This window comes from Callorhinchus milii, unplaced genomic scaffold, assembly GCF_018977255.1.
Source record: "Callorhinchus milii isolate IMCB2004 unplaced genomic scaffold, IMCB_Cmil_1.0 Scaffold4, whole genome shotgun sequence".
NCBI classification, from domain to species: Eukaryota; Metazoa; Chordata; class Chondrichthyes; order Chimaeriformes; family Callorhinchidae; genus Callorhinchus; species Callorhinchus milii.
The window spans coordinates 13,777,088-14,065,445 of record NW_024704745.1 but is presented as its reverse complement, the minus strand read 5'-3'; the positions used below and the strand labels follow the sequence as shown (position 1 = coordinate 14,065,445).

Sequence of the window (288,358 nt, the reverse complement as noted above, 5' to 3'; positions counted from 1 at the left end):
GTTGCCTGCAATTTCATATTGACTGGAATAATTTCAGTGAATGGGCAATAAGCCACCTTCAAAATACTTTTACCTCACTACCTATGTTGATAGACACTCCCTTTACTTTGCACCATGATTCTTGTTACAATTGCACACATTAACATTTATCCTTCAGCCTGTCCATTCAAAATGCAGCCAAAAATGTATATTTGTGCATACAATTTACCTTCAGTTGATTATACAATAGTTCTGTAGACCGTGGTATAAATGTTTCACATATTTATCACTGTGTTCTCTTTTGCATTCGCAGCATGCCAGCAAATTCATACATTCCCTCTGCAACATCTAATTTGTGCCAAAGCAATTTTGCAAGGGCCAAAGAGCTCTCCCATTTCCAGTGAATGCATCACAAACTCAACATAGAGTTAGCATATGGGAGTTGTTTCATTGTGCACCGTGCAATTTGTTTCACTGGAATTATTCCAAAATGGGAAATGAAGTTGAAACAGCTGTTGAGAGGCTATTGCAAGTCCCATTTCCATAATGCTGAAGTTGACCTTATTGAAGAGGTACTAAAAATAAAAAATAATGTTGAAAATGACTTCCACTCTCCACGCAAGACACAATTTACTTTTCTCGTTGAATCACTTTAATATTTTGATGAGTCTGTGGGACATTCAGCTCTACTCATTCAGTAGGCACTATTCTTTCCCTACAGCAACTAGGTTCAAATCTGCTGAAACAGCTTTTGTCAAAAATACCCTTTTGTCTATTTACCATTATTAGAATTGCCATTGTCTCCTTTTCATCCAGAGTTCACTTAGAGCTGATGATAATCAGAGTGCTGAGATAACCAAGCCACTACTATACAGCCTCGTATTCAAATCCACTCCAATCTTCTTGGATATCCAATGCTGAGACACTTTCAGTTGAGCTCATATCCCCAAAAGACATACTCAATTTATGCGGTGCTCTGGGCAGGCCACATTGAGTGTTCTGAATATAGTTTTGGTCACCGTGATGGCTGCTCAGCCCCTAGAGTAGTAGTTAACGCATTCGCCTCGCAAGCAAGAAGACCCAGGTTCGATTCCCGGGCAGGGCGAAACCTTAGGTTACTCCACAAGCCTCTGTTTGCCTAGCAGTAAGTAGAAAACCGGTTGTTAGTTTATTGACGAATCACTTTCCGGGGTTAATAATCCCTCCCAAAAATCACTTAACCCATGAGTGTTTGTGGGACACTGCTGTGCGCAATTAGCTCACAGAATACACAATCAATCCATTTTACAACATATTTTGTGAGGCGCTTTGAGATACACCAACGATGTGCATAATGTGCTACATCAAAAATAAAGGATTATTATTATTTTTCTGAACCCCCCCCACCAACCCCGCCACTGGCTGCGACATGGCCGTGTAGACTAGTTCCGAAGTTCCATTTAAGCCCGGAAAAGTTTTTAAACACGCAGTTGTTTTATGTTTCTTGGCACCCTCTCCATTTTATATGACAAAACTAAGCCCTCTCAGGGAGCCAGTCCATCATTGCTTACACTAACTAAAGGTGCAATTTTGAAGTGTTTTGAGAAGTAGCTCTAATGAAAGAAATTCCTTTTGTTGAAGCTACTTGATGGTAGATCTGTTTCTCACTAATTATTCCTCCTCTAAGTTTCTCACCTCTTCTCTCCTGAAGGCTTTTCACTCGGTTTTCATCCAATCCCTGGTCCAAGTGGCCATTATTCATATGTGAGGTCTGACAATGATTGTTGGCAGGCTATTCAGCTATGTGAAGCCAAAAGCAATCTTGTCCTCCACAGACGTGCACTCAACAGCATGGATGAATATAATGCACACACATGTGGGTCATCTAGTGGAGGGATTGGGGGGGGCGGGCAAGGTCTCCAGGTATTGATCACAAGCAACATCCGTGGGAGGGTTTCTTCTCTTCCTCACACAGGGGCACTGAGGCCAATTGTAGCATGGTATTTGCTACTCCACTCAGATCAGTGGTGTCTTTACCAAATGGACCATCGGAGGAGCCATACATTGACTGTAAATTTAATGAAAGCATGCAGTGGATTTTCACTGAAAAAGCATTAGTCTATCAGTTTCCACTCAATTTAAAAGCATGGACTTAGGTGCAAGACGTTAAAGATTATTACATGTATTTGTATCCACTTTATATTGACAATTTAAATGTAAATTGTTACTTTTAGTCAAAGAATCCAAATAAAGTGGATTCTAGCTGTACCAGTTGCAGCTGCACTTGCAACCAAAGGATCCAATATGGATTGTACAGTTCAGTGATACCACTCACAAACCATTTAACATGCCATAAACACTCTGTGTACACCTTAAGCAAAACTGCCATATGAGAACAAATAGCAGAGGTCAGTTTTTTAGGCTGTTACAAAACAAAAATACAACTGTTCGGCAGGTCACAGGCGGACATGCCCTGAGACCCAATCCCACAAGCCAGAAAGAAAGAAGAACAACAACAAAATTACATTTATAGAGCGCCTTTCACGTCAGGAGGACATCCCAAAGCACTGGAAAATTTAAGAAAACTTACCCATTAGCACCCACACTCAAAGGAAATATTTATACTCTTCTCTTTACCCCACAGAATCATAGAATCACAATAACATAATAAAAATAATAATCCTTGCATTTGATATAGTGCCTTATCACATCTTCTAGACGGCTCAAAGCGCTTCACAGAAGATACTGTAAAGTGAATTGACTGTATATTTGTGTGCGAAATGCAGCAGCCAATTGCGCACAGTCATGGATTAAAAATGACCAATTTTTTTTGTTTGTTTTTGGAGGGATTATTATTAGGCGTGTGGAGTAAGGAAACTTGCCCAAGGTTTCGCCTTGCCTGGAATTGAACCCAGGTGTCTCGCTTGCAAGGTGAGTGCTCTAACCACTGAACTATAGGACTCCACATAGAATTATACAGCACAGAAGGAGGCCATTCAACCCATCGTGTCTGTGCCGGCTCTTTTAAAAGAGCTATGCAAATCAATCGCACTCCCCCGCGCTCTCCCTGCAAACTTGTCCTCCCCAGATAATTATCTAGTAATAGTTTATCCATAATAAAGGTGCTGAGATATAGAGAAATGTTCAAAATAGGCCTGGGTTTTCCATTAGTTGGCAGACCAGAATACAGTATTTAGATGTTAATTAAATGGGAATATCACCCATGACTTGCCAAGGGCGTATACAAAATGTTGCTTCTTCAGTCATAGAGCCATAATGCTGGCAACAAAATAAGTCATCCAATGAAGTGAGACCTGAAACCACGCAATGAATGAGTCACTTGACCTTCGCTATTTTCACTGGTGTCATACTGGGATAGATGGCAGAGTAAACTCCCTCAAGGAGGAAACCACATTTCAGGGAGGCAGACTTGACATTTTAATCAAAGAATTTATTAAAAGGAAAGACGAAAAAAGATGTAATTACAGTCTTCTGAAGACATGCACTTGCACCAGCAAAGCATCTTGATGTGCGGGCAAAACTTCCCCAAAATGCAATTATTCCACCATCGTAAGTGATGCAGCAGACTGCAGGAAGCAACCATTAACATGGCTGCAAAAGAGAAGATAGCAAAAGAACAAAACAGCCAGAGAAACAGTTAGTCAAAACAAAACTGTTGCCTGCAGGAACAAGATACTGATCTTAGACTTAAAAAAACACAGACTAATTGCTCATTTGTCTCACTGCTGTATATAGGTCACTGCTGGTGCATTTTAGCTTCTGTGTTTGCCATATTAACAGTCACTACACTTAAAAGAAACTAATTATGTGAAGTTCCTTGAGCTGTTCAACGTGATAACATGTTGTATCGATTATAAGTATTAATACTGAAGAAACAGAAGATCAATCTAACCAATCTTCAGTTTTCCTTCCTCTGCAATTAATTGTCATAGCTGTCTGCAAACCATGTGCAATTGTGACCATAGCAACAAACCCTTCCTGATATTATGAATTATCACAGGATAATTGCTGTTTGTTAAAACATTTCTCTGTAATTTGTTTCCTTTTGTATTTGGTTAACAAACCTGAGGTCTTTCTGCTTACTTTAGACACCATGTTTTAACAATTTGTTTGTTAAACTCCTACAGTCCTCGTTACATTTCAAAAAATGTTACGTTTAGTCAAATAATCCAAGGCAATAATATCTGTTATTATGGGTCTCTCAAAACTACCATGACATTTTGTTCATGTGAATCATGTGACAAACATATGCTATTTTTCTTTCCCTTATTTTCTCCTTCAATTTGCACTATCTTCGCCTTTCGTGAAGGCATTTAACTGCTGTTTCCTTGTGGAAGGGAACGCCAGGTTGCAATCTGGCAGTTTATTTAACATGTCATTATTTATGCGTGAGACGCCACAGTATTGACAATACAGGCAGTGCAAGAGTGAAAAACTAATTGATTTTCCTCTCCCTAACACAGGATGCTGAGGCTAATTGTAGCACCCTTTTTGCTGCCCTGGTTGAGATTAGCTAACCAAGAAAACATGGGCACCTTTCTTATCCGTAGGGCTCAGCTATTCACTGAATAAACTTGTTGAGTCACTCCAGAGGAGCGGTTTCTATACTTGTTTTTTTTAGTCAGTTCAAATTTTGCATAAAACCTTTTGGAAACTAATATGATTGGAGATTCAAAAAAGAAAGCTGGGAAATGGTTTGGCTGATTTTAAAAATAAATGTATATTATTCATAAAAAAATGCTTTTGCAGCTTTATTTATTTCACAGTTATTTTACAGTTAGGGTATGTACTTGGCAACTTATCCTTTAATAATTCATAATAATGGGAAAAGTTTGTTGCTAGGGATTCAATTGTAGACAATTATGGCAATTCAGATACATGTTTATTGGGTTTTCCCATGGGAGGGAGCCATAGCAGGTTATTCAGTCTTTCCTCATGCCTCTCTCCCCTACCACCCCAAACCACACTCTCCTTTGATTGATTTAAATTTATACTTCAATACTTCACCGGTAATAAATAATAAAATGTTACACTTTTGAAAATAACCATTTTAACAGATGTTACACAAGGGGAGACAACAACAACAACAACAAGTTTACATTTGTATAGCACCTTTCACGTCAGGAGGACATCCCAAGGTGCTGGAAAGAGTACAGTATTTCAGATCCGAGCTGGGGTTGGGGGGGAAGGGAGGGGAGGGGAAGGGGGATGGCTGATGGCACGGTCAAAGAGGAGGGTCTTGAGGCGGGACTTGAAGGAGGCTAAGGAGGGGGTGAAGCGGAGTGACTGGGGGATGGAATTCCAGTGGTTGGGGGCAGAGTGGCTGAAGGCTCTCCCGCCAATAGTGGGGCGGGTGGGTCGGGGGACGTGGAGCAGGCCAGTGCCGGCTGAGCGGAGGGAATGGGCGGGTTGGTAAGGGGTTAGTAAGTCGCAGAGGTAGGGTGGGGCGAGGCCATGGAGGGCTTTGTATGTGAGAACCAGGATCTTGAACTGGATCCTCTGAAGGATAGGGAGTCAATGGAGTTACGCGAGAGTGGGAGAGATGGGGGTCACAGAGTTTGGTGCGGGAGAGGACACGGGCTGCAGAGTTCTGGATTATCTACAGCCTGTGGAGGGAGGAGTTGTGAAGACCGACAAACAGGGTATTTGCATAGTTGAGCCTGGAGGTGAAGAAGGCATGAACAAGAGTTTCAGCGGCCTGAGGGGTGAGGTAATGGCAGAGTCAGGTGACGTTATGGAGGTGAGGGAAGGCGGAGCGGGTCATGGCTTGAATGTGGGGAGAAAAGGCAGTTGAGGGTTGAACAAGACACCTGGGTTCCTGACTGGTTTGGTGAGTTGTAGTGTGCAACCATGGAGGTTGATGCTGCCAGAGCCTGAGGTGCTGAGGCGCTGGTGCGAACCAATCAGGAGGGCCTCAGTCTTGTTCACGTTCAACTGTAGGAAATTTACCCTCATCCAGGACTTGATGTCCGACAGGCAGTCTGTCAGGATAGCAGTGGTCCTGGAGTTGAGGGTGAAGGCAGAAAGATAGAGTTGGGTGTCATCGGCATACATGTGAAAGTTGACCCCATGTCTGCGGATGATGTCACCAAGGGGGAGCACGTAGATATGAAAGAGGAGAGGGCCAAGGATAGAGCCCTGAGGGACACCAGATGTGACAATGCGGAGGATGGAGAAGAAGCCGTTAGAGGCAACGAAGTGGAGATGATGACAGTGATAGAAATCGAACCAGGCAAGGGCAGGTCTGTGAAGATTGAGTAAAGAGGAGAGGCAGTGCATGAGGATGGAGTGGTCGACAGTGTCGAAGGCGGCAGAGAAGTCGAGGAGGACAAGGAGGCAGAGGGAGCCCTGATCACAGATGTTCAGAATGTTATTAGTGATTTTGACCAGGGCTGTTTCCGTGCTGTGGGCAGCGCGGAAGCTGGATTGGAGGGGTTCAAAGAGGGAATGGCGAGAGAGAAAAGAGCGGAGCTGGGACGCAACGACTCGTTCCAGGACCTTGGAGAGGAACGGGAGTTAGAAATGATTATTTTACCAGAGAAAGGTAAATTACATGGCAATGTGACCAAATAAAATGTTACATATTGCCCATTGTAGCTGTGACTTGAACGTTCTGAAACACTGCCAAATTGAGGACCATTATACAACAATAATGCATTTCCAGACATGGCATAACTACTGTGAATAATGTGGCTAAGAACTAGTTTAGGTTCTTGATAATATTGTTCCAGCAAAATCAATCGTTGGTTTCATTATTCCCAAAAGTCCGATAAGTATTAATGGTTAACAAAAAGACCATTGATGCTTCGTGTTTGTGGAAATTGTTTTAAACATAATTCAATCCCTGGAAGCTGCTGCAGGTTACTAGCTGTTTAGTTATCCATGTAATTGCAACCTTTTCGATATGAAAACTTTTCATTTTTTGTAAGAATTTATCAAAAGTTAAAATGGTTGTAGGCACAAGCCTTGTGCTTTCTGGTTGTAGAATTAAATTAGACTATTACATGTCTCATCCCAAGGGCTGAACAAGGACAGTTAGGTCAAGCTATTATTGGATTTCAAGTCTCAAACAAAGGCTCTTGGAAAGGATGACCTATCCAACAAGAAGAATGCAGAGTAAAAACACTGAATGCAGGACTGAAGACATGAATTAATCATTTAAGTAAGGGCTTCCTGGATCTGATGTTATTACAAGTTGTATATAGCCAAGGCGAAGGTTAAAGTCACAAATAAAGGAGATTTTGAAACTCAATCAATACAATTTCTCTTGTACGTTTTGAGACAGGATAAGGGGTCCAAAATGCTTCTGTTGAATAGCAATCGAGTAAATATAGATGTACATAATCAGGAGTGGAATATCGTGGTAATAACGGTTAGTGCTGCTCCCAACATTTCCTCTCAAAATCCAGAGTAAAAAGAGTTTGTGTAACATCACTCCGAATGAGCTTGTCAAAGTCCTGTTAAAAGTTATTAAGGAGAAATGCAGAAAGTGCAGATTTCTACCACTGATACTTCTCATGAAGTGAATATATAACCCCAGGTTAGAGTTTGAGTTAGTGAGGAGAACAAAGGGCACATTTGGAGGAGGATCTGAGATTTATAACTAGAGTATTGTGAGATTGTAAAGAAGAGGATGGATGCAGTGGTTATTTCTGGTTGCTTGTGAGTGCAAGAAGGAAAGGCATCAGAGGCTCACAAGTGGTTGCAAGTTTAGTTAGTGACCTGGTCATGATGGAGGAGTCACTGGGAGAGGAGTGATGAGCAGACTCACCTGTTACAACAAGTCCTTTGGGAACACACTGATGTGAGGACTGCTTGGTGGCTCCCAGTGCGAGTCATGACAGCTCTTAACTGTTTATGCCACTTATATAAAAGTGTTCAAACTACAGGGTGCAGCTCATATGCGAACACCAGACATTCAGCTAGCTTGTGCACCTCAGCTCTGCAAACCCCTGCACAAGCAGAGAGGAGACTAAAATGCTTTACATTACAGAACTCAGAGGGTGGGATAGGAATTAAGCTTGAGAGGTCAGGCTCAACCTTTTTGTTGGGGGGGATTGGGGAGATGGTCAGCCTCCAGCACACAGTCGTTAATAAATCACAAAATTGCAAGTTTTACCCTTATTTGTGGCTCAATGGATTCCATAGTAAAGCAACTAACCAACTGAACTTCAATCCTAGCCATCTGTGTTGAGCAAGTCTATCATACCCAACCTCATCAACCTCAATCCTGAACACACATAAGTAGAATGCCTTTTGTTTGGGAACCACATCTGCACATGTGAACCATAGTTTAGACACTGCTGATTCAAATTTCCTCAATACAATATGCATATACAATAGGCCTGTCATTCAACAGTATTTTTGTTTGACCTTTAAGTTGTGCTGCTTTTGCAGCCTTGTGTTGGAATCTGTTAACAGTGACATGCAAAAACAGTGTTGTTTCTCACACACCTTGTTTGCTGGGCTTCCGTTCCCTGACAATTACTTACACAGAGATACTTGATATGCCGTCTTCAGACTTACTGACTTACTTACTTCTTCAGTCCTAGAAGTGTAACATGAAGGGATGCTTTGAAAAGGGCAATTTTGTGGCCATTACAACCAGTTTAGAAGCTATTCCCAAATAACAGTGTACAATTAATAACACTTCCATGCTTCTTCTGAACAGTTACATGAAACGGCTTTACGTTTGTAAATGAATTATGCATTAAAAAAAATGTTTGCTGCTGTTGTCCATGGTTGATTGCTCTCCAGTGAGAGTTGCTATGGAAATAGGAAATCTCTGGTGAGATGATATGTTACAGACACTTCTCTCTGATAGTTGAGTGTCTTGTGGTTTTGGGAAGCAGAGCTCCTACAAATGAGTTAGCAATGCCTGAATGCCTCATGATAATAGACTATTATGACTGAATCACATAATCCTCATTTGCACCATCACACATATGTATGCAGGCAAACAGTCCTATTCATTAACTTTGACAAGACGACCGCACACATTCTTCAGACAATTTATTTTATAGCTATAATTGTTATGGGTAAATAATTAATCATGCAGTAATAAAAGCGATATTGTTTCCTGCGCTGCATTAACGTCAATAAGATATCTCCTTATTAAGTATATTGTCAAGCTTCTATTGTTGAAACTTCAACAGACCAATATTACTCTGATTTTGAACTTGGCATTCACTCAATCACCAAAATAAGCATGGAGTTGCAGTCTCTCCATCTCATTATTGGTGGTGGTGAGCCTTCAACTGTTATGCCACACTCTCTGGAACTCCCCCAAAATTGAGTCCTGTAGCTCAGTGATTAGAGCACTCGCCTCGCAAGCGAGAGAATCCCGGCAGTGCGAAACCTTGGGCAAATTTCCTTACTCCACATGCCTGATAATAATCCTTCAAGAAGAAAAAACGTAATAATTAGGTCTCTCAATCCACGACTGTTTGTGGGATACTGCTGTGTGCAATTGGCTGCTGCGTTTCGCCCACAAATATACGGTCAATTCACTTTACACTATATTCTGTGAAGTGCTTTGAGACGTCTCGAAGACGTGAAAAGCGCTATATCAAATGCAAAGATTATTAATATTATTAAAAAATTTTGCTTTGTCTCTTCAATCTTTGCCTTTAAAAGTGCCCTAATAACTTGTCTCTTTGACCATGCTTCTGATCAACTCCTTCAAGTACTCTCTTCTTTTCTCCTTGCTTGCTAATCCATCACTGTGCAGTACTGCATCCTATGTGAAGATTTTTTATGACAAGTAAGTGTAGGTTGTTGTGCCTGGATGCGGAAATAGAGGGCACATTCCCAAAAATTAACAATTTCAAGCAAGATTAATACAGTAATTGGTAGATTTCTCCCCCATGGAGTACTGATATATGAAATAAACTCCCAGCAAAATCACTTAATGTTTTGTTGATTAATTCCTTTGAAAAGGAGCTGGATAAACATCCGGTTAGGAATGAAATTGTCGGTTATAGGAATGCCTATAGACAAGGAAAATCAAATACATGAGTGAACATAATGATCCTGAGACCTCTGCAATGTCTTCTGCGAACACTAACTGGCCAGGCCTCAATGTCTGAGGGGCATGTAAACTTTTCATCATACATTTACTTACCACCAGTGAACAAAAAACAACTTGGCCACAATTTTAGAGGCAAATCCCATTAGGTTTGGTTAGCCTGCCATGTTCCAAAATTTTAATCCTTTTAAACCACCTATTACATAAACTCCAATCCCATCAACTTTTGTTGTTATTGATATACTTAAGTCAATACAATTATTTCCAGCAACCTATTGAGATTTTTTTTTGCAGTCCTCTGCCTCATGCAATGCACTTGGAATATCATTGATTTTACTGATCGTAACAGGTTGGGTCTCTCTTTGGAGACATTTTTGTTTTACTGCCAATAAAATGCATGCAGTTTTTAGCCAGCTATATAATACTGTCTCACTAGAACTTACTCTTTATTGGAATTCATGCTTGGTTACCATTTTCCTCTTTTCGCTGCCAGAGTTCCAGAAGCGACATTCATTTAAAATGCATGAGAAGCAATGGATCATAAAATTGCATGATAGCAGCTCAGAGGTAATTGAACTTGTGGTTTTGTCATACATCTGCTCATCTAGAATTTTTTTTGGTCAGCCAGGTGTCTGACACATGAGGAAACCCACCTCCATACTTCAGAGTATTCAAACTAAACTGAGAGTTCTATGCATCCTACCTACACGTGGAAATGCCATCAGTTTGCATCAGTAATCCTCTTGAATGCCTTAAATTAAAAGCTGGTTCCACTTTGTTTTCTTCTCTACCTTATGCCTAATCTCCTTCCAAGTTTTATCTTTCCTGACTCACTTCCAGGAGTGAGTGCCAATGTTAATGATTTGGTTATAGCTGACAGTAGCTCAGCTTCCACAGTTCTCAACGGAGCAATTATAGAGTTATTGCTGTATCACTAAAGATCTGAGAGACAGCCACAAAAAGAGGCTGGGTGAATAGGTAGCCATGTTAAATTTAAATTGAAGGGTCACAGGATATAAAACTTGGGTATAAATTCAGATGTAACCCTCTCTCTCCTTTTGTCAAAATGCTTTTGGATCTGCTGATTTAATCATGAAAATTGTGATTTGTTCCTAAACAATGGGCAGTGATTCTTCCCACTCGGCTTCTGTTAATCTTGTAAGTCAAAGCCGTAATAGGTGGTTCTTGCTGGACAAATAGTGGGAAACTTTCCGGACAGGTATCATAATGGTAAACTATGGGGCTGGTTAAACAACAATACCACACATCACACTTTGGGGTCCCCTGGGCTCTTATAAACCTGCACCTAATGCTCTTTGAATTAGGTTAGCAGGATATGTCCCTCCAGGGAGAGAGGTCGCATTCCATTCCAGATACAGGGAAATTCCCGTATGTAGGCAGCGTACATGTGTGGTACACTCAGACTGGTTTGGATGCACTTAAAGCAGGGTTTCTGACTGCAGACACCCGGCTGACTAAAATAAAAACGCTTCCCAAATGTGAAATGGAGGCAGTAATGGATTAATTCCCATCCTCTCTTCAATCAATTTCCAAACATAAACCTAATTTCACATGCTTGGTTGTATTATATTACAGCCAGGATTCCCTCTGTCGGATTACCCTTTCAGGATTACATTTGTTACAATATTCAACCATGTGTTAGGTGATATTCCACAAGGTGAAAAAATCCTACAAAACCCAAATTAAGGTTTCTACTTGTTTTAATGATAACATGCTAATTGTTTGAGCAGATTCAAAAATATATTGCTTTTGGACTCGTAAGTAAAAGACTTAAACAAATAAACAGAACACTAATTGTGCCTTATAACCTTATGCCTCATGTGAGATAAGACATTTTATAAATTTATATGTTTTTAATATACTGCTATAATAAGTGAAACCAGAAGCAGAAAAATATAGCAGTTTGGTAAAAATCTGGTGTGAACAGATTCCCCTTGCTGTACAATTGGATCATAATAGCCATGAACTTGTTATAAGTAGCTTTTTATATTATTAATAATCCGTGCATTGGATATAGTGCGTTATCACATTGTTGAGACATTGTCTCCCAGCGCTTCACAGGATATACTGTAAAGTGAATAGACTGTATATTTTGTGGGAGAAACGCTGCAGCCAATTGTGCACAAGAATGTCCGACAAACAGCCATGGAGTGAGTGGCCAATTTTATTTTGGTGGATTGTTGCCCAAGACACCGGGAGAAACTCCCTTCTCTTTTTGAATAGTGCCACGGGATCTTTAACATCCATCTAAACAGGCAGATGGAACCTCGGTTTAACCTCTCATCTAAAGGATGGCACCTCTTGCAATGCAACACACAATCTTGTTATTTCCACTGTTAAGGGATTTTTAAAGATTTAGAATTTTTTTGAGAGTGAAATATTCTTCTTTCTGTTAGGTAAATTTGTAACAAGGGGACATGATGTTAGGATAGACGCCGGAAGAGTTATGGTTAGAAGAAACATTTGTGATGCCCAGGTTTATTAAAAAGTAGAACAGTTTGAAACAAGTATCCATTAAGAATTAAACAATTAAAAGCAATTAGAACCATTGAAACATAAAAATGTACAGCACAGAAGAAGACCACTGAAAGAGCAATCTATTCAGTCTCATTTACCTGACCTTTCCCCACATCCCTGCAAATTATTATTTTATAGACATCTATCTTGTTCTCTCGTGAAAGATAATATGAAGTCTGCCTTTACACAAAATTACTTGGCAGGACATTCCATATCATCTTTGTGTTAAAAAAAAACTCCTAATCTTCCCATTTGCTCCCTTTCTAATTAGCTTAAAATGATTCAGCGACCAGTAGAAATAAATTATCCTCATTGGCTGAGGACAAACACTATCATAATTTTAAAGACTTATATCAGGTCTCCCCTTAGTCTTCTCTGTTCCAGTGAAAATAGGTCCAGTTCCTCCAGAATTGGATAAACAACTTCATATGGCGTAACATCTCTGAGCACTTAACAGTGATGTAATTTGATGCCTCTTAAACATTTAAAGAGGAAGAATATAAAGTTATGGGGAAAGTGCAGGCAATTGGGATCAGAGCAGTTAGTTCCAGTGGAGGAGCTAGGTTCAATGGGCTGGATGCTCTAATTTCCTGTGATTTATATGAATTTTTGAGTTGCAATCTCAGGATCACTACCTTTGATAAAATGCATTTTAGTCCATTTCATATCAGGCTTCTAACTTGAAATCTGGCTATGAGATTAGGATAGACACTGAAAAGTTTATAATCCAGAAACAGTTTGATAAATAATGTCAGTTTGGTTCATCTTGTAGAACTCTGGGACAGAAGATTATGTTTTAAGCCTCACACCAGAATTTGACCTTGTAATCTAGTCTGAAAGAAAGTGGGAATCAGAGGAAGAATCTTGCAATGGATACTAATTGGCTGACCGATAGGACACAGAAGGTGATGATATAGGGAATGTCATCAGGCTGGGAGAATGTTACCAGTGGAGTTCCACAGGAGTCTGTTTTGGGTCCTCTTTTATTTAACATCTTCATAAACGACCTGGAGCTAGTAGTCACAAGCACAGTGGCTAAATTTGCAGGTGACACAAAGCTAATGAAGGGGTAGCCTGCAAAGATGAACAGGAGAGGTTACAGAAGGACTTGAACATTCTTGGGAATTGGGCAAAGCATTGGCAGATGCTTCACATGGGGACGAAAAAATCCAGGAAGGGACTATTATTTAAATTGTAAGAAAATAATCTGTATGGAAAATGAGAAGGACCTGGTTATCTTGTACTGAACAGTAGAACCAGAGAACATGGCCTGCAATTGAAAGGGGGTAAATTGAGAACAAATCTGCAGAAACACTACTTCAATTAGCGAATAGTAAACTTATGGAACAGGCTCCCTAGGGAGACAGTGGAAGCAGAAAATGTTGTTTGTTTCAAGAACAAATTAGATAGATTTCTCCTAGAAAATAATATCTTGGGATACAGTATACAATTTGGGACACGACATGTCAAGCAGGATAGTGAAAGATGATCTAGGTGGACCTTGGTCTTCTTTCACCAAGCAAATACTTATGTTCTTACGATACTCTAGTGCATACTCTAGAGAATTATTAGAAATGACATTTTACAGCAAAACATTAACACTGAGGTGCTCTCTGTTGTGGTCCAGGTGAACATGAAAGATCTTATAACTATAGCATATTTGGAAGAAAGAGTTCTCTGGAGGCCTGAATTTCTACCTAGCCACAGGCTACAAGATAAATATTGCCTTAAAATTCAATAGAGGTGTGGAAAATTCTTAAATCCAGTCTTAATTTGATAGGTATTTTAAGTGAAACCCAGGTTCAAATTAAGATTGACATTCTGCCCATCTGATGACATTGATGACATTCTATCCATCTGTGACCAGGAGTCCCTCTGTTTCCTCATCCTCCTCAATCTCTCTGCTGCCTTTGACACGTGGACCACTGTATCCTTCTCCACCGCCTCTCCTCTCACCTCAACCTTCAAGGTTCTGTCCTTGAATGGTTCAGATCCTATCTCTCATACCGGCTCAACTTTGTCTCCACAAACAGCTTCTCTTCCAGCCCCCGCACCATCTTGTGTGGTATTCCTCAGGACTTTGTCCTCTCCTCTTCAACCTGTACACACTCCTTCTTGGTGACATCATCCGCAGACATGGGGTCAACTTCCACATATTCGCGGATGACACCCAACTCTGTCTCTCTGCCTCCACCCTCAACTCCAGGACCACTGCTGTCCTGACAGACTGCCTGTCAGACATCACGTCCTGGATGAGACCCAACTTTCTACAGTTGAACGTCAGCAAGACTGAGGCTCTTCTAATTGGCTCGAGCAAGCGCCTCTGCAGCTCAGGCACTGGCAGCAACAGCATTCACGGATGCACACTCCACCTCACCAAGGTAGGCGTCTTCTTCGACCCTCAACTGTCCTTTCTCCCTCACATCCGTGCCATGACCCACTCTGCCTTCCCCCACTTCCACAACATTGCCCGACTTTGCCATTGCCTCAGGCCACCGAAACCCTCACACATGCCTTCATTATATCCAGGCTTGACTATGCTAATGCCCTGCTTGTCATCCTTCCCAACTCTTCCCATTACAAGCTGCAGATTATCCAGAACTCTGCAGCTCATATACTCTCCCGCACCAGGCTCCGAGACCCCATCACATCCACCCTCGTCCGGCCCCACTGGCTCTCCATCCCTCAGAGGATTGAGTTCAAAATTCTCGTCCTCACCTTCAAGACCTTCCATGGTCTTACGCCCTCCTACCTCGCGATCTGCTAACCCCTTATCAACTGTCTGCTCCCTCCTCTCAGCAGGCTCCAGCCTGCTCCATGTCCCCCGCCCCACTATCAGTGGTCGGGCCTTCAGCCTCTCTGTCCCCACCTTCTGGAACTCCATCCCACATTCCCTTTGCCTTGCTCCCTCCCTTGCCTCCTTCAAGGCACGTCTCAAGACCCTCCTCTTTGACCATGCCTTCAGCCACCCTCCAACCTTCCCTGTCTTCCACCCTCCCTGATCCCACCCCCACACCGCTCGGGTCCCAATCCCTGACTATTCAGTGTCTTGGGACGTCCTCCTGACATGAAAGGCTCTTTATAAATGTAATTTTGTATTGTATTATAGGATTGAATTTATGATTTTCCACAATTCTGAATGATCTTGAACTTTAAGGAAAAAACTTTTAGGCTAGTGATAGGCTAAAACTAGGTGGAATTTCAGAGCTCTGGCATACTGGCCATTATTATACTCTCATCCAAAAATTTACCAAAAATCATTTAGCCATATCATGCAATTGCTGTCTGTGGGACTTTACTGTGTAAATTAACTGCTCCATTTGCCTGCATAACAGTTATAACTGTACTTAAAAAAAATCTTATTATGTGAAGCCCTTTTCTATAGCACTTTGTATTGTGAAAAACTATACAAATGTAATCTTGTTGTTGTATATAAAATGCATTGATTGTTATTAAATAGACTCAAACTTCCCTTTGCTGTTTTTTTGTTCCATCAAATTGTCAAGTCATTTCAATCAGGCAGCCATTGATTCAGTGATGCTTCTGATACAACTCAATATTGTTGTGACAGTCAGATCATACTAATTCTTAAACCTAGCATTTGTTATAGTGCCATTCACGTAGGAGGATGTCCCACAGAGCTTCACTGGATTTACAGTGAAGTGGAGTGGCTCTGTATTTGTAGGCAAATTTGTAGCCGAATTGCGCAGAGCAATGTCCCGCAAACAGCCATTAAACAAACAACTAATTTTATTTCAGGAACTGTTGGCCAAGAGCCAAGAAACAACAATATAAAAGTTCCACAGAATGATTAATTGTTTGTTTCCCACAAAAGAAACATTTTAGGTGCATTCAGTCTATAAATTGCTTTAAATGATTAAAACATTGAGACAGCAAAAATGCTCTCGAGAAAAATAGAGCTGAAAGCAGATTTGATTTATTAAAGGCCAAAAATATTAGTGACAGAAAAGAGATGATCTGTGAGTTAATAGGAGTGATGTGCCATTTTTTCAATACCAAATGATCATTTTGTGTGCTGCAGTGATGATTAAGGGCAGAAACATATGGCCACCAGTTAGAAAACTAAATAAAAATCAGCCCTATTATTTTGCACCAAAAAGTATAGACCCACAGAAATCAGTTTTCAATGAAGCCTAGTTTTGGGATGGATATCCATTTGCCGAAGACAATTATATTTATATTTCTCCATTTTTATTCCTATATTCTGACTGTGCTGAAGTGAAAACTCATTAGATTGTCTCCTACTCATATTCATTCCTCTCCAGAATCTTAAGACTAGAGTTCTCTCCTATCCTCATAGAATTTCCTTCTTTTTAAACCCATGCTTGTGTCTTGATTCATCTGGTTTATCTGTTACTTTTTTTTACCTGGATGGTATTCTGTATAAATGAGCTTTTCCCCTTTTACCTCGGTTCTCAGATGCACTATTAATGACATGCTGGAGCCTGCTGAGAGGAGGGAGCAGACAGTTGATAAGGGGTTAGCAGATCGGCGAGGTAGGAGGGCGTAAGACCATGTGGCTTGTGGGTTCAAACACCATTTCGGGAATTTGAACTCGTACAATCTAGACATTCCAGAGCAGTTTTGGCGGTCGGCTAAGTTCTTGGAATTGCCATCTCGAACGAGGTATTCAATCAAATTACGCTCTTCCTATTCAGGGGACATGAAAGATGACACAATATGAAAACAGAAGGGAGTTTCTCCGAATAGCCTGATCAACATTCTCCCAAATAAAATTGATCATTTGCTTCATGGCGGTTTGTGAGATATTGCTGTGGGGTACCACAGTGGCTGTTTATCAAATAGAAGGCCGTCGATGAGGCACTCGTATATAAAAGGGAAAAGTCGAATTCCCTACCAGTCACTGACAGAAATTGTTAATAACCCAACCAGGGCTTAGGATAAAACCTGATCATGATCAGTGCATCAACAGCTTGGCCCTGAGGGAGAAAGACAAAGGAAAGTTGTGCGCTGAGCACCATGAGTCTGAACCGGTGACAAGCAAAAGCATCCATCGATGGTGCTCCTGAGAGGATAAAAATTAGAAACCTGCTGGAGAATATTTTACTGCTATCAGCAGCTGGTGAATCATGTTGCTGCTGGCAGTAACATTGCTCCAGTTACCATCAGTGAGAAAATCTGACCGTCTGTCTGTCACAGGTACAAAATACGTTCAATACAGTCAGTGTTGTTTCAGATTAAACCCTGGATTATTGCATTAACACCAAAATAAAAAACAGAACCATGCAGTCTGTTCCTTTATGTTACTCTATCAACCCCACCCTCGCCTGGCTCAACTGGCTCGCCATCCCCCAGAGGATACAGTTAAAAATCCTCGTCCTTGCCTTCAAGTCCCTCCATGGTCTTGCCCCTTCCTATCTCTGTGACTTGCTAACCCCATATCAACCTGTCCTCTCCCTCCACTTAGCAGCATCCGGCTGGCTCCGCATCCCCCACCCGGCCCACCCCACCATCAGTGGTTGGGTCTTCAGCCTCTCTGTCCCCACCCTTTGGAACTCCATCACGAATTCCGTTCACCTCGTTCCTTCCCTTGCCTCCTCCAAGGCACGTCTCAAGACCCTTCTCTTTGACCGCGCCTTCGGCCAACCTCCTACCGTCTCTGTCGTCCACCCTCCCCGATCAGTTTAACACAGAGGATACAGTTCAAGACACTGGTTCTCACTTTCAAAGCCCTCCATGCCTTGCTCCCCTTACCTCTGTGACCTCCTAAACCCCTACCAACTTGCCTGCTCCCTCCGCTCAACGGGCTCCTGCCTGCTTCGCGTTCCCCCACCTCGCTCGCTCCACCATTCCTTTGGCAGGTGGGCCTTCAGCCATTCTTCTCCCTACCCTCTGGAACTCCATTCCACAATCCCTCCGCCTCACTCCCTCCCTTGTCTCCTTCAAGATCCCTCTCAAGATCATCCTCTTCAACCATGCCTTCGGTCACCCTCCTTCCCCCCACTGCCCTTCACTCTCCCCAATCCCGACCCCCAGCTTGGGTCCAAAACACTGATTGTCTTGGGGGGTCCTTCCGACGAGAAAGGCACTATACAAATGTAATTTTGTTATTGTTGTTGATTCTGCCCCCCCCCCACCCCCGCCCTAGTCCAAATGCCTGACTGTCTGTCCAGTGTCTTGAGGTGTCCTCCTGCGTGAAAGGTGCTATACAAATGTAATTTTGTATTGTATTGTTAGTAACATTATTAACAAAGCATTCCATGATGATTCTATGCATATATAATTAAAAGCTTAGATATGAGTCTAACAAATCGGATCTTTGCTGTTCTAGCACTAGGATATATGATAAATGTTTTCATAACAAAACCACTAATAGTATTTTACAACAAGCAACTGAATTAATGATAAGCGAGATTCACTGAATCAATGATAAGTGTATATTTTTCAGGGATAAAAGGGTAGTTTGGTCCCCAAACAGTTAAATCAATTTTCCAGCAATAAAGAGTATTCCTTCAGCCAAAGCAATACTAGGGACCTTGTGATGATGGTATATCCAATGTTGCAACAGTAATTATTTGGGATTTGAATGCCAGCCACTCGTCCTAGTAACCATTGATTAAGACATTTTCAACAGGAATATATGTGATCAGGAAGATTTTATACAATGAATGTTAATTGAGGATGAAGAATGTGAGCATGCTCAAAGCTGTATTATTCCCTTGTGCAAAGAGGCTGCAGATGGTTTACTTGGATAAAGAAAGCTTTGAAGAACAAGAAAAGCAAAGGAGATAATGTAATAGCTGACAATAAACAGCATTCGTTAATTAATGTCTTTTCAATTTGGCACTTCAAGGTTTGCAACCTTTTCTTTTATTTAATGAGCCTCCCCTTCTATTCAGCTTTGCTTTTCTTCCAGAATATTCTTTAACTGGGTCTTATCTACTCCACATTATGCTTTGAAAATGTGTAACCTTTTATATCGTAGTCCCAAAGTGACTAAGATACGCTACTTTCTGTGCAGGACTCTATATCTATTTTTAATTATATTTCAATTTATTTCCCCTCTACACTATTATATTCAATTAAATTCATTTGATTAAAGTTTCCCACAGGGAATTTGGTATTTTTTTGGAATAAACTCTGCTAAAGTTTTGCAGCAGCTCCATTTTATCCTCCACAGTGTTGTTAAGGGAATTTTATGATTAGTGGATTTTCTCAATCCATAAGAGGCTCTATAAATAATGTAACAGCCTTTGGGATTGGAAAGATTGGAGCCTGCCAAGTTGATGATTTTGTTCCATAGGTGCCGTTGACTATTCTTGAGGAAGGGAGGATGGAGCCAGAGCAGTATAAAATCTGTAACCCAACAGCCCCCGCCACCTGTAATTGTCGTCTGTACCTGCCAGGGATGCTGGAAGACTCCTGACTACAGAGTATAGCTCATCAATGAGAGGTAATAATATTGGCAATTATTGCCTAATAGTACAATACAAATATAAATTTACATTTATATAATGCCTTTCATGTCGAGAGTAGACCTGAAGTCCTGGAATTATTATCTAATAGTAGCAGTGCCTCAAGTAGGCATTGCTGTTTGGTTCTGCTTCTTGGTGGTGATACAGAGAAATACAGCTGGACCTCATTATAATGTAGTCCTCTGAGTCCAATAGCTCAGAGGCCTATTATTATAAGTTATAAGTGAAGAATGAAAATGAAAAAATGGTTGATTTCCAGGTTGTCGACAACAAGCTCCGATGACGTCACTTTCTTTGCCAAGTGACGTTTGCGATGTTTCCTTACAATGTGTTTCAAGTTCGGTTTCTTCAAGGAATTGAAGAGACCAGACAGAGCAGTAAGTAACTCGGCATATTTATCTTCACAGTGATTAGAAAAGGCATCATTTCAAAGAATCTCCATAGAAGGGAAAGGAGGTTAAAATATAGTGATAGGAAGATCCGACTGGCATCTAACCTTGCAATACAATGTTAAAATTTCAAATTGATCACTGCAGGATTCTTGCTGAAATGGCAGTGCTGGAAATGCATTGTCAGCATGGACAAGCTTTTTTTTGTTGTTGCAAGGCATAAGCACCAGGCATGTCTCTATCCTTGTGAAAACTTAATCCACTAGTTCATTGTACGCAATCAGGATGGACTCCAGCTCATAGCCTAAGGAGGAAATTGATGTCGTAAAAGGGAGACAATTTAGCATTTCAGCATTCATTTTTTGGCCAGCAGGTATCTGACACATGCGGAAACCCATCACAATGCTTAAGAGTATACAAATACAACCTGGGGTTGTCTTTTGCTTCCAAGATAACTTTGGAGTAGAAGGAGGATTTGGCAGAGGCAAGAGCGCAGCGGTAGGTCTTGGTATGATGAAGCCAAATCTTCCGGTGGACTGTTAGTTTGGATTTGGTCCAGGCGCGTTCGGCAGCTCGCACTTGTGCCTTGAGGGAACGGAGTTGGCTGGTGTACCAGGGGGCTTTATGGGAATATGAGGCAATTCGGGAGGTGAGGAGGGCAAGGGAGTCCAGAGTGGAGGAGAGGGAGTTGTGGAGAAAAGAGAGTGAGGAGGGGAGATCAGTCAGTGAGGGCCAGAGGTGTAGGAGTTCAGATGACTCCAGTAGAGAGGGAGAGGGAGGAATTTTTTTTCCATGAAGGTATGTGATGGTGGAGGGTTGAGAAAGGGGGAGGGGTACGGAGGTGTTGAGGGAGATGAAGTGGTGGTCCAAGATGGCTTTATCGATGATGGTGATGTCCGAGATGGTGAGGCCCCGGGTGATCACCAGGTCAAGAGGATGACCACGGTCATGGGTGGGGGAGTGGATGAGGAGGGAGAGATTAAGGGAAGAGAAGAGGGAGGAGAAGTCGGCAGGGGTAGAACAGGAGAGGGTAAAGTGGAGGTTGAAGTTGCCTAAGATTAGGAGGCGTTCAGAGCAGAGGGAAAGGGAAGATAAGAGGGTGGAGATGTTCGAGAGGAAGGTGGGAGAAGGCTTGGGGGGACGGTAAGCAAGGAGGATTTTGAGGGAAAGCCTGGAGGGGTGGTAGAGGGTAAGGTGTTCAAAGCAGGGGAAGATTTCGGAGGAGTAAGGGGAAAGGCCGAAGGGTAACTGGGAGATGAGAGCCACACCATCTCCACAGCGATTAGGCCGTGTGGTTTTGTGAAAGATGTAACCTGGAGGTGTGGCCTCAGCTAGTGGGAAGGCGTCGCCTGGGGTGACCCAGGTTTCGGTGAGGGTATAGAGGTATAGTGGAGACCTCAAGCATCTCGGCATATGTTTGTGGCCATAGTTTCTGTTAAAGTATAATGAATTTAGACATCAAATCATATTAGGCAGGGGAACACAGTGGTGCATAGCTACTTGTATGATAGCTACATCGTGTAAGTATGTGGTCTTTAATCAGCCTTAAACTCATAGTGCCCTCTTCAGGTGAGATGATTTGGTGGGTTTCTTGCCATATGCAGGAAGAGACTATAAACTATTGATAACTGTACCTCTGACTCTGCACCCCCCCTCCTACCCCACCATCAAAAATTATATTTTCCTTCTACTTCATCTGGAAGGGAGGATGCTCAAATGGATTTGGTCCAAATGATCAGTTCCATGAGGTAACGTTCTATGTAATTTATCTCTTGACATGCTCTGAACTCCCACTTAATCAGTCCCAGTATTTTTTTAAATCAAAAGCAGTGAGGAAACCGTGGAAGGCAGAATACAAGAGAAAGGCAAAACTCTTCAATAAATCAGTAATAAAGAGCAGGTAAAGAAACCAACCAGAAAACAAAGCATCAATTAACTCCCAGGCATTCAGGCATCACATGAACAGATAATCCACTCTCTGGAGATGGATACAGAGAAACAGAGAAATCAGACCAATTAAACAGACCACCATACAAAATCCATAGATAAGCCAAAAAAGGGCAGTCATGACGTATTAATCAGTGGGAAAAATATTCCAATCTCTGCCAATTTTGTACTCTTGTCATCTAATCCCGTGATCAAATTTGAAGATAAATCAGTTAACATCTACAATATCTTTTGGGAATTCCTCCCAATGTGAAAGGCTCTATACAAATGTAATTTGTTTTTGTTGTCATCTTTTCTTTTTTGGCAAGTTAAAGACTTAGACTCTTATATTCCAATAAGAGCACATCCAAGTCTGATATTATCATCCTCCTAATATAGCATATTGGGATCCTTTTTTCAACTTTTTTCAAAGATCAGTGGTCCATTTCAAGGCAATATCATTTAAAACTGTACTCAATATTTCAAATGTGGCTTGACCAGTGATTTCTAAGGAGTTAAAATAACCGACATCGACTCATATGTAGTTCTGCTCAGTACTGATCAGCCTGTTACAAATAACTTTGGTTTAACTGAAATCTTTTAGTGAAAGATCAATAATCAAATTACATTTGTTTTCCTTTTACATCTTATCTATTGGTGTTTGTGGGACATTGTTGTGCACAAATTGCTATATTAGCGACAAAAATATACAGTTACACCTCTTTACCGTATATCGTATGAAGAGCTTTGAGATGTTTTGACAACATGATAAATTTCTATATCACATGCAAGTATTATTAGAATTATTATTAGAATGGAGACCCATTCATTGTGTGTACATTTTCCTAGCTTTATGTAACATAATTAAATTTCATCTACATTGTTTATCGGATATAATACATCCTATTGAATAGTATCATTCTCTCAGTTTTATGACCTACCTAGGTATAGTATACTTGGAGCTTCAGATTCAATACTGTGTACATACATTATCAAATTCTTTCCTGGAAATGCATTATAACTGGCATTTTGTCATTTTATAACATAAAATGATTTCTGGAAATGTGCAAATTATTGTAACTTTTCAGAGTTTTTTTTTAAGAGTACGGTTTCTCCTTCGACAGTTTCTTGGCTGACCCCACAAGCAAACATCCTCATTCTCTATGGCTTGTTACTCATCTGCCCTCTGATGTTGCATATGTCTCAGGAGAATAAATACTTCTGCTGCCTGAAACTGGTGTCTTGTAAGGCAGATATTTCAGCAGGGGAGTGGGATTGATTTGGATAGTTCTTTTCAAAGAGCCGGCACAGACACGATGGGCCAAATGGCCTCCTTCTGTGCTGTATAATTCTATGATTCTATGAATATAGGGAATCAGCTAATGCCAAGATCAACAAGCAGACAATAAGGAATATGCTGCACTTCACAATAAGGCAAGTATGGGGTCACACTCAATGGTTGGGGGTGGGACACTAAAGGAGGGGACTAAGGCAAGAGGTACATTGTGGATGGCCCTGACAGTTGCTGATTGACAGCTCTGTGAAATTAATTAGTTAATAGCTTAAGTTTTCAAATTATTAACCCTTAACACACCTTTAGTGTAAGTGGAAATACAACTTCCTTGCTGTTCTCTCTCCTTCCCTGATTTTTTGGTATTTCTCTTTCATGGCCTCTCTGTATTATTGATGCCTGTTGATTCTAAGTTATACAATGCTCTTGAATATTTTCACAACTGACATATGGCTAATTGTTCTATAATTCACTGATTCATGTCTTGCGGCTGACTTTGAATATCAGATCTATAAATATCAGATATTTATATCAGTATTGATACTTTATATTTCCAGCTCTAGATTCATTGTCATTTTCAGGTTCCTTATTAAGCAGAATTTCAGATTTTCTTTTACTCCCTTGAGTATTTCATTGCCATTTTATGTTTGGAGTTTCATCATATTTATTTATTATTTATTATTATACCATCTACAAGTGACCTCCATACATGCTAAAAAAAAATCCCCAAGGAATGTAGAACCATAAAAAAACTATTCAAAATTGGAAAAGTTGAGGATAGTAATAATAAATAATCCTTGCATTTGCATTATCACGTTATTGAGACGTTTCAAAGAGTTTCACAAGATAATCTGCAATCAGGATAATAAGGTAAAGCAGAGAGTGAAAAGACAGAAAATGGCAATAATGTGGAAATCTTCAGATAAAAGTTAAAAAAAACAGTTTGAACATTGATTATGTTATTACAGGGTTATAGTTTTATATTCCCAAATCACAATGTTTTCTGATCAACCTCCTGTAAAGCTGCAGTATTTTCTGCTTTTATTTCATTTCATGGGACTAAATAAAATGGTAATCAAGAATTATTTAATAAACACATTGGTAAAAATCTTTCCCCAGACAGTAAATTCTCTGCTGCTTCTGACCAGAGATGAGATCCAATTTTGGGTGGAAATTTGGGGGTTGTTGAATTATTTCCAGTTTGTATTGCCCAACTATGAGACACTGGGCAGTAAATGTCGCAAAGCTTACCATTTTGAGCATTGTCTGGTAAGCTTCCTGCTACTTGTTCACAGTAACAAAGCTTGCCAATGAAACAAATTACTTATAGAGGTGAGTGTGTGTGTGGTTGTTTGGGGGAGGAGGGGCGGTGGTCAGTTCAGTTCCACTTTAGGCTCAATCCAATCACTTATTATATCTTCTGCATTTGCAATGATGGAATTTAAATTTCACAGTTATTCCCACTTAATTTTCTAAAGTGCCTTAACTCTGACAGCCTGAAAATAGCTCCCCAAATAACTAACATTTTAGTGACATTACTTATGGCATACAGATAATTATATTGGGATAATTAGAAGAGTTTATTATAGAACACATTGGATTTTATTACAGCGAATTCCCCAATTTCACAATTATAAAATTACACAAGATTATATCATTTCAAGATTGATATTTGTTGGGATAATATGTGTTGTGTTTTCTCTGGTGTGTAAATAGTTTTTCAAAATTTGTAACAAAATATTTGTCTACTCCAATTTTGAAACTCGTGAAATTGGGTTCAGCACTGGAACAAGGACTGTAGGTTTAGTTAATTTAAAGTGTGATCACCGAACCTTTTAATGAGAACATTAGTTGAAGGATCAAATACCTACTTTTGGATATATGATACACAGGGTCATAAAAGAGAAGGAGATAAATCATGGTTAAACTATGTTATCTTTCGGTTTGAAAGTCTGTGTTTGTAAAGGATGGGAAGAGCGTGTTAAGAGTTCCACAGTTCTGAAGACTAGGATAAGTGACTCTTTATTCAAGAGAAGTATTATTGTTTGGTCCCCAGCTTCACCATTAACAAAATCCAAATGATTCAAAACTCTGCCACCTGTGTCCTCACCCGTACCAGGCACTGTGCTCCCATCACCCCAATTTTTGCTAGTCTTCACTGGCTCCAAGTTGTAGAATGGATTGATTTCAAGATCCTCACTCTCATTTTCAAATCTCTTAATTTCCTGAACCTCCCTACCTCTCCGATCTGCTCACACCCCACTCCTCTATTCTCTGCCTTCTCTCAGGTGGCTCGTGTTTTCTGCACTTTCTGTGCCCCACCTACTCCAAAACCGCCAGCTGTACTTTCAATCACTATGCCCGAAATGACTGGAATTCCTTGCCTCAATCCCTCTGTCTTGCCTCCTCTTTGCCCATCTTCAAATCACACTTGAAGACTTTCCTCTTTGACTGTACCTTCAGACACCTCCGCTCTCTATCAAACTCGATGTTAAGAGCTTTGGTTTGCAAGGTTAGCAGGAATCTAGTAGGAAGCACCCAGCTCTCAATGGCTGGACAACATTTCCAAGTCCTGCCAACAAGCTAGGCTGGCTGTTCTATCATGAGCAGTGCTTTGGAGAATAGTGGATCCAACTGGCTGAGCCACTGGACTCTTAAGATTTCAACAGAGGTTTGCTCTATTCCTATATAGTTATAAGAAGTATAGATATGCGACAACAGGCATAGATGATCAAACCCTCAGTTGTACTTCAGCAGCAACAATAGAAATACCATCTGCTGAATGAACTAGTTGGGTTGGAGTTTGATTATATTTTGGGGGAGTTTTTCTTGTCCGTTCCTCTGGCATTAAATAAATTAGAGCATCCATGAGAGTAGAAACTAGGTTGTCTCATTGAAGAAGTGGGCTTGATGAGCAACATGATCTCTTTTTCTTCTGCCATTTCCTCTGTTCTTAGCTTAAACTCCCACCTGACAGAAGCTGTAGGCAAAAGTGGGTTTATTGCTCCTGCTCCGAATGGAATAAAGCTTAAGTGTAGATTGGTTTGCAGTCCCGGGCACTTCAAGATGCATGACGGCTAAAATGCATATTAAAAAAATCTATTATTAATTTGTCCAGTTAATCATGATTCATAACTGAAGCTTACACAATCATCGTTATAAAAAGAATTCTGTCAAATTACAGAAAAAGATAATGTAATCTTCTTAAAACAGTGATGGGAGGTCTTAAATCCTCTCAAATTGCTTTTATATCACTGGTGGATTAGCCTTTTAGGGCTTGAGAAATCACAGTCTAATTACCACTAAATTTATCCATCTCTAAAGATTTGACTTAATTGGTGTTATTAGTTAACAAACAGTAATCTTTACTAATGTGTTAAACTCCCATCAGAGAAGGTAGACTGTCTGAATTCTAAAAATATCTTAACTAAACTAAGATACTGTTTTTTGCTCAATGCTAAAAGTACTAGCAACCTAAAACAAATGCCTAAAAAGTCTTTCAAATTGATTATGTTTTGCAAATGAATGTTTCCATTCTGTTCTTTCTGAATCTGACTAGTCCCAAACTTAAGTTCTGTACTCAGTAAATTGGGGGTTAATTATTACTTATGAATCAGATTTTATTCAATGAGTCAGCATTGGGAAACAGGATAATAAACTCCAATTCTGAGGCCCTATTTGAAGAGCTGTTGAAGAGACATCTCAAAGCGTTTCACAGAATATACTGTAAAGTGTAGTTACTGTGTATATTGTGCAACCTGGCTTCAGGACATTGACATTGAGAACAATTTTCAGGAAGGTGGTCTGGTCTGCCTCCCGCTCGCCCAGGTAATTCATATTCAGTACTGAAGAAATAACTTAATTTAAACACAGGTTAGACTCCAATTAATTCCCATTTTCTTTGCAAACAGCTGTTATTGAATAAAAGAACTGAAGACGAAGCATGAGAACATAATAATACTTTGGTCCATTTAATCTATCCCATCTTACTTCACACAGTTTCCTTGATGCAACAATGTTAGATTTAATGCTGAAATATTTTAGTGGACTGGGCACTTGTCTACTATCTTTTTGAAACCCTTTGCAGTTTCTTGTTCCACAAACTATGCTGGTATTTTGTGACAGGTGTTTTATCTTTATTTAAAAAAATCTTGAATGCGCTATTCCCTTTTGTTATCCATGTGTTAAAGATTTGATCGCTAATTCTTGAATTTTGTACATGGCAGAAGATCTGAATTCAAATTTTCTGAATTGTTCAGTATCTTAAATACTTCTATCAAGTTCTCCCCTGCTATGTTCAAGGGTAGCCAATCTTTCTTTATAGCAGTATCTCTTTGTGAAATTAATGTAATAGCCCACCTTCAACCAATGAACTTCCCTTTTAAATCAGGGAGTCTAAAATTAGATATGATATAATATCACTGAGGACTTATGCAATTTTGCACATTGTACCTTTAGAAAAAAAACATTTTATTATCTGGAAACATGGTACCTTCCCACTAAAACCTCAATATCTCTCTCTTGTTCTGTTACGTCTGGCACATTTTAACTCAACAAGTATTTCAAAATATTCTTTCTTCTGCTGAGCCCCATAATTTCACATGTTTCTATATTAAACTGTATCTGGCATCTTTCGGTCCAGATACATATCTCCTCAAGGTCCTTCTGAAGTTGTGCACATTGATCTTCGTCAAACTATGCAAATTCCAAGGATCAGTAAAAAAAATGACATTTTTCCATGTTTAGTGAATTATTAGTAGATCTTTTGAGAGTGCTAGTACTGTTCACAAAAGGCTAAAGTGATATAACATTTGATGAAAGATACCTCCAAAACGATAGAATTAAAATGTGTTTGTATTGGCATGTTCATTGCACGTTTTATATTGATTAACCTTGAATGCACTTGTTTCACCACAAAGATATCAACAGATCATTAGAGACCATCAATCTTTCATGAGATACAATTGAGATTGAAAAAAATAAGGGGGGCAGTTTCCAAAACTACTTTACATCAAGTCATTTTATGCTGTTTTTTAAAATGATCTTTAGTGTTAATGTGCCACTGAATTTGTTTCATGTGCATGAGATTAACAGCCTGACCATAACTGCTTTCCCATGAACTAACTGCAGTTTAAAAATATATTGGAACAGCTGTACACTGGCTCTCACCATCAGTGAGCACTAGTCGTAGCTATAGCAACTCTCTCAGCATGCCTCCCACCAAGCATTGCTGGAGCACAGACAATACCCAAAAAACTCGCTGGTACTGCACAGCGAGCAAACAACAAATGCTACTTCAGTAACAGAACTAAACTACCATTCACCAGACATAGGTAATTCTTAGCTGAGTGAACGCACACACACACACACACATATTCCTGTGACTTTTCAATTACCAGGCAGAAAGTCGTCCCATCACGAGCAAGGTGTTAGCCACAAAATTCACAGTCACTCGACTTTAACGTTTATCCTGTGAAGCGCTTTCAGAACATCCTCCTTGGCTTAAAAGGTGCTATACCAAATGCAAGGATTATTTATTATAATTAATGGCTCTTCAGATTTAATGGTGCTGAAGCAAATTTTGAATTAGTACATATTCCACCCTACCCTTTCTTCCGCCAAACCTCAGAATTTTACATTTCTGTGTATTAAACTGCAATTGCCACCTTTCTGTCCACATGCTCAGTAAACTGTATAGCTTCCAGGATCATTAAAGACAAATGATCAATGTTAGTAATCATTGGTGGAACTTAATAATAATAATCCTTGCATTTGATATTGTGCCTTATCACGTCTTTGAGACGTCTCAAAGCGCTTCACAGAATATACTGTAAAAAGAATTGACTGTACAGCAGCCAATGTGACAATGTTAAAAAGAATTCCCACATCATACAACAGAAACCATCAGCACACCAAAACACCCTGAGTCCTTATTCTAGTTGTGTTTATTTTATTGCAAAAGACTACTACCACTGTTACAGAGGACACCACTCTTAAACTCCACTAAGTTTTTTGTATATGGTTTAATTCTAAACAAATCGTGAAGTAGTTAATGAGCGACAACATGCACAATTAGAGCAATATGAAAAAATCAATGAGGGTACGAAGGAATAACAATTTAAGCAGGGATTGCCAAATTAGACAGTCTCTGACAAAATGTATGTTTTGTTTGGAATGGGCTCAAATGCATTTTGAGTACCATTAAAAGCTGCTGTTTTCAAAGCTAATGCACGTTTTGGCTATTGTGCAGCTAATCATGTGCAACATTATAATTGCATTTTAGCGTTAGCAATTGACATAAATTGTGACTAAATGCATTCATTTTGTGCCTAGCACTCTGCACCAAAGGCAAAATGAACAAATTTAATGCCAGGCGAACACATAAAATGGTTCAGATTAAAGTTAAGTAAATAAATAAGCAAATGCTTATTTGCCAATAAAATAAAATCTGCCAAATTAAAAAAACAGTTGATGTCAGTATCATCCATGTCCTTTTCATATTTGCAAACTGTGATTTTTAAAAAATATATATTTTTTGTCCAGCAGTTCTATCTACTATCCCAAGGTGTAAAGATACATGACATTTTTTTAACATATGTAATGTTTTGGAGAATTTAGAATTAAGCCAATTTAGCTATACATGACCTTAATTAGTGCTCTGGGATGCTACCCTGTGTGAGGGGAGTAATATAAATGCAAGTTGTTGTTGTTGTTGAAGTTGTTGTAATTACATATACAATTAATGCACAAGAGAGGTTCAAATGTACAAGCTTTTCAGATCATTTCATCTCATCCTTCCAGATTACCCATCCTACCATCCCAGTATCAAGTTGTTTCTTAATGTGTCCAGGGTCCTGTCTTCAACTACCTTTCCTGGTAACCAATTTCTGTTTGCTAATTGTGTAAACAAATACTTGGTGTCTGTCCTGAAGTTACACTGAACAAATTAAATGTAATAAAAGTATTACCAAAGTGCAGAGCACACAAAGAAAAACACATTATTTAAATGTAGAATACAATATAATTTGCACTCATCATAAACATAGAAACATGAGAATATATGAACTGCTTAAAAAAAGACATTTCTTCCACAACCATGAATTGTATAACATAATGAGCCATGGACTTTACCCAACAAACTTGATGTCTTGAAGAAGCCAAACAGCCAACAATAAAACCTCCATTAGACGGAAAGCACTAAATATATCCATCAAATGTAATTAACATAGGAACAGGAGGAGGTGATTCAACCAATTGAGCTTGTTCCACTTATTAGATAATTGCAGGTCGTTTAATTCCATTTCCAAAATGAATCTTTGGTCAGTTTTAGTCCAGTTTAGTTCTGGTTCTTCTGCTGTTTATACTAATCAGAAATGACTTGAAGAATACCTTTTTTGGCATATTGCCCAAAAGCATGAAAGCTTAATTCTTGTTAGAGATATTCCTTTTTAAAAAGCAATAGGTGAGGCAGCAACTCTACATAAGAGCTGGAATAAGCCATTCAGCCCATTTCTTCATGGTTATAATTTTCATAACTTCATAAACCGCATGGTGGATCTTTATAGTTACAATTCTATTGCTCTGCTCTTTTTCAAATTTCTTAGTTCCTAGCTATCTAAGTTGGTGTCTAGCTACCTTCTTTCAAACACCTCAGTTGATGCTACAGGTAGGGTCTTCTTTCCACATTCTCCCAATGTTTTGTGTGAAGAAATTATTTCTGTTCACTTTTATCCAGCTTAGTTCTAGTTTTAATATTATCTCACATTTGTTCAGCATATCATTTGTATGCCAATTTTAAACCATGTGATAAATAGTAGACTAAATAAGAGGGTAATTTGTGGATAGAATTCATCACAATGGTCTGCATATTCATTTAATGTTTCATACAGTTTAAAGGTCTTCTGATGTTACTTGAAACAAGGAAGTTTCTTTCAATGTCCAGGCCATCAATCCTCCAGATTAATTGATCATTCTCTACATGGTTGCTGTGGTACCTTATTGGTGCAAAGGGCTGTGGCATTCACCTGTCAAAACAGTTACTAGACAAGTTAATTGCCAGTAAAGTTTTTTGAGATATTTTGAATTGAATAGGTGATTTAAATAAGTAAACTCTTTATTTGTTCCTTTCTTCCTCTGAAATGGTTATGACCTCAAGGTCTGGTACAGCAGAGTTGGATGCTGAAGACAACTTAGAGGTACAATACATGAAAGACAATGCTCCATTAATTATTTTGAACAAAGAATTGCATGGAAATACAGAAAATTTGCTGCCAATAGCAGAGGTTACAAATAATATTTTATAATTTCAAGGCACCTAAGGAGGAATATGGACATTGAAAAATGTCTTTGGATTTAATGAATGATCCCACCAAAATAAACAGTTCAGGCTCTAAAACATGGTTGTCATGGCAATTTAGTCTGAGTCAATTTTATATCCCCTACCACTCATATTCTGTGCTGTCAAAATTATTAGCCTAGGCCCATTCCCTCATTCTCATTCACTGAGATGATGAATTTGAACAATTCCAATAAAATGCTGATTCGATGTGTTGAAGTTACGACCACTGCTAATTTAAGGTGTGTGTTGATATTCACTATCCTCCCATCTAAGTTGTGAGTGTATAGACATACTCCCGCATAACTGTCTAAAGCACTTATAACATCTGCAAATCTTGAGGTAACCCAAATCCATTAGCAAATGCCCATTTTATTACTGGAGAAATTTAGGCAGCATTAAAAGAATAGTATCAATATCTAAATGTGTGTAATTACTACAAAACATATTGAATATTTTTAATGACTGTATCCTTTCTTTTATCACATCGTTCAAGTTATCACTAATATAGATGCAACCATTCGTATGATGATTAAACAACTTAAAACAGATGTTTGTTTTGTCAGTGGTGTCTGACACTTGTGGAAACCCATCACTACTCTTAATATTATCCAAACCGGACAGAGAATTCCACATGTGTTGTCGCCTTTGCATAGAAATGTTGCTGTCTGGAAATGAAATGCACGCTCTCTTCTGGGAGGAATAGACTCTGCATACTTAATTCTGAAAAGTATAAGATGCAGGTTGGCAAGAGCCAAGGCTTGAGGACTGAGAATGTGTATTCAAAGTAATGCTGGAATTTAATCAGCTAAAACCACATAATATATCAAATGCAAGGATTATTATTATATTATTGTTATAATTTACCAATGAGAACACTGTTTGGCATTGTCGGTTCATCCAGGACCACTCTACCTGCTAGGGCTTTGGCTTGCAAAGATTAACAGGAACTGATTGGGAAAAATCCTTGTACAATGAGTGATCTGCTCCTCCAACTCTTGTGGCTGCCTCGTTTGTCATCAGCAGTGTCTTAAGGTAGTGTGGATGGTCAGAAACCAGACTACCGAGACCACTGTAGAGAGGTTGACTCAATTCCAACATTCCAAGCATATCACTATGGAGCCAGCTCAGTCCCAAGGGGATGTGCTAACCTTCCCACCGAGGAATATAGTCATCGAGACCGACAGAAAAGGGGAGTCAAGTTGGAAGCAAATTCGAATGGCTAGATTGTGAATTCTCTCTGCTAAGCTTTTGCTGTAACTAGCATTTTCCACAGAACAGACCCAAGAAAAATAAAACCATAAAGATATTGTTTACAGAAATGGGCCCCTCTGGAGCATTCAGCTTAACTGGAATCAGTACTAATAAATGGCTGAGCCATCACCATCTTCCTCTGAAAATCATTGATGTAGCAGCAAACTGCAGGAGGACAGTGTAGTAGCATCATATGTAACAGAGATAAAAGGTATGAATGAGGCCCTGTAGGAGCTTATAGCTCAATTTAGCAACCTTCAAGTTGATTTATCACCTATTAAAAAAGAAGTGGCTGATGCTGGAGTTGCCAGCGAGGACAGTGCACACAGAATCTATGCAATAGAGGACCAGATGGATAAATTAGAGGATGAAGATGACAGGGAGGAGAGCATGAACAGATGGCTAAGTGATTTGGAAGGTGCAGCTAAAACAATTTACATATTGCAGACTTAGGAGAAGGAATTAAATTAATGGAGTTTCTTGCATTTTTGCTGTATCTCATCTTGGACTTTACACTTAATAATATTTTCAGTTTTATGATAGAGCCCAGAGATCACTAGCATTGAAGAGTAAAATGGTAAACCATTGTGAAGACTGGAAATAAAAAAAAGCACTTTCTACAATAAGAACAAAACACAATAACAAGACAAAATGGGTTATTTATACCTTACATGGTGAAACAACACAAAACAGCTAGAGGCAACTAAAGGGTTGGATGTCATTTCATAATCTTGCTTCCCTTTTCAGTGAAGGTGGTTCCCATGCAGAAGAAATTCAGTGATTCAAAATGCGTACTGACAATCATGGCCATCAGATATTCACCCAACCAAGCATGGGTTGTTTTGGAAAGGGAAAGATTTATATTCACAGAGCTCGGTGACATCAGAAGCTTATTGAGTAGAGAAAAACATGAACTGTAACAACATGAATCCTAATGAAGATGGCTGCAAATCTGGATTGGGATAAATTTTGGTTCAAAAATGTACCTGTTTCCCAAACTTATTTTTTTACTCATAGTTCTTCTGTCTTAGAATCCATGGTCATGTAGTGTTTGGAGGGAATCCTAGTGATCAGGAATAACATTTTTAGTGAATGTAATCATTATCTATAAAGTAACCTATTTTTTAAGTTGCGGAAGTTGAAAAACTGGGGTAACATTTTGCTATTGTACACAAAAAAATTCAGGAGCCACTTGGGGTAGCATAATAATAATAATAATCCTTGCATTTGATATAGCGCCTTATCACATCTTCGAGACGTCTCAAAGCACTTCACAGAATACACTATAAAGCGAATTGACTGTATATTTTGTGGGCGAAACGTGGCAGCCAATTGCGCTCAGCAGTGTCCCACAAACAGTCGTAGATTGAAAATGACCAATTATATTGTTGTTTTTGGTTTTGGAGGGATTATTATTATTATTATTATTAGGCGTGTGGAGTAAGGAAACTTGCCCAAGGTTTCGCCCTGTTAACTCAGGTCTTTTAGGCCTGTTCAGGTGTATGTCTGAATTTGAAAAGAGGAAAGGGTTTCTCCTGTTGTCTTTACCAAAATTCTCCAAATAAATTTGGAGACATTCCCCTTCTGGCTGTTTGAGGGACAATTGCTGTATTTCACCTACAAATATAGAGCTTAGCTTAATAACTGCAACTTATATTTGTATAGCGCCTTTTACGTCAGGAGGACATCCCAAGGCGCTGGACAGTCAGGAATCCGCATCCGAGCTAGTGATTGGGATCAGGAGGAGAAGAGGACAGGGTAGAAGGGTGATCGAAGGCACGGTCAAAGAGGAAGATCTTGAAATGGGTCTTGAAGAAGGCAAGGGAGGGGACGAAGCTGATTAACGGTAATCACTGGAAATATAATAATAATAATATAATAATATAATAAAGGTCTACAACAGGGAGTTTGAGCTCACTGGAAGGAATTCTAGTACAATATTAAAAGCAAAGAGTATTATTATTTATATCCATATCAGACACCCCCTACCTGATCCTACTTGGCATGGCTGACTCATTCTCTTTCCGGTCAGACTACAATTTATGAATCAGTTGCTCAGTTGATAAAACCATTGACTGTTGTGAAATGAGCCATGCAGGCTGGAAGGTCCTGGATTTGAACCCTGCTCTTTGTGGTTAGCTGATCTCAGGTGGGCAACAATGAGGGTGCTGCAGTTGAACTTAGTGCCTTGGGCTGAGGAGGAGAAAAATCAGCCAGGGCTCATATGCTCTGCTGGAAATGATGTGGATTTCACGTTAGAATAACACCAGGCTCCACAGGGGAGTTTTGAGGATTACATTTATTTGCATGGGCTTCATTCTATAAAACCAAGGCATTTTGGAAAAGGATACCATGTAGAAAAACCTGTATGGAAGAGGTTACACAGTTACTTCACTTTCTGTGCGTCGCAAAGAAAATTTGTTTTCATAAACTTTAATCGTCCCAGGATGCCAGAGCACAGATTTATCAGCCTCCACTGACTGGTGCTATTTATAGCTGCTTTCTATTCAAAGCAATGTCACTTACTGGAACCAAACCTGATGTAAATGTGAATTCTTCTCCATGCCATCCAAATACATCAGCACAAAGATTCGCTTCAAGACATCTGGCTGTGCTCCAGCACAACAGGTCAATTTGTGACAGATCCTTCCAGTCTGATATTTTTTTTGTAGGCCTATATTTAGCATGGCTTTCTTTCACTGAACCACTTAGCTATGCAGCCCACGTCTTGTTGCACATTATAAATCACACGTTCTTGAAGGATCATATGCCTACCCACCACTGCTGTTAGGAACAAAAATAGAAAATACTAATTTTAAAAAAAAGGCATTTTTGAAAATAAATAAATATGGTACTAAACTTTATCCCAACTCCACGTTAGATAGGGTTTGTTTCTCCATTGCTATTAAAGATTTATTTCAGCCATTCATGCTGTATTTTGCAATTGCATATAATTAAACAGATACCAAGTGGTGTACCTTGATACTAAACTCCCCAGAGAAAAGACACCAGGATTTATACCCCCAGCTTCAAATATAAGTACGCAGATACAATTCATTGCAATTACAATTTATGTTATTTAGCGCCTCTCTCGTCTAGAGGACATCTCAAAGAGCTTTACACAGCTGGCTGGGCAGCCGAAACCTAGTAAAGAAAAGAAAATAGTGTGAAATCATCCAATCTGCCCATGATTTTGCAGGAAATTATTAGCAGGAAATGTGTGCATTTAAAGCAATTTTTATGTTAGCTTTCAGTCATAAAATTGAGTATACCAGTAATACTCGTACTTCCCAATTATTTGACTTTCAAACATGCCAGTGTCAGCCTGGCTCAGTTGGTAGCAATCCTACCTCTGAGTCAGAAGGTGTGGGTTCAAGCCACGAATCATGATTTGAAACTCATTTTGTCTGATGACACTCCAGTGCATTTCTGGGGATATTTTCTGCATTGTTGGTGGTGCAATCCTTCAGATGAGACATTAACAGGATGTTAAAGATCCCATGGCACTATTCAAAGAGAGAAGGGAGTTTTTCTCGGTATCCCAGCCTACAATTCCCCAAATAAAATTTGTCATTCACTTCATGGCTGTTTGTGGGATATTGAGATGCAAATTGACTACTGCATTCGCCTACAAATACACAGTCACGACACTTTCTAATAAAATCCTGTGAAGTGTTATATCATATGCAAGGATTATTTATCCCAAATTGATTCTGCTGAAGCCTATTAGGGAAGTACGTTCCATTATTTTGCAAGGTTCTGTGTGAAGAAACTGTTTTAGCTTGAATTTTAAGATCATGGTCTTTTGTTTTGTATTCCTTTACCTGAAAGAAGAGGCAACCTTTATTTAACTTATTAGCTTCTTTCATAATGTTAAATACATCAATCAGATCACCTCTTAACCTCTTCAGTTCAAATGAATAATAACCTAATTCTATGCATTCTCTTATCAGAGATAAGCCTCTTTATCCCAGATATTGTACTTGCGCTCTGCGACTATACCCTGCATGAAGAATGTTATATAAATGCAAGTTGTTGTTGTGCAAATTATTGTGATTTATAGAATTATTGTTATTCATTAACAGATGTGTATGATTCAGTTACAAAAGTATTTTAAGATTTGCAAGCAATGCATAATTGGTTTTATAAACTACAACAACTACAATGATGACTAACACACATGACGTTTCGTCCTGTAAAGGGACTGTAGCAAATATTATTATGAATATACGAACATCCACTAATACTTTAGCAAATTGTTAGATCTCTTGATCCTGATTGGGAACTAACATTTTCTAAATTTTATGCTCTTTAGCTGATCAGACCTAGAAGAAAACAACAACAACCTTCGTTTATATAGCGTCCTTCACGCCAGGTAACATCCTGGAGCACTTAACAGTGGCGGAGTCTAACCCCAAACCAGGGAAGAGAGAACGGGGAGGTGACCGTAAGAACGATCAAAAAGGAACCGTTAATCCGAAAAAATATTGACATCATTCTTTAAGGGCTACGATTTCAAATAAAAAATATATTGCATCACAAATCCAAACTAAAGTCAGAATGTCGAATGCCAGTTCTTTGGAAGAGATCCTGCCACCTTGTGGAAGCTTAGTTTATTATGCCATGTTTACTTTGAAACTTTAGCTCAATTAGGTTCCAAGGCTGAATGACCTTTATGTTCCTAATGTCAGATGTAGTTGAATATAAATATATATATATGCTATTTCAGCATATCTGTCACTCAGGTCTGGTGCACTTCTACTTAGTGAACATTTAGTAAATTACTGCAGATATCCGGCTCAGGAGGAGATGAGTGAGGTCAGCTTGGAGCTGAACTGGCTCCAAGGTGATATGTTTGGCAACAGAATATCGGAATCAAGTGAACCCTCTGTGGCGGTGTCAGTAATCCGGTTCCTGAACCAGGCAGATCCATAGTAATCCAGATTACAACAACAACAACAACAACAAGATTCCATTTATGGAGCGCCTTTCACGTCGGGAGGACGTCCCAAGGCGCTGAAACTGATGATGACAGCCCAGCCAGCCTGGCTCATCGGTAGGATTTGGAAGGGCAGACCAGTCAATGTGGGAAGTGATTCTTCCCACTCAGCTACTGTTAACCACAGCCAATAATGGGTAGGGTGGTCCGAACTGAACAAGCAGCGTTTTCTTGTCAACCAGCTCTTTCCATGGCAAGCTATGCAGTTTTAGCTGATCAAACTCCAACAGTACTCCAACACGCTCTCCAGTCCAGAAACCTTAGCTCTTGCCAATCAATGCCAAATTCTCTCCAGAATTATGAAAACCCATCGTGTCCCTCCAGGGAGAGAGTGCGCATTCCATTCCAAACATGGGAATTTCCATGTGTAGGTGGGTGGCATGGGATCCTCAATAGGTTAGATACTCTTAAGTAGGGAATAGGGTTCCACATGTGTCAGACTTCCAGTTAACCAAAAAACCCCAGCAGAATTAGTGTTAAACTAGGAATATTAGCTCACGCTGATTGAGACATTAATTAACTATAACTAAATTTAAGGAATATGGCAAATTTTGCCTCAATGTTTTTGAAATCTTATTAAAGGACATATAATTTCAATTACGAACAAAAGAAAAATGGAATATGATCAGGTAAGACTTTATACTGAGATCCCATCTGCCTCAGAGAACATTAAAGGTCTCATGACACTATTCAGAAAGTGATAGGAGTTTCAACCAAATCATGGCCAATAATCCTCCAGATTATTCTGATGAATTGTTGATTAACTTCTTGGCTGTAGATGACACCTTGTTGAGTGCAAAATAGCTGCAACATTTGCTACAAAAACAGTCACTGTACTTAATAATTACTACTGAGTGCTTTGAGATGTTTTGATGCCATAAAAAACATTCTTCATTCTTATATTTGCGCTCTTACAGTAAGTTCGTCTTTTAAACAAATCTTTTCCCTAAAAAAAAAGCTCATCCTTCCTGTGGCATGGCTGAGATCTTAAACCCAGTTGTTAAGATGTTGACTTTGCTTTATTGTTCCATTGAACGAACAACTTGTTTTGATGTTAAATAATAATAAAAATCCATGTGCATTTGATAGAGCCTCTTATTACATCGAGACATCTCAAAGCATTTTCACAGAATACACTGTATAACTGTATATTTTGTGGGCGAAACGCAGTTTCCCACAGGTAGGCGTGGATTGAGTGACTAAGTTATTATTATTTTATGGGCTTATTACCCCAGGAAAGTGACCTGCCATTCGACTGACAAACAAGTTCATACTTACTGCTAGGTAAACAGTGGTGTGTGGAGTAAGAAAACTTTCATAAGGTTTTGCTCTGCCTGGGAATCAAACCTGGTTCTCTCACTTACGAGGCAAGTGCTCTAACCACTGGACTACAAGACTCCAACATACAGGATTTATGATCGTAAAATATTCTGCAAAATGCATTAAAAAATTTTTTGGGTTGTTGACTATGGGTAATCAATATAATATGAATAGGTAATTTATTTTTTATAACACTGTATTGAAATGTCTCAAAGTGCACACAAGTTATCACTCTGAAGTGCAGTGACTATGTTTGTAGGCAAATACTGGCAGTTTTCATGAGTCATCAAGGCTGCGGTGAATGACTAATTAATCTGGAGCAATGTTGGCCAGAATAATGGGGAGCATTCTCTTCTCTTTTCAAATAGTTGCTGGAGATGTTTCAGGTTCACCTGAAAATGCAGGCAGAACTTTGGTTTACATATAAGGTGAGACCCTACATGAATCGAAAGAGGTAGATTGGGTTGGGTAAATAATTTGCAACAGAATACTCCATCCTGTGATCGTGGACAAAATTATGCAGGAGCCAAATCAAAACAAATACTAACCAGACACTCTGATGGGGGGGGCGGGGCTCCCTTTTGGCATATTTAACTCACTGTTTTTGTAATTTTAATGTAACGTTGTGAGTAATCAAACCAAACCTACGGACATTAACATCAACCCCCTTTAACTAACACTAATCCAAACAAATTACCTCTGGCTCTGAAACTGTTGCCACTTGGGCTGTTTTGATATGTTCACCATTTTGGCAGTTGATTTGGGTCTTTTTGGACCTAATTTGGTGTCAGTGATGTAATGCAATAGAAACTGCAATGCAGTAAGATTTTGAATGCTGAAGAAATGTATCGAAAGAGTTAATATTCAGACCAATGCTGAACTGGAAGCCAGACAAGTGTGATATTCCTATCTGCTACATTTCTAGTAACGCTGTGTGCTCCTCACAAAGTGTTCAACAGTATTAAAGAGAAGACACTTGCACGCTTACAGCATTTTATCATGTCGAAATGTCTCAAAGTGCTTCACTTGGTCAATTGCTGTCAAGTAAGGTGACCATTACTGCAGGCAAACGACCCGTTTCCTGCAACTGGTAACTGCAAATGTGTTTATAATGTGTTGTACAATCTCAACCTTCCTCAACATGAAAATGAGTGTAAAAATGTTTTGTTGGATTGCTACATTTCTGTAGGTTTTGTACGTGCCTTCCTCTTCTTTTGCAGGCTAGGTTTCCATGTGCCGACCTGCTTAGGAGTGAAAATGCTTACAACTCTTCCTGTGCTTATTGATTATGTGGCAGGATGATTTAAATTATTTAAATTGATATTTATACTGTGATACAAATGGTGGATACACATCAGCATCTGATTTATTTATGTACAAGCACAGTCATTTGAATAATGCACTAGTTGCACTCTGAGGGTGCTATGAGTCAGGTCTTTCTTGCTATTCAGCCAGCTCTGCTCACTCATACATATTTTAACATTGCGATAGGATTCTGACAAGGATCCTAAAGTCCACAAAGAGCCACGGATTGAGCGACCAATTTTATTTGGAGGATTGCGAGCCAGGACACCAGATGGTGAATGCTGCAAAGTGGAATGTGATGGGATTCTGAGGAAGGGTTTCATCCTTTATCCCATTAAAAGATCTTTTATCTGGTCCTATTTTACACAGTGATTTAAACCTCCAAATACGTTTTAAGTGAAACATTTGCTTATGTTTCGCCCACAAAATATATGGTCAATTCACTTTACATTATATTCTGTGAAGCGCTTTGAAACGTCTCAAAGACATAGTAAGGCGCTATATCAAATGCAAGAATTATATATTATTATATATACTATTTTTCTGTCTTCTCAGCCCCACCTGAAGCCTCTGTGTGGAACAGCCTTTCCTGGTAAAGCAAATACACTGCAGGCCGCTGCCAGTCTTACACCAATGCCTTTCTATAACTGGTCACTCACCCTTGTTTGGCACCTGCCCATAATACCACAGCTAAGCTTGGAATCACCTCACAAACCTGCCTCCAGCCAACATGTTTATGGCACAGCTTGTCAGAGCTTCCAGGGGCTTGTGACAAAATGATTTGTTACTTAATGACCAAGCTCTGTGCCATAATTTCTTTTTAAAACCAGCCGTTTGCTTCCTTGTTACCACTGTCAATTGTGGTAACAAAGAACTGAAGGCGGGCAAGAGAGAGAGCGAGAGAGAGAGTGGTTAGGAAATAATCAGAGAATGAAAATACCCCAGAATAGATAATAGCTACAACAACAACAACTTGGATTTATATAGTGCCCTCCACGCCGGAAGGCGTCTCAGAGTGCTGAATAAATAGCTATGACGGAGAGATAACAGCCAAGATTAAACTAGGTGAACAGAACATACCTGAATCAATTCTCTTCTTTGGTCTATATTTGCAAATTAAGTGCCCCAAGAAGCAACCCTACGTGAAGGGCGCTATATGAATGCAAGTTATTGTTGTTGTTGCAAATGGCTATCTGTTGTTAGCTTCCAATAGTTATCCAAACCTACACGTACAGCATCTGGGAGCCGCCATCTCGCAGTTTGTCATAGGCACTATCATTTCAATTATGGTGGATCAGATCAAATGAACTGAAAGGTGTTCGGCATTCAAACCTCTTGTGATTATGTGGTCGGCAGTGGGGACACATATCTGCAAGCACTGGTTTATGTAATATAATAATCCATGCATTTGATGTAGCACCTGATCACGTGGTCAAGATGTCTCAAAGCGCTTCACAGGTTATATCACAAAGTGGCATAACTTATATTTGTGAACGGACGCAGCAGCCAATTTGCACACAGCAGTCTCCCACAAACAGCCACGGATTGAGCAACCAGTTTTATTTTATTTGCGGGACTGTTGGCCAGGACATCAGATGGTGAAGGCTGCACAGTGGCATGTGGTGGGATTCTGAGGATGAGACTCATCCCATTAAAGGATCTTTGACTTTCAGATGCCGATTGTCTCTCAGCCTTTTCTGGCCTTATTTTACACAGTGATTTAAATTAGCCGTGACATGAGAGGGAGCATATTCCATTCATGCTATCCATTGCAGAAGTTTCCGTAAAGTACTAAAACGTTCTAATTTTAAATATGTTGTTCCCGGTTAAAAAGCAACAATAGCACCTTTCACTTATGTAGCTCATAAAATGTTTCAAAAGAGTTTCACAGAAACTGAGTGAGAGCCCAAGTAAGATTGAGAGAGAGTAGGGGAGAGATGAGCAAAGGCTAATGAGGGAGTTTTTTTTAAGAAGAGCTTTGAAACCAGAAAGGGAGGGGAGAGTGCACAACAGAGGTATTTTGAGTGAGTGGGGGCAAAGTTGCTAAAAGCTTGTCCACAAATAGTGGGAGAGGGGAGGGTGGGCAATGTACAGCTGGTCCAAGTGTAAATAAGTTATTGTGTGAAAACACTGAGAGGGAAAATATTGGATACCGCAAGGCGTGGTCATATCTGACTGTGAATGATGTTGATTTGGGTGTTGCTGACGAAAAGTGCAATCATCACCTGAGAATGTTGAGGAATTCAGGTCTCCTTATGATTCATTGCAAGTAAACCCAATCTAAATCATTGCAGTAAAAGAAACTCATATTTTATAAATTTGCTATATATATATATATTTTCAAAAGTGCAATAGACAGTAAAACTGTTGCCAATGGTGCTGTGGAATTTCTGCACATTTACATTCTCTTTCTGCTCAATGGGTAGCACTCTTGCCTCTGGGCCAGAAGATTGTGAGTTCAAGCATCAGGTTGATGCTTTAGGTTAAGGTCTAAGTTGTTACGATTGGAGGACAATAGGGTGAGTATGAGATCTGGCAGGATGAAATCAGATGGGCCAAAGGGCCTTCTTCAATCAAACCAATCTTGTGATCTTATGACATCTCAGTGCAGCACTTGGATTATTATCAGAAATGTCTGTCAGAAGTGTTGAGGTGGATGTTTAAGATCCCCATTTTAAAAAAAAGGATACAGTAGTTTTGTCCTCTACATCAATTCTTCACATCGATCACCTTGTGGTTGTTTATCGAACAATGCAAATGGCAACTGTGATTGTGTGCAGTCGCTTTACTTGATAGTAATTATTTGTGAAGCATTTTGATTTGATAAAGTGCAGTAAAAAAAAAGCAAGTTGATTCTCTCTGACCAGAGATTAATGTTATTCCACTGTAATCCTTTCTCTGCCTGCTGTGAATGCTAATTGTGAAATGCGTTTGGACAACCAGTGGTCTGGTTTACATGTTTATTTGCCCGGGGGATGGGCCAGATAGAGATCATTTAAATCAGGACAGCATAATTTGTCACATGGCAAAAATAGGGATTGATCGTATTTCCCATGTAAAGCACGCTAGAATGGCCTTTGAATGGGAGATGTTGAAGACAGTGGCATCAACACTTCAGTGTGAAGTGTGCTCTCTAGTGGTCCACATTAGAATTTACAAATTACCTTTTTCACACTCAAAAAAGAATGACAAAATACTACTTTGTGAGACGCGGAACAAGATTTTGTAAATCGTTCTGATGACTTCATTTGCTTATTCCCAATGATAATAATTAACCGATGTGTGTAATGCAGTCCCATTCTGTACATCTCAGTCTTAAAAACATAAAACAGCTCCATTCATCCAGCCAAATTTTGTAAGTCACTTTTCTCCAAGAAAATCTCACTTTTTGCAATTGTCTAGGTTTAGTAATATTGCTGATAAGATGCTAATAATTGATAATGCATTGTGTAATAAGTTAACCAAATTTCTTCAAATAAACTCTTATTTCAACCTCTCTGCTCCTCTAAAACAAGCAGAAACCTTGTACCTGACCAACTTGTATCTTGTAGAAAATCTCTTGTGGTCTTTTATGAATGTGAAATGAGGTTGGATCATTCGAATGCAAACACAGATCTGCAGCACCAAATAGCACAATGGAATGATTAACATGTTTATTAAGCCTGGGAAATATATCAGATAGTGGTCATTTAAATATTGGTTCAAACCTGCAATCTAGGAACAGTATAACTTTTCACATGACAAAATAGGTGACTGGTGGCATTTCCTGATGACACAACAACAAGCATAATGACCAGCATCAGTAGCAAAAGTGATTACACTCTATTGGCTCTGCATCAATGTCTGTAATGAGTTCAGCCTATCAAACAGATATTCATATAGATATCAAATGTGTATATCAGTCAGACTCAGTTATACAACTTTTACTGCTTCTGACCAACCTTCTACTCAGTGCTCTCGCCTCTGAATCAGAAAGTTGGTCAGAAACTATTAGATGTAGTTAAACAATAACAATTTGGAGCCCTGTATTTATGACCAATTACTCCCGGTCAGGAACTTAAATTGCTTAATCTTAATAAAGGGTTCCAAATTATTATTGTTTAACTGCACCATGTGGATCAGGACCAACAGCTGCAGAATATAGAAATATGGAAATTGTGAAAATATGAATTGAATAATAATAAGAATCCTTTTGGGGACATTTGAAAATCAGTGGAAAATATATTGTACATTCATCATAACATTTTGACGAACCATTGTGATGCAGAAAATCAATGTTCTTCCTCCATTATTTTCCACTGTTTTTCAAATGTCTCCCCAAAACATTGTGCATGATTTTCTGTGTTTTCTAGCAATCACTCTATGATCCAAATCTAAATGGCAGGGAAACATTCTCTCTCCCCACCCCCCACAAGCCTGAAACCCAATATTTCCCATGGTTTATCATTAAAGTAGAATAGGGGGGAAAGTGGCTCCCAGAACTCCTTTGATCTAAAATTCAAGAAAAATTCATTCTTAATGAATGCTGACACTCAGTCTAGCTTATTGGCAGGATGAAGCAGACCAGTCCCTCGTGCGTGTGCATGTGTGTGTGTGTGGGGGGGGGGGGGGGGGGGGGGAAGAGGGGAAGAGCAGTGAATCTTCCCATTTGGGATGCTTTCCAGAAAGTGCTCACAATGTTGAGTTAAGCTGCTTTACCTGATTAAACTCCAGCATTATCCTAATGCGTATTGTGGGTTCCCAAACCTTGGCTCTTGCCAACCTATACCTAGTACTCTCCAGGATTAAATAAGGAGCCTGCCTCCCTCCAGGGAAAGTGTGCACACACCATTCCCAATAAAGGCAGATTTCTATGCATAGATGCCATGCATATGTGAAACTGACCAGTTTTGATACTCTGAACCACTCGGATGGGTTTCACATGTGTCAGACACCTGGCAAACTAAAAATAAAGAACTGGAAATGGTTACCACGAAGAGTGTCCGAGACACTGGACTCGCTTAAGAATTAACTTGAGCTGTAATGGGAGGAGGGTCAGGTAGTTAGGGATTCTGAATGCCAGGCCCATGTGGTCTCTCATCTCAGACTCTGAATCTCATGCTTTCATTGTGCTGCTAACTCCTGACTGCACCACCGAATCTAACTCTTTAAATTAAATCTCTATTTACCTAGCAGTAAGTAGGAACCGGTTGTTATTCGATTGGTGGATCGCTTTCTGGGGGTAATAGTCCCTCAAATCAAAAATAATGATTTGGTCACTCAATCCATGACGTCAATGTGTGCAATTGGCTGCTGCGTTTCATCCACATAATATACAGTCAGTACATTTTACAGTATATTCTGTGAAGCGCTTTGAGTCGTCTCAATAACATGATAAGGCGCTATATCAATCAAACCCAAGTATTATTTTTATTATTATCCCTTTTAGACCATTTTTTTTTTTGGTTTGTGAATCAGACAGTATTAACAGAATAATATTTGAACAGGCGTTTGCTTATTTCAAAAAGATTTTATTTGGTATAGAATGCGTTAGAATCCAGAGTAAAAATGTCAAGTGAGGATAAGATATCACTTATATTTCTAAATGACAATTTAAAACACCATCATTAAATCATTCATAGAATAGCTCAATTTCAAATAGCAACAATTTGTGTTTCCTTGAAAAATCAGAAGAGGATTCCCATGACATGGGTCAATGTGATGTACAAAAGGAGCCCTGACTGTTAGAAATCACCATGTTTTAGACCCCAACGTGTATTTTCAGTAAGTCTCAGAAATAACCATTTCATGAAGATATAAAAATAAAACAATAATGTGCTGTTGCCCAATAAACTACTTTCATCCACAAAAACACACGTCACACCACTTTAAAGTAAATCCTGTGAAGTGCCTTGAGGCATCCTCCTGACATGAAAGGTGCTATACCAAATGTTAGGATTATTATTATTTTTATTATTATAATCATGTAACCATTTTAACTCGTGACAAAAATATGAAACTATTGCAGCTACAACAGGGCACGCTTTCAAGTGGTTCAGTTTGTCTACAGAATTTTTATTATATAAAAAAATCCAGAAAGCACCAGACCTAGAGATCTTAACAAATCCACAGATGTCAATGTCATGCTGGAGTCTCAATGTGTTAATTCAGATTGAGATAAAGTGTTCTCCCAACATCATTGTGCCAATCATTCAGTGTAACAATTCATTTGTTTCTCTTAAGAAACAGCAAATTTCACGACCATGTCTTTTTTGACATTAGGAGTTTTAACGCATTCATAATGACCTTCATTCTTCATTTAATGTGTTTTACAGCTTTTGAGATGGATTTTTGGAATAGATTTGAAAGTAACAACTATGCTTGAATGGCAGCGCTAGATCACGTTCAATGACTCCTATACTCTAAGGTTCGCATAAATTAGACCACAGATTAATAATGTTAAGAAGTGAGACACTGCAGTCCTAAAATAAACGAGAATAAACAACAACATTGGGATCTATCAGGCAATCACAATTCTTTAATAATGAATCCAAGTTGCCACTCCTTCCGGCAATTGAAGTATATCACACGGATCACAAGTAATCCGCTCTGAATGTAAATTGGGTGATAGCAGATACAGGGATTGCATCCATTATTAAGGAATCCCGTTGCAAATCACAGTACATAATTGCGTACATTAAACCCCTATATATTTCACCAGAATATAGATCTAGGGATTATTTAATTATATTGAAATTAAAAAGCAATACATAAATATTTATGCATTGTTTCAAAAGCAGTGTCTAAGAAACAGCCTTCATGAGAACCTCTACCACACTCGACATGCGTTTGATCCTCGATTCATTACTGATGTCTCTGGACAGTTGAAAGCTTTGCTGAATTCTTCAAAGTTACTCATTGCTCCAATTGTCCTAAAGATAAAAGCAATTAATTCGCCTTGTGTGAAGCAATGTTAACATACGTGCAATTACTGATTTGAAAGTGCTAAAGCAATTTCTAAAGAACTTTTAATTTCAATTTGGGAAACATTAGCTGAGCACATATGAAATGGTATATGAGGTGAAATGGTATATTTTTGAACAAATTGAGTCAGTTATTCATACATTTTTTGTATAAAATACAATACCATAAGAGGGCTGAAACTTACCTAAATTCAGAAGGACTGTGAACACCATTCAAAATTTGAATCCTGGCAGCTTCTGGTCTATAGTTATCGCATCTAACCTACAACACAAAATAAATAAATGAATTTGCTTAAATGCAAGTTATATAAATTAGTATACAGGTCTGAGATCAGATTGTTTAAGAACTCTAAAGTTCCCAAGCTGAAATGTTTTTCAGAACAGCAGTTATAGCACGTCCCAGTAAATCAGACGGTAGGTAACCCTCCAGACAACTGCTTGCTTTGTGCTGATCACATCAGTGAAATGGTGCCAGGACACAGAAAATTACGATGGAAATAAACAGAGCAACATTTCCTTCAATGCATTGAACACACCATAAACCAGATTTGAGCAGTTTTGGTCTGCACACACAAGATATCTGTTCCACACAAGAAAAAACAATAATAATAATCTTTGCATTTAACACAGTGCCTTATCATGTCTTTGCAACGTCTCAAAGCGCTTCACAGAATATACTGTAAAGTGAATTGACTGCATATTTTCTGGGCAATAGGTGGCAGCCAATTGGCACAACAGTGTCCCACACACAGTTGTGGATTGTGTGACCAATTTTTTTTTTTTTAGTTAATTTTTTTGAAGCGATTATTACTCTCGAAAAAGCGATTTGCCAATCGACTCTCAACCGGGTTCTTACTTACTGCAGTAAGTAAGGCATGTGGAGTAAGGAAACTTACCTAATGTTTCACCCTGCCTGGGAATTGAACCCAGATCCTCTCGCTTGTGAGGTGAGTGCTCTAACCAATGCCTGGTTACTCACATTTGCGTAGCTCAAAAAAAATAGTTGATTGTTGCTCAGTCCTATTCCTGGAAGGAGATCCTCCTCCTTGCCTCCTCTCTTCTCTCTTATCCATTTCCTATAAGCCTAAAGGAAAATGCATTTTCTTCAATAAGTCTTAAGTGGAAATGTTATTAAACATATCAAACAGAATTTACTTTTCATTTAAAATCTAACACAAAATATAGCGGGTTTACTATACCCTGAAAGATTGTCGAATCCCAGCATTATCAGCAATGTTCTCCCCTAAGGTCATCTTCCCATTTACCTGGAAGACACAGAAACATAAACTAGTATGAACAGTCCTTAGCTGTACCGGGAATCTTGGACCTCTCTTTAATTTGATGGTCCTGTATGATATGCATATCATTCTTCAAACCAAAGAAGACATTTTTAAACTGTTTTACAAGAACTTTCATATTATTGTGGAAATTTGGGCTTTAACTTTGTTGATGACATCTTCCGGATCGCAAGCCTTACTTTTTCATCAGCAGAATATTTTAGTCTTAGGATCAAAGGAACATAGATATGCCATTCATTCAGTAGAGTCTGTTCTACATTTTGTCAGATTAAGGTCGTTTTTTTAATTCAATTCCCTTGACTCTGGGTCATAAGATTGTTAGTTCAAACCTGGATATTTTGACTTTGCAGTCAAGGCTCATGAATCAGTGCAGTACAAAGTATCTATATTTATTACAGCTACTGCGTGTTATGAGAGCAATGGGTGTATTTTTTTTAATTTAGCTCAAATAATAATAATAATTTAGTTTAATTTAATTAGGTTCCTCAAATCTTTTTTGGCACAGTCTATTGCAAGTATATTTTCCGTCCACAAAATATACAGTCAATACACTTTACAGTCTATTCCGTGAAGCGCTTTGACACGTCTCAAAGACACGATAAGGTGCTATGTCAAATGCAAGGATTATTATTATAGAGTTCTGTAGAAGGTCAGGAGATTGCTGGTAAGGTTAGGAGGCACACATAACTATCACTGGGGACACAATCATTGCTTTTCAAATTTGGAAGTTTTCCTACTTTACAAATCTTCTCAAAACCCTCAACTGCTTTGGGAATTTATTATTGTGGGCTGCTAATGTTGCGGGAAATCCTACTGGTGGCCCTGCCAAGTTAGGCATTGAACCACCAGTAAGCAAACTTAGCCAACCCAGCCCAGCTCCACAAATAGTGCCTATTATGAGTTTTTAAAAAAAATGTCCAACACAATCCTTTTATTATTCCCCTGTCTTCCCAAAGGACTAGTGAAAATGAGGAAAAAGTCACTTATCCAATTTAGAAAATCTAGCTTTACAGTGGAGTTTAATAGCACTGAAACATGCTAATGGCATTGGAAAAGATACCTCGGGATGTACAGTGGTTTGTTCAGGTAGAGTATTAACCATGGTAGTCTTGCTCAAGCTTAATTTATTTTTTTAAACCTCTCAAATTTCGGAAGTGTTAGATAGAAATATAAGAGCAATAGATACTATCTGGAACTGCAAAAAAACAATGATTTAGAAAAAGATAAAGCTTGAGTGAAATTGTGTTGGAGTGAACTATGTATCGCACAAGATTTATTGGTGACTAATAAACTGAATTACTTTGCTAGAAGTGCAGGTGAAAACTAGATGCATTTTTATAATTCTTCTTGTGGATGTTAACTTGGAGAACAATTTTGGAATCATTGATTGGCAAAACATTTTCCATTCCAACAATGAGTACGGTTACTAGTCTGGGTGTGCCAAGTGGAAAATGGTTTCAAATAGCACAGAGTCACTCTACAACTGACCTGCAAAGCCAGGTGATAACATTACTGCCTAGAGAATCATCCTTACCGTAAAATAATGATATAAAACATGGTAGGAAGCAATTACAAAAACAACAGGTGTATGCAATGTACCAAAACTTGCCAACACTTTATTTAAGCTCCATACACCTTCAAACATTTCAAATCAAAGCAAGACACTACCAGTGTTGCAGTACTTCAGTGTGATACATACATGCATACCAGCTGTTAGCCAGTAGTAGTCGTCATATTGCTTTATCATGCATTGGGTTTTCTCCTCAAACTTTGAGATTGAAGCATTGGTCCACCATTGTTGCAAGTTTCCAAATTTATCATATTTGCGGCCTACAAATGAAACAGTATTTTATGAAAGTTATTACTTTTTCAGTAATGCAAGAAAGATGCTGCTCATGCGATTGGTGCTTTAATGAATTTTATTAAACTGGTATAAGTTACCCCCGACTAGTATGACACAATATTTCCCACATTTCTGTGTAATAATGGATCTAATTTGCATGGTTAATAAGGAATCCTGTTCATTGACCTCTGCTCTGGAAGTAGATTGAGTCAGAAAGGAGACACAAGATTGGTGTGACATGATTCTGGTTACCAGATGGGATCCCCATATGCAAAACTTATTAAGGAATCCTGTTAGGAACTACTGAAAATTGGCACCCTTGTAATATCAAGGCAAACTATTGCACACCACAGTTTGCATCCACACAGCATAAATATGGCATAAATCTGCATATCCCACTGTGATCAATTCAAATTTCCAGAGATGTTTGACAAAACAATCAGAGAATTTTTAAAATGTTATTGAAGAACCACTTCCACAATGTGCATATTTATTTTGCCCACTAGACAGGATCCTTTATTTTGCTTTTACCGTTATGTAAAACATTAGCTGTACCCATTGCAGCTTCGCTTGCAATCAAAGGATCCAATATGGAATGTAGATTGACCACAGACAGACACACCGACAGACATTTATCTATACTCTGCTGGTAGGACTCCTGTGGGAGGACTCCTTTTGGGAGGACACCTGTGGGAGGACTCTTGTGGGAAGACTCCTATCAAAGCTACGCAAACTGAAGGGGTTTACTATGTGATTATGTGATCCGGCAGGCGCTCAAGTTATTGCAAGGCTTTCATGCAGACGACATTTGCATTTTTTCCTCCTTCGGCCATGTTGTACAGGTTTTGAGATGAACCCACATGTGCAACTCATTATGCTTTGCTCTTACAGTCCTTTCAGCATTGAAGTCCAGCCGTGCTGATCTTTGATTTTTTATTTCATTTAATCAGCCTTCACTCTTTTGTCTGGCACTTATTTGTCCTTGAAAGGCTTGATTTTCGTTTCTTAGACGTCTTCTCTTAAGATTAAGAAAATGTGCTATTGGGAGGACTCCTTTGGGAGGACTTCTGGTTGGGAGGACTGTAGCTCCCATGACAACCTGAAAAAACTGCCATACATTTGTTCCAGAATATAATAGTATAGATGTATCTCTTTAGAAGGGTGTATGCTTTCTTCTGTCACTACTTTGTTGCAGAATACCATGCGTACCTAATACTTGGGGATTTATTCAAAGCATTTTTTAAATATAGCTCATCAACGATGGGAGATTCCCTAAAAAAATGCCCATGACACTCTTGCATGAAAGATCTTTCCGATGAGGCACTTCTTTATTAGTATAGATTTGTCTCGATGAATTGCAGTAATTATAAAAACAAAGTTAGTCCCTTCTTCTATCTGCTTCAAGCTGTTGGATTCACCATTCTATTTGACTCCAAATCCTTTCCACCCACCAGTTGGCTGCCTGCCTACCTGCCTACCTCTCACTCCATTCACTGTTGATGCTGTTGTCACTCTCTTCTTGCAGTGAAGATCAGCAAGATGTAGAGATGGCAAGACTACTGATTGTCTTAGTGTAAGGCCTCAAGAGAGAGGGGAAATGTGGGGAAGGAAGGCCACCAGAGAATGACAGCACTACAAAGCAGGCAGGGCACTTGGATAAACAGTTGAATAAGCAAACTTGTAGCTGCATCCCCCTATAACGTAGTTATAATGTATAATAAGCTATAATGTAGCTACCACAGGACAGGAACAGAGCATGGTTGAACAGACAGGAACGGGGCGGGAAACATGTTGTCCTGCCCACACTCACTAATTAAATGTGTTGTGATATAAGGCTGACTAAAGAACAGAAACTACAAAATAACTTACCTCATAAACAAAGGAACATGGGATGCGTTCTTCCCATTTTCTCTCTTTATTCTCTCACCTAGCACCCGATTGCTTCAGTGTGTGGTTCCAAAGACGTGTGATTAAAATGTGTTCAAACAATGTGAGCGCCAGGAAAAAGGCTTGCAACGTAAACTGGTTTTCTCTAGGGAAATCTGTGAATGTCACATTGACTAACAAGACTTCAGCTCTGAAGAGATCTCAGGTTGAGCTGCGGCTTGGGTGGGTTAGAGTCAGAGTGATACAGGGGTTTTCCCTGCTGAAAACAAAGTTATATAATTCTAGCACTTTTTCAATTCCATTGTCATACAAAGCATTTCCATCGCAAAGCCAATGACGAGTCACTTACCATTGTTATCAAATGCATGGGAAAACTCATGGCCAACAATGGTACCGATTCCACCATAACTGATGGACCTGAAATTAAAAATAAATTCAAATGTGATCATATTTGAATGCATATTGTTCTTTGTGATACTCAGGTCCCAAACCAAGCCAACCATGAGTCAATTTATTGTGCAGCATGTGAGGAGCTGATACATTAGAGAGCAGCTGTTGGCACCCTTGCACTTTGACCTGCAGACTTGAATAAGCAGCTATCGTTGTTGCAAGGATTATCAATTATTATAAAGGGGGTCATCAATGTTTTTGACATCTAGGATTGTGCCTGTGTTTATCTTTGAAGCACGTTGGGGTTTGTATTCCAGGAGTGGAAGTATCCACTTCTGATACCATAATGACCTTGTGAGAACAGGCCATTCAGTCTCCCCATCACTGAGCCTCAACTCTTTGCTACCTCCTTTTCGCTTTTAATTTTTCTCATTACTTCTGCCATCTCCTGATGCTTGTTTGTGACTATAACACTTAGGACTCTCAGGGTTATACAAGTTAACTCTCACACACAAAATGTAAAATGTACCAGTCAATGCATGGGCTGCTGCAACTTCATAGTTATGTGTGAGTTACAACTCATACTTACAGAGGGTACTGTTCTCCCCAAAAGAATGGCTTTTGAAGTTCTCCTGCTGGAAACTCTGAAAATGAAATGAAAAACTACTTTAATAGATTGTGGGGCACGACTGTTTGTGGGACTTTGTGGTATGCAATTGACTGCCGCGCTTTGCCCAAAAAATATACAGTCAATCCACTGTACAGTATATTCTGTGAAGGCTTTGAGACATCTCAACAACATGATAAGGCTCTAAATCAAATGCAAGGATGATTATTACTATTCGTATTGATCCAGTTCAGCAAAACAATACAAACATAAATCAGCCAACACCATACATAATCATATCAGAATACATACACCATACTTTATCTTTATTATCTGGAGCCTGGAGACAGATGAGCTCTCTATGATGACTTCTGCTTTGAAAGCTAGCAGTTATATAACAGATGGTGCAGAAGGAACATCTTTTAACAAGCAGTAATTCAGATGTCCATCATGACGTCAGAAAATAAACTTATTTTCTGACAATGTTATTAAAATGTAGAAGGCAAGATGTGGATATAATGAAGATTGATTGTTTTTAATATTGTGCTGCATTAAGGAAAGCAAGGATTGTTTATGACATATTCAACAATTTTCACTCAATAATCCGGTGCACCTTCCTCCAACTAAATACTAAAAGGGTAAAACAAAATACTTACGGATTTGGTTCTGCGTTGGGCTGTAAAATGCATTAACAGTGGTTGGGCTGGTGAACCAACTATGGCAAACAAGAAAGCTTGTCAAATTATGCAATTACTCTACAAAATAAATGTGAACAAAAAATATAAATGTGTACATTTTTCACCCAACACAAACTATGCAAATGGTTCAGGAGCTGGTTAAATTCAGATAGGAGTCCATGCTTGAACTTAATGGAAAGTTGAATTATTTTCGCTCACTCACACCCCACCCCCACCAACCATTGATTTTGAATTCCTTCTCTCCCCACCCCCCACCTATCTTCCTATTTACCTGCCTTTCCCCTGTATTGCTGAAAAGTATTCCTTTTCAGATATCTTTAAAGCAAATATGTATTGTCAGAATTATATCAGGCAGACATTCCACATCCTAGGAGCTCTCTGTGTAAATTTTTTTTTATTAATCTCCCCCCTTTGTCCAGTACTAATGTTACCCATTAAGTATATTTTTCTGCCATTTTCTTAAAAGTGACTGATTTTAAGCCCCTCAAAGGTAATGATGCATTGTTTCTTATCAGATTTAATGTGTTATTGAATGTTATCAAATCTGTTAAGAAGCATTAAATTTTTATTCCCCTTGTTTAAGCATAAAATTCTCCTTGTAAAACATAAATAAACAAACAAACACACACACATAAAAATTAATTTGGTCACTCAATCCACGACTGTTTGTGGGACACTGCTGTGTGCAATTAACTGCCGTATTTCGCCCACAAATGAAACATGCAATTCACGTTACAGTATAGGTACGTGAAGCACTTTGAAACATCTCAACGATGTGATAAGGCACTTTATCAAATGCAAGGATTATTATTATTATTATTATTATTATTATTATTATTATCCCAATGCATTCTACTCTCAAGAATTATTCTTTGCACCAAAGACAGTTTATGGAGGGTTCAATCATTGTTTCTTGCTTCTGGGCACATAGTCTCAAAAGGTGAATAGATGAACAGAATTAATATACCCTGTTTTTGAAGCATGGAGTCGCAACCACGCAAAATCAGCCTGAGCAAAGACTAGGAGGGCCAGCACTACATTTTCAAAGTAGTTTGAACTAGAAATAGTAATCTGTAAACACAAAAGACAATGTGAATTAAAGCTGGAATCTCAAATCACAACTAATTTAATAAACAAAGTACTAACATGCAACATCTGTGGTGGAGAATTCTGATTGTCAGTATATTTACCATGTTAAGAGTGGGTAAATCACTTTCTAAATACACCCTGTTTACAACAAACAACTTTCAATCATTCCTCCAGTTCCTTTCATAAGAACATAATAAGACAGTAACAGTAGACTATTCAGCCTGTCAAGTCTTCCAATTCTTTTTGACAGCTATTCTGCTACATTTGCTAAAACTAGCAAATGTATTGCCATACACTTGAAAATTACTAATGAAATTTTAAATCGTAAATAAAATTATACCATAGATTTTAATATAAGTGGAACGTTTCTTACAGCATACAGCAACACATTCACTGTGTTTACAAATGGTGCATAATAGACCTCCATTCAATTAAATAATAGTGTTCCATTCCCAGCACCAACATATCTCAAAAAAGTCAGCAAAACATAAATACTGTATAAGTTTACTCAAGGAACAGTCTCATCTGTCAATTTGCAGGAATTTTCTTTTGGAACAAAAACCCTTTATTTCATTTATTTAACAACAAGATTTCATTTGTTTTGCGCCTTTCACGTCGGGCGGACGTCCCAAGGCGCTGGGCAGTTTACAGCAATTCAGACCCGAGCTGGGGTCGGGAGGGAGAAGGGAGAGGAGGGGAAGGGGGTGGCCAATGGCATGGTGAAAGAGGAGGGTCTTGAGGTAGGACTTGAAGGAGGCTAAGGAGGGGGCGAGGCGGAGTGATTGGGGGATGGAATTCCAGAGGTTGGGGGCAGAGTGGCTGAAGGCTCTCCCACCAATGGTGGGGCGGGTGGGTCGGGGGACGTGAAGCAGGCTGGAGCCGGCTGAGCGGAGGGAGCGGGCGGGTTGGTAGGGGGTTAGGAGGTCACAGAGTTAGGGTCGGGCGAGGCCATGGAGAGCTTTGTAGGTGAGGACCAGGATCTTGATCTGGAACCTCTGAAGGATAGGGACTCAATGGAGACGGGCCAGAATGGGGAAGATAGGGTCACGGAGTTTGGTGCGGTAGAGGACATGGGCTGCAGAGTTCTGGATTATCTACAGCCTGTGGAGGGAGGAGTTAGGAAGACCGACAAACAGGGCATTTGCATAGTCGAGCCTGGAGGTGAAGAAGGCATGAACAAGAGTTTCAGCGGCCTGAGGGGTGAGGTAGTGGCGGAGTCAGGCGACATTACGGAGGTGAGGTAAGGCAGAGCGGGTCATGGCTTGAATGTGGGGGAGAAAAGGCAGTTGAGGGTTGAACAAGACACCTAGGTTCCTGACTGGTTTGGTGAGTTGTAGTGTGCAACCATGGAGGTTGGTGCTGCCAGAGCCTGAGGTGCTGAGGCGCTGGTGCGAACCAATCAGGAGGGCCTCAGTCTTGTTCACATTCAACTGTAGGAAATTTGCCCTCATCCAGGACTTGATGTCCGACAGACAGTCTGTCAGGACAGCAGTGGTCCTGGAGTTGAGGGTGGAGGCAGAAAGATAGAGTTGGGTGTCATCCGCATACATGTGGAAGTTGATCCCATGTCTGCAGATGATGTTACCAAGGGGGAGCACGTAGATATTAAAGAATTTAAACAATTTGGACGAGCATACAATCCTCCAGAGTTTGAGCAAATCACTCTCACATATAATTTATCATGTACAGTACCATGTATTGCAAGCACACATATATGTGAAAAAATAAGCTGCATCGAAATAGCACAATGGTTAGATATGAATGTGGGTACTTTACGTTTCTATAGGATTCAGTAATGATTGTATCATTCAGTATGAAGCTGGGGTATCCTATTTTAGAGTGAACTCCATTAGCCTGAAAAAACAAGAAACAAATAACAATCACTGCATGAAAACTAAAGCTGTGGAGTTTAATGCAAATAATATATAACTATAATTAGTAGGAAACCTTGATTGACAGCTATATAGCAATAACTTGCATTGTTATATTGCAGCTTCTGCAGAAATCAAGAACAGATCGATTTCAAGATCCTCACACTCACTTTCAAATCACTTCAGTAAATCATAAATACTGTTAGAGAGGTAGTACCTCCCTATCTCTCTGACTTATTTATACCCCACTCTCCTACCCATCCCTTTTTGCTAAGCCAGCTTCAGCCTTCTACATGTACCTCGTGCCCTCCACCCCACTATCGGAGGCCTTGCTTTCAGCCACTATGTTCTGAAATTCTGGTCCCCCCTGCCTCAACCCTTCACTTGCCCACTACTTGCTAGTCTTTAGATCACGCCTGAAGACCTTCCTTGTTGACCGGCTCAGCGTTACGTTGTTGTTGATGTAGCTTACACTACCTGTGAGTGATTGGAGAGATGCAGTAACCATCACATCTCCTGCAGCTTTAGGTCCCAAAGCATATTTTGATTTTAGCTACCAATAGAGGAGCTGTGATGTGTTTAATGTGGATCTTAACATCAACAATAACTTTAATTCCTACCCATTTCAAAAGGTCACCTGAAGCCAGAACTTCAAATGAGGAGTGGGCGGAAGGGTGGGGAGGGAAGTAAGGAGTGGGTGGACACTGATGTGAAGTGTGAACACTGGCATGGGCTGGTTGGGCCGAGTGGGCTGTTTCCATGCACAATTGTTGGATGTTTAAATTCAATCTTAGTAAAAATGTTCAAAACGTTCTTTGCGCCATCCACTTTTATTGCTTAAAGCTGTTTCCTTCATCCCTGGCCCTCGTGGAGAGAAATTCCACTGGGGTCTAGATTTATTCTATATATGTAAAATTTCAGAATTATTGAATTCAGTTGCAACATTTAAATCAGTTTTCTGTAGTTCTCAAAAGGACAAACAGAACACTGGCTTCAAAATTAAATATTTGCCAAATTCTAAAAGCTCTAAAATACAACATAAATAGAGTAAACCCATTTCTCCCCATAGGTTTGTTTGTATGTAACATTTTCTACCCTAATATAATTCTGGTTTGCTCATCCAAAAGTAAATTCCAAAATTTGCACGGGCATGATTGGATGTGTGAAACTACACTTGCTGATGCTAAACAAAATGGATTTATTCAGTGCTTTTAGGTGCTGAAAGATAGTATATCACCAAGGGAACATACCCACTTATAAATCAATGCAATTAAACTTGGACTTTAATGCTTATAGTGGGTGGTAACAACTGCAACTTTATATTATAGAATCATATCACTTTGAAGCAGCCGTTCAATATCCTAGGCTGATGATATTATGAAATTCACCCTGTGCATACTTTAAGGATTTGTCACAGAAAAAAACATTATTTTGGATCATACAGTGGAAAGCTGATTATCCATATTAATATTTGCATTTATGTACCACCTTGACCATCCTGTTAGACAATCCCTGGCATCAGAGGCTATGATTAGAATATATTAGAATATACAGCACAGAAACAGGCCATTCGGCCCAACTGGTCTATACCGGTTTTATGCTCCACATGAGCCTCCTCCTGCCCTTCCTCAACTAAGCCTTCAAGCATAACCTTCTATTCCTTTCTCCCTCATGTACCTATGCAGCTTTCCCTTAAATACATCTATGCTATTTGCCTCAACAACTCCTTGGTGGAAACATGTTCCACATTCCCACTACTCTCTGTGTGAAGAAATTTCTTCTAACTTCTCTATTTGATCTACTCGTGACTATTTTATATTAATGGCCCCTGGTTTTGGTCTCCCCCAAAAGTGGAAACATCTTCCCTACATCTACCCTATCAAAATCTTTCATCATTTTAAAGATCTCTATCAGGTCACCCCTTACCCTCCTCTTTTCAAGAGAAGTGTCCACATATGTTCAGCCTTTCCTGATAGGTATAACCTCTCAGTTCTGAGATCATCTTTGTGAATCTCTTTTGCACCCTCTCCAGTGCCTCTACATCCCTTCTATAATGTGGGGCCCAGAACTGCACACAGTATTCTAAGCGTGGTCTAAACAAGGTTCTATAGAGGTTTACCATAACTTCCCTGCTTTTCATTTCTATCCCTCTAGAAATGAACCCCAATGACTTCCTTATTCCTTCTACCAAAATGTACCACTTCACACTTGTCTACATGGAAATGCATTTGCCATTTAAATGTCCACTCAGCAAGTTTATTAATGTCTTGCTGTAATTTGTTGCAGTCCTCCTCTGTATTAACTACTCCACCCAATTTGGTGTCGTCTGAAAATTTTGAAATTGTACTGCTGATTCCTGAATCCAAATCAATAATGTATATTATAAACAACAGTGGTCCCAATACTGATCCTTGTGGAACACCACTGCCTACCCCCTAGCTACCTTTTACCCCTACTCTCTGTTTTCTGTTTCTACTATTTTTCTCTGACTCCACATGCTCTGACCTTATTCATTAGTCTATTATGTGGCACCTTATCGAAATTTGGAAATCTAAATATATTATATCTTCCGCATTACCCTTGTCGACTCTTTCTGTTACCCCTTCAAAGAATTAACTGCAAGTAAAATTCTGCATGCATCAATAATAATCTCTGCATGTGGTAAAGCGCTTCACGCAACAGGAGGAGGTCTCAAAGTGCTGTAAGAATTTACTGTAAAGTCCAGTGACTTTGTAATTTTTAGGCGAACCTGTAGCCAATTTGCTCACAGCGAATGACTCAGAAACTGCCACGAAGTGATTGAACAATTTATCTTGGCTGTTGTTGGCCAGGACACCAGGAGAAAGTCCCTTCTCTTTTCAAATAGTGCCATAATGTCCACCTGAACAGACTTGTTTGTTAATTAAAGCTCCACACCCTTCATCTCTTTTCTCCTTTCATGAATTAGAAATCAATTAGATTTTTTGAAACATAAAATCTTCTGTATTTCAATATCACACTCTGCTCTTCATATGGTCATTTGAAAAAAAAGAGAGAAAATCCCACTGATTTGCTTTAAAGCACCACAGAATTGAAAACAAATATCTCTTGAGTAAGAACTGGGCCTGTGCTACTGAGCCACTTGAAGCTGCAATTGTTGGGCAATAAATGACTGTAGTGTGTGTTCAATATTTAGGGGCCAAAGAATGCAAGCATTCTGACCAGGTGGCGAATTTTACCAGGAACAAGAATGTGAACTCTTGAGACATTTTTGTTTTTGTTTTGAAAATTGTTCCTCATCCCTCATCATACAGCGAAACCCCATTATAAAGCCCTTCATTAAAATGTGTGCTCACTTGCTATCTTGTTGGGTTTTGAAGCCCGATACTGACTGACTCAAAATAGTTGATCCTGTGCCACATTTTTTCAGGGGCTCCTTTTATACTTAATCTAACCAGCGTTCGGCCTTGACACTTTTCCTCACCATTATGCAAACCAAACTTTTCGTTCAATATTGGTTCTGACTAGTCTCCATTACATTTTAGCACTCCGAGATGCTACCCTGTGTGAAGGGCGCTATATAAATACAAGTTGTTGTTATAATGCTGGTCCTGACCAGTCTGAATTATGTATTAAAATAAAAATCAAACCATTACCTTTTCTTTAGCTTTGTTCTTGGTGTCTTTGTCCATCCAATCATTTTCTTTATCCAATATATCCAGAAATGCCCAGCGAACACCTTCAACTAATTCTTCGGTCTACAAATAATTATAATTGCAAGCAAACAGAATTTTAGACCCATAAAGTTTACTGAGGTGCAAGACCCTTTTGCCTTAAAATTTAAGGTCATGCAGAATTGTGAAAACTTCTTAAATTTAGTCTTAATTTGAAAGCTGGTTTACCATAGTTTTTTTTTAAATGAAACAGCTTCCAAATTAAAATCACATTTAAGACTCTTACACAACTTATGCTATATTAAATAGTTAGACAAAGGAGTCTTCTGACTAAGATGAGGTAGAATTTGAAGTCTCTTGCGCTTAACCAAATTAATGGTTAAACATCTTGATACTGAGCCACACAAAATCTGAGAGCTCTACAATTTGATTTCCTCGCCTGTGTTGTGTTACCTTATCTCATCAGAGCAGCAGTGGACAAGTTTATATTGAACCAAATGCCTAAATTTTATAAAATATATAATTATTACCCAAACTTCCCTTTCCTTGACAAGTTAACACATTATTGCTTGTTCTCCTTAGATAGCCTTTGAATGAACCAAGTAGCGTCTATAACAGTTTATTCGCTTATTGAATACTGTGAGAGAGCTCTCAACAGCAACACAAAGTGGACTCAGAGCTGAAATGTCACTGACTTATTCGTTACAAAGACTAAATATTCTGCAATACAGTAATTATGCTGCAGACAAGGCTGACAATGGATCACGCAGTATTTCCCATTTGCCCTTTGTAAATCATATGAGCATTTGTCTCATGAAATGATAGAATTTTGCCTTGAACTCTACTGACTATTAGTACCATTTGTTTACCACAGCCATTAAAGCAGCATCTAATGGCACTGGCCTATTTTACTGAAATGTGACTCATCTACTGGTTGACTGCCTAAAATATAGTTTGTAATATATATGTATATATATATTGTAACATCAAGGACAGAGTTCTGAACAGAATTGTCCAAAGATTGGGCAACATTAACATTTCCTCATTAGGACCAGGTGGGATGGTCTTCATTGTTTAACTTACTGAAGCAAATAACCACAATTTCACACATTGCTATATCCCAGTTTTCATCAATATATTTAATGTATGATACTGTGAAGGACTTACTGCTGAATACTCTCTATTCAAGAAGCAGTCACTCTGCTGCCAGTTTCTCTGCTGGAAGTACTCCTCCAGAGGGTTATATATATATATATACATATATATAAGAGGTTTACGTAACTCCGCAATGGAGTCCTGTAGTTCAGTGGTTAGAGCACTCGCCTCGCAAGTGAAAGACCTTGGTTCAATTCCCGGCAGGGCAAAACCTTGGGCAATTTCCCTTACTCCACATGCCTGATAATAATCCCTCAAGAAAAAAAATAATTATAAATTGGTCACTTCAATCCATGACTGTTTGTGGGACACTGCTGTGTGGAATTGGCTGTCGTGTTTTGCCCACAAATGTGCCGTCAATTCACTTTACAGTATATTCTGTCAAGTGCTTTGAGACGTCTACTAGACGTGAAAAGCGCTATAATAATAATAATAATCCTTGCATTTGATATAGCGCTTTTCATGTCGGGAGGACGTCCCAAAGCACTTCACAGAACACACTGTAAAGTGAATTGACTGTATATTTGTGGGCGAACGCGGCAGCCAATTGCGCACAGCAATGTCCCACAAACAGTCATAGATTGAAAATGAACAATTTATTATTGTTTTTTTTGGAGGGATTATTATTAGGCGTGTGGAGTAAGGAAACTTGCCCAAGGTTTCGCCCTCTGCCGGGAATTGAACTCAGGTCTCTCACTTGCAAAGCGAGTGCTCTAACCACTGAGTTACAGGACTCCACAAATTCAAGGATTATTATTATCATAATAACCAAAAGACTTGTCTACTATTGTATCCTGAAATGAAGCGCACCACATGCTTCCCCGACCCCATCCCTACACCCCTCTCCTGACCTCCCAGCTCCACACGGAGTCTCTTCACCTCGCTCCTTTGCTTGCCTCTGTCAATGTCCACCTCAAGGTCTTCCTTTTCCCTTCTGTGCCTTTAGTTATCTTCTCTCTCACCCCCACCCCTCCCAAATCCAACCCCTAGCTCAGGTGCAAACCATTGACTATCCACTGCCTTGGGACATCCTCCCGATGTGAAAGGCACTATATAATATATATATATATGTAAACTATTGTTGTGGTTATATTGTGTATTGTGAACTGATTAGTAGTATCCTGCTACTGCCCCTTCCTCAAATGTATTTATGTCCATTTCCTTTCTCAAAGCACCTCAAATAGTACCCTGGAGGGAATCCTTTTTCCTTTGATGCCCTTGTTTAAGTTTATTTAATCTTACATTTATATAGCGCTCTACACGCAGGGTAGAAACTACCTCCGTGAAGAAGGCTATGTAAATGTAAGCTGTTGTGTTGCTTTTGGAAGTGAACTCCAGATGAACTGTTTGTGGCCGAAGTCACGGAAATGCAAATATCTTGTAATCAGCAGCTGGAATAGATTATCAGGCAGTGTTGTTGAGACTTATAACATTGACCCCATTAAGGGGATTCAATTCCTGGATGAGATCAAATGGATTGCATTGTCTTCTTCAATTAAACCTCTCTTGTGAAATATATTGGTAGCAACATTGTCTTCATTGTTCTATGCCATTCATTTCCTATGGTGAAAAGAATGTTATTAATAATAGGTATTAGAAAGTTTTGGTAACAATGTAGTACAATGGTGAAAAAACAAACTTACCAATTTTTTCTTATCCTCCTGAAAATGTGCATCAACAAACATTCTTCCAACAGCATACGAAAAAATATAGTCAACATAGACCACACACATGATCCAGCGTTCAGCTAAAGAAGTCATCCCTCTAACCACCTTTAAACAAAATATAATGACAGTAAATAATAATCTTTGCATTTGATACAGCATTTTTCACATCAGGAAGATGTCTCAAAGCACTTCACAGGATACACTACAAAGTGTAGCGATTGTGAACTTTGTAGGCAAACAATAGACAACAATGCACCTTAGGAGTCAATAAAGTGCGTTTTTAGTTTTTGTTGTTCTCTTTGCTTATTGAATAAATTCAGAAAATGATTAAACATTTTAGGTAATTATAATTTAATGTATGTCTAATACTCATGGCTTAAATTCCTTTTCTGGTATTGTCTTGCTTTTGTGATCTCTCTTCTTCTCTCCTGGATTTCTGACTTTGAGCTCATAGTCTCGGCTGACACTTCAGTGTATCATTGGGGTAGTGCTGCGTTGTTGATGGTGCTGTCTTGTGGATAAGAAGTTAAAGCAAGGTCCCATCTGCTTGTTCAGGTGGACATTAAAAACCCACAATGTGATTCAAAACGGGAAGGGAATATCTATTGGCATCCTGCTAACAATGCCCAGATAAAAATGATCACTCACTTCGTGGCTTTTTGTGGGACAATACTGTGTAAAATGGCTGCTGCTTTCACCTACAAATAGTCAGTAATCTTCACAGTAATATTTCAAGTTTAGTTTGCATTTCTGTTTGTGTCATACTTTTATTTCCACTTCAATGTTCTAGACCAGGATGGTCCAACCTTTTGGCTGCTGTGGGCGGGATGCCATATTAGAGAAAAGTCCACGGGCTGCATAAGCAATATTTTTGTGTTTCCTTTGACAGAAATATAAATAACATTTACATGGAGGGAGAGGTTTGGGCCAGATGAAATGGCGAGCCATCAATTGGACCACCCTGGACAATTACTAAGTATAATTTTATATCACATATTTTTAATAGAAGTCTTTCCAATTTTTATGTAGATTTAAAAAAAGTCTAATTTATTCAAAGTATTGTATGTTAGAATTGACCATCTTGTCCACTTTAACATGATTATAAACCCATGTTAAAATGAAATATATTGTATCTATTTTATAATGACAGTATAAACTCATATTAAATTAATCACTTTTCCCACTTTACATTGACAGTGTGAACACCAAACAAATAGGATTGCCATCATTTGTGAGTACAGGCTGGGAGTCCTTCTCTAGAATGACTCAATTTTCAGCCCATGTAACTCCCAAACACGCTACAGAATATTCTTTACTTACCTTTAGATATTCAAGACGCCTGTTTAGAAAACGTTTACTCAGGTTGTTGGTTCTCCTGTACACAATTCTCCACACCACATAATTTGCCACCGTTCTACAAATTAATTATACAATGACAGAATAATTAATCTGAATATTAGTCAGATCATAACTCTACTGTATTTTAATATTGTACTCAATATTAGCTTTGGCTCTCGCCAACCTTGCCTAATACCTTCCAGAATTGGGTAAACAAGGTGTGTTCCTCCAGGGAGAGAGTGCACATTGCCTTCCAGGCACAGGGAAATTTACATGTTTAGGTGGCACACATATGTGGAACTCTGTCAGGCTTGAATACTCTCAATGGGTTTCTGCATGTGTCAAACACTCAGCGGATCAAAAAAATTAAAGATTTAAAAATATTTTACCTGTTATCCACAGTCTGAAGCAGCTTGACTAAATCCTTGAGGTACTGGGGAACGTACACTATAATATCTTCTGACACGTTTATGTGTTTAAGTTCAGGATTAAATTCATCGTCAATTACCATGTTCATGTAATGAAGCCAATCAAACTGAAATTATAATGACAGAAATAATAAGTTGTTTCATGTTTTGTTGTTTCAACCCGATTCAAATAAAGAACCTGCATCATTGCTTCCAATGGGAATTATCAATTTCTTATCATTCCTGTAGTTCTATTTTATAATGATGTTGCAAATCAAAGCAAATGCATCCTTTCTTAGTAACTTGGCCACTTACCCAGAAATATTCCATTTTGGTGTCTGAAATTAAGATTTTTTTAAAAAAGAGTCTTAATGTATGAAGACATATTTATTTCACTGATACTACACTATCTTGATCATTGGTCGTTTGAACTTCACTCTTGTTTCTTCTAAACTCTAAATCCACCCGTCCATACACAATTTCTCCTCGCTGCATCATCACTGTGTTACCAATCAGAATTCATTGACTGTCCAAAACATCAAACACATGCTTTCCCACTCCTCAAACCTGTGGAACTCTTTTAACTTCTTTAGTCTTCCCTTCCCCTAATGATATTTGTCTTTTGAAACACTTTTCTGTTAAAAGATGAATACTAGCTTGATTTTAATACTATCAACTAATAATTGTATTTAATATTTATCAGTAATATTCTTGACTTACCCCAGGTATTGTATTTTGCAGTTGTAATATAGTGAACTTGTTATAAAGGGTTTCACTGGTCCTGTTCCTATTTGGAATAACAATCTGTAAAGTAAAATGAATACCACATTGAAACACAATTGGAACAGCATCTTGGAGTGTTGAACGTTGGCAGAGTTTGACACTAAGCTGGGGAGAAAGTGTAAATGGCTGGAGGTACAGATTTCAGTAGACAGGAAAGTCTTCATTTGACCAGATCTTCTTCAAAACCATAAACGTGTATGCTCACTATTAATAGAACATGGTTCATCTTGTTTCTCCAAAACATTTTTTAAAGATAGAACTGTACTGAACTTTAAACAATGCTTAAAGTTTAAAACATTTCTTTGGCAGGATACTGAAAAACAGCAACCAGCTGAATTGATGTTATACTATTTTAAAAATCTACAGTAAAACTGTCTCGTTTTAAATTAATATGTAATGGTACATGTTAACATTTACAATTAACATGTTCTAAGATAGCCTTGAATGATGGTGAGTGACACGGCAATAACATCTGAACACTAACTTAAAAGGACTGAAAACATCAGATCTGCTAGGATGAATATTTAGTGGGTATCTTTAGAGTATCTGTGAATACGCAAATAAGATCTGATCTTTTTTATAGTAAATAATTTTTATTGATAAAAAAAGTTTTTTGTGATCACTGTGTCAAGAATAATGATGTTGTGCTTCAGAAGCGACACCAGAATAACCAACCATCAAGTGTTTCACATACCTTGGCTAATTCAATTTCAAACTCCAGTACTTTGGCCATGTCAGCGTGTGCAGTGGTGGAATTAGCTCCAAGGAGAATAGCCATGTCGATCATAAGCTTCAGCAGTGCATCCCTGTACTGGGAAAGAGCAAAGGCAAAGATTCATAAAGATTCATAATTGCATTGTGGACAGTGGCCTGAATGAAGTAAATCCATTGTGTATGAGTATTTAGATGAAACAACCAGTCACAAAGAGATACATTCACCTTCTCCAACCAGGATATTAACTAGTAGTGGAGCAGATTATTTTTTAGTTATCTATTATATTCATACATTATTGATAATTGTGCACATGGTACCTTAACCTTAATATGTATGCATGTATTTTTGTCTGCTCAGGCAATGCAGGCTTAGCATACAGTCCTGCAACAAGAATAAAGAATCATTGAATTCACCTGGAACTGGTTGTGAATTAAATAATTGACGCTGTCCAGTGCCATCTTTGGTACTGCAGCATTTTCTCCCAAAGCTGGGACATTCTGCACACATAGCTACACCCACTGTCTTGACGCTGACCATGACTGAATAACAACATGTTTAGGAAGACCTCATACACAGCAGCAAATTGCATTTTGCAATGGTTTAATTGCCTTGGAGCAGCAATTAAATGCCTTGAGTGCACAAGGGGACAGCTGACTCCCATTAGTCCTGACTTCAGATGATGGATCAGATTCTGTATGTTTTGAAGCTCAATTTTCTCCATTAGCAATGGTGCAATCATTTTCTTGATGGGGGAAATATAGTATTCGAGCTATCTAATAGTTGAAAAATCTAATACCTTGAAAAAGCACTTTCCCGCTTTGTACGTGGGGTTCATAAAGGCGCAACATACCAATAATGTAGGAGAAGCAGGCTGTGAATAATTTGCTGCAAGTAAAATTCTCCCATGAAGTTTTCTGACGGGTTCCTGTTTTGTTCATGACACATTCATAATTTTTTCATTATCAAGGCAGAGGAATTTTTGAGGTTAAGTGCTACTCACAGTTTTTGTTTCCGTGCTGTTGGTGAGATAGTCTTCCCGCGATTCCATGAATAGAGATCCTTGGTCCAGCTGTTTATAGAAACTCAGAGAAAAGTGAAAAGCGTGAACACCCTGTAGTGGTGCGACCGACTGTCCTGTTCAAATACACCGATATTTAACATCACTTCACGCCTTTTGATCACATAAACGTTGTTATTGCAGTCATGATGCTGTCCTAGAGAAATGTTCTATTAATTGGCTTCGTTGTGAACCAATAAAATCAGAATTTCTACTACATGCTCTTCTTTAGTATAACACTGTATCACAGCTTTTAGTCAAATCATAGAACCAGAAATTTACAGCACAAAAGACCATTCAACCATTGTGCCTGTGCTGGCTCTTTTAAGACTATTCCTTTCAGTCTTACTTAGCTGCCCTTACCTTATATCCCTGTAATTTACTGCTTTTAAGTATTATTCATCTAGTTTCATTTGGAAGCTAATATAAATTCTGCCTCAAACATCGCTCCCAGCGGGGCATTTCATATCCAAAAATAAAATGCATGAAAAAAAATTCTCCTATCGTTTCCATTTGCTCTTTTGTTCTCTAGCATTGATCAATGGAAATAATTTCTCCCTGTTGACTCTACCAAACCCCTCACAATTTTAAAGGCCTTTTCCACATCATCCCAGAGGATTCTTGGTGAGTAAACATGATCGTGCTTTACTTCCAGGTACAGGAAGGAGTCCACTTTGTACGGTTCGGATTCCTTATTAAAGAATCCAATTAGAAATCAAGCGTTTTAGACCTCAATGTTCCAGATGATGTTCTGCATCTCTAATGCAGTGTTTGGGGTGGGCTGTATTGGTGGAGATCCCGTCCTTTAGTTGAGATATTAAACCGAAGGTCCTGCCTGCCTGTTCAGGTAAAGCCCATGGCACTATTCAAAAAGAGAAGGGGTTTTCCCTTGGTGTCCTGGCCAACAATCTCCCAAATAAAATTGGTCATTCACTTCATGGCTGTTTGTGGGACATTGCTGTGCACTGATTGGCTACTGCATTTTGCCCACAAAAGACAGTTACTGCACTTTAGAGCGTAAGCCTGTAAAGCGCTTTGAGATGTCTTTCCACATGAAAGGAGCTGTACCAAATGTAATAATTATTATTTAGATCAAGCTTCAATATCTTGTAGCTCAGTCGAGTTAAGTTAATCCATGGCCTAACGTTCATCTGCACAGTGCTGAATGTGGTAAAAAGCAGATCTGCTGCCCCAAAGTGGCTGCCACCTTGTAACTGGAAATATACCATCAGATACAAAGATCTGCTTTGCTCAAGCAAAATGCAATGTGGAGCTGAATGTATCATTGTAGTCTTCCAGCTGTTACCATGCTGCTGCAGCAACAAGTCTCACCACATATGTGGGATAATAGATCTCACAAGCAAACAATGAGGGAGGGAGTTGCTAAGTCCTTTCCATCTGGAGTTTAAGTGTACTTTTGTATAAGGATACATTCACACGATGTCTGTGGTAAGGTGTAAAATGTGTCAATGTTCTACAGAGCAAGGATGTAATAAACTGCTGGAGTCACAGATTAATGTCAGTAATCGGTATAAAGACCACAATCAGTATAAAGATTTTGATCAATATAAAAACTTTGGAATTAATTCGTCATAGTGTGCAGTTGGGTCTAATGCTGAGATATTAGATATGTCAGTTTGTGTACATAGCCACATAGCCACCAGTTTGACATACTCAGGCAAATTGTAGCATTGTGTGAGGTGCGGTGTGTTCTGTAGCAAGTTATTGTCTTTTTCAAATAATTTACTACAGGAAATTGCTCTAAGCCAGCAATTGTAATTTCACTGTAAATCAAATCCAAATGCATCCATGTTCAATTGATCCCATTGTGAATGCAATTACTCTGTAGCTTTTATCTATGCTTACAGTCAAGTTAAAAATATGTATTTGAATGTGAGCAAAGCTATTTGGATATAACAGTCATGCTCATATAAATCTAATGCATTAATCTGAACCATTCAAGGATTTAAAAAACACAAGAGTGGTGTTCCAATGGTTATTAGCAATCTTTGCAACAGACAACCCAGTGTTTGGCTACAGTTAATAAAATATAGTAGTTTGGTAAATAAGTGTAAAGAGATACAAAAAGGAAATCAAAAGAGGCGATGCTGTTTCTCTATAAGCTATTGGTCTGATACTATCTGGAGCACTGTGTAGCCTAATCTCATAATTTTAGGACTGTTATTGCCTTTAAGAAAGTATAGAGACAAATGACCAAGACAATCCTGGTGATAAAGAATTGAGGTCTCCCTCTCATCTAGGACTCCCATTCAGTCTTTGCAAAGCGTTTTAAGACATTTTCCCTGTGTGAAAAGTGCTATATAAGTGTACAGTGTTTTTGTAATCATTATTAATAACAAGAAGATAATTTGGTGGGTTGGTAAATCCTGTCAAATACTTATTTTGTCCACAACAAATGTTTAACTTTTTTGTATTCCCACAGGAAGTAAATTTTTTGTTGCAAAAAAACAGAAAAAGATGATACATCATCAGAAAAGAAACAGAAGGTCAGACCCTCTCTGAAAAAGGTCCCTCTGGGCCAGGGAGTAGACATGATTTATGAGACAAAAGTTCAGAAATAGAGGCACAATTGGCAGCAAAGAGATAGGTGATTATACCAAGAGTCAGCTTGAGAAAAGCCCCGGCTGACTAAAATAGGACTATTTTGTTCACAATAATAATATTCCTTACTTATGATATAGCACCTTTCAAATCAGAAGGACAGCTCAAAGCACTTCAGAGGATTTACAATAAAGTGATTGATCGTATCTTGTAGACAAACGTAGCAGCCAATACGCACACAACAATGTTACAATCTTTGCTTGGACACTATCCTGCGGGTCTGCACTTGAGAAGGGGCAAAGGGCCCTCTGGTCATTCTTATCTTCCTTCACTGACAGCAAAGTTCCAATGCAGGATAAGCTTGAGGCATATACAGCTTGTGTCCAAACAGTTCTCCTTCATGGGTCCAAGCGGAAGAATTTCCTCCAGCCCATTTGTAAAGTCCAAAATCAATCAGTGAGGTGGATTCATGGTAAACAGAGCAAGTGGGAGGCCTCTGGCCTACGCTGACCTGTTGCTGAGCATCCTGGAGGTGGTGGTGGCTTCACAGTGGCACATCTATTTGCCAAGGCCTATCACAAGAGGGCCTAGTATAAGCAGCTGATGCGGAGTAAGCCTTTTACACAGCATTGAACTTGGACCTCAAGAACATCAAGGTGGCTGACATATCACAAGCTGTTGCATAAAGGTCCTGCCACCATTCTGAAGGCAACCTTCCATCAGAAAGCTGATGAAGAAACTCTATATCCCAACACACACTCTGAACCTTGGCTCTTGCCAACCTGTGCCTAATATTCTCTGGAATTAAGTGAGCAGGGTATGTCTCTCCGGGAAGAGAGTGCACATTCCATTCCAGACACAGAAATTTCCATTCTCAGCTTGGTTTGGATACTCTTAAACACAGTGATGGGTTTCTGCATGTGTCAGCTACTTGGCTGACCAAAATAAAAGCTGCTATTTCATTAATTTTAGACTTTCAACTCTTAATTAGTTTGCTTTGTGAATTTATTTTTGTGACTATTGAAATGAAATAACTAACTTTAACATAAACTGTTGGTGTGTATAGCACTAACCGTTAAAATGTGATCCTCAGAGTTCTTGCTATCAACTTCAACAGAAAATGTAAAGAGAATATTATTATTGTATTGTCCACGGAGAACAGCCAAGGTCTCAAGGAGGCTGAATTCCTGCTCTTTCCACGTTCCCTCCGGTCCATTATATGTCTCAAGCACTGGCCAGCGTAAAGCTGGATCCTTCAGAATCTCAAGCAGAGGTTTCATATCGTTCATTTCTATAGCAGCTGTCAACAAAACAAACACTTTTATACAGAGGGTTTATTTATTGCTCAGCATTTCTAAGAATTAATAAGATGAACAAAGCATCTTCAAGCATACTCCAGTAAGCATCAAAATAAGGTTAATACATAATATACAAGACTTTTTTTTCAATTATGTCTAAATTCACACAAAAAAAAACCAAAGCTTGAGTGACTTACATAAGGCTTCAAAACCATCAACTTCCATTGAGTTTTCATTGGTTTTAGAGAAACAGAATCATATTTATTTCTTTGTAAAGTTGAGAATATACAACTGCATTGTGACATGACTTGGCTACTGGATAGTTGATTGGCAGTGAACTACCTGGTGCACTTTTTATGCTGAGAAGCTCTAATTCGGAACCAAAATTGCAAACAGTAAAAGAAAGGACACGATTAAAAAAATGGTGACTGGGTGCCAGCAAGGTTAGGTTTTGAAAAGCATTAGAGGAGGAAGAGAAGTCTGAGGGAGTAAAAGTTCTACAACTTTGAGGTCCCTCAAAAGAATAAGTTAAGAGTCGGTGACTACGCATAGAGTTCTGATCTTAACACAGTAAGGATTCAAGGAGGAGAATGTGCATTTGATGGAACACGGGAGGAAAGTTCAGAGGAACAAAGAGTATAATAATATTGATAAAATAAAGGAAAAAAAAGAAAGGTAGGAACAAAGCAAAAGTTTGGAAGCTAAAGTTCAGAAGCAATTCTTTCATTCAATTGCCCTTGTGTGTGAGAGGTGGTGAAATTCAGAAAATAGGAGTAGCAAGTATATAATAACAATCCTTGCATTTGATATAGCGCTTTTCACGTTTTCTCGACATCTCAAGGCGCTTCACAGAATAGACTGTAAAGTGAATTGACCGTATATTTGTGAGCGAAACGCGGCAGCCAATTGCATGCAGCAGCGTCCCACAAACATTCGTGGATTCAAAATGACCAATTTATTGTTGTTTTTTTTCCAGGATTATTAGGCGTGTGGAGTAAGGAAACTTGCCCAAGCTTTCGCCCTGCCTGGAATAGAACCCAGGTGTCTCGCTTGCAAGGCGAGTGCGCTAACCACCGAGCTACAGGACTCCACAAGTCATGGAGCAATAGAACTGTGAGAAATTGCTTTTTAGCTCTATACAATGATGAGTTTCCTTGCTTAAGCTACCCGAATTTCACATGAATGTCATTTTAGATTCTATATTTTACCAAAGAAAATTATTTAGATCATTATATGCTGTGAATTGAAATCCTTTGGTTTGCAGATCTCAGTGACTTGCTCTGCTACTTGAAAAAATCCTAAAGTAGCAATTTATCTTGTACTTTGTCAATATTCTGTTGTACTGTATGTGAGTCTGGTTCAGGGTGGTATAAATTACATTGTGTTTCACTAGATGAGTTGGTTATCCAAATATTATCGTTCCATTTTTTGTTGACATAAGCTGTCATTGTTTAGTTTTAATGGTTGGTTAATAATGCCTTCAAATAAATCAGGTTGATATATTACCCCTTTTGTGATTCTAACTCTAGTACTTTTTTGTTGGAAAATGTGCAGTGTATAAATACAGGATTCAATGCAATATCAATCACTAATGGTAATTATCAGATCGAAAGTCAAATTTTCACCCCTTTACTGTGGTGGAGGGAGAGGCCTCAAGCAAGGTTACTTAAAATAGTTTTCATCTTGGCTGGAGTTGGAGCATTATTTGTGATCTGCTTGTGTCAAGACCCACACTCATCTTACACAGCATCCTTTTTTATTGCTGTATTTCACAGTGATTTGCATTCCTATCTTTCAAGGAAAAAACACTCCTCCACTTTAGCCTAAATCTATTGTATGAGTATTAATAATTTACTGTGACTTATGAGCTACTTACTCTCGTTCATACAGGATTGATAGAGTAATTTTGCTTTCTGAATGGCTTCAACTTCCTCCCCTTCAGCAACCGGTTTTTGAAGCAACTCTGTTGAAAAATAATGATCATTAAAGAACACTTGAGCAATCCTCGGCTTTGACTATGATGCTGTAAGAATTGGTAACCTCATTTTCCCAAAACAAAATAATTTGTTCTACTGGATTTTACAACCAGTCCTAAAGTTTTCCTCAAACACTGAATTAAAAAAATATTGCATTTCTATAAGTGCCCTTCACGTAGGATAAGCAGCGAAGGGGTGGAGTTTAAGGTGAGATTTTAAAGATAAAGATGGGGCAAAGCAGAAGGCTAGAGGCAGTGATTTACATACATTAAAGATTCCATGGCATCTTTCAGTAAGAAATGGAAGTTTCCCCTGTTGTCTTGACTAACAGTCCCCCAAATAAAATTGGACACTCACTTCATACCTGTTTATAACAATTTGCATTTATATAGCGCCCTTCATGCTAGACAGCGTCTCAGAGCACTTAAGGGAGATTATTGTGCACAAATTTACTGTCGTGTTCACCTGCAAAATACACAGTCACTACACTTTGCAGTAAATCCTATGAAGTGCTTGGAGACATCCTCCTGATGTGAAAAGCGTTATATCAAATGCAAGGCTAATTATTATTTACTTTTATCATGCAACCTGCTTCAGTGCTGACATTTGAGAACAGTCACTTCAGTTGGAAATGATAATCTTAATGTTTGTGGAGAGTAAAACAAAAGAGGTATTGCGATCACCATCTGAGTCAATGGATTCTTTATCAAAAACAACAACTTACATTTATATAGTGCACCAAATGCAAGGTAGCTTCCCAGAGCACTTTGTGGCATTTTCAGCTAACATACGTGTAGGAAAATATCTTCCAAAATAGTTTTCAGGAAACAAGGTCAAACAATGACTATTGTCCAGTGTTGAAACCATTTATTTTGATACATCTTAAGTAGTTGGTGAAATCTTTGAGGTATTACCTGACTTGCCAGAATCAAATGAATGCAGTAAATGTTAAAACTTTATGCTAAAAGAGAATGGAAGAACAAGTAGAGCTGAAGATTAATATTACAAATCTTTAAAAGTGGGAGGATGAGTAGCCAAATCTGTGAAACAAAGCTATTAGATATAGAACCATAATAATTTATAGCACAGAAGAAGGCCCTTCAACCCCTCAAGTCTGTGTCAGCTCCTTTAAAAACTTCTCATTGTATAAATAGGAACATTGAGTACAAAAGCGGAAATCTGATTCTAATCTATAATTTTTTCCCAGATAGTTTTTTTTTAATTGTATTCTTAGATATTTCCACAACAGCAATTTCTTCCTTTCACAATCCTAATGGACTCGCCAATTAGATCACACACTTCCCTTGTTTCTCGTAGCTTGCGCCTCGATGACACTGTCAGAGCCAGGCAAAGCCTGGTCGGCAACAGATTGACAAAGAGGTACTGCTGCCAGGAGATTGCTTTGAGTTGTGCAAAGTTCCTGCCTCTGGGAACAATCAATTGCTGCACATTACAAATGTCAAACACTGACTGGGGTTTCAAGCCTGAATATCTAAGCACAGCATAACAATTTTTTTTAAAAAAAAGACTAATTCTGCTTCTAACTCCTCATTCTCCACCATATGTAGTTGTATGGGCCAATGCTAAACATTAATAAACATGTAACTAAAAATTTCAAAAACTACTTGCACAATCTACCCTTGTGTCAGTCACATCACAACCTCCAATTTGCAGCAACATCTTGCGCTTCCTTTAGCTCATCAAAGCTACTGTCTTGACAAACTATCCCAAACCTGACCCTAGGAGCATAGAAATAATTGTACCAGCAGTATTAGTTTTGATAAACATGTGGCATGTGGAGTAAGGAAACTGGCCCAATGTTTCGTCTTTCCTGAGTACTGAACCCAGGTCCTCTTGCTTGCAAGGTGAGTGCTCTAACCACTAAGCTACAGGACTCCACAATTTTTTTTTAAAAATGGAGAATATCAACCAGCATCAATTGCCTTTGCGGCACAGTTCCACATTTCCATCATCCGGTTGCAAGGAGGAGGAATCTGATTTATAGTCCAGCTTTAAGTTATTAAATCTATGACTCCTAGATAACATTGCTCACTTCACAGCTGTTTGTGGGACATTGCTTTGCGCAAACTGGCTGTCGCATTCACTCACTTCACCAGTATATCTTGCAAAGCGCTTTGGGATGTCTTCCTGCCATGAAAGATGCTACACCAAGTGTACAGATTCTTATTATTATATTCACTTCTGATCTCATGGTTGACGTCAAAATAGCTAATCATATCTACATCATTCAAAGGATTTCATCATTTTAAAGTCCTGGATCAAACTTTGGGCTTCTCTCGTGACTCTGATAACAAGTTGATCACTGCAAACCTCCCCTCGTCATCTTGTGGAAGACATTTATTGACGAGCATAGTTGAGTCTGGGTGTGATGAATGCGTGGATGAGGGTTTTGGCGACACGAGGGGTGAGGCAGTGGCAGAGCTGGGTGATGTTGCGGGGGTGGGGAAAACAGAGCACATCATGGCACAGATGTGGCTAAATACACTAAAGTTTCAGTTGCTTTGGCATTTTCATCTTAGAATTAACTTCTCCAGGGAAATCAGAAAATAGCATTTGACTGATATGCATAGAAACTGAACATGTATAAAATTCTTCCCACAACTTTGAGCGCTCCAAGGAAAGGATAACCAAGTCAACTGTAATATAGAGCTCGCACTGTACAACATAGTGAAAATATGAAAATAACAATTGCTTTAAATTCCAGTTTGAAAAGAACACTGGATGTATTCAGAAAGACAAAAATGCCAACTTCTGAATGACATTGTACATGTTTCGAACAGTGTCAGCTTTGTACTTGATTTGAGACTTTCTTTGTCATTTCTATTTCTATGAAAATTTTACTCAAGAAAATGGATTTAAGCACGCACATATACTTAAACTCAAAATATTCTATTTTTTTCTACTATCCCTACAATGCCTGAAAAGGATTCAAAAGTTTCTACACTAAGAAGCATATATTACATTACAACTGTACATAATACATACAAACATACACACACTTTAAGGATTTTACCTGTAACTCTGACAATCTCTTAAAGTTTCATTGGGTTTCAACACCATGCACATCAAACAACCAATTGCAAAACATTGAAATGTAAATAACCATAAAAATGTATCACACAAGACTGCAAACAACATACTCTAGGGAACAGAATTCTTCAAATATTTCACGAAATCGCTGAAAATAATTTAACAAGAGCCAAATTCCTCAGTGTGCAAGCACGCTGCATGTTGTGGTGCTGACCTATATAGAGCAGACAGCTACCAAATTCATTTACTGATTTGTTCTATGTTCAGTGTTCTCATTCAGGGCATGTTAAAATTATTCCTAGTCTGTAGGTTGGTGATGCTACAAGTGTTGATGATCTGGATAGTATTTGTTGGCCCTTGCTTGATAATTAATGCATTGTTAGACATCAGATGTGACAGCATCCAACTTGGTACCAATCCTCCTAATGATGTTCACTCTCACATGAAGGAATTTTACTTGGATGAGGCACCAATAGGATATTGGTGCGACAGTTCAAATACTGCAATATGGATCTCTGTCTGCGACTATTAAATAACTATGTTTAAATGAACAATTACAAGTTTGGAATGGACATGTTTGGGTAGTACTATAATAATAATAATCCTTAAATTTCACATCTTCGAGACGTCTCAAAGCACTTCACAGAATATACTGTAAAGTGAATTGACTTTATATTTGTGAGCATACAGTAAATAGTTAGAAAGCATTGAGCTTCAAAAATAATAATAATCTTTGTGCTTGGGTCTATAACATCTAAAACTGCTCAAAGCACTTCACACCCAATCACTGTCAGGCGAAGTGACTATATCTGTAAGCAAATGCGAAGGCAAATTTGTACACAAAAAAGGTCCACAAAGGGCCCAAACATGAAAAAACAATTTATCGAGAGGATTGTTTGGCAAACATCAGAATAAATTCCCTTCTTCATGTTATTGTTAATATCCACCTGAACATGTAGACAGAACATTAGTTCATTAGTTTTAAAGTTTCATCTGAAAAACAGCATCTCCAACAATGCAGACCTCCCCTTGTACTGCTAGCGTCAGCCTAGTGAGCTCAAGTCTCAACTGAGGCTTGATCACATAACCTTTTGACCCAGAGGTGAGAGTGCTACCAACTGAACTGATCAGCACGGTGAATTACAAATACAATACAAAATTACATTTGTATAGCGCATTTCACATCGGGAGAAAAGAATAAGGCGTTATCCACATTTACAAAATTCCAGTGTCACAAAAGTTTAAATTCTGAAGTAAAATGATAATAATGAAAAAAGTTGATGGGATCCCCAATAGCTCGGAAAATTTATTTAACGAATGTTTGAGCCACACAGTCCGAAGTGCAATCTCAAGTCTATGTTGAGTTAACGAATCTTAGCCTGGTATGAAAAGTGGCACTACAATTGGCCTGACTATCCCATGTTAAGGATGGGAAATCAGCCGTGGTTCCTGTTCAGTCACCCTAGCTGAAGGTCGAGCAACTGGATGAGGGAGTATAGAATCGGGGCTCAACTACTGCAGTTTACAAGTTGTCACCTTCAAAGCTCATACTTGAATAATTAATGAGGGAAATGAGTCAAATGCTTTGAGAAGGATTATTAAGAAAAAAGTTTTAAAATTGAAAACACATTTAGAATCTCACAACTTTTCCTTAGATTGATTTATCGCACATAACACTACCAATCTGCACTTACACTTAGACTTGCACGTAGAAGAATGTTTCAAAGCTATTTACAAAGATAGGATGGGAGCCTGAGCTGGGAGATTGGGGGGGGGGGGAAGGGCCTGACATAGAAAGGCAGATTTAGTACACACTGTGTCACATTCCATTGGTTCTGCATGCTTTGCATCTTATCAAGTGAGTTTGTGTCAAATTCACTGCATTTTATTGCATAACCCATCAGTTCTGCATGGTTTATACATTACCCTTCAATTTTGGCAACAATGTTAGAAAATGGTTATGGAAATGACTTAAGTTATTCAGCCAATCAGTGAATTACTGACTATCAGAAAGAATATATTCCGGTTCTCCATATACATTGTTTAGCTCAAAACGATTGATTACTGTGCTCGATGTACAATAATGTCATAAATTCCTTTTAGAACATTTATGATATGGATGTAATGATCTCATAACACTTCACTTAGTTAAGATCAGTAGTCCATTCCATTCCATTTTTCAGAAATAATGGTGACAGTTTATATTGTCCAAGAGCTTGACAATTACCAGTAGGAATTTCCTGTTTTGGTGCTGGCCCCAGACACTCAATGTTTAATTTACCTGACTGCCACCAACCCCGGAAACACCAGGAAAGATAATGGAACAGCTAGTAAACAGAGGGCAGGCCCCCAATGAACAGAACATAACCACCAGAGGAATTAAAGGGATGTTAAGAAATATTTCTTCGTGGAGAGGGGGGTTGGCACGAGGGATTCTCTGCTACAAACTGTAGTTGAAGCAGAATCCATATTTTGTTTACAAAAAGTAAATTGGGTAGCTGCTTGAAGAGGAGCGAACAAGAAAACGGGATTAGATCAGCTGATGTGGGGTACATGGCTCGTTTCTATTCTGTAACATTCTACAATGTTATCATTCTATGGGGCCAATAAACAAGATGGCAAACTCATAAAATTTACACTGATTTTTTTCCTTTGTGCTTATGTACACCGGGAACTAAGATCTTAGCTTGTGTTAGTAAAGTGGAGAGAGTGACTGGAGGCATGGTACCGAAGAAAATTGCACAGGTAAGGTGGATAAAAGGCATTTGAAACTCAGTCACACTAATTCTGCATAGTATTTTAAAAATAATTGGAATGACTGTCCCACAGTGTAATCGCATATTGGGTCGAAATATATATATGTAATATAATGAGCCTACCTTTCAGCATGATTTTGACACTCTTGCTAATCATTTTATATGTTCCATAGCTTGAGTACTCATCAGGAATTGAATTCTCCTTCAGCCACTTCCCACAAGCAAACTCAAAAAAGTTGTTACATGGATCAGCAGACCAGTTGATATTGTTAAACATAAAAACAGCTGTAAATAGAAAGATAGACAATCTCAGCAGGGTTGAATTTCTTGTCAACAATTTACATGTATATTGCTCTTTTCATGTCAGGAGGACACCTCAAAGCATTCCACATAGTCCACCTGGAGTGCGAGATTGAAGTTCCGCACTGCAGAATTACAGAAAGAGCTGGAACGAACACAAATACACTTGTTTCTTCCAATTAGTTTTTTTTTAAAAAAGGAAGATAAGATGCATCCTGTAGCCGTCTGTAAATAATAACTCTGTCTGAAATGCTAACCAGTGAAAAGCAAAGCATTCCCCCAACACAGACAAACCCTCACTTTGATGTACACACACACAAAAATGCCTTGAATAATAGTCACTTCAATAATACACTGAAGCCTTATTTAATCCCGTGTTTGGGATCCATAAAATCCTACCTATATGGTGATGCGAGATAGAGGGTTTTACTGCACATATGTCCCGTATACAAGTTGGGTCATAAAGGAAAACTGGCCAACTTCTGGTTCATCAAGTCACTGTCAATACCACTTACTGTCTTTTGAAGTTGTGCATAGCAGGAAGTGACACTGTTGGTGATCCAGAGGTTGGCCATTCTTTTAGCGTGAGAAGCTAAAAATGGTCAGCTTCTTGATATTTAGTCCCTTCCAACCCCACGTCCTGCACAACAAATGTTAATATGAAAATAACGTGTATTGAACAGTGTATTGAACAGTGCACTGGGTTATAAGTGACTTCACACTATGATGAAGTAGGTTATAATGGGGTTGCACTGTAATTATTTGGTACATCCAAACTCATCTCTACTACAAAACCTGACAAGATTTTGGCATAGTGAATTCAAAATTCTGACAATTGTTGTGAAAGAAGAACAGAAATAGTTTCTTACCAGCCTCAGTGCATTCAGCAGTCACACAGTATTCTTCAGAATGAAGCTTTATAATGTTTTTCCCAGCTGTAAATGAATACATGATCAGAAAAAAATGAAAAGAAAAGTACAATGGGAAATAGTTTCATCCAAACAATGGCTAAAGGCAACTTACATTGATTTTTTGAAAAATGCCAGCACTGAATTGTTCCAGAAAACTACATGGCACAGTTTAAGAAAGAGGGAGTGCTCCCACTGTGCAATTTCAGGCCAGATAATGCTGACTGGACCAGCCTGGGGGCGGGGAGTGGGATGGGGAGGTTTTAAATTGTGCAAGGATGAACAAGAAGCTAGAAATAAATGGTTGATTTAAAATTCCATTAGTTGCTGATTTTGTTTTTCCTCGTCTGTACAAGGTTTGTTGTATTTTCACAGCAGGTCCAGCAAGGAGTCGGTTATTCATTGCCTTTTTATCATGTAATGTAACCTGTGTGCACATTGCATTCTCAAGCAGAAGCGTAGAGCTCTGCTCACTGATCAGTCACTATCAGTGTAATTCGGAATGATTGAGAAGAGAAGAATCAGTCAGTATAGCAGACACCAGAGTTTCTGTACAACTTGAGAACTTACTTCACAACAACAGCATTTACACTGCTGAGTACCCATTCTTCTTGATGTTGGAGAGGGTACCTGTTGGAGGTAGTCTAACAATTGAATTATTTTAATGAAATAGTAATATAAAATAATTACGTGTATAAGCAATTAATCAATTTTGGTGAAAAGAATACCATGGCATCGAATCACCAGAACTGGCAGAAAGACTTTGGTTTTATATCTCACCTGAAGGATACCACTTCCAAAAATGCATCATTCCCCTTGTAATGAATTGGAGACATAAAACCAAATCTTAGAGCAAAAGAACAAGATTTGATGAGAAATACTGCACTTTTTGAAGTAGGTCCATATCCAAGAAGAATGCCAAAAAATGAAAAAGATGGATAACTGGTGCAACACAAGAATCAAATCCCTTTTAGCATCCACATGCTTGAAATTCTGTTTTCTTGTTAAAGTCAGAATCAAATAGTAATAGTTTGGCCTGTGGTTTCTGTGCTGGTTCTAGCTCCCCTCTGGGGCGGTGGGTTTGTATACATTGGGACTTAAGATAAGTTAGTAGCGGTATGAGCACCTCCTAATTTGTGTTGTTTATCTCTGATGTTTATGGGCTATGTCCCTGATTGACTAGTACTGATTGTCTGAGACACATTTATAAGTCATATCCTAATGAAATCGGAAAATGCAAAAAACTGTTTAAAAATGGTTACCATGAATAGGATTGCTTCATTTCTGGTTCACAACAGAACCATGTATAATGTTTTACTAACAGTTTTGTTAAATGGCCGTGACCTTAATGTAAAACAGCTGGAGGCTGCCACCCTTAGTGTAACAAACAAAAACGTTTTGTGGGACCACAAAGTACTAATTTAAAAAATCTATTGGGCTTTCCAATGAACGTATTTGACTTGTAGTTTTATAAAACATTTGAGCTAATGTGCTGAAAGAATTTGCAAGCACTTATATATTTTATAAAAGCTAGGAATTAAAAGACAATTAGCAATGAATAGAATGAGCTGAGAATATCCATTCATCATGTGTGATAAGCAATTATAATTTGACTACAAAATATAGTCACTACACTTTACAGTAGGTTGAGATGTGCACCTGACATGAAAGGCCATATATCAAATGCAAGGATTATTAGTACACAGTATTTAATTCACAACAACAGTAAAATTAGTTTCTTTCGAACCATATGTACGAAAGAATTCCTGTGTTATGCAGGACCATTTTAAACTGAGGCAGCATTTAAATAACAATCTTCCCCTACAATCACAAGAGTAACACGACTATAGCTTCAGTACAGTTTCAACACATCTCCTAAAACACATACAACAAAGAGTGATCAGAAAGTGTCACCTTTTTGCCACATTTAGAATACAAGATTCAATTCTAATGTCTTCACAATCAGATGTGAACTAGTTAAAAATTGAAGCAATAGAAAGTGCATTTCCAGTGCTTGTTTACTACTTACCGAGTGCGAGAATACCACTGAGAACTATCGTAGTGGCTATGAAAACAAAAAGGGCAACTTTCAGGATTTTCTCAGTCCTTGTTGCTCCAGTTTTTGCATTTTCCAGCACATCCACTTGCATGATGTTCAGAACTTGTTTTGAACCCCCTATGAATGAATAGTTACCAAAAGTCTTTTTATTCCCCTCCACCCCCAAGCCTGAACACAAGCAAATACTCTGCCCTTACTATAAAAAGGCTGGAATACTATACACATTCCCAGCCTCTGCCTCACAAAAATGTTTTGTTTTCCTTGTTGACCCACCCAGAGGAAACCCCTGAATGTCACTGGGGAGGTGGTCTATCTTAATTATCTATACAGCTGCAGATGTGGCTAATAGTGATGTCAGCATCAAGATTTACTATTGCCTGTGACCTAACCACTCCTTTTTGTACTGGAGGTCAGCTGCCCCCATTCCACATAGTAGCAAATTCATTTTTAATGTTGACAATTAATTTATTTGTATTTGCAATGCACTTCCCTAGGTAAATTCTTGCCCTAAAATTAAGATGTCGGTCAGTTCCAACACATCTGTTCCACCAAAGTACAACACTACGTCCAAAACAAAGTCCAAGTATTTTTGATGTAGTCATAAAAGTAGATCAACCTGGAATTCATTAGAAATTTATTTGAATGCCTCTATTGTTTTTAGTTTTACAAAATACTGGAACTAAACTCTTCAATCAAAGCTGCTTTGGAAATATCTGAACCTCACATATCTAATTGGCAATTGTACCAAATATTAGGAGAACATCTGCTTCCAGTACACTTTGAACCCTGAAAATAACCACATACTATCTGCAATTAGTGAGAAACTTGCATTGTGCAGCAGACATAACATTGAGTTCCTTTGATGCTTTATACATGTGGAAATAAGTACAATGTGCTTTGATCAAAAGCTGATACCATGAGCATTCATTTTATTTGTTGATCATTTTAAAGAATCTTCTGTTTGAATCTTGGCATCACTCAACCACCACATCTCAATGCTAAACAAAATTAGAAGGGGGAAAATAATAATAATAATCCTTGTACTTGATATAGCGCTTTTCACGCCTTCTCTGCGTCTCAAAGAGCTTCACAGAATAAACTGTAAAGTGAATTGACCGTATATTTGTGGGCAAAACGCGGCAGCCAATTAATCACAGCAGTGTCCCACAAACAGTCGTGGATTGAAAATGACCAATTTATTATTGTTTTTTTTGAGGGATTATTATTAGGCTCTGTGTGGAGTAAGGAAACTTGCCCAAGGTTTCACCCTGCCTGGAATTGAACTCAGGTGTCTTGCTTGCAAGGCGAGTGCTCTAACCACTGAGCTACAGGACGTCTGGCAAATGGCAACAGTGACTGAAAATTGCAGAAATTGTAATGTCACAATTGATGACAAAATGATTTCTGCAGTTTAGAGAATATCAGTTAGCAATGATTAAAGGAATAGTACAAATTTAATTTGTGCTAAGTCATCCTATTTAGATCAAAGAAAAATAATCATTGTTTTGATTCTCCAATGAACAGGTCGAATAACTCCAACATATGGATTATGGTGGAAAGTGGTTCACATTATTGGTTTAGATGAAGAAGACCCTTTGTCCCATCCGGTCTCATCCTTTTAGAACATCCACTCTACCACTCCCCCACCACAACATTAAGCTCCGTTTTAAACAAGTCCAGTCTCCTAGTTTTAACCACCTTTCCTGGCAACCTGTTCCAATCATTGATTACCCTCTCAGTAAAGAAAGTCTCGGAGATGATCAGGACCCTCTAAATGTGACTGCAGAACTGCTTGGAGAACAAGTTCATTTTGGAGGCATTAGGAGCAAAACCTTGGGTCTTGCCAGCCTACAACTAATACTCTGAAATTAGGTCATCAGGATGGGTCCATCCAGAGACAGGTTCCATTCCAATAAAGGGAATTTCAATGTGTAGGTGGAATGCATGGAATTATTTGGTTTCGATAGTCTTAAACGTGGTGATGGGTTTCCGCATGTGTCAGACACCCAGCAGATCAAAAAATAAAGGCCCATCTCAACATGTACCTCTTTTGACTGTGCTTTTGATCATTTTTCCACTCCCAGCTCCTTCAGCTCCCAATCCCAGCTTGAGTACCCAGCCAGCACTATCAATGGTTTCAGAAGTGTCAAAAACTCTTGATAATGGATTTTGATACATCTCAAAACTATAAAAGGGGCTATATAAATGTAAATTGTATTGAATCCACTGAAGTCTCTTGATCAATACTTTGTACCTTTATCAATACTGTTATTTCCTCAATAACTATTACAATTTATCCAGTTTTTATAAATCTGGGCCAGCCATCTTCAATTAACCCATGCCTCTCTAAATTATTAATGTTATCTAACATCATGGCTTCTAAAAGTTTATGCACTACTGACGTTAAACAACAACAACTTGGATTTATATAGCGCCCTCCACGCTGGATGGCATCTCAGAGCGCTTGACAGTAATGGATCCCGGGACCGAGCCAGGGGGAGGGGGAGGAAGGTGACCAAAGGCGCAGTCGAAAAGAAAGGTCTTCAACCGAGACCTGAAAATAGGAAGAGAGGGGGCGAGGCGAAGGGAGTGAGGAAGGGAGTTCCAGAGTCTCGGGGCATAGTGGCTGAAGGCACGGCTACTGAGGGTGGAGCAGAGGACTCGGGGGACAAGGAGGAGGCCAGACCCGGAGGAACAAAGGCAACGGGCACTGTTGTGAGAAGAGAGGAGGTCAGAGAGGTAGGGGGGTGCAGAGGAGTGGAGGGATTTGAAGACAAGGGTTAAAGTGACTGGTCTACATTGTAAGGACACAGTTTATTCCTTTCTTCCTGTTGAACAAATGAATCTAAAATTTCACCACACAAGGAAGTTATTAAGTGCATCTAGTCTATGCCACGTTGACTCCCGACTGGACCTATCTAATCTAATTTCCTGTTCTGTCCCATAAGTGTCTGTATTGTTCAAGTGTACAGAATCTTAGAAACTAAAGATACGTTGTATGATGTAACCCACCAAACTAAACAACATTTTATTTATCTTTTACTCATTCTAAACTTTTCTTTTCCAAATTTAAAAATGAGTTTTCTGCTTTTCAGTCATAACCTCCATTCTCCATTTTTACAGGTAAATTCCACAACTTTCAAACAGTTTTGCATTGCTTGGAATTTAGCATGACACTGTCCTGTTTAACAATTCTCCAGATTAATTTACCTAATGGCTATTTGTGGGAGCAGCTATTGTGTTTTCCCACATAATAATGACTATATCAGACTGCAATTACCTCCAAGTGGCTAGAGATTATTTCAATGTCCTCCTCGCTAGTCTTCCCCAGCTCCACCATTGATAAAATCGAATCAATTCAAACTTCGCCGCCGGTATCCTTACTCCCACAAAAGTATACCCCAGCATCCCAGACCTTGCCAGGCTCCACTGGCTCCCTATTACAGAATGGATCAATGTAAAGATCCTCACACTCATGTACAAATCCCACGTGCCCTGACACCTGCCAACTTCCCACTCCACCACCTTCGCTCAGATGGCTCTACCTCCTGCACATCCCTCATGCCCTCCACTACAACATCAGCAGCCGTGACATCAGCCACCACACCCCCAAATTATGGAACTTTCTGCCTCTAGTACTCTGCCTTCCCAGTACCTAGATCAAACCAGAAGATCTTTCTCTTCAACCGTGCCTAGGGTCGCCTCCTGCCACTGCTAGGTGCTCCGAGACACCACCCCACGATACAATATGATTTTTTTTTTGGTGTTGGTGATGTTTTTGATATAATGAAGTAATATAAAACCTGTTCTTTCTATCCAAATTATAACAAAATACATTCGTATAGTGCCTTTCACATCGGGAGGACGTCCCAAGGTCAGGGATTTTGAACCGAGCAGGGGTTTGGGATCAGGAGAGGTGGAAGGCAGAGAGGGTAGGGGGTTGACAGAAGGCGCAGTCGAAGAAGAGGATCTTGGAAAGTGCCTTGAAGGAGACAAGGGAGGGAGCAAGGTGTAGGGACTGTGGGATGGAGTTTCAAAGAGTGGGGGCAGAGAGGCTGAAGGCCCAATCGCAGATGGTGGGGTGAAAGAGTATAATACTAATTAATAATCCTTGCATTTGATATAGTACCTCATCACGTCACCAAGATGTCTCAAAGCACTTCACAAGATTTACTGTAAAGCGTAGTGACTATTTGTAGATGAATGCCGCAGCCAATTTGTGTACAGTAATGTCCCACAGATAGCCATAAAGTGAATGACCAACTTTATCTGGAGATTGCTGGCCTGCACATTCCCTTCTCTTTCAAATAGTGTCATTGCATCTTTAACTACCACTTGAACAAGCAACTAGGACCTCAGTTTTATGTCTTATCCAAAGGACAGCACCTCCAACAATACAGCACTCCCCAGCACTGCACTCAAGTGTCAACCAAGACTATGAGCTAAAAGTCCCAGCATGGTGCTTGAACCTAGAAGTGAGTTGAGAGTGAGATTGCTACCAGCTTAGCCAGGTTGACACCTATAAATTGGTGATGAGAGGACACACGTTTAAGTTAACTCACAAAACGAATTAAAGGGGAGGTTAGGAAAATATTCTTTCCCGAGGGGAGTTGGAATGTGGAATTCTCTGTCACAAGCCTCTGTTGAGGTCGAGTCCAATAGATTATTTTTTTGTAAAAGGGAATTAAACAGATACTTGATGAGGGGACTATTAAATGTTAGCTCAGATAGATTTGAAGATTTAATAATAGTGATGTAAATGGAGATGAACAACTGTTTTCTGGCTACATGAATCAATTAGGTCCTGGATCAATTCTAATTCCTGCAAATATGTAACACATGTTGATATGTGTGAAGCCTACGTTACAAAGAAATTCAAAGAATTAAGTGCTGGGGGGGGCGGGGAGGGGGGAGAAAAAGTGGGAGCGCTACAATTTCCAATCGTGCAAATGTTTGACACTTTTGAAAGTTGTGTAAGAAGAAGTGTGTTTGTTTACCATCTGAGTGGGAACATTCCAAATGTCAACAGCATCTCAGTTCACAGCGACCGCTGAGTTAAGATTCAATTAGAAGTTAGCTGGAATAATACACCCTCAGGAAACAAGCACTTAATTCTGCATAGTAAGTTGGTTTGATGAACAGTTTGTAGTCTGCAGGACTCATTTTTTTCCCTTTAGTCTTAATCTGGGGCAATAGAAAAATGTGGCCGCATTTCCCCCTGCAGAATCCGCTATAAACAGCGCCCTCCACGGTAAATGACTAAACAACAACACTACATTTGTATAGCGCGTTTCACGTCGGGAGGACGTCCCAAGGCGTAATGTAATTTCTGAAACAATGTCGTTTCTGGCCCTGGGCATCTGTACACACAGTGAGCTCAGGGCCTCTCGGCTGTTTATCTGAAGTCAGTCACTGTGGGCGGAGCGGCTGTGGACGTGCAAGCACAGTGCAGAGCAAGCGGGAAATGGGCTGCTGTGATTGTCTGTGTGTGTCTCTCTCTCTCTACATGTTTGTGAGTGTCTGTGCGTCTCTCTCTCTCCTCTGCATGTGAGTCTGTTTGAAGCGCTCTGAGATGCCGTCCGGCGTGGAGGGCGCTATATAAATCCAAGTTGTTGTTGTTGCAGTTTGTGAGCGTTTCTGTGTGCGTGTGTGTCTCTCCTCTGTATGTTTGGGAGTGTCTCTCGATGTGTGAATCTCTGTGAGTGTGTTTGTGTGTCTCTCTCCTGTGTGTGTGTCTCTTTGTGTCTACGAGTGTGTGTGTGTGCGTGTGTCTCCTGTGTCTGTCTCTCTCTCACTCGTGTGTGTGTGTGTGTACGTGTGTCTCTCTCCTATCTGTGTGTCTCTTTGTGTCTACGAATGTGTGTGTGTGTCTGTGTCATAAGAACATAAGAAGTGCTGGACAAAAAAAAGAGTAAGGTCCATCTAGTTCACCTTCTACCATCCTGATGGTCCGATGCACATATGTCCCAAACTACCTATGTACTATATCCCATGTTATTTCCTAAAAGAAACGTACCTAATCTGTTCCACAGGTTCACTATGCGCTCACTGAAATAGTGTTTGAGTAGAGTCGTTCTGAATTTACCCCCTTTCAATCGCAGGCCCTGTCCTCTGGTTCTACTATTCTGGATAAGCTGAAACAATCTGTCATGATCTATACTGTCTTGCTCCTTTAGAATCTTAAAAACAGCAATCATGTATTTTGAGTGTGTCTCTCGCTCTGTTTCTCTGAGAATGTGTGTGTGTCTCTCTCTCTGTGTGTTGCTGTGTGCAATTTTCCACAAAATTTTAAAATTTCCCTGCAATTTTCATCAATTTTATATTGGCTCAGGTCTTAATCTACCCAGACATCCAGACATGAGTTACTGATTTTATTTTGCATCTCACAGCAACAACCACTCATAAAGACATAATGGCGGAAGCTGCGGACGAAGTAAAACACTTCAATATTTTTTTTAGGAGGAAATTTAACGTATGCCTAAGTGTAAAGGGAAAATGGGTGGAGGAGAGGGGATTAAGAGAGGTGGAGGGAGGCTCATGTGCAGCATAAAAATGACAGACTAGTTGGAGTGAATGGCCTGTAAAAATTGTGTGTGAAACCCCTGGCATCTTTATCAGAGTAACCAATAAAAGCAGTCAGCATTACTGTGGTGGCATAATTTATGGCCAGTATCACTTTCATGTCAGGATTAGGGCATCTCACTGCTGTCGTCCCTGGAATTCTCTGTGCAAATTTAGAATAGTAGCAAATGATGATCCATCACTAATGCCTGCACAAAATATGAAATTGTTTCACATTATATATCAACTCCAAGACTTTCTTATCAATCAGGGAGTTTCATTTTGCAGTTGTTTTTTAAAAAACACTGGTTTTCCATAACCTGTAACTGCCCAATCCATAGGGTAACGAAGGTCAATTTGACACAAAAATATGGATCACAATGGAGAAGCATTTCTTCTGACATTAGTCATTTTGCTTTATGGAAAGCAGTTTCACCCCCACCATCTGTTTCTCTCCAGAAACTGGTGCCTGTGTTAATGGTGATACGTTTTATGTAGACCACCATAATTGTGCGCAGAATTTCATTCTTGGAAAAAATTGCACTTCTCAAAATCTTCCCCATGAAAAAAGTGCTAAAAGCTACTGAAACCAAGTTTTCTAAAGATTTCTCCTCACTAGTCCCAGGCTCGAATACATCATTCAGGATACACTGGGGGCCTGCTATATCGTAATAGTCAATTGTGCACTGCTCATGTTTATATGTGGAGTAACGTAGCTTAGTGGTTAGAGCACTCACCTGGCAAACGAGTGAAACTGGGTTTGATTCCTGGCAGATCGAAACGTTGGACAAGTTTCCTTACTCCATATGCCTCTATTTACCTAGCAGTAAATTGAAACCTTGTTAGTTGATTGGCGGTTAACTTTTCTAGAGATAATAATCCCTTTTAAAAAAAATTTGGTCATCCAATCCACGACTGTTTGTGGGCCACTGCTATGCACAATTGGCTGCTGTGTTTCGCCCACACAATATACAGTCAACTCACTTTACAGTATATTCTGTGAAGTGCTTTGAGATGTCTCGAAGATGTGATAAGGCACTATGTCAAATGCAATGATTATTATTATATTTCTGTTATGACAGGGCTACCGGGAAGACTCAAGAACAATAATTAAGCTTTAGCATTTCAATAAACAGAAATTCATTGCAACAAATTAATACATTGCATTCAGACCACATACAGAATTTGCAGAAGGCATACTTACAATAATGGTAGATGGGATGCACAGCAGCATGAAATACACTATTTAGGCCAGATCAAAAGCATACACACAACTCCAGGTGACTCCACCTAACATGACTTTGAAGGGAATTGATAAGAAGTTGTTATATCATTGAACAAAATTCTGTCTCACTAGGATTGTAAAAAAATTACAGGCTAATTTGTTTAGTAATTAGTTACAATACAAAATTACATTTGTATAGTACCTTTCAAGTCAGGAGGATTTAGTTTGATCTAAATGTTAGCTACCAAGTATGAAAGTCCCAAAAATCGTAAAATCCTAATTACTTTCAAGATCTTCTGCTCCAAAGTGATGGAGCAATACATTTCAATAGAAATTATCACATCGGATCGTCGAAACATCTCAAAGCGCTTCACAGGATATATTGGAAAGTGATGCAACTGTGCATTTTGTGGGAAAGCAGGACAGACAGACAACCCGCGCGAGGCAATGACTGACAAACAACCATGGAGTGAGTGACCAGTTTTTTTATTTGAGATTGTTGGCCAGGACACTGGGAGAAACTCCTTTCTGTTTTCAAATAGTGCCTAGGGATCTTTAACATCCACGTTGCCAGGTATACGGGACCTTAAGCTAACATCTCATCTGAAGGGCCAGATGATTTCCTGACAAGTTGAAACTTAATAAATATTTACAAACTTAAATAATAAATAGATTAAGTATCGTATGATGGGATAGAAGCGTTTTACTTTTTGGTTTGTTTAAGATGATTTAACCTGTTGATTCGAAAAGACTCTCGCGTGTGTGTTTTTCCCTTGTGTTGGCTTCGGTTTCTTTCTTCCTGCTATACCATCCTCCAAGGCAATTCAGTGCAATCTGTTGGGGTTGCAGGTCATAAGACTCATAGAATTAAACAGCACAGGAACAGGTCATCTGGCCCATCAGATCATGGAGTCCTGTAGCTCAGTGGTTAGAGCACTCGCTTTGCAAGCAAGACATCTGGGTTTAATTCCCGGCAGGACGAAACCTTGGGCAAGTTTCCTTACTCCACACACCTAATAATAATCCCTCCAAAACAATCATAAATTGGTCATTTTCAATCCATGACTGTTTGGGGGACACTGGCTGCCGAGTTTCACCCACAAATATACGGTCAATTCACTTTACAGTGTACAGACGCTTTCAGACGTCTAGAAGACGTGAAAAGCGCTATATCAAATGCAAGGATTATTATTATATTTATTTTATCAGTGTTCGTGGGTTGAGTGATCCTATTGTGATTCGATCCAATAACCTTCGGGGCTGAACTGACGAGAGTCATCCAAAAGATTACTCCATTAATTTATTGCATTATCAGATAAGGGCAAGAATGGTCTTATTGAAAGACTTACTAAAAACATACAACTTATCTATCTTAACAGTTCTCACAAAAACAAACATGATTTTTCAACAGACCTTTATTGAAAGCTTTACTGCACTACAGCAACACCAGACTTTTTTTTATTACAGAACTAAACTGCTATTGAATAAATCCTTTATAAACTCTTACGCCATTTCACATGTCCAAACAGTTCTACACAGTGGGAGCAGCATTTAGTGCAAAGGCTCATGATTAAAATCTCAATTTAATTATGTCATTGCATGTTTGATATACAAAAAAGCATTTACACACATGTATGTACATGTATTTTTGCATGCACAAACATTAAAATTACTGTCCATTTTTAATCGCTCACATCGCTCTTTTATATCTTCAATGCTATCGGGAAAGGCTAAATTACTTAAGAATGATTGAAAAGAACAGGGCATCTAACTGACAGAGGGAAAGATTTGTTTCTTGTGCAGCACCATAACAAGATTCCAATAGGAAGTGATTTTCAAAACAGCACATTATAACACGATTGAAAATTCAATTATACATTTGCAAATATGCACTGCATTCAGTCTGCATGAAGCATGAAACTGTTTACAAAAAGCTCAAATACTCAATCCTGAGACTATCAATTCTGATCACTTTTTTGGAGATTGATATCCCTTTTGGTGGAATTTCTAGTTTACATTTTAAAAGAATGAGAAAAGAAAAAGTACCTATACTGTAAGGTAAATATCACCAACTGTTAAAAAGTGCCATTTGCTGTATTAGCTTCAATTTCCCCGCTTTTATTATAAGTATTTCTTCACAGATACAAAAAGATGACATCAAATATTCCCTTAATTTGTACTATTATTGACACAATTTAGCAAAAATGTTAGAACCATTCTGATTTGATTGACATATTTAAAAGGTCTGGCACATTGGCCCCTTGATACATAATAAAGTTTCTATTGGCACAAAGAGCAAAGTAGATCTGTACGGCTTTAACCACATCCATTCAATTTAAGGTTACTGCTGTCAGAATAAAAAACAGTCATATTGCCAAATCAAATTTTCCCATGCCTGTAGCAACATAAAGGATGAGACTTTCACTTAAATTTATGATTAAGATGATACTACTGTAACCCATTGTTCATTAATATCTGACCAAAATAAATACATCTGACAGAAGCTAGTGTTCTCACTGTGAGCAGTGGAAGTATTTTCACTGAACCAAGAAAGGAAAACAATTCTGCTGTGATTAATGGAGTCAAACAGAGAAACCCAATATTAACAACGTCCCTGTATAAACAGCAGCAAACACATGTTGACACATTGAAAGGGAAATTATTCCATCCTTCATCAAAGCAGTTCACACCTCTTTTAAATCGCATCTTCCCTTCTATTGACTCTTTTAAAAGACTGCAATCGAAAAGTTATACTGACAGGAAATTCCAATATTCTACTTTATTAAGAGAACACAACAAATAAATAAATTGTAAAACGTCAGTTTACTCAGATGTTTCATGATAAACACACGTACAATTTTCAAACATGCAATGGCAATAATATATCTAAAGGGTTAAAGATTCTGGGATAAAAAAATAACTGGGATAAAACATCACCACTAAACACAAATCTGAACCAATCTATTAAATATTTATAAAGCAAAAGATCTAGATTCAGGTTAACAGTAACATTCAATGGTCCAGTGCATTCAGTATCCTCCTTGCACTTCCACTTAAAATGTAAATTGATTGCCTAGAAATTTAAAAAAAAACTCACCAAAATATACAAGCTGGATCTTTCCTGAAAAGAATCAAATCACACCACGATCCAATACATATTGGACAGCTGTAGTCTTGATTTAAGCTTACAGTATTTGTTCAATTTGGGATAGAACATGCAACAGGTGGAAGCTAGGAAGGAAGCATCATGCAGCACATAGTTCTGTAATTATTTTTTGTGTTTTAATGATTTTATTGGGTTTCATAAAATTACAACTTGTAACTTTTTCTTCTGTAAAGACTAGCTTTACTTTTTCCAGACAGTGTAGAACACCCACCTGAAATAAGATGATAAGGAAATTAAGCCATCTAGATTTTTATATGCAGATCACACACACATAATTTATACTTGTATAGAGCCTTTCACGCAGAATGTGAATGGGAGCCAAGTTGGGAGGGGGATAGGAGGGATGGACGTGGCTGAAGGCAAATGTGTGGGAGACAAGACTGAAAAAGTTCCAAAGGATGGCAAAGTGGCTGATAACTCGCCTGCCCAGAGATGCCAAAGCTGAGTGTATTACTGGATGTATTATTGGATCATAGGAGATTGCAGATGTAGAATGGGGAAGGCCACAGAGGCATTTGAAGGTAAGGGTGAGGATTTTATACAATCCTTTAGGGGATAAAGACAATTGGTGCAGTGACAAATTTTAACATTGAGCAATTAGTGTAACTGTCATATTTCCATTATTCTTTGAGCTCCAGTAAAATAACAAATGCAGAGGTTGTCAGTCAATAGAAAGCAACAAAACAGACTAATATAATATTGTTGCACAGAATTAAAATCAACTCCGGCATCTCAATTCAAGCCGTGGCATTTCCAAAGACAAGCTCTTTAGAGACGTAGAATCTGTACAAGTAGTTTGATAAAAAAGGATACAATTCCATGTATGAGGGAACGCATACAACTTTCTTTGAAAATTCCACAGGACAGGATAGCCTGTTAAGCTGCTCTTCATACATTGCCAATCCTTCTGTCATGTTCACACAGTTACCCTAAAGGGAAAAACAGGCAAAAATGAAAAGATAATAATAATAATTCTTACATTTGATATAGTGCCTTATCACTTAGTTGAGAAGTCTCAAAGCACTTCACAGAATATATTGTAATGTGAATTGATTGTTTATTCCGTGGGCGAAACATGGCAGCCAGTTGCGCACAGCAGTATTCCACAAACACTCATGGATTGAATGACCAAATTACCAATTTTTTTTTTAAACTAACCCAAGCACGATGTTGCTTAACTCACAGCCCCCAAACACTGCATCTATGTGTGGTTAGTCCATATCTCAATTCTCATGCCATCAGCGGGCGAGTGAGTATCTATGATGCACTAATAATAATCATAATAATGGAGACCAAGATAAATGCAATTAGGTACAGCATCGGTCACCTTGATGTACCAAGGCAATTCTTAAATATACAGTCAAACCTGATAAGACAACCACTACTATTCAACAACCACCTGCTGTCAACAAGCACCTTGGAACAGTCCCGACTGATCTCCTATAATAAACCACCTATATTCAGCAACAACCTGTCTAACCTAGCCAGTTGCCACTCATTTTTAGTCCTGTGCCTCACAGACACCCCACCTCTTTCAGTTGTCAGTTCTAATTGAGTTAAGTATAATTAATGCATTACCAATTTCCGTGAGTGTGCGTGTAGATTCCTGCTAGACTTCTAATGCATTTATCAACGCCATGGGAGTCTACACATGAGCCAGTAGAATTATTTATTTATTTATTTATTTATTTATTAAAATTGAGTTGGAGGCAGGTGGAAGTAAAGAGAGACAACTTTATAGGAGTAATTTATGATTTCCCCACTGCAAGATCAAAATTGGAATAATAGTCAACTACTAGTTGTAAGAAATTGTTCAAATCAAGTTAGTATTATGTTCCAAGATTTCACACCGCCTTTTTCCATAATACATTAGCTAGAACACATCAGTATTATCTTCTTGTTCATTCAAGTAGTTGAAGGCCTCCGTGAAAAGTGAACAACAACAAATTAGACTTGTATAGCACCCTTCACATCGGAAAGACGTCCCAGGGCACTGGACTACCAGGGGTTTGGGACCCGAGCTGGGGTCAGAAGCGGAGGGCAGAGGGGGTGGGAGGATGGCTGAAGGCACGGTCGAACAGGAAGGTTAGATATAAAAGCAGAGGAAAATTAAATGTGTAGATTTGTACTTTTATCTGTATCCGTTTCAATTTGATTCTAAGTGTATTTTGTTGTTTATAATCACCCAATTCATTTTCTTGATATACAAGTGAACTGTCTATTAACTGGAAAAACAGCAATATTTTGTAAAGTAAATAAATTTGAGGAAATGGCAAACCTTTTATATTAGAACATGTCAAAAGATTGCAATAGTAGATTTGTAGACAATATAATAATAATAATAATCCTTGCATTTGATATAGCGCTTTTCACGTCGGGAGGACGTCCCAAAGCGCTTCACAGAACACACCGTAAAGTGAATTGACTGTATATTTGTGGGCGAACGCGGCAGCCAATTGCGCACAGCAATGACCCACAAACAGTCGTAGATTGAAAATGACCAATTTTTATTATTGTTTTTGGTTTTGGAGGGATTATTATTAGACGTGTGGAGTAAGGAAACTTGCCCAAGGTTTCGCCCTCTGCCTGGAATTGAACTCAGGTCTCTCGCTTGCAAAGTGAGTGCTCTAACCACTGAGCTACAGGACTCCACAATGATGAAACAAAGAGGTATTATAGGTTAACACCACTTTAAATATTAATCTGACTCATTTCTGAAGGTAAAATTGTGCATCATTGTAACCCCATCTAGTGGAAATGTAATGTATTGCTTCTAGATTGTCCAAATTGTCAAAAATACTCAAAATTCATTTTTTCATCAAAAAAGAAAATTCAAAAACATATTTGAAATCTGGCACTCTTTAGAATTCTGAAATTCATAGTAATACTAGGAGTCTTCATTTGTAGTCACTCTGAATGAAAGAGTCAACATGATGGGCTCCACTGTGCTGTAAATTTCTAATGGTTCACACAAACTTTAGATTACTATGAAGACTGAAAAAGATATGGAATTTATCCACACACAGAAATTAGAGTTTCAATGCACAGGCTGAAGGGAGTGTTCATTCCCCGATATACTTCTCCTCCTGCCCCACCCCCAACACAGGCAAATATCCAGCGCCAGTTTATTTAAAAATAAATCAGCTGCACTATAGTGGAGATACAATTATATATTTCAATGAAGTAATATAGGTTCTCCATTTTAAAAAAGCTCATGCATTGAGCTGCGAAAATCATTGTACATTGTATGTATGCTGCCATAATCTGCGTCGTCACCTACTGCACAATGATCCTCATTTATGTAATATAAAATTTATATAATAAATAGCTCAGTCACGTGATTCTCAAAATAACGTCATTAAAAGCCTGATAATAATCCTCGTATTTGATATCACGCCTTATCAGGTCTTTAAGACTTCTCAAAGTGCTTCACAGAATATATTGTAAAGTGAATTGACTATATTTTGGGGGCAAAACGTGGCAGGCAATTGCGCACAGAAGTCTCCCACAAACAGTCACGGATTGAGTGACCAATTTCTTATTTTTTTTCTGAAGGAATTATTACCCCGGAAAAGCAATTTGCCAATCGTCTAACAACTGGGTTCCTACTGCTAAGTAAAGAGCCCTGTGGAGTAAGAAAACTTGCCCAACGTTTCACCCTGCCTGGAATTGAACCCAGGTCTTTCGCTTATGAGGCGAGTGCTCTAACCACTGGATAAGTCTCTAACTAGCATTGAAACATAATGCAGTTAATAGTTGTTAATTACAATCCTAAATCTACTTTGCTATAATCAGAATAAAGTAAGTCTGCCATACCTGGGTAAAGTATTTCCCAGTGGGTTTCAGAACCTTCACAGAAAGATCAAGAATAGATCGCAAAAACTCCCAAGTAGATTCTAGGGAGACAGAAAGAAATATTTTTTTTATTGTATTTTGTTTTCATTACACATGTAGATTTACTAAAACTGCCACAAGATCTAATTATGCATAAACCAGGACACTATAGACTTTTCTCAGAGATGGCTGGAAATGAATTTAACTCCCAATTCAATCAATAGTCAGTTTGGAAAATGATGTGAAAAGTCCATATGTAGGCCAAATTTGATAGGGTCTGAGACTTGAAATCTAAAAGTAAGAGAATAACAACCACTTACATTTATATAGCGCCTTATCACGTCTTCGAGACGTCTCAAATCGCTTCACAGAATATACTGTAATGTGTATTAACTGTTTATTTTGTGGGTGAAACTTGATGTCTATTCCCTTCTTCCTCATCTATATATCAAGTTTCCTCTTAAATGTGTTTATGTTACACTCCCATATCGATACTACAATTATTTTTCCCTTCCATAGAGATCTACCATTTTGAGTTTTTGATATGTCATTAGTCAATGTAGTTCTACATGTTTTTTTTAAAGCTTTTTGGCTAGTTTTCAGCTGTAAGCATTGGATTTCATGTGCCCAGCAATAAAATCTTCCCATTTTATAAACTTCTAAATATGTACATGAAATTTCAGATGAATTCACCCTCTTGCACTCAATGCCATTTCCTGCTCTGCCACCTGAGCAAAGTTCCTTCACACATCATAGGCATATGTTTGCAGCTAATAAAGTGAAATTGACTGAAAGGTTTTACCAGGCAGTAAAGGATTCATTAGCAATCAATAAGCCTGACCCAGGGGAGGCACCCCAAATGACAAGAATTTTCAACACAATTTTTGAATAGACCATGATGCTGGGCCTTTCAATAAATCCATATCAGAAGCCATGGAAGACTGAAAGATAAAACTTTTTTTTTTACAAATTACGTTCTAAAGTATTACCTTCTTCTGGAGAAGTGGAGATAGGAATAGCTGTTAGGTCATTAATTACATAATCAAACAGCCTTCCTTCCTCACCATATCTCTTCAACACTGGAATGCAATCTTCCACTAACACCTAAAGAAAATCAGAAGACAATTTGTTTTATATATTTCATCCTTTTGTTCAATCGAGTCTCTTCAAAATGAACTGAAACATTTTCATGCATATTGCAACCTTGTCAGTGGCCACAAGACACAACAGATCACAATTTTGTCAAAACATTAATTTAAGCCTGGAGTAACCGAAGAAATAGAAAAATGCAGAACAGCATCAAAAGAAATATTTAAAAGTTAACATTTTGACAGCATAAAAGAGACTAGAATGAATCCCACACTGCTTATTATTGCACAAACCAGTCTTTTTAAGGCAGGCTTCATATTTATAAACATACACAGGAGGCAGCAGAGATTTTTGTCACAGATCTACACTTATCTTTACTTATCACTTCTACAGGCATAAATAAAATCTACCCTGAGCAATAACATTTTATACCTGGTAGCAATCGCCTTTCAGATGATCCAGAACATCTCCACAAGCTTTGCGCATGTATTTGCGACATGCATCAATCACCATTTGGTCAATGTATGACTTCGTTAAGGAAAGCCTGAATAGAAACTGAAAATGTATTGCAGCACAAAGTAAGCAATTTGGATTATTGCATCTGTGTTGGTTCAAGCTCCCCAACCAGAGGTACCTGCTCTAATCTCAATGCCCTCTTTTCTTACTCTGTTGCCCAAACAGGATCAGCTGTGCAGTCCTCAAAGTTTGAATAGTCTGCCGACATCCGATATCAAGTCTCACACAGAGAACAGTCACCTAGGTGAGCTACCAAAGGACTGCTTGTGCCTCTGGAACCACCATAGCAATAGGCAGTGTCAACAACAACAATTTACATTTTTATAACAACTTTTGCATCGGGAGAACATCCCAAGGCGGTGGACAGTTGAGGGTTTGATGGAAAAGGGGTTGGGGGAGAAGTTGGCTAAGTAAGTTGATAATAAATTGATAAGGATATTTCCACCATGGTGACCATCTTTGGCTTTAACTTCACCAGTTCCTGTAGGATTCCCCCATCTCCTCCTCCTAGAATAAGAACTTCTTTCCCTGTGTAGTTCTCTGTTCCACTGCCCATTATGGCTTGTGTATAAGGGAGGTCACTCTCTGCTAAATCTGAAACAGGTTTAAAACAGATGAAAAATTCAATCCTCTATCCAATGTACAATGAAGACCGGACATGTTAAAACAGTTTCTAAAATCTGCATTAAGAAATGGATCTGCCAAAGAACAGTTTTTCTTCAGAAAACACATCTGAACAATAAACAACAACAAGAAAATTACATTTGTATAGCGCCTTTCACGTCGGGAGGACATCCCAAGGCGCTGAAAGTACAGCAAGCAAAATTTGTTTTGAATGGTAGTCTTATAGATAGGTAATGTTAAAACATACAAGTTAGGAAACAGTGGTGAAATAAATTGAGCAACAGTGTCAAAAGGTTTTCTATCTGTCAGTTGATGAGTACATTCCACAAGCCATTTTGCACGAGTTCATATAGAAATGAGCAATGTTTCTTAGACTTCCAAAACAACAATCATCTCCTTTCGGCATTATACTGGGCAGGAATTTGGCTCGGGCTCAAAAATTTTGCAAACCTTTACACCCAGATACCAGCTAGAATGATTTTAGGCAGAAATTCCATCTGGGTGAAAGCTTACTCTATGAACCAAGCTGTAGATCAGTTACAGCTAACGTATGGTAGGTTGAGTTCTACCTCCTTTAGATGTGGAGATTCATGGAATTAAATCATCTTCAAAAGTGCACAAAACACAAATAACTCTTTTCAAGTTTACTTAACAGTATTTAACAATTAATTAGATGGTTGTGGTATTTCATGTTCATGTGTCACAACCAGAATACTTACTAATATCATCGTTGAGGAGAAGAATGTTTCCAAACTGTTTTGAATGAAGAATCTTGATGTTCTGATATCGAGAATCTGCTTCATAAACTGTGTCATCAATGTCGTACTCAATTAATCGCTCGTCTTCTGTAGGCCAGTATCTGTCATGCACACCTCCCCTGACAATGGCTGGTAAACTGCGGGAAATGCAATAATTTGACTCAAGATTTATATGCATTTGACATGCAAAATCCACGAGACGTCTATTCAAAACCTGCAAATTATATATAACAATATACGTGTTCCTTTTAAAAAAAGACAAATGGAGCTGTTTTTGGAAGGAATCCACTGTTATACCATGTTATTTCAGCATAGATATGGTTTTACCAATAAAGGAACTGAATGTTCGAAGAGAGAAAAAAGTTCTCATAAGTTAGAGACAAGGAAATATGATCATCATAAGTAACTTAAATTCAACCAAGGTAACATTTATTACTCTAAATTGTAATCTATCCTCTATGTAAGAAATTTTAAACATGAAATTGCTTCTTCCGTTTTGCTGTTTTCTTTTACTTATAAATTGGTTCTCGTGGTCTTGTTTATCATAAACTCCACATGATATCCATCTCATAGATCAGTAAATTGTTCTCAACATTTATAATAAGAGAGCTGGTACCTTGTATTTTTTTTTGCGATCACATCTGACAACAATATTCCACTGCCACTCTGGAATCTTATCAGTTTAATTTCCGTGGAGTTTTATTCCACGGGCTCGCTTATATACCCAAATATTTTCTGTTCCTTTAGAACGGTTGCCCTATCACACTGTGGTCAACTATAAATCAACTTTATTAATTAAAAAATGGAATTATAAACTCAAATAAGGCACAAAATTACTTTTCTCATGTATAATAATAATAATCCTTGCATTTGACATAGCGCTTTTCACATCTTCTAGACATCTTAAAGCTATGTTAAATGCAAGAATATACTGTAAAGTGAATTGACCGTATATTTGTGGGCGAAACCCGGCAGCCAATTGCACACAGTAGTGTCCCAAAAACAGTCGCGGATTGAGTAACCAAATTATTATTGTTTTTTTTCTTGAGAGATTATCATCAGGCATGTGGAGTAAGGAGGAAACTTGCCCAAGGTTTCGCCCAAACAGGAATCAAACTCAAGTCTCTCGTTTGCAAGGCGAGTGCTCCAATCACTGAGCTACAGGCCTCCACATATCAGAAATACAGAAAATGTTATAACCTTAAATATTAATGCCACAAATGAGTTACACCACAGATTGTGCTGCTAAAAGGATTGTGGTGCCATTTTTAACATTGCGGAGATGCCCAAGCCATACATACATGTATGGATCCAAATCAATATTACATTCACTCATATTGTTGTATATGCCAGTGTTATAATAGTTTGACTCCCTGATCACCTCCCCCAAAGCCAGACAAGTTCAAACACATCATACGAATGAAAACAAAACTCATCTTCTCTCGCTTTCCCCAATGTTGCGAAGAATAAGAAACCACCTGCAACACTTAATTGTTGAAATGTCACAGGATTTGAACATTGTGGGGAGGGTGATATAGCAGGCAGCACATTGGTAAAGTATCATGGGAGAGGTAGAATAAGATGTGTGGTCATGACTAACCCCCGAGGTTAAGAGGATGTTAGCAAACAAAAATAAAATGCTTCTTCGCAGGATAGGCAAGTCAAAACACCCTTTTCAAGTACTTCAGCATTTTTCTTCTGATGTTGCAAGAGAAAAACATTCTACATTAAATAAAAATTTGTTATTTTTCGATTTACAAACCACCTTTTCAACTAAACCATTAATTTAGTAATATCTAAACAGATTTCAACAGATGTAAAGTGACTCACCCCCTCAAAAGCGATATGAAGCATTATTTATCCTGTCTTAGATTCTCTGAAACTCTGGTCCACGCCTTTATCACCTCAAGGCTGAACTATGGGAACTCTCTCTTCGCCGGCCTTCCCGCCACCTCTCTCCACAAGCTGCAGATCATTCAGAACTCTGCAGCTCGTGTACTGTCCCGCACCAGGCCTCGCGACCACATCACTCCCACCCTCGCTCGCCTCCACTGGCTCCCCATCCCCCAGAGGATCGAATTCAAGATCCTCATCCTCACCTACAAGGCCATTCACGGCCTTGCTCCCTCCTACCTCTCCGACCTACTATTCCCCTACTTACCCGCCCGTATCCTCCATTCCTCTGGCTCCGGTCTGCTCCAAATCCCCCGCCCCAACCGCCCTACCATCGGTGGCCGGGCCTTCAGCCTCTCAGCCCCCAGGCTCTGGAACTCCATCCCCCAGTGCCTTCACCGCCTCCTCCCTCTCCTCCTTCAAGGCCGGTCTCAATACCTTTCTCTTCGACCGTGCCTTCAGCTCCCCTCTCGACTCTCTACCCCCTCCTCGCTCCCTCCTTTCTCTCCCCTCACCCTGACCATTTACCCCCTGCTCGGGTCCCGACCCAATTGTCCAGCGCCTTGGGACGTCCTCCCGACATGAAAAGCGCTCTATAAATGAAATCTTGTTGTTGTTGTAGATTCCTGTGTTTAGTTTTTTGAGCGGCCATGACAGCAACAATTTACACTTGTATAGCACCCTTCAAGTCAGAAAGACATCTCAGGGCACTGGACAGTCAGGGATTTTGGGATCCGAGCTGGGAGTTGGGGTGGAGGGGTGGAGTGAAAGGGAGGTGGGGGTGGGAGGGTGATTGAGGGACTGAGAGTTCCAGGAAGTAGAAGATAGCCGGGCAGCAGGAAATCACAGGGGTAAGGGAAGGAGCATGAGAGGTGCTCGAAATCAAGAACAAGAATTTTTAACCCAATGAGCTGGGAAATTGGTAGGTCGTAGAGCTGAGCAAGGATGGCCGATGATGTGCTCACGGACCCTGGTGCAAGAAAGGACATAGGCTACAGAGTTCTGAATTGTCTGCAGTTTGCATAGGGAATAACTGGACAGTCTGGTTAATGACAATTCTTACCGTTTGAGCTTTTGGATATTTCCCTTCAACAGGTCTTTCATTTTGTCTTGCAGTTTATTGCATAGCTGAAATATAGAAATGAATATTACTTCAGATAATCGTGAGCTTTAAAACACCACCATCTGCTTCATGCTTGATCCTTCTTAATGTTTCTTTGGCATTTAATTTCTATATTCTGTGTTCAAGACCAATGGGTTGGGATGTGATACAGCACAGTGTCCCATTAAGAGCTTTCGCTTCTTGTCCATCTCCCACCCTTTGTTATGGAATAGCTTTGAGATGAAATAGTCATAGGAATTTTCAAATGGAACTAATTACAGTGATAAGAGGTGTCAACTGACATTCATACATTTCATTGCCAAATGTTTAGACACTAGAGGCCTGACAAGAAACACATCCCTACCAATGTGGGCCCCTATAATGAAGTAATAATAACCCACATGAAAGCCACCCGTGCTAAAGGCCTTTCACTTCTCTATATTCGCTGACTGCTGCCACCGCTCTTGCTAATTGAACACTCAGTGACAGGATTTTATTTCATCCACGACAACATTTTTATTTCATCCATAACAACCTAAATAGCAGTAGTGAGAACAGGAAAAAAGAGCCAAATTGCCTAGTATTCAAGGACAGCTCCCCTCAACCTAAATAACAGTAAAGAAACCAAAATGTAAAAGAAGTAAAATGTCATCTGCTATTCAGGCACAACTCCTGGCCTCCATTATCTTTATTTAGGCAGAGGTCGATCAGGAAAATGTATTCCATAGGATTTGCACGTTCACAGAACAAAATATCGGAAAACCCATGATTTTTAAATATAAATGTTCAGGCCTCACTATGATGCTCAAGTGTCATTGCTGGTTCTCAAGAATCGTTCCAGTGCAGCCAGTTTCCAAATAATTTGATTCAGGCAGCTGCAAGGTCTTGTGGCTGAAGTTGGAAGTATGTTTAAAAACACAGAACAAAACAGAATCAGAGCTTTTATTTGTACTGGTCTTGTGGTAGATCTTGGGACACAGAAAACTGCATGAGCACAAATGAAACATTTGCTTAACTATCCGAGCATGTGCAACATTCAAATAAACCAATTTAAATCAATCACGATTGGGAGAAACTACAGACTGCGAAGACAAGGGCCTGAGCCCCTTTTTACTCTGTGAGAGCTACCATTAACATTATCAGGCCAAATCTCTGATAAGGACTCGCATACACGGTTCCTTAATAAACACCCAGTTTTCAGACTAAGATCCCATTGTCAAACATGCAATTATATTGCTAGCTCTGCAATACTCTCGGCTAATCTCAGCAGAACTCTGCGCCTCTGTGCAGGCGATCAAAAAAAGTGTCTGGATGGTGCTTAAGGAAAGCGCAGTAGACACAAACATACTACCAAAAATTATTTATTCAAAGGATAATGGGTTTACTTTAGGAGCCCTCTTGGCTCCTATTCCCCCAGTTTGGGTCCCAGCCAGTACTGTTAAATGCTTTGGGATGTCCTCTCAATGTGAAAGGAGCGATATGAACGTTAATTTGTATTGCGTTGTTTGTGCCTCTGTAACACCCATCTTCAAACACTTTTGGATATACAGCTGGCAATTTGATCTTCCCGAACCATTTGGGAAGATTTGATAGGCACATTCACAAATTTATATATATATATATATATTTAAAATCACAAGTCACACTATCTTGTTCAAACAATTGTATCTTGTTCAAACAATCAGGTATAAACACCTTCCACTTGTGGAACACATACATTTTGAATTCTTTGACCTTCACCGTCCACTACAGAGCTCTGGATATCGAACGTCACAAGCTTATCCTTATATATTCTCAGAGTCAATGACCCACAAACAGTCGTAGATTAAAATGACCAATTTTTATTATTGTTGTTTTGGAGGGATTATTATTAGGCTCTGTGTGGATAAGGAAACTTGCCCAAGGTTTCGCCCTCTGCCTGGAATTGAACTCAGGTCTCTCGCTTGCAAAGCGAGTGCTCTAACACTGAGCTACAGGACTCCACAATGATGAAACAAAGAGGTATTATAGGTTAACACCACTTTAAATATTAATCTGACTCATTTCTGAAGGTAAAATTGTGCATCATTGTAACCCCATCTAGTGGAAATGTAATGTATTGCTTCTAGATTGTCCAAATTGTCAAAAATACTCAAAATTCACTAATTCATTTTTTCATCAAAAAAGAAAATTCAAAAACATATTTGAAATCTGGCACTCTTTAGAATTCTGAAATTCATAGTAATACTAGGAGTCTTCATTTGTAGTCACTCTGAATGAAAGAGTCAACATGATGGGCTCCACTGTGCTGTAAATTTCTAATGGTTCACACAAACTTTAGATTACTATGAAGACTGAAAAAGATATGGAATTTATCCACACACAGAAATTAGAGTTTCAATGCACAGGCTGAAGGGAGTGTTCATTCCCCGATATACTTCTCCTCCTGCCCCACCCCCAACATAGGCAAATATCTAGCGCCAGTTTATTTAAAAATAAATCAGCTGCACTATAGTGGAGATACAATTATATATTTCAATGAAGTAATATAGGTTCTCCATTTTAAAAAAAGCTCATGCATTAAGCTGCGAAAATCATTGTGCATTGTATGTATGCTGCCATAATCTGCGTTGTCACCTACTGCACAATGATCCTCATTTATGTAATATAAAATTTATATAATAAATAGCTCAGTCACGTGATTCTCAAAATAACGTCATTAAAAGCCTGATAATAATCCTCGTATTTGATATCACGCCTTATCAGGTCTTTAAGACTTCTCAAAGTGCTTCACAGAATATATTGTAAAGTGAATTGACTATATTTTGGGGGCAAAACGTGGCAGGCAATTGCGCACAGAAGTCTCCCACAAACAGTCACGGATTGAGTGACCAATTTCTTATTTTTTTTCTGAAGGAATTATTACCCCGGAAAAGCAATTTGCCAATTGTCTAACAACTGGGTTCCTACTGCTAAGTAAAGAGCCCTGTGGAGTAAGAAAACTTGCCCAACGTTTCACCCTGCCTGGAATTGAACCCAGGTCTTTCGCTTATGAGGCGAGTGCTCTAACCACTGGATAAGTCTCTAACTAGCATTGAAACATAATGCAGTTAATAGTTGTTAATTACAATCCTAAATCTACTTTGCTATAATCAGAATAAAGTAAGTCTGCCATACCTGGGTAAAGTATTTCCCAGTGGGTTTCAGAACCTTCACAGAAAGATCAAGAATAGATCGCAAAAACTCCCAAGTAGATTCTAGGGAGACAGAAAGAAATATTTTTTTTATTGTATTTTGTTTTCATTACACATGTAGATTTACTAAAACTGCCACAAGATCTAATTATGCATAAACCAGGACACTATAGACTTTTCTCAGAGATGGCTGGAAATGAATTTAACTCCCAATTCAATCAATAGTCAGTTTGGAAAATGATGTGAAAAGTCCATATGTAGGCCAAATTTGATAGGGTCTGAGACTTGAAATCTAAAAGTAAGAGAATAACAACCACTTACATTTATATAGCGCCTTATCACGTCTTCGAGACGTCTCAAATCGCTTCACAGAATATACTGTAATGTGTATTAACTGTTTATTTTGTGGGTGAAACTTGATGTCTATTCCCTTCTTCCTCATCTATATATCAAGTTTCCTCTTAAATGTGTTTATGTTACACTCCCATATCGATACTACAATTATTTTTCCCTTCCATAGAGATCTACCATTTTGAGTTTTTGATATGTCATTAGTCAATGTAGTTCTACATGTTTTTTTTAAAGCTTTTTGGCTAGTTTTCAGCTGTAAGCATTGGATTTCATGTGCCCAGCAATAAAATCTTCCCATTTTATAAACTTCTAAATATGTACATGAAATTTCAGATGAATTCACCCTCTTGCACTCAATGCCATTTCCTGCTCTGCCACCTGAGCAAAGTTCCTTCACACATCATAGGCATATGTTTGCAGCTAATAAAGTGAAATTGACTGAAAGGTTTTACCAGGCAGTAAAGGATTCATTAGCAATCAATAAGCCTGACCCAGGGGAGGCACCCCAAATGACAAGAATTTTCAACACAATTTTTGAATAGACCATGATGCTGGGCCTTTCAATAAATCCATATCAGAAGCCATGGAAGACTGAAAGATAAAACTTTTTTTTTTACAAATTACGTTCTAAAGTATTACCTTCTTCTGGAGAAGTGGAGATAGGAATAGCTGTTAGGTCATTAATTACATAATCAAACAGCCTTCCTTCCTCACCATATCTCTTCAACACTGGAATGCAATCTTCCACTAACACCTAAAGAAAATCAGAAGACAATTTGTTTATATATTTCATCCTTTTGTTCAATCGAGTCTCTTCAAAATGAACTGAAACATTTTCATGCATATTGCAACCTTGTCAGTGGCCACAAGACACAACAGATCACAATTTTGTCAAAACATTAATTTAAGCCTGGAGTAACCGAAGAAATAGAAAAATGCAGAACAGCATCAAAAGAAATATTTAAAAGTTAACATTTTGACAGCATAAAAGAGACTAGAATGAATCCCACACTGCTTATTATTGCACAAACCAGTCTTTTTAAGGCAGGCTTCATATTTATAAACATACACAGGAGGCAGCAGAGATTTTTGTCACAGATCTACACTTATCTTTACTTATCACTTCTACAGGCATAAATAAAATCTACCCTGAGCAATAACATTTTATACCTGGTAGCAATCGCCTTTCAGATGATCCAGAACATCTCCACAAGCTTTGCGCATGTATTTGCGACATGCATCAATCACCATTTGGTCAATGTATGACTTCGTTAAGGAAAGCCTGAATAGAAACTGAAAATGTATTGCAGCACAAAGTAAGCAATTTGGATTATTGCATCTGTGTTGGTTCAAGCTCCCCAACCAGAGGTACCTGCTCTAATCTCAATGCCCTCTTTTCTTACTCTGTTGCCCAAACAGGATCAGCTGTGCAGTCCTCAAAGTTTGAATAGTCTGCCGACATCCGATATCAAGTCTCACACAGAGAACAGTCACCTAGGTGAGCTACCAAAGGACTGCTTGTGCCTCTGGAACCACCATAGCAATAGGCAGTGTCAACAACAACAATTTACATTTTTATAACAACTTTTGCATCGGGAGAACATCCCAAGGCGGTGGACAGTTGAGGGTTTGATGGAAAAGGGGTTGGGGGAGAAGTTGGCTAAGTAAGTTGATAATAAATTGATAAGGATATTTCCACCATGGTGACCATCTTTGGCTTTAACTTCACCAGTTCCTGTAGGATTCCCCCATCTCCTCCTCCTAGAATAAGAACTTCTTTCCCTGTGTAGTTCTCTGTTCCACTGCCCATTATGGCTTGTGTATAAGGGAGGTCACTCTCTGCTAAATCTGAAACAGGTTTAAAACAGATGAAAAATTCAATCCTCTATCCAATGTACAATGAAGACCGGACATGTTAAAACAGTTTCTAAAATCTGCATTAAGAAATGGATCTGCCAAAGAACAGTTTTTCTTCAGAAAACACATCTGAACAATAAACAACAACAAGAAAATTACATTTGTATAGCGCCTTTCACGTCGGGAGGACATCCCAAGGCGCTGAAAGTACAGCAAGCAAAATTTGTTTTGAATGGTAGTCTTATAGATAGGTAATGTTAAAACATACAAGTTAGGAAACAGTGGTGAAATAAATTGAGCAACAGTGTCAAAAGGTTTTCTATCTGTCAGTTGAGGAGTACATTCCACAAGCCATTTTGCACGAGTTCATATAGAAATGAGCAATGTTTCTTAGACTTCCAAAACAACAATCATCTCCTTTCGGCATTATACTGGGCAGGAATTTGGCTCGGGCTCAAAAATTTTGCAAACCTTTACACCCAGATACCAGCTAGAATGATTTTAGGCAGAAATTCCATCTGGGTGAAAGCTTACTCTATGAACCAAGCTGTAGATCAGTTACAGCTAACGTATGGTAGGTTGAGTTCTACCTCCTTTAGATGTGGAGATTCATGGAATTAAATCATCTTCAAAAGTGCACAAAACACAAATAACTCTTTTCAAGTTTACTTAACAGTATTTAACAATTAATTAGATGGTTGTGGTATTTCATGTTCATGTGTCACAACCAGAATACTTACTAATATCATCGTTGAGGAGAAGAATGTTTCCAAACTGTTTTGAATGAAGAATCTTGATGTTCTGATATCGAGAATCTGCTTCATAAACTGTGTCATCAATGTCGTACTCAATTAATCGCTCGTCTTCTGTAGGCCAGTATCTGTCATGCACACCTCCCCTGACAATGGCTGGTAAACTGCGGGAAATGCAATAATTTGACTCAAGATTTATATGCATTTGACATGCAAAATCCACGAGACGTCTATTCAAAACCTGCAAATTATATATAACAATATACGTGTTCCTTTTAAAAAAAGACAAATGGAGCTGTTTTTGGAAGGAATCCACTGTTATACCATGTTATTTCAGCATAGATATGGTTTTACCAATAAAGGAACTGAATGTTCGAAGAGAGAAAAAAGTTCTCATAAGTTAGAGACAAGGAAATATGATCATCATAAGTAACTTAAATTCAACCAAGGTAACATTTATTACTCTAAATTGTAATCTATCCTCTATGTAAGAAATTTTAAACATGAAATTGCTTCTTCCGTTTTGCTGTTTTCTTTTACTTATAAATTGGTTCTCGTGGTCTTGTTTATCATAAACTCCACATGATATCCATCTCATAGATCAGTAAATTGTTCTCAACATTTATAATAAGAGAGCTGGTACCTTGTATTTTTTTTTGCGATCACATCTGACAACAATATTCCACTGCCACTCTGGAATCTTATCAGTTTAATTTCCGTGGAGTTTTATTCCACGGGCTCGCTTATATACCCAAATATTTTCTGTTCCTTTAGAACGGTTGCCCTATCACACTGTGGTCAACTATAAATCAACTTTATTAATTAAAAAATGGAATTATAAACTCAAATAAGGCACAAAATTACTTTTCTCATGTATAATAATAATAATCCTTGCATTTGACATAGCGCTTTTCACATCTTCTAGACATCTTAAAGCTATGTTAAATGCAAGAATATACTGTAAAGTGAATTGACCGTATATTTGTGGGCGAAACCCGGCAGCCAATTGCACACAGTAGTGTCCCAAAAACAGTCGCGGATTGAGTAACCAAATTATTATTGTTTTTTTTCTTGAGAGATTATCATCAGGCATGTGGAGTAAGGAGGAAACTTGCCCAAGGTTTCGCCCAAACAGGAATCAAACTCAAGTCTCTCGTTTGCAAGGCGAGTGCTCCAATCACTGAGCTACAGGCCTCCACATATCAGAAATACAGAAAATGTTATAACCTTAAATATTAATGCCACAAATGAGTTACACCACAGATTGTGCTGCTAAAAGGATTGTGGTGCCATTTTTAACATTGCGGAGATGCCCAAGCCATACATACATGTATGGATCCAAATCAATATTACATTCACTCATATTGTTGTATATGCCAGTGTTTAATAGTTTGACTCCCTGATCACCTCCCCCAAAGCCAGACAAGTTCAAACACATCATACGAATGAAAACAAAACTCATCTTCTCTCGCTTTCCCCAATGTTGCGAAGAATAAGAAACCACCTGCAACACTTAATTGTTGAAATGTCACAGGATTTGAACATTGTGGGGAGGGTGATATAGCAGGCAGCACATTGGTAAAGTATCATGGGAGAGGTAGAATAAGATGTGTGGTCATGACTAACCCCCGAGGTTAAGAGGATGTTAGCAAACAAAAATAAAATGCTTCTTCGCAGGATAGGCAAGTCAAAACACCCTTTTCAAGTACTTCAGCATTTTTCTTCTGATGTTGCAAGAGAAAAACATTCTACATTAAATAAAAATTTGTTATTTTTCGATTTACAAACCACCTTTTCAACTAAACCATTAATTTAGTAATATCTAAACAGATTTCAACAGATGTAAAGTGACTCACCCCCTCAAAAGCGATATGAAGCATTATTTATCCTGTCTTAGATTCTCTGAAACTCTGGTCCACGCCTTTATCACCTCAAGGCTGAACTATGGGAACTCTCTCTTCGCCGGCCTTCCCGCCACCTCTCTCCACAAGCTGCAGATCATTCAGAACTCTGCAGCTCGTGTACTGTCCCGCACCAGGCCTCGCGACCACATCACTCCCACCCTCGCTCGCCTCCACTGGCTCCCCATCCCCCAGAGGATCGAATTCAAGATCCTCATCCTCACCTACAAGGCCATTCACGGCCTTGCTCCCTCCTACCTCTCCGACCTACTATTCCCCTACTTACCCGCCCGTATCCTCCATTCCTCTGGCTCCGGTCTGCTCCAAATCCCCCGCCCCAACCGCCCTACCATCGGTGGCCGGGCCTTCAGCCTCTCAGCCCCCAGGCTCTGGAACTCCATCCCCCAGTGCCTTCACCGCCTTAATAATATTAATAATCCTTACATTTGATACAGCGCCTTATCAAGTCTTCGAGACGTTTCAAAGTGCTTCACAGAATATACTGTAAAGTGTAGTGACTGTGTTTTGTGGGCGAAACACGGCAGCCAATTGCGCACAGTAATGATTTGCCTCAAGGTCTGCAGGTGGGAAGGATGGCTCAGATTGGGTCTGTAAGCCAAGCTTTAAGTGATGCCCTTTCCTTCGACCCCTCTTCCCACCCCTGACAAATGTTCAGCAAAGTAATTTCAGAATTGGCTATTGTGCATTCAAAACATTGAAGAATGGGCAGGTTAGTACTGTCTAAGTAAATACCTATAACTCAAAGCGTCTAAAATGGAAGGCTGCCAAAGGAACCCAAAAAGTATTTTTGTCTCCTCACACACAACCACATTACTCTACAGGTTAGCAAAATGATCTTGGTGTCACAGAGGTTAGTTTCGTGACACGCTGCGGGGTGGGGTGGGATTGAGTGAGGACTGTCGTGGATTGAAACGGCTAGGTTTTCCCTGATCTTTGCCCCAGAGTTGCCTGGGGAAACAAAGAGATGAAGGGGATAAAAAAAAAGGTGAGGGTACGTTTTCTTACATATATACAAGCTTGAAAGCTCGACACAAAACAGCATTGAAAACCCATTGCTTGCCCATTCAGTACATGGTGTCCATCTGCAAGGAACTAACACGGAAAAGAAAGGCTATGTCTTAAAGAACAGCTCTTGATCATGCAATATGGATATCCATCAAGTGTGTCAATTAATCTTACGCACCACAAATTCTAAAATAAAGAAGCATAGAGTCTACTAAAAAAAAAGGATTATTCATCTATTATTCTGTGTAAGACAATAATTAATCTGTAGTGCAGTTGTAGACACCCTTTTCACTTGTTTAATACTTGGCTACAAAATATGCTTCTGCATTTGGGGTCAGTTGCAGACCGAATCTAGCACACATTACCAGATATTTCTCACTCCCGAGTCAACTCCTTAAAAAAGAATAGTCTGTTTTATTTCAATCAATAATGGCCTTTATGGAAAACATGAATTTTGCACACCAAAGATAAAACAGACCTCGTATACATTGACTGGAACTCATTTGAAGCTCTAAAATTCATGCTCGCATTGACCAATATTCTGCTGGCTACCTCATCAGATTAGAAACCAGATTAACCATTGCACAAAATACTTTTTAGAATGCTATTGAAATAGAGAATGTATTACTGTCTCAGTCAGAAAAATGAAGATAAGATACTGGTTACATCGACACAATCAACAAACGTGGCAGCAACAAAACAGAGTATGATTCAAATTCATTTCAAACAGATCTAATAAATACAATCATTGCAAACACAGTAGGATAGAATCACTGCATTAATATTGCACTTGACCGATTGCCTGCTTTACATCCTTCAACATAGATTGGAGTTTTAGCACCTTCAGTGTGACACGTAAACATTTAACTGTCCACTTGATACGCTGAGTATGTTATTGTCTAGGAAGAAGAAGGAGTGAACTCTCCACGTTGTCTTAGTTCAAGTAAATGCATTTTGCTACTTAAACGATCCAGATGCAACCGTGACAGTGTCACAAATAATCAACTCAATCCACAATACAAACTGAAGAAAAACAACTGGTCTCCAGGGAGAACAATATAAAAATTTGTGGTGGGTAAAATGTATTTGTTATCATGCAATGCAACACAACACAGTACTGTACTATAGATATAAAACAGCTGTATAATAAAAAAGCAAATTACATCATGGAACTGATCTACCATGAACACAAATGCTTTTTACAGGAATAAAAACTTTTTTTAAAAAAACATAAAGCCTTAAGAGTTTAAAATATTCAGATACATAAATAAACTTGATCTACAGTCCATCTCTCTATACTCCTGCTACTAATCCGAATGATGGAAACCAGTGCAAACACGGAGAATATTATATTTGAAATATTTGAATTGCATTCCATGATTAAGAATGCTTACCCCAAACTTCACTCTAAAATGCAAAAAGTATCAAGCTTAAACACACAGTATTTAGCTTATTCCATAATAGTATTATCCTTTCAAAAATATTTTTAATGAAAAAATTACATTCCCAGAATTTTAATGAAATTCTGAGAGCTTTCCCCAAGAGCAGGGTTTTCTTGGGTAGTTCATGGTAATTATTGAAATAATGATCCATTCCAATACATGCAAGGATAAGTATGAATATCATCAAAAGATCTTCCCATATTTATGATACAAGACACGATATGGTTGACAAGTCCTTGAATAAGCAATTTTGTGACATTTACGTTTTCAGTTGTGAGTACCATGAATAAAACACAGATCACAGTACCATACAGTACAGTACAGTTTCATCATCTATAGACACGACCAAAAGCAGTTTACAGTTGCTTCAGATTTGATTTACAAATTTCACGTTTCTCAAAACTAAACTAATAATTAAAAAAAAACTGAATTACAGGGACACTTTGATATCAGGTTCCCTATTCGCATTACACTTCTCAACATTACTGCAAAAGGTTACATCAGCTGCAGTTGCATTTAAAATTGGTGCATTTCAATTTTAACTAGTAGATCACCAAACTAAGTATTGAGTGGTTCCTTGCCCTATAAACAACAAATCGTGAAAGCTTAAAATACTTACTCTACAGGAATTTTTTGCTCAATGAGAGATCCAAAATAATAGTTTGGAAAATTATCTCACTCTCAAAGAGCATTATATGAGTTTCATCGCTGTCTTGGACCCAGAAGCTGAAATATCTTACAATGTGCAGTACTGAATTTGATAATTATATACTCATTAGTCCTGAACATGTTTAATCTGCTACCTGGCAGTAACCATCCAAAGCCCTAACACCACATTTGAAGCTAAGAGAGCACTGCCAAGTAACAAGATAAAAAAACCGACAAGTTCACGATTCTGCTTCTCTACAATGAGAGATCCAAGAGTAATTTCTAAAAAGGAACTCAACATCCATTGTCCATCTAAAGCAAAACAGGGGACTGCATTGATGACAGCTAGGGCTCCAGAAAGTGAAAGTAGGTATCTGGTATTGTGAGGTCAAGGAAATGGAGAATAATGCATGATGTACAATGATTCATAAGTATGCTATTTCACTTAAACTAGAATAATTTATAAATTACATGCTTCATTATATCCAGGAAAGGTTATTTTAACTACTGATAAACCAATGAAAATAAAAAGGGAAACTTAACCCAAATTTGCTTGGCTGTCTAACCATAATTCACTTCTGCAACTTTCCAATGAAATGTGGAAAAGGTTGTTCAACAATAATTAAGTATTATGTTCAAATGTATTGCAGTTTTGAAACTGGAATTCAGGTGTTAAGTCAGTTTTGGCTGGTAATACTGTACCGCATACTCAAACTTTGCATTGCAGTTTAACACCAAACAGTGGTGATTGTGAAACAATTAAGTTAATCATTAAAAAAAATTGCAAACTGAAATACTGGAAAGGAAATAAGATACTAAGGATTTTTAAACAAGGGTTTAATATCTCATGACAGTTTAATGTCTCTAAAAGTGCTTAGGCAAATCTTATAGAGCTTTTGCTGCCCAATAAGGAAAATTATTGTGAATGGCTGTTCGGCACTTACTCCTCTCTCCCGACAGGCTTGGTGTATGAATTACAAAAAAGGATACTTGCAAAATGTTTCAATCACCACAGGAAAGTCCAGGTGCAGAAAATTGAATCGTGGCATGTAATTGGTAAGGCTCACTGGAGGGAAATAAAAAACATTACCAAAAGCACAAGATGTGTCATTCTTACTGCAACAAAATTGTGATAACACACACATGCTGAATACAACCATCATAGAAAACAATTAACTATCAAATCAAACATGCAAGTGTTAAAACTGGCTATTTACTTTCATTTAATATAAATCTCCCCAATCTTACTCCACACTCGGTCTCCCAATCATCAATCAAAGCATATTGAGATGCACTTCCGACGTGAAAGGGGGATATGTGTCAATGGAAATTGTTGTGGTTCTGGAATATAAATATTTCCCAGACTTAGATACAATAATTCCTCTCCAAACCTCCATTGAAATTTTTGGAATTCCAGTTTTTGCATGATTTGGTTATGTACATTAAGATTTACATACCCTGCAGAGCACAGACACACACTAGATTTACATAGATTGTACATCACAGAAACAGGCCATTCATCCCAACTAGCCCATGCCAGGTGTTTATTCTCCATATGAGTCTCCACCTAGTTGCTATCTTGTACTTGTGTCGCCTGATTACAGAATCCTCAACAAGTGGGAAAAACCTATTTATGCTAACCTTATCAAACCCTTTTATATTTTTTGAACACCTCTATTAGGTCCTCCTTTAAACATCTCTTCTCTAGTACAAAAAGGCCTAACCCATCCAATTTGCTTACACCAGCATTATATCTTATTGATAAATATCAAATATTTTCAGAACACATTTCATATTACAGACCTGCATACTGAAGATGGATCGGATGTCCTACAAACAACATTGCCATCTTAGGTGAATGTGTGACTCGGATCAATCTGGTTTGGTTTTCCAGAGAGGGTTTCACACATAGGCTCGGGACAAACTCCTTCTGACAATCCATGTTTGTCTGGCAAATCTGGCTAGATTCAATGGCTTTTCTGGCAGGCAGACAAGCATACTACAAATGGGAAAAAAACAGAAAAAGTATTAGGAAGGTGGCAGAACACAATAAGTCCTGTAAGTCAACAGCAATGGATCCAACAATGGAAAGAATGGTCTCCCCAGCTGGATAGTTTTCTTGAGTTTATGTATGGAACCTGACACACACCAATTACGGTGATATAGCTACTCAAATGGAAGGAACAGACAGCTGACAGCTTTTTTCCATAATATTAAACCTAAAATACAAAACACTTAAAATAGAATTGTGATTACCCATGAAACAAAAATGCAATACTTCAATTCTGCTTGCCTGTTGGCACCTTTCGTTTTTTTTATATATACTGTTTTTCTACATACACTTAAACCGTGGCTAACCAGACCAACGGGTTGGGTGGGGTGGGGGAGTAATCCAGTCAAATGTAATTAACATTTGATGGCTAAATGTAATTACAATACCAGTATTTATCAGCATTTATTGGCTTTTTTTAGTGCCAAAAAATGCCGATAAATGCCACTATCGGCAATGTAATTGTTTAATTCCCACAAGCAGAAAACAGCAAATAAGCTTTTTTTAAAATTTGTAGGATTCAAACTGAGTCAAAGTCGATGTCCCTGGCCACTGAAGGTCAGCAAGGATCGTGAGGCGGGGAAGTGTGCAAAGAGAGTGGATGGGCCAGCCAGAGTCTACATGAGGGTCTGCAGATTTTTTTTTTTAATTTTTCCTGTTTTCAGCCTGGTTTGGCTCAGTATGAATTCCAGAGAGTAAGCCAGGGGTTTACTGTATTCCAAGATAAATTATCTTCTGTATACTTTAATTTCTTTCTTAAAACTGCATATTTTAATCTCTTTACTCGCTTTCTTTCTTACTCCAATGATGCAGCATCCCAGCAGGATTGTCAGCCTCGAGTGCAAGTTCAAAGATTCAACATAGGGGTTAATCCCACAACTTTCTGACTCAGGCAAGCATGTCTTCCAACTGAACTACGCTGACACCCAACACATAATGTTTTACATTTAACTTTTTTCTGCATTTACTAATCCATAAAAATGAGACTTCAGTATAGACGTGCATCTTGACCATAGTATAAAAATATTTTTCATTCGGTAAACACCTTTTTAGTGTGGCATAGTTAGGTTCTATGTTCCTTACCAGATGGCTGTCTAAATTGTTGCTATAAGAAAAACAAATATCCACAAGGCTGTTATTGCTGCAACATTCCATGGTACCATCAAGCCTTCTGTATGCTGCAGAGGAAAGAAAAAATAGAGGCAATCATTTTACTATACAACAAGCAGTTGTTACAGTCTAGCATTATAGTTCTGGTGTACTACTTTTAATTCATTTGACTCCATTAAAATAAGAAATATTAGAAGAGCTAGTTACGCATTTGACAAGATGAAGTTTGTGCTCCAGGAAGACATCTAAATATCAGTCACCAAGATTGTATATTAGATTGCACGCTGCAAGTCATTTCTACCTTTGTTGTATGTTAACACACAAGTCTCGCATTCACTTGTTTTTTTACTGCACTTATTGGTTGATGAAAGGCTCATCTAAACCTCAGCATGAAATCTCCTTATCAGGAGGATGATTGGAGGGTGAGGTGCCACATGCAAGCATCTTAATTAAATAATGCATAGATCAGCTTACTAAGGTTCCTGAGGGTCACACACATTATCTGCCTCTCCTTCCTGCAAGTTGGGTAGTAATCCAGACAAGAGATTACTAAATCAGCTTTTACTCAGGAAAGGTTAAGGTCTCCAGTTTCAATATACCAGGACTGTATACTATCTTATCTTTCAGGCTGGGGATTTTATGCAGTTATGTTGCAAATTTACATTTATTTGGCCATCCCAAGTAATGTGACGTAGTAAAGGTAGAAGTGAACATCAGATACAGTATATCATTAGAATATATTGTACTCAACCAAATATTGCATTTGTATACCTCGTCCCATAGAGTTCAGGTGTCGTAGTGTTTCTTCATTAATACAGTATCCAGTCTGAGGTTTCAAAGAAATGTCTTCAAAACATTTGTGCCAATTTTCCACGTCATGGACTGAACAGTCTTCAACATATTTAATAATGTCCCCTACAAATAGTCCTCTGGGTCCACTGGCAGGTGAATTCTGTAAATCATAAGGCAAATATAGCTGAATAAATAATATGATTTCCAAGAGTATAATACTATACCCTAAAATTTATGAATTATATCACCTCACCAAATTGGAAATTCAATTTGCATGACTCAAATAAACAGAATGAGTTGTTTAAGTAAAAAATAAGTAGACATGTGAAAAACATATTATTCTAGGGGAAAAAACCCTCTCCTCTATTGGTAGGTATGCACCTTGTATACTTTGTCTAGCTCCAAGAAAAGATTGAGGAACGTTGTCCCATGTTGTTGGTACAAACGATCAAAAAAACACAAAATTGTTTCAGGTGAAGAAGGCCTTTTGGTCTGTTTGATCCTATCTTTTCACTGTACCCACCCTAATAGACTTAGTTGAGAAAAGGCAGGAGACTCATGTGGAGTATAAACACTGGCACAGACCAGTTGGGCCGAATGGCCTGTTTCTGTGCTGTATATTCTATGTAATTCTGTGTAATGTTTTCCCATTATTGGATCAATTTGTTTTTCAAATGAGTCTTTCAAATGACCTGCTCCCCAATCCATTGCTGCTACCCTCTGCCATTGCTCAACTGGCTCCGGCGTTCTGTTTGTCCCTCAGGTCATAATAATAATACTAATAATAATCCTTGCATTTGATATAGCGCTTTTCACGTCGGGAGGACGTCCCAAAGCGCTTCACAGAATATACTGTACAGTGAATTGACTGTATATTTGTGGGCGAACGCGGCAGCCAATTGCGCACAGCAATGTCCCACAAACAGTCGTAGATTGAAAATGACCAATTTATTATTGTTTTTGGTTTTTTGGAGGGATTATTATTAGGCTCTGTGTGGAGTAAGGAAACTTGCCCAAGGTTTCGCCCTGTCTGGAATTGAACTCAGGTCTCTCGCTTACAAAGCGAGTGCTCTAACCACTGAGCTACAGGACTCCACTATCCGTTCTACATCAGTGGCTGTGCTTTCAGTAATTTTGTCCCAAAACTCTGGAACACTCTGCCTCTATCCCGCTGCCTTGCCCCATCCTTCCCATCTTCAGGTCAAGCCTGAAGACCTTCCTCTTCGACCGTGGCTATGATCACCTCCCCCCTCCCACTGGCTCTGCATTGTGCTCTACCACTGTCAAGCGCTTTGAGACTCTACCTTGTGTGAGAGGTGCTCTATAAATGCAACTTGTTGTTGAGTTTCAGTTATCCTTCCTATTAACCTATTCCAGTTATTTTTGGGTTAAATTTTTCAGCTTCCCTCTTGGTAAGTTCTATTAATGAAAACAAGTTCTATCGGTAATATGGAGTACATGTGTTTCTTATTCCTAAATATATTAGCTTGCTTTTATGTTTATCGAATTTCTTTTGCCAGTTATTAGTTTAGTGTAAACCATTTTTCTAAAATTTCATCCACTTGAAATAGTTCCTGAGTTAGCTGCAAACCCAATTTTGTGCTTCACAATTTCCTGAACTAGTCATTGAAGTTAATGTGGCAATATGAAATGGCTTTACCCAAAGTGATACATGAGGCACAAAATCACATTTACATAAGAATTCAGAACTTGCCGGTTTAGTTTAGTTATTTAATTACCTCGTGGACCTCGGTAACAAGCGCACCAATTCCTGTGTAGTACAAAGGGAGGAGGAACAGTGGCAACAAGTAAAGGACAATTAGAGCAATCAATGCCAGTATGAAGTTGTGCCACACACCTGCAAAGAAAAAAAATGAATATCTTGCATCAAGCTATTGCTTTAACAAGCAAGTAAATGACTCATATTATAAATACTTTATTGGCATTAAAAGTAGAAATTATTATTGAAAGTTTCAGTTAGCAATTTTTACTGCTCACTGATTTATTTTCGATAATATTTCAACGAAACAGACTATCAATATTGGAATTACCTTTATTTTGCAAATAATTTATGCTGCACAGAATGTAAACCCAAAGTTATTAATATTAATAAGAATTGTATTTGATATAGCGCCTTTTGTGTTAGGCGTAACATCTCAGAGGTACTGCACAGGATTTACTGGGAAGTGCTATGCATTTATCGAACTCTCAGTCTAGTTTGGGCATTCTTTATCATGGCGACGGGTTTTTACATGTGTCAAAACCCCTGATCAAAAGTAACTCTGCCCCCAAACATAGCTTTCCGCAGTGTTCCAGCTTTCTCTGCCACCTGATCTTTTCTCTCTTGTCTACGAAGTATGGAAGTGAGCAATAAAGAACACAAGCCAGTCTGTACTGAGTTTCAAAATCAATCAGTTGTAAAAATGTATGAACTATTAAATATAACAAGCTGCAAGGATTTTTACCTGCACAGAATATTCTTAGCTGCTGCACTGGAGAAATTAGCTGCAAGTGATTGGTATAAAGGTCAACGAAGGCCCCAGGATAGATGATGAAAAGAAATACACCAAAGCCATTGAATCTTACTTGTTCCCTGTGAAAAGATTTGTAAAAAACTTAAAACTTCAAAATGTACAAGCCAAAGACCTAATGAGTAGGGTGGTATTCATTGGATAAGCAGCACAAAACTTGAGGACAGGGCTCATAATAAATACCATGTGTGCTTTTCGTTGGTTTAACTCCAGCAGGAACTCAATGTACTGGAGTCTTTATAGCTTGCTAATCTGTGTCTAATACTTTCCAGAATAAGTGAAATTTGGTACATCCCTCCTGGGAGAGAATAAGCATTCCATTCTAAACAAAAGGAAATTTCCTTGTGCAGGTGCAAGCATATGTGGAACCCTCAGTCTGGTTTGGATAATGTTAAGCACATCGTTGGATTTCTATGTAGGTCGTCTAGCAAACCACAAGAAAAAGCTTTGGTAATAACTGTGAACACGAATACGATGAATAAGAACCTTACCTGATGGCTGCCACTCCATGGCCAATTTCATGTATTACACCACTGATGAGAATAGCAATGAAAAAATATGCCATCTGGCTGGCTGGCAGATTGATACCAGGCACCTGTTAAAAGTTAACAGGATGTAGCAAATTCAGTATTAGCAGCAATAGCAGAAAATCAGATTGCACATTATATTTCCCTATGCTCTGTAAGCAGTTGTTGGTCCCAGATCTGTTCTGAAAGAAACTCTGTACTGCATTAAAAGGAAGGCCTTGGGGTGCAATTGGATACTTGGCAGGCTCCACACTGAATCTAATTGAAAGGCTGTTCCACTACACTAAATTAATCTAAGGAATGAATTGCCACTTAGTGCAGACTCTGAAGAACTGAAATATACCAACAGATTCTTACAGTTTGATCAGTAAATAAAGAGATACTTGCTTTGTGTCAAACAGAAGGAGCATCTTTTTTAAAGGGAGGGAGATAGTGGCAGAGGGAAAAAAAGAGAAATCTGCAGAGCTGAATGCAAGAATATACAATGCACAAGTGACTTAAAATGTTTGACCCTTGCACAGATCACCCAATTAGCTTCAAGCCACTTGATAAATAGTTCAAAAGTGCACTATCTGCACACCAACTTTATTTGATTTTTTTATTGTAATTCAAGTTATATTAGAATCCTCTGATAGTGATCACTCCTGACTGAAGTTAGATAACATTTATAGCGTATAATGTGGTGCTCTTTGGAGATTGCAGTGGTTAGTCACACGATATGTCATGCAGAATGCAGGTTTGCTCCCCAAATCTGAGTTCCCAGTGTCAATTGTGCAATCACAGGCAGTAGCAAGCGGAAGCCTACAGTTGCTCTCTCTTTTACCTTAAAGAGCACAATTTTATCGTTTAAGAATTTTACATTTAAAATTGTAAATATAGTTTTGATTTGCAAACTGGTTTTCTACAGTGTGTTTTAAGTCAAATGTGAAGGCTACGATCATGAAGATTTGCACGATCTGGTTCTTCCCCACAGATTCCTCAACTCCAAGAAGCCCATTTCAGAATGACATTGGCAGAAGTCTGACCTCATAAGAATAATAATCCTTGCAATTGATATAGCACCTTATCACGTCTCAAAGCCCTTCACAGAATATACTGCAAAGTGAATTGTCTGTATATGTTGTGGGCGAAACGCGGTAGCCAATTGCATACAGCAGTGTCCCAAACAGTCATGGATTGAAGTGACCAATTTATTATTATACATCGGGAAGGACATGTGTGTATGCTGTGGGTGTGTGTGTATGTGTGTGTGTGTGTGGGGAGAGGGGTGGGGGTGGAGAAAGATAAGGAAAACATCTGTTGCAAATTGTCAAAGTCACTTATGACCTTTTCTTACTTGGAGGGCTATCCAACCACAGAGTCACTTTTTTTGCAGTCTCACAGAACCAAGAAATTTAGGTATCCACAAACGAATTGTGGAGTTGCAGCTGACAAAGCAGAGAGTGTTCCATTTCAGAGGTAAAACGATGTAAAATGAAATACAAAGATTATTAAAATGCATGAGGCGCATTTTTCAGCTTCTGAAACAAATTTCTGATCAATTAAACTTCTGTATGGCAACTTTTTTGGGGGGGCGGGGCAGAGAGAGGAAGGGGGAATAGAGGAAGAAATAAAATAAAATTGACTGTACATAAACCTTCCATTTAAAATAAAAACTCATGTACACAAGGAAATAGAAATATCTGTACTCACTTTAGATAGTTAGCATGGGTCCTGGGTAAAAAAAAATCTTAAAAAGGCTCCCCTTTAAAAAGGATTCAGAAGTACACTATTCAACACAAGTTACTGCACCAATCCTCACATTATGTTGGCTAATAATTGCAGTCATTAAATTTAGCATATACAATTTTGTATTCAGTACATCTACAAACAGAGATGAGATTTTCGCATCTAAGCAGCTTAATGTTTTACAAAGCACATTACTTACCACAACTTGCAGAATGCGTTCATTTTGAACTGTAGATGTCTCTCCTGTCATAAGTGCCAAAGTCTGGACAAGTGTTTTTGCAAGAAGAATTATCGATGCAAACATAGTCACCACCCCAAATGCCAAACCCAGATTGAACCTGAAAATGAAAAATAATTGTATGTTCCAATTGCAGGGTGCAGTATTTTAAGGGAAAACTATAATCTTGAGTTAATTTATGCTTATTTTTTTGCACATTGTTGTAATCTAATTTGATGCGGTTGCATTGTTGGTATAAAATTACATGTTACACAAGCACCTTCTGAAGCAAGCAAAGAGTACCAAAACCACAGATATTTTTATGATGTACGAAGATTTCAGCCCACTTCTGTTACGAAAAGCACAGTCTAATTTTGGTTTGAAACCTCAATGAACCATACGAAGCCTGCTGCTGAGGTGGACAAAGATAGTCTTATTTTAAAGTAAAACTTACCACAGACAGAGTAATTGAGGCTTCCATCGTCCTACCTTCCCAAACAATCGATTGAAAAGAGTAGTTTGCCAACGTATATGGAAGGGTGAAATATTTATTCCATGATATGCCAACCATTCTTCATACCACGTGTTTAGACTCTTCGATGACTACAATGAAAGGGAATGCTATCAGTAACATTTTCAACAAATATCAATAAACCAGAATTTTAAATTTCCTTATCCTTTAAGAATAACTCCCACAAAATTTCACCCACAAAATATACAGTCAGACCACTTCACAGAAAATCTTGAAGCACTTTGAGACGTCTCAAAGACCTGTTAAGGCATGATATCAAATGCAAGGATCATTATTATTATCCACACTCATAACACAACTAATCTCAATTTGTCACATCACGGCAACAGGATCATATAGACAAAGGAATGGGAGGAAAACAGGAACAGGAGGAGGACACTCAGGACATTTACCTGTTACACCAGTTTTAAAACCTCCTAGATCTTTAATCCCAAAGCCCCATTCTTTCACTACACCCGTTTATACTCTACTATCCAAGTATCTGCCTACAGTATCTCTGTTAAATATTGCTGTAATTCTGTTTCTACAGTTTTCCAGCGCAGAGGATTCCATATCATCATGGCTGAGCCTGTGTGCGTGTGTTTGGAGATGGTTGAACCTGTGTGTGTGTGTGTGTGTGTGGCTGGACCTGCTGGTGTGTGTATGGCTGAGCCTGAGTATGTCTGGCTGAGCTTTGTGTGTGTGTGCATGTGTGGTAAATGGTTAACTCTGTTTGGGTATGAGCCTATTTATGTATGGGCCCGTTTGTATATGAGGCTGTATGAGCCTTTTTGACGGAACCTGTATGTGTGTGTCAAGATGACTGAGGCTGTGAACAGTGTTTGTGGCTGAGGCTCTATGTGTGTGTGTACAGTATGTATGTCTGAGCCTGTGTGTACAGTGTGTGTGTGTTTCTGTGTACAGTGTATGACTGAGCCTGTGTGTACAGTGTATGGCTGTGTACAGTGTATGGGCCTGAGTGTGTGTGACTGAGGCTTTGTGTGTGTGTGGTAAATGGCTGAGTCTGTTTGTGTATGGGCTGTTTGTGTATGAGCATGTTGTGTATGAGCCTGTTTGAAGGAGCCTGTACGTGTGTTTGTGTGTATGTGCATGTCTGAACCTGTGTTGATGTGTGTGTGACTGAGCATGTGTGTATAGCTGATACTGTGTGTGTAAGTCATACACTGTATATGTGTGTGTGTACAATGACTCAGCCCGTATATGTGTGTGTGTGTAGATGACTGAGCCTGCGTCTAGTGTGTGCAGCTGCGGCTGTGTGTGTGTGTACAGTATGTATGACTGAGCCTGTGTAGTGTGTGTGTGTACAGTGTGTCTGACTGAGTCTGTGTGTACAGTGTGTGTGGCTGTGTACAGTGTATGTCTGAGTCTGTGCGTGTACATTGTGTGGCTGAACCTGTGTGTACATTGTGTGGCTGAGCCTGTGTGCATCTAAGCCTGTGTGTATACAGTGTTTGGGATTGAGCCAGTGTGTATAATGTGTGGCTGAGCCTGCGTATACAGTATGTGGCTGAGCCTGTGTGTACAGCGTGTGTACAGCTTATGACCAAGCCTGTGTACACGTTTGGGGTCTGGGCTGTGTGTACAGTGTTTAGGGCTGAGCCTGTGTATACAGTGTGTGGCTGAGTTTGTGTATACAGTGTGTGGCTGAGCCTGTGTGTACAGTGTGCGGCTGTGTATAGTGTATGGGGTTGAGCCTGTGTGTAGTGTGTGTCTGAGCCTGTGTATACAGTGTTTGGGGCTGGGCCTGTGTATAGTGTGTGAAGTTGTGTACAGTGTGTATGTATATGTGTACAGTGTGTGTGAAGCTGTTACAGTGTGTGTGTAGTGTATACAGTGTGTAGGGTGTACAGTGTGTGTGAGGCTGTGGGTGTGAAGCTGTGTGTAGTGTGTGTACAGTGTGTGAGGCTGTGTGTAGTTTGTGCACAATGTGTACAGTAATGTGTAGTGTGTACAGTGTGTGCAGTGTGTGTGTGTACAGTGTGTGGTGTGTACAGTGTACAGATGTGTACAGTATGCGTGTGTGTGTGTACAGTTTGTGTGTACACTGTGTGTATGTGTGTACAGTGTGTACAACAGTGGAGTCCTGTAGCTCAGTGGTTAGAGCACTCGCTTTGCAAGTGAGAGACCTGAGTTCAATTCCAGGCAGAGGGCGAAACCTTGTGCAAGTTTCCTTACTCCACACAGAGCCTAATAATAATCCCTCCAAAACCAAAAACAATAATAAATTGGTCATTTTCAATCTACGACTGTTTGTGGGACATTGCTGTGCGCAATTGGCTGCCGCGTTCGCCCACAAATATATGGTCAATTCACTTTACAGTGTGTTCTGTGAAGCGCTTTGGGACGTCCTCCCGACGTGAAAAGCGCTATATCAAATGCAAGGATTATTATTATTAATATGTCTGCAGAGTGTGTGTGAGCGTGTGTGTGAGGCTACGTGTACTGTGTGTGTGTGTTGTGTGAGGCTGTGTATAGAGTGTGTGAGGCTGTGTGTAATGCGTGCAGTGTGTGTAGTATGTACAGTGTACTGTGTGTGTACTGTGTGTTTAGTGTGTACACAAGTGTGTACAGTGTGTATGTACAGTATGTGTGCACAGTGTATGTACACTGTGCGTGAGGCTGTGTGTGTGAGGCTGTGTTTGTGAGGCGTGCGTACAGTATGTGCAATGTATGTGAGGCTGTGTATGTAAGGCTGTGTGTGTAGAGTGTATGTGTGTGTACAGTGTGTGTGCGGGACTGTGTGTACAGTGTGCGGGGCTGTGTGTACAGTGTGTGTACAGTGTGCGGGGCTGTGTGTACAGTGTGTGTACAGTGTGCGGGGCTGTGTGTACAGTGTGTGTACAGTGTGCGGGGCTGTGTGTACAGTGTGTGTACAGTGTGCGGGGCTGTGTGTACAGTGTGTGTACAGTGTGCGGGGCTGTGTGTACAGTGTGTGTACAGTGTGTGTACAGTGTGTGTACAGTGTGCGGGGCTGTGTGTACAGTGTGTGTACAGTGTGCGGGGCTGTGTGTACAGTGTGTGTACAGTGTGCGGGGCTGTGTGTACAGTGTGTGTACAGTGTGCGGGGCTGTGTGTACAGTGTGTGTACAGTGTGCGGGGCTGTGTGTACAGTGTGTGTACAGTGTGCGGGGCTGTGCTGACGGCTCAGTGGCCGCTGAGGCCGCTCCTCCCGCACATGTCTGTCTGTCTGTCTCTGTCTGTCTCCCCATCGCCGCTGAGCCCCGGTACCTGCCCCGCCCGGTGCCCGGTGCCCGGTGCCGGTGCCTCACCTTGAGGAGCGAGTCGGCCAAGTACAGAGCGCACCACACCCCCACCGCGCCGAGCACGGCGGCCGCCGGCACCATCTTACCCACCCGCGCCCCGGAAGCGGAAGTGCGCCCCCTCCCCCCGGCGGCCATCTTGGTAAAGGAGAGTTGGTGGGAGAGTCACTGGGTGGTGGTGGTGGGGGAGGGGGAGGGGGGGGGCGTGGGGTCAACTGATTGGTGTGGGGCGGCTATTAAGCTTCTCGTCTCAACAACAACTTGCGTTTGCACCGCCGCCCTTCGCTCGGGGCGGCCTCACGGAGCGCTGGACGGCGGCAGAGCCTGACCCCGAGCCTGGAGGGAGGGAGGGAGGGAGGGATGGAGGGGCTCATAAACACAGTCGAAGAGATGCCAAGGAGGAGGCGAGGCAGAGGGATCGAGGGAGAGCGTTCCGAAGCTTCGGGCCCCCGATGGTGGAGCGGAAGCCGGTACGAGGGGACGATTTCCCTCCTGGAAGCGCTGGTCCTCGCCGGGCTGCGGTGCCGCGTGTGTCCACGCCTTGCCCGGTTTCAGTGCTTGGCCGCACAAGTGTCAAGTTTACGTTTTCCACTGTAACAAATCATGCTGAACGTCTGACACGGCGCCTTTCCGCCGGAGGGGATGCCTGTGCGCAATTGGGTTTCGCCCGCGAAATATACTGTTAATTCTGTGAAGCGCTTTAAGACGTCTCGAAGACGTGATAAGGTGCGATATCAAATGCAAGGATTATTATTGTTATCTCACAGTGCTTCACAGGATCTATTGTAAAGTGTGGCGACTCTGTGTTTTGTCTGGCGAGGTGGCAGCCAATTTGTGCACGGCAATGTCCTACCACAGGCCGTGAAATGAATGACTTTTTTTCTCCCTGGGTGTTTGTAAAACAGAATTTCCGGAAGAAACCGGCTTCTCTCTTTTTGAATAGTGAAACATTAAACTTTTCATGCCCCCTGAACAGGGAGACATTACACGTTACGTTACAATCATCTCAGGTGGTTTGAGAAGATTGTGTGTTTGGTGCCAAACTTGGGGCAATGACTGGATTGAGGTTGTTTGAATTCATGTCACGTGGAACCTTAAAGCCAGTTGAGATAGAGCCATTCATTCACCAATCCAGGGCTGCATTCAAACGCAATCTCAGAAGTGAAAGGCAGGTACAAACTCACCATCCTCTCCTATCAATGGCTTAATTCTCACTTTGCTCATATCAACTTTGCATTACTTGGGTATCTCCAAATTGGCATTCAGGGTAATTCAACGTACCAACTCTTGGTTTTCGTGAAGACATTTTCCAGGATGCTTATGTTATTGCATTACCTCTGGGTTTAAGCATAAATCGTTATGGGCTACAATTTATGCTGTTTATTGTTTTGTACAGTATAAGCCACTAGATAGCAGCACACCCCTTCAACTAAGTAGTTTCTTCTATTCCAGGTCTTAGTGCCCACCAATTTTCCGAATGTGCCTTTATTTTGAAAGTTTTTAAATTAAAAATATTGTTCCCACTGTTGATATGCTGATGAGGGCTTAATTTATCAATTGATTGAGCCAATCCAGGCCTTATAGTAGAATAATCCTTGCATTTGATATAGCACCTTATTACGTCTTAGACATCTCAAAGCACTTCACAGAATATACTGTAAAGTGAATTGATGTGTTTTGTGGATGAAGCGCAGCAGACAATTGCACACCACAGTGTCCCACAAACAGTCGTGGATCATTTATTTAAAACTTTTTTTTAAAGGGATTACCCCCGGAAAAGCGTTTTAGACAATCGATTTAACAACCGGGTTCCTATTTACTGCTAAGTAAACAGAAACGTGTGGAGTAAGGAAACTTGCTGAATGTTTTGTCCTGCCTGGAAATCAAACCCAGGTCCTCTCACTTGCAAGGCGAGTGCTCTAACCTCTGAACTCCAGGCTTCTGGGCTGATAGCAAATGGTTACTTTTTGGCCGAGAACACATCATTTCAAGATTGCTTTTTTACCCCAACCCATTTTCAGAAAACTTTGGTTAAAATATTTTTTCATACCCATAGCTTAAAGATATTTCTCCTGTTGTCCTGGCCAACAATCTTCCTAATACTATTTGTTCATTAATTTCACAGCTATTTGAGGGTTATTGCTGTGCGCAAATTAGCTGCCACATTCTCTTATGAATACAACTATTACCGAAACCTTGTGACGTGTTTTGACATATTTAATGTTATACCAAATGCAAGGATTATTTTTATTTTCAATGATTTGTATTCTGACAAATTCAAATATATATTGAAATCAATAATGTAAACATGGATGATTAAAGGTATTTTATTGGAATCTTTTTTAATATATTACACAAATATTTATGTCTCAAACAGAATTTCTATTTCAATTGTACAGACATCAAGTCATAAAAGATTTGGTTTCTTATAAGGTGGATGCTACTTTCAATTCATTTACTTCTTTAGGAAAATTCTGTTTCCACCACTGTCTATTTCTTCCAATTACAATTGTTCATCCGCTGGCAAGCTGTTCTAAATTAAGTTTTTTGATCAGCACCTTGTGAAAAAAAATCAACAGTTAACACTAAATAATTGGCCCCTTTAAACAATGTTTAATTAAACAATTTTAATTTAATTTAAACAATGTCTGTTACATTTTTAATTTTATTTTTGAATAAGAAAAAAAAGTGTTCAAGAGTTTAGTAAATGTTCCACATTGTATGTTAACTTCAATATAGGCTTTGATATGTATATATAGGGTGCTGACATATATAGTGTTGAACAGAAACCTGTGAAAACATTTTAAGCAAGTTATATTTTAGATTGAAATGTATGTCTCTCCTACTTATATATATTATGTGGACGAATATGAATAAACATACCCATTAAAGCTTACGAGGAAGAATTTGTTGGTTTGACAGATGGAACACCTTCAACCTTTAAAATAAAATTACATTAATCTGAAAGTTCCTTAGGGCAAACAATATGCAAGCCAAAATGTCAATCTTTAAACCACATAATTGAAGTCCAAGGAGATTGAAGATGAATTTAACTTTCAAAAGCATAATTGTTTATAACAAAATATGTACAACAGCTATCTTAAATGAGTACATATCTTGAACGTATTTAATGAGTAAAACAAGCTTCATCATCTGCTTCCTTTTTCTTCATCTAATGTATAGAATGAAACTCTGATAACTTGTCACCCCAAGGGAAATAGCTCAATAGCTACTTACAGAGTTGACTGGTTATCCAAAGTACAGTATGTCGAAAGTACAAAGTACTTGAACAGCTGGAATATTGAGTGACAAACTAGTTCACTCCCCAGACAAATGATTAAATTCCAACTTACTGCATATTCATTTAAGAAAAGCATACATCTTTACAGATAGATGTATTTTGCATCATAAAATTACTGGTAGAGCTGTCAAAAGAAAAAAAGTGCTCTCGTGTTTATATTGGCTTCAGGAATGTGTCTTCAGGAACACAAAATTGACTAAATGTATTTTGACGTGATCCATTTTGATTTATTTTAGCTTTGTATTTGTTTTGTTATTACATGTTATTTATGACCCTCAAACAAACTTTTAAACTGACTCAAAATGTTGGTAAAATATTTACCTGACTGCTTTCCACTTTTGAGGCAAGACGTCGCTTCTTGTCTGTATTTTCTTTCCAGAGGGATTCCACTGATAAATAACCTTGTATACCCATTTCATACAGAGCTGAACCACTGACCTAAAAAATTATACAAATGTTCAATAAATTAAAAATAAAGTTTTTCATAATATTTCTGTATTATAGCAGATTTGGCTGGGTTAACAAATATGCTTTTTAAAATGTTTACTACTAATAAAAAATCTTATGTTTGATATGGCACCTTTCACATCAGAGTGTCTCAGAGCACTTAATTAAAAATCTAAAAATTAAAAATCTGTTGACGGGAGGGTTGGTTTTCTAGATGATTTAACTGACTGAAAGATTATAACCTCTAAAGGATGCAATAAATAGTATATTACAGTATGGAATAGTATGGAATGGAATTAGCCATTTGTCCCAAATAGTCCATGCTGGTGTTTATACTTTAGAGAATAACAGAAGTTGTTCATATAAATAATTATTGATGTTCTCTGTAACAAATGTTTACCTTTGCAGCTTCAATCACTTCTTTTGGATAATACACGAATGCACAAGTTGCCAGAAAGCCAAACGAATAAATTGTTTTTCTCACACGAGAACCTATAAAATAAATTTTGAAGAGGATGGTTGATGGTAAGTCTCAAAACAATCCAAAGTAAGAAAATCACCACTGGAGCTGGGGAAAGTTTGGTAATGAATCACTCAGGTGACGGTGTTGGGCTATTAAAATGTGGGATACCTATTTTTGAGACAGTAGAGACCTTTAATGGAAATCTTATACAGATCAAATGTTAAATAAACTTTAAAAACAGCATTTCTGATATAATAATTAGTTAAGACATTAATGGTACATTTGAACAAAATATCAGTTTCAGCTCCTACCTCTTCCAGCAAGGACAAGACCAGCAAATCCAGCTAGTGCAATAATTCCGGCTCGTGGATAGAATTCAGGTGGGGGATTCTTCAGAAAGACATAGCTGTCTAACAAAAAAAAGCAACTCAATTTGATTTTTTATAAGTGAGTGTATTGAAACTTCAACAGCGCATTTTTAAACCCACAATCCATTTTTAAAAGCATCTAAACATATTGAAATAATTCCTATCCAGCACAAAAGGCTTTGTGTCTGTCCAACATTCAGTACATGAAACGTTCAAATGTTGCACACTATAAAGGGGAACAATCAGCAAATGAACTTCTGCCATGAATCTGAAAGTTGTAGAGTTTATGTAGGATATTTCAAAATTAGGACCACGTGCATTTTTATAGTGCCCTTCATATAGGGTAACATTTCAGCATAAAATGCACTTTGCAGTATATCCTGTAAAGCGCTTTGATGTCATGGCGATGTGATAAAGTGCTATATCAAACACAATTATTATTATTAACATCTTGGAACACTTTCCAGCGATGGGGTTGGACTCCGAGCAAGGAAGGGTAGGAGGCTGAGATGGCCAGAGTCACATTTGAAGAGGCAGAATTTGAGCAGAACCAACAGTTTGGGGGTGATGGTGTCTTGCAAAGTAAAAAGGCGGAACACTTTCACTCAGACTTGAATGGACTTGTTAAGGTCTCACCATGCCACAGTCTGTCAACTGGATGATGTAAGAAAGCACAATTCACACCACAGGAAAGCCTAAAAAACATAACAGTTTTTTTATCTACAAAATAAAAACCCAGGTATTTCTTGAATTGTATTTTTGATGTCAAAAATGAATGGGCGGGGGGCGGAAATTCTGTCTCTTTCTATTATCTTTTCCATCTCTGATGCTACACTGTATTAAGTATTACAGGCTTACCTTCTCGTGTCCTTAGAAGATATGTACAAGGTTAATATAGATGCTTACATTAATTTGATTTCCAAACATGCCTAAATTCTTTACAAACCGTTCCTATGCAAACCATTACAGTGAAGCATCCCAAGTATGTGTCCAGACCTGTATAACATGCTTGAGACAGTTGTATGGGACATGAACTATTGTTACTATTTGGTAGCAATCAGTACAAACATCTTCCTTATAGTTTAATTATATAATTTCATATGTTTTGCTAATATGTTTCCACATTATGCAGGATCTGATTCTGCACTTTTGTTTTTCTATTTTGGACCTGGTAATGCTACTTTGTTATCTGGAGAGAAATGCATATGGCAACAGCATCTCAGGGCCAAATTTTGTAGCTGATTTCTCCTTTGAGCCTCGAGTCCTAATATGGAAACTGCTGTAAATGATCTTTGGAGTACCATCCTTTCTAGTTCAAATGTATTGTAGAGAATCAAATGTATTGTAACTTCATACGTGTACTGCATAGTCTTAGACTGTATTAATAAACTCCCTCTGGCATTTACAATATTCAGTAATTCAGCTTAATAGTCATCCACAGACATGGGTCAACTTCCAATGTATGCGGATGACACCCAACTCTACCTCTCTGCCTCCACCCTTGACTCCAAGACCATTGCTTTCCTGACAGAATGCCTGTCAGACATCAAGTTCTGGATGAGAGCTAACTTTCTTCAGTTGAACATCAACAAGACCAAAGCTCTCCTGACTCCCGTCAGCACTTCCTCACCTCAGGCGCTGGCAGCATCACCATCCACGGTTGCACACTCCACCTTGCTAAGCCAGTCCTCCCTCCATAGACTGCAGATCATTCAGAACTCTGCAGCCTGCGTATGTCGTGGCAACCAGAAGTTTATGCAGTATTCTCAGTGCGGCTTTGCCACAGCACTGTATATTACCAGTATGACGTGTGGCGATCTGAACTCAGGGTGTGTCCTGGTATTGTTGGAGTTTAACCAGTTAACACTGGCTAGCATGCCATTGAGAAAACTGCCAGGCAAGCGTCCTGCTACTTCTCAAGCTAGGGTCACCTTATCCATTGGGGCTTTGGCTTGTATGGCTAACAGGAGCTAAGTAGGAAGCACTCCTGCTGCCACTCCTGCCAATAAGCCAGGCTATCTGGTCTGTCATCAACAGGGCCTTGGACTACTGCAGAGACAGCAAGCTCAGGAACCAAACTACTGAGACTGCCACAGAGAATTTACTCAATTCTGACCTTCTGTTGCCAAACATGTCAACTTTTTAATGAAACATTATTCAACAACAACATCAAATCAAGCTTCATAAGAGGATTCTGACAAAATTGGAGCTAAAAGTCCTGGAATCCTAGCAGCACTGAAAATCGCCACTCTTACCTTTTCCACGCTGAACAATATTTTCTATTTTAGGTTTCACGGTTGTATAAACACCCTGGAAAAGAATATTCACAGAAATTACAAAAAGATACACAATAAGAAATCAAAAATCATAAATTACCTTCTCAATCATCCACGCAAGCATGAAAAGCCGCTCTGAAAGAAGACTATGGGTGCAGTTCAAAACTAGAGTCGCAAGCGAGAGGACCTGGGTTTGATTCCCAAGCAGGTCAAAACATTGGGCAGGTTTTCTTACTCCACAGCCTCTGTTTACCTAGCATTAAGTAGGAACCTGGTTGTTAGTCAATTGGCGGATTGCTTTTCCGGGGGTAATAATCCTTCCAAACAAAATAGTAACAATAATTTGGTCACTCAATTCACGACAGTTTGTGGTACACTGCTGTGTGGAATTGGATGCTGTGTTTCGCCTGCAAGATATACAATCAGTTCAATTTACAAGCGCTTTGAGACGTCTTGAAGACCTGATAAGGCACTACAACAACAAAACACTACATCAAATGCAAGGATTATTATTATTATTAGGGTCATGTACACTGGAATAGGGAAAAATAAATTACCTGACCTAGACAATGGGATCATCCTCATCCGAAGACTTCCTAAACTAATTCCAGCTCCATATGTCAGAGTTTGTCGTGAATTGATGCTTAGATAAAAAAATCCCAAATTGATAAACTCAGGATCAAACTGGTGACTAATAATGGTGCTTTCATTAGGTAGAACTGGGGTGACAATTGAGGAGATCATTTGGATCTATAAAGTGTCATGCGAAACACTTAGATACATGGATTATGCATTTTCAGGTCAAATTTAAGAAATTAAGTTCGCAAAAATGAAAATTATATATTTTTTAACTTGCTCTCTTTAGTATTCTATTATAATTTTATAATTAAGATATACTAGATAACATAAACTAGGTTTACTTTCATGATATAAAATAGACCTGAAATAAACTGTATTCTTATTTTCACAATCAGATATGGACATCATATTAAAATAATTTCAAGATCATTCAAAAGACAGAAATTAAAATATAGTCCAAGAGTCTCTCAATACCTGACACCAGGTTGTATATGGCTCAGCTGACTGTCGGAAAACAGAGATTGTCTCTTCAAGATGGCTTGGTCGGTCTTCTTCATATCTGTATATTTCAATAGGAACAGTATAAAGTGACAGCTGCAAAACAAGAAGGGTGGGGAAGTTGTTTCCATGCTTTTTATCTTGAGGAGTCCAACATTGGCTATATAAGCCAAGTCGCATATCAGAAATACAGGAACATATTGAAACTGTAATCACCAACTATTGTTCTAATCGCTGATACATCATAAAATAAAACAAATAGAATGTTAAAATACAGCAAATTTAGATACTTATAAGTTTGATTTCTTAACTGAAAAGTATATCTCCTTCCTTAAATAACAGTATCCTCTACATGCTACAGATACAAAGGTCTGATTGACAGGAGAAAGGAAATCTCCAAGGGCACAGCTCCTTTGAAATATCTTTCATTGATAATTTCATAATAACTCCCATGTCATTCCCCCGTTCTGAGTGAAAATGATTTTTTATTTGCATAGCAGAACTTTTTCCTATTGTGTTTTTATTTTCTACCTGCACTTACTTCTATGGCAGCAAAGGCGATTTTAGGTGATTGCTACAACAAGGCATACATACCTGGTCAACCTTCAGCAGTTCTTTCTTTTGTCTGTTACTCTGTGCAAATACTCGACCTGAAGCAAGGGCCAGGCTTGGGAAAGTTGCGAGGGCAATTACCTGTGAAGGAACAGGTATGTAGGCGTAACCAACTAAGGCGTAACCAACTAAGCAGCCGCGATTTCTTGATTGAATATTTTAATTGCACACTATATGGTTTTAGTTGATTAAACTCCATCAGTTCCCCACCCCACCCATGCACACCGTGAGGGCCCAGGCTATGCTTAGTACTGTCCCGAATTAGGTAAGGATGCCTTCCTTCAGGGAAAGAGTACATTCTATTCCAGACATGGAGGTGGCATGTTTGGAACTCTCAATTTGCTTAGGATACTCTTATGCATGGTGATTTGCGGATGCGTCAGATAAGAATATAATAATAATCCTTCCATTTGATGTCGCCCCTTATCATGTCTTCGAGACGTCTCGAAGCGCTTCACAGAATATACTGTAATTTATATACTGTAACCGATACCTGTATTTGTAAAGCATTATTCTGTAAACATCCATGATGTGAAACACCTATTTATCTGGGAGATTATTGGTCAGAACACCTTGAGAAACTCTCTTCTCCTTTGTAATGCTTTGCTGGCATCTCACTGGGCTACATTGACTGAATAGGAACCAGTGATGGAGCCAGGAATAGGAACCAGTGAAAAATAGAACCTTCCAAGTTTGCATCATTTAATGCTATCTTATCAAGTGCAATTACTCACTGAGCAGTCAGGCAAGTCACCTGTTTATTCCTTTCTCCCCTCCCAAGACTCTAATTTTGGAAGGGAATCCAAAGCCACAAATATTATTCCTCTGCAGTATTCAGTATGTGCCGTACATTTATTTTGTTCTATTGCAGCTCAGGAAGAGTTTTAACTTTCCCCGTGAGTTTGTCAATACTTACCAATAAGCAGAAGACTACAATACTACTGTAAACTATAATGATTACAATAAAAGAATCTCAATTTAGGGTTCATTCAAATCTTTGTGAGGATTGCATATTTGTAATTGAGCAATGTGCAACAGATATAAAAGCTGATATACACACTCACTCTAACATTATGCATATCTCGCTTTAATCTTTTTCAAAAATATTTATACAACAGCCCTTTATTTTCAATTTGTAATAGTCTTTTAATTTAGGAATTCATTTGTGTTTTCATGAAGCTCAGTATTTACTCCATCCTCTCTCAGTTTTGAAGGTGGCTGGGAAAATGACAATCTCATGTGATATAACACAGCCATAGGGTTAGTGTTAGAAAAGTACAAGTTCATTGCTTTGTAGAGTGTCAATCTTTAAAGGGTTGTCTTAATTTATTCAAATACAAAGTCCATGTTTTGGTAAGCTGCACTGTACAAAGGATTACAGTAAAGGGATTTTCAGCCATTAGAAATGCAGTCATCAACTTGTCTCTTGAAACAATTAACCTTGCTGAACTATAGAGATGTTCTGTTGGGTGACAGACGTCACTGATAATTATCAGCATTAATCCACTAATTAAAAATAATTGAAGGCTGTCACGTAACTTATCAAAGAGCACTATGGCAGGCAAACTGAGTAACAGTACTTTTGATGTGAAGTACTTCTCCATTTAAGTCTCCCGCAAGACTGATTCTCCACTCCCAAATCATATTCACTCTCTCAATCAGTCTGTGTGTGTCTGTCATATACTCACACTCTCTGTAACACACACACTCTGTGTGTGTCTGTCATACACTCTCTTTGTCACACATACCGTGTGTCTGTCATACACTCACACTCTCTGTCACACACAACAACAACAACAACAAGATTGCATTTACAGAGCGCCTTTCACGTCGGGAGGACGTCCCAAGGCGCTGGACAGTTGGGTTGGCACATTCTGTGCCTATCATACACTCTCTCTCTGTCACACACTATGTGTGTGTCTGTCATACACTCACACTCTCTCTGTCACACACTGTCTGTCATATACTCACACTCTCTCTGTCACACACTGTGTGTCTGTCATACACTCACACTCTCCGTCACACACACTGTGTCTGTCATACACTCACTCTCTCTGTCACACACTGTCTGTTATACATTCACTCTCTCTGTCACACACTCTGTGTCTGTCATACACTCACTCTCTCTCTGCCACACACACTGTGTCTGTCACACACTCACTCTCTGTCACACACACTGTGTCTGTCATACACTCACTCTCTCTGTCACACACTCACTCTCTCTCTGTCACACACTCTGTGTCTGTCATACACTCACTCTCTCTGTCACACACACTGTGTCTGTCATACACTCACTCTCTCTGTCACACACTGTGTGTCTGTCATACACTCACACTCTCTGTCACACACTCTGTGTCTGTCATACACTCACTCTCTCTGTCACACACTCTGTGTCTGTCATACACTCACTCTCTCTGTCACACACATTGTGTCTGTCACACACTCACTCTCTGTCACACACACTGTGTCTGTCATACACTCACTCTCTCTGTCACACACTCTGTGTCTGTCACACACTCACTCTCTCTCTGTCACACACTCTGTGTCTGTCACACACTCACTCTCTCTCTGTCACACACTGTGTCTGTCACACACTCACTCTCTCTCTGTCACACACTCTGTGTCTGTCACACACTCACTCTCTCTGTCACACACTGTCTGTCATACACTCACTCTCTCTGTCATACACTCTGTGTCTGTCATACACTCACTCTCTCTGTCACACACTCTGTGTCTGTCATACACTCACTCTCTCTGTCACACACATTGTGTCTGTCACACACTCACTCTCTGTCACACACACTGTGTCTGTCATACACTCACTCTCTCTGTCACACACTCACTCTCTCTCTGTCACACACTCTGTGTCTGTCATACACTCACTCTCTCTGTCACACACACTGTGTCTGTCACACACTCTGTGTCTGTCACACACTCACTCTCTCTGTCACACACTCTGTGTCTGTCATACACTCACTCTCTCTGTCATACACTCTGTGTCTGTCATACACTCACTCTCTCTGTCACACACTCTGTGTCTGTCATACACTCACTCTCTCTGTCACACACATTGTGTCTGTCATACACTCACTCTCTCTCTGTCACACTCTGTGTCTGTCATACACTCACTCTCTCTGTCACACACATTGTGTCTGTCATACACTCACTCTCTCTCTGTCACACTCTGTGTCTGTCACACACTCACTCTCTCTGTCACACACTGTCTGTCATACACTCACTCTCTCTGTCATACACTCTGTGTCTGTCATACACTCACTCTCTCTGTCACACACTGTGTGTCTGTCATACACTCACTCTCTCTGTCACACACTCTGTGTCTGTCATACACTCACTCTCTCTGTCACACACATTGTGTCTGTCATACACTCACTCTCTCTCTGTCACACTCTGTGTCTGTCACACACTCACTCTCTCTCTGTCATACACTCACTCTGTCACACACTCGGTATCTGTCACACACTCACACACACTCTGTCTCTCTCTCTCACACTCTCTCTCTCTCACACACACTGTCTCTCCCTCTCTCACACTCTGTCATTCTCTCTCACACACTCTGTCTCTCTCACACTCTCACACTCTGAGTCTCTCTCACTCTGTCTCTCTCTCACACTCTGTCTATCTCTCTCACACTGTCTATCTCTCTCTCTCACACACTCTGTCTATCTCTCTCACACACTCTGTCTATCTCTCTCTCTCACACTGTCTATCTCTCTCTCTCACACACTCTGTCTATCTCTCTCTGTCTCACACTCTGTCTATCTCTCTCTCACACACTCTGTCACTCTCTCTCTCTCTCACACACACTCTGTCTATCTCTCTCTCACCTATCTGTCTCTCTCACACACTCTGTCTCTCTCTCACACACTCTGTCTATCTCTCTCTCTCACACTCTGTCTATCTCTCTCTCACACTCTCTGTCTATCTCTCTCTCTCACACACTCTGTCTATCTCTCTCTCACACTCTGTCTATCTCTCTCTCTCACACACTCTGTCTCTCTCTCTCACACACTCTGTCTCTCTCTCTCTCTCTCTCACACTGTCTCTATCTCTCTCTCTCACACACTCTGTCTATCTCTCTCTCTCTCTCTGTCTCTCTCACACTCTGTCTATCTCTCTCTCTCTCACTATCTCTCTCTCTCACACTCTGTCTATCTCTCTCTCTCACACACTCTGTCTATCTCTCTCTCACTCTCTGTCTCTCTCACACACTCTGTCTATCTCTCTCTCTCACACACTCTGTCTATCTCTCTCTCACACTCTGTCTATCTCTCTCTCTCACACACTCTGTCTATCTCTCTCTCACTCTCTGTCTCTCTCTCACACTCTGTCTATCTCTCTCTCTCACACACTCTGTCTATCTCTCTCTCACTCTCTGTCTCTCTCTCACACTCTGTCTATCTCTGACCTGAGTAACTTTGTTCATTTTGTCTCCTTGTGCAAAGCATCACGGGATCAAACTACAGTGGCCGAGAAACTCACACACACCACAGCCCAATCCCCACAGCGCCACCACCACCACCACCACCAGCACATACACCACCACCAGCACATACACCACCACCAGCACATACACCACAGCCCAATCCCCACAGCGCCACCACCACCACCAGCACATACACCATCATACACACCAACACACACCACAGCCCAATCCCCACAGCGCCACCACCACCACATACACCATCATACACACCAGCACCACCACCACATACACCATCATACACCAGCACATACACCATCACACACCACAGCCCAATCCCCACAGCGCCACCACCACCACCACCACATACACCATCATACACACCACAGCCCAATCCCCACAGCGCCACCACCACCACCACCACCAGCACATACACCACCACCAGCACATACACCACCACCAGCACATACACCATCATACACCACCACATACACCATCACACACCACCACATACACCATCACACACCACAGCCCAATCCCCACAGCGCCACCACCACCACATACACCATCATACACACCAGCACCACCAGCACATACACCATCATACACACCAGCACCACCAGCACATACACCATCACACACCACAGCCCAATCCCCACAGCGCCACCACCACCACCACCAGCACATACACCATCATACACCACCACATACACCATCATACACCACCACCACCACCAGCACATACACCATCATACACCACCACATACACCATCATACACCACCACCACCACCAGCACATACACCATCATACACCACCACATACACCATCATACACCACAGCCCAATCCCCACAGCGCCACCACCACCACCACCAGCACATACACCATCATACACACCAGCACCACCAGCACATACACCACCACCAGCACACACCACAGCCCAATCCCCACAGCGCCACCACCACCACCACCACCAGCACATACACCATCATACACCACAGCCCAATCCCCACAGCGCCACCACCACCACCACCAGCACATACACCATCATACACACCAACACACACCACAGCCCAATCCCCACAGCGCCACCACCACCACCACCAGCACATACACCATCATACACACCACCACCACCAGCACATACACCATCATACACCACCACATACACCACAGCCCAATCCCCACAGCGCCACCACCACCACATACATCATCATACACCAGCACATACACCACCAGCACATACACCATCATACACACCAGCACCACCAGCACATACACACCAGCACACACCACAGCCCAATCCCCACAGCGCCACCACCACCACCACCACCAGCACATACACCATCATACACACCAACACACACCACAGCCCAATCCCCACAGCGCCACCACCACCACCACCACCAGCACATACACCATCATACACACCAACACACACCACAGCCCAATCCCCACAGCGCCACCACCACCACCACCACCAGCACATACACCATCATACACACAACACACACCACAGCCCAATCCCCACAGCGCCACCACCACCACCACCACCAGCACATACACCATCATACACACCAACACACACCACAGCCCAATCCCCACAGCGCCACCACCACCAGCACATACACCATCATACACACCAGCACCACCAGCACATACACACCAACACACACCACAGCCCAATCCCCACAGCGCCACCACCACCACCACCACCAGCACATACACCATCATACACACCAACACACACCACAGCCCAATCCCCACAGCGCCACCACCACCACCACCACCACATACACCATCATACACACCAGCCCAATCCCCACAGCGCCACCACCACCACATACATCATCATACACACCAGCACCACCAGCACATACACCATCATACACCAGCACATACACCATCATACACCAGCACATACACAATCATACACCACCACATACACCATCATACACACCACCACCACCAGCACATACACCATCATACACCACCACATACACCATCATACACCACCACATACACCATCACACACCACAGCCCAATCCCCACAGCGCCACCACCAGCACATACACCATCATACACCACAGCCCAATCCCCACAGCGCCACCACCACCACATACACCATCATACACACCACCACCACCAGCACATACACCATCATACACCACCACATACACCATCATACACCACCACATACACCATCATACACCACAGCCCAATCCCCACAGCGCCACCACCACCACATACACCATCATACACCACAGCCCAATCCCCACAGCGCCACCACCACCACCAGCACATACACCATCATACACCACAGCCCAATCCCCACAGCGCCACCACCACCACCAGCACATACACCATCATACACCACAGCCCAATCCCCACAGCGCCACCACCACCACCAGCACATACACCATCATACACCACAGCCCAATCCCCACAGCGCCACCACCACCACCAGCACATACACCATCATACACCACAGCCCAATCCCCACAGCGCCACCACCACCACCAGCACATACACACCAGCACACACCACAGCCCAATCCCCACAGCGCCACCACCACCACCAGCACATACACCATCATACACACCAGCACCACCAGCACATACACACCAGCACACACCACAGCCCAATCCCCACAGCGCCACCACCACCACCAGCACCACATACATCATCATACACACCAGCACATACACCATCATACACACCAACACACACCACAGCCCAATCCCCACAGCGCCACCACCAGCACATACACCATCATACACACCAGCACCACCAGCACATACACACCAGCACACACCACAGCCCAATCCCCACAGCGCCGCCACCACCACCACCACCAGCACATACACCATCATACACCACAGCCCAATCCCCACAGCGCCACCACCACCACCAGCACCACATACATCATCATACACACCAGCACACACCACAGCCCAATCCCCACAGCGCCACCACCAGCACATACACCATCATACACACCAGCACCACCAGCACATACACACCAGCACACACCACAGCCCAATCCCCACAGCGCCACCACCACCACCAGCACCAGCACATACACCATCATACACCACCAGCACCACCAGCACATACACACCAACACACACCACAGCCCAATCCCCACAGCGCCACCACCAGCACATACATCATCATACACCACCAGCACCACCAGCACGTACACACCAGCACACACCACAGCCCAATCCCCACAGCGCCACCACCACCACCACATACACCATCACACACCACAGCCCAATCCCCACAGCGCCACCACCACCACCAGCACCACATACATCATCATACACACCAGCACACACCATACACCAGCACACACCAGCACACACCACAGCCCAATCCCCACAGCGCCGCCACCACCACCAGCACCACATACATCATCATACACCACCACCAGCACACACCAGCACATACACCATCATACACCATCATACACACCATCACATACATCATCATACACCACCACCAGCACACACCAGCACATACACCATCATACACCATCATACACACCAGCACATACACCATCATACACCAGCACATACACCACCACCAGCACATACACCATCATACACCACCACCAGCACACACCAGCACATACACCATCATACACCATCATACACACCAGCACATACACCATCATACACCATCATACACACCAGCACATACACCATCATACACCAGCACATACACCACCACCAGCACATACACCATCATACACCACCACCAGCACATACACCAGCACACACCATACACCAGCACATACACCATCACCACCAGCACATACACCATCATACACCAGCACACACCACCACCACCAGCACATACACCACCACCACCAGCACATACACCATCATACACCAGCACACACCACCACCACCAGCACATACACCATCATACACACCAGCACATACACCATCATACACCAGCACACACCACCACCACCAGCACATACACCATCATACACACCAGCACATACACCATCACCACCAGCACATACACCATCATACACCAGCACACACCACCACCACCAGCACATACACCACCACCACCAGCACATACACCAGCACACACCATACACCAGCACATACACCATCATACACCATCATACACCAGCACATACACCATCATACACCAGCGCATACACCATCATACACCATCATACACCAGCACACACACCATCATACACCATCATACACCAGCACACACCAGCACATACACCATCATACACCAGCACATACACCATCATACACCATCATACACCAGCACATACACCATCATACACCAGCACACACACCATCATACACCATCATACACCAGCACATACACCATCATGCACCAGCACACACACCATCATACAGCACCACCACCACTAGCACATACACCATCATACACCATCATACAGCACCACCAGCACATACACCCCATACACCATCATACACCCCATACACCATCATACACCAGCACACACCATACACCATCATACAGCACCACCAGCACATACACCATCATACAGCACCACCAGCACCACCCCATACAGCATCATACAGCATCCCCCACAGCACCACCAGCAGCACCAGCACCACCCCATACACCATCATACACCATCCCCCACAGCACCATCAGCAGCACCAGCACCACCCCATACACCATCATACAGCATCATACAGCATCCCCCACAGCACCACCAGCAGCACCCCATACACCATCATACAGCATGCCCCACAGCACCACCAGCACCAGCAGCACCACCCCACACACCATCATACACCCCATACACCATCCCCCACAGCATCACCAGCACACACCATACACCATCATACACCATCCCCCACAGCAGCACCACCATCATACACCATCATACACCAGCATACACCATCCCCCACAGCACCACCATCCCCCACAGCACACACCAGCGCCAACATACACCATACACCATCGCCCACAGCACCACCAGCACCAGCACCACCAGCACACACCCCATACACCATCATACACCATCCCCCACAGCAGCACCAGCACCACCAGCATAAACCATACACCAGCATACACCAGCATACACCATCCCCCACAGCACCACCATCATACGCCAGCATACACCATCCCCCACAGCACCACCATCATACACCAGCATACACCACCCCCCACAGCACCACCATCCCCACACCATCCCCCACAGCACACACCAGCACCAACATACACCACACACCACCATACACCATCCCCCACAGCACCACCAGCACCAGCACCACCAGCACACACCCCATACACCATCATACACCATCCCCCACAGCAGCACCAGCACCACCAGCATAAACCATACACCAGCATACACCAGCATACACCATCCCCCACAGCACCACCATCATACGCCAGCATACACCATCCCCCACAGCACCACCATCATACACCAGCATACACCACCCCCCACAGCACCACCATCCCCCACACCATCCCCCACAGCACACACCAGCACCAACATACACCACACACCACCATACACCATCCCCCACAGCACCACCAGCACCACCATACACCATCATACACCACCATACACCGGCACACACAGCACACACCATACACCCCATAGCACCATCATACACCATCCCCCACAGCACCACCATACACCATCCCCCACAGCATACACCACCATACACCATCATGCACCATCCCCCACCATACACCATCCCACCCCCCACAGCATCCACCAGCATACACCATCATACACCATCCCCCACCATACACCATCACCCACAGCATCCCCCACCATACACCAGCACACACACCATCCCCCACAGCATCCACCAGCACACACCCCATACACTAGCACACACCCCATACACCATCACCCAAAGCATCCACCAGCACATACACCATCCCCCACAGCATCCACCAGCACACACCCCATACACTAGCACACACCCCATACACCATCACCCAAAGCATCCACCAGCACATACACCATCCCCCACAGCATCCACCAGCACACACTCCATACACCATCATACACCATCCCCCACAGCATCCCCCACCATACACCACCGTACACCATCCCCCAAAGCATCCACCAGCACATACACCATCCCCCACAGCATCCACCAGCACACACTCCATACACCATCATACATCATCCCCCACAGCATCCCCCACCATACACCACCGTACACCATCCCCCAAAGCATCCACCACCACACACCATCCCCCACAGCATCCCCCACCATACACCAGCACATACACCATCCCCCACAGACAGATAGACAGACACAGGCAGAGAGACAAGGAAACACAGGCAGAGAGACAGACACACAGAGACAGAGACGCAACACATACAACAGAGAAGGAGGGAGACACGCACACACACAACACGGAGAGATATACACACCAGAGAGACAGAAACAGAGACACACACACAACACAGAGAGAATGAGAGACAGAGGCACACACATACAACAGAGAAAGACACGCACACACTCACATACGCAACAGAGGGAGAGAGTCACAGACTCACACAACACAGTCAGGCATACAACACAGAAAAAGAGATTTATATGGAAGTGGATTACCATATCTGCAGATGATGTAACCAAGTTGGTACAAACAATAATAATAATCCTTGCATTTGATATAGTCTTCGAGATATCTCAAACCCCTTCACAGAATAATAATAATAATAATCCTTGCATTGGATATAGCGCTTTTCACGTCGGGAGGACGTCCCAAAGCGCTTCACAGAACACACTGTAAAGTGAATTGACTGTATATTTGTGGGCGAACGCGGCAGCCAATTGCGCACAGCAGTGTCCCACGAACAGTCATGGAGTGAAGTGACCGTTTTTTTTGAAGGAATTATTACCCCCGGAAAAACAATCCACCAATCGACTAACAACCGGGTTCCTACTTATTGCTAGGTAAACAGGTGTGTGGAGTAAAGAAACTTGCCCAACATTTCGCCCAGCCAGGAATTAAACCCAGGTCTTTCGCTTGTGAGGCAAGTGCTCCAACCTGAAGTACAGGACTCCACATATAAGAAAGTCATATAAGAAAGTAGAATGAGGTGCACCCATAGGTTTCCATGGATAAGCAAAATGAAAAACCAATAGAGAGCAGTGAAAACATAGGGATGGGTAGGAATGGAACCGGGAGAGTGAAGTACTGCAGAGGTGCATTCTGAGAGGAGAGATGGATGGAATGATGAATGGTGTCAGAAGAGGCAGAGAAATCAAGGACAATAATAATCCTTACATTTGATACAGTGCCTTATCACATCATAGAGATGTTTCAAAGCACTTTACAATTAGATGCAGTGATTATATATTTGTAGATAAATGCTGCAGCAATTTGCAAATAGCTGCGATCCACAAACAGCTATCAAGTGAATGACCAATTTTATATGGGGAATTATTGGCCAAGACACAGAGAGAAACTCTTCAAATAGTGCCAATGGGATCTTTAACATCCATTTGCACAGGTCAATAGGACCTCAGGTTAACAACAAAATTACATTTGTAAAGCACTTTTCACATCGGGAGGACATCCCAAGGCGCTGAACAGTCAGAGTTTTGGACCCGAGCTGAGGGTCGGGATGGGGGAGGGTGGAGGGCTGGGCGGGAAGCAGGGAGATTGAAAGCACAGTTGAAGAGGGTCTTGAGATGGGTCTTGAAGGTGGAATGGGAGGGGGTGAGGTGGAGGGACTGCGGGATGGAGTTCCAGAGGGTGGGGGCAGAGTGGCAGAAGGTCCGCCCGCCAATAGCAGGGCAAACGAGACGGGGCCCTTGAAGCAGGCTGGAGCCCCCTGAGTGGAGGGAGCGAATGGGTAGGGGGTTAGGAGGTCGCAGAGGTAGGGGGGAGCAAGACCATGGGGAGCTTTGAAGATGAGGACCAGGATCTTGAACTGTATCCTGTGTGTGATGGGAAACCAGTGGAGTCGGGCGAGGATGGGGCGATAGGGTCACGAAGGATGGCAGGTCCTTCAACAATGCAATCATGAAGTGAATGACAAATTAATTTTGGAGGATCAATGGTCAAAATACTGGAAGAAAGTCCCTTCTCTTTTCAAATAGTGCGACGGGGTCTTTTAAGTGTTCACCTGCAGAACAGGCAGCTGGTACTTTGGTTTCATGTCTCAGCCAAAGCTTGGGACCTCCGACAATGTGGCGAAGCTCCTTGTGTTGCTGGACTGTCAGGTTTGCCTTGAAGTTTAACGCGGGACCCTTCAACCCACAACCTCTCAGGCTGTTGCGGTGCTAAGTCGGGACGTCCTCCCGAGGTGAAAGGCGCTCTATAAATGGAATCTTGTTGTTGTTGTTGTTGTTGTAACTGAGCCACTTTGAAAGGGAGCTATCACAATCGAGAATGCTTATTTCGTTGTGTGTGTGTGTGTGTTGTGTGTGTGTGTGTATGTTGTGTGTGTGTGTTGTGTGTGTGTTTTCTGTGTGTGTGTGTATGTGTTGTGTGTGTGTTTTGTGTGTGTGTGTATGTGTTGTGTGTGTGTTTTGTGTGTGTGTGTATGTTGTGTGTGTGTTTTCTGTGTGTGTGTGTGTATGTTGTGGGGTTTGTGTGCGCGCACATAATAACACGGGAGGCAGAAAATCTGCTTTGGGGAAGCATTTGGAAGCGCAGGACTCTCACCTAAAGGTGGCCATAAATACGGCTTAGCACTGCGGGGAGTGCGCAGGTCTGAATGTGCACACACCCCCCCCCCATACACACACCCCCCCACACACACACCCCCCCCACACCCCCCCCCACACACACACCCCCCCACACACACACCCCCCACACACACACCCACACACACACCCCCCCCCACACACACACCCCCCCCCACACACACCCCACACACACATACCCCCCCACATATACCCCCATACACCCCCCCCCATACACACACCCCCCCACACACACACCCCACACACATACCCCCCACACACACCCCACACCCCCCCCCCACCCCCACACACACACCCCACACACATACCCCCCCACACATACCCCTACCCCCCACACACCCCCCACACATACCCCCCCCCACACACACACATACACACAGACACCCCCCACACATACACACCCCCACATACACACCCCTCCCACACACACATACCCCCCCACACACACACCCCACACACACACCCCCACCCACACCCCCCCCACACACCCCCACCCACACACCCCCCACACACACACACACCCACACCCCCCCACACACATACACACCCCCACACACACACCCACACACACACACAGTTAAACTGCTCCCAGAGAGTCGCCACAGGCGGCTGCCACTTGGATGGGGAGCAACACCTGATGCGTAAAGCGTAAAGCTCATCACTTGTCGGGAGAGCTGACACCGCACCGCAGGGCTGCGGGAGTTGCGGGGGGGGAGGAGGTTTGCGGGGGGGGAGTGACGTGTCACTTGCTGCGGGTATTTCTGGTTGCTCTATCCTCCTCTTCTGGTGACCCACACGATGGCTCCAGACTTCCTGTACCGCCCGTCACAGCTGATCGGAAGGGAAAAAGGATCGGCCACGAACTGTGCAGCGATGCGCGGGGCCGCGGAGGGTCGGCTGTCTGCCACTCGGCGCTCTCCTCAGCTGCCACCGGGCTGGAGCGTGTGAAGCCCGGGCCGGGACCCGAGCCGTCTGCAGGCGCTGGGGGGGGGGGGGGGAGAGGGAGGGAGGGAGGTGGGGAGGGGGGGAGGGATAGACAGAGAATCCAAGATGAGGAGGAACATCGTGAGCAGCACCTTCTGTCCGCACGCCGACTGGATGGGGGATCTGCCCTGGTCTCTCAGCAGCCTCCCTCTGGCCAACCTGGCTGTCCCGGGTAAGCACTGTGCCTCTGGCCAACCTGTCTGGCTGTCCCGGGTAAGCGCTGTGCCTCTGGTAAACCTGTCTGTCTGTCCCGGGTAAGCGCTGTGCCTCTGGTAAACCTGTCTGTCTGTCCCGGGTAAGCGCTGTGCCTCTGGTAAACCTGTCTGTCTGTCCCGGGTAAGCGCCGTGCCTCTGGTAACCCCCCCCAGCCCGGGGCAGCCGCGGTTTGCACAGGTATCACCGGGTCTCTGTTACTTTGCTCTCAGGTCGCCCTCTCGGAGTGAGTAACTGCGGCTCTCAGTGTGTGGGGTGTGAGCAGTGACCCGTCTGTCAGTGACGGCACAAGTGCTCCCGTTGTTCTCTGTTGGTATCTCCTGCTCTCTGTGTCACTGTGTGTCTGTGTCTGTGTGTGTGTGTCTGACTGACTCAATCCCTCTCTGTAAATACAGTTTTCTGTGTGTCTGTTGGTATCTCCTGCTCTGTGTGTGTGTGTGTCTGTCTGTCTGACTCAATCCCTCTCTGTAAATACAGTTTTCTGTGTATCTGTTGGTATCTCCTGCTCTCTGTGTCACTGTGTGTGTGTGTGTGTGTGTGTCTGTCTGACTGACTGACTAACTCTGTCTGTCTGTCTGACTCAATCCCCCTCTGTAAATACAGTTTTCTGTGTATCTGTTGGTATCTCCTGCTCCCTGTGTCACTGTGTGTGTCTGTCTGACTGACTGTCTGTCTGACTGACTCAATCCCCCTCTGTAAATACAGTTTTCTGTCTGTCTGTTCCTGACGCTCTGTCGCTGTCTATGTCTTGAATGTCTTTCCTTTTTTCTGGCTATGTGCCTGTGCTATCTCTTCCTTTCTCATCAATGTGTATGTCTGAGTCTGACCTTCCTTTTCCCAAGTCTGCTTTTGCTGTGTCTCTCTCTCTTTCTCTCTCTCTCCCCCCTCCCCCTCTCTCTCTCTCTCTCTCTCGTCCCCCACTCCCTAATTAATCTTTGATTCTTTCCCCATCCTCTCCCTTCAATTCCAATCATTTCCCCCTCAAGGTCAGTAACAGGTGGAGATGCCTCCTGCTGAGTTAAACCAGCAATCGCATCTTGGAAATGGTGTTATCAAGCAGGATGTGTTGTTAATCTCTTGGGTGTGAGCACTCTTAAATGTCAAAATAAAGCATCGGAAATAATCGCAACAAATCTCATTCTGTGCATTTCGATTCATGCACTGTGTGTGGGTTGTCAGAGCTGAGCTATTCTTTTTTTTTCCACAGATGTCACGTTTTGTGGTTGTGAGGGTGGATTAGAGAAAATGAGATTGTCTAAATCCCGAATCACGTGGAGTAATTAAAACTCAATGGCAAAATGAACCAGTTTAATAAATATAGCACTGCACTTGCTGCTGTGAGAATATACCAGGCTGAGTTCACACAGTGCTGACCTGAATGTGGCTCAGTATTTGTCAGCCACTATCTCCTGTGACAAGGATTTTCAGGATCCTGCAAATTGACCTTCACTGGCCTGAGGTTTAGAATGTGATTAAGTTAAATTAGTATCAAAATAGCTGTTGAGCTATTTTCCTAAATCTGCTTTTAAAAAGCAACATCATGTGCCGACTGTATTCAGTTTCACATTTAAAATATAACTTGCAGTGTCTGAGGTGTCAGGAACACAGTGTTGTTTGAAAATTTCCTGTCATCTCTCGATTCTAATTCTAATACTATTATTATATTTCCATTGTAGTATTTTCTCTGCCTTACACTTATTTGCCGAAGGTCCCTTAAACAGTGTGTTCTGCACCTACAGTGACTTGGGATTAAAATTGCATTCTCCAATTCCTTGATGCATTGTTCTGATAAAATATTAAATAGGCATTATATCCCAGGTTCAGAAGAGCTTTGCTGGAACAGTATCACCTGTTACTGAAAAAGAATGTGGATCCATTTCATATAGATGACTGGTTCTCATAGGGAAAGTATACAGAATACAAAAAGAAATCTGAGTATTAGAATTAAAATGTTCCTCTCCACTATGTTTTTCAAACTCACAATATTTTTACCCTGGTTATTTTTTGTTTTTGTTTGTTTTGCTTTATTGTTACTATTGTTGCATACATAAGGTTATTTTCTTACCATAGCATAATTTTTTGCCATCACACATATATACAATTTTTTTTTACCATCTTCCGTGTCTGCATTTCTGATACTGTATAACCAGTCTTATCCCTGTGCTATAAATAGAACATTGACTGACATTGAGGCTGGTAGCTCTGGATGTGCAACAGATCTTAAATTTAGTAGTATATTTTCTTTATCCAATCAACTCTGAACTGTTCAGTGGTGAAAGCTTTATACGATGGGGAGGGCGAAAGACGACCAAAGATGCCAAATTGATCGCCAGGCTCATCGTCCTCCGCGTTATCAACAACAAAAACTGACATTTGTACAGCACCTTTCATGTTGGGAGGACATCCCAAGACCCTGGACAGTCAGGATTTGTTCCAGAGCTGGGGGCTGGGAACGGGAGGGGTGGAGGGCAAGGAGGGTAGGGGTAAAAGAGTGAGACCGAAGGCATGGTCGAAGAGGAGTGACTTGAGATGGGCCTTGAAGGAGGCAAGGGACACGGCGAGGTGAAGGAACTGTGGGATGAAGTTCCAAAGAGTGGGGAGAGAGGCTGAAGACCTGGCCGCTGATGGTGGGCTGGGCTGGGTGGGGGGACGTGGAGGGGGTGAATCCTCCTGAGCAGAGGAAGCAGACAGATCTTTATGGAGTTAGAGGTAGGGAAGAGCAAGGCAGTGGAGGGCTTTGAAGGCAAGGTTGAGGATTTTGAACTATATCCTCTGGAGGATGGGGAGCCCTTGGAGAGCCAAGTGAAAATGGGGGTGATAGGTTCACGGAGTCTCAAGCGGGAAAGGATACAAGCTGCAGAGTTCTGAATAACCTGCATCTTGTGGATGGAAAAGCTGGGAAGGTCGACAAGCAGGGAGTCAGAGTAGTCAAGCCTGGATGTGATGAATGCGTGGATGAGGGTCTCGGTGGTCCGAGGGGCAGGGAGTGGCAGAGCCGGGTAATGTTGTTGAGGTGGGGGGAAGGCAGAATGGGTCATGGGACGGATGTAGGATATTAAGGACAGGGCGGGGTGTCAATGAGATGTTGCTTACTGTCTGGTTGAGAAGGGTAGGGAGGAGAGGAACATCCTCATCTTTGACCTGGTTGGCAGCATCTTTGAAGAATCCATCTTCACCATCCACCACAGTGGCAGAAGCCTTTTACATTTGGAGGGGGTGGGGGCGAGTGTAAAAATACTTCTCCCCCTTCAACATTTGCTTGCCTCCCTGGCGCTGCTGGCAGTGGTTCAGTGTGCATATTATGTGAAAAGTCACCTTTTTAAACATATATGCTGTACTTTGCACACTCACTCCATCTGGTGGCAGTTTTTATACAGAGCAATTTCACTTTAAATTTCAGTTTGGATGGGTTTCTGCATGTGTCAGACACGCAGTTGACCAAACAAAAAAGCAACACAACGCCAATGTAATAAGAGTTTTTAAATTTAACATCTTGTTTTGTTTCTTAAATCGCTAAACTGTACAATTTTTTTATGAAGATAAGCAAGTTAACTGATCTCCCAGGAATTTACTGATCTCAGAAAGAACAGCAGATGAAGCCACAATTACCCCCTGCATTAGGGAGGTGAAAATAATAATCCTGGCATTTGACTTAGCTCATTATCGAGATGTCTTAAAGCCCTTCACAGGAATTACTGTAAAATGTAGTGACTGTGTATTTGTAGGCGAACAATGGTTTCCAGTTCTAATCACTGAGAATAAGATCCTTGTTGCAAGGTGCACATGTGCATATATTGAGGGATGAACAATAGTGGGTTGAACTGTGATGTTGCTAAGAGTCGAATAGACTACCTCCATTGACCTTGAATACTCTCTTGTAAATTATGGGGAGGTAGTGCCTCGAAGGTGACTGTGAAAGAGAATGGCAATAGAAGGAAAAGGGTATCAAATACTATTGAGAGGGAAGGAGAAAGAAGAGGGGAAAGAAAGTAATACAACAATTGACAGAACAAAGGAGATTTCAAAAAAAGTAAAATACATAAATAATTATAGCTTACATTCAATAATTATAGATTACATTGCGCCTTTCATGCTGGGACGTCATTCCAACCACTTCACAGGAATTTTAATGTAAAATGGTGTGACTGTATATTTTGTGGGTGAAATAAAATATAAATGATAAATTTTCGGTAACAAGGGATTTAATTTTGTGAGATTGGTGCTTTCTCCTGTCGCTTGAGTTATAGATTAATGAAATGTAGTGACAAATTGAAGTGATTTTTTTTAACACGTGTATATATAGTTCCAGCCAAACTGTGTTACTGCTTTAATGAGTACTATTTCAATCTCCATATGTTTGTAAATAAATATAAATTGTTATTGTAAGTTAGGCCATTAACTGCTGGCTTTATAAAATTCTAGACCTAGAGGAACCTAGAGGTTGGGTCTGTTCTTGTCTTTGTCCTTGCAGCTTTTCCCCATCGTGGACCTTCTCTAGTTACGCTGCCCGGTTTCTGGTATATCAATGCTCATTTGTTTTATCTTGATTAACTGCTTTCTTTAAAAAGATTCTGGTCTCAGAATGGAGGCTGTCCCTCTATTTTTTGGGGCGTTTGATACTTTTATATGTTGCATTTCAAAAAATAAAATATAAACAGTTTTGGGAGAAAAAATATATGCATCAACATCTCAAAGCACAGTCATCATACTTGCACAGAGCTGAAGGCAATTTTTTAAAAAATGTTTGGAACAGGAAGAATCCCAACCTTGCCCAAAACTTCAATATTCTATAAGTTTGACATATAGTATACACACACATATACACACACAATCTGGAATCTCTTGTCTGTGGACAAACCTTCAGCTACTACACTGCTAATCTCTGTGTCACCCCTTATCTATCTGTCTTAAAATCCTCTTTGACTGCGTGACTATGGTCACCTCCTTCTACCCTTCCTGGGTGTCCACGTCTGACCTTGTCTTTGTGTGAAGTGCTCTGAGACATGATTGTTTGTGAAGGGCTCAATGTAAATGAAAGTTGTTTCTGTTGTTTTCCAGGATCTCACGATTCTTTCAGCTTCTGGGTGGATGAAAAGTCTCCAGTGGGACCAGATCAATCAGTTGTGGTGAAACGTTTGGCGGAGATTTTCCGGTCTCTGTTCAAAAAAAACATGAAGAAATGGTCCATGACACAAAGCCTGACATTCAGAGAACAGCTTGAAGCTGGCATACGTTATTTTGATCTTCGTGTTTCCACAAAACCCGGAGACGAGGACAATGAGCTCTATTTTATACACGGTTTGTTTGGTATTAAAGTCCGTGAGGGATTGAAGCAAATTAACTACTTCCTCAAAAACCACCCTAAGGAGGTGATCTTTTTAGATTTCAATCACCATTATGCTATGGAGGACTCGCATCACAAAGACCTTGTTCAAATGCTTAAAGATGTTTTTGGAACCAAACTTTCCAGAGCCAAATTGGTAGAGGAAGTGACACTGCAATATCTATGGGAGCAAAAATGCCAGGTTAATTCCTTGTATTTCAATAAAATACTGTAACTGCAATTGAAAGGATGCTTGAGAAGATGTTGGTCAGACAATGCAAAGTTAAAATGTTACCTGTTAATAATTGGACAAAAGTGTTAGTGAGTTTCCCTCTTCTTGTTAAAGTTTATAAAAATGTAAATCTGTGGATTCAAACCGAGAGGGAAATACGAATCGAATTGTTTGTAAAAAGGTATTTAATTTTGTGCACTCTAAGACGCTGCCACGCATAAAAGGGAGATATATAAATGCAAGTTATTGTAATTTCTACCCAAGGTTTGCTTTTGCTGGCCGTGCAGGATCCTCTGTTTTGATGACAGCTTGATATTTTCCTAAACGTGGAGTCCTGTAGCTCAGTGGTTAGAGCACTCGCTTTGCAAGCGAGAGACCTGAGTTCAATTCCAGGCAGAGGGCGAAACCTTGGGCAAGTTTCCTTACTCCACACGCCTAATAATAATCCCTCCAAAAAAATAAAACAATAATAAATTGGTCATTTTCAATCTACGACTGTTTGTGGGACATTGCTGTGCGCAATTGGCTGCCGCATTCGCCCACAAATATACAGTCAATTCACTTTACAGTGTGTTCTGTGAAGCGCTTTGGGACGTCCTCCCGACGTGAAAAGCGCTATATCAAATGCAAGGATTATTATTATTATTATTAAACATTGGTTGATGCCCCCTCTGTAACCAGTCATTAGCAGGTGTTAGAGCGTGGCCAAGGGAATTTCCTTTTTAATTTCTCTGCTTGCTTGCCATCAGAAAACATTTTGTCTCCTTCAATATCATTCATAAAGAACCAGATGTATGTAATTAGAATAATTCTTGCATTTGACGAAGCGCCTTATTACGTCATCGAGATGTCTCAAACGCTTTACAGAATATACTATAAAGTGAATTGACTGTGTATTTTGTAGGCAAAATTCCGATAGATTGACCATAATAGCCAGATTTGACAGGGATCTCCATTGGAAAGAATTGAACTCTGCACCTTGTATTTTAAAGATGAGACGATATAAGATTTCAAAATGTATTTTTATAGTAAAAGTTATATTAATGAAACATGAAACCCTCAACCACACCCCCCCCCCCCAAAAAAAATCAGCTTGTTCACTGTTCCTAAAATGTCAAGGTTCTAACTGTCTCGTTGAGGAGGTGAAAAGAATGGAATGATACATTAGTCGTGGTTCCTGGGGTTAATGGTAGGAACAGCCATCGTTCTGTTCATGGATTCAAAGTTATTTGTATTTTTTTAAAATGTAAAAAATTACTTTAGTTATAGCACTTTTGTAGAAGGCTCCACAACTTATTATAACCAAAGGTATCCTTAGACTGATGTATCCCACTAAATACCCCTGGAAAACATTTCTGAATGCCCTAGAAAACGCACCTCACTAGATCCCTCTGGAAAATGCACATTGCCACTGACCATTCCTGCATTTCCTGAACCTCAGCTTCCCCCTCATCAATGAATAACTCTGGCAACTCAATTCCATGGTATTCCCCAAATCTGCCCACCTAAAATCCTCAAAGGTTGGTGCAATTCAATTAATTAACTAACAAGGCAACTTACAAATTATTGCTCAGTGGTAGTCCCCTCACCTCTTGAGTGTCTAATGGGACTCAGTGCAGTGTCTAATTTACTACAGTGCAGTAATTGCATGTATATATTTAATGCGAATACCATCTGAAAAAATGACTGAGTAGAAGCATAGAGCCAAACAAAAAAAAATATTTTTAAGTATTCATCTAAGTAACTTGTTTTGTTTTCTTTGCATAGGTTCTTGTCTTTTACCACCATCCCATAGCACATGAGTTTCCCTTTCTTTGGCCAGGACATAAAATGCCAGCCCCATGGGCAAACACAACAGACGCACAGAAACTGGTGCAGTTCCTAGAGACGACATTGGGTGAGCGTGCAAAACGTGGCACGTTTCATGTCTCACAAGCTATTCTAACGCCACAAATCAGAACTGTGATGCAGGGATGGATCGTTGGTCTAAGGGACTCGCTGGTTACAAGGTAGGATTTATTATGGTTCAAGTATAAGTGTTGTCTATTATTATTACTTCAATTTAAAAAAAAAAGGTCAGGATGTTTCTTACACGTAACATACTTCCATAATCTTATAGACTTTGGTTGGCTTATATTGCAAAGCCTCCTCTTGAAATTCAATTAATTAAAAGCAATTTAGGGAATTATATTTTAATAGACACTGCAAGTAGATTTTTGAGCCTGGTTATGTTATTAGTCATCCCATGTCTATGGGATATGCACATGGGTTATGAACAATTGTCCCATAGCATAGTGGTTAGAGCACTTGCCTCACAAACGAGAGGACCTGCGTTTGATTCCCAGGCAGGGCAAATTTCCTTACTCCACACTCCTCTATTGACCTAGCAGTCAGTGGGAACCTGGTTGTTAGTCGACTGGCACATGCTTTTTCGGGGGTAATAATTACTTACAAAAAAAATAATCTGGTTACTCAATCCACGACTGTTTGTGGGACACTGCTGTGTGCAATTGGCTGCCGCGTTTCGCCCACAAAATATACAGTCAATTCACTTTGCAGTATATTCTGTGAAGCGCTTTGAGACGCCTAAAAGATGCAATCAGGCGATATATCAAATGCAAGGACTGTTATTAATATTGAGCTGATTTTTCAAGTTCTAGCTATAGTTTGTCAGCTGAGTGGTAGCACTCCCACCTCCGAATTAGAAGATTGTGGGTTTAAATTGTGGATTCAAGTTGTGGGAGTTGAACTCGCATAGTTTAAGCCGACACTCCGATGCAGTGCTAGGGGGTGTGTTGCAAACTCAATACCTGCCAACACGCAGCCACTACACAATTGCATTAAAAATCCTGTGAAGCTCTTTGAGATGTTTCAACAATGTGCAAAGGTTATTTTTTTATACGATTGTTTTTCTTAATTCCTGGCTCAACCACTAGGTGGGCATATTTCACAGTGACACAAAAATGTACATTCTTTGCTGTGGGAAAAACAATTTTAACTGCATTCAAGTGTCAGCAAGTTTTTACGTACATTCTACTCTGAATGATTTGTAACCTTCACATGATCTGATGCTGTTTTCTCTTTCATAGAAATCTTCCAATAATAATGAATTGGGTGAAGTCTCAGAAACCTGGTGTAAACGGTGTCAATATCATCACATCAGACTTTGTGGAACTTGTCGATTTTGCTACAACTGTGATCAAGTTAAACAACTCACTTCTGCAAGATAGGACCAAACATCAGTAAGGTTGAAGAGCAGTATTCTTCTTTTGCCTTCAACTCAAAAGTATGCATGGAATCGATTAAAGTGACAACAATGACAATTATCGTTTTTTTTCAAAGGTGTTTGGGGAAATTTGCAGTATTTTTAAATCAATGTATTTATAATATTAGTTTCTTCACCAAAGTTTTTTTTAAAGAAAGAAACAACACTTAATCTTTCTTTATAAGGTTGTATCACCAGATGTGTATTTGAACAAATTGTACATTTTAAAATTAAATTTTTTTTAAACATCTTATTTGATAATTAAGCAGGAAGAATTGATTAGTCTGAATATCTTGGATACCTTTATCATTATTATCATTTTTAAAAAGATCAAATCGAATACAGAAGTAATGAAATGTGTTACTGCAAATTAACTTTGGAATTAGGTCAGATTAAAATCTTTTTTCCAAAACGGTGTATTACCCAATCCATCTATACTGTCTCACAAAGTACCTTATAACCTCTAATAGAAGATTGAAATAAATTATTTTCACAATGTTAGTTTGTACTGTATGATTTGCAGATAACTGAGGATTTATTTTTCCATTAAGAAAACAATTAATATCATTATAACCAATTCAAACACTTAACAAGCAATGGCCCTTTATGGTCAGTGAAATAATTTCTAAATAATAAGCTTTTATTAAAAAAAATTGTATTTGGGGCTTCTTTACGATCAAATTTCCACTCTTTTCTTCTACCTATTATTTTCTTGGGTCATGCAGAGTGTAAAGTTACAATCAAAGCAATTGGAAATATTGTAGCAACAAGAAAATGGTAACACAATTTAATTCTTGCATTGAAAGAAGAAAATATCCCTCAGTGTTACATGCACATATAAACTTTAGGAAAATATTAGTAAACAATCTCAGTGTCAACTGCTGCAAAAGTACTAAAATTCAAGAGATTGGTAAATTAATCTATTATGCATCTACTGTTTGTACCATAGCAATGTGTAGTTGTAATATGTTGCATAGTATTTTCTGGTAGAATATTTACATGTACAACAGGGGCTTATAAAATTATCAAACAAATGGAATGTTTATGCTGGTATAGATTGTATTCATGGACATCTGTTATTACTGCAGTTTCCCAAGTAGTATTGAAAATGTTGAAAACGTGAATTGACAAAAAATAATTACTTTAAATGTTCAATACCTTTTATTGAGGTATTTAGTGAGCCGCCCAAACTAATACATTATGAAAGCCCCACTGAGAGACTGAATGTTTGCAGGTTTTGAAGTTCTGCATGTAGTTGGATTCTCAATAGATGTGGCTATTTACTCATCTTTATTGCTGACTCTTAAAATGAAGCAATATACAGAATCACAAAGCACTTCAGATTTCAGTGAGTGCTCAGGTTAACCTTCAAAATTGTTGTAAGTAGTTGCTACCTCACTGTGAAACATTCAAATCTACAGTGCAATAATTGTGCCTCTGTTGTGAACATATAATGGACCAATTATTGTTTGTATGACTTCCAATGGAATCTGAACAAAGTTCAATCACGTTTCTTTTTACTTATTTTTATGTTTTTTGTCAGTACAGTACAATCCTCATTTTGTGTGTAAAGCCCTACCCCCCTCCAAAATCTTAAAAAGATCATTTATTTGCATTTACCTTCTCGTTGTTATTTCTTGTGTTCCTTTCAATTAGCCTTTTTAAAAGTTAACAAAGATAATTCACAAGAATGACATACAGTTGAATACTTGACATTTAATGTCAAGTGGAGTCCTGTAGCTCAGTGGTTAGAGCACTCGCTTTGCAAGTGAGAGATCTGAGTTCAATTCCAGGCAGAGGGCGAGACCTTGGGCAAGTTTCCTTACTCCACACGGAGCCTAATAATAATCCCTCCAAAACCAAAAACAATAATAAATTGGTCATTTTCAATCCACGACTGTTTGTGGGACATTGCTGTGTGCAATTGGCTGCTACGTTCGCCCACAAATATACAGTCAATTCACTTTACAGTGTGTTCTGTGAAGCGCTTTGGGACTTCCTCCCGACGTGAAAAGCGCTACATCAAATGCAAGGATTATTATTATTATTAATGTGTTTTGGAGGCATTTGAAAGTAAGGAAGGGATCCTGAATTTCATCCACAAGGAGATGGGGAGCCAGTGGAGCTGAATGATTGGGGCAATGGGTATGCTGAGTTTGAGGTGGGAGAGATTATGGGTTGTTGAGTTACTGAACAAGAACTGGAGTTCATTGAGGATGTGGTTAGAGAGAATGGTGAAGAGACTGTTGTTAGAATCTAGCCTCAACCTGACAAAAGTTTAGATGAGTGATTTGGTTGCAGGGGTAGTAAATTAGAAAGTGAGAAAAGACAGAAGGAGGTCTTGGTCAAGGTACAGATGTAGGATAAAGCTGGGGCCAAACAAAGTTCCTAGGTTATGTACTTCAGTCAGGTAGAGTGAGAGCTACGGAGAGTGATTGAGTCAGAGTGAGAGACAAGAAGGCACTGTCAAGAGCTGAATAAAATGACTTCAGTTTTGTTGGAAGTCCATATGAAAGGAAATTAAGGTTCATCGATTAACTCACAGGCAGTCAGTTAGAATGACAGTCGTTGTGGAAACGAAGGTTGAAACAGAGAAGTAGAATTGGGTATTATTGGCGTACATGTGGAACAGAATACATGTGGAAATTGATCTTAAATATAATGAAAAGAATTTCTGAATTATGTCATTAATAACCAATCTTTTTCATTGCTTGTTAATTATAATTATGTTCACCCATACTTCCCTCTACACCTAGCACATGAACGCATTGTGGAGTCTTAGTGGTTAGAGCACTCACCTCGCAAGCAAGAGGACCTGGATTCGATTCCTGGGCAGGGCGAAATGTTGAACAAGTTTCCTTTCTCCATGTACCTCTGTTTACCTGTTTTTAATCCCTTCAAAAAAATAATATGGTCACTCAATCCATGACAGTTTGTGGGACATTACTGTGCGCAATTGACTGCTGCATTTCGCCCACAAAATATACAGTCAATTCACTTTAGAGCATATTCTGTGAAGTGCTTTGAGACACCTTGAAAGTGTGATAGGGCACCATATCAAATGCAACGATTATAATAAAACCCAGATTCAAGAGGAAGCTAGATTTTTTTTTCTATGGTGAATAGCATTGGGGGTTATGTGAGATTGAGAGAAAGGGGTGATTTTAAAATGACACTGGCAAGATAGGCCATAATAGGTCTTAACAAATCACAAAACGGTTTGGGTGAAGAAGATCATTTGGCGCATTTGCTATCGTTTCCCAGACCCATCCGACTGTCCTCCTGTATCAGCACCAAGATGTTTCTTAAATTAATCCAACGTCTGTCATGAAGGCCTATTTTATCTAATTGTTGCTTATAATGTTATTTGTCTAACACTGGGGATCATCCTCGTTGCTCTCCTCTGTACTGCCCATAAGCTGGACATCTCACAGTGACTAAATCTGTACAACGCACTCCAGGGATCTAAACTCAACTGATTTGTCAGTGTCGCCCAGCATCCTGTTTGCCTTCTTTCTTGCTGCCTCAGTGCTTTCACACGGTGAGCGATCACTGATGAGTCAACTAACTCTCCGGCCCTACACAGTCCTGATTTTAACTCTGAGCATCTGCTCGTGAGTTAGACCTCGAACTCTGAAATCATCATTGTTGCTGTTCCGAACCCTTTAGTGCCCCCCCACCCCCCCCCCCACCCCCGCCACAAAGTCCTTTGAATGCAGAGGTGACCAACACGGTACACATTGTTCCACCTTTGCAATAATCCTTGCATTTGATAAACGCGCCTCATCACGTCGTCGAGTCGTCTCGAGGCGCTTCACAGAATATACCGTAAAGCGAATTGACTGTATATTTTCTAAAGATATCAGTTATGTATAGGCTCCCCCCCCCCCCCCACCCCCACCACCCACACACACACACAGTCAAATGAATTGCCTTATCCGCTCAGTGAAGTTAATATTTATTTGCATTGGCATTGCCAGAGGGATAAGGGTGAGAATGCTGTGGCGGCCACTGTGTAACCCGGACCCCAACAAGGCTGGAGGGCTGGTGAGGGGCAGAGAGTGAGGGGCCAGGCCAGGGGGGGGGGGGGGGGGGGGCTGCCTGTCCTGGTCCTGTGTGTGTGTGTGCACACGGGGGCTGATCCCTCCCCGCCTCCTTCCAGCGCTACGTGGCCGGAGCCCGAGCCGCCAGGCAGGGGAAGGGAGGAGGGGAGACTGACAAACAGGGGCTGTCTGTCCTGTCTGTCTGTCTGTCTGGGTGGGTGGGTGTCTGGCTGACACCAAGGCGGAGCCGCTGGCTGGTGCTGGGGGTGCTGCTGCTGCTGCTGGAGCTGCTGGTGCTGGGGGGGCTGCTGCTGCTGGAGCTGCTGGGGCTGGAGCTGTGGGGCTGGTGCTGGAGCTGTGGGGCTGCTGCTGCTGCTGCTGGAGGAGCTGCTGGTGCTGGGGGGGGCTGCTGGAGCTGTGGGGCTGGAGCTGTGGGGCTGCTGCTGGAGGAGCTGCTGGTGCTGGGGGGGCTGCTGCTGCTGGAGCTGGAGCTGTGGGGCTGCTGCTGGAGGAGCTGCTGGTGCTGTGGGGCTGCTGCTGGTGCTGGAGCGCACGGTCGGAGGAGTCAGGTTGTAAAACTCCTGCGGAATTTTAATTGAGTGCAGACCCCTGGGCTGGGGATCAGGTCTGAGGCCACTTTATTCCGAAGGTGGGGTTTGTGCGAGGCATCGAAAGGCTGTGCAGGATTCCTCAAAACCCTGGACTGGCCAACCAGAATGGTAAGTATTTGAAGTTGTGTGGGTTTTGGAGTGTTTTTTTTTGGGGGGGGGATTCAGAGTGTCAACCAGATCACAGGGTAGAGCCAGGCTTTTTTTTGCCCCCTCTAGTAAATAAATGCAAGTAAATAAATGTCTGGGTGTCTTCTCGAGGAGGACCTGATGACGATAACCCGTTGCATTTCTTTCATTCCATGGCTAAGGTTTTTAAGCCGACCGGTGGGTGCTCCAATCCCCCACCGCAGGCGCAAACATTGCGTTTAGAAGACACTGAGCAGAAAGTGAAACTCTGGAGAGATGTGGGAAGGAGTGTGTAGTGACCGTGACTTAAGTTTCTCCCCAGATTTGGGGTGCTGTCGCGGAGATTGGGTGACAGAAATTCCACATGGGTCTAGGTTTCTTTGATTTCCATGGCATTTCATTCAGAGTGCCCCGAATCTGACAAGTTCTTGAAGACGCCGCCTTTAATTTTGAAGCCAGTTTTCTCTTAGGTTCTTTTGAGAGCCGCGCAAAAACGACTTGAAAGTTAAGAGTAAATTCTACCAGGTTGCCAAATTCTGCAGGCTTTTAAACTCTACCTAAATAGAGTAAAACTAAAAGAACAATTTGCGTGGATATAGAACAATAGTGATGCGTGCATTTGATACAGAGTCTTATCACGTCGTCGAGACGTCTCAAAACGCTTCGCAAGATTTTACAATGCAGTTTACATTTATACCTTTCATGTCGGGAGGAAGCCTCGAAGTGCTTGACTCTGCTGGCTGAGCACTTTCACTAAAAAATTGTTTTGACGGTGTATTTGTGGGTGAACGTAGCAACCAGTTTGCACACGTATAGTGCCAGGTGTCAGGATGTCTCGAAGTGCAGTTGGAATTTCTTCCCATTATTTAGATGTGCTGCGCTGGACTAGTGGAACAGGTCTGCATTTTGTCTTTTATTGGCTATAGCTGGCTTCGCCTCAGATCATTGAGTGGCCAAATCCAAATTTTAACTCATCAACTCTACTCTGTTCAGAGTTGGGTCTTGTAACAATTTCTATCCCTGAACTAAACAAGAAAAGAGTAATTGATTTTAGTCAGACTTTGATGTAATTGTAATATAAATTAGTTATATAATAATGTGGCAATTCAGTTTCACAATTTTCTTTGGCATGAAAAAGATTAATGAGCACGACTATGAGGTTTTAGACTCATCTTAAAATGTTTTAGCCTTCGATAGTAGTAAAGGAGGGATCAGTGTCGTGGAGAGAATTAGGTGGCAGCTTGGCTCAGTGAATAGCAACTGCTAAGACCCACATCAAGACTTTGGTCCAGGCTGATACTCCAGTGCAATTCTGGGGAGAGTTTGATTGTCAGAGGTGATGTACTTCGGATGACATGTTAAACCGTGGAACTCTTTTGCTATGTCAGGTGATCCAAATTAGACTCAAAGGAAGTTCACACTATTTCTATAAGGTGACTAGAGTAAATACAATGTTTTCATTGTTTATATCTAAAAGTGCTTTACGAAGTCCGAGTGAGAGCTTTGACGGAGCTAATAATAATAATCCTTGCATTTGATATAGCGCATTTCACGTCTTCTAGACGTCTCAAAGCACTTCACAGAATATACTGTAAAGTGAATTGACTGTATATTTGTGGGCGAACGCGGCAGCCAATTGCGCACAGCAGTGTCCCACAAACAGTCGTGGATTGAAAATGACCAATTTATTATTGTTTTTTTTGGAGGGATTATTATTAGGCGTGTGGAGTGAGGAAACTTGCCCAAGGTCAGGGAAAATTGGCTGCAAGCTTGCCCGTTGATAGTGGGGTAAATGAAGGAACAACAACAAGATTACATTTATATAGCACCTTTCATGTTGGGAGGATGTCTCAAGGCGCATTTCAGACTGTACACTGAGCTGGGGTCAGGGGGAGAGAAGGGAGCGGAGGGGAAGGGGGTGACCGATGGCATGGTCGAAGAGGAGCATTTTCAGGCGGGACTTGAAGGAGGCCACGGAGGAGGTGAGGCGGAGTGATTGAGGGATGGAATTCTAGAGGTTGGGGGAAGCCAGAGTTGGAGGGGATGAGCAGAAGAGTGGGATACAAGAGAATTCTGGGGTGGGAGTTTGCAAGTCTGTGAAGGTGAGGAGAAGGATTTATGAGGTTAAACGCTGGGGGATAGGGAGCCGGTGGAGCCATGTGAGAATGAAGGTGATGAGTTTGTGGAGCGTTATTGTGGGAGAGAAGGTGGGCTGCAGAGGTCTGGAGATTGTGGAGAATAGAACAGCGGTGAGCAAGGTGATAATTGGAGATGCCATAGATATGAATTCACATTTGTTGGCGTTGAGCACCTCAAATGAGCAAATGACAGACGTCTCACCAAACACAAACTGCCTGAGCGAAACCCCACCCATTTCAATCAACCCAAGCAGAACGGGAAAGTGGTTTTAGTCTGTGAAGATGCAGAAAAGGCTGTGAGATCCCAAAGGCCTCTGGGAATAAAATACTGTCAAAAAGATCATAAATTAGAGAAATCTCATGGAAGAAAGAAATGCCTCTGGTGGCTGATTATGGTGCCAAGGGGGTGGTAGGATTAAGAGAGGAAAGCGGATGCAAAAATAAGATGGCATTAACGCAGTATTCAAAAATTATTAGGAAGGGAGGAGAGGAATCTTTCTGGAAACTGGGAAGTAGATATGAGAGGTGGAAGAGGCAAATAACTAAAAATATCCAGCCAGTGGTAAAGCTGCCTAATTTTGGGAATTGAAAAAACAATCATTCAACAAACAACATGGACTTATATAGTCCTTTTCACATGGGCATTAATATCAATGCATATTTTTGATGGCAACTGAAAAGAACTGGGGAAAACTTTAGTGATGAATTCTTGAAGATGTGCCGGCCTGGCTCAGTTGGTAGCACTCTTACCTAAATTAGAAGATTATGGGTTCAAGCCCCATGTCGGGACTTTGAGCTCATAATCTAAGTTAATACTGCACTGCTAGGGGTGCGCTGCATTACCAGAGATGTTGTCCTTCGGATGAGATGTTAAACGGAGGTTCTGTCTGTCTGTTAAAGTGGATTTTAATAATGATAATCGTTGCATTTGATATAGTGCCTTATCACATCACTGAGACGTCTCAAAGTGCTTCACATAATATATTATAAAATGAAATACTATAAAATATTTTGTGGGCGAAATGCCTTTAAAGATTCCATGGCACTATTCAAAAGGAGGAGAGAGTTTCTTGTGGTGTCCTGGCCAACAATCCCCAAAATATAATTAATCATTCAATTCCTGGCTGTTTTGTGGTACATTGCTGTGTACAACTTGGTTGCTGGGTTCACCTACGAAATACATAAAAACTACACTCCATAGATAGCTCTTTGAGTCAGTTTGGCGATGTGATAAGGTGCTATATAGCGTGGAGTCCTGTAGCTCAGTGGTTAGAGCACTTGCTTTGCAAGTGAGACATTTGAGTTCAATTCCAGGCAGGGCGAAACCTTGGCCAAGTTTCCTTACTCCACAAGTCTAATAATAATCCCTCCAAAACAATAATAAATTGGTCATTTTCAATCCACGACTGTTTGTGGGACACTGCTGTGCGAAATTGGCTGCTGCATTGGTGAAGCCAGTATTTATTGCTCATCCCTAGTTTCCCTTAGAACATGTTGTCAGACCTCCTCTGTTTGCTAGTAGTAGTACAGTTGGCCTCAGTGGTCCTGGGTGGAGTGTGTGTGAGAGAGGGTAGGATGGGAATATCTAGTCTTTCACCAGAAAGTTTACAGGGAGTGACTGACACCAAGTGGATCTGTATTCCAGCATCTGTCAGCAACTTCAGAGGTGGTGGGAGAAAGTGCAATAAAGTTCATTCTCTCCAAGAATAAAAGTACAAATTGCAGTAAAATGAGAAAGAAACGTATAGAGGTTATGTATCAGGCTTGGGTCTACTTGGGTTCCCTACCCTCTCTGCATCACCATCAGTGGCTGAGCCTTCAATCACTATGGCTCCCAACAACAACAAAATTACATTTGTATAAGCACTTTTCATGTCGAGTGGACATCCCAAAGCGCTGGACAGTCAGAATTTCGGACCCAAGCTGGGGATCGGGATTGGGGAAAGTGGAGGGCAGGGGGGATCAACAACAACAATATTGCATTTATAGAGCGCCTTTCATGTTGGGAGGACGTCCCAAGGTGCTGGACAGTTGGGTCGGGACCCGAGCAGGGGGGAAGTGGTCAGGGTGAAGGGAGGGAAGGGAGGGAGCGAGGAGGGGGTAAAGACTCGAGAAGGGAGGTGAAGGCACGGTTGAAGAGAAAGGTCTTGAGACCGGCCTTGAAGGAGGAAAGGGAGGAAGCAAGGCAAAGGCACTGGGGGATGGAGTTCCAGAGCCTAGGGGCTGAGGAAGCAGGGCAATCGAAAGCATGGTCAAAGAAGAGGTTCTTGAGATGGGTCTAACCTTTAGAACTCCCTCGCCCTTCTCTATCTTTAAATCCCACCTGAAAACATACCTCTTTGACCGTACGTATGGTCAACTTCCTCCTTCCCCTTTTTGGTATCCAACCCTGCCATTGTGAAGTGCTCTGAGACATCATGTGAAAAGTGCTGTTTGAATATAAGCTGTTGTTATTTTATTTGGTCTAACTGCAGTCAGTATCTTGGTTTGTGCACAATTTTGTAACTTACTATACTGGTTCACCTATATGAACTCTTAAGGTAGATGATTATTGTCTCAGGCTTCCCAGAACCACAGTGGGAATCACACCCGTCACAAGAAAAAGATATTGTATAACTATAATGGGATCTGGTATTTATTACAACAGCAGCAACAATTTGCATTTGTAAAGCATCTTTCACATGGGGCAGCATCTCAGGGCATTTATTAAATGACTGGTTAGATTCAGAGCCAAACAACAATACCGATTTAAGAGACATCTTGGATTTATTCCAGATTGTCTCACTGGAGCAGCAACACCCATTGATTGGGTAGTTGTACAGTATGTATGATTAAATCTTCTGCTGTTGAAATCTTGTTTTCTTCCATCTACTAATCCTTCTGCACATTGTTTTAAAAAGGGGTAACATTTTAATCAATTTCTTGAACAATTATAGCAATATTTTCTTTATTTAGTCTTTTAGCATCTGAATGTCATTTTTCGTTCATAACTTGGTTACTTTTCATCCGTAACAACTATTATAAAATGTGGCATTCATGCAAGTTTAAGAAAAACAACTTTTGAAGTGTGATGAAAACCAAGAATGAGCCGCTTTTAAACAAAGCATAAATAAAGTCTTAACGGTACATTGGCTTGCATACCACACACAGATGCAGAGCAGATTGTGTGGCACTGTACAATGCTAAACATCAATTGAGAACGTCCTTGTTTTGTTGGAAGTTAGGCTTGCAGGACGCGATGGGTGGCAGAAAGGTAGGATTTGGATTTCAGGTTTCAGTTGACATTTTACCATTTCCAGAACAAATGGGTTGGAAATAACTTTTTAAAAAATAACGAATTGAAAGCAAACACTATAAAGCTTTGAATTGGATAATATGTAACATTTGTGCAATTTGGACCAGTGTGGTTTTAGGCATTGCTCCAATACTCCGGGGAATTCCAGGCGCTTACTAACACAGAGCAGAAAATGTACATAATTTCAGAATTTAGTGGTAGTTTCCCAAACAGCAATAATAAAACTTTTTTTGGGGGGAGGGGGGGTGTGGAGGGGTGGCTACTGGCACGATTCGTATTTAGTTTTTTAATGCTCCTTTGATGTTTTCCTATCTCGACCTTCTCACATTATTGCTTTTCCCTTCAAATATAATTGTCGTATTTGCTGCACAGTTTTTCTATTTCTCCATGAACAGTGGCCCTCGCTCCTGCTCCCTGTGCCAGCCAAGGAAAGAAAAATAAATAATCCTTCCATTTAACATAGTGTTTTATCGCATAATTCAGACGTCTCAAAGTTCTGTACTTTACAGTAGTTTTGCTGTTCAGTTTAGTGATTGTGTATTTGCATGTCCTGTGTGATGTAACATTTATACTACTCGTCAATCTGAGAAAATCATCAGTCTGCTCTGTCCAGTTAAGTCAAAGTGTTTGAACTTTGTGAAGTTCTTTTTTATGACTTTTTGATACTGTACTTTGAAACATTGATTAAAGTGAAAGAAAAACTGAGAACGTGCTTGTATTTAAGTGTGGAGTTGGGAATGAATACTATAGTTGCATATGGTTATCAGTCAACATGTTGTTTGTTGTGGTGTGTCTTGGTGATGTGTAGACAACAACAACTTGCATTTACATAGCCCCCTCTACACCAGGCGGCAACCCAGAGCGCTTAACAATGCTGGACAGACATTGGAGAGGCAGCTTTAATTTAAGTTTGCTGCTGGCAATCAGTTTCAACACTAAGCACACTCAATCACAATGCGATTGAATTACGTAAGCAATTTATTTGATTGTATAATAATAATCAGTTACATAGTTATAGTTTAATGTCAATGGCTCAAAAAATCTCATAGTCTTTGAGATTGTTTTAAAATTTAAATTACACAGATATTTGGAATTTCTTAAATTCGGTATTAATTTGGAAGCTGAATATAGTTCTCAAAAAGTTTGTGGATCTTTGGAATTAAACTGGAATTACCTTGCACATCAGCCTTTCTGTCAGTAATTTTATGCTGTGCGACAAAGTATGAAGGCAGTTGTTTTGAAAAAGTATTATAATAATAATTCTTCCATTTGATAGAGCATCTTATCACATTATTGAAGTGTCTCATAAGAATATAAGAAATGCTGGACGAAGAAAGACCAAGGTCCATCTAGTTCGCCTTCCACCTTTCTGGCAGTCGCATACACATATGTCTGAAACTACCTATGTACTACACCCTATAATGTTACTTCCTAAAAGAAAACTAATCTGTGTTTGAAAGAATCAACCCTTCAAAGCACTTCACAAGATTGATAAAATGTAGTGACTATGTATTTGTAGGCGAATGCAGCAGCCAATTTCCGCACAAACAGCTACGACATGAATGATCAATTTTTTTTATTTAGGTGCAGCACTTAATTGTTTCTGCTGCCTGTTTTTGTTTGAATTTCTACATAGTACATTTTGATTCTTATTGACTTATAAATTTAAATTGTATTACAGTAGCATGATATGATTGTCACCGAGCCTTGTTATAGGTGTTTCTTTACAGAATAGTTTTGTTAGGATCTTTATTGGTTCTTGATGTTTTCAATCAGTGATCTAATTTCTTTGATTTTTCATTTAATGACTTGTGCCCCTGTTTTTCCATAGTTTCCATAGCGTGATTCTGTTTACAATTCAATGGAATAGAGCCTGAGGTCTGTTTCTATCTGGATTGCATTCATGTCCTGTTGATGTGTGCTTTTGATCTGGCATGACCTGTTTTTTGTCAGTCTAATGGTGCAAATCAACATCATCTATTGTGTCAGTGTGTTAGCTTGCTCTCCTTTTTATTTGATGTTTTTCAGTGGCAGCTCTCATGCCAGCGTGTGACAGGATGCAAGCCAGAGCTTGTTGGCGACAGATTGAGGAGAGTGAAGGGACATATTTGCTGCCTGCTTATAGACTGTGTTCATAATAATTTGTGATAGTATTACCTACATGATTGATATTGTGCATTTTCCCATTTGTTTTAGCTGTTTTTGTTTTCTAATGAGGGGAGGTGTCAAGCCTTCAGGGCTCACTCAGAGGTGAGAGTGCTACCACTGAGCCAGGCTGACATTCAGGGGAAATAGAGTGGGTAACTAGCGTCTGATGTTAAAATATACCTCAAAGAATAAGCTGTATATGATTTACATATTTATATAATATATATTTATTTATATATTTTTTTGCCCATAAAATTATACAGACAATTCACTTTACAGTATAGTCTATGAAGCGCTTTTAGATGTCTTGAAGATGCGATAAGGCGCTACATCAAATGCAAAGATTATTATTTATTATTATTATCTACCCTGGATTTGAATCTTGTTTTGCACAAACACAAGCGGAATATTGTGACCCATCATTTCTTCTAACCTGATACTATTTTGGGTCACAAGGTTAGTGAGCTTTATACTCTGACGTTATTATTTGGTATTTAAGGCGGACTTTGGAAAACCACATCGAAAGCAATGCAATCTTCAGGAACGCAAAACTCTGTACCCTCATCACACCAGTCTTTGCTAGGCTCCATTGGGTCCCAATTACCAAATGCATTGATTTCAAGATTCTCTCACTCGTTTTCAAATCCCTTCATGCCCTCACACCTCCCTATCTCACCGATTTGCTCACTCCCCCCACCACTCCACCACACACTGCTTCCGTTCGGCTGGCTGCAACCTCCTGTTTGTCCCTCGTCCCCGGTGATCGTGGCTTAAGCCACTATGCCCTGAAACTCTGTAACTCTTTCCCTCAATCCCTCCGCCTTGCCCCCTCCCTCCCCACTTTCAAATCCCGCCTATAGATCTTTTTTTTTGATCATGCTTACTGTCACCGCCCTCCCTCCCTCTGCCCCTGGCTCCGGGTCAGACTCCGCCACTGTTTGTGCTCCGGGGCGCTACCCTGTATGAAGGGCGCTATATAAATGCAAGTTGTTGTTGTTGATGTTGTTGTTGACTTTGTATTATCTTATATTGTTCAAAGAATTTCTTCAGCCTTCAGGCCTGAATATCAATTATATTTAACATGTCCAAGCCATAGCTCTCCCTTCCATATTCCTATGCCACCTCCTAGGTTTGTTTTCTCCTTTCTCTGTCTCTCTCTGCCCTCCTGCAAGGTCTAACTAAACACTTCTTACAACCTTTAGATCTGTTTTTATTTACTCATCAACCTCCTAGAAGCAGCATTCCACGTTCTGTTAATTGCCTGTCAACGTGTCACTTGATTTAATCATTTTCTTAGCTTCTTCCCTTGTTTTTTGAGTTTTTCTCTTCCAGCCATTGTTTCAGTTCTGTTCCTAGAGGCTAACATTAATCTCTTGCTTTTGGACGCTGATTGAACTGCTGTGGTTTTTAATCATTTTGCTCCTGTTTACAGAGCCTTTGTGCTATGTAAGGATATTTGCCAACCTTGGCAGTTTGTTTTGTTTAGGAGCTAAACTTTAGGTAAACGTATTACGAGACCGCATTTAACTTAACTGGGTAATAGAATGTATGTTATGTTATTTTCCTACTGGTCATGATCCAACAAGAAAAATTGACGCTCACTCTACTTGTGTTACGGTCACTTTTGGCACAGTGTATAAAAAAACTTCTCTTAACTTCTCTTCTCTTTCTGCAAACCAGCTACGTGGAGGCTTATATATGCATATGGTTCAGTTAGTACCACTCTCGCCTCTGAATCAGAAGGTTGCGGGTTCAAGCCTTGCATTGAATTCACAACCTTGCAGTTTAACTTGATGCTCCACTGCAGTACTGGGGAAATGCTGCATTGCTGAATGATTGGGAGAACGGAGGGACTGGACTATGAGGAGAGACTAAGTAAATAGGGCATGTTCATGCTGGAAAAGAGAAGATTGAGAGGAGATATGATTGTTGTCTTTAAGATTCTAGAGGGGCAAGACAATATAGGTCATGACAGGCTGTTTCAACTAGGCCAGAATGTAGAACAGTAAAGCCAGAGGACATGGCTTGCGATTGAAGTGGGAGTAAATTCAGAACGAATCTACAGAAATTGTATTTCAGTGAGCAAATAGTAAACCTGTGGCACAGGCTCCCCAGGGAGACGGTTGCAGCAGGAAATGTTGATTCCTTCAAACACAGATTAATTTTTTTTAGGAAATAACGTTATGGGATACACATAGTACACAGGTAGTTCAGGACATATGTGCATGTGACTTCTGGGAAGGTGGAAGGAGAACTGGATGGGCCTTGGTCTATTTTCCGTTTAGCATTTCTTGTGCTCTTATGTTCTTAGGTGCCGCCTTCTGAATAAGACATTAAAACCGAGGTTGGTTTGTTTGCTCAGGAATGTGTGTTTCTCCAAGCTGGCCATAAGTCACCGAATTTACCACCACTATTTTCTGTCTTACAGTATTTTGACACAGTTAATTTTGAATTATAAAATAACATTTTGCAATAAATATAAATTTAATTTTCAGATATAAAATTGTATTACAATTATTTATAAGAGCACAAGTGCAAATTCATTAAACCAAACGGAGCAGAATAACCGACAGGCAACAGAATTCCCACATTTTATGCTTATGGAACTCCTTAATAGCCTTTACCACACAGCAACATATTGCTATGTTAATTATCTATTATTGTAAATAGAATTATCCCCTTTGTATCCCAGCTATATGGGAGAATATACCTAATAACCACTATGGGGCACTGCAACTTCAATCTGTAGAAACAGATAGAAATACACTACAAAATAATGTACTGAAAAGGCTGTTGGGCAAAAGCATTACAGTCGCCATCCTAAAAGAACATATTTTTGATAAAGGAATCCTTCAAATCTTGCCTGCAGGATTAGGTGGCCTTTTCATAAGAACATTGAATGAGTATTTTGCCTTGTTCTTATATTTGGTAATAATCCTTTTGTTTGATATCCCACCTTATTAAATTGTCGAGACATCTCAAGTGCTTCACCAAATTCACTACTTCATCTTCCTCATTAAATGTCCAGAAGCAATTTATTCAGAATAATAAAACCAGAAGCCACGGGCTGCGATTGAATGGGAATACATTCAGAATGAATCTATGAAAACACTATTTCAGTGAGCGAATAGTGAACCTGTGGAACAGGCTCCCTAGAGAGACAGTTGAAGCAGGAAGTGTTGAATCTTTGAAACACAGATTAGATAGTTTTCTTTTAGGAAATAACATTATGGGATACAGTACATAGGTAGTTTGGAACATATGTACATGTGCCAGGAAGATGGAAGGCAAACTAAATGGACCTTGGTCGTTTTTCGTCCAGCATTTCTTATGTTATGTAAATGTGTTTGAAACAAACAAGTTTCAACAGCCTTCAGAGAAGATCTTGACTGATAGGAAAGGAGTTTTAAAGCATGTGATTTACTTCTCGACAAGAAGTCTAAACAAAATGGTCATTCCCTTGCCCAATCCCCCCATCTGTTTTTACTGTTCTTTCTTGGAGACAGAAATAAAACATCTGTGATAATATAACACAAATGTGGTTTGAACCGTTGGGATTTGCACATATTGTATCATAGATGATATAGACTCCAGCAAGTGTCTGCAGCTTTTTCGCAGTCCTGCATTCCCTTTTTCAGAGAAGCGTTAAAAAATCTTTGCCAACTATTCTATTATGGTCATCTGTTTTAAATCAAAAACAGTTGGTGTTACCGTAAAGTACAAAATACCATTTCTCATTGCTTAAGCCTCATAAAAGTAACCAAAGTTATATATCTTCTAATATGCGATCTGCCATCTATTGTGCTATTTTCTACTAAATCACCCATGTTGCGACAGATTTGATTTTTGTTTAGAGTCTTGAATTTAAAAAATTTCGGTGTTTTAAAATCTTAAACTCCATCTTATTCATCCTGCACACCAATAGGGGTTGAATGACTCTTTGAACATACATGGGACGAAGGTTAAAATCCTCCATTGAAGTTATGGTTGACTGATCCCTCGTTATGCCATGTGATCTTATCATTTGAATATTTGGAAACTATTTCCTGTTTAAACTTATAAGTAAAGCATTGTTTACATTGAGTGGCATTCAGAGTAAAACATTTAACAGAACTTGCACCATGTGGTCCTTCATGGAATGTCATTCTACAGTTCAAACAGATAAAATATGTTGACATTGAGAGAGTGTTTTATATTTGTCTGCTTTTTTTAGAATTCAGAACATTTCAATTTAACATTTTGTCCTGGGATACAACTCTCCTTTCATACTGCATTCAATCAGAAAACCTTTGCCAAAGCCACACAGGAACTGAACTAAAGAGTCCAGATGCTTTTGTTCTTGTGAATGCTGGAAGGAAACCCTTCAAATCAGTTTGATGGTCTACTTTCAGGAGTCTTGTTCAGAGATGCCAGAGTGGTGACATCAAACAAGGGAGAAAAAGGGGGGAAAAGGTTTTGTGGTGGAAAGTTCTGCAGTTGGGCTTATGTGAGATTGACGTTTAAGCACATTCACTGGGTAATGTGGGGAACCCTATTTTTTCAGTTTAAATGCAGCATATCTCACCAAGTCATTCTTTATGCTGTCACTGTGTGGGTGGTAGACAGAATTTCCATTTTCATTTTTACTAAGGTACACCCATCCATTGTGTGCATATCTTTAATGGTTCTTGCACTAATGTAAGTTAGCTTTTATCTACATCAAATTCCATCTGGCAAGAGTGGGCCCTTATCCCATTGAAGGTTATCAGTCTCTCTTACACTGCTCACCTGGTTACACAGTTTGATGTTTTATTTTTTGGCCAGCCGAGTGTGTGGTACATGCAGAAACCCATCACTGTTCTGAAATAAAATGTGAAGCTTTGTGGAGTCCTGTAATAATAATAATAATAATAATAATCTTTGCATTTGATATAGCGCTTTTCACGTCGGGAGGACGTCCCAAAGCGCTTCACAGAACACACTGTAAAGTGAATTGACTGTATATTTGTGGGCAAACGCGGCAGCCAATTGCGCACAGCAATGTCCCACAAACAGTCGTAGATTGAAAATGACCAATTTATTATTGTTTTGGGTTTTTGGAGGGATTATTATTAGGCTCTGTGTGGAGTAAGGAAACTTGCCCAAGGTTTCCCCCTGACCTGCCTGGAATTGAACTCAGGTCTCTCGCTTGCAAAGCGAGTGCTCTAACCACTGAGCTACAGGACTCCATTGTATGCTGCAATCAGCAAATTGTCCCTCAAGGGCAGGCTGTTTTCTAAATAAACCTGTCACATTCTGTACTATCTAACCTGGTATCTGTGAATAGTATTCTCACTAAATCATACATAAATACAGTGTTATTTTTCATCTGACAAGGAGCCAGTGGAGTTTGGCAAGGACTGGGGTAATCGGGGTTCAGAGTTTAGTGCGGGTGAGAATGCGGGCATCGGAGTTTTGGATGAATTGAATTTTGTGAATAGTGGAGGAGGGGAGACTGACGAGGAGGGCATTTGAGTAGTCCAGCCAAGTGGTGACGAAGGTGTGGACAAGGGTTTCGGCAGCTTGTGGAGTGAAGTATTGTCAGAGACGGGCAATGTGGCAGAGGTGAAGGAAAGACCAGATTTGATTTGAAAGGCTCAGTGGTTAGAGGACTCGCTTCTCAAGCGAGAGACCTGGGTTCGATTCATGGCAGGGCAAAACCTTGGCCAAGTTTCCTTACTCCACACGCCTAATAATAATCCCTCAAGAAAAAAAACAATAATAAATTGGTCACTTCAATCCATGACTGTTCGTGGGACACTGAGGTGTGCAATTGGCTGCCATGTTTCACTCAGAAATATACAGTTTACAGTATATTCTGTGAAGCACTTTTAAGACGTCTCAAAGACCTGAAATCACTATATCAAATGCAATGATTATTATTATATTGTAAGAACCATCCAGTAGTTAGGATTTATGAACTCTACCATAGAATTTACGATCAATAGAATTCCCAGAAGTCTTGCATTGGTACAGGGGGGAGGTAAACACTTGGATGAACAGTGGTATCAAGTTAACAGGTTAATGGATCAGTTTGGGGGAGGTCATTCATTACCAAATATAATATTAATTTTATAAATGAGTCCAGTAAATAAATAGATGAGTACACAAATAGATAAATAAATAAAAGGGTGTGAAGCTATTTATTGAACAACTTCTTCAGAACAAAACCATGTTGGAACCTTTTTCTAGAGCATCTCTTTCAAAATGCTTTGAGACTTCTCAAAGATGTGATAAGGCGCTATATCAAGTGCAAGGATTACTATGATATCTCTTCAACTCATAAATATCTCTTCAAGCTATGAAGCTATTTAACATCACTAAGTAATAATTTTTATTCCAGTAATTTAACTTTTCAGTTTCAAAAAAACTGACCTCTTAGAACCTGTTATTATCAGAATATTTGAACAGCACACATGTTTTTGCTTTTAGACAATATTTATTAAATTAAAAATGTGTTTATCATGTTGCTGAAGTATCTATTTTCCAACTTTGTAATGAATCTTTTGACACAAAAGCACAACCCATTCACATGTCATCTGGGAACAATTAGTGATTTCTTTTCATGTGTTCTGGGAAAATTGTGCAACCCAGATGCATATGAAGCAGCTTTGGCATCAACTGGCATGCTTAACAAATAGCATGTGCAAAAATAAATCTTTAATTGTAACCATAACTTCCTGTATAGTTTGAAATTGTTGGAGCTGCTGCGCAGTCAGGGTGTTTAGATTTGAATATTGGAAACACAGTGCAAAATTGAACTGTTAAAAAAAAATCTCCAGTAGCTGGCACTAACTCACAAAAAGTTAAGTCAATAAAGGTACATGACGGATATTGTAAAATAGTGTGAATTAAAAGTTTGGAGTGAGCTTGTCAAATGGGATTGAGGCACTATCAGCTAGTTCATGTATCAGTCGGCTGCATTCACATCATCTTCGTATTGGGACTTTGCTGTGTCCTCGATTGGGAAGGGTAATGGATTTGATTAATAAAAGTATTAATTGAAATGCTCATCAAGGAGTATCACTTGGCTATGGAAAAATATAAATTAGTTATCTGTTCCATAGATTAATTGGAGGTTATTTAATGTTCATTTAAGAGATGTGTGAACTGTATTTTTTTCTAGTTTCCCCTGCTCTAAGACGTTAAAGTCACTCATTTCAACAACAGCTGCTTGTCACTGCATATTTTTTAACATGTGTTATACTTATGGACTATATAGGTCAAGGAGCAATAATTTCTCTAACCTGTGAGCAGAAGTGCAGAGGAAATATTGGTACTTTGGGCTATGTGTATGAAATTTGAAATAAATATATTTAAATAATTTCTTGTTTTCACTTTGAAATGAGTTGTGTGCCATCATAACACAGCAATAATTTTGGCATAAAAATAGCATTAAAAAAACTTTTAAACGTTTAAAAAAATGTTAATTTACAAAATATTAGACACTCGTAACATTTGTCCAAGTAGCTCTGAAGCCAATTTGTTTTCATTCTTCCTCATTTTATCTCTCACCAGGTTTCTCAGCTTGATCTGGTAATTCAGATAATCTCTTTCATCTTTTCCATACCTCCAACTCTAACTCTTACTGTGATAACCTAGGCTTTAGCCACCACACACTTTCCCTCTGAAGCTATCTTCCAAAATTCCTTTGCCTTGCTTTCTCTGTATCTATCTTCAAAACCTTCCTCAAAGCATATCTCGTTGTTTGCGCTTTTGGTCAACATACTTAATTCTCCTTACTTGGTGGTTCCTTTCAACTTTGACACCATTTTCCTATGTGACCGGCACTATATATGGTACTGTATATTTAGTCCTGTAACGTAGTGGTTAGCGCACTCGCCTCGCAAGGGAGAGAGTTTGATTTCCAGTCGGCGAAATCTTAGGCAAGTTTCCTTACTCTGCACGCTTCTATTTATTCAGCAGTAAGTAGGAACCTGGTTGTTAGCCTATTGGTGGATTGCTTTCCAGGGGTTATAATCTCTTATCCACGACTGTTTGTGAGAAACTGTTGTATGCAATTGGCTACCGCGTTTCACCCACAAGATACACAGTCACTCCACTTTACAGTATATTCTGTGAAGTGCTTTGAGACGACTTGACAATGTGTTAATAATAATAATAATAATAATAATCCTTGCATTTGATATAGCGCTTTTCACGTCGGGAGGACGTCCCAAAGCGCTTCACAGAACACACTGTAAAGTGAATTGACTGTATATTTGTGGGCGAACGCGGCAGCCAATTGCGCACAGCAGAAGGTGCTATATCGAATGGAATAACAACAACAACTTGCATTTATATCGCGTCCTCCACGCGGGGTAGCGTCCCGGAGCACAAGGATTATTATTATTATATAAATGCAAGTTATTGCTGAACCTGCCAATCTGTGGTTTTGTTCTGCTTTGACACAAGAATGAGTTTCAGGTGTTTATCTGGGAAAGTTCCAGAAGCCGTGTGTGAAGTAATGTGTGAAGCTTTGACGCTAGTATTCTTTTTTAGATGCTGAAGTCAAAGCAGATGATTTGGATTTGATTTACTGTATCACAACATCGACCTTGCCTATTTTACCTTAAGATTCTGGGCTGAGAACACTGTAGCCAGTGATTGTATTGGAAATTGAAAACCATAGCACCAGAATTAGCTGCAGCTTGAATGTTTATTGGCTTCCGATTTCAGAAAAGATTGTTGAAGTGGTTCCATTCAAATATTGAGCCAAACTACTCTTTAGTCTGTGATCAATGCACTTTAATGGACTTGTGCTTTTGCCTTTTCCCCGCTTTTAGCAAGCCAAGTAATCATGATTGGAACATTATGAGTGAAATCATGTGTTTGAGCTCAAGACAAATCTCAGCAAGAATTGTAGTGTTGAGGTGTGACCTACGTGTAGAATTCTTCTAAACTCCTCTTCAAAGTAACTGGTTACAGTCCCCTTGAAAAGATAAAACAATCGCCAAACCTTTTAGGATTTTTGGTAGAACCTGGTATCTCTTTCCCCCCCCATCCCTTCACATCACACATGGTCATTATGTTTGGCCTGAACACTGCTTCCTCGCTCCACATGGAGTCCCTGCCAGCAGCCTTGTGTCTCTGCCAGAAGAGAAGGTGTCAATGACTAATGGGCACTCAAAAAACAACTAGGATTGATTTACTCTCCTACATAGTGAAGTACAAGTAAGGTTTGCAACATACTGAATTTAATACAAACCGCCCATTAACTGCCCATGAACACTCATTGCAGCAGTCGTCTCTGATTAGGTTGGTAATTTCAGTCATGGTGACTATTTCCAGCAAGCAATGTATGTAATTGCCCACAAAATATACAGTCAATTCACTTTATAGTGTATTCTGTGAAGTGTTTTGAGACATGTCGAAGACGTGATAAGGCGCTGTATCAAATGCAAGCATTATTATTATTATAACACCTTTCATATCAGGAGGACATCTCAAAGCCCGTCACAGGATATACTGTAAAATGTGGTAACTGCATATTTTGTAGATAAATATGAAACCTTCATAAACTATGAAACCTTTGTGCACTAATTTTAGCATAGAAGAAAGTTGTTGTATATATATATTTATACCAAACATGAATATGTGTTTTTGTAAACCCGTATAGGATGCTGGAGAATTTGAAGAGGTGAATGTGCCTGAAGAAAAGGAGCCACTAAAGAATGACCTCAATTTACTCAAAGTGAGTATTTCAGTGGTTGCACGTTTGGGGCAATTAAAAAGAAATCTGAAGAAAAAGAATTTCTGTTCAACATACTTTTATCTAAAGTAGAATACAAGCCCACAAATATGTTACATATACCGTGAGGAATCCTTGTATTGGGCATTGGCTGGAACTCACCTCTTCAGGGGTTTCACAGTTTCATATTCATATGTATTCATATTTCATACTTCAGGGGAGGGTAAGAGAATTACCTTGGGGCCCAGGGACATCTCAATCGTCTTTAATCTGGCAAATCATCCTACTGGAGACTGTTGTGGAAGAAAAGAGTTCATAGTCCATTGGTTGCAATCTATTCACCAGAATTTTATTGGACTTTCTATACGAGACCATACTGGAGAAATTGAATGAAGATGGCATACAATGCAACAACATATATTTGTATAGAATACCTTTCACAATGGGAGGATGCCCCAAAGGTGTCAACAGTCCAGGGTTTGCATTTGAGGCACTATAGGGGCATAATAGCGGAATGGTACTGAAACTGAAGACTCGTGTTGCTAGGAAGATGAAATGTGGCCTTAAAGGACAGGCGCTAAAATATTCCCATGGGAATTTTTAGCTTGAGATTTTATTTACGGTATATAGAGTAAGATTTAATTCAGAGGAATTTACAGAAATAACAGTAAATAGGCTGGAACCATACTCTTAATTATTTAATATCTATCATTCGGGGCTTGGCCTTCAGTCTACAGAACCTTAATCAGTCTTTAGTTGTAGGTTGGTTTTGTACTTCTCAGTGTTGGATTCTATTATACTTTTCAATGTGTAATCGTTAGTGACTATGCTGTTTTACCTTTGCTATTCACTTATTCTTTGGAAAGCAGTGCTAACATTAAAATTGACTTTTGGTTTTATTTATAGAGGACATCATTGGATATTATTGATATTGGAAAAGGCTTGAAAATGCAGTCAGAACGACCTCACCTGGTCAGCCTCGGAAGGGGACGCCTCAGTATTGCCATCACGTTGTTGCCAATTAATGAAGGTATTGAGAGCAGCATGAGAATTCCTTGCCTTTATACAAACCAAATTTGCATACAAACAGCGAAGTGTCAGTCTGGCTCGGTTGGTAGCACTTTCGTCTCTTAAGTCAAAAGGTTCTGGGTTCAAAGAGATGGGAGTTTCTCCTGGTGTCTTAGCTAACAATCCTTCAGATAAAATTTGTCATTCACTTCATGAATGATAGTGGACATACTGCAATCGCCTTCAAATACACAGTCACTACACTCTATACTAATCCCATGAAGCACTCTGAGACTTCTCAACCACGTGATAAGACACTATATTAAATGCAAGAATTATTATTTGGGTTAATTGTGTATCTGCTGAGTATAAGCAACAATAAATTTCCTGATGTAGGATAATATTATACTGCAAACTAACTATGTTGTTTCTTAATCCTTTCAGTGATTATAAGCATTTCTGAATTTACAGAAATAACATTAACAGAAATAGCCTGGAACCATACTCTTAATTATTTAATGTCCATCATTCGGGGCTTGGAATTCAGTCTACAGAACAAGGTTTCGGTACCTCAAAAACTCCTCTATTGGAATTGTATGGTTTTTAGAGCAAATGGAGAGAACATTATATTATATTACTGTACACAAAGATAAACACACAAAATTAATCTCACTCTGGAAAAGGTAGTTTAGTTTATTACAGTATAAAATTCAATAAATATGCTTTTCCTAATTATTCTCCCTGGAGTTTATTGCAATCAAACTAATAACTGTACATTCTCTGCTTGCTTAATTATTGAGTCATTTGAAAGCATATCTAACCCTGAGCATAGTCAGCTAGACTCCCTTGGGATTGTTACATTCCTGGGAAACAACTGTATTTTTCTTATACTGTACACCCGTTGGCTGGCTACTACCTAATTTCCAGCCTGCAGAAATTATTTTCATGCAGCTCATTTGAATATTATTCAAGTTGTATCATATAACAATAAGCCTTGCATTTTCTGTAGTACCTTATCAGTCGTCTCAAAGTCAAGATTTAATGTGAAGTGTAGTGTATGTGTATATGAAAGTGAACTTGGAAGCCAATTTGTGCACAGAGGTGTCCCACAAACAGCCATGACTTGAACGAGGAATTGTATTTTCTTTCAAATGCTGGTGTAGATGAGTTTAAAATGAAAATGTTAGGAGTAAGAAAGGAAGTCAAGCAGAAAGTTTATATAAATGTGGACTTGTGGAGTCCTGTAGCTCAGTGGTTAGAGCACTCGCTTTGCAAGCGAGAGACCTGAGTTCAATTCCAGGCAGAGGGCGAAACCTTGGGCAAGTTTCCTTACTCCACACGCCTAATAATAATCCCTCCAAAAACCCAAAACAATAATAAATTGGTCATTTTCAATCTACGACTGTTTGTGGGACATTGCTGTGCGCAATTGGCTGCCGCGTTTGCCCACAAAATATACAGTCAATTCACTTTACAGTGTGTTCTGTGAAGCGCTTTGGGACGTCCTCCCGACGTGAAAAGCGCTATATCAAATGCAAGGATTATTATTATTATTATTATTATAAAAGGTAATATTGTAAACAATGGAATAAGTTACCAGGCAAGAGAGAAAATTAAAGGGGTTTGGTGCTACAGGATTCCACACATGGCTGAATCTGCTAACCCCTGTTTCAAGTGATTAATTTAAGATTCAAATGAGCCTAAATGGACAGAGTGGTGTCCACAGAACAGAATGAGCCTTTCGGTTCATTGAGTCTATACCAGATCTCAGAGCAAGCGGCCCATTTAATCCCACTGCCCTGCTTTTCATCAAACCCCTTCAAGCCTTTTGTTGGATAACCCTTTACGACTAAATAGACAATTAACTGGGAACAAATGAAAGTATAAACAGAGATTCTGGGAGAACAATTTGCAGTATTGGAAACAGAGAATAAAGGGATAACTTAGTATACCAGTGTTGTGGATTGTGAATCGTTACACCTTTATCTTTCATATACTTGCCTGCTTCCCTTTTGAAACCAAATGCAGTTCTGTTTCTATCACTTTCCATGTCCCAAAACTTTCAACGCATTCTAAAAACCTGTCAAACTACTATTTCCAGTGCTGACTGTCAGTTAAACTCATGATATGTACTGATTACGACAACAACAAGATTACATTTGTATGATTACTGCTTGTATTGTGAATAATCCATATTATAAATCTATCAAATTATAAATGTAAGATTGACATTGTGTAAACGTATGCAGGTAGCAGCAGTGAACACTTATTGCAACAATGTTTATTTCATGAAACCATATGACTGCATATCTTGTTTCATTACATTTGCATTTACTCCAATAGTTACAAAGTGCCAAAAGAATACATAATTGCTGTGTTCCTTTAATAGCTACGTCTTTTCACGTGAATCGTTACCTTGAAAAACATACTACTTCAGTGTTACTATTTATTTCATGGTGGACACATTGTTTATGGAGTACCAGCCTGTCCTTAACATATTTATGTTAAGTTAACTTACATATTTATGTTTCTGTTGTAGGTGAAACAAAGTTTGGTCTTGAAGATGCTCCTGAACCCCAGGATATTATATTACAAGGACCAGATGTAGCAACAGAGCACTGTTATATCGAAAATATAAAAGGATTGGTAACATTGTATCCCTGTGGAAGTCTTTGTACTATGGATGGATTTTTTATAACTCAACCAACAAAACTGACACAAGGTAAATTTGATTTTGCTCGTTCTATTTTACTGTCCATATTTATCATAACTGATTTTTTAAAGAATATAACAGGTTTATTCTTCTCTGTGCCATATAGTTACTCATGTGGGGCTGTGCCGCTTGTGTTGTGGCAGTTGCCCATTGATTTCAGTCGGTTCAGCCTCATCTACAGTGAGGAGATGTTAACCATTTAGGAGGATCTCGTGGGTGAGCAGGGTTTGGTGTGGAAGAAGGCTTAGGATGCCAAGTATTCAATGAGTCAAAGCCTAGGAAAGCTGTTGAGAATATTGGAGAAATCCACCTTTGAGGTGACAAAAGCAGAGATTATGAGTTTCAGCCTCAAAGGGAGTGAAGTAGGAATGCAAGCAAGAAATATTCTAGAGATAGATGTTTTTCCTGTCAGCATGACACATGCAGAAACCCACCACCACACTAAAGAGTATCCAAACCAAGATGAGATTTTCACGCATCTCACCTACATATGGAAATCCCAGAGATAGATTGCTGGAATGGAATGGAACTCTCTCCCTGGGGGGACCCATCCTGCTTACCTAATTCCAGAAAGTATTAGGCACAGGTTGGCAAGAGCCAAGGTCTGGGGACCCCAGAGTGTGTGTTGGGGGTACTGCTAGAGTCTGACCAGCTAAAACCATATAGCTTACCATTGATATTGCTGTCTGGCAAGTTTTCTTACTGCTTGTCCAGCTAGGACCACCCTACCCATTAGGGCTTTGGCTTGCAGGGCTAACAGGAGCTGAGTGAACAGGAGAAAGCATTTTTGATGACGAACCTGATATTGTATAATGTTTAAAGCACGTGGGGTGGGGGAGGGGGGGTGATGATTTTTTTTAACCCAGAGAATTGTTGGGATGTGGTTATATCATTAGGTCTGTGGGGACACAGAATGTCATTGGTTTTATTCACTCCAGATCTTTTATTGTTGGCTTAGATCTGTGGTAAGCAGAGGCAACTGGAGATCTGTATCTTAGTGAAGTCTTGATGGATCTTGGGATATAATTGCCTGATGTATGTTTGTTACCTCTGGAGGCAGCAACAACAAAATTATACTTGTATAGTGCCTTTCACGTCAGGAGGATGTCCCAAGGCCCTGGACAGACAGAGTTACAGACCCGAGCTTTAGTGACAATAAATAATAATCCTTGAATTTGAAATAGCACCTTTCGTGTCAAGAGAATGATTTAAAGCGCTTCACAGGAGTCACTGTGAAGCATAGTGAAAGTATTTTGTAGGCAAACCTAGTAATGTAAAAGCGATAATAGATGAACGTTTTAAAATCACAAGTCATATTTGTGACTGAACCTTAAATAAAGCCTAAAGTACTGTTCCCGGGGTTTATATTCGACTTGTTTGGAGCAGTGTAAGAGTATTGGAATGATCATGGCAAGGCAGTCTGGACCATAGTTGCACAAAGGCATTTTGGCAAAACAATAAAAATTCTCATTGTTTCCCTGCTCCAGAGATAACCACAACACAAGCAATAAATGCAGCAAACTGGGCTGAGGGAAATTCATGTATATTGGCATCTAATATGCAAAATGTGGTCAGGGTAATGAGCTGTGACTTCTTTAATAGGTATTCTCTCCTCCGTTCCTGAAGTTTTGAATTGTGCTGCAGTGTGGTCCTAGAGGTTCCATCAGCTTTGTAGACAAGTTTCATTCCCAAGTGGCCATTCTTCGCTCCCCTCTCGACTCTCTACCCCCTCCTCGCTCCTTCCCTCCCCTCACCCTGACCATTTCCCCTCTGCTCGGGTCCTGACCCAACTGTACAGCGCCTTGGGACGTCCTCCTGACGTGAAAGGCGCTCTATAAATGGAATCTTGTTGTTGTTGTTCTCATTATATGAGCTTGGACAGAGGGGTGAAAAATGTTTTTCGGGAATACGGCAAAATGGTGCTTCGCAGAGGAAAAAGGACCTTGGATGTAAAATGCATCTGCTCTAGGGGATTCTTTGTACATTACAGCAACTCTTGACTCTGCTCAAACTGTGCCTCAGAGCCATATTTTCCTGAGTTGGTTTGACATATTTCAGGTTCCCTAGATTTTTTCTGATGTGAGATATTGTTAAACTGACATTTTTGTGACATTTTTTTCAAACACACTGAATGTTCACAAGCTATTTGACATTGAGGGTAACAAATCAAACCATTCCTTTTATCACCCGAATCCTGCCTGCACATGCACACTTTCTAATGGGGAACATTGGATGTCAATCATTACTGTGAGCTGGTTGATATTTAACCTTCCTTGCGCAGAGGCACAAAGACCATATTGCCACACTGGCTGAGATCAGCTAAATCAGCACGGACTGAGAATTCAATCTACGTCACTCGGGGATGTATAGGTTAGTACTACATCTGGCAATGGAGCCGAGATCAAAGGTCAGGCTTCTTAGTTATCTCTCAGTCTTTAGCGAAACACACCATTGAATACAGCGTGCAGCAGAATGAGTGGTGTGCACTATAGCATTAGGTCGGTTTCAGAGATGTCATGCTTCGGTTTTATCAGCTCACACAGAATGAGGAAAGGTGGCTTGGATTGAGAATTCTGTGGTAACAGATGGAGTCTGTTTTGTTTAAACATCTGTTTTTAACCTGATTCTTTAGAAATGTATGTAAGTCTATCTTTTTGTAAGCGAAACACCAGCATAATGTTACTTATTCTGGAGCAGTGCTTTACAAAGAAGAGAAAAGATGGGTAACTAGATTACAGGAATATAACCCCCAATAAGAGCAATTCCTGTTAATAGTAAATTTTCTTTGGAAAATCTCATCCCTTCTTGATAGATGTCAACTATATTTCAATAACAATTTCCCCTTATTAATAAATCTGTAGCATTGATGCTGTGACGTCCCGAGTACTGCACACAGTCATAAAATTAATGACCTGGTCAGAAAATTAAACAAGCAGCAACTTCTGTCCGAATGTGCCATTAACATTGTGGGCCATGTAAAATTAATCCCTATTGTTTGCATTTGTATATTCATTTCGAATTGACATGCAGATTTTTAACGCTGGATTTTAGGAATTTTTAAAAACAATCTAAGCGTCCAATGAAACCCTGTTTTGTTGATGTTGAGTATATTTGTTGATGATTTCCATTCTTCCCCTGTATTGCTGACTTGGTGATGGGTGGTACAGCCCTGCAAATAAAGTGAGGGGCCTCATTGAGAAACTGCTCTCAGGCTTGAGCGAGCTCGAAGTTTAGATCGCTGAAGTCTGGTTAGTAAGAGCCATCCACACCTCCTGAAAAAGAGGAAGAATTCTTTATCGGTAGAAATGTATTACAGAAGGGAAAGCTATCTCGAGTGAGACTCTCTTGTTCACCATTTAACAGAAGGTCAGTATTTAGAACTTCAAATCTAAATGTTGAGAGGAATCAGCATAATTATTCTATATAAACAGATGTAGGTCATAGAAAATCATTGTTGCATCTATGCCTTTCTTAAGACATTCAACTGTTCCGAGTAAGTGGTACATAATGCTTTGTAGATCAGTTACTTCACACTGCAGGTATTTATTAATGGCTTGTGAGGTTAACGCAGGTTTCGTATCATTGCTTTACTCAGCAGAAGTCTGAAAGCAGCTTGTTCTTAAATATTGAGGGAAAATAGACTCACTGCAGTGGCTTGCTAAACTCTTGTTTCATTAAAATAGTACAGGAAAATAGAACTATTAGCAGGTACTCTACTGGGAAAACACACAAGGGCTTGAGCTAATGTTTACATTTTATGTCATTTATCTCCTCTGCAAACAAACTTAATGTTTGTCAAATCACATGGCCACAATGTATTTTAGCTTGTAGCTGTGGACACAGTTTGTTGAGACATATACATATTTTAAAGGAATTCTGCTTCCTATTTAAATGGACACTTTCTTGTTTTGATGCTGGAATGATGACAGAAATTATAATCAGCACTGTTGCAGCAATCTTATTTTGTTAAACAATCTTCAGTAGAGACTTCCTTCTGTTTGTCTTTAAAGGAGAAAGCCCATATTGATATTGCAAAGACCGATACATCATGGAAACAAGCCATTCGGTCCAACCTGCTGGTGTTTTTTTCTGCTTCAACCATATTTGTTAAATTTTAAAATTTGTTTCAAATATTATTGTAGGAGGATGCTTGCCACACAGTGTTTTCACTGGCAAGCTCAGAGGATAATAAGATTGGTTTGGATGAAGAAAGTTGTTTAGCTCATCCAGTTTCATCCCTCCAGAAAAAACATCCACCCATCCTCCCATCAACGCATCAAGCTGCTTTTTTTTAAAAAAAGAGTGCAGTGTCCTGGCCTCTACCACCTTCCTGGCAAATAATCTAGTTGTTAATTACCCTCGGTGTAAAGAAAAAACATCTGCCTTGAAACTGCCCATTGCAACTCCAAATCTGTGTTTTACTGTCTTTATGCAGCTTAAATTATTGTTCTGTACTTTTTCAACCCCATTTAAAATGTTATACACCTCTATGAGGTCCCCTCTGATTCCATAATCTCCCCTGTAAATGTAATTACCTTTCACTGGATCTGCAAATCCAAATACCTTTCACAGAGTCTGCAAATCCATATTAATAATATATATAAGAACAGGAGGATTTTCAATACATACCCCTGATACACACCGTTTAATATCTCTGCCTATTTTGATCTAGCTCCCCTAACAAAGGTCTTCTGCTTGCTTCCCTTTAGCTAATTCTGATTCATATCCATGTTTTGCCCTCAATAACCAGAGTATGAATGAGTCTTTCATGCACTACTTTGTCAAACAGCTTTTGGAAGTCTACATATACTGCATCATATGGCTTCCTGCAGTCAATTTGGGCTGTTTCCTTGTTGCTAGGTGATTAAAGTCCAGCAGTATCCCAACGCACACTACGTGATCCCCAAGCCTTGGCGGTTGCCAACCTGTGCCTAATATGCTTCAGAATTAGGTAATCTGGGTGTGAATCAGGTTATTCCTTGCCCTTTCCATTTTCTCCCTTCTCCCTTGAGAATTGTTGTCTCAACTCAGAATCAAAATAAGATAATGGGTCTAAATTGAGAAAAGAGTAAATAGGAGTCTGCAACTTCACTTGGATTTCAGTCTCTTGCTGGATGCCAAGGCTGCAGTCTAGTCGGAATTTAGATGCACATCTGAGTGGAATTGCAGAGAGACACATCTGGGAATGTATAGAAATCTTTTTGCAAATCTTGCAATTTAGCTCCAAACCCTCCCCCATGTATAGTGGAGATTCAGAAACTGCCACTGAGAGAAAAAGATTAATGCTCTTTTTTTCCCTAAACTATATGGCTGTGGCAGCACAGAGTATGGATGTGCTTTATTTGCTCTCTTTGTAGCTTTACATTCCTTCAAATCTATTTTAGTATTTTGTATCTGAGCCAGTGCTTGCTTATGTTCTCTTAAATTAACTTTATGGACATCAAAACGTTACTTGCACTTTAACTGGAGAGACTGAATCCTTAAAAGGAATAAAAATACAGTCTTGCTGACCGTGCTGAAGTGGATTGCAGCACGATGCGGATCAGCCAGCCACAACAGGGAAGAAGAGAACCATAGAAATGTACAGCACAGAAGATGACCAGACATGAAAACAAACACTTTTTTCTTGATGTGTTTGAGGAAGTGCTGGAAGCTTGTGTTTTGTCCATCATAACTGTGCTGGTCTTTGAAAGTTCAATTCATTCAGTCCCATTTATCTGCCTTTTCCCAATAGAATAAAACAAAGAGGAGGAGAGAAAAACAAAGTGTTTGCATTTGAGTTGCGTTGTCTTTCTGTTAACTCAAGCTGAGAATTCCCAGCACCAGATAAAAGGGAAGATAATATGGCATCATTGTCATGTCCTGATTTTTGTTTGCATGTTTCTCTCTCTCGTATTGGTACTGGATAGGGGGATGGGGTTAACAAATATTCTGACCCAGACATGAAAACAAACATTTTTTTCTTGATGTGTTTGAGAAAGTGCAAACATTGTGCATGCTCCGAGAGAAATGTATGTTGGTAATGACTGGACAAACAAACTAATCAAACTGAAGTTAAATTCCAACAGTTTTCACTGTGCTTCTGACCAAATAAGGTGTTGAATGGAAGGGCAAAATTACTGTGCGACATTTTGTTCTGAAAGGCCCTATTTATCTGGGAAGTGTGTGGGCATTCGAGTATCTCTGGAATTTCTGGAGTTTTTTTTCTGAAAACTCTGTAGAGATCATGCGAGAAATAGTTTTGTTTGAAAAAAAATAGTTGATGGGAACCTTGGCAAATAATCTGTAAGGGAACATCTGGACTGTCTCAAGGAAATCAAATTGTTTCCAGATGCTGGAAGCTTGTGTATGTCTAATAGAAAACCTGCTTGCTGCAGACGGACGCAAAAGTATATGAAACAACAGTTAAGTGGACTGAAATCCTAACAAAGCATAATCCTTTGTTCTTTGTGATTGCTACATGTTTGTTTACCAAGGGCTTATGACACTGCACAAGCAAACGTTTTTTTAAAAATTGCTTTGAAGCACAACGCAGACTGTTCTATTCAATTATGCAAGTACACCATGAGTTACATTAGTGTCTTTTACTTGCTGGTAGGTTGAGGTGCCAGACAGCAGCAGACAGACTGCTTCCATGATCTCAATCCACAACTGTTTGTGGGACATATCTGTGCGCAATTGGCTGCTGCGTTTTGCCCACAAAGTATACAGTCAATTCACTTTAAATTCACTTTAAAGTCAATTCTGTGAGGCACTTTGAGACATCTCGAAGATGTGATAAGGCGCTATATCAAAAGCAAGGATTATTATTAAATCAAGTAATTCGAAGCAAAGTGGCAATATACCAATTGATGTGAACAGCGAGGGCATCAGAATGTATGTCACTGGACTTTTATATCATCAGCTGAATAAACTGAATAATAGATGGAAGTGTTTTGTCAAGTTTTAACACACTAGTGGGATTTGGCTGTTACAGTTACTCAGTCAGTCTGTTTATGTTTTAAATTAGGAAATGACACAAGATAAGACCAGTGAAAACACAGAAAATGTATTCAGGCACACAAAAACAACAGGCACGGAAAGGAAGTGGCCTGCTGAGAGATGTCATTTTCCTGCTGGCTCTCTGTAGCTGCACTCACTGTAACACACAAACACTTAGAGAAAGAGAGCCTCCCCCAAACAACGAAACCCACATAGTTTCTGGCAGGTCTTTCAAAAGTTTCAAGTAAAGCCGCTATTTAAAATAACGTAATAATTATAATAATCCTTGCATCTTCTAGACGTCTCAAAGTACTTCACAGAATATACTGTGAAGTGAATTGACTGTATATTTGTGGGTGTACCACAAAAGTCATGGATTGAGTACCAATTTATTGTTAGTTTTTTGAAGGAATTATTACCCACGTAAAAGCGATCCACCATTCGACTAACAACTAGGTTCCTACTTACTGCTAGGTAAACAGTGGTGTGTGGGGTAAGGAAACCTGCCCAACATTTCACCCTGCAAAGAATCGAACCCAGGTCTCTCACTTTCGAGGCGAGTGCTCTAACTACTGAGCTACAGGACTCCACGAAAACAATAGACACAGAAAGCTGTCTCAAATCACTTCACAGGATATACTGTAAAGTGAATTGACTGTATATTTTGTGGGCAATATGCGGCAGCTAAGGTAGGAAGTGTTCAGAAAAATAGTTTCTTGAATGTCACAATTACAAAGTTCAAGGGAGGGTGTTAAGTAAGCAAATGTTATTTTTAAAACCATGATCTTGGCAGAGCTTTTAGTTCCTTTGGTAAAAAAATCTAGTTAAGAAAATCTCTGATTATCAAAGTGCTGGGGTTTACGCAGACTGGAGTCTGAGTCTTTAAAACCATTGGATCCTGTTGTTAGAAATCCTGCTTGCCATAAATTCACCAAACCTTTGTGTGCGCAGGGGAACTAGAAGGGACATAGCAACAATACCTAAAATAAGATAATAAAGTTAGTCTAATATTTTAAGAGTAAGATGATAGACAGGGAAGAAGTTAAATTTTAGGGGACACAGAGGGTGATGAAGAAGAGAGAAAACAGGAAATCGTAAACGTATTAAATGATTACTTCTTACATTTTGTTTTACCAGAGAGGACAATTAAAAAACACACACCATCCATATCCAATACACAATTTGAGCTCCAGTTATTTGACATGATCAACGTAGATATAGGCTCAAGGGGCAGACAATCAACAAATCCAAATGAACTGTACCCAAAGCATTCTGAGACCCGGTCTGGCATGGAGGGCGCTATATAAATCCAAATTGTTGTTGTAGTAGTTTACTGCGTAAAGTTCAAGATATTTGTGGTTTAAATACTTGACACAACTTGTTGTTAATGACATTTTCTCACCTTGATATATTTTAGGCTGTACACTGTGCCTGGGCCAATCAAACTATTTTCGCTTCAACCATCCTGCAGAAGCTAATCGTATGAGGAACATGCGACCAGACATTGAAGAAACTTCAATCTCTTCACCTAGCTATGTGCCAGGTAGGAAAGGATTAATAAACATAACTTTTGGGATGAGAAACAAATTGACTGTATTTACTCAAATCTTGGCTACCCCAAAAGCAAGGCTCAGGCACATTTAAAGGGCTTTGGGGGGAAAAAGGAGCTTGATTGTATTTCTAGGTATACCTTTTTATTCACAGAAAACAAAAAATTACTGGAAATATTTTAGTCTTATTACAAAAATATTTTGGGACTTTGACTAAGATTAACTTTCTCACTCTTGTCTCTTGGAATCAGTCAATCCTCTCTGTCAGCTGTGGTAGTCTGATACCTGAACTTGCCTGGTCCATAGACCTCCCAAGACACTATCGATGACATACCAGCCAGTCTGGTTAATTAACACAACATGGGTTGCAGACAATCTCTGGGCAATCGATTCTTCCCACTCAGTGTCTGTTAATCCTGGCAACCAAATCCATAACTGGCAGGGTGGTGCTAGCCAAACAAGCAGTGGGAAGCTTGCCAATATATGGTTTACAGACTCTTAATCATGGTGATGGCTTTTTGTGTGTTTCAAATGCCTGTCAAATTTTCTGACCAAAACAAAACTGCAGTGAACAAATCTAATTATATTTCTGTCTGAGAGTTCCCATGATAATGGACTTCGAAGTCATTAAATCATCCTGTAGAGTTCAGTGTAGTGTTTTCATTCAGAGCTGGGTGAGGCACTGGTGATATGGAAATACAGTCAATATTACCTGTTGGCGAAAGTTGAGGCCACATTAATTGTACTATTCTTCCATATTTCAGTGGTATCTCATCTCAGATGCCATTGCTTTTTGACCCCAGCCCAATTCACCCACCCAAGCTTTCAGCCATTCTGCTTCCAGTGTCTGGAACGTCATCCCAGAGTCCCTTTGTCTTGTCCCCTTCCTCTCCACCTTTGAAACTTGGTCTGAGATATATCTTTCCGTTCATGCTTTTGGCCACCTTTCTCCCCACCTCCCCTACCCCAGTTCAGGCTCCCAGCCTGCTGCACTTTTTGAGATGTCCTCCTGACATCAAAGGTGTTTTATAATGTAAATGGTTGTTGTTATTGTTATTTTAGTTTGTCTCCTTTATCCTATTCTGTGTTGGTATCTCTCCTTTGCTTCTGGTTCCAACTATGTTTTAGTGAAGGATCACATTCAAAATGTTAACTTATCTTTCCCTTTCAGATACAGATCAACCTACTGTGCATTTCCAGAATTTTCTGTTTTCATTTTTTATGTAACGTTTGAGAATTGCTGCATGCTCTGTGACAAACAGCACTCTTCTGAGCAAAGCCTATTTCAATGTATTTTGCCTTAACAGATTCTTCCAACACAAAGGAATGCTGGCAGTCAAAACATAACTCAAACGTGAGGCCTGTTGGACAAGAAATTAGTTCCTTTGATTATGATGATGAAAATGATGGCCACAATATGGATACTGTAATAAAAAATGGTAAACCTCTTGTTTACACTGAGAGAACAATTCCACCCCCTTCACAGAGTTTCTCAACAAGTCCCAGTGCTCTACCTTTTTTACCAGTTAATAGGAACATTGCACCATCATCATCTTATTCACCACAATCATTTCCTATGATAAGCAAACAATCTTTGAGTGACTTCTATCATCCGTTTTCCATTGAATCTCCAGCTTATACACACAGTTATTCCTCTCCGCCAATAGCTTCTGGATCACAAATGGCAATGACAATTGATCCTTATTTTGGAAGGAGGAAAGAATATGTTACCAGCTCAAGAGGTCAAGCTTCCAGTCAAAGCTTCAGTCCCAGAAATGTGTTTCCAGAAAACCATTTAAGATTGGATGTATGGGATAACATGAAGTCATCTGATGATGCCCCTTTGAGCCCACTGGAAGATAGATTTATTCCTGTTACTGGTCGACATGGGACGGAGTCTGCAAGCATGCCTTCTAGTCCAAGACTTGCTCGAAAGTTAAATCTTCTATGTGGACCAACTGGTTATTCTCTATCTGGTAGAGAGAAGGAAGCAATGAGCGAAGCTGCCTTTGGATCTCGGTCCAGACCGAGGAGAGTCTCTGAGAATTCCCTCAAACAAATGGGACTGTACAGTCGTTCCCTTCCCAGGCTACATAAGTCTGGAGAGAGCCATTTGGTTCCATTCAGTCTTACTTCAGGGCGGTCACCGGAGAGTCCTAAAATGTGGAGCAGTTCAGATGAAACCAGAGAGTTGGGTCCAAAACATTTTTCTATACCAATGAAAGAGTCTCTGAATTATACTCATTCAAACCAAATACTTCTACCACTTTCAAGTTCGCCAGTGGAAATGCAGGGTGAATATAATCTTGCAAGCAATATTTCCATGAGTCCTAGGAATGCTAAAAAGATGACTTTGACTTCATCCCATCCATATGGGAAAAAGGACCATCTGTTCACTTTTGATCATGGCAGGAAAGAGTTTCATAATGGAAGTGGCTCTTGCCTTTTCAAACCCATTGATATGCTTGTGTCCTTGAGTAAGAGCATTCCAAGCAGCCCTTTGGATTTTAGTGCCAGTGATATGGAAAACATCAAGATGATGCAAGAAGTGCAGCATTCGGTGTCACCTCCATTCCGTAAGAGAACGAACAGCATCAGTTCTGTCAGTGGAAATGAAGAGGATTTAATGGATTACCATCAAAGACAAAAGGAAGAGCGACTTCGTGAACAAGAAATGGAACGCTTGGTAAGTAATCGTGAGCACTCACTATTTGGTCACTCAATCCACGATGTTTGTGGAACATTGTTGTGGGCAATTGGATGCCACGTTTCACCCACAAAATACACAACTTTACAATATATTCTGTGAAGTGCTTTGAGATGTCTCGACGACGTGATAATCTGCTATATAAAATGCAAGGCTTATTATTATTTTTAACAGCTCAAAGATAAACTGTATCATACAAATGTATAAATACATTTGTATGATACATAGTTTGCCCACAAAATATTCAGTCAATTCACTTTATAGTTTAATCTATGATGCCCTTTGAGATGTCTCGAAGACGTGATAAGGCGCTATATCAAAGGCAAGGATTATTATTAAACGGAGTAAGTCTGCCTGTTCATGTGAACTTCAAAAGAGATTGGCACTATTTGAAAAGAGAAGAGATTTCTCTGGATGTCCTGGCCAACAATCTCCCAAATAAAGTGAGTTCTTGACTTCATTTGATATTGTGCTTACAGAATATGCTGTAAAGTGAATTGACCGTATATTTGTGGGCGAAGTGCAGCAGCTAGTTGCACACGGCAGTGTCCCACAAACAGTCGAGGATTGAAAATGACCAATTTATTATTGTTTTTTGGAAGTCTGTTCATGTCTGTTTGTAGGATATTGCCTTGCTCAAATTGGCTGCTACGTTCGGTCATGAAACACACAGTTACTACACTTTACAGTATATCTTGTGAAACATTTTGGCACATCCCCCTGTGTGATAGGCGCAATACCAAATGTAAGGATTATTACATGTAATGATATATTTATATAGAATCTGAGCATTTACCGGCTGCATTGAATTATGCATTACAATGTAAATTATTGATTAAATCAGATTTTACATGACTGATATAAGTTTGCCTGCAACTCAGTCATATTAAATGTTATGGTCCCAACTGATATGATTTACATGACTTTTTACTATATGTTTTTGAGGCAACAGCTTGCTATCTGTTTATGTGCAAACCATCCTTTCTGTTAGTTTCTTTCTGCCTCAGTACAGCAGTACCCGCTGCCTCCACTTTACTGGTTCCGACCTCCTTTGCGTCCCCCGAATCCTCAACTCTACCATCAGCGGCCGTGCCTTCAGCCACCACGCCCCAAAACTTTGGAACTCCCTCCCTCAACCCCTTTGCCTCGCCCACTCCTTCCCCATCTTCAGGTCACGCCTGAAGACCTTCCTCTTCGACCGTGCCTACGGTGACCTTCCCCCTTCCCCTGGCTCGGCCTCGGGCTCTGCTATTGTTAAGCGCTCTGAGACACCTCCCGGCGTGGATGGTGCTATATAAGTGCAGGTTGTTGTTGCTGTCTCCATAGTAACAGCATTCCTGTACCTACCATCTCACGAATAACTCATTGATGTCAGCTCTCCTTCACTTTCTTCCAATATCTCCAGATTGCACCAAAAATCAACTCAGATACCACCATCCTTCACCAGTGCCCTATATTCCTTTATCTATCAGTTTCTCTCTTTTCATCTCCATTTATACGGCCACTGAAAATGGAGTGACAGTTTTATAGCATAAAACTACTAACATTGATTGTAACAGTATTGTTCAGTTATGGGAAAAAGACAGTAGAGGATGCAAAATGAATATGCTTTAGGACGTATTCGTGGGTTCTCGTAGCACAGTGGTTAGAGCGCTCGCCTCACAGGCGAGAGGACCCGGGTTTGTTTCCCAGGCAGGGCAATACCTTAGGCAGGTTTCCTTACTCCACACTCCTCTGTTTACTGAACAGTGAGTAGGCATCTGGTTGTTAGTCGATTGGCAGATCGCTTTTTGTGGGTAATAATCCCTCAAAAAAATTATTGGCCAATCAATCCACAAATGTTTTTGAGACACTGCTGTGAGCAATTGGCTACTGCGTTTTGCCCATAAAATACACAGCCAATTCACTTTACAGTATATTTTGTGAAGAGCATGGAAACATCTCAACAACGTGATAATGACTGTTTGTGGGATACTCCGATGCGCAATTGGCTGCAGTGTTTCGCCCACAAAATATACAGTCAATTCACTTTACAGTATATTCTGTGACGTGCTTGAGACGTCTTGAAGACGTAATAAGGTGCTATATCAAATGCAAGAATGATTATTATATATAACATAAGGCACTAATATCAAATACAAGGATTATTATTATAATATTTACAACTATTATAACTTGGGAAATATTAAAATACAACAGTTCATGCTAAAGAAATATGAGGAGTGACTTGTGTTTGAAGGTTTTGGGTGACAGTATAAATTTCAACTGGCCAATGCCTGTCAATAGCTTCCTAGTCACCTGACTGTTACATATTCTCCCATGTCTTTCAATTGCAACAAGTACGTCCTTGAAAGAAGAGAAAATTCTATTTTAAAATGCACACATGTTATGTTGTTACTGAACAACAAACAAATTGAATTTACTGTAATGTTTCCAGTATTAATGCATGCTATGCTTCACTGAGGGTGGCATTTCTGCTTATAGCGTGCATTTTTAAGTAAAAATTGAACTACCAATATTCATTGCAAAACGGTACAATTAATACACATGAAACATTGCACTGCTGATTTTTCAAAACATTCTTTGAGTCATAAGTCATAAAATCAATTTGTGATTTTTATACTCGTGATGACTAAAAAATGTAAGTGGTGCATTTCTCTCTGATTTATGAAAATGTTAGGTATTTTGTTCAATTTTGTCTAATACAGCTCAGATTGATCTGCACAGCCCTATCAAATGTACTGAATGACTGCCTCACTGATTGCTTTAAAAATAAATTAAGAAGTATATAATATGAATTAGCCCAGTGCCACTTGACATATGGATACAGTTATTATAATTGATCATGCCAATAAAGTTTCTCATGTTAGTCATTATGTCCAAGCTACTCCTGATATCAAGTTTAAAAGAAGAGTGCCGGAAGCTTACAAATACTAAGCTCCTATATTTGTATTTCCCCGGATACTGATATGGAGGCTTGCCATTTTGTATAATATTACACTTGCTGCGTGTTAATGTCTGCAACAGACAAACAGCTAACTTGACAGTTGATGAGAAGACATTAGACAGGATATCAGCTGGAAGTTTTGAGTACTTTGTGAGGGTGTAAAACGTATGATTATTCTAGGAATTAATGTATATTGAAAATCCCTATTGGTTTAAAAAAATTGAAAATCTGGGTGACCAGCAAGACACACAGCCGTACTTATTGATAAGTATCTTAATTAATTCAAGAGGTGAAACTATCAGCATGAGGTTTAATCCAGTGGAGGCATCATTATCGGGATGTGAAGTAAGTAATGGGGAACTCTTGCATTAGATTATAGAGGGCAATAATACTGAAGGCTTCTTCAGTACATTCGATGAATATTTGTGGGTGTAAGGACTGACTGGCTGCTTTGTTTTAATCTTTGTTGTGATCTTTATTCTTGCGCTGTGAACAATAGTCATTTCAGTAGAACCAAAGGTTGAGTTTGGATAAACTTTGCCTTTGTTTTGTTTGGTGATGAAAAACGACTTTTGCTTGGCATAGCTTGCACTGTTAAGTTAAAATCAATAAATGATTTAGCGAAACAGTCTTATGGATTTGTATTGGGCAATAGTTAAGGTTTTAGTTACATTGCGGTAAAAATGTTTGTTTCACCCACAAAATATATGCAGTCAATTCACTTAAGATGTGATGATTATTATTTTCAAATTGGTGCAAGTAGAACATTGCAGCATTGATTCATTTGGATGCTATTGAGAAAAGGTGTTTCAGCTAAAAAGCAAGAAATGAGAAGGGTTTTTTCACTGTAGCTGAGAAGTTTAAAGGAGAGTTACTTGATAAAGATCTTTATGCCTGAAGGGTTGTCATGTGGTAAATAGTAATAGATTATTCCCACTGGTCAATGGGTCAGTAATAAGAGTGCATAAATTGAAGATAATTACCCAAAGGAATGAAGATTATTTTTCACAAAGGGTGGTTGCAATGTGAATTCTCTAACTCAAAACGTAGTTGAGGCAGAGTTCATACATTCTTTTAAAAGGGAATCAGATAGATTCTTGACGAGGAGGAATATTGTGCAGCGTATGGCGATCGAGCAGGAAAGTGGGCTATTAAGAAACTATTGGCTCATATAGAGAAAAACACCAGTGCTTACTTGATGCACTGAATCATCTGATTCTGTGCCAAAGCATTCTGATTCTAAATATTAAGATATTCTCTATTCCACCAACTTTTTGATCTCTACTTTTGGAGTGTGTCCATTTTGGTAAACTTGGGGCTGCACACTTGCTGGCTCTCTCTCTCATTTTGCAGCTAAATTAACTTGTACAGAGGTTTGAGTAGATCATTTCACTGGTACTGCATACTGCGCTATGATGTTTTTCTCAGCGTGAGCCACCTACTCTAATCCCACACTGCCCAAACCTTCTTTTTCAAATGTCTGTCCAAATCCCTTTTAAAACAATGGTTCGGACTCTGCTTCCATGACTACTTGTAGCAGAGAATTCCGCATTTCCAACCAACCTTCATGTAAACAAATTATTGCTCTCCTCCCCTATAATTATTTTGGTGTCTTCCTGGCTTAGTTTGTTGCACTCTTGCCTCTGAGTCAGAAGGTTGTGGACTCAAGTCCTGCAAGACGTTCTGGCACAGATTAGTTGGGCGGAATGGCTTCCTTCCAGGCTGTATCACTCTGTAAGTAATGGATAGTTTATGGGATAATTTGCCTATATTTTTAATAGAGTTTTCCCAAATTTTCTTATTGAATTCTGGACAGTGGGGAAACAAGGGCTCTTGGAAGCAAGAAATCTCATTTTGTGAAATTCTTTGGCCAACAGATACTTTGAATAATAATCATTGCATTTAATATACTGCCTTAACAGTCTTCGAGACATCTCAAAGCACTTCACAGTATAGACTGTGGAGGCACATTCCTCCAATTTTAACACTTGCCTGAGGCAAGTACTGCACTGTACTTATGCCCTCCAGTCTTACAATCACTTTCGAAGTTATATAACTGGTGGTCAAGCACATTATCCATACAACTCGTCCTTTTAAAGACGTGTTTTGATAACTTAGAGCCATAAGGCCCAAAATAATTTGTTTGACTCTTCCCTGAACTGTCAGTGCCTCAGTGTCCTTTTCTGTATTCCTTCCAGGATTCCTACATGAAGTTGTTTGCTGAAAGCTAACATTTCCTTTGCAACTCTTTTTATATCAATGGGTGCATCATAGCAGATTATTTATAGCTGTGTTATTTCATTCAAATGTTATGTTATTGCCTCTATCCCATGCATCCCATCTGGAGTTGGGATTAAGGGGTTCTTATTCCCAAACAGCATGTCCTCTTGGTATAATTTTCAAGACAGTTGTTGCATCTCCCTCTCAGTGAATGTTGACTTCCATCCAGATTTAGACAATATTTAGTACAATTTATCTGCCTCAATTTGCAAACAATGTTTTTGTTTGTGCCTTTGCAGAAGTTAAAGGGAACAATGTGCATCTCATTGGGACAGTTAATAATGATTACTTATGGTATTTTATGTTTGGATTGTCTTATGGTTCTGCTGTTGAGATCTGTTACCTTGGAGCAGAAAGTTTACTGTGACTGTCTGATGATTTGTGATCTTTTTCAGAAATTCTCTCAAAACTCTGTCTGCAATGTCTTCCAACCTTGATGATCTTGCCCTTTATATTGATCTATATTGGTTTCTGTTATATTCTTTATAGAAAAATTAGAGGGGATCTTATAGAAATCTATAAGATCATCAAGGGGCATGATAGAGTAGATAGTGGGAGATTGTTTCCCCTGGTTGGAGAAACTAAAATCAGGGTTCACAACCTTAAAATCAGAGGCCAGCCCTTTCGCACTGAGCTGAGGAGGAACTTCTTCACTCAAAGGGTGGTGAATGTATGGAACTCACTGCCCCAAAGGGCTGTTGACTCTCAGTCCTTGAACATATTCAAGACTGAGATAGATAGATTTCTTATTGCAAAAGGGATTAAGGGATATGGGGATAAGGCAGGGTTATGTTATTAGCTGTAGTTAGATTAGAAGATCAGCCATGATTGAATGGCGGGGCAGGCTCGAATGGCCGAATGGCCTGCTGCTGCTCCTACACGTATGTTATGTTGCCTTTAATATACTTGTAAATTTACCAACATTACGCAGCCCGACTGCTCAGTGGTGCTGTATTTCACAAAATCTAGGCTTGTATTGCATAATGAATTTAAAGGTATGTATTTTTTTTGGATACTTCAGAGACAGACAATTTGATAAGGCAACTTTTATCTTCTACCAAAACAATTTTAAAGAGGTACCTTTCTCATCTGTAGTATATATTTATTTACAAGCACTCCAAGATGCTACCCACACATGAAGGGTGCTGTATAAGTGGAGTCTGTTGTGGTAAAGGGTTGCTATAACAAAATCAGATATTCCCTTTAATTGCTGCTATAATTCCTTGAAAAATACTATTAATTTTTATGATGTATTTTGTTTTCCAGGAACGCCAACGTTTAGAAACAATTCTGAATCTTTGTTCAGAATACAGTAAATCGGATACTGATAACACTGTGGCTGCTGTGACCAATATTGAGAAGATCAGTGAGGAGTTACACAAGTTAACACTATCACAAAACAAATCTGTGTCGCCGCCTCCGGAAAGAAAGGAGCATAGTTTTGATGAAGCTGAAGCTAAGACCTATATCAGAACCTCACACAGTTCTCCATCCATGTCTGATTTTAGTCCATCAAAGGGAAGAAGATCAATGAAACATTCAGGTCCCATTGACCTGGAGAGCAATAAAGAGTTAAATCACACTCGTGATTGGAGGTTTTTGCAGCAAGCACCTTGCACCTCAGCAGAAAACTCTCCAAAACATCCAGCTGATTCCCTGTCTTATTCTCTGGAACTTCAGAAGAATGATTTTGAAGGGCAGTTAAATCCATTTGGCTCTAGCATGGACAGCAATGTCACTGACGATGGGGTGAGTTTCCATTACACAAACCTATATCGTGATCATATTCAAGAAAAGACGATTGTGGCCCTGTTCGATTCTTAATATCAGTTCCTCATTAAATTCCTCAATCCCTTCTTCTGAAATACAATTTGTCATCTCTAGCTCCCCTTTGGCTTTATGGGCTTTAATGTCCTTCCTTGATTTGGGAAGTTGGAACAGTTGGTATCCTGGATCACCTTGATCAAACTGATCAAAGGATCTTCATCATCTCGATCATTGTTGTGATATTCTTTATTCCACAGATCTGTTACAATTTGAAGATGCTCACTTAGGAACATAGGAATTAGGAGCAGGAGTAGGCCATTCGGCTCCTAGAGTCTGCCCCGCAATTCAATAAGATCATAGCTGATCTTCTAGCCTAACTCCTTCTGCCCGCCTTATCCCCATATCCCTTAATCCCTCTCCTTAAATCCCTTAAAGCTCCTTAGAGTCGTTTTCATATTTACAAAGTTTATTCTCCAAAATTTGTGCACATTAATTGTAATCAATCCACATTTGCATTCAATCATTCATACAGATCTATTCAGTGATAACAAGAGCCCAAATGGTCACCTGGTTTCTGATTACAGATAAATTCTGGTGGATCTCTTCCATAACACAGCTGACTCACAACCTCCCGGCATTTTGCTTAATACTCATAGGTGCAGTAATGAGTTTCCACATGTGTCAGACACCTGTTCACCACCTACAAAAAAATTGCTGGACTGTCACAAAGTTCAATCATTACAACTTAGCTTCCATAGCCACTCAAAATACAGCAATGTTTTTAATAAAATAAAAACAAATGCATTAAATTGAATTGAAATTTAACTGTTCAGCATATTGTTGTTTAAAGGGGGCAGAAATATAATGGGAAGTCCTCCTAGTGCAAGAATCTTACCCGAGTTTGTGTGTCCTGTCATAATGTGTCATAAGTTGAATCATGTTTAGTCAAAAAGCTCCTCTCTAAAACCTCGCAAACAGGGATAATAGAAAAATAAAACAAAGCTGAGTAATCCACCAAAGCCAGCCAGGAAGACATGCACAGACCATGTCTGTTAACCACCATAGACTTTACAGACTTTAGGCAAAACCTTAGGCAAATTTCTTGAATCCACACGCCTCTGTTCATCTAACAGTAAGTAGGAACCCAGGGGATTCTGGGGATAATCATCCCTCCGAAAAAAGAAAAATTGGTTACTCAACCCACGATTGTTTGTGGGACGCTGCTGTGTGCGTTTTGGCCGCAAAATATACAGCTGGTATATTTTAGAAGTCTCAAAGACAAGATAAGACGCTATATCAAATGCAAGGATAATTATTATTTACCTCTTTGTGTTGCTGTTGGATTGATTACAATTCACAATTTACATTTGCTTTTTTCCCCTCCTTTTTAATTGTATCACACTGGAGTGTAGTTCTACTGAAAACAAACTGGGGATTGTATAAAAAGAAAAACTGGTGGTAGCTAATGAACTTGCTCTGGGAGCATCTTCCTTCCTGATACTGGAGAGTATTTGCTTAGCTTCTATTTGTGTGATTTCTGTGTGGTGAGCTCTATGGCAGAGTCTTAAGGTGGTGATTTATGTACCAGCTGTTAAAAGTTAAAAATATAAGATATGAAGGAAATGTTCCTTCTGAAAGCCACCTTCTCAATTAACATTACGTAAATTTTTATCACATTCAAAAAGTTGACAGCTGGCAAAAAATATGCTACAATTTACTTGGTAGGCTGTGCATTGGCATAAATTACATCTGGTTTCTGTTGACTTATTGGCATCTGGAGGGTTAGGATGTGGGTTCACTTGTGGCATTTTCCCACATAGGAATTTCATAACTGCAGGGAAGCAGTTTCCCAACAGTCAGATAGAAATTCAGCGGTCAAGTAAAGATGGAAGCTCAGAGGTCAAGTAAGCCCATGCAATATTCCTGGTGTATGTTATGGAAAATCCAAGAAAGCAAATATTTCTTAAAACGGAAATTAATACTGATGAGATTTGCATGATTAAAGTCTCATTCCTCTGATTGATTAGTAGATAATTATTACATAAGAACACAAGAACATAAGAATTAGGCATTCGGCCCCTCTAGCCTACCCCGCCATTCAATAAGATCATGGCTGATCTATTCTAACTCCACCTACCCACCTTATCCCCATATCCCTTAATCCCTTTATTACAAATGCAAGTCACAGCATTATTGCGAACTATAAAACTGTAGTCGAAACCAGACGTGTAAATTAGGCTAGTGCTCAGTGGGCAAAGTATCTATAAAAATAATAACTTTTATTTAGAGTGCCTGTCATGTAGAATAAATGTTTCAAGGTACAGTATTAACAAGAAGGAAGAATTGTGAGCGAAAGCGGTGTGAGCGAGGGAGTGTGAGTAAGGGCGGTTGGGAGTGGGGGTTGTCAAGCAGGGTGAGGAAGGCCAGTAAGAAGTTTTCCTTGAGGTGATAAAGGCATGAACGAGGGTTTCCGCAGGTAAGGGAACAAGCAGATAATGCGCAAGTGTGAAAAAGTCAGTATTCGTATAGCATAAGTTTAAAAAAAGACAAGTCAGGTTAAAAATTCCTTCCCAAATAGGAAGTTTCCTTAAAAAGTGAGATGTGCCTGGCGGTATCAGCTGGACATTTTATCTTTGTAATGATACTGGTCTAAGAAAGTTGCAGCAACCGGAAGAACACAACATTTGCCTTAGGCTAAAATGTGATACTATGCACTTAGGCGAAAACCATCTTGCAACAATTTTCCCACAGGTATATAACATTTGACATTATGTGGTTTGGAGTTGCATTACACTATGGTTTAAAGTCGGTCATGGAAAAAAATTACTATCAGCCATTGAGAAAGACTATGATTAAAATGAAACATAAGAACACTGACTGTAAAACATAAGAAAATGCTCTTTGGGTTAATTAGAATTCAATGTTATGCAGGAATATAAAGAAAACTAAGGAATATTTGATAGTGGAGTCCTGTAGTTCAGTGGTTAGAGCACTTGCCTCGCAAGCGAGAGACCCGGGTTTGATTCCCAGTCAGGGCGAAATGCTGGGCAAGTTTCCTTACTTCACACTCCTCTTTTTACCCAGCAGTAAGTAGGAACCTGCTTGTTAGTTGATTGGCGGATCGCCTTTCCGGGGGTAATAATCCCTTCAAAATAAATAAATAAATATATATAAATAATTTGGTCATTCAATCCACGACTGTGTGTGGGACACTGCTGTGCGCAGTTGGCTGCTGCGTTTTGCCCACAAAATATACAGTCAATTCACTTTACAGTATATTCCGTGAAGCGCTTTGAGATGTCTTGAAGATGTGATAAGTCGCTGTATCAAATGCAAGGATTATTATTATTATATTGGTTGACGATAATCTTAGCTTTAGAGTATTGTGGGATTTTGAAATGTTTGAGAGTGGTTCGAGACACTCTTCTACATGAATGCACTTTATAAGAACAAGTTGTTGTCAATTTCCAAATCTCTTATTAACTTCTGTGTTCTATGTTCCCATGCGGTTAATAATTTTCTCTCCAAGCTCATCACGCCATTCACTAATGTTAAAAACCAATCCCAGTTGTTTCTGTAATTTTGCTGTGGACTGAAGTTCTTGGAATCCGAATGGTCAAAGAATTTGATGGGCTCCGTTTGACAAATACAGTACCATGATTGGTAACTCACAGCTGTTGTCTCCACAACAATGTCTTCCTCCAGTGATAGTTTTCTGAAGAGAAATTCGTTGGCAGTTTAGAAGACACATAATCTTTACATGTAGTGCTTTGAGAATCCCCAAATGACCTAACTATGAATAGGTAGAATTGATGGGAATCTTTAAATGGGAGAAAGGCAGATACTTAGACTTAGAAAGGAAGAGTTTTAAAGTATATGGATAAAAGGTTTAAAAGATCTTCCATAATCTAATAAAATGAAGAAGCAGTCTTGATGGGCTGAATGGTCTCTTCCTGTTTCTATTTTCTTATCTCATGTCCCTCTTGATTGGTTTACAGAAAAATAATCTTAGCAAGAATTAGCAATAATGTACTGTTTTAGTTGCTATGACTCCATCACAATGCCCGTCTCCGTCTGTACCTCGCAACTAATGCTGCCGAAACGCTCGTCCACACCTTCGTCACTTCCCGGCTGGACTACTCCAATGCCCTCCTCGTTGGTCTTTCCAGCTCCACCGTACACAAAATACAATTAATTCAAAACTCCGCTGCCCGGATACTCACCTGCTCAAAACCCCATTAAACCAGTCCTTGCCAGTCTCCACTGGCTTCAAATTACCGAATGGATCGATTTCAAGATCCACTCATTTGTTTTTAAATCCCTTCATGCCCTCGCACCTCCCTACCTGTCCGATCTGCTTAACCCCTATTCCATCACCTGCTGCCTCCGCTCGACTGGCTCCAGTCTCCTGTTTGTCCCTCGTCCTCTCTGCTCCACTATCGGTAGCCCATTGGTGGCCGAGGCCTTCAGCCACTTTGCCCCAAAACTCTGGGACTCTCTCCCTCTTCCCTCAGCCTTGCAGCCTCCCTACTTTCTAATCCTGCTTAAAGATCTTCCTTTTTGGTCGTGCTTCTAGTCACCTCCTCCCTCCCTTTCCCCCTGGCTCGGGATCAGAGTCCGCTACTGTCAAGCGCTCCGGGACGCTACCCTGAGTGAAGGGCACTATATAAAAGCAAGATGTTGTTGTTTTTGTTGTTGTTTCGACTGTTAAACTAATTCATAAAGTGTTTGACATAGCGGAAGAAAACCCACCTAAACCACATCACATCACTGGGGACTGGGGAACATAACATAACTATGATAATTACAAAGATATGAGTCTGGCTTTGCTATCAAAACCTTGCTAATTTAGTAACTATGCTGCCATTTGCTATTTAAAGCATCGATGGCAACCAGACATTAGTGGAGGGGATTGTTACACTTATGTTGAATCTTCAACCCAGAATGCTGACTATTTACAGCATTTGTTTGAGATTAATCCTCATGTCAGTTTGGCTCTTTAATTACTCTTGAACAGCCACAGTATAACACTGTGTTTACATTTTGTGAGACAAAAACAACTTGTATTTATACAACGCCCTGCACATCAGTCGAGGGTTTGCACTTGAAGGAGGTGGGAGAAGTGGAGGGGTGAAGTGTTGGAGTTTCAGAAAGTGGTGATAGATATGCTGAAAGCCGACTGTCACGAACGTGGCAGGCAGGCACGGTGGGGGATATGAAGCAGGTCCATGCTTGCCAAAGATATCCAGTCAATTTACTTTAGAGTATATTCTTTGAAACACTTTGAGACATCGTGAAGATGTGATATCAAAGATTATTATAACATTGTGTGTATATATATATGCAGACCTTGTGTGCATATATACATATATATATATATTGCAGTAAAGTTGTGAAGCCTGGGATTTCGTGAAATCCCTGAAATGTTAGGTAAAATGTTCAGTGAAATTAGGAGTCAGGGATTTCACGAATCTCTGGTCTGAAAATTCGCGGAATCCACGAAATTCCTGGTTTCACAATTTTACTGAATATTTCAGGGATATATAGTTAAGATAGTTAGAAAACGTCACCACTTAAGAAATGTTAGCAAATGAAGTGACACTCTTGAGGGTATTTTGAGGCCATTGTTTATGTAACAATAAATCACATTTAAATTTACACAAGTGTCATTTTTTCACACCTTTGTTATATTCTCCAATTTAGTTTTGTTTCTGGCATTGTTTATTGTGTTTGGGGGCTGTGGGGTAGAGTATTGGAAGTGGTACTGAGCACCAGGATGATCCCGTGCTTTCAGGAGAAGCGTTTGAAGCAGAATAAACAGTTGAGTAGCTAACGCNTTTTTTTGTTGGAACGGCTTGTATTTCCAGGAATGCAGAACGTTGGTTGAAAGGAATGTGAAGGAAAAAATTATTCAGATGGAAGAAGAGTGCAGACGAATACTAAACAATGTGGAAGAAATCCAGCAGAAGGTCAAAGATCTGGACAATCAAATGGCTGAGTCTTCACAAGAGGTACTGCATGAAAATATAACTTCCCTGATACATAGAAAATTAACCCAATTTAGAACTGAGCTTGCAAGTGACTCAAGGCAGGATATCCTGCATTTTCACTAGGGTCCACTGGAGCTTGATAAAAGTATAATCTGTGTGTTAACAGAAAATATCACATCAGCAATCGGACTTTCAGCCTATCTGCCCCCAGTCTCTGGAACTTCATCTCAGAGTCCCTTCAACTAGTTTATGTTTAATAATAACAATAATCCTTGTATTCAATATAATGCCTTATCACATCTTTGAGACATCTCAAAGCTCTTTGATAGGTTCTAGTAATTAAATAACCTAAGACTTGAAATGTTTTAGTACTCAAGTTCATGTAGCATACAGGAATCTTTAAACTGTGTTTCTTTGTATACTGTGTCAATTTTTTCTACCAGGTCCAATACCTGGGGTGAAAATTGCAAGCGATGATGTACTCATCATTAATTCATCATTGAAAATTATACTCTGTAATTAACTAAAAACTAATTACTTTGTGACAATCAGTCACCATGATTGGGCTTAAACCCATTGGACCTGAGTGCATTGGATTGCTGGTCTGTGTAGAGCAGTTTTAGACTGATGATGAGTGGGATATCAGCTTAACTCAACAACGTAAAATTCACCCTTTTTAAATATTAGCTAAAGATCTTTATCGTAAGAAAAAATAGTTGCTCGCTATTTTCCATTGCTCACAATATGAGAATAACAAACACTTAAAAACAATTACCTCAGGCTTTTAAATATGAATTTAAATTCATACTTAATTATGAAAATGCAGTGTAAACCATAGATAATTGTTAGGTAAGGGACATTAAACAACCATAACATTCACCCTATGTAGCAATCATGGCTTTGTGATATATCAGAAGGAGAGGCGACAAATGTAATTATGATCCTAGTGATGCTCACCACTGCTGCTCTGCATTCCTGCAGCTTTGCCAAAGTTGGCGAATGCTACGTAGTTCTTTGATTGAGTTGCTCATTGCTAAGTGGTAGGCAGTCCTGGTAAGACAGTTATAAACACAATTTTCATTTTTTCTTCAATTGTAAAAGACTTGTCCTCACCTTCAAAGCCCTCCATGATCTTGCTCCCCCCTACCTCTCAGCGGGCTCTGGCCTGCTTCACGTCTCCCGCCTCACTCGTCCCACAATTGGCGGGCAGGCCTTCTGCCACTCTGCCCCCACCTTCTGGAACTCCATCCCGCAACAACAACAACAAAATTATATTTATAGAGTGCCCTTCACGTCGGGAGGACGTCCCAAAACGCTGAACAGTCAGGTGTCAGGGCCCAAGCATGGGTGAGGGGTGATGTAAGGGTGAGGGAAGGCAGAGAGGTGGGAGGGAGACCAAAGGCGCGGTCAAAGAGAAGGGTCTTGAGACCGGCCTTGAAGGAGGCGAGGGAGGACACGAGGCAAAGGGACCGTGGGATGGAGTTCCAGAGTGTGGGGGCAGAGAGACTGAAAGCCCGGCCACCAATGGTAGTGCGGGTTGGGTGGGAGACATGGAGCAGGCTGGAGCCCGCTGAACGGAGGATGGCCTTAAAGGTGAGGACGATGATCTTGAACTCGATCCTCTGGGGGATGGGGAGCAGTGGAGTCGGGCGAGGGTGGGAGTGATGGGGTCACGGAGCCTGGTGCGTGAGAGTACACGAGCTGCAGAGTTTTGGATGATCTGCAGCTTGTGAAGGGAAGAGTTGGGAAGACCGATGAGGAAGGATTTCCCGTAATCGAGCCTTGAGGTGACGAATGTGTGGGTGAGGGTTTCAGCAGCCTGAGGGGTGAAGCAGTGGTGGAGTCTGGCCATGGAGGTGGTGGTCGGCAGTGCCGGTCATGGAGTGGATGTGGGGTAGAAAGGACAGTTCAGGGTCAAACAAGATACCCAGGTTCCTGACTGGCTTAGTGAGGTCCCTCCTCCTCGCCCCCTCCCTTGCCTCCTTCAAGATCCATCTCAAGACCCACTCTTCGGCCATGCTTTTGATCACCCTGCTTCCCCCCCTGCCCCCTGCCCTCCATCTTCCCCGATTCCGACCCCCAGCTCGGGTCCGAAACTCTGTCTGTCCAGCACCTTGGGACTTCCTCCCGACGTAAAAGGCGCTATACAAATATAATTTTGTTGTTGTTTATATTGCACATTTACCTACTTACGTGCCTTTGTGTGCCTTATGCTTCTCCAAGTATCAGAGAAAATTTGAGGCCAGTGCAAACGAGCCAGACCTCACTGGTCCTAGCCAATATGCTGTATACTCTAGCAGAATGCCAATAATAGGCTTTCATACACGGCACTGATACGCAAATCATAAGAGAGCAAGCCAAAGACACTAAGTACAATTTGTACAGTAAACCATACTAAACGGGCAACTTGAAGAATTTTAAAATATTAACTTTTTTCAGTTATGTTTAGCGCTTCTAATGTACATTCCCAGTCTGCTTCCTTCTCTCAGACTGGTTAGTTTGCTTCGTTTCATGTGTCTAATTTGCATTTCCACTTGACGTTCTTCAGAAACTTTTTATTTTGTGTCCCAGTTTGCTCTTAAAACATTTTCCATGAATTGCCATTGATATCTGTTGCCTTACAGTGACCCATGTCAAGTAACCTATTCATTCACCATTGCAAACAAGTCACACCTCAGCTAACCTATTTATTGTACTGAATACACAGAGGATGACATACCAATTCTTGTTTGATATGATATTTAACAATGATTCCATCTGGCCACATGTTTTATTATAATAATAATATAATAATAAAGGTACTAGTATTGTGCTTGTTTTACACTCAGTATAGCCACTGAACTACTATAAATTACTACACGATCCTGCTTTGGTAGGAGACTTACAACGCTCATAGTCAAACAGCCAAACAAATGCAAAACTTCTTCACTTTTGCATTATGTGGGCAAGTTCACTTGTTTAAATGTCATCCCATGCTGCAATTGGCATGGCACTCCCCATATATCCAGCGGAGTAAATATGCCAGATGAGCTTTGCAATGTTTACTATTAACTTAGTGCAAATGTACTGATAACTCAGCTCTTAGCATTTGAAATATGGAATGCATTTGATGCTTTTCAAAATCTGAAAATTTTACTTTCTCCAAAATGTACATTTTAAATCTCAGTAGAATCAGAGAAATTGAAAAAGCCCGCAGAGCATATTTTCCCATATACTTTACAAAAAATGTAAAGCCCTTGTTATAATTCAAGAGATTTGCTGGTTTAATGTTTTCAGATGGAGATGGAACGTGCTTTGTTGGAAGGGGAGCAGGACTCTGAAACAACTCATATTCAACATGAGAAAGATGTGTTGGGTCAGCTACACAGAAGGATAGCTGATCTGGAAGCTAGTGCCAATTCTGAAAAGGCTAAGGTAGGAATCATTGAAAAGATACTGCTGAGGCGACATAGTGCTAATCCATTAACTTTGACTTATTCTTTAATTCCCATATTCTGGATTCAGAGTGCTGGAGAATTGAACACTTTCATGTTGAGTTGCAGTTTTACTCAGTGATTCACAGGCTGTGCAAAAAATACTTTGTTTTTTTCATAAGAAGACGCTTACTTTGTTTATTTCCCCAATTGGTTGTTGCTTGAAGCTACCCAGATTCAATGGGTGAACTGTACAACTCCACAAACATTCTTTCACCGATTGCTCATGATATATCCGATCGACAAAAACACGGACGCTTGATGCACATATAGCTTACAGTGCTACAATTCCCAGAACGCTGCACGTGCGATGCTCTCCTGCAATGCAATGTGTGCCTGTTCCTGGAACCAGAGATGTTGTACGTGTGTGTGATTCAATGGTCGAGCCTTCATTTGTTACCTCTGGAACTCCCTGCATCGATCCCTCCGCCTCGGGTCATCTATCTTTAGTTAAGTCCAACGTGAAAACCTAACTCTTCGACCACACCTGACTTCCTTCTTTCTTGCTTGACATCCAACCTGTAATTGTGAAGCGCCTTGGGACTTCCTAAGACATTACTCAATGTGAAGGATACTACATAAATATAAGCTGTTGTTGTGAATTTGATGTCCAGGCATTAACCAAACCCAATGTGTACACATCTTGGACCCACCATCTCCCCCACCAAAAAAAAACAGAATTTTTTTTTAATCGAAAACCGACTTTAAACTTTCACTTTCACCAAGGTCTCGGTTGAAGACCTTTCTTTTCAACTGCGCCTTTGGTCACCTTCCTCCCCCTCCCCATGGATCGGCCCCAGGATCCGTTACTGTGAAGTGCTCTGAGTTGCCATCCGGCATGGAGGGGGCTATATAAATCCAACTTGTTGTTGTTGTAAAATGGCATTTATGGTGAAAAACTATTTTAAAAAAAGCTTTTGAACGCTCGTGAAATGTGAGTCAGAAGTTTTCTGGTATCAGATTTTCAGCCTAAATCCTCTGTGTTAAAATGGTTTGACATATTTATTGGAGATAAAAATGATCAGTTTCCAATAGCTGTTTCAAACATTGAAAGTGGTTTGCTTCACCTATTGGCAAAAAAACCATTGAGCTCATTAGTAAGGGAAAGGGGGACTGATCCAATTAAAGTGAACCATCTTGTGGAGTCTTAAGGGGCCAGGGGTCCTATTGCTTATAGATTTCTGATCTGATGCCGGAACAGGGACAGAGTGCAACATTGCACTGCAACATTGAACATTATTCTTGCTGAAAGCAGCTGCCCATCAGGTAGCTGATGAGGAAACTCTGAGGCTTGGGACAGTTGCTGGAAGGTGTTACCTGGCGTCCCGGTTTGTGGACTCACCTTCATATATCCAGTGCTGGGAATCCATCTTGATTTGGATTGCACTTCCAACTGGTAGAACATGGTCAATGAAGAGGGATATGTGTCTGAACTGTGGGCAGGAGGACATACCAATGCTCTTACATTCCATGCTGACCTATGCTGTTCAACAGGGAGCTCACAGAGAATTCAAGCCACCTTGCGAGGACTCAAACCTGTGCTTGTCAGTTGTCAGAAGATTAACTATTGACTATTGTCCTTGGATGGGGATAGGGAGAGGGGGGGTAAGTGTGGTGTTCTTTAAGATCCGGTGTCTCCGAGGTGATGTTCTTGGCAATTGAATATTGGAATTGAGCCAATTCTCTGTGGCGATTGCTGTAATCTAGCTCCTGCAGTACTCCAAGACGTGCGGATGCCAGACTAGCTAGCGTGGTTCAAGCAGGGCTCTGAGGGACAGATTGGGGCCAGGGATTCTTCTCACTCAGCCCCTGATAACCTTGCAAACGAAAGCTCTAACAAGAGGGTGGTCCTAGCTGGACAAGCATCGGGAAGCTTGTCAAATGGTACTCTCAGTGGCAAGTTATGAAGTTTTAGCTGATTAAACTCCAGTAATATACTAACGAACACCCTCGGTTCCCCAAGCCTCGACTCTCATTAACCTGTGCCTAATGCATTCCAGAATTTGGTAAGCAGGGTGCATCCCTCCAGGGAGAGAGTGCGCTTTCCACTTCAGACACAGGGACATTTTCCATGTATTGGTGCCATGAATCTGTAGGACCCTGGTTTGGAATTTTATGCATGGTGATGGGTTTCCACATGTGCCAGACACATGACTGCAGAGCGAAGATATTATACAGTAATGTAAGTAATACCATCCCACACATACCAAGCCATCTAACCATTTTATATCCACAGGAAACATTACATATTTGTCTAGTAATTGCGATTACTGGGAAGCAATAAATCGTCAGTCTTAAAATGTCTTAATGAGAAACAGCTTAAAAACCTACACAGTCCTAAACTTTTAGATGTGATGGTCTTACAAACTAAGACTAGATGGAGTTTTGAGCCTCTGATTGATCTGATTTAGGAGATAGTGAGTAGCTGCTCTTAGGCAGTCAGTATAGAGGGCTTCCTGACTTCTACAGGGATTTCCGAATAATTTGGCCAAGGACCTTCTGCACATCACTGCTTTATACAGAGAGCACAGGAATGGATATCCTCTCATCTCCACCACTGATCTGAGAACAACAGAGGTGTAACAATAACAACTATATAATGCCCTTCACCCAGGGCAGCGAGCCAGAGAGCTTGAGAGTGGCGGAGTCTGGGGAGAGGGAGGAGGGAGGTGACCTTGAACACAATCAAAAAGAAAGGTCTTTAGGCTGGATTTGAAAGTGGAGATGGAGGGAGGGGCAAGGCGGATGGATTGAGGGAAAGAGTTCCAGAGTTTCGGGGAGTAGTGGCTAAAGACACGGCCATCGACGGTGGAGCGGAGGGGACGAAGCACTATATGAGGTGACAATTTGCTGAATGATTTGAGAGAATGTCATTTTTCTGAACATGTCAACTAGAATGTTATGTTTTGTACAATTCCAACTATTTTGAAATGTGGGAAGAATGATGTGACTTTTTAGGGAATTTTGAATTATGCTGTCCTGTGTGTTAGCTTTGCATATGTTAGTATCTGGTAGGAAATTATACTTGCGCAGTAAATCAACTTGACCTGGTGCTACCAACCTGCTATGACTTAGTGATCAGTAATACTCTCTGTCTGTTTCTCTTTGTCTCTTTCTCCGGTCCCGTAATGTATTTGTTTCAGACGTCTGAAAGAACAAACTCAATAAATCCCGCTAACGGTAATTTGTCCCACCTCAGATTAATGTGCACATGCTAAGGATAAACATACAATACAAAATTACATTTGTAAAACGCTGAACTGACTCCCAGATAACATTACTGGCATTGGAATGTCGGAATCAAGTCAGCCATCTGTGATGGTCCTGGTCGTCTGGAGTATTCCAGGGCACTGCTGATGACAGCACAGCCAGCCTGGCTCATCGACAGGGCAGACCAGTCACTGGGGGCAGGGAGTCATCCCCCTCAGCTCTTGTTAACCCTGTAAGCCAAAGCCCTAATGAGTAGGGTGGTCCTAACTGGACAAGCAGCGGGAAAGCTTTCCAGCCAGCAATATCCATGGCAAGCTACGTAGTTTTGGCTGGTTACTCCAGCAGTACCCCAACACACACTCTGGGGTCCTTGGGCCTTGGCTCTTGCCAATTTGTGCGTAATACTTTCCGGAATTAGGTAAACAGGATGCGTCCTTCTCGGGAGAGAGTGCGCATTCCATTCCAACAATCTATCTCTGGGATTTCCGTGTGTGGGTGGGATGCATGGAAATCTCAGTTTAGTTTGGATACTCTTAAGCATGGTGATGGGTTTCCACATGTGACAGACACACAGCTGATCAAAGAAACATTTTAGTGACAAGATACTTATTCAACCTAACCTAATTAAGTAATCAGACCAATGTAAATCTGTTTAAGGATCATTAAATTGAAGTGAGGAGAGAAAACTGGAGGTCAGAGATTGGATGTAACCTCAAGAAGAGTTAGTCCACAAAAGACAGATTAAATGGTCATGGCAGATTAAATAGTTCTGGACATGTCTGTTGTTTGTGTTTGAGTGTTGTTTTATGAAACAAAGGTCATTGGAATAAATCAGTTACGAAGCCTGGAGCAGTCCTGGTAGAGTTCCCTTTTCCTAGTAGAGTTCATTTTCCCTGGTATTTTCTACTCTGTAGGATTCTTTTTTATAATCTGAATGCCTCATACCATTCTTCATTGTTTCAAAATCCTTCAAAAATTTTACTTCTTTGACCATGCCTTTGCTCAATTCTCTCCTAACACACTAACTTTCCACCTTGTTAGGCAAGTTTCCTTACTCCACACGCCTCTGTTTACCTAGCAGTAAGCAGGAACCCGGTTGTTAGTCGATTGGTGAATCACTTTTCCGGAGGTAATAATCCCTTCAAATAAATAAATAATTTTGGTCATTCAAGCCATGACTGTTTGTGGGACACTGCTGTGCGCAATTGGCTGCCACGTTTCGCCCACAAAATACAAAATATTGTCCGGTATTTCAGAACATCCAAAATTTGGTAAAAGTTGAATTCAGTCTTAACTTTGAAGTTGGTTTCCTGTAGTTCCTAATAGAATTTGTAGGAAACTGACTACAAAATTGAGATTGTATTTAAGAATTTGCCAAATTCAGAATGCTCTCTAAAATGTTACATAAAAAGAGTAAATGTTGATTCAGGTGAAATTTCTCCTCAAGTGTGATCATAAGGTAACATCTCCTTTCATTGGATGTAAAATTATGTATATTTTCATTAGTTTTCTAATATTAGATCTTTACATGAAATAACTGGATGATTTTTTTAAAATTAGAAAGCTTAATTCTTCTCTCTGTATCTTGTAACTAGTTTTTGCTGCCAGCTTTTAATTGCATTGTTCTATTGTTTGGTTGTATCACAATCACAGTTTGCATGAGACATGCATGTAAGCATCTTTGATTCATATTGCATTAGATTATTAATTACTGGAAGATCACTGTTCCAACAGCTTGTTGTTAAAGCATTCTTTCCTTTCTGTCTGATATGAGAACAGCTTTGATTGAAATACTGCTTCACGTACATATTGATCTCAAAGAAGATGGGCTTGCTAACAGCTTTTTGCATGGGCTAATTATAAACCACCTTTCCTTTTTTGTTATTCTGTACTCTGCTTTTAGGAAAAAACAAATTTGAAAGCTGAGAAAGAAAAGATAGAAAGGCTTCAAGATCTTTACTCTGAGTTGAAGACCCAGCTTCATAACTGTCCAGAGTCCATGAGAGAGGGTTTGCAAGAACAGTTGAAGAGGGTCAGTAATTCACTGGTTCATGAGATTGTCATTTCTAACCATATTTTAATAATCTTTTTCCTCTACAAAGTTCAAGATTCACATAATTGCTAAGGTAATACTTTTATTAAAATGCCTAATTTACAAATCTGACTAATTTAACATGACGGTTATCCAGGACCAAGAAAAGATTATTATTTATGACGAATAAATGTGCGGGATAATTGAAATACTAAAATCAGATTCTAATACATTTATTTTTCATGTTAACCTTACATGAGAAAATGTGGACTACATATGAAATAAATCTCCACGTTAAGATGGATTTGAAAACAATGATGACGAAACAGAGCATGTTAATTGCAAAAGTGAAGGTCAATATCAGAGTCAATGTGGGATTTATTTTAGCTTCTGTTTTGTAATACTTCTTGGATTATTTGACAAGTTAACAGAACTGGAAGATGATGGCAGCCCAGTGGAAATAAATCTATTTAAAGTTTCAGAAGGCATTTGATGAGGTTCCACTTGTAAAGTTTTCGAAGAAGATTAAGATTCATAGTGTCAATGACCAGTAGCTGTATTGAAGTTTGGCTTGGCAGCCGAGAATAAAAGGTGTTAGTAAATGAAGAAAGCTCTATCTCAAGGCAGTAACCCATGTAGCTGCTCAAGGTTCATACTATTAGAAAATGATAGGGAAGAGAGGAATTCACTGTGAAAATAAGACAGTTGAGTTTATATCTGGAGAGGTTCTAATATTTGGAAAAGTACATTGTGTAGTATGTTGGATGAGAGCAATACTTTGTGTTGTACACCTTCAGACTGAACTTCATGGGTGTCTCAGTTCAGCTCAATATCTGTGCCCTGGGATATTGCCAGGCAAAAGAGGAATAATAACACATTTCTGGCCTTGTTGGGGAGAATATGATAATGAATATCTTTTGGAGCAGCGGGATGAAACTGTGGATAGTGCTGGCATGACATGAAAAGGTGTGGTACACATCTGCTATTTTAATTGTTATCATGCCAGTTACTGCATAAGTAGTCTCTCTCGGACATGTGTGCAGTTTACTTTGCCTCAAGACAGTCAGTCATTCTTTATGTTATAATCAGATTGCAGTCAAGGAGTGTAGCAGCTGCTGACAAACAAGGTATAGTGTTTGTTCAATCCTATCTCCTAAAGCCTTTGGGCATTATTGTTTCTATGGCCCACGTTTGGGGGACATATGAGCTTAGGAGCTCTAGAGTAGCTGAGATGCCATCTTTATGCTCTATTTGTCTTCTGATGCCAGCTGTCAGAAACTCTCCCACTGAGTATCAGTTGTCCGGTTGTGAGCGCTTAGGAATTTTGGCTCTAAACTAAGGTCTATTGCAGACACGCCTCAGCTAATTTCCTGACTAGTGCTATTATCAAAGGGAAATGGCTGGGCTGTCTGTAATTTTTAGCATTGCCCATCCTGAACACTTTTGAATTCCTGTAGCTAACTTGATCAGCTCAGTACAGACTCTGCTGACTATGGTTGAGAAGGCTGCAGTAATGTGATGCTCTTGAGGCTTTTTGATCATCATTACCTTGGCAAGCTCAGTGCTTTTGCCAGTACAGTAAAAGGGTTGCATTGGTGTCTGATTTCTCAGTGTCCCAAATCAATGCTACCTGGGTTGTTTTGATTTTATTGCCCAAGGAAGAAGCTCCCACATAAAGTACGAATTGTGTTATAAACATGTATGTCTTTTGTGATGCGAATGAAGTCTTGAGGATAGGAAGGCCCACAATTGTTGAAGCTCAGTCTCCAGATAAATGAGTCATAAGGCCTGATAAGCAAAGTCAAAGTGACCCTGTTTAGGTCTGTCTGATGTAGTTTAGCCCCTATAAAAAGTACACTAAGAGAATTAGAGGGTTTGGTTTTATCCTTGTTGCTCTCTCCTTGGAGGGATGCATCCTGCTTAACTAATTCTAGAAAGTAATAGGTGCAGGTTTGCAAGAGCCAAGGCTCAGGGACACCACTACTGCTGGAGTCTAACAATAACAACAATAAAATTACTTTTGTAAAGTGCCTTTCACGTCGGGAGGATGTCCCAACCTGCTAAAACCACAGCTTTCCATTGAAAGCACTGTCTGAAACCAGCTCGGGTCTGAAATGCTGTACTCTGTCCAGCACCTTGGGACGTTCTCCTGATGTGAAAGGCGCTAGACAAATGTAACCTTGTTGTTGTTGTCTGCCAAGCTTTCCTGCTCCTTGTACAGCTTGAACCACCTTTGGCATTAGGGTTTGGCTTGCAGGGTTAACAGAAGTGAATAGGAGGAGTCCCTACGCCCATTGACACAGCCTGGCTGTGCTCTTATCAATGCTATTAGCAGTGCCCTGGAATACTGCGGACCCGTCTGGTTCAAGAACTGGTTTACTAAGACCACCACTGACTGCCAGAAGACTGGTTCAATTTTGACATTCTATTGCCAAACATGTCACCTTGGAACCAGTTCAGCTCCAAGGAGACCACACTTTCTTCCTCCCAAGAGGATAGGATGGTTCCACATGTGTTGGACGGATCACCAATTGTAAGAAGCCACTGAAATATTTAAAACTGAGCATGAGATCGTGCATAGGAAATTTTCTTTTACTGTAATTTATAGATCCTCAAAATTCAAAGCTTAAAGGCTAACCTGTAGAAGGGCTCGGGTATAAAGTTTGACTGGATTTTGGTCCAAAATTCAGCAGTACTTAGGGAAACCAATCTATTTTGTGTAATCTTGTTTGTCTTCAACCCAACAAACACATTCAGCAATCACCCCCCAGTAACAGATCAGTGCTGAATCAGACTCTATACCTAATTGTTATTTTGCGAACTGCTTTGATTGGAAAAAATGCAAAGATTAGGGAAAAGAAAGGGCCAAAGTCTTTTTCTTTTTATTGTATGGCTGACTTCAAACTGTTTTCTCCAGTAAGGCACCTTGAATTGTGTAGTATAGTTTGATGCCTTTGATAAAAAACTTTGCATTTGTTACAGCACCTTATGACGGTTATTGAGGTGTCTCAAAACACTTGATAGGATAAACTGTAAAGTGGTGTGACTATATTTTGTGAGCGAACGTGGCAACAAATTTGTGCACAGCAAAATGTCCCACAAACAGCCAATGTAGTCAATGACCAATAGGAGGATCGTGTAGAATATCACAAACATCATGTGACTCTATAACAATTTCAGCAAAAGGCCCTCTCTGTACTCATCTTTAAATCCCACCTTAAAATATTCTACATGTTTTTGCTACTGTCATTCACTCCATGGTTGTTTGTGGAAATTGCTGTGCGGAGAACACACAGAAGAACAAAATTTGCATTTAATATCAGAATATTCAATGAAACTTTGGGAAGATCACCTCAATAAGATGTCAGCAGATTGACTGTCTTCTTAAACAAACAAGTATCTGTGGATGATTTCCCCATGCCCCACAAATAATAATTCTGAACAAACTGCATGTGTAAAGTTGAGTAAATTAGGAAGAATGTATCTGTATTTAGTTCATACTTGCCCATTCATTTTTGTCTTAGTAGATGGTTTCAGTTATTGCGAGTAGTAAATGAAGAACTCATCTCTGTGCTTTGTTCATTGCTGTTAGCACTTGACGGAAACCAATCTGAAAACCACCAGTTACAAATCCTCTGGCTTTAAGACACTCGTGGTCTCTTCCTATTTCAGAGGATGATAGATCAACAACAACACCAACAAAATTACATTTGTGTAGCACCTTTCACGTCGGGAGGAGGTCCCAAGGCACTGGACAGACAGAGTTTTTGACCCGAACTAGGAGTCGGGATCGGGGAGGGTGAAGGGCAGGGGGGGGAAGCAGGGAGATCAAAAGCACGGTCGAAGAGGAGGGTCTTGAGATGGGTCTTGAGAGAGGCAAGGGAGGGGGTGAAGCGGAGGGACTGCGGGATGGAGCTCCAGAGGGTGGGGACAGAGTGGCAGAAGGCCCACCCGCCAATAGTGGGACGAGTGAGGCGGGGGCTGTGAAGCAGGCCAAAGCCTTCTAACGGAGGGAGCGAGCAGGATGGTAGGGGGTTAGGAGGATTCAGAGGTAGGGAGGAGCAAGACCATGGAGGGTTTTGCATTTGATATAATGCCTTATCATGTCCTTTGTCAAAGGGCAATGTCTGACCTCTTGTGACTGGTGATATCATTCCTGTATGTCACTGTGAGATGCTTTTGTGGAGGATCCTACCCTGAGATGATTAAAATGAAACATAAAAAGGAGGCTTATGATAAATGCCAGGTTCATAACACAGTAGAAAATCAAGTAGAATACAGAAAGTGCAGAGGAGAATTGAAAAAGGGAATAAGACAGGTAAAGAGAGTATATGATAAAAGATTAGTGGATAACATAAAAGGGAACACACAGATTTTTATAACCAAATTAAGAGTAAAACAATGGTCAAAGGAAGGGTGGGGCCGATTAGGGATCAAAATGGAAAGCTTCTTGAGGAGGCAGTAGGCATGGCTGAGGTACTGAATGAGTACATCTGTCTTCACAAAAGAAGAGGATGCTGCTAATGTCACAGTAAAGGTGGAGGAGGTAAAGAAATTGGATAGGATATAAATAGATAGAGAGGAGGTACTGAAAAGGTTGGCAATGCTCAAAGTAGAAAAGTCACATGGACTGGATGGGATGTATCCAAGATTGCTGAGGGAAGTAAGGGTAGAAATAGCTGAGGCTCTGCCACAATGTTTCAATCCTCCTTGGATATGGGAGTGGTGCCAGAGGATTGCAAATGTTACACCCCTGTTCAAAAAAGGGGATAGGGATAAACTTGGTAACTACAGACCAAGTCAGTCTCACGTCAGTGGAAGAGAAACTTCTAGAGACCATTATCCGTGACAAAAATAATTTTCACTTGGAAAAACATGCGTTAATAAAGGACAGCCAACAAGGCAAATTGTGTCTAACTAACTTGATGGAGTTCTTCGATGCAGTAATGGAGAGGGTGGGTGAAGGTAGTGCAGTTGATGTAGAGTATATGGACATTCAAAGGCGTTTGATAAAGTGCCACATACAATACAAAATTACATTTGTAAAGCGCCTTTTGCGTGGGGAGGTGCTGAACAGTCAGGGATTAAGACCTGTGTGGGGGGGTGGTGTGGTGGTTGGGATCAGCGAGGGTGGAGGGTAGAGAGGGTAGGAGGGTGGTCGAAGGCACGGTTGAAGAGGAGGGTCTTGAGGTGTGCCTTGAAGAGGTAAGGGAGATAGCAAGATGAAGGGAATGTGGGATGGAATTCCAGAGGTTGGGTCAAAGAGGCTGAAGGCCCGATCGCTGATGGTGGGGCAGGCCAGGCAGGGAACATGGAGAAACCTGCTGAGTGGAGGGAACGGACAGGTTGATAAGAGGTTAGCAGGTCGAAGAGGTAGGAGGGGGCAAGACCATGGAGGGCTTTGAAGATAATATTATCACATAATAGATTTGTTAGCAAAATTGAAGCCCATGGGATTAAGGAAACAGTAGCAACATGGATCTGAAATTGACTGAGTGTAGTGTTGAACGGTTGTTTTTCAGACTGGAGGGAAGTATACAGTGATGTCCCCCAAGAGTCAGTATTAGGACCACTGCTCTTTTTAATAAATATTAATGACCTGGTATATAGAGCAAAATCTTTTAAAGTTCGCAGATGACACAAAACATGGAAACATAGTAAACAGTGAGGAAGATAGTAGCAGACTGCAGGAGGACATAATAATAATAATAATGATCCTTGTATTTGATATAGCATCTTATCACATCCATGGGATATCTCAAAGCGCTTCACAGAATACATTGCAAAGTGACTGTGTGTTTTGTGGATGAAATGCTGCAGCCAATTGCACACAGCAGTGTCCCACTAGATTGAGTGACCAAAATATTATTATTATTTTGGAGGGATTAGTACCCGCGGAAAGCAATCCACAAATCGACTAACAACCGGGTTCCTACTTATTGCTAGGTAAACAGAGACATGTGTGGAGTAAAGAAATTTGCTCAAAGTTTCACCCTGCCTGGGATTCAAACACAGGTCCTCTCACTTGCTGGTGAAATGGCAGACACATGGCAGATATAATTTAATGCAGAGAAGTGTGAAGTGATACATTTTCGGAGGAGGAATGAGGAGAGGCAATATAAGATAAATTTTAAAGGGGGTTCAGGAACAGAGAGACCTGAGGGTTCACATGCACAAATCTTTGAAGGTGGCAGGACAAGTTGACAAAGTGATGTTAAACCTTTACAAATTGCGAGGGGGTGGGACTATTTAATAACTCTTTCAAAGAACCGGCAGAGGCACAATGGGCCAATGGCCTCCTTCTGTTTTATTTTAGGAAATAATATCATGGGATACAGTATAGTTTGGGACTTGACATGTGCATGTGACTGCCAGAATGGTGGGAGGCGAACTGGATGGACCTTGGTCTTCTTTTGTTGAGCAATTCTGATGTTCTTGTGTTCTTATTTATGAGCTACGTTATGTTATTCTGGTTCTGGGTGGCATTCAGTGGTCCTCACCTTATTTTCCTTTTCCTTCTCCTCATCTTCATCCTGGAATCCTGTAGTTCAGTGGTTAGAGCACTTACCTTGCAAGTGAAAGACCTGGTTTGATTCCCAGGCAGGACGAAATGTTGAGCAAGTTTCCTTACTCTATACGCATCTGTTTACCAAGCATTAAGTAGGAACCCGGTTGTTAGTCGATTGTTGGATTGCTTTTCCGGGGGTAATAATTCCTTCAAAAAAATAGTAATAATGAATTGGTCACATCAATCCATGATTGTTTGTGGAACACTGTTGTGTGCAATTGACTGCTGCATTTTGTCCACAAAATATATTTCACTTTACAGTATATTCTGTGAAGTGCTTTGAGAATTCTCGAAGAGATGATAAAGCGCTATATCAAATGCAAGGATTATTATTATTATTATTGCTGGTTTTCAGAGGGGGTCTTGGCTATGTGTGGGACATCTGGGTGGATATAAAAGTATAATTTAAATTCATGAAAGTACTGCACTTAACTCATAATACTGTGACTAACATTTCAGTTTTGTTTCCAACAAAACTTTGTGGGAGGCAATATAAGGGAGGCAACTGTTGGATACTGGATATCATACATACGTGTTTGTGTCTGTGTGTGCTCTGTCTGTCTGTCTGTCTGTCTGTCTGTCTGTCTGTCTGTCTGTCTGTCTGTCTGTCTGTCTGTCTGTCTGTCTGCCTCTCTCTCTCTCTCAGCATTTCGGTTATTATTCATTAGTTAGACTCTTTGAATATTAATCGAATACTTCTTCCATCGGGAATAATCCTGCTACTTTGCCGTACTGTGCTAGCCCTTCTCTTCCTCTCTTAGTCTTTTTCTCTCTCTCTATCTGACTCTCTACCTCTTGCTGTCTCTCTCCTATCCCTTTTCTCTGCCTCTAACATTTTATTGTATTTCTTGCTGTGTCTTTGACTTGTTTTCTTTCTCTGACTAACATATCCTCCTCCCGAAACGTTATGGGGATGGAGCAGCACAAAGCCGAACTATCATAGATTTTGTGCATGAAGGATGTGGCATACAGAATCAAAAAATTCACAGTTTTCAAATCCTGCACAGCAAACTAACTGGAAGATAATTATAATAATAATCTTTGCATTTGACACAGCATCTTATCACAACATCGAGACATCTCAAAGCGCTTAACAGAATATACTGTAAATTGAATTGTCCGTGTATGTTGTGGCCGATGGGGCTGATGGTAGAGCAAGTGCTCTGGGATGCTATCCTGCGTGAAGGGCGCTAAATAAATGCAAGTGATAGGGGAAGAATTAAAGGGTATGGTGAATGTAAGTGGGGTCTTCTTGGAGCTGGACTGGCTCCAAGGTGATGTGCTTGGCAATAGAAAGTCAGAAAAGACTTAATCCTCTGTGGCAGTCTCCTCAATCAGGTGGGTCACAATTCTCCAGAGGACTATTGAACACAGACCAGCCAGGCTGGCTCATCAGCTAGACTTAGAGGGGTAGATCAGACCAGACCCGTCACTGGCGGCAAAGATTATGTCTCTGTCTCCGATCTTAAACTGCATCTGTAATAAATCTGTAATAAATTATTAAATAAATACGCTCGGGTCATGTTGTTGGATTAAAGTCATGCAGACAAGGTCGTTAAATGTATTAATTTTGGGAGAATCGCTCTTAATTAATATAATTCAATATAAAATTACATCAAATGTTACAATACAAAAACAGGCCATTTCGCCAAATTAGTCTGTGCTAGTGTTTATACTCCACACAAACCACCATTCCTCCTAAACCCCTCTCCTGTACTCTCTCTAGTTCATTCTCCCTCATGTGTGCATCACGTTTCCTGTTAAATGCATCAATAATACAGCTGTTTTTAGGAATCTACATTTTGATTCTGTAATTACTTTCAAAATCTTTCCATATACGTGTCAAGATTTTGTTTCGGGAATTCTAAGTGCCATTTTCGCTCTGTCAACGCCCTTTAAAAAATAAAAGTATTGATTAATTAAGAAAACCCAAGTGGTGAATTTTCTGTTTCGCTCATTAATTTGTGCTGTTACCTACAGTGGAAACAAGATTCAAAGGCAGGAATGGAAAGTGAAGTGTGGAAAGCAGAGCTGAACTATCAATGCCTTCATTGGCAAACAAATAAGAGTGATGGCAGTGGACATGGGTTCTGTCATCCTGCTCTGGTGTATGAGGAGATGGAGCAGGAGAAAGTGGTGGGGGAATAGAGAAAATACAAACTCCTATTCTTTGATATAGACCAGTTATTTCATTGATTCAATTGAAAACATGAATCAGACTAATGAACATTTCTATATTGATAATCCTTGCCTTTGAAAATGTGCCTACGCATGTTTCAAGATGTCTCAAAATGCTTTGCAGGGTTTTACTGCAAAGTGCAGTGACTGTGTGTTTGTAAGCAAGCAAAGCTAATAATTCTGTACAACTCTTCTGCCAACTGTTTTGTTATAAGTATTGCTTGGACACAATGCATGAGGTATAACTGAATCGTTAGTTTTTCAAAATGCTCAATGCTTTTCAGAACATTTCTGAGTTGCTTAGGACATTTTGGTCGCACTTTATTTCAATTTCAATCTCTTTTTAGTGATTGTAGTCCTGTAGCTCAGTGATTAGAGCACTCGCCTCGCAAGCGAGAGACCTGGGTTTGATTCCCAGCAGGGCGAAACGTGGGCAAGTTTCCTTGCTCCACACACCTCTGTGAACCTAGCAGTAAGTAGGAACCTTGTTGTTAGTCGATTGGCAGATTGCTTTTCCGGAGTTAACAATTCCTTCAAAAAGAAAAAAAATTGGTCACTTCAATCCACGACTGTTTGTGGGACACTGCTGTGCGCAATTGGTTGCTGCGTTTTGCCCACAAAATATGCAATCAATTCAAATTACAGTATTCTGTGAAGCGCTTTGAGACATCTCGAAGATGTGATAAGGCGCTATATCAAATTATTAAAAGATTATTATTATTGGGAGGCACCAAGTGTAGCCTTGTGGCTGCTTTGCTTCAGGTCAACGTGATTATAAAATTAAAGATAAGTGAACCCAGGCCAATATCTTGCATCTCCTGATGGGCTTGTTTGGTTATAGAGCATGATTGGAAATGGCAACTTGTAATTATATAGCACCCTTCACGCAGGGTAGAGTTTAGAAATGTTTTACCTGCCCTCTTACCAAGGGAATACTTCTAATAGTAGGTAGTGTAAATGGGTGGGAAAAGGAACTGGATAACTCGGAGGTGGGATAATTTGAAAAGGAATTTTTAGTGAAGCTGAAAATTTATTCTAACCAACAATTGCATGCTTTGATTCATCTTTGCACTTATTTGAGGTAATACTTTAATCGATAAATTTCCTAATAGGGTGGTGAACAGTTAGATATGGAGGTGAAACGATACGAAGATTTTGAGTTTCAGCAACTTGAACGAGAAAGCAAGCTTGAAGAAGAAAAGGAAAATAATTCAAAACAACTTCTTGGTGAAATTGGTGAATATCAGCACAGCATAGAGACAAGAGAGGTGAGTGTCTCATAAATATAACTGATAACATTTCAGGCCATTTAATGACATATTTTAATTTTTTCTAGCATTCCTTGCAGTTAACCTGTAAAAAGGTAAAGCTGGAGTCCTGTAGCTCAGTGGTTAGAGCACTCACTTTGCAAGCGAGAGACCTGAGTTCAATTCCAGGCAGGTCAGGGGGAAACCTTGGGCAAGTTTCCTTACTCCACACGCCTAATAGTAATACCTCCAAAACCAAAAAAAACAATAATAAATTGGTCATTTTCAATCTACGACTGTTTGTGGGACATTGCTGTGCGCAATTGGCTGCCGCGTTCACCACAAATATACAGTCAACTCACTTTTCAGTATATTCTGTGAAGCGCTTTGGGACATCCTCCCAACGTGAAAAGTGCTATATCAAATGCAAGGATTATTATTATTATGCTTCTGGTGCTGTATTTTCTTGCTTCGTTATTATTGAGTGTTGCTTTCAGCTAACATATAACAGGTAAAGCAGTCATTGTTTGTTATCTCAATTTGATATTTAGCACCTTTTTTAAATTAAAAAAAAGCTGTTTTCTCTTATGTTGTTTAATTCTGAAACACCAGACTTACATACTTTAAAAATGGTTTTCTAAAGTGACTGCAAAATACATGGTCACTACCCTTCATAGTAAATCCTATGAAGCCCTTTGACGTACCTCCCGATATGGAAGGCGCAATGCCAAATGTAACAGATATTCATCATTATATCTCGGACCAGATGGTGCAGTCGCATACATCTATTATAATAATAATAATAATAATAATTCTTGCATTTGATATAACGCTGTCCACGTCTTCTGGACATCGCTTCACAGAATATGCTGTATAGTGAATTGACCGTATATTTGTGGGCGAAACGCAGCAGCCAATTGCGCACAGCAGTGTCCCACAAACAGTCGTGGATTGAAAATGATCAATTTTATTATTGTTTTGTTTTGGAGGGATTATTATTAGGCGTATGGAGTAAGGAAACTTGCCCAAGGTTTCGCTCTGCCTGGAATTGAACCCAGGTGTCTCGCTTGCAAAGTGAGTGCTCTAACCACTGAGCTACAGTACTTTTTACACCTGAGATCTTGGTTTGAATCCAACTTAGTCTACCATTATGGCTGTAACAAACAAATGCAATGCACAAGTTTTAGGGATGAGGAGAAACCACAAACCAGCAACAACAACTGACAAATTGCATTATAAAGCACCTTTCATGTCGAGGGGAAGTCCCAAGATAAAACATGAAGCTGAAAGACACATAATCTTATCGATGCCACTTGTGGGAGAAGGCACCTTACAATGCTTTTGCCCAAAGTTAGGAAGTGAAAAACTGGAGCATCACTTATCTCAGGGAATAGCTCGGGCACACCTTGGCTGTGGAGGAGAATTGCTGGCAGAGCTATGGGAACCAGTCTCCAGATCATCCTCGCAGATAGGGGAGAGAGAAATTGGTGTACAAAGCGGAAAAGTGAAGAAAGTGACAATATTTTATTTAAAAAAACGCATTTAAATTCAATTCTTGGAATCATTCTAAATACATTTTCTAGAAAATATCAACAAAGAGCCTTCCTTCTTTGGAGCTTTTAAAGTTAACACTTTCTAAAAGAGCAAAGAGCGCATAGCAGTAAATCTTGTAGCAGTGAAACCCAGACTGCTGTCAGGAATGGAGAGTCAAAATGAGAAATGGACACATAACTCTGGAAATCAATGTGGCAAGAACACAGAACAAAACCAGTTACTACTCCTTTGCAGCATTCAGTCTGCAAGCAAACTATAGCTACTGAACTCACAGTGACAGTGTATGAGCTGAAAAGGGGAACATTATCTTCTGACCGTTTACTTACAAGGGTTTAAACATTTGGGAAGCATTTTCAACTTGGAGTGTCTCATTGAAACATCAATGTGCTGATGTATTACTTGCTTTTCTAAACACAAATTGCACGAATACTGTACGAGTGTAAATGTGTACGAGTTGAAAATATCAGGGTTTAAATTCAAGAGAATAATTACATTCTAGGAAAAGTGCTTGTAATTCATGAATCATAAGTCCAAATATTTATTGTAGCTTCATGGAAATGTGCTACCAATAACAGCTGTCATTTTATGCATTTTGTTTAAACAGATACTTGAACGGAATGACATTAGTATACGATCATTTATACACTGAAAGGAAAATGATTTCAACATGATCAACTTTTGCCCTACTTTATTCCCTTTTGGGTTTTTTTACATATCAGTGATTTTATGGTTGCAGTGTAGCTTTGTTATGACTGGATTTCAGCATGTTTCAAATCATTTTGGATCATAGACTTGGCACAATTTTAGTATTCATTTGAATGACTCATTGTCCATAGTGTAGAACGAAAAATTTCACCCGCGGAGCTCTGTTTGGCATCTCATTTACTTGCTAATTGTAGACTGTTCATAAGCCAAATCACTAGTAGTTGCTAACATGGTTTTAATAAGTATGGTGTTTCTCTTCAACAGAAGAAACTCACCTTGTTCAAAAACCAGGTCAATCAGATCGTGCAGCAAGCTGAGCTGGAACGTGAACAGTTTTTGAAAGAGAAGAACAATTTACTAGTGATGTTACACAGGGTGAGTAGTTACAAAGAAAGGAGAATTATATGGAGCTAAACTTTGCTTGATTCTTTTCCCCCAAGGAAGAAAGAAACCAAACAGTTCTAAGCGCAATTGTGCTCACAATCTGATGATGGAGCTTTGGCATCAATGTTGATTTCACTGTGATCGCAGTACATGATGAAAAGACAAAGCGGATTATTTTCCATGTGTCTGCCACTCTGATCTTTAACACAGGAATTGTTCCCGTAGGCCAAACGATTTACACACTTGCATACTGGGAATAATGTGTTTCCTCCAAACAGCCCAAAAAAACTGCTACTTAATGACAAAACACAAAATACTCAGATGCTGGAAACCTGAAAACAAAAACAGAACTTGCTGGGAACACTCAGCAGGTCGGGCAGCATCTATGGAGACAGGAAAGTGATGGGTGAAAGAGGTGTTACCCATCGACATCCTCTCTATCTGTGACCAGGGCTCCCTCTGCCTCTTTGTCCTCCTGGACCTCTCCACCATGTTCGACACAGTCGATTACGCCATCCTCCTCCACTGCCTTTCCTCCGTCATCCACCTCAGTGGGATCGCACTCGCCTGGTTCGAGTCCTACCTCAGAAACCGCCAGCAGTACATCTGCATAAACAGCTTTTCTTCCCGCTCTCACCCGGTCACCTGCGGGGTACCCCAAGAATCCATCCTTGGCCCCCTCCTTTTTCTGATCTACATGCTCCCTCTTGGGGATGTCATCCGCAGAAATGGGATACACTTCCACCTCTCTTTGCGACCCCCAGTCCCCTGATGTTCTGTCAGCCTGCCTGTCAGACCTCAGGAGCAGAAGGAGCGCAAATTTCCTTCAGCTGAATGTCGACAAGACGGAAGTCATACTCTTTGGCTATCGTCAACGTCTAAAATCTCAACGTTCTCGCCTCCTCCACCTACCCGATCTCCCCCTAAAACTCTCCGAACCCGTACGCAACCTAGGCATCAGGTTCGACCCCCAATTATCCTTCCTCCCCCACATCCGGTCCCTCACCAGCTCCGCTTACTTCCACCTCCGATGCATCACCCGTCTCCGCCAATATCTCTCTCCAAAAGCCGCTGAAACTCTGGTCCATGCCTTTGTCATCTCTCGGCTGGACTATTCTAACGCCCTCCTCGCCGGTCTCCCATCCACTACCATCCATAAAATCCAGATTATTCAAAACTCTGCCGCACACATTCTCACCTGCACCAAACTCCGCTCCCCGATTACCCCAGTCCTTGCCAGACTGCACTGGCTGCTTGTCCCAGAGAGGATCGACTTCAAGATCCTCACCCTTGTCTTCAAATTCCTCCCTCCTCTGCACCCCCTACCTCTCTGACCTCCTCTCTCCTCAAAACAGTGTCTGATGTCTTCGTTCCTCCGGGTCTGGCCTCCTCCTTGTCCCCCGAGTCCTCCGCTCCACCCTCGGTGGCCGTGCCTTCAGCCACTATACCCCAAGACTCTGGAACTCCCTTCCTCGCTCCCTTCGCCTCGCTCTCTCTCTTCCTATTTTCAGATCTCTGCTGAAGACCTTTCTTTTCGACCGTTCCTTTGGTCACCTTCCCCCTCCCCCCTCCCTCTGGCTCGGCCCCGGGATCCATTACTGCGAAACTCTCTGAGACGCCGTCCGGCATGGAGGGCGCTATATAAATCCAAGTTGTTGTTGTTGTAATGATACAAAACAAATTATTAACACCTCTATTCCCCTGCTATGTTGCAATCCTCCCCTTTGTTTTGCATCATTAATACCTCTTTAACCCATCACCCCCTGTCCTCTATTCCATTTTCTCCTTCATCTTCCTTGCCCCTATCTCCCCCCTCTCTGTTAGCCCTAAAAAGCCTCTCCCACTCAACATGCCCCAGTTCTGACGAAAGGTCATGGACCCGAAACGTTCACTCACTTTTCTTTCTCCATAGATGCTGCCTGACCTGCAGAGTGTTCCTAGCGACTTCTGTTTTTGTTTTTTGCCATTTAATGACGTTTGTTGAAAAAAATCAACACAGAGATTCTCCTCTGTGATTCTCCTCCTGGCCCTGTACAAAATGAACCATCTAAATATACACTAATTAAAAAACATTGATCAAAAACTCTGTTTTTAAATAGCCTGTTTGACTCACATGGCAATGTGGAAGAAGTCTTGGCTGGAGTGTAAAAATAACCATCTCATGTTGACTTAGCCCAGGCACCTATCATGTGAATTATTTTGTATACCTGATTCAGTTTCAGATATGAAGACATATTACTGCTGTTTCAACCGTCCCAGCTTTCAGACATTAAAATTAAGCGATAGTACTCACAATGTCACTCATGAAGCTGAAAATTATAAACTTTCAGCTGTAATAGAACAGCAGTGAACTCAAAATAATAGCCTTGGCAAAAACATGTGAGGACTTTTGTGTCCTCAGATAAATAATATCCAGGCTCTGTGAGCCTAACATCCCCATTCAAGCTTGGTTCCACTGGATTCCCATCCCCCAATGGATCAAGTTTAAGATCTTCGTTCATGTTTAAATCCCTCCATGGTCTCGTCCCACTCAACCTCTGATACCTCCTTCACCCTTATCATCCTGGCTGCTCCCTTCGCTCGGCCAAAACTGGCCTACTCCACATCCCCCGCTCTTGCAGCCCCATTGTTGGCAGCGGGCTTTCAGCTGCTTGGCATTTGCTCTCTAGAACTCTATTCTCGGTCCCTCTGACTTGCACCCTCTCAATGACACTCTTCCAATCACCCATTCCAGCTGTTTCAGAAAGGAGAACGCCGAATGTTTGTGGAAGGAAGCACAAGTTTAATGTATTGGCACTTAAAGTTCAGGCTCTCTCTCCTTCCCTTCCCCACCCCCCATAGACTTGATGTCCCATTGAGCCTATATTTACATCATGCTGCTAGGATGCATTTTCTATGCATTTCTATGTATTTTCAATCCACTTCTCCCATGCTTTAAGGACGCGCTCCAAGTGAACAACAACAACAAAATTACATTTGTATGGCGTCTTTCACATCAGGAAGATGTCCTAAGCCACTGGATAATCAGTGTTTCGGACCCGAGCTGGGGGTCGGGATCGGGAAGGGCGGCGGGCAAGGGGGAAAAGGAGAGTGATCGAAAGCACGGTCGAAGAGGAGAGTTTTGAGGCGGGTCACAAGGAGGCAAGGGAGGGGCCGAGGGACTGCCGGATGGAGTTCCAGAGGGTGGGGACAGAGTGGCTGAAAGCCTGCATATCAAATGGTGGGGCGGGTGAGTTAGGGGATGTAAAGCAGGCCGGAACCCGCTGAGCGAAGGGAGCGGGCAGATTGGTAGGGGGTTAGGAGGTCGCAGAAGCAGAGGGGAACAAGGTCATGGAGTGCTTTGAAGGTGAGAATCAGGATCTTGAATTGTATCCTTTGTGTGATGGGAAGCCAGTGGAGTCGGGCGAGGATGGGGGTGATAGGGTCGCGGAGCCTGGTGTGGGAGAAGACATGAGCTGCAGAGTTGTGGATGATCTGCAGCCTATGGAGGGAGGAGTTGGGGAGGCCGACAAGCATGGAGTTTGCATAGTCAAGCCTGGATGTTATGAATGCGTGTGTGAGGGTTTTGGCGTCTTATGGTTTGAGAGAGTGGCGCAGCCAGGCGATGTTGCGGAGGTGGGGGAAGGCAGAGCGGGTCATCGCACGATGTGGGGTAGAAAGGATAGTTGAGGGTCAAACAAAATGCCGAGGTTCTGAAATGGCTTCAGTGAGTGGAGGGTGCATACTTGAGTGCTAATGCTGTCAGCACCTGAGGTGTGGAAGTGCTGACGGGATCCAATCAGGAGAGCTTCGGTCTTGTTAACATTCAACTGAAGAAAGTTAGCTCTCATCCAGGACTTGATGTCTGACAGACATTCTGTCAGCACAGCAGTGGTCCTGGAGTCGAGGGTGGAGGCAGAGAGATAGAGTTGGGTGTCATCCGCATACATGTGGAAGTTGACCCCATGTCTGCGGATGATGTCACCAAGAGGGAGCATATAGATATTGAAGTGGAGGGGACCAAGGACAGAGCCTTGAGGAATGCTGCACGAGACAGTGCGGGGGCTAGAGGAGAAGCCGTTTGTGGAGATGAAGTGGAGACGGTGTGAGAGGTACGATCTGAACCATTCAAAGAGAGAACAATTAGTTCTCACAGTGAGAATTATACTGCTGAATGCTCTGAACTCTTTATTCGTTAACATTGCCAGTGATCTAGACTGTGATTAGGATAGAATGCTTTATTAGCATGCTTGCGGTCAGTGGTTAAATTCCCTGCGTAGGCTGACCTGACCATTCCTGATACATTTTGCCAGTTCTCAGCTTCCCTTTCACTAAGTCATTATATTCGATGCAAGCACTTCTTTTCCTGGACTACCTAAACGACTTTGTTTTTCATGGGATTTTGCACGGAATAATAATAATAATAATCCTTGCATTTGATATAGCGCCTTATCATGTTGTTTAGATGTCACAAGCTTTCCCGCTGCCTCCCCCAGCTAGGACCAGCCTTGCAGAGTTACCATAAGATGCAGGAGTAGGCCATTTGGCCCCTTGAGCCTGCCCCGCCATTTGATAAGATCATGGCTGATCTTCTAACCTAATTCCATTTACCCGCCCTATCCCATATCCTTAATCCCTCTATTCTTTAGAAGTAGGAGTGATGGAGGCAGTACAATTGGTCTTGGCTAAGTTGTGGAACATAAATTAGTTAAAGATCCCCACTTGCTATCTATCAAGCGATAATTACTGTAAAGTGCAAACATGTCATGTGAAAACTGGTTTTGATCTCAACTGTAGCATACCTGACATGAAAAAATCTTTTAACACTCAATGTTTAAGTCGTGAATAATGAATACACACTTTGCTATGGTATTGAAGGGCCAGCAATCACCATTACATTCAGGAGAGGAGAGAAAATTGTAAAATATAAATAAACTGAAATAAAATGACTAGTTATTTTCAGTTTCCTTACCTGCATGCTCTTGTGAGGATATTGTAAATAGCATGAACAATTGCAGTATAAAATGATTCAGAATAGCTTACATGCAAATGCGGATAGCCATTTGGGAACTTCCAAAAGCAAGTATCATTGATTACTGAAACAAGTTTGAAAATTATGTCCATTTTAATAAACTAAGTGGTCTTCTATTGATTTGGAATAAGACCGGAATCAGTTTCAAATTCTTTCTTGGCCTGAGGCATAATTAAATCATTAAGAATATTTTGGAAGAATATTTGCTTAAAAAGATGATTCAGTATCCTGTTATGTCTACCCAGGAAAAAGAAAATCTTCTTTATCTGGAGAAGACGTATTGTGATACAACAGGAGGAAGAGGGCTTCCCATCAATTCAAATATACTTAAGGAGGTAAGTTATATCCTTTTATTGTTAAAGCTGCAATGTGGGCCCAAGTTAGGCCATAAAAATGTGTTGTATGATCAATATTGAGATTCATAAAACATTTGCACTGCTGTCCTGTATTAAGGACTCTCCTGATACTCCCAACATTAAGGATTCTGGAGGTCAAGGACCCACGGTGTGCTTCATCTAGCAAATGTTTGCTGAATAATAATCCTTACATTCGATATGGCGCATTATCACATTGTTAAAACACCTTGAGGTGCTTTGCAGAATTTACTGTAGGTTGTAGTGACTATGTACTTTGTAAGCAAACTTGGCAGCCAATTTGAACATAGCACTATTCCACAAATAGCCATGAAGTGAATGACCAAGTTTATTTGAAAAATGTTTTGGCCAGGACACAAGAAAAACTTCCTTCTCTTTTCAAATAGTACCATAGAATCTTTAACATTGACCTGAAAAGGCAGGCAGTTTAATGTCTCATGTGAAAGATGGCACCTTCAACAGTACAGTTTTCCACAGAATTGAACTGGATTGAAAGCTTAAGCGTGAAACATGGAACTTGAACCCATAAATGAGGTCCCTTTGCCTGTTCAGGTGGATGATAAAGAGCCTATGAAATTATTCCAAAAGAGTAGATTTTTACCAATGACCTGGTCAATGATCCTCCAGATAAATTGGACATTTACTTCAGAGCTATTTTGTGGAACCTTGCCGTGAGCAAATTGTCTTGTTTGACAACACTCACCTGTGAAGCTCTTTGAGATGTTTTGACATTAGACACTATGTTAAATACAAAAAAAATACACATCATATCCGGGGTTTCAGCACCATTGATCCAGAAGGTGAACCAACTTTCATCCTTAGTACAGTATTATTTATTTACCAACATAAAAACATTTGCTTCCCAGCAAGTTGACGGAGGATGTTATTTCTAAGATGTTTTGAAGATATAACTATTGGTATAAAAGAGAGGGAATGTGATTCATAACATCAGATGTTGGGGATAATGTGTGGGGGGAGGAGGTAGAACAATGTCGACAAAAATAGCAAAGCAGACGAGGTGTTTTGGGGTTTATCAAAATCTGTAAAACTGCTTTCTCTGGGAAATGGTATTTTCCAGCAGCGTTTTCTGAGCCCTACTTGGCAGTGAACATGACCTATAAATGTCAACATCTGAAGTCAATTCCCCATCTTCTGCGGTTGGTGTTCAGCCCTTTGATCTACCTCAGGACTCGCTGTATTGTTGGGAAACTTTGAACTGGCTGCAGATCAAAGAGCAGCCCTGGTTTAATTTGTTAGTTATAAACAGGAGTTTTCCTCAATCTGCTCTAACCAGTATTTTGCAGTATTGAATGGGCTGGAGGCAGATCTCCCCTTCTCTTTCTCCCCCTGTGTTTCCCCCTCCCTCATCTCCTTTCCCCTCCCTTGTCTCCTTTCCCCTCCCTCATCTCCCTTCCCCTCCCTCGTCTCCCTTCCCACCCCTCGGCTTTACCATTCTCAGTGACTGATGATGGTAGGTAGGCTTTGACGGCCAGTTAGTGGGATACTGGCTTTTTTGTCAACAAAAACTGAAAAGTTATGAAGTAGCAGAGTGCAATCAAAAACCTGGAATCTGATACCATGCACTCTGGCCCTTGTACTTCACCATTGAGTGTGCCATTGGGATGGGGACAGCCCGTCTTGAGAGCACCATTGGCATGGGGACCGTCCTACCCCAAATCCATTCAATGTAATAACTATCCATTAACAGCAAATCTGATTCAATTGTCTTTAAATAAACAACTTTAAATTATCTTTACATCAACTTGTTTGTACTTTTTTTTAAAAAAATAAGGTACCTTACCAAGTTCAGACTTCCAATCGGTCATGGTCTGAAGTATTTTTTAAAAAAAGAACATAATCTGCTATCGGCCTTTACTTCAGAAGCTTCTGTTTAATATAAAATATTTTATCCAGTGACTGAGTAACATAGGCTGGTATTGAAGCATGATGCTTCATTACAAAGCTTCACCCTCTCAACATCTCCAGTGCTAGCTGATATCAGGACCACATGTCTGGACCATTGGCAGATGTGTAGCTATTATATTCGTGAAGATGATTCTAGTTTAGCTTTTAAGTTTACAAAAACAACCTCTCTTCAAAATTACCAGGAGTAGATGAATGTTTATTAATAAACATCATTATAAATGTGGGCTGAACAGACCTGGTTTAATGAATGATGTGCAAACTAGTTTCCACAATCTATCTGAGTGCAACATTATATGTAATCTCCTTACTATGTTAAAGTAAATGCCTCTGATCAAAATAAATTTTCTGGTCATTTAAATACTAATGATTACTAATATGGAGTCCTGTAGCGCAGTGGTTAGAGCAGTTGCCTCACATTCAAGAGACCTGGGTTTAATTCCTGGCAGCTCAAAATGTTGGGCAAGTTTCCTTCACCACACGCCTCTGTTTACCTAGCAGACAGTAGGAACCTAGTTGTTAGTAATTGGTGGATCTCTTTTCCGGGGATAATAATCCTTAAAAAAAACAATAATAATTTGGTCACTCAATCCACGACTGGTAAATGCTGCGCGCAATTGGTTGCTGGGTTTGGCCCACAAAATATACAATTTACTTTACAGTATATTCTGTGAAGCACTTTGAGACGTCTAGAAGATGTGAAAATGCTATATCAAATGCAAGGATTATTATTATTAACCTGCATTTTGTGGGTTTCTAATCTCCTACCTAATGCATAGTTTCAATAGTAAATTATGATGCAGTTTATGTTTTATTTCTGAATTAATGTTAACTCACACAGAACAAATTGAAATTCCTTTTCAGATCTGTTTATAATTTTACAAGCCGTTTCAATCCCTTGCAGCAGGTGGAAATTGCAGTGTTACTTCCATAAAGGGTTCAGTTTTAATGCTGGGCCAACTAAGATGATCTCAAGCAGAAAGTTGCTAATTTGGATTTACATCTCATCTACCAGTCAAAACATCCATCATTCATCTGTACTCAGACCAGAGTGATCGTGTTCAGTTCTGTACAGTGCCACCTTCTATTCCAATCAGCTAAACCGTTCACATCTATCTAGTTTAATAAATGATGTGCATTCATTAATTCCAGGAAAGCACTTGCCCCGAATCAGTCTTGATTATACAGTGAAACTACAGGAGCAATGAAGAGTTAAATGTATTGACACATGATACTGTAGTATGCTGCCTAAAGGAATATCCTTACTAGAAAGGTTTTTCATCAAACTTGTGAATAAATTTCTGCAATTTTTCAAAGAAAATATCAGCAGGCATTTCAGACCATCCTCAACGTAACATCCTCATAAATTGTTATAATTGTCCCACTTTCATATTCTTCAATCATAAATTCAAACCTTGGCCGGCCCCAATCTTGTCAAGATCTATTTGAAAATGATGAACTATCAATAATGAGTTATGTTTGGTCTTTGTCTGGGTGATCTTTCTGATGCATCAGTCTAGATGAATTCTAGAGCCTCTGAGATTACCTGTAAATCTATTTCTAAAATAGATTATCTGCATAGTTTTTGGAATAGCCTTCAGATAAAAAACAATGGGAAGATGTCTAATACTTCTGTTATAATATGAGAGATAGCTATTAGGTTTAAGATTCTCAACTTGTGAAATCATTAGTCTGAATCTATTGTGAAGAGGTTGAATTTTGGGTGGAAGACTTATTCGCTGGATGTGGATAATAATATTATTTGAAGAATCTCTTCCCGGGATTGCACGTAATCTGTTTTTACAGATTAAAATATGAGTGCATTTGCCATTATTTTTCTTGATGATGAATTATTTTCCATTGTGTGATTGAATTTACCCATATTATGTCATCCTGTTACCTGTACCATTATCAAACATCAAAAGCATGTAAGAAGTTGCTGAAGTTGCTCCATTGTTCTGATGTTGTGTCAGCCACATCTCCATTAATCACAACCCTCTACTTTGTGTGCTTTTCTCTTTTCACTTCATACCACTTAATTCCTCTTTCCAGGATTATGTCACTGTTAGCCAAATTAATGAGTTCTATAGTAGTTCAAAGAATAGTTGCCCCACTGATTCTGCTACTATATCCCCTGAACCTGTTGGTGAATCTACAATACCTGACCAGATGATCAAGACACATGATGATGAGGTTGGTTTATGTGAATGGTTTGATTCAGCTATACCTTCGCTTTTGCCAAGTTACATGACATGTCACAGAGTGAGGAAACACAATGGGGAATAGTGAAATCGTGGCAACAGTGAAATAATGGGTTTGTTCCAAAGAATACGGCTTGATGACATCGGATTTATGTTTTTTTTGTTCCTCATAAATTGAATGAATTAGGCAAGCAATGTTCAACATAATGGATTTATTTATGCGCCAATAGATTTTCTTTAGTGCACTTTTGTCACACGCACATAGTTGCACAATCGTGCTCTTCCATAAGCACAAAGCCTTATCCCCTGCATGCTCACTCGCACTTTCTCTCTTGCAGACTCGAGCTTTTATTTGCACGTGCTCTCAAATCTTACTTGTGCATACAATCTTTCACAAACACGTGCGTACTCTGCCCAATCTTCTGCATGTGTGTTCAAGATGCTGTTGACTGGTGTTTAGGACAAATACAGATGTCTCATAACACAGAAAGTCCACCAGAGTACAGCAATAGTGAAGAGTTTGCACGTTATCTTAAAAGGTAAATTCCTATAAATTGTGTGTTTTTGGTCTTCCAGATAATACAGTAAACTGGTAAACCTCCTCGTCTGATTTTTAGGGTATAAATATATGAACTAGGTCTGGGATTTTTTTTATAAAAGCATGTTGATTTGCATGTGTTATGAGTTTTCGAAGTGGAAATATTTTTTGAGCATGAGTGTGTTTTTACCCAAATCTTCTTGCCCGCTTTTATGCAGATGCTTTTCTCAATCGTTTTTGTTCAATTATAATTTATAGACAGCTTCCCAGTTGTCACAGAATAAAGAAGGACTGACTTGAGAGAGAGCCAGACAAAACATTGTGAAATTGTCCCCTATTTTCTTGGTTTTCAGTCTTTCATGATTTCATTGATATTTAGCATTCTAGGTCATCACCTCCCTGCCTTGACACTGGGGCCTCCTCTCCTCCCTCTTCCCGTCCTGTGCCTAAACCACCAACTGTACATTGGCCTGAAGTCATGGCAACTTATGTAGATGCTGCTCCTCTGCCGGAAACCCCTCCTCCTGCTCCTCTTCCTCCTCCTCTTCCTCCTCCTCCTCCTCCTCCTCCTCTTCCAGCTAAAAAACATAGCAGACGACATCAGGTAATGTGTTAGCATGCTTAGTCCCACCTATATTAAGCATCTAGAGTGTATAAGTATAGAAAATAGTATTATGGAGAAGAACTTCATTCTTGTTATTTTTTCTCGATCAGCAGCCGAGAAAACAGCATTTGTTCGATATTGCATTGAAATACCAATATCTTTATCTGTCAGACACTCTTCAGGCCTGTACCTGTATCTGCTCTACACTCCTCAATCTCATTGCTAACCAAGAATATTAATTTAGTACACAACTCGCTAAGTCATTTTAACTTCTGGGAACACATATTAAACTGCTTGGAATTAGTCAAAAAAAAAGTCAATCAGAGTTTAGCAGTTTTACCATTTCTGTTCCCAATTCAAACTTTTTGGGAAATTTTTGGGGAATTTTTTTTTAATCTGAATTCTAGGAATCCTAGTTTATATGGGAATAGCATAAGAACACCAGCCAGCCATAATTATGTTTTTCTTTACAATGAACAGAAGTTCAGGTGATGAATGAGATATTTATCCATATATAGAGTAGCAGAAATCCTATTGTTTGAACTCACTATTTTAGATAGAGTCAGATTCACCAATTGAAATTAAAAGTGAACACATGGACAACAGTTTCAAAACTGATTAAAAATCTTCAGTAAGATATTATTTAAAGTGGAGCCCTTTACCTGTTGATACTACACAAGCAACTTTTGTGCAAATTCCAAAACCTGGTTATTTACAATCTGTCAACACACTGCTTTATTACATTGCTGGTGTGCAAGTGGTGACATAACCTTTTGATGTTGACAAATGCAGGATTCCAGCATCACATAACACATTTCTAAAACAATCAGCTGGGATACAGAAATCATCTTGTCTTATATTTATATTGCAGTACATTGTTTTATGGTGAATATCTTTATTTTAATTTCAAGTTCAAATGTGTCCAATGCTTTCGAAAAATCCTCACCCTGTTCTCAGTTTCTCTTCTGTGCACAAATTGGCTGCTGTGTTTGTCTATAAATATAGTCATTACACTTTACATTACATCGGTAATTGTTGTGAAGCTATTTGGGATGTTTCAAAGTCATTAAATCCTATGCCAACTGTAAGCATTATTATGAATATTATTATTCCTTGTGAATATTTTCAAATATATTGTTATTTCTATTTTTATTGCTTTGATGATGGAGAAGAGGACTCCATTATGACTATTATTACTTCTCTTTAATCAGAATGGGGTCAATGCAGTTCTATACCAAACCATTTTATGTAATTTTAATTTTGGAAAGAGTTCACAGTTTCAAGCTGTTGTGTTTCGTTTTTACAATACCAACACCAGTGTTCACTTTATAAGTAGGATTCCTTGTTCAAGGTATTAATTTAGTATTTTTGTTTGTCTAAAGAACTTCCGAATCCAGGAAGAAAGAAAGAAACATCAAAAGGAGGGACTGTACCTGAGTGACACTATTCCCAGGAAGAAAAACAGCTTGGCCATTTCATCCCAGTTTAACAGTGCAACACTTGGTCGCAATGTTACTTCCAAGGTCAGTCTTAAGGATGGATAGATTATTGTCAAACAAACCATTCTGGCAATCTGTTGCCTAAGATACCTTGTGATCTTGTCAATTGAATTTATTGACAACTAAACAAAAATAATTTGGGCTTTTGTAGTGCCTTTCGTGTAGGAAAACGTTTCAAAGAGCTTTACAAAGACCAAGTAAGTGCCTGAATTGGGAAGGAGATACGGGAAAGGTGCCCGAAGGCCCAGTCAAAGATCATTGCTTTTTAGTGGGTATTGGAAGCAAGGAGGGAGCGGGTGCGGTGGGATTTTGCAAGACAGTTTCAGAGAGAGTTGTCACCTGCCGACAGTGGGGCAGTGTGGGCGGAGGCATGAAGCAGGCCAAAGTGGTGGAGTGCAGGGTGGTGGGTGGGGGAGTGAAATCGCAGAGGTAGGATGAGGCAAGGCAGTGGAGGCATTCGAAGGTTACTACACAGGTCACGAAACTGTTTGATGCTGTAATGGACAGATGATAGGGTGGGTATTCTGGAAGGATGAGATCAGATAGTGATGTGACAAAATGATTGATTTTACATGAGATGTCATCGAGATGTCTTGTTTTCATACAGGCTCATTTACCATTGGTGCAGAGCAACAGCTGTGGTAGCATGCTTGTTCACAACATGACTGCTGTTGGGAAAGACTCAGAAAACAGGAGGCATCAGGGACAAAAAGGTACGTACCACAAATGATGATCTTGCTGCACACATTATAGAAAAAAAAAGAGAAGCAAAAAGAGAAGGTTTTAGTCTTTAGATTCCTTTAGGAAGGTCATATCTTTTATGGTACATTTCTTGTTACCACGGAACAACAAAAAAAACTGTTGCAATACATGTGTGGCTTAAAAGGGAGCAGGTCAGATTTTCGGTGCCCTTGCGCAATGATATTACCAGTCATGTGATCTTTAATGTCAATGTCACCTCGCTATAAAGTGCTTTAAAGTTTTATGGATTTTATATGTTACAATATTTTTCAAATGCACCTCTTATATTTGAAAACTAGTAATGCATTTTCTGATTTAAAAAGGTTATTATTACATGAGCCACTGGGATTAAGTTTGTGATGTCTTAAGCCGGGCATTCTGTTAATTTTTGCCAGTATAAACAGCCGCTAAGTTTCTTGATTCATAAGGAATCTGGCAGGCTTTCTGCTGCTTGTCCAGCTAGGACCACCCGACTTGCCAGGGTTTTGGCTTGCAGGGTTAACAGGAGCCAAGTGAGAAGAATCTCTGTCCCCAGTGACTGGCTGCCGCTCCAAGCCCTGACAACGAGCCAAGCTGGCTGGTCTTCCATCCATCCCGCACCAGAGGACCTGCACCTGCCTCAGGAACTGGATTTTCAAGACTGCCAAAGAGGGCTGGCAGGATTCTGACATTCCACTGCCTAGCACATCACTTTGGAGCCAGTTCAGCTCCAAGGAGACCTCGCTTACCTTCCCCGCGCCCCCTCCCCCCACTAACAAGAATAATCTCTTTCACACCTGAATCGCCACGACCTTTGTTATTCTTGAGGCAGAGGTAAGCGTAATTATAAACTGAAGCACCTAGAATGGCTTTCCAGGGTTATTCCATTGGGGGAGTAAAATGCACACTCATCCAGCCATAAAATAATATATCGGAGATTGAGCAATCCTCCAGGCTGTTCAGATATTTTTTTGTCTGGTGCATGTATGGATTATGACCCTCCTTGCTAGATCAATCATGGAAACTAAATATTGGATGAACATATTTCATAAAAGTTTTCATTCTCCCACCCCTTACCTGGTGTAGCCCAATTTCACTGGTGTCTTTTGGACTTGTGCTAAACAGAAGCACGGAACATCAAGTTTCTGATGCTAATTAGCTGCCATTCTGCATATAAAAAAAAGACCGATGTAATGTCACATTAATGTCACTTTCTGCTCATTGTGCTTGCACTACTGACCACTTCACACAGGAAGTGCCATTTGCAGGAAGCTTGTGTGCAGGAAATGATGGCAGCGGTGACCCAATGATCCGCTTCACTTATTTGAGCTAATGGACCCAGAGAACAGTGTTATGATGAGGTTGCTCTCGAACTTAAGCTACTCTAGTGCCTACAATTCACAGTAACACTCCCCTCTGCTTCAGAAATATCAGAGATCTTGGCAATCCAGTCTGAAATGAAAATGCCACTTCGAGAAGCAGTACACTACCACCTAGCAGTCATTTACACTGGTGTAAATCACCACAATACCAGGCTTAAAACATTGCCAACATTTCCCCACTACCTTATCTAACCATATATGTAGTTATACTGTTTGACTAATTGTGCATCTTTTCTCTATCCAACTGCAGGAAAATCCAAAAAAGGTATGTTGGACAGTTCTGCTTTTGGTTTTCTTTGTGTCTGCTAACACAGTAACTGGAAACGTAAACAATTAATATTGGTCAGTTTGAAAAAAAATGTTCCATTTCTTCAAAGGGGTTATATCATCTTGCAACGTTTTATGAACAGAATTTGTAAACATCTTTGACATAATGTTATGCATACCTCATCTTGCTTTCACAAATATTCTTACTCAGACTAGCCTAACCATTTAGCAGTATTCATGAATGTCCCGTGAATGTTTATTAACTCAAGCTCTTCATTTTGAAAATTCTGCTGTTCCAACACTTCAAGGCTAGTTTGAAAAAAACATTCTGATAAATTGGTAGTTTGGCAACATCTTGGCTATTTCCTTGGGGAGGACAAGTTTGCAGGGCTGTGGGGAAAGAGCGGGGGAGTGGGATTGATTTGGATAGCTCTTTTAAAGGAGCTGGCACAGACACGATGGGCCGAATGACCTCCTTCTGTGCTATATAATTCTATGATTCCTGAGCTCCAACTGTTTCCCCAGTAGTTTATCCCCTTTGCTCCATATCAAGATGACATGCCCCTTTTATTAGTGCGCACTTGTAATGGTTTTGGTGCAATGTTCAAAAATTTCTTTGAAAATTCCACATGGGCTTGATGGGCAGATAATTTCCATCATAATCACTAAATACATTTGAATTTTTTTAAATGTCCAAAAACCCAGGCTTTTCAATTGGCCTTTGAGCTGAATAAACTATACTGACCAAAAGATCCTGAAATGGCTGATCTCAGCCAGAGGAACAGTAGGAATGCAACAGCCAGTCTTAGCTGTTGTGTGCATGGAAGGTGCAAAATTCATCCCAGGCTTCCAGTGAACACTGCTAGAACACGTGTGAACATCGGGCTAGAAGAGAACTAACTGAGATGCTGAGTTGCCTGCTCACACTCGATATCTAGGCTCACACACACAAACAGTAACCACTTGGGTGAGACAGTGTAAAAAGCTATGATTTCAGCAAAAGTCTTCACCTTCAACAGAGGAAGGAGAAAAGCGGTAAAACATAATATTTTGGAGAACCTATTCACTTATTTTTTAAGAACATATCATGAATGTATTTGTTACATTCAGGCTTCAATATGCCAACTCCCTGTTTGTCGGCTTTCCCAACTCTTCCTTCTACAAACTGAAGATCATTCAGAACTCTGCAGCTTATGTTCTCTCCTGCACCAGGCTCCATGACCCCATCACCCCCCCACCCATAAACAACAACTTGGATTTATATAGAGTTCTCCACGCCAGATGGCGTCTCAGAGCGCTTCACAGTAACGGATCCCGGGGCCGAGCCAGGGGAGGGAGAGGAAGATGACCAAAGGCACGGTCGAAGAGAAAGGTCTTCAGCAGGGACCTGAAAATAGGAAGAGAGGGAGTGAGTCGAAGGGAGTGAGGAAGGGAATTCCAGAGCATCGGGGCATAGTGGTTGAAGGCACGGACGCCGAGGGTGGAGCAGAGGACTCGGGGGACGAGGAGGAGGCCAGACCCGGAGAAACGAAGGCAACGGGTACTGTTTTGAGGAGAGAGGAGGTCAGAGAGGTAGAGGCTGCAGAGGAGTGAGGGATTTGAATACAAGGGTGAGGATCTTGAAGTCGATCCTCTCTGGGATAGGCAGCCAATGCAGTCTGGCAAGGACTGGGGTGATCAGGGAGCGGAGTTTGGTGCTGGTGAGAATGCGGGCGGCAGAGTTTTGAATGATCTGGATTTTATGGATGGTAGTGGATGGGAGACCGGCGAGGAGGATGTTAGAATAGTCCAGCCGAGAGGTGACAAAGGCATGGACCCAGGGTTTCAGCGGCTTTCGGAGAGAGGTACTGGCGGAGACGGGCAATGCGTCGGAGGTGGAAGAAAGCAGAGCTGGTGAGGGACCGGATGTGGGGGAGAAAGGATAATTAGGAGTCAAACCTGATGCCTAGGTTGCGTACGGGTTCGGAGAGTTTTAGGGGGAGGTCGGGTAGGTGGAGGAGATGAGAACCGTGAGATTTTAGACGTTGACGAGAGCCAAAGAGTATGGCTTCCATCTTGTCAACGTTCTGCTGAAGGAAATTTGAACTCATCCAGCTCCTGAGGTCTGACAGGCAGACTGACAGAACATCAGGGGACTGGGGGTCGCAAAGAGAGGTGGAAAAATAGAGTTGGGTGTCGTCCGCATACATGTGGAAATGTACCCCATGTCTGCAGATGACATCCCCAAGAGGGGCATGTAGATCAAAAAGAGGAAGGGACCAAGGATGGATCCTTGGGGACCGAGTGACCGAGTGAGAGCGGGAAGAGAAGCCGTTTATGCAGATGTATTGCTGGTGGTTTGTGAGGTAGGACTCGAACCAGGCGAGTGCGGTCCCACTGAAGTGGATGGCGGAGGAAAGGCGGTGGAGGAGGATGGCGTGATCGACTGTGTCGTATATGGCAGAGAGGTCCAGGAGGACAAGGAGGCAGAGGGAGCCCTGGTCACAGATAGAGAGGATGTCGTTTGTGAGTTTCACAAGCGCAGTCTCTGTGCTGTGGGCAGGCGGAAACCGGATTGGAGAGGTCGAAGAGGGAGTTGGTGGAGAGGTGTGCGCAAAGTTGATTGGCAACAACACGTTCTAGGACTTTTGCGAGGAAGGGCAGGTTAGAAATGGGGCGGTAGTGGCTATGGTTTGAGGGATCTAGGGAAGGTTTCTTGAGGAGAGGAGTGATGACAGCAGTTTTGAGGGGCGCAGGGACTGATCCGGAGGAGAGGGACTATTTGATGACATCAGCCAGTAGTGGGCAGAGGAGAGGGAGCTGTGTGACCAGCAAGTTGGTGAGGAGGGGGTCGAGGCAGCAAGTGGTGGGTTTCATGGAGGTGATGTTGGGTGAGAAGGAGGAGGGAGAGATGGGGAGGAAGGAATGTAGGATGGGGGTGGTGGAAGGAGCAGATGATGGGGAGGGTGAGGGTGACAGAGAGGGCATGGTGGTGGGTGACAAGAGGCAGGTGGATGAGGCTGCCAAGAGGATGTTGTGAACTTTAGATGAAAAGAAGTCCATAACCTCCTTGCACTTGGCATTTGATTTGAAGATTGAGGAGGCCTGAGGGGGGGTGCACGGAGGAGGTAGTGGGTGTTGGGGAAAAAAGGATTTTAGGGTTGTGTTTAGCCTCCAAGATGATGTTGGAATAGAAAGCCGTTTTTGCACGTGTCAAAAAATGGCGGTAGCTGTGGAGATGCTCGAGCCACAGTTGGTGGTGGATTGTCAGGCCAGTTTTCCGCCATCTGCGCTTGAGAGGCCAGGTTTCGTTTTTTAGGCGGCGGTGATGGTTGTTGTACCAGGGGAATCGGGTGGGTTTGGAGATGGTCCTGGATTTCAGGGGGACGAGGGAGTTGAAGCTGGAGGAGAGCAATCATGGAGCAGCTGGATGGCTGCTTCAGGGTCTCTGCGGATGGAAGGCCAGAGGGACAGGATGTTTGATGATGTGAGGGTCTCAGGGGTAGCCCTTTCCAAGGGCGGTAGAGGATGGTTGAGGGCTTGGTGGAGGAGAGAGGGATGTGAGAGGAGAAGTAGATGAAGAAGTGGTCCCAGATGGCTTTGTCCACTATGCTGAGGTCGGAAATGTCAAGGCCGATATCAAGGGTGATAACACGAGGTCAAGGGCATGACCACGGTTGTGGGTAGGTGAATATATATGAAGGGTGAGGTTTAGGGAAGAGAGGAGGGCAGTGAAGTTGGCAGAAGTAGTGCAAGGGGAGTTTAGGTGGAGGTTAAAATTGCCTATTATGAGCAGGCGCTCGGAGCAGAGGGACAGGGAGGAGAGGAGAGTAGAGATGTTTGTGTGGAAGAAGCCGGGGGGCTTAGTGGGGCAGTAGATGAGGAGGATTTTCAATGGGAGAGAGGGGTGGAAGAGGGTGAGGTGCTCGAAGAGGGGAAGCAGCCAAAGGAGTTAGACCAAGGGGGGCTTTGGAAATGAAGGCCGCCATGCTGGTTTGGACGGGGGGGTGCAGTGGAGAGTTGGGGAGGGAACATATGAGGGAGGGGGTAGTTGTGTTTGCCTTAAGGAGGCGATTTGAGCAGAGGGAATGAATGATTGGACACTTGGGGTTGCTGCTCTGGGACAGCCAGTGCCGGGAGCTATGATGGGCCCGGTGGAGGATGCCCAGACTGGAGCAGAAGGAAGTGGTGATGGGGTCGAGGAGAGAGAGAAGGCGGGGAGGGCGGTGGGAGAGAAGGACAGAAGGGGGAGTAGCAGATAAAGGGGGGTGGGAGGGGGAGGCTCGGGTCAGGGCGGCAGCCAAAACGCGTACGCAGAGAGCGGGTGCGAGCGATCAGTGGGACGGCATCAGCCCTCAGGCTCAGCCTCGCAGGTCCTGGCCGGCATGGCAGTGCCAGGGGCTGCCAGGCCGTTGTTGTTGTTGTTATTGTCCCTGATTCGCGCCCCCTCCCCTCACTTACCTCCCCCCCCACCCCACACCCCCCACCCGCGCTCTCCTGACTCCGCTCCCGTCTGAGTGGCTCCTCATATTGTATGATAAATATGACTTGAATAATTACTATCCTGTCAAGATTAGACACAGCTGTACCAGCAATACAGAAGCAGTACAGAAGGTTACTGAGTTAATGCTACTCTTTACATATAGGCAGAACAAGCAGCTTTTTGGGATGTCTTGTCTGACGTTGAGACAGTCCTAGCCCTTATCTGGAACAATCTCCCTCAATCCGTCTGCCTTGCCCCCTCCCTCCCCACTTTCAAATCCTACCTAAATAGGGATGGTGCTTACGTCACCTCCCTCTCCGCCTGGCTCAGTGTCAGCCTCTGCCAGTTACTTTCATTAAATTAGGAAGCTTATGTCTAGCATTGTGTATGTATTGTGCCCAGATCTTTGCATTTTACAGTGTTTCACCTTTACGTCACTGCTTCTGCACCCACATAGTTTGCTCATGGGTTGATAACTTAAGCCGCTCAAAAATGAGCCCAGTGTCTATTAAGTCTTTCAGAAATTGAAATGCTTAAAGTGCTCAGAGTCCCCAATATGTCGCATTATACATTTGTATAAAAATAGTGTCTCCTCGATATCATATGTTAACCATTTATCAGAATATGTAAGTGACTCATTGTCACCTTTTTTTTCCTTTGCAAGAGCAGCATTTTGGAAGTCATAGGTATGTGTCTTTGTTTTCAGAAACAGTGAAACGTAATCTGTTCTGATCCTCACTTGTTCTCCATATTTGCTGTTTATAAAGATGACATTTTCCAGTAACTCTTAAAAAAATATTTCTGAGATCTTGTATCAAATGTATGTTGTTTCAATACCATAATAATTTTTTTGAAGCCAAAAATAAGTTACTGAAGGCCATCGGGTTAAAGGAATCCCTCATTTGCCAAGCAGTGAAAATCAGTTCTAATGTGAAATATCTGTTTATTACAGTGCACCACAAACCACTGTAATATGTGCCTTGAGTGCTCAGCTATTTGAAGGGTGCCTGGTTGTTTGTCCCAATTGCCTTTTTGTGCTTAGTTCCTGCTGGTTGTTCTTTCTATGGCTGGAGTGAGAAAGCTGGTGGCACACTTATGCCCATGTATAGTATTGTGATGGTGACAAGCATGGCCTCCTTCTGTGCTATATGATGCTATGAATAATGAGGGGTGAAGGTAGAATGGAAATATCCTGAAAGTCAATGAGCAAGAAACATGCTCAACAATAGTAGAAAATAAATAATATCCAGAGATAATTAAGAAATTACACAAAAGAAGACTATGATACGATCACAAGGTTATAGTTGCTGCAGTTTGGCAGTCTTTGTGTTTGCTACAATTTTACGTTTTCTTTCCAAGGGCAAATTATTGGTTGTAAAAATTACAAACTAGATCAATGTAGGTGGTGTATGGAAATAGATAGAAAATTGAGACTGAAATTGCATACTCTGGGAATCAAACACAGACCAAATCCTTTCAATGTAGTTTTAATATTCCTATGTGAAATTACTTTGGGAAATCTCCATGCAGTCTGATGGCTCAATCCACGGCACAAAACAGTTCAAATTCAGTATGAAATTTACAATGAATCCCCTCTGACCCTATTGACAATTAATTAAATTAATGTCATGGTAAGTTTGCGCAACACATGTCCAACTAGAATAACTCTAGCTCCTCTAAGAACTAAAGGCAAATCAAACTGTCTTTGCTTACTTTTCTTAACTGAATACAGTGTGTCGCTACACCTGTGTACCAGCATTAAGTGTAGAGACGGATAGAATCCTGGCCTATGAGTTAAATTACTTCAAAGTACCATCAGAACAGCATGAGTTTCAAGGAATTTTTAAAACTTTGCTAAATGAAGTCGCATGAGAAATAAGTCCTAACTGGAGCATAATTTATCCTCAAAAGAGACAAGTTAAACTTTTTTTCTGTATACTGAGTGGTGGCATTTAGTTATAGTCAGATATAGTGAGCTAAAGAAATATTGTTTGACCAAAGATGGATAAGAAACTCTCCAAAGAATCTGGAACTTTTGGCGGATGCAGTGCTGGCTGAATTTTAAGATAACAGTTAAGAAGTGTTTTTTTAACCAAGTATCCAAATGGATGCCAACTGCAAAACTAAAATTTATTTAGATCCATTTTGGCATTTCAAATAGGAATGTGTCTGTCATAGAACAGTGAGGTGGGAGGTAGGGGCTGTGAAACACAAATCCAAATTCATTCATTGTCTGATTATTGAATTGACCCCCGTGTGGTAGAAACTTAACACATTTATTTGCAAGTGTAATAATCAACCTGTTGCAAACCTTCTAAAAATAATTTTCTTGCATAGAGAGTCAACTTTGAACGTTGGATTATTTTTCTGCCAAGAGAAGGTAGAAGATGTACTATAGTGGTTACACGGATCTTTGATTAAACGTTGGCACAAATAAAATTGATATTATGTTTAATTTACTAAATTTTGTACAAAATGTGGTTAAAACACAAAGTTTCAACAATGGGGTTGAAGAAGAGCTTGACAGAAAATAGTGCCTCATGTAAGAAAATGTGCCTTTGATGAGAAGTGAGATCACAAGAGTAGTTTAAATGAAGAAGGCCTTTCAGTCCATATGATCTCATGCTTTCACAATACCCAAATTCCAGGGAATGCCTTGTGCATTCACACTGGGCTCGGATCAAGTAAGAAGTAAGAACTTGGGTCCAAGGTGATCTTGGGTCAGAGCTGATCTCTCTGCTCGATTTGACCAGCCGGAGGAGATTGATTTTGCAGTCCAAGTTATGAAGTACCATTTGTACTGGCTTATCCCTAATGAGTGTTTTTCAATCCCATTGTGTTTATTGCAAGAATACATTGCCTTCAAAGTAAAGCATTGGTGCCCCCTAGTTCTGAACAAACATGTTGCAAGCAGAGTTTTTGCAAGGTGGGAGGAATGAGGTTCAGAATGGAAGCGGATGTTACCTGAGCACATTGTTTACATGTACTCATCAAATTTACCTTTTTAACAGGTCATTGGAGGAAGGAAACAAAGAAAGCAATACAAAATGTGTTGTTGGGACATTAAATACATAATTACATTGCATGCTTGCAAAATGTGGGGAAAAATATGTTTGACAGTTTGGGAGTGTGAATGGAAAAAGAAAACACAAGCTTTAAATGGGTTTACCTCTTTGAAGATTACATTTTGTCCATGAAATATTTAACAAGAATACTATATATTAGTATATTCGATGAATATTATGGGTGTAAGAAACGGTTTGCTGTTTGTATAATTCTGTAGCATTAGAAGTTTTCAGAGAACTTGATATTGAGATTCCATTAGTAACTCGAGAGCATTCAGTACTTTAATAGTTACAGTCTCTCGTTTGATTTTCTTTTCTCACATTCTTTTGCCCTTATTTGCAAAACTTTTCTAGGATCAGCCACTCATTCCAAAGGGTCTCATAGAAAAGGTAAATACCTCAGCTTGGAAAGAGTCCTTCAAAAATTGTTTGCTTGTTAGATAAATGTTCTGTTAATATCTGTTCAAAGTGCAACAGTTTAAGGCTTGTGATTGCAACATTTCTGCTACAGAGCAAAGACAAATAATTGCACAAAACAATTGCAGGCATTGAAGTTGTGAAATTGACCAAATTAACAATAATAATAATAATAACCCTTGCATTTGGTATAGCACCGTTCACATCGGGAGTATGTCCTTGTGAAGTAGAGTGACTGTGTATTTGTGGGTAAACACGGCAGCCAATTGCAGTGTCCCATAAACAGCCATGAAGTGAGTGACCAACTTTATTTGGGGTTGTTGGCCGGGACACGAGGAGAAATTCCCTTATCTTTTCGAATAGTGCCAAAGGATCTTTAACATCCACCTGAATGGGCTGAAGGGACCTCAGTTACATTCTCATCCGAAGGACGGCAACTCCAACAATGGAACACACCTCCAGAACTGCATTGGAGTGTCATCTTAGATAATGTGATTTCAAGTCCCGACATGGGACTTGGGTTGAGCCCATAACCTTCTGACTTGGAGGCGAGAGTGCTCCTGAACCAGGCTGACAATAGTGGGGAATATGTGTAAGAATACCATTAACTTACAATTTAACAATTATGTGATTTACTGCCCCGCTACGATTCCACAACTATTTTTACTTTGTGGTGACTATTTAATAAGAATACATGATACAGTCATTCTACATTTAACATTGCATCCTTATTTAAAACATTTGAAGAAAACTATGTCTGTCTTGTACAAAATATAAAGCTTTTATGATGCTTGCTGGTGTTTGGCAACAATGGTTGCTCTAAGCACCTAGTTTTAATCATACTAATATTATTTTTACAATTAAAATATATAATTTTGCTTTTTGTTAAATATGCTGAATAAAAGTTATCCTTTACAGTTGTGCAATTACCCTGAGATTTTTGTGTCGTTGAGCTCCTACTGATGGGATATAATTGTTGAGACATACTCGGGTTTGAAAATATTATTAAACTAAAATGGTCAAGTGTTTGTTTTATATTCTGTTAAGCCATTGAACATTATTGTGTCGACAAAGGTAATTCAGCAATTTTTTTTGCAGTCCATTAAAATGTATGACTGGCCCGTATCCCAAATTCCTTTGGAATGGGCTCAGTTTGACACCATCTATGTGAGAAGCTAACAATAATACTAATTTGGCCAAAACTCTATTGCAGAGTCATTGGAAGCTGTTGCAATCGCACGGTGAGACCAGTGCAGATAGTGTCCTGTATACTGAAAACAACTACAAGTGAATAACTGGCAAGATATTCAGTTTCAGTTGGTTATACTGTACAAGTGCCCCAACACACGCACACTCTGTGGTCCCAAATCCTTGGCTCCTGCTAATCTGCAACTATGCTCGTGTGAGGCATTCGAGTGTTCTTTTCTTTAAATAACCTTGCACAATGCGGGTAAAAGTGGACCGTGAATTTTTAATGTTTTAATTTGAAACCTAGTTCTAAATTACATGACCAATCAATCTGCAATATTAACAGATTAAATTAGAGACAGTGAAGCCTGCGGTTACTGATAGTTCTCAGGCTGACCTTTCAGAACTCCACTCAAGCGCTGATCTCCTGCTGGACATCTCTCTTAGCCACAAATCGGCTTCACTGAATTGAAAAATGAGAAGAGTATCAGGGCATAGTGCCATAGTATCATTCTCAGCTACATCTGAGCAATTGCAGCGTTGAGCATTTGTGAATTCTTTTGCAAATCTTGCATTTTAGATCCCAGCGTTTTTTTTAAAGTGCTCTGTGAGGTTAAGCCCTGTGAAGGGTGCAATACAAATGCTTGTTGTTGTTGAAAAAAATCTACCTGGACTGGGTCAATGTGTTCATGAAATGGTTAACATATGTTCACTTACTTTTCTGCAGCAGTCATTCAGACTTTTTTTCAATGAGTGCTCTGTGTAAAAGAGCACCAATAGAACCATCAGATGTTATTGGTAACATCTGTTTCATCAGTTTTAAAGCGCTAAATGTGTATTTGTTGGTGAGACAAATGGCTCGAAACACTCTCAACCACTTGCGGGCAGTCCACTTTCTTAGCACAGCTTTCCACCACAGAAGAGCATTATTTATAACAAGTCTGCTCCCTCTCTTCCCACCTTGGATAAGTTTACCTAACGAGTAATTAATTTTGCTTTTTCTATTCCCATGTCCCTGGGATGGCAGATGTACCCATTCATGGTACCTGCAGTGACTGCAGCACTCTTTCCCCTGGCTAGTCACAGTGAAATTGTAGCAGTGTCTTTGGAGTGTCTTCACTCGCTGGTTGCGGCTTTAACAAAAGGGAAGGTTCACCAAAATAAGTCAAACTGCTGGTATGGGGGCGACCTCACAGGAACTGGGGACAAATAATAATAATAATCCTTGCATTTGATATAGCGCTTTTCACGTCGGGAGGACGTCCCAAAGCGCTTCACAGAACACACTGTAAAGTGAATTGACTGTATATTTGTGGGCGAACGCGGCGGCCAATTGCGCACAGCAATGTCCCACAAACAGTCGTAGATTGAAAATGACCAATTTATTATTGGTTTTGGTTTTTGGAGGGATTATTATTAGGCTCTGTGTGGAGTAAGGAAACTTGCCCAAGGTTTCGCCCTCTGCCTGGAATTGAACTCAGGTCTCTCACTTGCAAAGCGAGTTCTCTAACCACTGAGCTTCAGGACTCCACAAATACAAGTACAAGCACACACTCTGAGGTCATGTTATCATGTGAGGTCCACAGGAATCAAACTGACCCAAGGGTATGTGACCAAAATATACTCACCCTTACACTCTTATCATCAAGGAAAGAAGCAGGATTCTGCTGGGTCGAAGGAATTTTGATTTCCAGCAGTTATTGCGGTTAGGTTGCTGTATAAATTAACATGAGTTATGTGCTTTCATTCCTAATACCTTGTCCTGCTTTAATATAGTCAGCCATGTGGTAGGATTGATATTCTGGCAGAGGTCTTGCTGGTTCACAGGGTAATTCTTTTACACTGGATGCTCCGGATTCTGTTGCATGGCACAAAGTAAATAGGCCGTGACTAAAATCTATCAACTTTTTGCTGTCTGTAGGGCACCGTCATCATCAACTGAATGAAGAACAGCGGCAGAGAATCCTAGCACAATCCAGTAATTATTTAGATAATTCCCATCTCACTGACAATGGATACAAGGACAGCACATTTGAGACTTTAAGCCTGGATAGTTCTGACAGCATGGAGACCAACATATCTGCTTGTTCTCCTGACAACATTTCAAGGTAAATGACCTATTCTAATTGCATTGTCCTGACCATGAATCCTAACTTGTCCGATCAGTGACTTTTAATAAAGATTTCTTTGTTTAATCAAGGTTAATAATTGACTTCTTGTCACCACGCACAACTTCCACACAAAAAACAATTTTAAGATTACTATACGAATCCTGCAGTTGATGAGTAATTCTCTGATGGTCAGGAAAGTTACCAATTTTAGCAGAGAATAAAACTGCATTCTCACCCAAAGTTAGCAGGTTATGTAAATATTAAAGCATCTCCTTTTCTCCCCGTGACAGGCATAATTAAAATGGCAAACGCACTATTGCCTCTGATAGTTTAAATACAGTTTGAGCTTTATATGTGTTTTCTCGTGTACGAGGATTCACTAATAGCAAATATCACAGTTTTGTAGATTTACAAGCTTCTCATAAAGAAAACTGTTCTGGGCAACATGAATGTCCTGGGGCCAAGATTTGTGGTGTATAAATGCTAGATTTAAATCTGGTGCATACTCTTTTACCACCAGTCTTGAGGCTCTTGTTCATTGTATCCTCCCTTCTCAGCAGCCCTTGCAGCTCTGTTGCTTGACACCACAATGATTTTTTTTTGCATGATGGTAAGTAATAAAGTGCCAAAAATTATTTTGTATCCGGAGAACCAACCAGTAGAGCACTGACATGGGAAGATGGTAAATGTGACAATGTCAATCTCGATAATTCAGTTTAGAGGCACTGAAAACTGGAATGTGGGAGCCAGGAATAAATACATTTTGCCAGGGACTTCTTCTCCCCCAATCTCTCCCCACCCCACCCCCCCTTACCTTCCCCACCTCTCCCCCCCACCTGGATCTGGAAATATCTGGTCAATTGAACAAGTGAATGAATGCTTAAAACAACCATCAACAAACATAAGAAAAGTCAGCGTTAATGAAAAGTTGTGTTGATAGGACACATTGACATTTTTATTGACCATATACTGTAACTTAGAAGGTTGAAGGTTGAAAACAAAGCAACATAAGGAACCAACTATTTGCTGTTGTGTGTGCTGTTTTGAGCGTTTTAAGCTGGCAGGCGCAGCTGAAATAGATCTTTTTCCAGACGTCTGCTTCTCAGTTGCTGCCTTTGATGTGCAATAAGAATCGTCTGTTTCTAATTAATAACAAATGTAAGCACTTTATCATAATTTTCTGTGGAAAACCAGCATCGGTATCCCATCTTGAACACTCTGCTGTTTTCTGCAACTTTCCAATACTCTTGTTAAAAACTCTTGTTAAAAAAAACAATCCGACTTCCTGAAAGTCTCTAATGGTTCAGTAAAAACACAGCCCATTGTCCAAAATAAGGTTAAAAAACATGTGCTGTTTGTTGATTGTACACTGTGCCAGAAACATCTGTTTCTCTATTTAGGCACTGCTAGCAATATATCATGGCTACATACATGTGGTGTTGCAAATATCCAGCCTGTTATTGGAATTTATTTTAAGTGAAATGTTTGAGCGCTGAATATTTTGCAGGATGTTTTTTACATTTGCTTCTCTTCTACCCTGAAAGCTTTGGAAATCCATGACTTCTAAAGAGAAATTCCACCTGGGTATTGATTTACTTTATTTAACCCACAGTTTAGAGCACCCAGAATTTCAAAAGTTGTTGAATTCAGTCTTAACTTTGAAGTCAGTTTCCTGCAGTTCTTTAAAGAACTTACAGAAAATAAACTTCCAAATAAAGGGTGTATTTAAGAATTTACCAAATTCAGGACACTTTAAACTGCTGCATAAATAGAGTAGTCTACACCCTGTTGGAATTTCTCTCTGTTGTATCTGATGGTAAATGCAGTATTATAATATAAAAGCTGTTATTTATAAGAGTTTTTTATGTTATTTATAAGACTCTTAAATAAGAGTTTCTTTTAAATTTATGATCTATTATTTTTGTAGTTTCCATTTACCAGTGGCAGTTTACCGTAGGTTAGTCTTACAAAGTTAAGGTGGTTTTCTGAATTAATTTACGTTTAATTTATGAAATAGATATGCTTTTATTCTTGAAAAGCTTTATTTTATTTTCAACCTATTAAATGTAAAGTGGAATTTATAGTTGATTCTGTACCTGGAAGATGGTAAATCAGGGCTAACACCACTGATTTGTCACAGTTTGATGTTGTAAGCAGTAAAAGTTGTCCAATGAAACAGTATTGGTAAATATTGTCAAGGGGTCACAAGCCAGATTCGAACTACGTGACTACGATAACTGATTGCAGCAGTTTATCGTCTGGCTAAACAAAATGTGGAAACAGCAGCAAACGAATGTGGAGAACAGCAGCAGAAATAAAACAATAAAAATCAGTTGTGTTTCCCACAGTTGCTGTTGTTTTAACAAAAAAACAGTGTCAACCTCAAGTACTCGCACATTGGGTGTAATGGAGGTGACATAGATTAATAATAATACATGCATTTGACATGGCACTTATAATGTCAAGTGGAGTGACTATACTTGTGGGCAAATGTCGCAGACAATTAGCATGCAGCAATGTCACACAAATAAACATGAAGTGAATGAGCAACTTATCTTGAAAATTGTTGCTATTAAGTATCATGTGACACTGAGAGTCATATCATAATATATTTAATATCCACCTGAACAGGGATGGATGTGTGGGGTGTAGTTCCTCTTTGTGAATTGAGCAGAGATGTTTCAGTTAAATCCTTCATGACATCTTCCAAAAAATTTCTCGGGTGTGAATAGTATACACAATACTATATACAATAGTATTACGTCAAATTCAGGATGCAAGACCAGATCATACCATAGATCAATAAGAGCATAACATGGCTGAAGCAAGACAGTTATTCAACATTTTGATCAATTAAATTATTGACAATTTTGATCAATCAACAACAATAACAACTTGTGTGCATATATATATATATATACATATCAAATCCTACCATAGGTATAAAGATACAAGTTGAATTATAAGGGCCCAAATTCCACCTAGTTTTAGCCCATATGAGTATTTTGTCTTAGAATTTAAGATTGCAAGGAATTTTGGACAGTTCTTAAACTCAATCATAATTTGGAAGCCAATTTCTTAATTCTAAAATAAAAGATTAGATGGCACTTTAGGCTTAAAATGTCTACTTCTAGATAAAATAGACACAGACCTCATTTGTACTTAATAACAGTTTCTGTTAAAATGATTTAATATGAGAACAAAGTTGCAGCATTGACTCAACATTTCTCAGTTGGTTAAACTTTGCAACACAATGATTAACTTTATAATAAAGTTTGAAATCCCGTGAAGTATTTTGAGACATCTCACGACGTGATAAGAAGGTATATCAAATGCAAGGATTATTATTAATATTATTATTACTGCTACATCAAATGGTTTTGCAAAGATTGATACAACCCTGTCTTTACGAGACCAGATACCAGCAGCTGTTTGTTGCAGTCTCAGCTTTTAAATGTTAAGTGTTGTAGCACTTTGCTTACAATCAATTGCTTATGTTTTTGTTGTAGTGCGAGTACCTCAAATGTTGCTAAAATTGAAGAAATGGAACGACTTTTAAAGGAGGCCCAGGCGGAAAAGGCATGGCTAATAGAAACAAAGGTAAATTACAAATTGCTCTGCAGTAGCTGTGCTCTCAGAGCATGATAGGATCCAGAATATAGGATCTTCATAAGAAACGTAAAAACCTTAGCTTTTAGAAGAAATTGTTATCAAGACTTTTCTCTGTACTTTAGTGTACCGCTGTGAACATGCAAACCTGAAAACACCCCCAAGAAGCTACTTATTTGAAGCATTCTGAGACGCCACCTGGCGTGGAGGGTGCTATATAAATGCAAATTATTGTTGTTGTTGTTTAGTCCCAGATAGCTGTTGTATTCATTATCATTGTTCTGGTAATTTCAAACATTTCCTTTTTGAAAAAAATTTAGCCAGGCGACACTCTTTTTAAATAGTACACCATTGTAGTTTTAAGAGCAATCAATAAAATTGCTGTTTTTACTTGGCTGTCATATGATTTTTTTTAGTTTTCAAGAGCCTGTCCACTCCGCCTGCTATAAATTGCCATTGCCTCCCTTTTGTCCCTGATTATTTTTTTCCTTGCATACAGCAATGCTCCACCAGGATTCAGGTGGTTGTGCTCCTGCTCTTTGCTTTTTGACGTTGTGCTTAAACCTCAAAACACCTTGACAGATTATTTAACTTAATTTATACATTTATCAACGTCATTGCCTCATTATGTTAATTCCCCTTACCTAGTCTTTTCTGTTTTTTTTCTCTCCTCTGCTAAAGGCAGTGACCCATGCTGGTGACAGCCACTTGCTGGTACTTTGACCCCAAGTGTGTACCCCTCTCTTGGATGAGCGTAGAAGGTGGGCTCTTAAGAGATTGCTTTGTTTTTGGCAAAGTAAGATGAGTTCAAATTTGCCCACAAAATACAGTCAATCCACTTTACAGTACATCCTGTGAAGTGCTTTGAGACGTCTTGACATGATAAGGTGCTATTATCAAAATGCAAGGATTATTATTATTTTTACGTTGGGGTTTAGGAGCGAGAAATGGAAGCAAAAAAGCAAGCTTTGGAAGAGGAAAAGCGTCGACGAGAAGATCTTGAAAAGAGACTGCAAGAGGAAACACAGCGCAGACAACAGCTCATTGATAAGGAAGTCAAGATGAGGGAGAAGCAGAGGTCACAGGTCTGTGAAATATTTTTCACCGTCCAGGCAATATGCATGACTGAGTTGCATGTCCCACAACTGAAGTGCAATAGTTTGAGAAACACCTTCAATACAAATGTGTCTTAAATGGCAGATCCGCAAATTATCAAAAAAAAAATGTCATTAGCAATGTCAAAGGTGAAGATATATCTTATTGGAGCTTTTCATTGTTCTCAATGAATCAAAATGTACCCTTTTTAGTGTTAGGTTTCAACTTATGTGCACCACCCATTTCACCATCATGATATCGACTTAACATTAGAAGTTGTCATGATGAACCAAAAATAAACAGCACAACCTGACAAGTAGTCAGTAGAATTTCAGGTCTCAGACTCTAATTGGAATTGGATTGGAAAATAATAATAATAATCATAATAACAATAATGTGACCAGAATGACTTCAGGAGGCTGACTGTTCTCCTTTATTCCATAAAGGATCCTTACCGGCTCTTCTGAAGTACTGGAGCTTTACCTATGGTTTGAGGCAATTGTATTCCTTTCATTTAACATCTTTTCTTGTTCCACTGTTACTTGTGCTAATCAGATGATGAATTTCAAATAAAATCACTATGTCTTACCATATTTCCATACAGGCTCGGCCTTTGACCCGCTACCTACCAGTTAGGAAGGAAGACTTTGACTTGCGAAGTCATATAGAAACAGCAGGTCACAATGTGGAAACGTGTTATCATGTGTCTCTCACAGAAAAGACATGCAGAGGATTTTTGATCAAAATGGGTGGCAAAATTAAAACTTGGAAAAAACGCTGGTTCGTTTTCGACAGAACCAAAAGGACACTTTCATATTATGCAGGTACAAATCAGTCGGCTACATTGTGAAAATTAAAGTGTTCCATTTTCAGTCACAAGTAAATGACTAAGGCAGATAGAATAAGGTGGTTAAGAAGGATGCCACAGGGTAGTTTATATATTGTATACATCTTACTCTGAAATTATGAGAAATATTGTTCGGATTGACTCCATATTTGGCACCTTGTCAGCACCCATCTGTTTCCTTATGACAAGTGTCCTAATAGACAATGGGAATGTTCATAGAGAACGGTTGTTGGCTTTCTAGGTGCAGCTCACTGCACGTTTGGTGGTGTTGTGAGTGACTCATTTAAATGTGTATATCAAGGCATGATATCTGTGGCCAACTATAGTTTTTCCAAATGTATATGAAGAGTTTATGCTGAATTATTTTGTTCTTTCTGAAAAATACCGAAAATTGGCTTTAAGCTTTACCTATGTGTTGCAGAAATAGAACGATGTGCGTTAAGGGTTGAACGTTTCTCCACTTGATTTAATTTTAAACTCCAACTTCCGTTCAGTCAATTATCGAATTTCATCTGACCACATTTAAGAAGTTTAGTGGAAAATGTATTGAATCAAAAACCATGTTTCAGTTGTTGAAAATGAAAGCACTGACAGGTTACTTTTTTTTTACACTTCAGATAAACATGAAACTAAATTAAAAGGGGTCATATACTTTCAAGCTATAGAAGAGGTCTATTATGATCACCTGAAGAGTGCACACAAGGTAATGCTATTACTGAAATTTTTCCAGGTTTAAGTACATAGTCCAGACTTGGGCTTAGAAAAAGGTCCATCTAAATCTTTGTACTTGCCAGTACATTAAGGTATTTCAGAGTTGCTGTTTCTATGAGCCTCTTAAATAGGCCTGTTTAAATCAAGTGTGCCACTGACCGAAATGTGCAATAAAACATGTCAAGTGCACAGATGGAAAGTTACAGCATTTTTCGTCCTTGGCGAGCAGCGCAGACATCAAAAGAATGTACTGCCAAGTGGACCAAATGCAGTGAAATTCCATTAAGGAACATAACACATGTTTACCCAGGGTTGTTATCTCATCAACTATCTTGCAATACTGATGCGCTATCAGAGCTACTGCACACAAATGCACAGAATATTGCACAGTTAAAAAATAGATTTATTTGATAATATTCATAGCGTTGGGGAGAAATTCCACTTGGATCTGGACTGATTCTATTTTCTTAGCACTGTGGAGCACGCAGAATTTGGTAAATTGTTGAATTACTTTTAACTTTGAAGAGGTTTACAGAAAACTGGCTGCAAAATTAATAGTGGATTTAGGAATTTTGTCAATTTCTGGATGCTCTGAAATTCTGTACAAAATAGAGTAAACCTTGAGCCAGGTGTATTTTTCCCCCAATGTGTGCTTTTCACAACCTCTAAATGCTTTTTGCCAACATGATACTGGATCGGTGGGCAATTTTTTTCCCTATTGTAACATTGCGTCTAAATTTATAGACCCAAAAATACTACATTATAACTGGGATAGCTTGACATGTTTCATCATTTGGTTTTAATAATCCAAATCATTTTGCTCTTCACGTAAAACTAACATTTAAGGTGATGACACATCAGTATTGCATCCAAGGTAATAAATGAGTCACCAAAAGAGTCAAGAGTGTGTTGTGTTCAGTGTACCCCCCAATACACATCTGAAAATAAGGTGGTAACCATTTTGTTACATGCCCAAAAAAATCTTCCAAGTGTTTTGCTTGTTATACATAAGCACCTAAATGATCTTTGGATATTCCCTGAATTTAATCCCACAGGGGATCAATAAGTACAATGAAGGGTCTATTGCAAGAGTACCTTTCTAGTGAAAATATAAATTTCTTTCACAAGTTCAGAAACTATTCAATTCCTACATGTATACAATATTGGACTGTGAATTCTGATATGCACTCACACAATTCTTTCTCTTTTAGAGCCCGAACCCTTCGCTTACGTTCAGTGTAAAGACTCGAGACAGAATTTACTACATGGTTGCACCATCTCCCGAGACCATGCGAATTTGGATGGATGTCATTGTAACAGGGGCCGAAGGTTATACTCAGTTCATGCTATAAGCACAGAGTGCGCCATTATTTCAACCTCATTTTGCATGTAAAGCTGTGAGTTTTCATTATAGCTAAAGGCAGGTCTTCTAATTAATAACAAATATATTGTTATGATTTTATCTACATTAGCTTATATTTCTGACAATCATACCCCCTTATAATTATTAAAGTAACGGGTTAAGATGCAGTAGCCAATTTTTAACTGAAGGCTGCCTTACCAATTTTCGATAAAGCATTAAATGGTTTGCATAAAATATAGTTCAACTATATCACAGAATATAAACTGCCATTAATAATTTGATAAACATGTCTAAAATTATGACAAATGGCAAGAATGTCTTTGTGTGCTGCATAAGCTGCTACAATGTTATGTAATAAGGAAACTTTTTTTAATGCTTTCTCCAAAAAATAATCATTTTTATTTTGAGATAAGTAACACATTTTCAAAATAAGAATTGTAATGTTTAGTTTGAAGGTTCATGTTGTTAGATATATTTTGGTTTACAAATCGCAAGCTCCAATTCGATGTTTTGCAAGAAGAGCAGCTAATTCAGCAGTTTAAGTGCGGTGTTATTCATAGGGAAAAAAAATCATCAGAGGGATGTTGCACAGCTATCGAGGCTGAAGCCACAGTACCATTCAAAAGTGAATTGATTAAATATTTGAAGAGGAACAACGTGAAAGAACATGGGGAGGGAGCAAGGCATCAGGATTAGAATAGCTAGCTGCAGTGGAGGTGCTGGCACCAGCAGAGGTTTGATGGGCCGAATGTAATTTATATGATTCTATTTTGAATAATCTTTTTGGACGGTCTTTAGTAAGAGCTTCAAGAGACAGTCTGCCTTCTCCCACCATCTTTCACCGAGCTGGCTATTTTTGTTAACCACACAATCATCATAACCCTAATGTAAACCGTTTCTAGTTTGCTGGACAGAAATTCCTTACACGAGTTAACCATTGTCTGGGTTAAATTATTGTGTAATCCAAAGATTCAAAGCTTTTAGAGCAATTCTATTAATATAATAATAATCCTTGCAGTTGATGTAGCCCCTCATCACGTCTTCGAGACGTCTCAAAGCACTTCACAGAATATACTGTAAAATGAATTGACTGTATATTTTGTGGGTGAAATGTAGCAGCCAATTCTGCACATTAACAAATATACAGATTTATGGAAACTTGTGGCATAACTATTAATAACGCCTATCTTTATTAAACTGTAATGCTTATGATTGATATATTAAATATAAACTGTTGGAGTTGTAACACTTATTTCCACCGTATGCATTTCTGGTCTTATCCCAAATTCTCATGACCCTACTTTATATAACTGCTTACCTACAACAGTTACTTTGTTAATTATTGACTGGATCTTTTGTCAAAATCGTTGGACATTTTCAGATGTCTGAAAAGTACAAAAGCCCATGTTTAATATCAGTGCATTATTTTTTTCCAAGGACAATCCTTGGATTATCTAACAATATAAGATTTCATCTTTAATATAAACATGCAATCTTCCTCATTCATCCATCCTTCTATTATAATAGGATATCCAGAATGGAAATAAAAACAAGGTACTTTTCCCTTCAGGGTTCCAACCTCAGAAATCCATTCAAACAACCCTTGTTCCTCTGTTAGTTTTCTTCCATAATCAGTGGCAATATCCTTGCTGTTCTCTCCACGTAAGAAGACGTTTGATGTTCTTTGAATAACTGGAAGGTTTCCAATTGATTTTGACAATTTTATTTCTGGCAATTTTGACCATTATGGACTTTTCAGGTGTTCGAAATACAGGGAATTAAAATCCCAACATGAAGTACTTCCATTCAGACAGTGGTCTTCACCCAAAGTATTCAGTACTTACAGCTTTGCATTGACTACAGCAACTTAGGTGCAACCATTTGCTTAACAATTGGCACATCCAAAGTCCCTGTAGAAATTCTTCAAAGATTACTGTTCAGCAGATTTGAAATGTTCGTGGAAGAAGCGATACCCAATTTTTCTTGGAGAATCCTAAAACAATGGTTTTCTATTATTAGTGTACAGCTTCAGTTTCTCTAGGAAAAGTCTCATCAAGCTCCTTGCACTAAAAATAGTCATCCTTATTGTTGCATTTCTGCAGGACATGTAAATAACTCTTATGCTCTTGACAGTTGACAATCGTACACCGTTATAAGATTTCTGAATAAAATTGAATCGAACAGTTATTTATCTAGAGCAGTTAAAGGTGCTAAAAATTAATTTGCTGCCACAGTCCTCAGTTCACATTGTGTTCATGATTTTCAGGCTTTTGGTAGAATAATTATCTTACAGTGAGCATATGTCAAGTGTAAGATAAAATAATACCATCTTCAAATAGCATAGCAGGTTGAGCTATTCAATGTGCTTCATAACCTAACATTATGATTTAGTTTAACTTTGCCTCTGTCCCAATCTAAAATGGAATTCCCGCAGTCATTGTTCAATTTACGTCAGTTCATCTCAGTTCATTCTCCCCACTGCCATCTTTGTAAAAGAACTAAAGAAAGTCTAGAACAAGGCTATTTATACAGCATGAAGTTGGACGAGACTGCAAGGATCTTCAGGGGTTTGATATATCCTATTTTATATGGAAGATTAACGTCAATCAAAGAATGCAGAAGTCACCTAAGGGAAAAAAGCTTTTTATTGACTCAGGCTTTCTTGTTCAATGGTCAAAGCCAGGATAAATTGTCATATTTCAGATGATTTGATTGGATTTAGAGTACATTTATTAGATTGAACATAGGATTATTGTTTCAGTATAAAAATATACAATTCATAAATGCATTGAAAGTAGCTGATCAATAGTTATCATTCTTATATGGTTGTGTTTGTGAATTGGTCATTTATACATGCATCTAAGTGGATTATTTATTCTTTATGCCCAGTGTATCGCCATAGTTTTTGTATATTACTTGCATATTTTATATGTCTTTGGTTTACAAATGCATGTTGCAAGAAGTCTATGAATAAAACACAAAAATCTATTCCAGTTTCCTCAATTAAATATTACGGCTCTTTACATAATATGCCTTGAGTGATTACAACAAAATAAAAAAGATGGAGATGAAGGAAGGCCTTTCAGTCTATCCTATAAATGTTGTAGTGTCTGATTTTTAATGCTGGTATAAAGTAATGCCAGTGGTAATTATCCTCGTAACTTGCATTGAGTGTGAACCTAGTGTAATGCACTAAATGGTCAATAGCTGTCAGCGTCTCCAAAACAGCTGACAATAAAGACATCTCAGCTGAAGGAGTCTGATATAATGGACAATCAAGGTGCACACATGCCATGTGGGAATAGCAGAAAGTATGTACAGTCACGTTTAATGGAGGGAGGGAGGCTGTTAGAACCCTATCAGGCTGAGGTGGAAGCCATTTCCTAATGGCCAACTCCCAAGACCAAAGGCAAGTATGTACATTTGTAGAAAATGCTTTGCCTGTCCATGTCTTGTATGAACTTTTCTGTCTCTGAGAATAACTTTAATATTTAAATACTGTCAGTAGATTGATCCCTAGTTGAACTAAGTGTGAGTTTCTTGATTGGTTGGCCTGTTCTCTCGGGAAATCCCTTGTGAGATGTTCCCTGAGTGTGAGCATTAACACAATGAGGGAAACCCTTCTGCCTGAGTATAAGGAAGGGGCTGATGTTCAATACAATTGAAGGAAGCACTGAACTCCAACTTAAAAGGAGATGCTGTCCGTGAGGTGACAAAAGTCTGTGGTACTTTCTGAAGTTAAAAGTAAAATTCCCTGCGTTGATTTTGTTTTATGTTCCACCCATCATATAACAACAATTTGTAAAGTGCCCCTCGTGCAGGGTAGCATTTCAGAGTGCATATCCACGTTTGACAAAGAAAGATCTGCTTTAGACCACCACGTGTTTTACTGGTTTCTGTATCTACACTTCAAAGACTAAAGTCTCCATCCAGACTTCATCACAAGAAGATGAAGGACAAGCAAACTTGCAGAGCTATAGGGAGAGCGTGGGTGGGGGGGGTATGGAATTAGATAGCTCTTTTCAAAGAGCCGGCACAGACATGATGGGCCAAATGGCCTCCTTCTGTGCTGTATGATTCTATGAAGAATGGCGGTGACAGCATCATACAATAAATTCCTGATACCTCATCAAAAGGGCTCTGTGACTAGTTATCCGGAGGCATAGGTCCTCCCGAGCTATGAGGGGGTGATGTGACTAGTGCAGGCACCCAGTGGGGGTTGGCCTTGCATGTTTAGATGCATCTCACAGGCTTCTGGTCTATTGAAGGGTGGATCTGGGGCCTCCCACCCTACCCTATTGCAAAGGCGTCTGTTCTATTGGCGAGCTCTGCCAAGGCCTCTTGGGATAAGGTGAGGGAGGAGGCCATGTTGCAGCCCTCCAATTGACCAGAGGCCTCCGCAATGTATCTGAGCTCGAACGCCCAACCTTTGCCGAGCTCCCGCACCAGTCACAGAAAGGGTGGGAGGCCTTTGTGATGCAAGACGCCATTTAATAACAATTTTACATTGTAAGTACTTACATGAATTTCTAGAATGTGAATCGTAATGTGTTAATACAATACAATGTTACATTTGTATAGCAGCTTTCACGTCGGTAGGATGTCCTAAGGCACTGGACAAGTTAAGCAGAGTGACAAGTAAAGCAAAGTCCCTCATTAACATTTTGAATGGAAAGCTGCCAGACTATTGACAGTATAACTGCCTAAGCAGTTGTGACCAGTTAAACCAGTGTCTTGTTAGCAGGAACTTAGCCAATAAGCACATTCAGTCAGACAAGCATATTCAGTCAGGTTAGTCTCCCATGTGTGGCAGCAGTGCAATAATACCTTTGGTTAAACGCAACAACTTGAGCTGAGAAAGACTGCCTATGTGAATAGATTAAACAGGAAATGGAGGGGTATGGGATGGAGTAAAAGAATGGGTAAAAAAAACTAGTGTGGAGAAAAAACACCGGCAGTGTCTGATTGGGGTGAGGGGCCTGTTTCTGTGCTGAATATTCTTTGTAAATCTTTGTGAACCAACAAGGGACCAGAGGAAAAATGTGAAAATGTTGAATAGCCAGAAAGAGAGACATGACAAGTATAGGATTGTGAATGTTCTAAGTGGAAATGGTGTGACAATGTTTCATATAGAAACAACTTGCATTTATATAGTGCCCCTCACACAGGGCAGCGGCTCAGAAAATTTACAACTAGATCGGCAAAATAAATGTAAAGGGTTGAAGGAGTGACTGGGAAGCAACAGACGTTGGTTTCTGATGGAAGTTGTTCTTACCCTTTCACTTTCAAACATGAATCTTATTTTGTAGCACTACTCACTGCAGATATGGTGCAGTACTTTAAATGTCCACGTAGCCAAACTAAAACGAACGATGATGAATATCTCAAACTGGAAAGACAACATGTAGTAGACGTACATCAACAGACAATCTGTTCAAGTTAACTAAAAACAAATCCTTTTTTTTACCACCATATGTGCAAAACAGAAGTTATTAATCATTTTAGAATTAAGTTACAATAAATAATAATAATCCTTGCATTTGGTATAGTGCCTTATCACGTCTCAAAGTGCTTCACAGAATATACTGTAAGTGGAATTGATTATATTTTGTGGACAAAACAGCACATTAGACCACAGATCAAAAATGGGTTATGATTTTTTTTTCCCCCTGCAGTATTTATCTGGTAAGTTGACTCAATCTTTTATTTTTGTCACTTACTTGTGTGTCTTCCATACCAGTTCTTTAATTTAATTTTAAATATATATTTTAATTTAATTTTAAAATATATTATTTTAAATATATAAATAAATATGAAATGTGAAATTTGCGGCCAGTTGCCTCTTTCCCCTCCAAAGTGTAACTCTTCATTTCTGAGGTTGTGTCTGACTTGCTCTCTTACATCCAGTTTGGATTAATGCAGTTATTAATAATATTTATTCAGAAATTAGCTTGGATTTAGATTTGTTTGTTCAGTTATGTTGCAATTGCAAAGTGTGCCTCAGTCTTCATTAACAGAAATACAGCATAAGTCATGCCTGTTTACACTGTACATGTGAAAATGTTGAATAGCCAGAAAGAGAGAAAACAACCATCAATGACAAGTATAGGATTTTAAATGGTCTAAGTGGAAATAGTGTGACAATGTTTCATATAGTAAAAACAACTTGCATTTATACAACTTCACACAGGGTAAGCAGCTCAGAAAACTTACAACTAAATCTGGAAAATAAATGAAATGGGTTGAAAGAGTGACTGGGAAGCAACAGACTGTGGTTTCAAATGGAAGTTGTTCTTTACCCTTTCACTTTCAAACATGAATCAAACATGCTGTGTAGCTGATGAGAAAAGTACTTACGTTAACTATGTTAATAAAGTGGCATTGATATATGAGCTGAAGATATGAGCAAAACATATGTATATTTTTTTCCTTGCTTGAAAATCTCCCTAGTCTTACCCTATAAAATTTGCATTAAAATTTAAGGTCGCACAATATTTACAAAAATTCTTAATTTGGAAGCTGCTTCTTAAAATATAATTGGTTTACAGGAACAATTAGGTAGAGTTTCAGTTTGGGACTATCTCTAAAAATCAACAGCTTTTATACACAGTTTAGCTCTCTCTGGAATTGTAAAAGAATTGTATACATAATATTTGATGTCCAAGACCACTAGGAATGCACTTGCCTCAACCACTTAATTCATAATCATGTCGATATATTCTGTGAAGTATTCCTTTTGGACACATAGTGAAGCTTTATTATTGAAATGATAGAAAAGAGACATTGCACAACACCAAATCAACTGTCCATTGGTATACATACATAATTTTATTAGTCAGGTCGGTTTTGAAAACATTGCAACACCAAAGATTTTGAATTAAATCACTTACATGAAATTAATTGTGAGGCAATAATTTCATCTGATACACATAATGGCAGGCATGCTGTGCAGCAGATGAGATGGGAAAGGTACTTACGTTAACTATATTAATAAAGTGGCATTGATATATGAGCTGAAGATATCTGAGATTACACCACCAATATTATTCAATATAGGATGTTTTGTACCAAAATACAGAAAAGTAAATAAAACCACACTTTACATTTCCCACAAAATCATAATAGTGTACTGTTTGCTTGGTGAATGTTCATTCATCTTTTTCTTCCATCAATATTTGTTTGGAATAGTTTAAGGCAGGGGTGGGCAAAAGCCGGCCCGTGGGCCATATCTGGCCCGTCATTGTGTCTAGCAATAGAAAAAATGATAGTTTCTTCAGTCCCAGAAAGTCGCACAAATTTCGCATTTGGATCTGACCGGGAACATCAGCCAATCACACTGCTTAGTTGTGCGCACGCTCCCTTAAATGTTGAATCAGGCTGACATCAGAAATGTATGGATTGGCAAATTTTCAAACACACACATGCGGCAACCCCGGCAATACTTTTCAGCAGCAACCGCGGCAATACTTTTCAACGGCAACCGCGGCAATACTTTTCACTGAAGAGGAAGTTAATTCGAAATGAGTTTATCAAAGAAGCGGAAAGTGGACCCTGAAGGCCGAATATTCCACAAAGAATGAACTTCTAAATATTTTTTTTTACCAGTGTGGGTGGAAAAGCTGTGTGCTTCATTTGCAAAGAAAGTGTGGCAGTGCTCAAAGACTACAACTTGAATCGCCATTTTGAGAGCAAACATGCTTGCAAATATAAAAACGTTTCTGCCGAAGAAAAAGGAAAGGAAGCTAATGAGTGGTTGTTCGAATACAAAAAGAGCAAAGCATTTTCACAGAACAATTTGCATCCCAGGATGAGATTACAAGAGTGAGTTACGTGATTGCACACAAAATCGCCATGAACAGCAAACCATTCTCTGAAGGAGAATTTATAAAGGAATGTATGATTGACTCTGCCTTGATTTTATGCCCAGACAAGAAAAAACAGTTTGAGAACATTAGCTTGTCACGGTGAACTATTGTGAGATGTGTCCAGGATATCTCTGAGAACCTGTATCTGCAGTTACAAAATAAAGTAAGCAATTTTGCATGTTTTTCCACTGGCACTCCATGAGAGTTGTGATGTCAAAGGCGCAGCCCAGTTGATAATTTTTATTTGAGGTATCACCAAACATTTTGAGCTCACAGAAGAATTAGCATCAATGCAGTCAATGAAAGATATGACAACCGGAGAAGGCTTTTTGTAGGCTGTAAATAAGTGTATCTTAAAATTAGGAGTGGAGTGGAAAAAATTGATGAATGTGACCACCGATGGAAGCCCAAATCTGCCAGGCAAAAATGTTGAGTTACTGAAAAGAATTCAAGATCAAGTCAAAGAAACAAATCCAGAACCGAATATTGTTTTTCTACACAGCATTATCCACCAAGAGGTCCTCTGTAAGAGTGTTCTAAAACTAAGCAATGTCGTGGACACAGTTACGAAAGTGGTCAACTATATTCGAGCAAGAGGATTAAACCACAGGCAATTTGTAACTCTGTTTGAGGAATTGGAATCTGAGCACACAGGTGTTCTGTATCACACGAATGTAAGATGGCTTAGTTTGGAAATGTCTTGAAAAGAGTGCGGGAACTGAGAACAGAGATTGATTTATTTTTGGGCATGAAACAAAAAGATTCCCACAGCTGAATGATGCGAATTGGCTCTCTAATTTCGCATTTGCCGTTGATATCATGGGCCACATGAATGAACCGAATTAAAAATTGCAACAGGAGAGGGTCTTTGTCCACGATTTGTATTGCAGTGTCAAGTCATTTATGATGAAATTATTTATTTTATCGCATCAGATAGGAAACAGGTGTTCGCCCACTTTCCAACAGATTATTGTTTGCGATCAAAACCTTAAAAAGTATACTTCGTCACCACTTGACCTACATGCCGAAGTAGCTTATTGAAAGAACAATACTTTTGGATGCAATGAGACAGCAGAACTAGAGGACTTAGGTTGAACGTGACAACTTCAGGATGGACAACCAGAAAGTCATTTTGTTTTACTCGGAGGGTAATTATCAAATGGAACAGGTTACCAGAAAGGGTGGTTGAGGCCTGGACACTGGACTCATTTAAAAAAAGAAGCTTGTTGCTGTGCTAGGAATCAGTAGGGTGTATACTGAAAGGATGAGATAACATAGGCCAAAAGGCTTCTTCATCCAACCCAATCTTGTGATTGTATGAAAAATTTGATCCTCCTGCTGATGCTGAGGAAATGGAATCCTACCCCTGAGAGTGTTCAGTGCAGACACAAAAAGTGGAAGAGATCTCATTTCCCTCACATTTAACATTGCTTACGATAACAAGTACAGCAGTTTTCTCAAAAGTAACATTTCAATTAATAATTTTTGAACTGAGAACACCAACCTCATCTCATTGCTTTGCATCATAGTTGACTGGAAATGTAGGCGAGTTCTGGCCATCTTGAGCCATTCCTCTTTCTTCCAGATAAGACTGCAATTTGGTAATAAAATAAAACCAGTACTCTTGGTACTCTAAAGAGAAAAGAGCCACTATTATGTTCCAATTTAAGAAACAAACATACCATATGACCAAGCAATAAAAACTAATAAACTGCCAAACAATAAGCTCAGGCAATTCCCCCATTTCCCTTCCTGTAATCTCCCTGCATCAAACACCTAAGCAAATAATAATATTAATAATCTTTGCATTGAATTTAGTGCCATAATATGTCATCACAATGTCTCAAATAGCTTCTCAAGATTTTAGTGGACTCTACTGTCTCTGTATTTGTAGCCAAAATTGACTTAAAGACTTTTTCCCCAGTATTCCACCAATGCTGTGTAGCTAGCCGCTTGGAGTTACTAATAATACTAATCCGTACATTTGGTATGGTGCCTTTCACGTCAGGATGATGCTTTACAGGATACACCGTAAAGTGCAGTGACTGTTTTGTGGGTAAACATGTCCACCAATTTGCACACAGTAATATCTCACAAACAACCATGAAGTGAATGACCAATTTTATTTAGGGGGTTGTTAGCAAGGATACTGGGAGATACTGCCTTCTTTTTTCAAAAATTATGCCATGGGATCTTTAATACCCATTCGACCAGGCAAACAGGAAGGACCTTCGTTTAACATCTCATCTGAAGGACAGCTCCTCCAACAATACAGCGAACCCAAGCACTGCAATGGGATATCATCTTAAACAATATGAGTTCCAAGACCCAACCTAGGCCTTGAACTCACAACCTTCTGACTCAAAGGCGAGAGTACTATTAACTGAGCTAGACTGAATGCTTGAATAGGGATTGTCTCTCTAGCATTCCTTTGTTCCTTTCTGGAATTTGCTGGCAAACATCCCACCTCATCACTTCAGGGTGCAGTGAATTACGGTTTCCCCTTTACTCTGAAGTCACAGCAGCTCCGAGCCATGTTAAAATTGTGTTTGATTCTGCTGGGAACGTAGTCATATTTCTTATTAGAAATCCAAATCTGAGGAAAAATTTGGCATGAGCAAAATATGCAACAAACCCACTAGTGTTCATCCAATTGACTCGCTAGTTTCCTAACAAATCAATGATCAGCACAGTAATTATTATAGATCGAGGGGATCTTTCAGTAGGCAGGAACGTTTTCACTCATTTACTGCTATGTAGAAAATAGAGAATTGCCTTGATAGTCTTTATTTCTTGTCTGAATTTCTGCCACTGAATTATTAATTTTGGCAGAAAACTGTTTCCATTGAGTCATGAAATCTGTAGCGTAATATTAGGGGTGGTTTGAATAAAAGTCAAAGTGAGATCATCATCCACCTTGTAGACAATGTATACAACTTGGACAAGAGAAGTACATTCTAAAGTGACACAGTGTGAAAGTCAGCGGGAAACAAGATTTACCTAGAATTACATGGAATGTTACAGCATGGAAACACGACATTCATCCCAACAGTATTTATCTTCCACGCAAGACTCCACCCTCCTCTTCCCCTCTCTTTAACCCCTATATCCTTCTCCTTCATGTATGAATCAAGTTTCCTATTAAATACATTTATACTTTTTACTTCAACCATAGTTTCCGTCAATGCGTTCCCCATTTCCACCGCTCAATTTGATCTGAGAAATGTGTTACATTCAGAACATAATGCACTTCAAGTATTTTTTACGATTACACGTGTTTGGAACAGTAAATGCATGTGGCTGAGGGTTCAAATCAACAAAAAAATGTATCATTGCATTACATGGAAAGAGAATCTTCGCTTGTTTGATTTTTCTCTTAAAGTAACTGAAAACCTTTTTTGTTATTATCCTTCACATCTCTTGCCATGTTCAATTCAAAGTATTTCTATGCCATGCTGATGCCTTTTTTTTTCTACAGTCTACATGCCTTCTGGTGTTGAATCTGACATAATTCAGTGCCACTTTCCTTCATTGACCTTAAATGGCTTTTATCCTCTTGATGAGTTCATTTGTAGCCCCGTCCAACCAGGCAGGATTGCCTTTAAGCTTCCCATGGGTACACGTTGTTCCAATATGTTCATAAGATTAGGACACCGGGAGAAACTCCCTTCCCTTTTTCAAGTTGTGCCAAACAGGCAAATTGGACCACAATTGAACATCTTATCCAAGAATGCAACGCACTTGCACCACTGCTCTGGAGTATTCTCTTAGACTATGTGAGATCAAGTCCCAGCAAGGTAATTGATGTCACAAGCTTCTGAGTCAGAGGAGAGAGCGCTACCAACTGGAGGTTATGGGAAAATAAGCCACACTTGTTTGCAATACAAGCCCCATTCTCTCCTGTTTTAAACCCCCATGACTCTATATGCATGAAGGATGCTATACAAATGCAAGTTGTTGTTGTTGTTGAATAGGCTTATTGAATTTTTAGCTTGCAATTGATTTTATGTTGCCAGTCATTAAGATATTTAAATCTCTCTAATCTGAGCCAAATATTTTAGCAACATTTGCCTTCAAGTAGTCAACAGGGGGCAGTGTTGCTCTACAAATCAGGAGGTGTTTGCACCTTGGGATCTATTATGTTGACTTTCTGTTCAACTCTATCCCTCTCATTGGAAAGTGACTGTGAATGTATTTGTACCATTATAGTCTTAAACAGACCTTTGGCTAGGTCTATGGTGTGAGTGGGTTGGAACACTTTTTGGAATGTGGGTATGGACTATGGTACAGGTATATATGACTCATATACAGTATGTGGAACAAGAAGAAAGAATGATTTGATATCTTTAATTATATTCAAGAATGATATTGCAGATTCTTAAAATGTTACAAATTTTCACAGCAATCAGATATCACAGTGGATGTCTTACATTGACATTGTGTGTCAGGCTGGCTCAGTTGGTACCACTCGCACTTCCGGGTTTTAAGGTTGTGAGTTGAATCCGCACGATGGGTTTTGGAAGCCATGGAGTCTTGACATTCAGTGTAATGCTGCGGGTGCTGTCCTTTGTATGAGATGTTAAACTGCTCTTTGATTTTATCCTTGATAAGAGTCTCCATAATTATACCCACAATGGATGTCAAATTTACTAGTCTTGTATCCTGGGTCACTTTTGTTACCTTTCTTAAAAATAGGAGTAACATCTGCCTTTCTCTAGTCCCCCGGCATGCTCCAGTGTTCAGTGATTTGTGCCAGCATTTCTGCAACTTACTCCCTTAGTTCCTTAAGGATCCTTGGATGCAATATATCCAGCCCCTGAGATTTATTAACTTTCAGTTTGTATAGTTTGGCAACCATGCTGTTAGTGATATGAATAGCATTTCAACTTTCCTCCGTGACATCGTTGTCTTCACTTTCTGGATCAGATTGGTTAGCTGCCTGCTCCTTAGTAAAAACTGAAACAAATAACTTATTTGGCACTATTGCAGCCTGTGCAGCATTACTTGTCATGTCCTCTCACGATCCTACCTTCAGTGGCCATATTCCATTGCTTGTTTTCTTTTTCTCTTAAAGTAACTGAAAAACTTTTTATTACCCTTCACATCTCTTGTTCAATTCAAAGTTTTCTATGCCATTCTGATGCTTTTTTTTACAGTCCTGTCATGTCTTCTGGTATTGAATCTGACGTAATTCTGTGCCGTTTTCCTTCATTGGCCTTAAAATGCTTTTTTCTCTTGATATGTTGCTTTGTAGCCCTGTCCAACCAGGCAGGAGTGCCGTTTAGCATGGTACTTTTGCTTCCCACGGGTACACAATAATAATCCCTCCAAAATCAAAAACAATAATAAATTGGTCATTTTCAATCTACGATTGCTTGTGGGACATTGCTGTGCACAATTGGCTGCCGCGTTCGCCCACAAATATACAGTCAATTCACTTTACAGCGTGTTCTGTGAAGCGCTTTGTGACGTCCTCCCAACATGAAAAGCGCTATATCAAATGCAAGGATTATTATTATATTATTATTTGTTCCATTACCTTCATAATCACCTCCTTGAAGGAACTCCATAGTTTCTCCACTCCTTTTGCCATATTTAAGTCTGCCAGGCCCACTCTGACAAGACTTCTCAATCGCACAAAGTCGGTCGTCTCGAAATTTGACAACAACAAAATTACATTTATAGAGCATCTTTCACATCGGGAGACATCCCAAAGCGCTGAACAGTCAGGTGTCGGGACCTGAGCATAGGGGTGGGATGATGTAAGGGTGAGGGAAGGCAGAGAGATGGGAGGGCAACCAAAGGCTCGAACAAAGAGAAGGGTCTTGAGACTGGCCTTGAAGGAGGCAAGGGAGGAAGTGAGGCAAAGGGACCATGGGATGGAGCTCCAGAGTGTGGGGGCAGAGAGGCTGAAAGTCCAGCCACCGATGGTAGGGTGGGTTGGGCGGGAGACATGGAGCAGACCGGAGCCCGCTGAACAGAGGGAGTGGGCAGGTTGGTAGATAATCAGCAGGTCAGAGAGGTAGGAGGGGGCAAGGCCATGGATGGCCTTGAAAGTGTTGTTTGGGTTTTATAACCACACTTTGTCAAGCCAACATGTCCAGCAGCATCCTGCTACCTGCAGCCTATCATCTGGTGCGCACTGCTGATTTAAATTTTTTGTGATGTGGTGTGACTGTGTATTGATAGACAAACGCTGCAATCCAATTGTGCACACCAATAGCCCACAAAACAAATGTCAGGACACCAGGAGAAACTCTATTCCCTTTTGTAAGTTGTGCCAAACAGGCAGATTGGAGCTCAATTGAACGTCTCATCCAAGAATGCAACACACTTGCACCAGTGCACTGGAGTATTATTTTAGATAATCTTCTGATTCGGAGGTGAGAGTGCTACCACCTGGAGATTATAGGAAAATAAGCCACACTTGTTTGCAATACAAGCCCCATTCTCTCCTGTTTTAAGCCCCCATGATACTACATGCATGAAGGATGCTATGCAAATGCAAGTTGTTGTTTAATAGCCTTATTCAATTTTTAGCTTGCAACTGATTGTTATGTTAAAATATTAAGATTAAGATATTTCAATCTCTTTAATCTGAGCCAAGTATTTTAGCAACATTTGCCTTTCCAAAATCCTGTCGCAGAGATAGGGGGAGCAAGACCATGGAGAGCTTTGAAGGTGAGAACGAGGATCTTGAACCGTATCCTCTGTGTGATGGGAAGCCAGTGGAGTCGGGTGAGAATAGGAAAGCGAGGTAGGAAATAGGACATTAGTTTCAGATAGAGATGGGTCCAGGAGGAGTTTTTAAGGATGTGAAGTGCACTGTATAAATGCAATTTGTTGTTTATCACTATTCTAACTTTTTTTTCCACACACTTTAAAACTATCAGTTACGCTTTTATCGCTCTTGTTCCCTTGTTCCTACCATCTGTTTTAGAATTGTGATGACTTCAGTTCTTCATCTGGTATAAACCAGTTTGTAGATTGCAAACTGTCAGGGCAAATTCATAGGTGTGACTGAGCCAAGCTTTACCACAGAAGTGTGGCAGAAAGTGAAGCAATCAACAAAGAAACTCAATTTTAAAAAAAATTCAGTGTTGCCACATTCATAACAATAATAATCCTTGCATTTGATATTGCATGTTATCACATCTTTGAGATGTCTCAAAGCTCTTCATGGTAAAGTGGTGTGAATGCATGTTTTTCTGTTAGGAATTTATTGAAGGAATCTTGTGGGAAATTGGTTGGACAGGCTAAATGACTGATAGTCTAAAGCCTGAAAGTCACAGTGTAATTCTGTATTATTCTACTGGAATCAAAGGGTTGTGGTATTTTGTAATCAACCCTCTTTTAGGGTCTTTTAATTTACGTGATCTTTGTGAATTTACTTTATTCACTTCTTGTCGGGGCTGTTCCCTCTTTCATCGATTAGGCGATAACTGTGCAAAAGTGTCTCCAAAACACTCCAGGATGCTATCCCGCATGAACTATGTTATATAAATGCAAGTTGTTGTTGTGATTGGGGTTGAGCGCGCCAGGCTGTGATTGGCTGCACCAATTACCACTTGCTAGATGGTTCTATGGACGATGTGAATGCAACTGATCTGGCGGGAAAACAAAAACTAAATGACGTTAATTATTTTAATATTTGTCCACCGGAATTTCAACCAATAAACTGGAAACAAGTAAATGTGGATGTTTTGTTTTGCCAATTTGCACACAGCAATGTCCCATGAAGCAAAGAGCCATGATGTGAAATATTTGAGGGACTGTTGGCCAGGACACTGGGAGAATCTCTTTTTGAATGGTCTCATGGGATCTTAAACATCCATCTGAACCAGTCGGACAGGTCTTCTCATCCAAAGGATGGCACTTCTGACAATACATCCTACCCCTAGCACTGCATTGTCATCTTAGATTATGTGAGTGGCTAAAAAAAATTAAGGTTATTTTAGATCTGCCACTGGCTATCTTATATTTACGCCCCTTGTTTTAGACTCATCGACAGGTGGAACCCTAAATTACAACCCTACAGTTCTGATTATTGGCATCCTTTAATGTGCTTTGGATACCTCTAAGCATTCCTCCTGACCCATAACTGTTGCCCAGTGTGTGACAGATGGCACGAAACACTCCACCTGAATACTGCTCGGACCACGGTTCATCCTGTAAAATAAAAGACAACTGTTTAGTCCAGGTAAAGGGAAACCCAGTTATAGCATGGTTGCTGCTTCCAATATCCCAGACCCGTATTATAAGTAAAGTGCAAGCAGTACATTCTAAGTGCATTCTGACACTGCAATTCAGGGTTGGGGGAATACTACATTGATAGAGGTGCCATCCTTCGGATGAGATATCCCATCTGCCGATTCACTTTACAGTATATTCTGTGAAGCGATTTGAGATGTCTAGAAGATGTGAAGAGCACCATATCAAATGCAACGATTATTATTATATTCTATATTATTAAATGTCCAATGGCACTACTCAAAAAGAGAAGGGAGTTTTGCCGTGTCCTGGCCAACAATCCCCCCAGGCAAAAATGGTCATTCATTTCATGGCTGTTTGTGGGACACTGCTTTAAGCAAATCGGCTGCAACGTTCAACTAGAAAATCACAGTCACTACACCTTACAGTAAATCCTGTAAGGTGCTTTAAGCCATTGGCTCAATGTGATTAGCTTGATATCAAATGCAAGTATTATTGTTCCGCATCAACAATCAAAACATAAAATAGGAAGAAAATATTTTTCTCCATTTTGTCCGGAATTTCCCAAAACATATGTATTTGGCTATTAATTCTTGAAGTATAAAAGTCAATATATTACCATATTGTATAAAAAATTAAATTGGTAATAATAATAATAATCCTTGCATTTGATATAGCGCTTTTCACGTCTTCTAGACGTCTCAAAGTGCTTTACAGAATATATTGTAAAGTGAATTGTGGGCGAAATGCGGCAGCCAATGGCGCACAACAATTGGTGTCTGTTATTGATCAGGAATTGAGATTGAATTAAATCTTACAAAGAGGCCCTTAGTCTAGAGTGGACTTGTTTCCTAATCAGCTGGGAATAACTGCTATAGGATACAACAGTGAAAAATAATCTATTTCCATTCCTTCATGTTGCTATCTCTGCCATCTCTCTAACTTTGGGTAAAGGAGAAGTTACTTACTACGAGATTTGCTTTTGCCACCCAAGAGGTCTCAGAAAATCAGAAAACAGCGATTATATGAAAAAGTAACCACACTAGTTCCAGATTAATGCCTGATTAATAATAAACATCAATTTAAATATCATCTAAAAAAATGAAAACATNAAAAATTAGTAAGAGACAGAAGCAACGTTTACCATTTCAGCCTCACCCAGTAAGGAGAAGAAAGAAAACGTGTAAACAAGAGAAACAGATGCATAACACAACCTTCTGTAATCGACTAATCCTTACATTTGATATAGCACAATATCAAAACTTCTCAAATTGCTTTACGGAATCTGAATATTTGTATGCAAATGTGACAGCCAATTTTCACACAGTAATATCCACCAACAGCCATGAAGTGAACAACCTGAAGTGAACAACCAATTTTACATTTGGGTCTATTGGAGTCCTGTAATTTAGTGGTTAGACCGCTCGCTTCGCAAGCGGGAGGATCTGGGTTTGATTACCGGGCAGCGCATAACATTGGGCAAATTTTCTCATCCCACACACGTCTGTTTACCTCACAGGAAGTAGGAAAACAGTTGTTTGGCGATCGGCGGATCACATTTGCTTGGGTAATAAACCTTTTTTGAAAAAAATAATTTTTGAATAGTAATCAATTGTCACTCAATCCAGAAATTGTCTGACTGCTTGTGGGACACTGCTTTGCACAATTGCCTATTGCGTTTTGTCCACAAAATATACAGTCAATTCACTTTACAGTATATTTTGTGAAGCGCTTAGAGATGTCTCGAAGACGTGATAAGGCGCTATTCTCAAATGCAAGAATTATTATTATTGACTGGACCCTGGAAGAAACTTTTATGAAAAAAAATGGTGCCATGGGATCCATACAGGCACACATGACTTCAGATTAACATCTCATCTGAAGGCACCTTCAACATTGCAGTGCTCTACCAGCTCTGTTTTGGAGTATCAGCCTAGAATATGAATCCAAAATACAGTAGTATAATAACAACTTGCATTTATATACTGCCTTTCACACAAAAAAAGTCAAAATTGACAAATGTACAGTTGTTGTGGTACCAAGCAGGGAAATTAAAGATTTCAAGATCCTGACTAAAGAAAGAGATGTTTTTAGGAAGAGACTGCACTGACTTTGGCAACAAGTGATAAAGTAAACAGAAGATTGAGAGTATCCTGTATGATCAAGGTCTTTGAGATTCTGAAGGAGCTGGAAATGAACACTTGGGAATGTTGATGGAACCACTGCCTCTTACACATTTGTCCAACCCCAATTAGAAATGGTCTATAAACAGCTGAAACTGAGTATTACAGCTGCAGTATTTAACAAACTACAATCTAAAGAATCCCATTTAAGAATTGGATTTTCATATTCCTTTTCAAATATGCTATTTTGTATTTGAATAAATATCCAAATTAAACAAATAGATTTAGCAAATGTGGCATTTTTGTTTCAAATAAATGGGAAACAGAAGATACTTTAAGTACAGAGTTGAGAAGTGTATAGTATAGAGATCTACAGAGGTCATCAATGTTTTGCATTGAATGGAATAGGCAATCTCAACTTTATATTACATCCTATATTTGAACATGTCCTAAATCAGGAGTCAATTAAAGTCGCCCCACTGTGTACTTTGGCTATTTCATCTTCCACTTAATTAATAATTGAGTCTCTAAGGCCATTTTGTAGATTTTAGTATAAATTCCTATTACCTATGAGCTTGATAGCTGATCCAGATCTAGTCTCTGAAAACTGGCTGATTCTTAACTTGGATTCTGATACAATTTATCAGTTTTCTACAGCACTTGTTCACTATCAGTGAGTTTCGAGTCTCCATTCCACAATCTCAAATGCTCACTGTGAGTTTAAGAGACAATTCAGGCATATTGCTTAGAATGTCAGCTGTGCTCTTTGCTGTGTCAAAGACACCTTTTATTTTTGTATTAAGTATCTCTTCACCTCCTGCTGTTTTGGAGGCTGCATGCTGGTAACTATCTGATCCAGATTGTCTGCATCTTGCTAGAATCCACAACTGAGTCAAGTCAATCACTCTGCAAGCCATGTTTAAGAATAGGGGACTTCAAAAACTTGCTAAAAGCAACTTAAGAATTAGTCACCAAACCAAGCTACTGAGAGTTCCAGTCGTGTATGGTTTCTGTTTGTCCAGTGTGGAGAATGCATTTCTCCCTTGAGGGATGCACCCCACACACTTAATCCCAGAGAGTTTAGGTACAGGGTGGCAAGAACTAAATCTTAGGAACCACCAGTGTGTGTATTGGGATTCTGAGCTGAACCCATACAGCTTGGACAACCCTACTCAGGGCCTTGGCATGCACGAGTAACTTGGAACTAAGTAGGCAGATTCCTAACTCCCGGGTGACTCGTCAGCTTCTCCTAGTTCTGCAAATAAACCAGGCTGGCTGGTCTATCAGCAACAGTGCCTTGGAGTACTGTAGACTTCCATGGCTTAGGTGTCAACTCCTGACCAGCCACAGTAGATTGACTTGATTCCAAAGAAATGATTACTGTCATCACTAATGATGATTGTGAATGAGCCTTTGGCTATGTGAGACACTGTGTAGAGCCAGCCAAATAATTCTGCCACCTTCTCTGAGAAATATACGATACTAAATCAGAAATAGCTGTGAGCGTGCTTCAAAGTAAGAGAACTCTTCCACCTCATAAGTGACAAAGGCATCCCTCACATAACTCACATTGAAGCTGCTTGGAGCATTAGTTTTATTTCTGTAATTAGGAATGTTTGTTTCACTTGTACATTTTGTCACAACTGGAATATCCTTATCCTATGTCCAATCTACACTTTAATCCCCCCCATAAGAGTATCAATTCCTGCCAGGTCACATTTCCACTGTCCATGTTTCTATTATAGTGTCTAATCTGAGTTCTGGTAGCAAGTGAACTGAGCTTGAGGGAATTGTAAAATCAACTCAGATCCACTGTATAGATGATGATTCCGTGAGTTAATTTCCATTAAAGAAGATTGTTTTTGTAACTTTACAAGGGTTAGAATCTATGACAAACTATTTAAAGATCATTAGAAAAGCTTTTCATTAATTGCTAAGAATTATGTAAAAAAAATGACCCATTTATAAATTGTTAGTACTATAATAGATTAGCACACCACCCTATTTGCCTAATGTATTTTTTTTACTTGATAGCTATTTTAAGCACCTTGACATTCTATCTAATTTAAAAGGTCAGCAGCAATGCTTTTATTAGAGTAGATCAAACAGATGGCCGTGTAAAGAGTTTCATTGTTTTAAAATTTCCAATTGCCCACTTTCCAATTCAAAAACGTTACTGAAAATGGGTCTGCTATTTTCCAGTGAGAGTAGCCACACAATTTGTCCTATTTCTAAACACAGGGCAACCCCATTAGAAGACTCCCTAATATTATTATAATAATAATCCTTGCATTTGATATAGCACTTTCACAACTTCTCGACGTCTCAAAGCGCTTCACAGAATAGACTGTAAAGTGAATTAACCGTATATTTGTGGGCGAAACGCAGCAGCCAATTGCGTACAGCAGTGTCCCACAAACAGTCGTGGATTGAAAATGACCAATTTATTATTATTTTTGTTTTTTGGAGGGATTATTATTAGGCGTGTGGAGTAAGGAAACTTGCCCAAGGTTTAGTTGAGTGCACGTCTTGTGTTGACCTAGAGTGTTTACATTTTAAAAAATTTTGGTTCTTTAGTTTTTTTAAAAATAATAATAAACAGTATTAGCAGGGAAAAGTCTGTGATGTGGGAAATGAGGGAGGGTTGCAAAAAATGTTTTAATTTTTCTTTTTTGGCAGCCGGATATTTGACATATGCAGAAATCCATTGTATGCTTAAAATAATCCAAACCAGACTGTGAGGTTAACCTATGCATGTCACCTAAACGTGAAAAATTCCCATTTGTCTAGAATAGTATGTGCCCTCTATCCTCTAACAGACACACTCTCCTTACCTAATTTCAGAATGTATGGGGGCAGCAGGGTCCCCAGAGTGTATGTTGGGGTTATGCTGAAGCCTAAGTGGCTAAAACCACATAATGTGCCATTCCGAACATTTCTGACAAGCTTTCCGCTGCTTGTTCAAGCTATACCACCACCTGCACGCTTTGGCTTGCTGGAGTGGGAACAATCCATGCCCTCGATCTCGGAGCGCCCGGATCTCAGAGCGCCCTGATCTCGGAGCGCCACGATCTCGGAGCGGAGGGAGTTTCTGTGACCTTTCCGTCAGGACCCCCACAACAGTTAAGCTCAGGACTGCTTCTAAATTACTTTCTCAATGAGGCCAAATTTGAATGTTGCCTCTCAATTAGCACTACATCATTTTGAAAAAATACTTCCTGTGCATTTCTGTGTTTTCAGTTACTCTTGGTCTAAGTTATTTAAAATTAAAACACTTCTGCCTGAAATGAGGCTCGTGCCATGGCTTTATGTGGATATCTGATGCTCTGTGATATCCACATAAAGCCATGGGTACAAAGGGAGGACAAATTCAAGTACTTTTAAATTTTGGGTCATTCTTAGCAACCCCAGCTCGGGTCTGAAATGCTGTACACTGTCCAGCGCCTTGGGACGTTCTCCCAATGTGAAAGGCGCTATACAAATGTAATCTTGTTGTTGTTGAGTGAAGCACGAAGCTCAGTTAAACCATGTCGAGAGCAATAAATGTTGAACCTTATCCAGTGCTCAGCACGTGTTTTTTCGACTCAGGAGATGGGTTTGGGGGTGGTGGTTATGTATTTTTTCAACTCATAATGTAAGTGGGGGGAGGGGAGGGAGGGTTGCATATTTTTTTCAAAGTTGTGGTTGTTACTCGAGTTTAACCAGCTGAAACACGGTAAAATGAAAATAGAGTAAATCTGGAACCCAAGTGAAATTTCTCCCTCAATAGATTTTTGTTTCTTTTTATTGTTAGTTCACGAATCCAAACAACCAGCTGAAACTAAATCAAGTCAATTAAAGTTAGTTTTGCTCAATGTCAACAAGTTCTGCTCTTCTGACCCATATATTCATCAACAATGGAAGTAAGCAGCAAGATACAGTTGCTGTGTTTTTCAATTCTATGGAACAAAACAAGGATAACTAGAATACATGGAGCATTCCTTGTCTAGTTTTGTTCATGGAAATATGAAGCACATGCAATAAGCATGTAGCACTTCTAATATGTTGAAGTGTCTTAATTCATATTAAAAAAGTGTCTTCCTTTGAAATGGTTTTGTGTCATTTTATTGTAAATATTTTGTAGCATAGCCAGTGACATTTTGTTATCAAATGCATTCTTGTGTTCAGTTGAGGACTGCTGGTTCTGAACTGAAGATTTCCAAAATCAGCTTCACTCTGAAATATCTCTGTGCTGGATGCTCATGTCTGCTGAGAAAATCAATCACATTTATTTAAACTCTGACCTTAGGAGACACTGAGGGCCACATGCTATATGAAAACCACCGACTTGGATCTTCGTCTGGATGATGTTCTGAAAGAATTTACTTAAAAATGACTAAGATTGTTTAGACTTTTATACCACAAGGCAGTGTTAAGTTCGTTGAACAAGTGCAATTAACATGTTGTCTTGTGGGTGAGTTGGTCAAGTACTATAAGTGCCTGGAACTGCCATCTGCAAAACTGACACTTCTACCTTTCTCTAGCCAACTCACTTGTCCTCACTTTACATTGCCTGCCACACATTGGTATCACATGGTCTTATGTCTATATGTCTCGGGCGCCCGATCTCGTAATTCAGGGAGTTTCTGTGACCTTTCCGTCTGGACCCCCACAACAGTTAAGCTCAGGACTGCATCTAAATTACTTTCTCAATGAGGCCAAATTTGAATATTGCCTCGCAATTAGCACTATATAATTTTCAAAAAAATACTTCCTGTGAATTTCTGTGTTTTTAGATACTCTTGGTGTAAGTTATTTAACTTATTTATATAAAATATCATTAATATTTTCAAAACGTATAACGCTTTTGTTGGTTTCTTGCCAGATGAGTTATTACATTTGCATTGATTAGACTTTCACCAGAAAAATTCCAACCTTGTTAAGCGATGTGTAAAATTGTTGCATTCATAAGTACATATCAGACCGTACTTCATTGCTTGTTGATGCAATTTTCTTACGGATAAGAAGAAAGCTCAGAGCAGCTATTACGGTAACAAGGAGCGCAATTATAATGTAAACCATAAATGTGTAGTCGCTGTTGGGGTTCACCTGCAATAAAAACATTTCAAAAGATTTGTCAATTGATAGACTTTGCTTGTGAATTTTATAACCCTATATATTCACACACATTCTAAACAGTTACTTTCAATTCAATTCTGAAAATCAGATTTGAAATGTTTTCCATTCAATTCCTAGCTCTGCTTTCAAAAACACTACAGGTGATAAGTTGCCTAAATTATGTTTCTAATGCAACTGATTCAAAAGAAATTTTAACGCAAACAAGCAAAGGATATTTATTCAACCCCCATGTTACCACAATTTATCCCAGACTCTCTATCCCAATCTAGACATACCAAAAACTCCATGAAATACACTGCAGTAAAGTCAGTTGTTTTCTACTTGTCTCTTATAGAATGACAAAGTGCAGATATTAATATAGTTGATGGTTATTACATTTTTATTGATTTAGAGTCGGGCCTATATAGCCCAGTGCTTTGTGGCCAGAATTGGAATGATGAATGTAAGCAGGAGCAATAATTGTTTAAGAATACTTGTTCAATTTTTTAAAAAAGTAGGAACTTTTTTGTTTTTTATATAGTCAACAACATTCTTTCTTACAGTGTGAGATTGGTGATCAGAATCTAACAATGCAGTCAAGTTTGTAGTGAAACATAACTAAAACAAGTATAAAGTGGCAGCACATTCTTCCAATTAAGTGATTTCTTCCTCCTCCTTTTCCAGTGTCCATTTATTTTCATTTTGAGAGAAGAAGTTATGGTTTTGTAAATTTTAAATCCAAGTTAGGTTTTTGTGGATCACTTATTTTTCAGTGTTGATCTGCAGAGAA

At 40.0% G+C, this 288,358-nt stretch overlaps 7 protein-coding genes across 9 annotated transcripts; 2 read left to right on the top strand and 5 right to left on the bottom strand.

Annotated features, from left to right (window-relative positions):
- Positions 1-46,309: 46,309 nt before the first annotated feature.
- phex (phosphate regulating endopeptidase homolog, X-linked) lies at positions 46,310-83,241 on the bottom strand. Its single transcript, XM_007910587.2, has 22 exons — positions 83,121-83,241; positions 81,053-81,118; positions 80,007-80,168; positions 73,977-74,063; positions 71,876-72,102; positions 68,184-68,252; positions 67,163-67,279; positions 66,406-66,489; positions 65,668-65,813; positions 65,261-65,354; positions 63,917-64,045; positions 61,101-61,202; positions 57,371-57,448; positions 55,473-55,576; positions 54,464-54,522; positions 53,790-53,844; positions 53,160-53,227; positions 50,780-50,910; positions 48,982-49,047; positions 48,762-48,866; positions 47,968-48,044; positions 46,310-47,731 (listed from the first exon to the last, which is right to left on the bottom strand). The coding sequence occupies exons 1-22, from the start codon at positions 83,239-83,241 to the stop codon at positions 47,629-47,631; spliced, it is 2,250 nt and encodes a 749-aa protein (XP_007908778.2). The 3' UTR covers positions 46,310-47,628.
- Positions 83,242-93,741: 10,500 nt separating this feature from the next.
- On the bottom strand, positions 93,742-105,719 carry sms (spermine synthase; the record flags this gene model as incomplete). The annotated part of the gene is given in 9 exon segments (NM_001292964.1): positions 93,742-94,313; positions 94,916-95,031; positions 97,919-97,998; positions 98,926-99,040; positions 99,458-99,547; positions 99,981-100,135; positions 100,885-101,060; positions 103,880-103,944; positions 105,636-105,719. Coding segments are annotated over 9 exon segments (912 nt in total), but the record flags the coding sequence as incomplete, so codon positions are not given.
- A 1,301-nt stretch (positions 105,720-107,020) lies between these two features.
- LOC121848906 (spermine synthase-like) lies at positions 107,021-110,271 on the bottom strand. Its single transcript, XM_042334495.1, has 5 exons — positions 110,040-110,271; positions 109,136-109,290; positions 108,613-108,702; positions 108,082-108,196; positions 107,021-107,154 (listed from the first exon to the last, which is right to left on the bottom strand). Exons 1-5 carry the CDS (start codon positions 110,254-110,256, stop codon positions 107,036-107,038), a joined length of 696 nt encoding a protein of 231 aa, XP_042190429.1. The 5' UTR covers positions 110,257-110,271; the 3' UTR covers positions 107,021-107,035.
- A 3,119-nt stretch (positions 110,272-113,390) lies between these two features.
- On the bottom strand, positions 113,391-127,911 carry mbtps2 (membrane-bound transcription factor peptidase, site 2). Its single transcript, XM_007910586.2, has 11 exons — positions 127,825-127,911; positions 124,478-124,626; positions 124,006-124,144; positions 122,043-122,146; positions 121,486-121,613; positions 120,760-120,878; positions 119,000-119,180; positions 118,202-118,296; positions 116,872-117,067; positions 116,059-116,134; positions 113,391-115,442 (listed from the first exon to the last, which is right to left on the bottom strand). The coding sequence occupies exons 1-11, from the start codon at positions 127,897-127,899 to the stop codon at positions 115,220-115,222; spliced, it is 1,485 nt and encodes a 494-aa protein (XP_007908777.1). The 5' UTR covers positions 127,900-127,911; the 3' UTR covers positions 113,391-115,219.
- Positions 127,912-130,126: 2,215 nt separating this feature from the next.
- apooa (apolipoprotein O, a) lies at positions 130,127-140,839 on the bottom strand (the record flags this gene model as incomplete). Its single annotated transcript, NM_001292942.1, is given in 9 exon segments — positions 130,127-130,373; positions 130,699-130,753; positions 131,438-131,554; positions 131,964-132,055; positions 132,338-132,436; positions 134,650-134,704; positions 135,724-135,843; positions 136,342-136,440; positions 140,786-140,839. Coding segments are annotated over 8 exon segments (645 nt in total). The 3' UTR covers positions 130,127-130,373; positions 130,699-130,708.
- Positions 140,840-150,526: 9,687 nt separating this feature from the next.
- Positions 150,527-161,133, top strand: plcxd2 (phosphatidylinositol-specific phospholipase C, X domain containing 2). The gene is made up of 4 exons (XM_042334315.1): positions 150,527-150,660; positions 155,760-156,226; positions 158,024-158,265; positions 159,346-161,133. The coding sequence occupies exons 1-4, from the start codon at positions 150,555-150,557 to the stop codon at positions 159,500-159,502; spliced, it is 972 nt and encodes a 323-aa protein (XP_042190249.1). The 5' UTR covers positions 150,527-150,554; the 3' UTR covers positions 159,503-161,133.
- A 2,950-nt stretch (positions 161,134-164,083) lies between these two features.
- phldb2b (pleckstrin homology-like domain, family B, member 2b) lies at positions 164,084-265,305 on the top strand. 3 transcript variants are annotated; one of them, XM_007908713.2, is made up of 23 exons: positions 164,084-164,283; positions 181,520-181,594; positions 182,498-182,621; positions 185,139-185,321; positions 193,711-193,836; positions 195,151-196,529; positions 203,044-203,526; positions 209,412-209,555; positions 212,811-212,948; positions 218,121-218,249; positions 228,108-228,263; positions 230,766-230,876; positions 236,142-236,231; positions 242,919-243,059; positions 243,643-243,748; positions 245,388-245,402; positions 253,286-253,321; positions 256,458-256,644; positions 260,157-260,247; positions 261,195-261,341; positions 261,956-262,175; positions 262,816-262,901; positions 264,121-265,305. In XM_007908713.2, the coding sequence occupies exons 1-23, from the start codon at positions 164,281-164,283 to the stop codon at positions 264,259-264,261; spliced, it is 4,311 nt and encodes a 1,436-aa protein (XP_007906904.2). In that variant the 5' UTR covers positions 164,084-164,280; the 3' UTR covers positions 264,262-265,305. The 3 variants fall into 3 exon arrangements, with proteins under 3 accessions (XP_007906904.2, XP_007906905.2, XP_007906908.2); XM_007908714.2 differs by lacking the exons at positions 245,388-245,402; positions 253,286-253,321; XM_007908717.2 differs by lacking the exons at positions 218,121-218,249; positions 245,388-245,402; positions 253,286-253,321.
- Positions 265,306-288,358: the final 23,053 nt, after the last annotated feature.

Excerpts from the sequence above, each read along its gene's own strand:
- phex (XM_007910587.2), bottom strand. The coding sequence starts at position 83,241 with ATGCAAGTGGATGTGCTGGAAAATGCAAAAACTGGAGCAACAAGGACT. Across the intron at positions 57,449-61,100 it reads AGAACAAAGCTAAAGAAAAG|GCTAATGGAGTTCACTCTAA; the intron begins GTAATGGTTTGA and ends TTGTTTTTTCAG. Across the intron at positions 54,523-55,472 it reads CTCCATGCTTCAAAAACAGG|TTGGTTCACCAGCCCAACCA; the intron begins GTATATTAATTC and ends TGTTTGCCATAG.
- LOC121848906 (XM_042334495.1), bottom strand. The coding sequence starts at position 110,256 with ATGCATATAAATCTTGAGTCAAATTATTGCATTTCCCGCAGTTTACCA. Across the intron at positions 108,703-109,135 it reads AGATGGTCACCATGGTGGAA|ATTGACCAAATGGTGATTGA; the intron begins ATATCCTTATCA and ends ACGAAGTCATAC. Across the intron at positions 107,155-108,081 it reads CTCCACTTCTCCAGAAGAAG|AATCTACTTGGGAGTTTTTG; the intron begins GTAATACTTTAG and ends CTGTCTCCCTAG.
- mbtps2 (XM_007910586.2), bottom strand. The coding sequence starts at position 127,899 with ATGGTGCCGGCGGCCGCCGTGCTCGGCGCGGTGGGGGTGTGGTGCGCT. Across the intron at positions 124,627-127,824 it reads TGGCCGACTCGCTCCTCAAG|TCATCGAAGAGTCTAAACAC; the intron begins GTGAGGCACCGG and ends CTTTCATTGTAG. Across the intron at positions 124,145-124,477 it reads CCTCAATTACTCTGTCTGTG|GTTCAATCTGGGTTTGGCAT; the intron begins GTAAGTTTTACT and ends TTTCATTTTCAG.
- plcxd2 (XM_042334315.1), top strand. The coding sequence starts at position 150,555 with ATGAGGAGGAACATCGTGAGCAGCACCTTCTGTCCGCACGCCGACTGG. Across the intron at positions 150,661-155,759 it reads GGCCAACCTGGCTGTCCCGG|GATCTCACGATTCTTTCAGC; the intron begins GTAAGCACTGTG and ends GTTGTTTTCCAG. Across the intron at positions 156,227-158,023 it reads TATGGGAGCAAAAATGCCAG|GTTCTTGTCTTTTACCACCA; the intron begins GTTAATTCCTTG and ends TTCTTTGCATAG.
- phldb2b (XM_007908713.2), top strand. Across the intron at positions 209,556-212,810 it reads TGGCTGAGTCTTCACAAGAG|ATGGAGATGGAACGTGCTTT; the intron begins GTACTGCATGAA and ends TAATGTTTTCAG. Across the intron at positions 218,250-228,107 it reads TGCAAGAACAGTTGAAGAGG|GGTGGTGAACAGTTAGATAT; the intron begins GTCAGTAATTCA and ends ATTTCCTAATAG.